This window comes from Mesocricetus auratus, unplaced genomic scaffold (assembly GCF_017639785.1).
Source record: "Mesocricetus auratus isolate SY011 unplaced genomic scaffold, BCM_Maur_2.0 Super-Scaffold_4256, whole genome shotgun sequence".
In the NCBI taxonomy this organism is placed as follows: Eukaryota; Metazoa; Chordata; class Mammalia; order Rodentia; family Cricetidae; genus Mesocricetus; species Mesocricetus auratus.
In genome coordinates, this window is record NW_024429182.1 from 108,857,076 (window position 1) to 109,145,433 (window position 288,358).

Sequence of the window (288,358 nt, forward strand, 5' to 3'; positions counted from 1 at the left end):
ACCAGGGTTTTTAACATGGGTGATGGAGTCTGAGCTCAGGTCAGCAAAGGCTCCTACCCACTGAGCAACCTCTCTAATCCAACATATGGTTTTCTTGAATGAATGAGGACATAATAGTGATTCTACAGATGGGAAAAGGCTGCAGAAGAGTGTTGGTTCGGGGGTGAATGGGCATATTTTGTGTTATATACTATACAATTGCAATGGAGATTCAAATAGAGAGGACAAAAATACAGGTATAGAGAATAAGGTAGAATTTAAATATAACCTTAGTAATAATTAGTTGTGAACACAGCACTTGGGAATCTGAGGCAGAAGGATCTAGAGTTTGAGGACATTACAAGACCGTGTGTAAAAAAAAAGAATAATTAGATAACAAATGACAATTGAGCCAAGTTGGTTGTATACAGTGAAGGAAAGCAGGTGAAGGATACAGGTCTGGAAGGAGTGAGATGTATGGACCAGCCAGTGGAGGAAGTAGATGGTGAGGAAGCTGAGAAGACAGCAGAGGCATTGAGACCTATCAGGAGAATCAGAAGGGGTTATCATTATCATGCAACAAAGGGTGAAGAGAAATCCAAAAGGAGCAGTGTTTGGTGATATCGAATACTCCTTAGAAAGCAAGGGAAACAATGGGAAGTATTCACTGGCCTTGGCAATCAGAAGGTTGCTGAAGACCTTTAAAAGGACATCAAAGTACACAGGCAACAAAAGCAGAAATGTAGAGGTGGGACTGCATCAAAGGGAAATGCTTCTGCACAGGCAAAGGGAACAGTCAACACAATGAAAAGGCAACCTGTGGAATTGTGAAAAATATTTGCAAACCATATATCTGATGAGGAGGATAGCATTCCAAAATAAATACAAGGCACTTGTGCAACTCAATAGCAAAATCAGACAATCCAATCTAAAAGTGGACAAAGGGCTTGAATAATGATGGGAGTTTTCCCAAAGAACACATATGAATACCCATGAAAACCAGAAAAGGTGTTTAATATCACTAATCTCTAGAGAAATGCAAATCAAAGCCACAGTGCGACATTATACCCTGTTTGAATGGTTATTAAAAAGATGAAAGAGCCAGAGAGATGGCTCAGTGGCAATGTGCTTGCTGTAAAAGCCTGAAGACCCAGGGCAATGTGGAATAAGAGACTCAATTCCATGTAGTTGTCCTGTGACTTCCCACACACAACCATAAAATAATGAATGAATAAATTATTTTTTAAAGAAACATGAGATCATAGTGTTGTTAAGGATGCAGAGAAAAGAGAATTTCCACACATTGCTAGTGAGAATGTAAACTGGTAAAGGCACTATGAAAAATAGTATGGGGAAATTAAAGATAGGGTACAAAATTAAAGATAAGGTCATCATATGACCCAAGGATCTCATTTCCCATTTTATTTTCTTCTCCAAAAATGAAATGAATACATCAAAGAAATGCCTGAACCCCTTTGTACATTGTGGCTACGTTCACAGTAGTGAAGACATGGGAATAACTTTCAGTGTCCATTGTTAGATGAATAGATAAAAAAAATTGTATCAGGTATACAATAAACCATAGTCTATCCATAAAAAGGAAATCTGTCATTTGTGATGATGTGGGTGTGACGCTAAATGAAGTAAGTCAGATAGAAAAAGACACATACTGGATGTTTTCCTTTATGTATAGAATATAAAAATGTTGAACACAGAGAACCAGAACGTAAGATGGTGGCTTCTGGGACCTGGAGAGGGTGATGAGGAAAACAAGCAGATGTTAGTCAAGGGATATAAACTTCAAATTTCAAAATTATTAAATTCTGGGGATTTCATGAGTACCATAGTGACCAGAAATAAACTTCATGGCGTCATTAAAATTTCTTGATTCTTCAGTGTTCTCACATTCATGCAAATCATAACTAGATGAAGTGACAGATACATGAATTGTATCTTGACTGTAGCAATCATTTCATAATATGTAAACATATCACATTATCACTCTTCTCATCTTAGATATATAGAATTTTATTTCAATCATACCTCAATAAAACTGGACAGTTCCCTGAAATTAAAGTTAACCATGTGAAGAGATAGATGTTAACTTGCTTCAGTTTAGTAATCATTTCTTTCTGCACAAGTACATCCAACATCATATTGCCCACCTTAAATAATAGGCTCAGGAAAAAGAACTCCTTGAATCTAAAGTAAGGAATAAACAGGCACAGATGAATCTGGTGTTGAAGGAAGTCAATAGTAATAGCTAATGTTTGTTGGGTGCTTGTGTTAGGCATTGTGTCCAGCATGTGACATCTCATCTGATTTTATGAGCTACAATCAGTTACTTTCTCTCTTTTTATAGTAGAAACATACTTTGGAAGCTAACAGAAGTAAAGATCATATAGTGAACAGCTGTAAAATGAGACTTAAACCTAATACTGACTGACACAAACCTAAAATACCGACCACTTACTTAGAGGAGGATGGAGGCAGAGAGTATCCTTGTTTATATGTTGTTAAGAGTTTTATGCCCGATCCCTCATGTTCTCCTTCCCCCTCCCCTTCTCCCCTTCTCTTTCTCCTACCTCCTCCTTCCTCTCCCCATGCTCCCAATTTTCTCAGTAGATCTTGACCTTTTCCACTTCTCTGGAGGACCATGTATGTCTCCCTTAGGGTCCTCCTTGTTTTCTAGCTTCTCTGTGGTTGTGGATTATAGGTTGGTAATCCTTTGCTCTATGTCTAATATCCACTTATGAGTGAGTACATACCATGTTTGTCTTTCTGTGTCTGGATTACCTCACTCGGAATGGTTTCTTCTAGATCCATCCATTTGCCTTTGAATTTCAAGATTCCATTGTTTTTTCACCCCTGTTGAGTAGTACTCCATTGTATAAATGTATCACGTTTTCTTTATCCATTCTTCAGTTGAGGGGCATCCAGGTTGCTTCCAGATTATGACTAATATAAATAATGGTGCTATGGACATAGTTGAACACATGTCCTTGTGACATGAATGTGTATCCTTTGGGTATATGCCTAAGAGTGGAATTGTTGGATCTTGAGGTAGACTGATTCCCATTTTCCTGAGAAACTACCATAAAGTGGCTGTACAAGCTTTAGTATATCTAATCCTTTTATTATTATTATTATTATTTTCGAGACAGAGTTTCTCTGTATTGCTTTGAAGGCTGTCCTGGAACTAGGTCTTGTAGACTGGGCCAGCCTCAAACTCACAGAGATCTGCCTGCCTCTGCCTCCCAAGTACTAGGATTAAAGGTGTGTTCCCATCAATGCCCGGCAAAGTATATCTAATCTTTTAAGGCAAGAAGTCACCTGTAAGAGGCTCAAAGGAGCAAGGAAGGGCCATAGAGAGCCTTGACAAAGTCATAAAACCTCATTTCTTTCTTAAATCATATCCTTTACCATCTACTCTGGCTAGTTTGATGTCCACTTGAAACAAGCTGGAGTCATCAGAGAGGAAGGAGCCTCAATTGAGAAAATTCCTCCCTTAGATACAGCTGTAAGACATTTTCTTAATTAGCAATTGATGGGGAGGGTCCAGTCCATTGTGAGTGGAGCCATCCTTGGGCTGCTGGTACTGGGTTCTATCAGAAAGCAAGCTGAGTAAGTCCTGAGGAACAAGGCAGTAATCAGCATCCCTCCATGACCTCTATATCATCTCCAGACTCCCGGTTCCTGCTCTTCTTGAATTCCTACCCTGACTTCTTTAATGATGAACAGTGATGTGGAAGTGTAAGCCAAATATAAACCCTTTCCTCCCCCCACCCCAAAAAAGATATATATATATATATATATATATATATATATATATATATATATATATATGGAAGGCATCTTAAGAAACCATTTGGGTTGTTTCTAGATGAAAATAACATCATGCACACACAGAATCACAAGAGATTGTTTTTTCTTGTATTGCTATCCTGATACCATTTCTGCAAGCAATGAGGGTGAACAACTCCAGTTCTGTGAATATGAGACCTTTGCACTCAATCAGTTATCCCGTCAGTGGTTGCTATGTACTGAGCACATATGTGGAAGTAGTGAACACCAACTAAACACTAGCCTTAGCTTTCTGGATCTTTCAGGAAGAGAGCAGGTGAAATGCTGGAGAGTTCCAGATCCAGGTCTTGTTTTAACCTGAGCTGAAAGGAACTCAGAAATGTCTAGTGGGCACAGTGTCTTTGCAGGGGTCTAAGCATTACTGGAGTGACTCTGTTAAGACTGTTTTATATTGGGATTTTTGTTTTTGTTTGTTTATTTTTTCAGATTCTACATGGAAAGCTCTGAACTCTCAATTTCATTATGAAAGCGTGCACCTGAATCGCTAGCTGTGTGCCAGATGTTCTGTGGGTAGAGTGACAGTCAAGAACCTAAAAGTGCCATGACCACATTTGTCACTCAGATTATATCTCTTTAGTTTCTCTAGTTAAGCATTCTATCTCATAAGTCTTATTAACAGAAAGTCAGCATCTTTCCCTCCTGAATGACTTAAGAAATAAAAACACATCCACAGCCCAAAGGGTTATGATCCACTTCTGAAAGCCAGATCCAGAGACCAGTAAGCTGATTGATCCAAGCATTTCTTCCTTCTGTTTAACCATGTTGAGTCACTGCTGTGAGCCTGGGTTTTGTTCATTAGTTGACTGATCTCACCTGGATTTTAGAAGTGGGTCAAAACTCTCTGGATGGAAGAAATGTTTTCATTACTTCAATAATGCTAGAAGATGCTATTCAGATCCTATTCTGGTTGCAGGGGCTGCCAAGCTTTACATGTAATGTTCAACTCCTCAGAGCCCTTTGCCTACACTCAGCATGCTCCATTATTTCCCAGGGGCATCCAGCCTTAGTCAGAAAGCTTTGCTTGCCCAGTGCTATGCCAATGATCGGGTGATGCAACCAAAAACCACAAACAGGCCAGAACCTGTTTTCTTTTTCTTTTCTCTGAGCTGCCACTTTGAACCAGTGAAGTGTCATCATCCATATTCTACCCTTCACAATATATCCATCATAGCAGATTACAATATGAATAGTACCCCTAGATAGAACAGCTCACCATCAACTTACACCTTCTATCTAAGGGGATTGGGAGAAATATCTAAGAATAAATCCATCTCATTATCCTCTTATTTCAAGTGGTGGGTTTCTTGTAGTTGCATGGTTCACACAAGTAACTTTCAAAGTAAAGATGTTCTGTTCCAGTGTGATTTCCTTAAGTTTACTTTTAAAATATAGTTGTTTCTGGTTGTCTAGGCACATCATCATAAAAATAATGATAACCATCATTTGTTCAGTAGACATGGTACCAATACTTTACATTGATTACCTCATCTCTCTTACTGAAGAATTATGAGTCTAATAGAGGAGGTGACATGTGCAGAAATTATAGTCCAAGATAGAATGTGAAAAAGATTACAGAATGAGGTACGTGCAATGCATCAAGGGAACTTGTAGAAGGGAGGGATCACTTCTAACCAGAGAGGCTCATTCAATCAGCATCCGACATTAAAAAGTGTGTGCATGTTACGTCTGTGCCTCAAGAATCTCACAGACCATGAAGAAACAAAGATACAAAGATCACTCCCCTGGTATGATCTCATCTGAAGATGACAATCGCGCCCATTTGTGTAGGCTCCTTGAAAGAGGTAAGCATGGAAGCTACACATGCTAAAGGATCAAGAGACTGCTGGCAAAACTGAAGTGTGGGCATCACTGGTTACACCTGGACCTCATTATGCCAGCCCCATCCCCCAGAAGAGAGAGAGAAGCAAGGGGTTGTTAACTTCTTCACTCATTTCTCCTTTGAGGCCCTAATTTTGAAGCCTTTAATGGCAACCAGTCCTTCCCTTCCATGCAACTGGCTTTTTTCCCACTGCAGATTGCACTTCACTTTTCTTTCCTTAACTCCATGCAGTTTGTGACCTCCTCTCCAATTTACCAATTCTGATTCACGTGTTCCTTCTTCCCCCTACAGAGAAGAAACAGCCAGTTTGTGGAGTTCCACACTTCTTGGCAAAACGCCAAGCTTCCATAAACCCCAGAATATTATTCTGTGAATTAAAATGTTCACATGCTATCAGCCATGCAGTTACTCCGACGTTTATTTTGGAAAATATTACATTTGGAAAATGGGAAGCCTTCCAGGGCATTCCTTTACCTTAGGATATCAGTAGACACAAGGGTATTTTGAGATCACTTCTTGCTCAAAAGTTAACAAATAATCTGTACAAATAGACACATAAAATTGCCTTGAATAACGTTAGTTAAGGACTCTGGGGCTTTACAAAGTTCCTATAGGGCATTTGTTGAGAAATATGGGACAGAGGCTGCAATTCTAACTCTCTAAAGCAAACTTTCAAAATGCCTGTGAGTTAACTCCCATTTGGCTCTTCTTGCACATTTCTCTTCCAATCACTGGCCTTCCTTGCTGAATTTTATCCAAGACCTTACTTGCTTCAAGCCCCACCTCACTGACTGCAAGAGGCAAAGCAGTCTGAGTCCTGGAGTGGACAGTATCTGAAGCCAATGGCTTAGGTACCCAAGGGCCAAAGAATGGTCTGTATTTCTCCTTCAAATCCTCTTCCACCTTTTTTCTTCTTGGCTTGATTTTATAATGCTGAAGCTTCCAGAAAAGAGAGCTGGAGGGCCTGATATGCTTACCAATAATACACCTCGTTCTTTTGGGTGGCTCAATCCCCAGTGATTATAACATGTTTTCAGTGGCTACAATACAAGCAATACAAGCAAGATAGGAGGGGATGACCTTGAGGGAAAAGGGCAGGAGTGATTGATGGAGTGCAGTCCTTCTTCAGTGTTCTTTAAGCTTTGAACTTTGATAAGGAATAAATTCAACATTGCTCACCTTTCCTTTATGAAAGTAGAAAACCCAAAGCTGTGGGTTGTAGGGAAGGAGAAAGGAGAGATAGACAATACATAGAGAAAACGTAGGAGGACATATTTTTACAGCCAGCAATGAATACCTTTAGGAAAGTAAGCATAATGAGATAGGAGGGAGAGGTAAAGGCTGACTCCTGAATTACATATAGTTCTCTAACTTTTTCTTTTACATTGAAGATGTATTTATATAATGTATGAGTAATGAAACATGAAGAAATATCATTAAAACAAAACAAAAAACCCCAAAAGAATATAGAATTCTAATTATAAACCCAATTCTAGCCAAGAAAAGTCAAATTAAAATTAACAAGTCTAAAGTGACATTGTAAATCCAATTTGGGGGAAATGTAAATACACTCAAAACCAACTGATAGTATGCATAAAAATGGGGATCTCTTTCTGGGTGGTAATAGAATTAAAAGAAATTTTAACTTCTACTTTGTGTAATTCTTTTACTATTTGAAGTTTTAGTTTTAATGTGCATTGGTTTTTTTCTGATTAAATAATTGGATGGCTGATAAAGCACTATGAATTCATTTACTTATATTGCCCTCAATGGACTTCCTGACATAGTTCTCATCTGTCTGTCTTGTTTGTCTGTCTGTCCATACCTCCATTCTTCCCTTTCCCTCATGCCTCTCTATTTCTGTCTCTCTGTCTCTGTCTGTCTGTCTGTCTGTCTGTCTGTCTGTCTGCCTGTCTGTCAGAATGTGTGTGTGTGTGTGTGTTTTGTTGGGAATTGAACACATGGCCTTGTGTGTGCTAGTCAGGTTCTCTACCACTGAGCTACCTCCCCAGTCCTTCATGGCTAGTTTTATTGGACTAATATGTAACACCAGGATAGATGGCCTGCAATACTAGTCATCCCTGAACTCAAATGATCATGGCAGAGTTTCATGTTTTCTGAGGACCCCAGCTTTTACACTTGTGTCTACTTATGCAAGAAGTTCCTTCTGCTACATATCCCCCGTTTCTTTCCCTAACAGAACTTGTGTTTATTCGTTAACTCAGCTTAGCCATTAGTTTTCCTCACCTCCCAAGGTGCAATTTCCACTTTGTTCCTGAAGAGTTTACCCACTGAAACATGGCCACGGTGAAATAAATCGAATTTATAAGGTCTCCAATTAAAATGTTTACTTCTCCAGCCTTTCCTAATAAAAGAGCTTTAAATCGAGTGCCCCCCCAAGATATGGCGATTATCATAATCACCAGGAGAGGACTGACCAGGAGAGACACAGACAAGGCTTTGTGCTCTCACCACTCCTTGTCTTCTATCTGCCTTCAAGAGAGCAGCAGTCACTTGCTTCGCTCCTTGTCCTTTTCCCAACAGCTAGAATAGGGTCACTCAGTTTGTGCATACCCAGTGCATAATACTTGCAGACTGAACAAGGAATGAATGAATGCCTGGACTGTCTTAATAATCCTCTGTTCGCCAGGTTGACTCCTAGTATGCTTTTAAGATTAAAATTCAAATTCTTTGAACCCATCCTGGTCCCTTTTCCCAGATCTCTGAGCCAGACACTTTGCCTTTACCTGTATGCCCCATGTATTTTATGGTATGCTTGTATTTTAACTTGCTCATCTTCTTTGATGCACAAAGAACTCACCACGCCACAGATCAACTGTCTTTTAATCTTTCATAAAAGATGTTTTGGGGAGAACTACATGCATTGTTCTGTTTGTGCTTGAGGAGCATCTTGGGGGAAGAATTATTGAGGCACAAAAGTGGGTATGCTGGGATTTGGAGTTTGGGGTCTTATCCCAGACTTTCTAATTTCCGCTTGCAAGGAAGAACCTTTGACATGTAAAAAGGCCCACAAAGAACTGCTGCCAACAGAATGATGGCCCTGGAGACCACCTAAGAAGTCTCTTTAACTGAGGGCATGAAAGGGCCTGCTGTCTGAGAGAGGAATGAAAATAGCACCTTTGTATTTTTATGGTTAGAGTGACAAGGAAGCTGGCGTCTGGTTTTGTAGTCAGTGAAGAGCATGCACCTGCGCCAGGTAGCGTGAGGTTTCACAAATCAACAGTGTCTGAAGGAGAGTGACCACAGGCAGTGAAAAGGACTGGGCACTGCATACTCCAGACAGTGAGAGAGCAAAGGCAGTCTCTACTAGGCATGGCAACCAGAGACAGGTCTCTCATGATGTTACTTCCATACAGTGAGCTGATCCGGCTGCACCATCAGAAGGAAGAGACAAAGTTTCAACAGCACTGAGGGGCATCGTTCAGTAGTAGTGGATGCATGGATACAGACAGGACTTAGTCTGAAGTGAAAGCCAATGGGACTGCCTAATTGGATACTATTTTCACAAGAGGGTCCTCAGAATACCTAGAGGCAAAGTGCCGCCATTTTCACCACTATTATGAAGAGACTAAACATATGAACATAGTTATACCTTTGAATCTGAAACGTCTACACTGGATCTGCTCTGGTTTTTGCAGCACTGCTCGGCACCTGACCGGATTTGGTATGCTATTAATAAAATGTACGTCAGAGAGTGATGTCCATGAAGCTACCAATGTACTCTCCATAAATTAAGATGGGGATCCTTTTAGGATGTGTTAAATTGCTCAAGCCGTACATTAAATACTTGCTCAGGTACAAAGACTGTATTTTATGGTACGTTCATATACGCATAGCCAGTTTTCCCGGACCCCACTACACTGTGATTAAAGATGAGGTCAGGTTTGCCTTGTCATGTCTGAATTACTGTGCTTTAAACTCTCATCCCATCTGATGACAGGAAAGCTTTTTATGAGGCTTTCTGCACAGGTATGCTATTACTCCTCACAGTTGCTCATATGTTCCATGCAGCCACACTTCCCTGTCCACTTGGGTCTCCAGATTCTCACCATAGCTCCACCATGCTTGTCCCTTCTTCCTGCAACCCCAGCTATACTTGTCTCAGTGAGTAAGGGAAGGCTTCTCTGTCCTTTGCTAGATATTCCTAATGGTGGATCTGTCTGTGTTATAAAACTGACCTGTTTAAAAATGACTAATTCTGAATGTTCCCAGTCTTCAAAAAGCACTATATATCTTAGGACCTTGGGAAAGGTGTCTCTCTGCCTAGTTCCTGATGTTGGGCTATCTGGCAAGGTCTGCTTACCTTCTCCGTTTGGGGCTGACCTCCAGTGTGCTTTATTCCTCTAAAAGTCCCGATTAGAAGGCATCATGTCTTACTTGAGTTTCTCTAGCTTCATTTACTGTCCACATTCTCTGGGAAGCTCTAGTTCTGCCCTGTTCGTAGCCTCGTAGTTTCTGTGAGAGCATCACATTTTATCCAGTGTGAGCTAGAAATGTAGTGTTCTATAGTCAGACTATTCACTCCTGAAATCTCTTGTGAGAAGTTGTTTAAACAGGAAGCATAAGCATTTCTACTAAAACAACATTAGCACGCAGTAGACTGCATGCACGCTTAAAACATTTCTCCAAAGGCATAGAAAGCAGCAGAGATGCATGTCTGATACCAATAAAGATGATTTTAAATATCCTTGTGCAGACAAGGTTAGCTCTCTGGAAATGCATCTGTCAAGCTTCCTTTCCTGAAGCATGTGGTTCAGTAAAAGCAGAATAACCTGGTCCATGTAGGTCACCATCTCTAAAGCAAGGACTAATCTGCTGCAAGATGAATGAATACTTCCACATCTTGCAAAAACCATTTAAGCCGGGCATTGGTGGCACACGCCTTTAATCCCAGCACTCGGGAGGCAGAGGCAGGTGGATCTCTGTGAGTTCGAGGCCAGGCTGGACCGACAGCCTCCAAAACAGAGAAACCCTGTCTCGTAAAACTAAAAAAAAAAAACCATTTAAGACATATAAGACACTATTTCTACTCAAGCCTTTAAAATAACCCTTGGCCCATTTTTAGACAGAGTTCAATTTCCAAGTAGTGGGGACCATCTATCCCTGCAGCCTGAGATTTCCCAAGGTTATCACTCGTGAAAGAGAGTCTAGTCCGAAGATCCAGGGAGAAAGAAACGGCTACCCTTTTCCACAGACCACAGCCCTTTCCCCTGCCACACAAGCATGGAACTAATTTTGATTTCTTTTTCTTAAACCATAGATATCTGGATTGCCAACAATAATTCAAAATGAAGTTTGTGAAGTTTAAAGAGTTAGAGTTAGCCAAATTGTGAAATTGAGATTCTTTAGGGATTCAGTTTCTGTAGTCATAGGTCATGCAGAATTAAATAAATTTGGAGGTGTAGACTTTAGTGGGTTTAGATTGTGGAAAGTGTCAACTTAGATAAATTGGAACAAATGGGTAGATTTTCAAAATACATTGCTGAACAGATTTGAGATTTTATAATTAAAAACAGCCAGCGGATGTTCATATGCTTGTTTCCATTTATATTGGTCACTAATTGGCCTCTAGCCCAAACAATAAAAATGGGTTTTTATCAATCATTTAAAATTACCAATAGGGCATGCCATTAAATTAAATTGTGTGCATATGTGTATGTGTGGAGGTCAAAGGGCAACTTTCAGAAGCTGGTTCTTTCCTTTCCACTTTGTTGAGGCAGGGTCTTCCTTCTTTCTGCAGCTTTACTCTGGGCTAGCCGGCCTATGAGATTCCAGCCATTTCTCCTGCCCCTGCATCCCATCTCACTGTAGGAGTACTGAGATTACAGATGCAATCCATCACATCTGGACTTTTTCATAGGTTCCAGGGCTATTAGGGTTACCGTTAGAGTTGTTAACCAATAAGACATTGCCCTGATCATCATTTAAAACAGAAATGGAAACATAGTAGAACAAGGAAACACAGAGGAGCTTCTGCTTCCTTTTTATTTTGCCTTCAGTTCTATTCATTCAAGTATTTATTGACAGATGCTGTGCATGACCCTAGAGGATACAGCAATATGAAGGAGCCAACGTTCATTCTTATTCCTGGTCACTGGGTAGATGTGCAGGGGGTGGCAGGAATCTGTTTACCAAAATACTGAAATAAAGACGTCTCACAAGGTATTGGAGATGTGATTCCTATGATATCACTCCCATAGCAAAAAGTGACTAATTAGATTCAGAAGGCTTCATAAAAGAGTTGTATTTGATTTGGGTCTGGAAAGGTGAATAGAAAGTCACCAAAAGAAGGGGGTAGGAGTTGACTACACTCACTCTTGTTAGAGAAGCTTGATGAAGTTTCACATGGGTGGAGACTGGGTCTTGTTCAGTGCTGTATTTCTGGAGTTTGGCCAGTCCTTGCAACACATCAAGAGTTTGAAGAGGCTTGTTGACCAGTAGATTGAATAGTTCTAGAAAGAAACATCAGTACAACAGCAAATCAAATAACACAATGTGGTTTTCCCCCTAGGTTGTAGATTATACCATCAGAATCATTAACTCCTGGAGAGGAAATAAATGTATTTCTGCCTTCTAGTCTCAGCCCTGTTGTTAACTATCTAAAATGTTTTGAATAGATGTTTAGCCTATAGAGCTTTTATTTTTCTCCTTTGTAGAATACTTTTTGGTATATTAATACAAGATGAGTGGGAGACATTTAATGGGAAGTGGAAAGAAAGTGGGACTAACCTTTTCCAAATTCGAATTTAATACACGCATTCCAGCCTTAAGATAGCACACTGGGTACATACTGGCTATTTCCTCACCAAAATTATAGTCCTTGAAAAAACAGATTAATAGATGTTCAAAAACAAGAACCAGTTTCCTTGGATCAAAAGTTGGGATGAAATAAGAAACCAAAGCAGGAAACTTTGGTTCTTCCCATCATAGAAATGTTTAGTGTGGACACTTGCATGTATCACTGGAGTCTGATAGTTCTCTCTCATCTTGTCAGAAATAGAAAGTGATGAGAATGGAAACTACCATGGAAAACAATGCCAAGAGGTATAGCAGGTGCAAAGATTTTACCAGAAAGGTAATGCAGTCATTTAAAACATAGTTTGGGGCCATGGATGTCTTTGGAAGTTTAGGGACTAATATATATCTCTTCTCAGAATACTACTTTGAAATGTATAAAGTAGAATACTTAGGATAATAAAAAGGAATAGCTTAGGTAGCTGTCAAAATAATAACAATTTTATAATATTGTGACTACTCTAAATGACAAAATACCTGACAGCTAGTTGATCATTGCTTTTCAGACGTTTGTTATAGTTGTAGCATGAACAGAGCTTTGTCATAATGTCACAGATACTGACAGTGCTCTGTGATTGTTGTCTATGACCAAATGGTGGAAAATATTATATCATTAGAAGCTAGTGAAAAAGAAATAGCTATTTTTATTTTCGTGAGAGTAAAGTTATGGCAAATTAACACCTAGAAGATTAGCAAAATTGTTCCTCTGGGAGTGTCCAGGTGTTTCCAGACATAGACCCTGAGGATTTAGACTTCATCTGTGGTTCAACCCTGTGATGAACTCATAATATGAAAGCTTTATTAGGTGGCAAGGCAGGAAGTAGGGGTACTTGGGGGCATTAGGCTATTAAAGAATTTGTTCTAAGGTTATGTTTTGCCTTGCCCTTTTCCAGTATGCATGTCTCCCCACTACCTCCTCCCTGCTTCCTGTCTGCTATGAGGTAAGAATCTTTGCTCCCACATGTTCTTTCCACCATGATGCCCCGCCCAAGAATGTGGAGACAAGACTGTGAAACTGCGGGCCAGAATAAACCCTTCCTCTTTTCAATACTTATAGCAGGCATTCTGTCCCAGGGACAATAAAAGAGTAATCAATAACACTGGGCAATATCTAATTGCACAATTCTATAAAAGAAAACAAATACTTTTAAAATGTGTTGGAAATTTCATTGTGAATTTTAATTTTGTGCATAAGCAGATATTGTTAGCTTGAAGTGAAAAGAAAGTAAAATAGTGACTTTTTTGTTGTTTTACCTTTGTCACGGTGGCTGTGTTTTGAACTACTACCAGTTGCTATGAAGTTTGCAGCCTTCAAGGAATTCTGTTCCCCCAGACGATGGCTCTGTTGCTGTTGCTCAAGGCAGATTTAACTAAATCTCTATCATTCTAATGAACTCTAGATTCAAAGGCTAGGATGAAAACCTGTGAATTCAGAGAGTTAGAATAGAAACTGGCTAACTTTCTCTCTTAGCTGGTATTCTGGAAGCCTTTTTTCCTTCCACACTATCCAACTAAAAATCCTATGCTAAGTTCCTCCCTGCTACTTCCTGTCAACTAGTTGCTAACCCTACCTCTCTGAGCCCAGGTTAATTTTATTTAATTACCTCAAATGCAACATATCTTTACATAGTTAAACAATGTGACATAAACAAATGTAACACATCTTTGCCTAGTTAAACAAATATTCCACAACATTTCCCACTTTTTGTCTAAATAAAAAGGAAGGTTTTAACTTTAACATAGTAAAACTATATACAATGAGAATAGTTATCAAGTAAGAATTGCATTTACAATATCTAGTCCCATTGTTTTTGGAAATTCAGAGAAATCACTCCATTATCTATGTTATCTTGAGTTCAAAGCTCTGTACCTAATTTACCTTCCATCATTACTAAAGAAAATGTAATTACAAGTATCCAGTCTTCAACCCCATCAAAGGCCCCAGAAGAATATACATTACCTGAGTAAAAAGAAAGGCAGAGCAAGCAATTTCTAAAAGTATAGAAATGATAGAGACATCTGGCTGCCTGGACAGTCACCCAAGCTTTCTCTGCAAATTCAGGGCTACCATCTTTGGCATGTAAACCTGGAATATCTGGCAGACTTTCTTTGAAGCAGGGATTTTTAAGGACTGTCCTACCTTGTCTTTTCAACAGTCACTTTCCTTTGTGTGCTGCATGTCCAGTTTGGACAGTACACTGTCAACAGTCAAGGCAAGGAGAGTTTCTTGCCCAGATGGCTAGCTTTGCCACATTGAAAGAAAACTCCATATGGAGGTTCTTTGATATTGGTACTTCCAGGAGCAGATGTGTCTCACTGTCAAGAAAAGCCCTATGTTAACAAAACATTTTAAAAGCCATATTCTGTAGGTCTTTGAAGTATTTGAAGATCATACATCTATCTAAAATATATCTCTATATGATCTTGATTGTTATAGATGACTAACTACTAACCTGCATTTCTTAATTATCCTAAATGGTTTATAATAATAATAACTTTCAAGGACTAGAACTTACATTTTAAAATTAGCCGCATAGGTACAACTCCTTAAACAAAAGTAGAAACATTTATATAGTATGTTGTAACAAAAATAATCTTAAATTTGTGAAAATATACAAAAATATCTTAAACAAGAGTACATATATTTGCATCAATAAAATATGTAAAATTAATGGTTGCTTTTTGGTTTAAAGTAGATTCAATAATCTAACATTTTATCCTATTATTTCTATATCTCCTTATTTATTTTCAGAAAAAGATCCTGGAATATAACTTCACTTGCTTAATTTCTTCTCTTACCATTACCAACAGTAATTTGCAAACAACCCCCCTCCCCCATGACGAAAAGAATCCATACCTCAGTGAATGACCAAAAACCACCCATCCCACCCCTTGAAATGTGAGAGTTATATTCTTTAAATTACTTCCTGTTGTCTGGGGGGTGACAGTATATTTAGCATACCCTGAGAAAATTGAGGTAATGGCCCAGCCCTGGGAAAATTAGCTGTAACATTTGTTGTTCAGTCTCGGTATAATAGGTAAATGCATCACTTATCTAAATCCTGTCTAGAGCAGTCTGTAATGCTGCACCCTATTAGCTAGCAGCTTTGAATGTGTCCTGATTAGTTTGTAGTTGGGAACTGATTTTTGGGTGGTGTTTGTCAACTTAATGCGATTATCACAATCCAGGTAGAATTGTCCCTATGGGACCCCATCATTTTTTTAGAGATGTTAGAGGTCACTGTTAGGAATGGTTATGGTTCATTGCAGAAAACTTAAACATTGTAAATGTCATATGCAGCAGATCTCTGAGAGGTTAGGGAACCATAATCTAGTAAATATATCCTAGATGCACAAGCTTAATCCCTAGTTACTTCAAACTCAAATTCAAAATCATGTGCAAGAAGCTAGACAAAGCCTTTTTCTAGAATTAGTTAGTATGGCCATTAATATCACAACAGAAGTTTAAATATATACATATATAATCTTATGATTTTAGAACTAATATTTATACCATAGAGATTAGTGACAATACAATTTTCCATAATTTTGGTTTTCTTCTCTCCTATACTAGATGGCTCTTATGATATAAGACAAAGATTTGAGAATTTCCTTTAACAAGTATGTTTGGGTTTAAGGGAGGGAGAGAGTCACATTCCAAATCCAATGCCAGTTTTTATCTTTAATTGAATTGGGATTATAAGAAGACCATTTGCCTTTTATGTTTGTAAAGAGCAACAGAAACAACTATTCAGGAAAATTTCTGAAATTTTATCTTGTTGGAAATATAGCAATTTTATTTTCATGGGACATTTTTCTTAGGAATATTCATGCTTCTTCAGATGTCATTTGTCCAGGGGTCTTCAGATTCCTTAACTGGATGCTTTCATTCTTCTCAAAAGACAAAAACAAAACCCTGCACCAACTCTAACTTTGGGGAGTTCCTTTTCTCTCAGAGTATATCTTTGTTAAGACAAAATGTTCTATAGCAACAGGAAAAGCATAGTTTTTAATAAGAAAAAATATTTATTTACTTTTTCTCATACCTGATCAAATGAAAGACATTTGTTAGTCTTATATGTTAGTTTAGATTGAATGACCAAGCTGTTTGATGAACTGTTGCCTCTTCTCATCAGGAAAGCTCTCCTGTTGGAATATAATTTTTAACAATCTTGATGGTATCCGTAGCTTTTCTTCTCCTTTGGAAACAAAAGCAAAACCTCTTTCCTAATGTAACACATATCCTGGTTTCCATTTAAAATATATAGGCTGATTTAATTCAGCAATATTTTCTATTATCCAATGTCTCTCCACAGTCATTGATCCCTTTCCATTAGCATTTAAAAAATTAAAGTCAGTAAAGCACTATGTAATCTATCTCTTGGGTCTTTCTGTTTATTAAGCATATCTTTTAAAGTATAATTAGATCTTATATAACTGCTTGTCTTGTAGGATTGTGTGGTATACCTGTAATATGCTTTATGTTGTCATGTGAGAAAGACTGTTTCATTTTACTAGAGACATATGCTGGAGAATTGTCTGTCTTAATTTGTAGAAGAATCCCCATAATGGCCATGACTTCTTATAAGTGTGTAATTACAGAATCAACTTTTTCAGAACTTAAAGCAGTGGCCCATTGGAATCCTATGGTATGGTACACATATTTTAATTTTCTAAACTCTGAAAAATGAAACATATCCATTTGCCAAATTTCATTTCTTTGAGTACATTTTGGCTTGCTTCCTGCAGGTACAAGAGTTTGATTATACAAAGAACAAGTAGGACCCTTCCTTATAATTTCCTTGGCTTGTTGTCAAGTGATAGAAAAATCTTTCTTTAAACCTTTGCTGCTAACATGGTGTTTCTTATGAAATTCTGGAGCTTCTAGCACACTTCCTATAGCTGATCAATCATCATTTGTCTTAGAGGGCCTAGTAGACCTATATGGGATATGATATTTGTTATATAGAAGATATGATTTATATTTCTGATTATTTGTTATATTTGAATAAATGACAAAGTTATTACAAGCAAATACTAATGAGGAACACCCTGGTTTGTTCTTGTTTCTAGCTACAATGGAATGCTGATTTGTACTGAGAAAGTAAGAATTAGAAGTATATCCTACCTTCCTGGAGCTTTTAGTCAGAGAAAGGTTGATTACAAATGTAAAGCTATTTGTGGGAGAGCATTTTTTTGACAAGTTTTCAAGGCTTTCTGTGAAGAAATTGTCAAAGGCTGGGGAAAAAGGAATCCTGGTCACATAATGAAGTTTGGCAATGCTGTTGTCTCTTAAAATGTGGGGTGTAGAAACTCTGATTGATGAACTTTGGCATTTCGCTAAAGACATTTCCATGTAGAATGTTGAAAGTATCAGCTAGTTTTAAAGTACCATGTATGTTTAGATAGGAGGCAAAGAGTTTCAAAGGAGTTTCTTAAACTTCTCAGGATTTGAAGCAAATATCAAGATTCTAGTTCATTCTATTTTACAAACCAAACAAGACAACACTTGTTTTTCATTCCATGTCTCTCTAGACTGTAAATGGTTCTGAAATTTAAGCTTTCTTTAAGGGAAAGTTCAAATCCAAGTACAGCTATATGGATCTTTGGACTGTTTGTTAAGATTATAGGTGTTTAGAGTTTTTTTCTCCCTGTGTCCTTTTAAGGCTGTACAGAAGGGTTTCCAAACTTATGAAAGGCATTTCCCACCCAACTCTCAGTCCAAGATAGGAAGTGTTTGTTACAGGGACTTCAGGGTGTGGCTGTTTTTTGCCATAGAAGGAGCTTCCAAATTTTAAAGAGACTTGTGTTGGCAGAATCACTTGCTGCTTGATCTGAAAGGGAATCTATCTCTCAGTACACTAGTTTTTAATGTTTCTATGGGAATATATATATATATATATGTCTTTTAATCTCATTAACAGTGTCTCTTGTAGGGCAGGCTGCTTTGGAATTTGTTATATAGCTAGGAGAGGATGATCAGCCCTTGAGCTTCTGGTCCTCAGACCCTCACCTCCTGAACACTGGGATTGCAGGTGTACACTACCACACCTAGTTTGTGTGATGCTGGGATCGAACCCAAGGCTTATTGCATGATAAGCTAGCACTCTACCAACTGAGCCACAGCTTCAGCCTATATTTACATCTTTAAGTAACACTTTTTGCTTTTAAGGTATAAATATAGGCTGAAGCTTTGGCTCAGTTGGTAGAGTGAAGCTATTTTGAAACAAATTCTGTGTTGTATGTAACTGTTTTGAAAACTCTGCTTATTGTCATCAAAGTATAAGTGGACATTGAATATTTTAGGTATAAAGAAGTACCAGGGTCTACTTAGTGTAAGCCATGATATGTATCATTCTTGTGTCTGAATACATGTCTATAATGGCTTCATACAAATCTGAACGGATCCACCATTGTTAAATATGTGCTCTGTATCACATCTTCAGAACATCCCCATTTTTTTCCACTGACACCTGCAAAGGTGGAATACTGCAAGAGCAACCATTTTCAAATCATGTCTCCATGTCTTGAATTCCACAAAAATTGTCAGATAACTCCCTTCCTCCCACTTATTGTGCATCTTTGAAGAAATTCTGGTTCACCTTGCTGATGAAGCTCAAAGCCTGAGTTGGCCATTTCCTTCCTTCCCTTTTCCTCCTTTCATCCCTTTCTTAAAAACAACAACAACAACAACAATGAAGGCCCAAGAGAATATCAGTCAAACTCTGACATAACTGAGCCAGAAAAAAACAAATGATCCGTACAGAGGGAGTTTTTACATTGACCTTAACAGCATTGCAATGAGTAGCATGTTTTGAAAACCAGTGTGATACTGTATATCAGAGTTTCTCAATCTGTGGGTCATGACCCCTGGGGGTGGGTCAAATGAACCTTTCACAGGGGTTGCCTAAGACCATTGGAAAACACAGAATTTTCCTTCTTTCCTCCCATTCTCTCCACTCCCCCTCCTCCCATCTGCTCCATGGAGAAGGTAAGGCCTCCCCCTTGGAAGTCTACTAAGTCTGTCCCATCATCTAATTGAGGTACACCCCTGTGTCTGGACTGGGCAAGGTATCTCTCCATATAGAATGGGCTCCACTAAGTCAGTTTGTGCATTAGTGTTAGATCTTGGACCCACTGCCAGTGGCCTAATATATTGTCCCAGTCATATCATTGTCATCTATATTAAGGGAGTCTAGTTCTGTCTTATGCATGTTTCCTTGGGGGTCATTCTGATTCAAATCACAGCAGAACCCTATTCTGAGGACTTTCTAGTGCCTTCCTATTCTGGATTCTCTATAGCAGCACTAGATGTGAGTACCCTTCCTTTTTTGTTATAATATGAGCTTCCCCAGCAGTAGGTGGTCAACACAAAATAAACTTAGTGGTCTTTTTGGAGATGTTTTGTTTCATAATGCTTTGTTTGGGCATTTGTTTTACCTTACTTTTCTTGACTATTACTATGTTTTCTAATTTTATGTTTAATGGTTTCGTACACATGTGTCTGCAGGTATGTGTATTTGTCATTGATTATTTTTTCTTGTCTGTTTTATTTTATTTTTTTAATTTGCCTTTTTGTTTTCTAAAGAGAGAGTGAAAGAAGGTGTGGTGTTGGTCAGGAGATAAGGAGGATCTTGGAGGACATGAAAGAGGGGAAACCATGTTCACAAATTCAGAATATACTGTATGACAATTTATTTTCAATAAGGAAGAAAAACAAAGAACTGTGCATTACAATATGATAGTTCATTATTTTTTAAACATAATTCCTTATTCTTTGGGAATTTCACATCATGTACCTCAATTCCACTCATTTTCTGGGTCTTCCATATCCTCCCTTCACTCTCAAAGCATTGCATTTCCCCAAAAGAAAATAAAAAAACTAAACCAAAACAAACAAACAAAACTCCACTTTGCTCCTCTGTCTTTCCCCCTCTCCAACACCTCTTCATTCATTGTGACATTGGGAGCCACAGTGTGTCACCTAGTACATTCTTTTGTACTTTGAGCTTTACTTGCAAATGTTAATTGAAGCAAGTCATTGGTTTAGTTCAAGGTCTCTTGTTTTTGGTATACCATCATCACTGAACCCTCTCCAAAATTCCTCTTGGGTATCCCCCATGGTTGCTCCAAGTCATGGAAATCCTTTGGATATTGTTCTGCAGGACCAGTCTCTTACAGATAGGATAGGTGTTAAGGTGGGTCAAAGAAGGTTCTGGATGTGGGCTTGGGCGGTAGCTGAGCTGGTTCTTCTGGGCCACTGGAGTTGCCCCTCAGGTGTGGACATGGAACCAGCTCTCCTAAGCCCATGCTATCAGGGCCAGCTATCCCATACCTATGGTGAGTGTGGGGTAATCTCTCTTGAGTGCAGGGTGCCCATGTCTATATCATTGTGGCTAGTTTTCCCATTAGGGTCAAGGCCAACCCTCTTGCTGCAGTGTTCAGCGAGGGGGCGGGACCAACTTTTCCAGGGCCAGTGAAGGGCTTGGTCAGCTCAGCTTGGCCCTCAAATTTCATTATGCATGGTTCTTATTGTCCCCTGTGACAACACATGCTGTGCCACAGAACTCAACACAGACCACAAATGCAATAGGACCACAGACCCAGTCACGGCCTTTGGCAGCAGCTTGGGCCTGGATGTCACCATGGCCCCTGTAGCAGCTCAGATCACCCACATCAGTATGGCCCCAGTAACAGCATTACCCTTGAACACCAACTTGGTCTCTGGTGGCTGATCAGAACCCAGGCATCCAAATGGCCTTTGGTGGTAACAGCAGTCATGTTTGTCATCTCAGACCCTGGCAGCTTGGGCCTGGATAACACCATTGCCCCTGTAGCATCACAGACTACTCAAATTAGCATGGCTCCAGTGGTGGCATATCCCTCAGACACTATCAAGGCCATAGGTTGTGACCCAGGTCCCAGGAATCTGTGTGAATAGTTTGTCCTTTATATTTAATATTTTACTTCAAGTTCTTGAAGAAGAGAGGTTTGTATATAAGGCACTTTATTGTTCTTATTTAAATTTTACAGCATTTTTCTTGCAGACCATCAGGTTTTCAGGAATAGATTATTGATGTTAGTAAGGTAGCTTGCATAATTAGTCCTGTAATTGTAGGGCAACCTTATTCTGTGTGTTCCCGACCCACTTCCTTTCTTAGCTGGAGATCTTTATAAACACTGAGATTATTTTGTTCCCATTCTAGTATTCTATATTGGGCATATTGAATGGGTATGATAACTTGAACAGCAGCTCTTGAAAGACCTTAGACTTCAAACAGGATGTGGTGACAACTGAGTACTCTCAGTTGTCTCTCTGGGGAAGTACATTCTTGTGTGGGAAGAATGATGAATCCAGATGTTTGGATACGAAGAGGCATAGCACTAGGCTGATGCTACCAGTTATCCTAGTATCTGTTTTGCCATTTTGTGCAGTGATACAGACATCAGATGTTTGCTGCTATTTGCCCACACTGGCATCATGTTATACAAATGTTAGCTGACCCATTTGCACTAACCTACTGCTGAGTTTCTTTCTCTTTTCCTTTTTGAAAAAGGCAAGGATGATGATGTCTTGGGCTGGCCTCAAATTCATTGTAACATGAATAATATAAACCCAGAAACAGATACTGGGGTTCAAGCTAAAGATCAGTAAAGCAAAGCAGCCAGCCAGTAATTCTTACCTCTACCAAAGCAGAAATGGAGATCCTATCTTCCCTGTGATTGAAAACTAAATCTCCCATGAGACCTCTTGGCTCTTCCTTATATACCTTTCTAGTGCTGGGATTAAAGGCATGACTTCTGTTACTCTTTTAGATTGATTAACTTTCATGTAGCCCAGAGTGGTTTTGAACTTACAGAAATCCATCTGCCTCTGTCTTCTGAGTCCTGGGATTAAAGATGTGTGCCACCACTGCCCAGCTTCTATAGCTGTCTAGTGTGGCTGGCTTTGCACTCTGATCCCCAGTGGCTATATTATATCCTAAACAATATATCGCCACAATTCTCGCTGTAGCTCAGGCTGGCATTGAACTCAGACTTGGCCTCCTAAGTGCTAGGATTACACGTGTGTGCTGCCAGGCACAATCTGGGAAGTTTGCCTCCTCTTCCCCCTTCTCTGGCCTTTTTGGCTGGTGTGCTGATGTCATGTTATCGAAGTGGTTATTTTAGAATCAGTGCAGCAATCAAAGGTGACAGCTGGCTGGGTACCCTGAGAAGAGTCTGTGATGTTATATAATATATAGCATATATAATTTATATGGCCTGGCAACCTTCAGACAGCTCACACTTATACCTTTTTATTGTCTAACGTCTGGAATACTAGTTTCACGACAGCAGGAGCACATCTTTTCCATATCTGTGTCTCCAGGGCTTCAAACAGGGCTTGGAAAATCGTATTAGTTTAGTAAATATTATGGAAGGAACTGGATGATGATGATGGACCTATCCAAAGGTAATTCATTTCTGCTTTAAATAGTACCGGATTTACGAGTCCCACGAAAGTAGGCTATATATTATACACAAAGAAAAGGACACTAAAGGGCTATATATATGGCAGGTGGTTTGTCATGGAAACAATCTAAGGTCAAGTTCTCAGACCAGGCAGGAGACCTATCATGGCACTATTGATGCCTCTGCTGTGTGCACTGCTTGGATGATGAGCACCTGTTAAGGACCCTGTTGGTAGGTCTGCTTAGTCATTAGGGTCTGGGCAGGCCTCACTACTGCCTTTCGGTGTATGGTTTGTGTTTGAACACAGCCAAATGAGCATTTTCAAGGCTTCCCTAGCACAACAGCATTAAGGAGGTTGAGCAAGTAGCAAGAATGCTGAGCTGTTGCAACCGCAGGCAGCCTTAGGTGAACACTAGGAGAACTGGTACAACAGAGGAGCAAGTTTCCCCAGGCTGGTCCAATGGCGAACCTTTCTGCTCCATCTGCTAGCAAAGATAACGAATTCTTTTGTTCCACTACTCTCTGCCTTACTTGGCCCGGCTTTGAAAGGGCGCAGGCTGAGTTCTATAGCCTGACCCAAGTTGGACACAGAGGCGTTGAGCCGCGAGGAAGAAGGTGTTCACTCCCTCCGCGCGCGCCGGGAGCCCGCGCCCGCCTACTCGCGAGAGCGCGCACGCACCGTCTCCCCGCCTCCGCCGTGCGCGCCCCGCCCCCTCGCGCTGCCATACGCGGACCGGCCAACATCCGAGGACTTCGGCCTCGAGTAACCCGCTCGCGTGACCTTTCCGCACCCTGCACGCCTAGGCCAGCTCGGCGCCTGTCCCGCCGTTGCGTGTCTGCCGCCCCCGCCGAGTCCCGCAGTCCCTTGACCACGCGCGGTCACCACCGCCGCTCGTCATGGCGGCCCTCAGCAAGTCCATCCCTCATAACTGCTACGAGATCGGCCACACTTGGCAACCCTCCTGCCGGGTCTCCTTCCTGCAGATCACTTGGGGCGCCCTGGAGGAGTCCCTCAAGATCTACGCGCCCCTGTACCTGGTGAGCAGGGCCGGCGCCTGTGCAGGACGTGTCTCCCGGGGCTCATTGCTCTTGGGGCATCTTTAGGGGGGTGGGAGGCCCGGGGGAGTCCTCGGCGGAAGGAGGGGGAGGGGACCCCGAGGGCGAGCTGTCAGCGGACGCCTGTTGCTAGGATGGGGATGTGCACCTGGCCTGTAGGATCCAGAGTGCAGGACACTTGAGAACCTGGGTCCAGGGACTTGTGATGGAGAGGTTTTAGAGCGCACTTAGTCAAAGCTGTCTCTCCTCAGGCCCCTTTACCTCCTCCTCGCCCTCTCTGATATGAAAAATGGTCTGCTTTACCCCAAGCCCCCATGACCTTGTCTCAGTTTGAGATGACAGAGATGTGACTTGAGGGTTTTTGCTCTTTCTCAAATTTCCAGAGTAGAACTCCTGGTTTGAGACTTTAGTGCCGTGATTTCGAGTCATTGAAGGTGTTTTAGTAGATCCGACTTAATGTCACCGAGATCATTTTCTTATACAGGTTTACATGTAGGGCAGTTTATAAAGAGTATCTGGAAACCTACCTGTAACACTGAGAACTGATAAAGATATGTTCTCCTAAAGAGCGCCACTGTTTTCTTCAGTAACCACATCTTCGGCATTAAAGATCGATTATTTGGTCACTGACGTTCACTGTCATTTTCTTAGCTGTTGAAGTCTGTGTACTAAGAAGGTACACGTCACATTTTGTATGTTTCCTAAAAGTTTATTCAATATTCAATTGATGATCCTTTTTTTTGTTGAAGTAATATTTTGGATCAATGACATCCTTGACAGTATGATTGTGTCTGTAACTTATAGAGAAGTCTAATTAGTAATTATTGAAAAAACACAAGAAGCCATAGTGACTCCCTATGAGGTTGTGGGAGCCAACTTCCATTTTTATGGTGTAGACTGGAGTTTCCCACCTTTAATATATTTCAAGAAAGTCCCAGGGATCATGTTAGAATAGAGTTTCCGGTCCAGTAGTTCTTGGTGGAGGCTGTTCAGTAAATTTCTGATAAACTGTAAGGGAGTGTTGATACTGGGGGTTCCCCCTCCCCTTTAGTAGTAAGGATCTAGATTAGAGACCAATAATAGACTTTTATTTAAATAAATATGTATCTACATATGCATTTCCCCTCAAAGACTGCTGTTATTGGCTCTTTTATATGAACTGTGGTCAGACTTGATTGGTATTTATTACTATGCTGTTATTATTTGGTTTTGCCAGGGTTCTTAACCTGTTGTACTGTCAAGACAAGAGTTCTGCTGTTGAACTCTGCCCCAGACTTATTTTATTTTTAATATCTACTACTACATTGGGCTCATTATCATCTGCACAAAAAGACAGTTCCTAGACTGGGGAGGTAGCTCAGTGGTAGAGCCCTTGCTTAGCATGTGCAAGGTCCTGTGTTCTGACTCCTTGCCCTGTTCCACCAATTCCCACCCTTGACAAAGTAAAACTAATCCAGGCAATTTGTTCAAAGGCTGTTCTTGATGTCAAGGACTAGGAACTAGGTGGGAAGAATGTTTACACTATGTAATTTCTCCTGAGAGCCACATAATCATTTATTCATTCATTAATTTGATGAATATTTGTGGAATGCCTGGTATTTGTTGTATCTACAGCACAGACAATTTATTGATTCTATTATGTGTTATTCTATTTAGGGAAACAATTGGGGCAGAGATTCACTATAGCAAGATAGGATCAGTGGGGATCAAGAAAAGACTTGTTATACTCTTACACTTTCAACTAGATTAAATACCTCTTCAGAACAAATTTCCTGTCTCATGTGACTTTATATTTTCTTTTTACAGTTGTATATTTCAAATTGCTGCTTATTGGTGGTTGTGAAATGAAATTAGTGAGAACTGACTATTAACTTACTATAAGTGAAACAAAAATTAGAAAATGTTAGCCCTTTTCAGGCACTAAGGCTAAGCAGTGGAATTTGACTTTGGCCTTGATAGAGTTGTGAGGTAGGTGTGTGTGTGTGTGTGTGTGTGTGTGTGTGTGTGTGTGTGTGAGATTGGGGTTAAGTAGAGCACATAGTCACACTGTAGTCTTTGTAGGAGTCCTGTAGTTGCCAATCTGGATTTGCATCTCGTTTCTATCAGTTATTATCTGACTTTATGCATGTATGCTTTTTTATGTCTATGTGTGTGAGAATTGAGGTAAGATGATGCACTGGCAATCTCCCACATATTTTATGTTATCATTACTATTATTATTTTAAGGCAAGGCCTTATGACTTTGAGCTGCTCCTGTCAAACTCAGAGCCTTATGCATACTAGGTGGGTATGAGCTCTATCCCTATCTCATGTGTCTTGAATGTGTGTATTTTTTCTTTCTCTCCTTCCCCAGTGGCACCTAGGAGTAATGTTTACAGCCAGTTAGAGTTAGAGGAATTTGACTTTGGCCTGGAGAATAAGATTGGATACTGATTCATGGTGTGAATGTATAGGGTGTGTATTAACAGAGGGAGCTAAATGTGACTTGGGGGAGAAATCCAAGAGTTTTGTAAAGGAAAGAATATGCACAATGTATAAAACAAAAGGTGTGTATGTGTAGTACTGTAATTCCTACTGAACGTGTTGTGCTTGCTTCTTCACTCATTTTGTCCTACACAGCTGTGACTCCATCTCAAGATTATCCCCACTTCATGAATAAGGAAGCAAAAATCAGAGAAATTAATCTTGCTTCATAAGATTTTAGGTAAAAGGACAGGGTTACGGCCTTGTTTTGTGTTACAATATCTGAGCAAAGGTTAGCTTGAATGAACAATTTGTTTTTGTTTATTTCTTTAGCCAAGGAGGTCACAGGAACAATGCTGTATAAGGATGAGGACTCCTGTGGCAGTCACTGGCTGGAGCTGGAAGGATGGTTAGGAGTTGCGGTCCCTTCACCTGTGGGTGGTCAAGAGCATTGGAATCCCACTTATGCTTCACCAGCCTCGTGATCTAAGGAAAATTATCTGTTTCTGTCCTGCTAAAAGATAATTTCCTGTGCTTTATGGCTTTTGTTTGGATGTAGAGTAGGATGGCAGTGTGCAGGGTGGCAGCTGGCATAGCAAATCCTCAATGTAGTGGATTTGCTGTTGAAATATGTCCTTGTGATGGCTTCACCGTCTATTAGAGTAGAATGCTTTTATTTGGAACAAGCACTGTTCGGAAGTTCTGAATGCGTTTGGTATGAATGAATGAATGAACTTCAGAACAGTCCAGGAGTATGTTGATATTTGGCATACTTGAAATGAAAGGGCAGTTTTAGAGGCATCTCACTGGAAGAGTAAACAGGACACGAAGACAGAGGATTTGGGGACAGTATTAGGATCTCCTAATATTTATAGGATTATAAATAATGTGGAAGCTATTGCCTTCATTGTAGAAATGGAGGCATCTGAAGGGCAGGTGACTTGACTGGAAGAGTTTGATAAGGAGAACATTCCGGAACCTGTAAAGTAGGCCTTAGTTATATCCCTTTCATTTGAAATACTAGTCAGTCCAGTGCATTCTGTGCTCTCCTCTTGTTCTGTGCTTTTGCTCTCAGGCTTCCTTTACCTTCTGCTTAAAGTGTTTTGAAATGCGGATGAACCCATTTTATTCTGATGAACAATTTATAATTCCATTACAAAGGAATATAAAATACCACCTGTGGTTTGGTGGTTTATACAGTGGACTAATTGATAAAGAGAGTGAATTATTTCAGAAAGTTATTAGCAAATCATTTCATAGAGTTCTGTGGAATCATATAAAGTTCCCTCTCAATGAGAACTATGCTACATCTCCTTACTTGACAATCCTGAAGTGATTAAACCCCTAGTATTACCCACACCTAACAAAGAATGGTTGTTAATAAGAACTATTAGTCTCTATGTGAATATATTGTCAGAGATGAGTTTATTTTAGAAAGTCTGGTATCCCTAAAGACAGACCCATACTTTAAAGATGAGATTCACCGAATCTGCATGAAATTTTGGTCTTCATCTGTGTGTATTCATAACTTCAAACACACACTCAGTCTTTGCCTACTTTCCGATAATGACTCCTTCAAATTCTTTTCCTGACACCCAACCAAGCCTGTGTTTTAATGAAGCAACCTGCCTCCAGAGAACTATATTTTATTGTTCTTATTCCTCATCTTCATTTTTTATTTACTCATCCTTTTCTTTTTTGTTAACATTCACAGACTGGGTTGTTGTTGTTATCTTGTCCCACCAGGTCCTGCCGCCCTTCAACCCCAAATAATCACACTGATGCTATATTAATTATAAAACTGTTGGCTGATGGCTAGGGCTTCTTATTAGCTAGCTCTGTCTTAATTATTAACCCATAACTACTAGTCTGTGTCTTTCCTTGTGGCCTTATCTTACCGGAGAACATCTGGTGCGTCCTTTTCCTCCAACTCTACATGGCATCCTCTTGCACTCTCTCTACTTACCTTTCCCAGAATTCTCCCTTATCTACTAGTCCTGCCTATCTTCCTGCCTATGTTGACCAAACAGTGTTTTATTCATCAACCAATAAGAGAAACACTTATACAGAAGGACATCTCCCATCACTGGGTTGAAGTTTTAGTGTCTTAGGAGTAGGATAGTGTTGCTGCAAGTAGGGTTACTTGATTCTTTCCTTTCTTATTTGTAACTGTGGGCTACAGATAAGACTATATGTTCTGTAGACATATGTTAAGTTCATTTGATCAGTGGTAGGGTTTAATTCTGCAATTAAAATTTTAAAACAATTTTTTATCTGCATTGGCCTTGCATGTATAACGTTGTGAGGGTGTTAGGTCCCAGGAACTAGCAGGCAGTTGTGAGCTGCCATGTGAATGCTGAGAATTGAACCCAGGTCTTCTGGAAGAGCAAGCAGTGCCCTTGCCCCAACTCTGCAATTTCTCTGTTCACATTTAACTTGGATACTATATCCAGAGAAGAATGGACTATTCAAGTTACCTAATATTCTTGTATCAGGATGCATCTGACCTTTCATGGCTGATTATTATTGTTATTGTTATTCATTATTATTTCAAAATGGGAACTCCAACATCCGACATTAATGCACATGTCTTTACAATTTTATGTCTTGGTGAATTGTACCCTTCATCAATATGTAGTGACTTTAGCCTCTTTTGATTAATGCTGGCTTGAAGACTAGTTCATCAGGTATCAGCGTAGCTATACCAGATTGGTTTTGGTTTCCATTCATGTTATCTATTGACCCATACTTTGACTCTCAGTATGAGACTGTCCTTTCCAGGTGGGGAATATTTCTCAGAGACAACAAGCTATCTGACCTTACTATTATTATTTTTAACCCTGTCAACTGGTCTATATCTCTTTATTGGGGAGTTGAAGCCATTTGCATTTAAAGTTATCATTGAGAGAGTTTTGCTGACCCATATACTTTTGTTGCTTCCATTTTTGATTGCTTTGATTATTTGTTCTTTTCTTTATCTTGCTGTTATTATGGGCATGCTGTTTTATTGTGTTGGACATTATGGGTTCTTTCCTTGCTTTAAAGAAATTTGTTCTCATTTCTTTGTTAATTTAAAAAAGTAGCTTTGTTGGTGGTTATTTGCTGTCAGAGCTTGAAATACACTGATCTATCTTTTCCGGGTTTTAGGGTTGTTAATGAGGAATTTGATGTTATTCTGATGTGAATGCCTTATGTACATTGATGTTTTGTCTGCATGTATGTCTGTGTGAGGGTGTGGGATGCCCTGGAGGTAGAATTACAGACAGTTGTGAGCTGCCATGTGGGTACTGGAAATTGAACCTGGGTCCTATGGAAAAAGAGCCAGTGCTCTTAACCACTGAGCCATCTCTTCAGGAGTGCCATTAGTTTTTATTTCTCTCTCTTACCTTTTAGGATTCTCAGGTTTGATGTGTTGATTTTATTTCAAGACTTCTTGGTCATTGTTATTGTATTATTGATGCTTATTGATGATGCTACCCATTATTTTAATGATTCATTTAGTTTTCATTCCCAAATTTTATATATACTTTTCATTTTGCTAACTTGTCTTCCCTATTGCTGATTTTCTCAACTACTTTTTCGACTACCTCTTCTATATTACTTGCTTTCTAAGTATTTGATTGACTTCTTCATTCTTTTCCATCTTGTTTTCTATTTGAGGTCACTTTTCATTTTTACTACCAAACATTTGAGAACATTTTCTGGCTTTTTACTTTCTTCAGTGTCATTTAGCAGTTGAGAAATTGTGACCTTGTGGAAGAATACTGTGTTCTTGTGTCTCTTGCTGTATTCCTGTTATTTGTGTGTTTGTTGGCTTGGGCATCTCTTTCTGTCTCATCTGGGGATCTTCTTAATATCCAGACTATTACTTGGGCTTAATCCTCAACACTCTCGGAGAGAGGAGAAGGCCAACTATTTGCAAAAGCAATAACTCCAAATCATACAAGATACAGACTTAAACTCAATTAGGATACACTAGCATATTGCTAGTTACCATAAAAAGAAAATGGTGTGCTATGCAGTTAAAAAGCATTTGGGGTAAATGTGGAAATAGAAAGTGGATCAAGTAAATCCCAGAGCAGGGAGAGGGGACGTGAAGGGGAATCGAGATTTAGTAAGCAAGAAGTAAGAGAAGAAAGTACTATAAAGAAAACAGAAAAGAGGAGAGATAAAAAAATATAAAGGCAAAAGATTTCCTAATAATGAGAACATTTATAACAAATTTTAAATCAATGTAAGAGGGGTAATAAACACGTAAGTATCAAAGCTAAAATCATAACAATAGAAAACACCTCAAATCCAAATCAGAATAAGCCAAATTTCAAAATATTACTAAATGCATACTAGAAAAGAGATAAAATACCACAGAAGAAAAGGAAGAAAAATTGTCCAATAATTGAAAAAACATGGCAATACAGTTATATAGTTTCATGAAGAAAAATAAAAAATAATAGCATAAAAGCTGACTAAAAGTATGCTAACATTATATTGGGAAAAAAAGAGGGGGTCATGGACCAGAAAAATGGTGACCTGCTTATTACAGAGGGTTCCTTCTGAGTCCTTTGGCACTGAGGACTGCTGAGTGTAGTCGGGCAGGGTTATGTCAGCTGAACTTGTAGGGTCTTAACTAATATGACTTACGTTGATGTTTGAGCCTGTTTGGAGACGTGTCTGCTAGCTACCAGTAATGCTCTTCTCTTTGTCTACCAGGAGCTTCTGCTGGCCACATGCAACCATGCAGTCGGTGGGCTGAGCAGGTTCTTCTGTTTGGAATTGTGTAGGGAATCAGGGAAGCAGCCATCACATTGAGATCTGTATAGGCAGTCAGTTCTGTCTGCATACCTTCAAAACTCTCTATGCATTGACCACTCTGCTGGACCTTCAGATTTCTTCAGTTCCATAGCCATAAGCCACATAGCAGTTAGCTTGAACCAAAGGTTGATAGATTACTAGGTCTCAGGTTCTGGGCTCTTATATTCCAGATGAGTGGTACTCAACCTGTGGGTCATGACCCCTTGGGGGCCCACATATTAGATATCCAGCATATCAGATATTTACATTACAATCTGTAACAGTATCAAAATTATAGTTAAGAAATAGCAACTAGATAATTTTCTGGCGGGGGGTCATGACACCATGAGGAACTATATTAAAGGGTCACAGCATCAGGAAGGTTGAGAACCACTGTTCTAGGGTAAGTTTAGAGTTAGCTGCGCAGATCTGGGCCAATCCAATAGCTTCCAACACTTTTTGGCTTGTCAGCATCCATCCCTCTTGTTGTATACACCTATCTTAGCAGGCTGTCTCTCATCCTGAGTGATGGGGGATGTCCTGTATGCTGTGAATTTATGTTTCTCTTATTGGTTGATGAATAAATGCAGATTGGCCAGTAGCCAGGCAGGAAGTATAGGCGGGGCTCCCAGATGAGAATTCTGGGAAGAGGAAGGCAGAGAGGAGTCATAGAGAGACACCATGTAGTTACTGGGAAGATAGAATGCTGGGCATTCTCTGGTAAGATAAGACCATGTAGAAATGCATAGATTAATAGTTATGGGTTAATAATTAAGAGAGAGCTAGCTAGTGAGAAGCCTAAGTCATCGGCCAAACAGTTTATAATTAATATAAACCTCTGTGGGTTTATTTGGGACTAAATGGCCAAGGGACCAGGCAGGATGAAACTCTGCCTACACCTGAGTGTGGTAGGTTAAATTCAACATTCCAGATTTGTGATGGGCTCCTGTTCTCAGGACCTCAGGATAACTCAGTTTCAGACAATTGATTCCCTCCAAAATGGTAGGTGCCTAGTCACACCCCGCTTAGCTAGGGGAATGCCTGTTCACTTCGGACTTGTTTCTTGGCAAAGGTCATCATCTCACCCCAGACTGGGTTTGAGATGGGTTTCCTGTGTGCTTGCTCTTTTCACAGGAGCTGCATGGATTTCCTTTTGGATGTTGTTTCAACTTCTTCCTATGGCTGGAGCTGAGTCCAGGAGGCTTCTTTTCAGTCAGCACCTTTCTTTTTCTCCATATTTTTCAACTGATTCTCATTCATTTTGGGAATTTCCGAAGCTCTTCCTTCTCTTTCCTGGAACATAGTTTATTCTTTTTCTTTTTTTCTTATCCTGACACTTCTTCACTGACTCGTATACCTATGTAACTACTATTACCCATTTTACTCAAAGTCTTGCACTATTCTTTGTATTAGTAATCTTTATATTTTTATAATTTGTGAAAAGATCGATGCTTACTCAAAATTTCACTTGTAATATTTAATATTCCTGTGTATTGTATCATTTATGCTAACAAAATATATAAAAATGACTTAGAAATTATATTTTAGGGCTAGAGAGATGGCTCAGCAGTTAAGAGTGCCTACTGCTGCAGAGGACTCAAGTTCAGATTCAAGTGTCCATATTTGGTGGTTCCCAACCACCTGTAACTCCAGCTCCAAGAGATCCAGTGCCTCCTTCCACCTGTCTCAGGCACCTGCACTCGTTTGTACATAACCATACACAGACACATGAATACACATGATTTAAAAAGGACATTTTAGTTTGTATTTTGGATGTTGGATATTTTATTTCTCATTTAAAGTAACTGGAATTCCTCATCACCTGCATACAGCGGAGACCTTGAAAACTGTAAGCCCCAGACAAGAGTGAAGCAAAGCCCAGTGCACATTTTGTTGTGGTGTTTAAAAATGCCTTCCCACACACCGGGAATATGAATTCTGTAGAGCTTAATACTTAGGTATGTTTTCTAAGAAGGAAAAATTGTTCATTAACCCTTTTAATTATTGTTTTTGTAGGCAGTGTCCCCTAGGATCTCCTGAACAGTGTGCTAGATCTCTCTTTTGCATTTTGGGGAAGGAATAATTTAAAAGATGTATTTTTTGCTCTCTTTTAGATGCATAGGTCTCTTCAGAGTATGAAGTGCTTTTCAGTAGTTTATTGAACTATAAAATATAGCAAATCTGTTATAATCTCATAAGACTGTTCATGATCAAGTCATTATCTTTAGGTCTTTAGTAAATATGTAACTAAGGATTGGGACTCTAGGAGCATCTGGCTATTTTGCAAAAGATCAGGAAACCACTAACTATGAAGAAATCAGTGATATGAATGGAGTTTTTACAGCTACTAGATTAGTCCAATTTCTATAGAGTTAAGAACTATGTGAAAATACTTTGGTAGTAGGCTTTAGGCTTTTTTATTTTATTTATTTATTCATTTTTTTGAGACAGGGACTTACTCTGCCTGGCCTGGCACTTATTGTGTAGCTCTCACTAGCTTTGAACTCACAGAAACCCACATGTTTGCCTCTGGAGTGCTGAGATTAAAGGTGTGTGTCATCACACCTGGCTATAGCCTTTGTTTTTTTTTAAAGAAAATTAAAACAAAACTAATCAAGGATCCCTGAAGCAATTAAATAATTCAAACTGCTAAAAAATACCCGTCTTGCGTATCTGACCTGAAGAGATCATGGAATCATAAATTGACTTTGCTTGAGGTCTCATTTTGGGGTATAAGTGAGGTTTATTTTATCTCTGGCTCTTCATTAAGTAATCGTTGCCTTTTCTTGCTTTGCTACTAGTCACTTGGAAATGGAGCAGTGTCTTTGGTGTTTTTTCTTTTAAATGGTGAGTGTATTTTTTTAATGTGTCTGCTTGAGTCCCTTGACCTTGTTTTCTTGTGTGACTTCTTGTTATTCTTTGTCTAGCTCATGGAGTGCAAAGTACGACTGCCAGTGTATCACTTCTAGTTGCAAGTTGAGGGCCTGCTATTGCAGTAACCACTTTCTCAATCCACCCTTTCCCTTATCACTGTGGAGTGTAGCTGGCCTGTGGTTTACCCTTAACTGCCCCATAGATCTGGGATGAAATGAACATGTGGAATTCATATTCTAAATGATGATGCAGTGTCACTGTGCATGTTTTGGATCCAGCAGATCCTCAATAAAACAGATATTCATTTGATTGAAAGAAGCTTAGAAGCTTTTCAAATCCCTGAGTGTTTTCAGTGGCAACATTGTGTCCTTTGTGTGGTCATTAGGAAATTCTCTTCAAATAAGTAAGAATGGTCTACCTGGAAAACTTTATATTTTTCAAAACTAATCCATTTTGAAAAGAAAAGTACATTTTGGTTGTGTGACTTACTTGGGATTCAGGAAGCTAAGTCCACACTGATAGCTGCACAGTGATTTTGTGCCCATCAGGCCCATACCCAGCATTCTCAGTGGTGTCATTAGGGTACAGATTGTTTTGAATAAATCAGACCTTTACTTTTATTTATTTTTTCAAAGGTGCACCCGAGAAATGCTCCTGCACAGAAGACACTGAGTTAATTAGGGCAGTGTGGATTTCTTCATGTATCCATGGTTTTATTTACATCCTGGGGAGCATAGTTTAATTATTTACCCAGAGTCCTCACTTCCTCTCACTCTGCCTTTCCCACTCACATTTCTTCTCTCAATTATTATTTCTATAGTAAGTCAGGATTGGAGGGAACATGGAGATTATAGTAAAAAGGGGTAGCTACAAAAATAACAAAATTGTTCCATCTGGAATGAATGTTGTCAGGTGATGTATGGAGTATTGCTGGTTTTTTTTTTTCAACATGTTGTAGTTTGCAGGGCTAGGAAGCCTTTCCCAGGGAAATGACCTAGTGGTTATGTTACTGCACTGGGAGAATATATGTGGGGCTTAATGTATAGCCACACGAATGAACTCCAGCACAAGGAAATGGAGAGAAATAAGAGATCGTAGCTTTTTAGAGTTTATTGGACAATTTCCTATGTCTAATACCCTGGCCACAATTTGATATGTTTTCCTTCCAATTGGTATCTTTTTACTTGAAGGCAAGACAGTAGGAAAATGTTACCTTATAGCAGTTAAAGGTTTTTCAAGCTGGAAGCTCCCTTCTCAGATCTACGTTTTAAATTCTTTTTTTTTTTGTTTTTTTGTTTTTTTTTTGTTTTTTTTCGAGACAGGGTTTCTCTGTGTAGTTTTGGAGGCTGTCCTGGCACTCATAGACAGTTTTAGTTACAAATAAATGTTAGTAAAACCATTTTGAATAACTTCTGTTTCTCTACAGTACCCCCAAAAGGTAAATTGGGGTTTTAGACAAAATAATTACTAAGAAGTAATCATTTTTTATTATGCGTGCATGCCTGTGTGTGTGTGTGTGTGTAAGTACATGTGTGTACTCTTGTGTGTGAGTGTAGGTACATGCTTTACAAGTCACATGAAGGTTATATCCATCCTTGCCTTCCACATTGTTTGAGACAGAGTCCCTTGTTCTTCCCTGAATAGACAATGCTTCTGAGGCATCTCCTTTGTCCTCCTCCCATTTTGCCATAGGAATTCTGGGATTACAGATGTTCACTGCTGCATCCAGTTTTACATGGGTTGGAGGATTCAAACTCATAGCATCATGCTTGTGTGGCAAACACTTTACTCATGGAATCATAGTGCTGGCCCTTAAGTAGCTTTTAAAACATTCTTTCCCTCTGCTCTTTCTTTTGTCTCACTCACTCATGATTGCCTTTCATGGTTAGTTTTTTTTTCCTTCCTGGTTTGGTTAAGTATTTTGTTGCTGTGTTTAAAAACAGTTAAAGATGTTGTATTTCTCAGCTACTGTGGATTGCAGACTAGACTCCATCTAAACATCTCCCTACCTCCCTACCTCCCATCTTTCTATTTATTTAGTATACTGGGATTGAATTCAGGGCCTCAGACATGCAAGAGAAGCACTCTACTACTGGGCTACATCCCCATGTTAACAAATGGAATTGGTTGGTACATCTTAGTCAATGTATCTGTTAGTATCTATAATTTCTTCCATTCCACTTGCTTATCTTCCTGCCTGTGAACTCTTAGTTTGCTTGCATCCACTTTGAGGGTTCAGTTCATTCATTCACATTGTTTTTCTTGGTGTTTTTACTGGACAAACAGGAGTAAAACACAGATACCTTCTGTTTCTCATCTGAGTTAAGATCCTTATTGAGAAGGGCATTATTAGACTATTACTAGAAGGCCATAATAGTCAAGATGTCAGCCCGTAGGGTTCTGGTTAAAGATGCAGTCATGCGTAGCATGCTGTCTGGCAAAAGCTGAAGTGACACTACTATGTTTTCAAGGTTGTCCCTATAGTGCCAGGAATATTACCTACTCAGTTTGTGAGGGTAATGGATATTGGGCTTGCCCTGAGTGTTACTCTTGATCATATTTGTCTCAATTCTGTAACTTAAACATGTTCCAGGCTATCTTTAAGGTTTCCCTTACCTTCTCTATAAATTTGAAAGTAGAGGAGAGAGAGAATAGTAGAGGTGAGCAGTGTGAGGTTAAATGGTCACCATTATAGCTTGATGTATGATTTTCTTGTGTAGCAAAAAGTGAAGGAAAACTTTGAAGATTTTCCCCCATACACTGGTAATGAGTTGCCCTAGTTTAATTTTTACTTATTTTTATTACATATATGTAGTGTGTACATGCATGTATACGTGTGTGTGTGTGTGTGTGTGTGTGTGTGTGTGTGTGTGTGTCTGGGTGCCATAGCATTTGTGTGATGGTCAGATGAGAACTTTTGGAAATTGGTTCTTTATTTCACCCTGTGTATTCATGGAATTGAACTTGGGTCATCAAGCTTGGTAGAAAGCCGGGCGGGGGTGGCGCACGCCTTTAATCCCAGCACTCGGGAGGCAGAGGCAGGCGGATCTCTGTGAGTTCGAGGCTGGGCTGGACCGATAGCCTCCAAAACAATACAGAGAAACCCTGTCTCGTAACCCCCCCCCAAAATAAAAGCTTGGTAGAAAGTACTGCTGAGTTATCTCTCTGGCTTTTCAAATAAGCTGGTTGTGCTTGTCTGATGAGGCTGGGCAGTGCAGTGCGTTGTCTGTAAGTCCTATGATCTGAGGGTTGTTGTTGTTTTTCTTTTTCCTCTGTGGTAGTGTAATTGTCACCTATATAAATAGAGAATAATCACACCTTTACTGTTTCATGGCCATATGTGGTACGTAGTTTGTTATTTTCTTTTGAGACATTCAAATTTGGCTTTTGTAGCTTGTAATTTTAACCTTACAAATAGAAATGTTGGAAACAATTCAGATATATTGTGTCTCCTACGGGCAGAATTTTGTGTGTGTGTGTGTGTGTGTGTGTGTGTGTGTGTGTGTGTGTGTGTGTGTACTAGGCCTTTTTTATTGATGGAGCTGTGTCTTGGATTCAGTCAAATGTGGATTGAAACTACAGTTACATGCTGCAGAGGACATTTTGGTCAACAAGACCATGTATACAACAGCATATACCTTGTATATATGTGAAGGGTTCTTCTACCTCCTAGTAGGGTATTCAGTTAGGAACAAAACATGTGGATCTTTGGAGGGACATTTAAGTTCCAAACTATTTTATTCCGATATGCACCCAAAGGCTTATGTCCTTCTCACAGAGAAAAATGTATTCAGGTTGTTCTCTAAGAGTTCTTTTGGTGTTAACTGCCCTGCGATTGCTGAAAAGTCTCAAGTCCAAAGTTTCCTCTGGGGCTCAAGGCATCAGCTCTGCAGAATGTAAAAAAACAAGATTGTCTGCTTCCAAGATACACAGTGTTAACATTCCTATTCCAAAAGGGAGGTATTCAGGAATAAAAAGCAAGGATTAGATTGAAGCAAGACTAGATCCTAGCATGGCGAACTTTACATCTTAACTCCATATCTGACATCTGATGTGTAGTATCCACCTCACTACACTAGTGTCTGTCCCAGTTAGCTAATTTGCAAAGAACAAAGATAACTGTTTTGGGGCTCTCACCTCATGGTTGCATGGCCCTATTGTTTTTGGGTCTCTGGACAGGCAGAATAGACCCTTTCTTGGGCTCAAATAGCTTCACCCTAAGGAACATTCTGGCTGCAGTCCATTGATTGCTCTCGTAGGCTGTCTTTGCACGCCCTGTGCAGTTTTTCTTGGAAGATATGCTATGTTCCAGGTACTCCATCTTCTTGAACCCTCCATTGCAGCCTTGGCTTCACACGTCGCTCCACACACAATTCTGTCAGAGTGATGACAGTTGTTCTGGCTTCCCAGGCTTTCCTCTGAAACTGTGAAGCCTTTGTGACTTTACAGTTCTTGCATTTTGCATGTCTGAGGAATAGGTATCACGTGGACAACACCATGGTCTGCTGAGAGCCAAAGCTGCACCTGTGCCCATTTGTTCTTGACCCACACCTGGCTCCGCATACATGCTATTGTACACAGGAGATTTCCCAAGACAGTCCTGGTGGATCGTAGTGCCCTGGGGCCCCTTGTCAACTAAGTCTTTGAAGCATACTTATATGTGTTCACCCTTGAGCCCGTGATGACGTGGGTGGTGTCCTGCTTACTTCTGAGATAGTCTCAAGGTATTTTCATCCTGTTTTCTCAGATGTAAAGTACTTTGCTTCTTTATAAAAAAGTAAAAATATATTTTTATTTTATGTGTGTAGTGTTTGGCCTTCATATGTGCCTGTGCTCCATGTGTGTACAGTGCCCCTGGAGGCCAGAGAATGCGTGGTGTCAGATACTCTGGAAATAGAATTATATTCCATCGTGAGCTGCCAAAAGGATGCTGGAAATCAAACCTGAGTCCTCTGGAAAAGCAGCCAGTGACCTTACCTACTAAGCCATCTCTCCAGCTCTGACTTGGCTTCTTTCAGTGTTTTTAGTCTCCTTATCTGTCTAGTAGCACCTTTAAACTCCTTTTTCACCCCTATGATGAAAGTATTAAAACGTTTCTTTTTTTTTTTGCCGTTTGTTCCCAGCTCTTGTTGAAAGTCTGGCTAGCTGTAGCCAGTATTGCCCGTGTTGCTGTGCAAATGCTGTGCTGCCTTGGACTTTCCTGATAATCTAGTTTATTAGCTCTAATCTCATTTCTCCACAAAGTTGCAGGCCTGAACAAAATATAATCTATTTCTTGCTTTTCTTTTTTGTTACTGTGTCATAAGGTTGGGACATAGTAACTCCTAGTGGAACCCTTATTCCAACCTGAAACTTCATCTGCACAGCCTTTGCTGTCTATATTTCTGTCCGGGTGTTGTTTCTCTGTGCCCCATAGAAGCATCCACTATTCCTTGCTTTCAGCATTCTATGCATCTTCTCAGCTATACTTCCTAATTCTTTTCTCAGATTTGTTCAACAAACCAATTCTGTGGCACTGTCCACATTGTCTATGCATGGACAGTGTTCCATCTCTCTCTACATTTGGTGACAGTTTTCTGTGTTAATTTTGTATCACTATAACAAAACACTTAGCTCAGTCAGTGTTAGAAGAGGAAACTTATTTCGTTTCATGGATTTGGGGTTTCATTGCATGGCCAGCTTGGCTCTGTTGATTTGGGGCCTCTCATTATGCAGCAAATACATCATGGTGTGTGTGTGTGTGTGTGTGTGTGTGTGTGTGTGTGTGTGTGTGTGTGTGTGTGAAGACGTGGTCTCATCTGATGGCAACAGGCAGCAGAGGAGATTGGAAGGGACTGTATCCTATGTTTCACTCAGAAGCACACCTCAGTGACCTAATGCCTTTGACATATTTCTCATCTCTTAATGTTTCCATGCACCCCAAATATGCCACAAGCTGGGGAAACCCAGATCTTTGGAGGACATTTAAGACACAAGTAATATGCAAGATGCGTTTGTTATTTTCTTTAAGGCAGTTGTTCTCAAAACCCTGTTGTTGGGGAGGGGGTGATCGAGACAGAGTTTCTCTGTAGCTTTGGAGCCTGTCCTGGAACTTACTCTGTAGACTAGGCTGTCCTGGAACTTACAGAGATCGGCCTGCCTCCACTTCCTGAGTTATGGGTTTAGAGGTATGTGCCACCACTACCTGTAAAGCAGTTGTTCTCCAAAAAGGGCAGTTTTACCTCCTAAAAGATCTTTGGCAATTTCTGCAGACTGTTTTGGTTGTCAAGACAAGGGGATGCTGTTGCCACCTTGTCCCATTAGGAAGGGTAATGTACAGGGTAACTCCTAAAACATCAACCAGATTGGCTGTAAATGTTAGTAGTGTTGTTGGGAGATCTTGCTTTAAAAAATCCTTATTCACTAGTAGATACAGCATAAAAGCTGTTATTGTAAACTATTTGATGTTTTTTCAAAGAAACTAGAGTTATTACATCTAGACATGGAGTTGTTTAGAAGAGATTAATGATCCACCTCTGGGATAAAAGCAAAGGCTAATTTACAGCTTGGTACTAATCAAGCTAAGGCTGTGGTTAGCCCCTTTGAGAGCCAATTAGATTTGTCATACTCCATGGTCAAGGGCTGCATTGTCAAAGCTGGTATAGTATTGCTATGGAAATATATGGCACCAATCACATGAGAGTCACAAATGAATGACAAGGGAATATGAAGTGCATATGATCTTGATGGATGTTAAGTGAAGTGATAGTGTAGGGAGGGAGTTTGTGCCCATGGAGGGGTATATATCTATTGTGCCTGTACCCTGAGAGGCCAAACACTAGGAGGGGATGTAATTGGAAGTTTTTGTGCATTCTGCATGGTCTCCCTGGACTGCTTTCTCTCTGCCCACTGGGTCCCCTCAGCCACTTATAAGATAACTACTCAGAGACTTAATATATATATATTTATAAGTGTTTGGTCAATGGCTTAGGCTTATTACTGCTTGGCTCTCTTATAAATTAACCTATTTCTGAAGGTCTTTGAAAGGTTTGAAGACTATCTATCTCAAATATATCTCTGTGTATCTAGAAAAATTAACTATAAGTTCTGACTATTACAAGTAACTATCTATAATCTGTATTTAATTATACATTACGTTTTAAAAGATCAGTATAAACACAATACTTAAACAAGAGAAATATACATATCACAAAATTGACCTTAAATTTGTATCAATAAATGAAAATCCATTCCAATACAAAGTATTCATTACTATATTATATTCCCTTTTTTCCCTTTAGAAAGAGATTGACTGTGATCATTACTATTTTATAACCAACCGTGTATAAATGAAAACAAACATTTAAACAATATTTGGGAACTTGGGTGTTGTTCATTCCAACTGCTTCCTGCTGAATGGGGGCGCTGTCCATACCATAGGAATCATGACAAAACCCAGAAACTTGTATAAGTCCTTGTTTTTGTGGTCTGTACGGCTATATCGTCCCAGCTGTTTCAGATGCTGGACTGCTGGATATTGCTTCAGGGAGCCTTGCTTCATCAAACCACAGAAACCTGGAAGGAATCCACAGCTTTCCATTTCTGTGGAAACATCAACAAAAACTCTTTTCCCAAGTAACCTGTCCTTATATTTAAATTTAGAAGTCAACACATTTTCAAAAGATATAAGTTGGATTAATTCAGTAGTATTTATAATCAAGTATATTTCAGCAGTTGTTTCTTTCTTAGCAATTGAACAACTGAAAAACACAATAGCATACAGTATCCAGACTCTGTGTATTTTTCATCTTTATGTGGCTTTTTTATTACTCCATATCTTTTAATTTTACTTTTTTGAGACAGGGTTTCTCTGTTTACTTTGGCTGCCCTTGAACTCCTTCTGTACACCAGGCTGGCCTTGAAATCACAGAGATCTGCTTGCCTTTGCCTCTGGAATTCTGGGGTTAAAGGCGTGTGCCACTACACTCAGCTAATCTCTTTATGTTTTTTTCCCAGTATCTTGTTTCTTTTACTCTCCCAAGTTTACCTATATTTTTAAACACAATATAAACCTTTTCGAGGTTTTACTTCATCTGAATCTGACTACTGTAAAACCTTATGTTTTTCTGGCCACATGTCTTATATAGGCTAAACATTGCTAAAGTGGAAACATCCCCTGGCTTCCCAACATGGTGGGCATTGGTTTGTCACCAACATTGGGAGCTGTGGTCACCACCTTAGCCTATGCCATCATCAAGTATCCTGCTACTTACTGGCTTGGAGATGTAGTCACTGCCACTGCCAGCTGCTCATACACACCATTCTTGTTTGGTCTGGGGCTTCTTAAAAGACCCCTGTGTGTTTTCCCTTTATGCTGAGTCAGGAACACTCCCTTGAGTAAGCCGCGTGAGTCTCTGCTTGTCTCTAGCAAAACAGAGCTCACTCCAGAAAATGATGCTACCAAGAAGGCTTGCTTGTCTCTGTTCTTTTTTTTTCTAATATCCCTTTTAAGCTTTTGTCATTCTACGTGGAAATTCATGTCCCACTTCTGCCACCACATGTAACGTGTTGTCTTCCCACCAGTCACCTGGGCCCTGCCGAGCTATCTGAGCCCCCAAATAACACACAGGATACTATATTAATTATAAGCTGTTGACTGTTTGCTTTGTTTCTTACTGGCTAGCTCTGACTTAAGTATTTAACCTATAATTGCTAATCTGAGTATTTTCATGTGGTCTTCGCTTACCGGAGAAAGGGTCTACATGTTGCTTCTCCCATGTCCTACATTGTGACTGATTTATATTTTTAAAAAATATATTTTTATTTTTTCTGTGTCTTTGGCCTGTATGTATGAATGTATTTCTCATGTGTGCAGTGCCACTGGAGGTCAGAAGAGGGAGTTAGATCCTCTGGAACTGGAGTCACAGATAGTTGTGAGTTGCTGTTGTGGGTCATGAGAACCACGCTGACTCAAGTCTTCTGCAGGAGCAGCAAATGGTTTTAACCTTTGAGCCATTGCTCTAGCCCCTTTATTTAAGAAGTGAGGAAACTGAACTCTAAACATGGAAACAAGGATCCTTCATATAAATTGTTTTAGAGTGGAGATTAAAAGTCAAATATGATTATTTTGTATTATATCTTTGTAGTTATTGCTATTTCCTATCATATTTTTAGTAATAAATAATCATTATTTTCTCATAATTATGTCTTGACCCTGTTATTATAAATTATGACACATTTTATGTAGGATGCCTAGAATATATGATGGCAAGAGAAGAAAATTAAATTAGCAATTTATATACCATTTAGTGATAGCAATGCATAATATTTTAGTATTTGTCATATATGCCCCTTATTGATTTGCAACCTGTCTTTTTCCTTTTACATGTCTTATTTTTAGTTATCATTAATCTCCTAACACAATATTATGTAAATATAAATGTTTACATATGGTTTTATGATATACCTTGTTTTCAGTTACATTTTTATATGAACACTGAAAAGTTCACAAGGAATTGGCATGGAGTTACTGGGTCAGAGTATGTGAACAGGGCAAGGTCTTTGAGATTAGAAGTGATGCTTCTGAAGGTATTTAACATCACATTTGTGTATGAGGGTTTTAAAAATGACTGCATGGCTAGCCTAGTTGCTTAGATAGGGTTTTAAGCTGTTCAAACTGTGCCATGCTGTTTGCACAGAGAATGACAAAGTCATGTTGCATACTGGAAAACTTATGTGATCTCTCTGCCTGAATTCCAGGCTTTTGACCACAGACTTCTCTGAGTATCAAGGTCTCAGCTACTTGTAAACCCTGGCTGTAAGTTCTGGATGACAGCACAGTGATGAGAAAGTCCCGATTTCTTGAGCTTTGCGTTAGGTTATCCCATTATTTCAACATACTCTACAGTTTGTTTTTACTAATATTATACAAATGTAAGATTTCTCCTCTTTACTGTTAGTGGTATTTGTGATTGATTGCAGATGCTGGAGATGGAAAGAAACATTGTATATTCTGGGCATATACTCAGGAGTAGATTACTGGATCATTAGAGTAGACGTATGATTAGATGGATTCCATGTTATCAAACAGCTTTCCACAGAAACTGTACAAGTTTTACAGTACCACCAGCCACGTGCTGAGGACTTTCTTTGCATGCCATTCCCACCAGCACTGGGTATAGTCTTTTCATTTTCATGATTGGGTCTTTCTTCATTGGGTACTTCTCAGATGGTAGTGTGTGTGTGGTTTGTGTGTGTGTGTGTGTGTGTGTGTGTGTGTGTGCTTCTTGAGTGCACTTTTGAAAACAAAATGAACTCCTTATTTGAGGGGAAAGTAGATTCAGACACAGCTGGAAGAAATATTAGTGATCCCATGAATCTTTAACCTAGTTTCCAGTGGTATCCTCTTGCCAGACAGTACTATAGGATTGCAGTAAAAGCACTGCCATTGATGCAGTCAAGACAATATAAACGGAGAGATGGCTAGTTGGTAAAGGGCTTAGCTTGTAAGATGGAGGACTTGATCTGGATATAGTGGTGAACACCTTTAATCCCAGCACTAGGGAGGCAGAGACAGGTGAATGTATCTCTGAGAGTTTGAGACTGGCCTGTCTATATATCGAGTTCCAGGACAGCCAGAGCTCAAAAAAAAAAAAAAAAAAAAAGAGAGAGAGAGAGAGCAGGAGGACTTCAGTTTGGATTGTTACCCTTCATGTAAACTACTATGCACAGAGCTTTGTGCTGGTAATTTCAGTGACTGGTAGGCAGGAACAGGAGGACTCTGGGCCACTGGCCAGCCAGTGTAGTAGAATCTGTGATTTCAGATTCAATGAGAGACTCTCACAAAACAAGGTAGACAGAGATCAAGGGAAACATCAGACATCAATCTCTAACTTCCAGAGGCATATGGTTATGTATACATGCATATACCACACACAAGTAGAGATATAGATACAATTCATGTAGTTTTAAAAAAACCCCTTCTAACCCCAATTAGTGCTGTTTATATTGCAGAGTCTATGGGGTCATAGGCAACGTCTTCCTCCTCCATGTTGGACTTTTGAAAACTCTTGATCTTGTGGAGGTCTTGTGCAGGCTGAGCGCCTGTGTGTGACAACCAAGCTGTGTCTAGAGGCCAACCTTTCACAGCACACTTCTCCGTCATCTGCCTTTTATATTCCTTGTGCTCCTTCTTGCATGATGTTCATTGAACTTAGTGGGGAAGAGGAGATTGATATGTAGAGATGTTCAGTACGGCCGACTGCTCACCGTTGCTTACTCTCAGCAGTTTGAGCAGTTAATGAGCTGTGCATTAACCACTACCCTCTGCAATAAGAAGCTTCCCTGCCCAGTCTGACAGCAGTGATTTGGGCCCTTTTTAAATTGTTAGGTAGTACTTATCTCAAGGACACATCTCAGTTTGTTAAACCACTCACCTGTTGAAGAACATCTGGTTTCATGATTTGACAGTTGAGAGCAAAGCTGTTATAAACATTTGTACACAAGTGTCTTGTTAACATGAACTTTTATATCTTAGAGATAGATAGATAAATACCCAGGACAGCAATTACTGCTCGAATGGCAGTTGCTTGATTAGTTTTTTAACAAACTGCCAAAGTGTCCTGTAGCCTGTCTTTGTCATATTGCAGTTCTACCAGCAACAAATGACAAATGCATGCACAGGTTGTGTGAATCACTGCTGGCATTTGTTTTTGTCTTTATGTGTTGTGTGCATTTGTAAGATATGTACACATGTGAGAGAGAGAGGGGGGCGAGGGAGGGAGGGAGGGAGGGAGAGAGGGAGGGAGGGAGGGAGGGAGGGAGAGAGGGAGGGAGGGTGCTCTTATCTGTGGTTATGCATGTGGAGGTTGGAGACAATGTCAGGTATTCCTCTGTCGCCTCTCCCCCTTACTGTTTTGAGGCAGTGTCTTTGATTGAAGTCCATTTCAGCTTGACTGGCTGGTTGGGGAGCATGTGAGATATGTTTGTCTCTGCTTTTCTGAGTTGGGTTTATGTTTACACAGTGTTGCCCCTGGTTTATGTGTGGGTGCTGGGGTCTGATCTCAGGCCTTCATGCTTGCACAGAAAGCACGTTAACCTCAGAGCCATTGCTTTTCATTTTAGCCATGCTGATGGTTATATAATGATAGCTTATTGAAATTTTAATTAACATTTCCATAATCATTTATTTGCTATTTATATATTATCTTCTGGAAATGTCTCTTCCTATCTTTATTCTAATTGAATTGTGTTTTTATTGTTGATGTTAAGATTTCTGTGTATACATATTAGATGTTAGTCTTTAGTTAGATGTGGGCTATTTTTTTCCTATTCTGCAGCATGTCTGTTGTTCTCCGGACAGGTCTTTCACCAAGAAATGAAGTCCAGTATATCAAATGTCTCTTTTAATTTTAGTGTCAAGTCTAAATACTCTTTGCTTTGCCTCATTGTCTTAAAGTTTTCCCTATTTCCCCCCAAGGTTTATAATTTTCTACATTATATAATATCTATGATCCATTTTGTTTTTTATTTCTTTTTTATATATTTTTTATTTCACTTTTTATGCATGTCACTTTCAGTTCCCTCTCCTTCTCCTCCACCGCCCAATCCTCCCAACCCCTCACTCCCACTCCATCCCCCCTCCACTCCCCAGGGAGGGCAAGGACATCCATGAGGGATTTCCAGAGTCTGTCACATGATCCTGGGAAGGGCCCAGGTTCTTTCTCATGTGCCCAGGCTGAGAGAGCATCCCTCCACGTGGTATGGGTTCCCGGGGTCCTTCTGTATGCCAGGAATAAATACTGCTCCACTCTCCAAGGACCCACAGATTGCCAAGGCCTCCTCTCTGTCACCCAGGTTAGGTGGGAAGATGTCTGGATCAGTCCCATGCTGGCCCCTCAGTCATCAGTCTCGGGTCCATGTGTCCCCCTTGTTTAGGTCAGCTGCCCCTGTGGGTTTTGCCAGCTCGATCTTGATTCCTTTGGTCATCACTCTTCTTTGCAACTGTATTCTACATTATAAAATGTCCATGATCCATTTTTTTGGGGGGGCTGGAGAGATGGCTCAGCGTTAAAGGCTAGGCTCACAACCAAAAATATATGGTCCATTTTGAACTAAACTTGAAACCTAGATTAATGTTCCTTCTCCCACTCTCTTCTAACTTGTGGATGGCTCTGATTTCTACCACTTTATATTGAAAAGAATTTCTTCCCTCCGTGGAATTGTTTTGTGCCTTTATAAAAAAATTAGATGTATGTGGATGAACTCCTTGGTTCTGTATTGTGTTCCATTCATCTTTTTTCCTGTTGCATTATCAATATTGCAGTCAGACTCAGTAGCTAACTTTTTGCAGTTTATTTATTCTTATTTATAGTAATTCTTTTCCTTTAGTTTCTGTGTAGATTACAGAACAGTCTATTTATGTTCCCAGATATCTCTTTAGGAGTGTGTGATAGGAATTGTGTTGGATCTGCATTTCATACCAGGGAGAACTGACATTTAATTGATGAACATGACATGTATAGTAGTTTAGATTTTGAATCTCCCCAAATGCCCATGTGTTGAAGGCTTTGTTCCCTGACTGCAGTGCTATTGAGAGATGGAGGAAGCCTTAGTGGCATGGTGGATGGAAGGAAGTTAGGTCACTGGGGACCATTCAAGGGGGTATTAGAACCTTGGCCCCTGCTTGTTTCTCTGCCCTAATTTCTGGCTGCTATGTGTCTCCATTCTGATATATCGCCTTACCACACACAAAAACCAGAGTCTGCTCGTGGGCAGAGACCCTGGAAACTGGTTGCCTGGCAAGCTTTTCACTGTGCCTTGTCACAGTAAGGAGAAGCAAGTCTTGTCTGTTTCCTGGAGTTACATAATTTGATTCATTTCAATCATTCTGATAGTTCATCAGCAGCGCCTTCTTTCTCTGGGTTAGGGTTAGCACACCGCCATATTATGGTTTGTTATTTCCCCCAACCCCCCAGACTTATATTCCTTGAAGATAGGACTGGGTCTTCTTTTTCATTTTTCTTTATATGTCTGGCTGTTGAGTTGCAATAGGAGACTGTCAGTTTCAGAGAAGTTAAGGATGAACTAAGTCCTTAGAAGAGGCCATTAGATTTGCTGGTCTCCGACGTCAGGCAGTGGTATCTCTAGAAAGATAACGGATGAATGGAGAAGCTTTCCACCTTCCGGCTCTGTCCTCCATGCTTTCCTTTCTCACACCTCTGATTCCCTAATCTTACTGTTCCAGCCTGTGTTCGTTTGGTGCAGTTTCACAGCTATGGATACCTGTGAGAATCTGTTATTACCAGGCAGCCCATCTCCGCTTCCTTGAACCTTTGGCCTACCTGTGTCACACTCACTCCAGTGACCCTCCCTGGCCCTGTGCATTAGAGTGCACACATGAAATCACTTTTCATGGTTAGATCCTTGTCGGGAGCATTTTATGATTATTTTTACATTTATTCCCTGTAACATTAATATTGTGCTCACTCAATAGACTCTTAACTTGATTTTTATATTATCTCACTATTCCAGGGTTTTGGTGGTTTTAATCTAGAAATCATCTTTTTAAATTCAGATTTTTACCAGCACTAAAACAAACAAATATATTTTCAATTTACAATTAAGAGCTGAATCATAAAGGATCATAGTTTTCAATTTAAAATTAACAGGTGAGTCACTTACAGGTTTTTAATTTTTAAATGTCTGCAGCAGTTAGGACTTTCCCATGTCATCATCAGAGGACAACTTGTAGGAGTAGATTAGGAGTAGATTCTCTCTTTCTATGAAGTGGGTTCTGGGGATGGAGCTCCAGTCTCAAGGTTGGAGGCAAACGCCTTTATCTTCTGCTCCAGCTTGTTGGCCCGTCATTAATGTCTTGGCTTTTTTTTAGGGCCCTAGAATGTCAGAAGCCAGAAGTCATTCGTTTGTTGTTCTTTCTGTTGCCTCTCCTTTACCCTTCCCAGCTGCTGTTTGAATATCCGAGTCATTGCTTTGCTTTTGGTGTCCCTTACTGAGGTGCTCTGAATATGCCAGGCTGGGAATGGTTAATGGAGCTTTGCTGTGACATGCGATTTTATTTAGATTGCAATTTACCTTTTCTTTTCTAAAGTATGTTTTTCATTTGAAAACTGCCTTTATGGCTTTACATGTACCTACCTTGGAGCTAGTTGACTCATCATGTGACCACGTTGTAATTATTTTTATTATGATTTTTCTTTTGCTATTACTTTTGTTTTTATTACATGTACCTACCTTGAAGCTTACTCATCATATGCCTGTCTTGGAGCTGACTCATGACATGACAAAAGCTGTCAATATTTTCTTTGCCCTTTTTTCTTTTTTTCTACAACAATGTTTTCCTGTGTAAATAGTGCTAGCTGTCGTGGAACTCACTTTGTAGATCAGGCTGCCCTTGAACCCCTGAGATCCGCCTGCCTCTGCCTCCCAAGTTCTGGGATTAAAGGTGTGTGCCACCGCCACTTGACTCAATATTTTCAGTTTAAGTCAATGAAAACATCTTCTGTTCTAAAACTTTGTTCATACGAGGAGCCTGGCAATGGCATCGTTTTACTTTAGTCTTTAGCATATGCCTTTATTCAGTGACTTTCAAATAAGAGTGAATCTGAGTGGTTGGCTTAAATAACAAAGCCTCTCTCTTTCCAGATTGCAGCCGTTCTCCGGAAGCGGAAACTGGAGTATTACTTGTACAAGCTGCTCCCTGAGATCCTCCAGTCTGCCTCCTTCCTGACCGCTAATGGGGCCTTGTACATTACTTTTTTCTGCATTTTAAGGTTGGTACTCATAATCACCTGTGTGTGTTAATGAATTTGCTTTGTTGAAAGGGAAACTGTCTCAGCTACTGTTGCTTGAAGAAGCACCATGACCAAGGCCACTCATAAAGGCATTTAATTGGGGCCTTCCATACAGTTTCAGAGGGTGAGAGTCCATGATCAGTATGGCAGGGAGCATGGCTGCCTGCAGACATGGTGTTGGAGCAATAGCTTAGAGCTTACATCCTGATCCTGATTCACAGGTGGTTGGGGAAGAGGAAGGGAGAGTGGGAGGAAGAGAAAGAAGAGGAAGCTAGGCCTGGTATGGGCTTTTTAAACCTCAAAGCCACTTCCCAAACTCCTCCTCCAAGACCACACCTCCTAACCCTAAACACCCCACCAACTGGGAACCAAACATTCCAATATATGAGCCTCTGGGGCTATCATTATTCAAACCCTATGGCAACAAAGATCTGTTTGCATAGTTGTTATTCAGATTGCTCTCTTTCTAGTTAAATCTGTGAAATAACATTTACCTCCAAGAAAATTTGTCAGAACATGAGCCATAGGTCTTGGCCTCATGACGTAGTTTCAAATTACTGGTATGATTTACGCAGCAAAAGCACTTCAATATAGCATTCATTTTCCGAAGCCTACTGTAGTTCTGAGATTGTTGGTCAGGATTTCTGACCAGAAGCAGAATTCAGGAATGACCAGAAATTCAAAGCAACTGGCATATGAGGTTGGGACCACAAAAGACATGGTTGTGCATCAAAGGGTAGATAAGTTCCTGGTGTCTGCTCCTGCTGGTGTCCTGATTCAGGCCTGTATTCTGTACCTGTGCTTCCTGCTGTCTGCATTGACACAGTTCGGCTTTCAGTTATTGGCAACTTCTCACTGCTGTTGGAAGCTACTTCCTGTTACCCTCATCAGTGTCATCTATGTAGTTTTGTATATTTTAGTTACAATTCAGCATATAATTTCCAAGTGTCTCATAGATATCATCCCCCCCATCACCAGTATTTATAAACTTTACACAATGGAGGCAGTCACCGTAAGGACTCATGCCATGGAGCAGATTGCATTTTGAAACTGATTTGGACATCTGTGTAATAAGCTTGAGCCTGTGGTCTGTGCAGTACTAAGACTTGTTGGAAGCTGCTATGGCAGCATACTGCTCCACTTGTGGATTGCCTGGCTAAACAGGGGAAGTGTAATGTGTTTAATAGTAAGATAATGTCAGTATTTTCCCTGGAGCTGTCTTCCTAAGTCCCCTTTCCTCTAGAGCTTATGTTCAGTAGTTTGGTAGATTCTGTAAGGAAAACCTCCCTGCTGGCTTTAAGGCAAAAGGTTTTAATGTCTCATAAGTACTCTTTAAGTGTTTATGGCAGTTTTTAAAACTCAGGCTTCAGTTAAAAAGATCATTTCTCAGAGTCTTGATCCTTGTCTTTCTCTGACTGTTTCCTATGCCCCCTCATATATATATATGAGTTTTGTTCAGATCACGTCTTACATTTAGAGGTTGGTTCTCTTTTCTTAGGAGCAGGGCTGTTTTGAAAGAAACATCTGAGGCAGGGTATAGTGGTGCACTCTGGTGGTTGAGAAGTTTGAGGCAAGCCTGGATTATATAAGTGAGTTCCAGGCCAGCCAGAGCTACAAAGTGAGACTTCCTCCATCAAAAACATATATTACTCATGTCTCTAAATTTGTGTGGAAACATAATCAGTTAAGCCATTTGTAATATTTTGGGTACTATGCAGATCCCTACTTTCTTTTTGGCTTTTCTGAGACAGGGTTTATCTGTGGAGCTTTGCAGACCAGGTTGGCCTTGAATTCACAGAGATCCACTTGCCTTTGCTTCCCAAGTGCTGGGATTAAAGGTATGCACCACGACTACCCAGGTGCAGATCCCTCCATTCAAGTAACCAATGCCAGTAGATAAGAAATGGTATCCGCATAAAACTAAAAAATATAAAATACTTCAGCAAGTGCTGTAAGAAATCATGAAGGGTTGTGCCGCATGGATACAATCCCTATTTAAACCACTGTGAGTCGGGTGCATGGCTCACAGCAGCACTCAGGAGAGGAGGCAGGAGGACTGCTTGGATGCAGAGGCTAGCCTGGGCTCCATGAGAAGCTAAGGGACATCATGGAATATGCAATGAAACTTTGTCCCCCAACAAAACCAAACCAAATCCCAGCCAAACAGCATCCAAGAACACTGGTGATGCTTATAAAAGCAGCTGGCATTTTCTGCAAATACTGGCAGAGGGAGACAGTGAGTCTAGCCTGGGACATGGTGAATTTGGGGGACTGTGGGATGCTTGGGTAGAAGATGGGTAGAGAAGAGAAGCTTCTGTTTGTAAGGGCTGAAGTGACCAACTAGGAATTTCATACAAAAATTCCGAATTTGAATTTCAGGAAGATACTCGGTAAATTCTACTCCTGGACTCCTGGCTTTGGTGCTGCTCTACCAGCCTCGTATGTGGCCATTCTAATCGAAAGGAAAAGCAGGTAAGTTTTCCATATCTTCATGTTTAATAGAATTAGTTACCTGAGGGAATTTGATTTTATTTTTGCTTATTACTTATTATTGCCCAGGGATGAGAAATATTTTCCTACATATGTTTTTATTATGCAGCTATTTGATTGAAGTTAATTCTATGTTAGCATTATGTTCATTGTCTATAAAATAAATATAAGGATACTATAAATATGCAATACAAAAATAAAGAAATGCAAATATAAAATAGTGAACAGAAATAGCAGTTTCCACTTAATTAATAGAAGGTTCTGTGATGTAGCATAATTAAAGCAAGCATATGCAAATTCCAGTGGGAGCCTGTTTCATTCACTGTGTAGCAACCTTGTCATACCTAAGAAAGTTATTAAATTTTCTGTTGCTGTCTAGGTCTGCTCCCTGCTGAAGGCTTAGTAACTAGCCCTTCATAGGAATTACCCTCTGAAAGGAATCTTGCAAACAATTTTTATTGTTATTCACATAGAATTTTCCATGTGAACTCATTCACACCATCTGTGCAATGTTATGTAAGTAGTTGAGTCAGAGGATAGTGATAGGTCATGGTAAAGTTTTTGCATAAGAGAGTATTTGTCACTGCATGTATTGCTAAACTCAGAGACCTTGTGGATGCTGTAATGCCTGAAAATGCGAAACATGTTTTATTCTGCCTCACAGGCCAGCACAGCCCAGATCTCAGCTGGGGACTCCAGAGCCGGCCTCTGGCTTCATAGTTTGGCTCGGCCACTAACTGTGTCATCTCTTTGCCTTATTTTTTATCTGAAAAGTGGAAGTAATGAAGTAATGATCACCTGTCATGATCTCAGATAATTTAGTTGATATATAAAATTTTATTAGAACAGTACAGTTATGTGGTAAGCAGAGCTTTTTTTTTTTTCCTGTTGAGTAATGAGAGAGTTATTCTGCTAATGGCAACTTGAATCTCTTTAAAAATGTGAGTATTGGCTTTGAAAGCATATTAAAAAGATGCATTACTTACACATGAGACTTTCAACCTGTTTTTTTCCTTTTGGGTGGGGGTGATTTTTTACTTGAGTATGGGCAGCTCATCGGTGGCCACCTGACTGAAGAAAATGACATGGCCTTTTTCTTTTGATCACGGTGCCACCTGTGACTTTTAGCTTTAAGTAGGACTTTATTTTTGTAGTTATCTGACCATTTCAGTGGGAACCGGTGACACTAATCTCCAGAGTCAGCAGTTAGCAGCTCACAATTTTACCTCATTTGCATGTGAGCACATGTGTGTATGTATGTGCCTGTGTGTAGTTATTATGTAGAAGCATGTGGTAGACATTAAGACCCTTTATCTGACATCCCCTGCATAATCATAAATGTTCCCACACACAAGGAAACAGCAGTCATTCCTTGTTTTTGTGTGTTTATTTTGGTCAGGTCAGCTAGGGCAATGTTGTTTTAAGTCCATGCCAAATAATCAAACAAACACACATACAAACACAAGTTTTCATTCTTTTTGCCCTGAGTTCTATGTGGCTTTTATATATTACAATCAGGATTCTTTTTGTTTGTGGTTAGTGTATTTTAACATTTTTGAAACAGTTCATGTGTCTCTCATTTCATTTTGTTTGGTGAACCAATTTAAAAATCTTTGTATTTTCAGCAATATGTATATTTACTGCTACCACTGATGCCATTTATTGGTATCACTGGCGTGTTTGCTGTTTTAATTGTGTGTACTATCCTCAGTGAAGTTCTGTGTGGCCCATTTGTGTTTATCCTTTAGTGCTCCTGCCCTCACTTCCTCTCGCTGCACCTAATGTGAAACTGGGAAGTGGGTATTGCGGCCACTGCCTGTAGAACTGTGTGCTCCCATTTTTACTGCACTCATGTGGATGTGCACAGTTCTGAGCACCTTCTTCTCATGAGTTGACTTGTTTAACCCCTATTGCTGTCGGTACACAGCATGGTTTTTTTTTTTTTTTCTTTTAGAGACAGGGTTTCTCTGTATTGTTTTGGAGGCTGTCAGTCTAGCCTGGCCTCGAACTCACAGAGATCCCCCTGCCTCTGCCTCCCGAGTGCTGGGATTAAAGGCATGCACCACCACTGCCTGGCCACAGCATGGTTTTATCACCAGAAAGATCACCTGCCCCCAGGACTAGATAATCTGTTTTGCACTTGTATATGTCATGTTGAGAACTTGAAGAGTTGCAGAAATGGAAGCATTTTAACACAGGCCTCTTCTTTCCTTTCTTAACTAAGCATCATGTTGTAGATGCACCCAAGATGTTACCTGAATCACCAGTTCATTCCTTTTCTATTGCTTGGTTTTACATTATAGAAATATGCTGTCTTGTACTTATGATTTATTCACACTAGTGATATTCTATCCATGACATGGAATTACTTTCTATCTATTTTGATTTTTTAAAAATTTCTTTCATTAACTTTTGTTGTAGTAAGATGCAGCTTACATACCCTGTTTCAGAACAGTTGAAATATTCTTAGTATGAGTTTTATTCATCCTTTTTTATTTATTTTCTTTTTTCTAACTTTTTAAAATTACTTTAATTTTAAATAGCTTGCTTCACATGTCAATCCCAGTTCCCTCTCCCTCCCCTCTTCCCGCAACCCCCCACCATCCCCCCCCCCAGCCTCCAACCCTATCCCCACTTCCTTCCACATAGGGGATATCCAGAGTCTGTCATTTCGACAGGCACTCCCCTAAGAGTCCAGGCCGAGAGAGCATCCCTATGTAGCTATGGCTGTCCGCGAACCTCCTCTGTAGACTAGGATGGTCTCAAACAGAGACCTGCCTACTTCTGCTTCTGAGTGCTGGGATTAAAGTCATGCACCACCAACCATTTATTGTCTCACCTGCATTATGCCCATCTTGGTTATTCTGAGTCTGGCTGGCAACTTCCTCTTTCTTCTCCCAGAGCTCACTCTGTCCAGAAGTTCCTGCTATTCCTCTTGCCTGGCTTTTGGCAGTTTAGGTTTTTATTAAACCAACCACAGTGACACATCTTGACACAGTGTGAAGGAACGTTCCACACTGTGTGGACATTGGTGAGTGACCATTTTTTGAGCTGATCATTTGAAATTCAGGCTATTGTATGCTTTGCTGCCTCACTGCTTGTTGCCCCCCAAAACCCATCTGCTGGGGCCTCAGACAGACTCATTAGGCTCCCAGTTGTGAATGATGCTGCCTTATTCTTGGGTACATTTCTGTATGGACTTAATCGTTTCATTTCTCTGGTGAGTGAACCTCGTTGTAGAATTGCTGGCTTACCTGATAACCATGTTTAACATTTTGAAGAACTGTGAGTTGTTTGCTAGACTGGTTGCTGGTTTCGATTCCCTCCAGCAGTCAGGATGTAATTTATGAGAGGATAAAAACAAAAAAAATATCATTTGTCATTGAATCATTTACTTCTTAGCTATTGAGTTGTAAATGTCTCTGGGTGTTCTATATATAAGTCTCTTGCATCAATAATTTGCAAATATTCTACCATGTTCTGTGTATTTGTCTCATCACTTTCTTTGTCATGTCTTTCAGAACACAAAAATTTGTTAAAGGCCAGTTCATCCTTTTTTTTTTCTTTTGACAGCATGTTCCTGTACAGTTCAGATTGACTCTAAATTCACTGTGAATACAAGGATGGTCTTGAAATTGTGATTCTTTTCCTCAGTTTCCTGAGTTCTTAAAGTACAGATATGCCCACCATGCCTGTCTCTTGTTTCATAAACTTTTGTTGATTGTGTTTTTGGTATCATGTTTGAGAAACAATTACCAACTCAGTTTGCATGTAAATGCCATTGACCTGGTGTCCTAATATTGACTCCTGACCTTGCTGTACTCATTTGTTCTGAGAGTTGCTGATATATTCCCTGGAAATTTCTATAGGAGATGTTAACTGCCAGTGGAAAGCTTTGTTTTTCTTCCAGTCGACATTTATTGTCATCATTCTTGTTTTACTGTGTATAGTCTCCTAGCGCTGATCCAAGCCCTGATCCAAGCCCTGATCCTGATGCTAGCAGATGCCACTTAGTCTTTTACCATCAACTGTGATGCTGTAAGTTGTAGTGTTTTTATCTGTGCATCATCAGCTTTATAAAGTTAACATTTCGTCCAATATGTTGTGGACCTTTAATCATGCTGCATGGCTTTTCTGTATCAGTTATTGTGTTCATGTGGCTTTTCTTTGGATTGTTTATAGTTTTTTTCCTACCTATGAATGAGATCAGGGTTGTTGATAACTTTATGTATGGGGCTGGATTTCTTAACCTTGGCAATATTGACAGGTTTTCATGCAGAGGAGATTTTTATGGGGAAAACTGTCTTGTGCATGAGCCTGCACATGCCACTGGCCCTTTTTTCTTCCTTACCTTTGGGAGAGTCTACCTGGGACAACTAGTCTTTGTTGAAAACTAATGATCTGTATCTGGTCAGATTCATTGGTCTGAATTTATCATTTGACGAGAAAAGTTTAAGACCTCCAACTGTGTTTGGAAATTGTCTATTCTGTCTTTAGATGAATTTCTACAATGATTTTATCCATATATCCTCTTGGTATGCTTTACTCAGTATTGGTATTGTCAGGGTCAAGTCTTTCTGTAGCTCATGTAGTTTCCTTGTTTCAATGTGTCGTTTTCTTAGCTACATGGAGTCTGTATAGCATTATCAGTTATGTTAGCATGGGCACTGTATACCTTTTGTAAATGATTCAATTTTCTTTCCTACTGCTCCTATCCTGAGCATTCAGAGCTGCTGCATGGCATAAAGCCAAGAGATTATCATCATATAGACATTGCCTTTCTAAAGTAGCATAATCTTCTCCAAGAAGTTGATCTTGGAATATTTCTATACCTCTAGCTTTAGCTTTAGTTCAATAGTCTTAGCTTCTTCTCTGAACCAGGAAGTCCATTGTAATTGTGGATGAGGCTCTAGAACAACTTTAACCAAGTCTATCTAGTTCATAAGGATAATTCTATTACAAACTAATCATGTCTTTATCATCTGCTTCACAAATGGTGAATGGATGCCATATGAGACTACCGCTTCCTTGAATTTCCCTAAATCTAACATTGTTACAAGCTTCCAAGTAGCCCTTATAAAATCTTTTGCATTTGGCATGTCCTGTAAGGTTACTGGATATATTAAGGTTGGCTTTCTTAAGTTCCTCTTTAACCTTGTAATGCAATGCTGAACTCTGGTTCTCCACTCAATTCCTCAGTGTAGATTTGAATAATTATGGCCTGCTTTAATAAGTTTTTCTAAGGTCTGCATCTTAGCACTCATATCAACCAACTATTTTAGAGATAGACCAAGAATTATCAAACCAACAGCAAAGCTTATCAAAATGATAATTAACAGTATGCCAATCGAGGTTAAGTTGATTATCCTGTTATTTAAGTGTTCCACTTTTAAATCATGCATTGCATAATCATACAGAGACCCGATTTTCTCCATTGTAATAGTGTTTCCCATTTTTAATGCGGGAAAACCCCTCTCTTTTAATTAATTCCTCCTTTTAAGAATTTTCAGTTGTGTTACCAAATCTGCTGACAGTGCTATTTCTGAAGTGTAGCACATCTGAACCAGAGAACTAGTTTTTGGTCATGAGCTGAGAGTTTCAGCCTGAGGAGGAGAGGGGCTTTAAGGAAAAACTGCAACCCATGGCATGGTGGGGAGAGGGAGAGGGAGGGAAGGAGGGAGGGAGGGAGGGGCAGAGACAGAGACACATGGCTGTCTCAAAAACCTCACACTGGATTGTGTGGACAAAACACACGTGGGTTTAGGCTGAAGACAAAGCCAACTGATCTAGGGGAGTTTGGGTGGCAGCTGAAGATTGTTTAGAGAGGCTACAACAGGAAAATTCCAAACGCTTTCGGGAAAAATCCAAAGAAAACCTAGCTGGATAAACTGGGACTCCAGAGGGCCTGCAGCTTAGGCCTGAGCCTGGACCAGTGGCTTCAAAGTGGCTGGAGACTAATTACCTAAAAGTGAATACTGAATACCCTGCTCCTATCTTATATACCTGTCTAGCGCTGGGATTAAAGGTGTGTACCACTACTGCCCAGCTTCTGTGGTTGTGGCTAACTTTGTGTTCTGATCTTCAGTGGGCTTATTAGATCATAAACAATGTATCACCACACACTGAAGCCACATGAAAGGAGGCTTAACTTTAGAGGAAGAGTGAAAAAGCCCAAAGTATCAGAGAAAGCTTACTTAGACTCTCTGGCCAGCATCCAAAAAAAAAAAAAAAAAGACTAAAAAGAAAAAGGGACAATTATATCTGTAAGATGGGCTAATGCCGCAGAACTTCTTTGTAGGGACTGCATTCTGGGTAGGGAATTCTGGGGAGGAAATTAAAAATGCTCATTAAAAATGAAATTCTTCCTTCTGTTTCGTTAGCTCAAGTAAAACCACTTTCCTGGGGATGCTTCTGACCCACCCAACCTCAAGGCTAGGAGGTTTTATTACTTTGGGCTGAAGAAAGTAGTTTTTCCTTAATGGGTTCTTACCACTACTATGATATTACCATATGGCTGAAGAAGAAAAAGCAATCTTATATGTGATGTGATTCTTTTTTATGTAATTGAACTGTGTGCAACCTGTTGATTTATTTCCACCATTTATTAGGTGGTGAGATTTATGATACTAGGAAATAGCTTTATAGGGTTTTGTGTTGAGAGTTGCATGTGCACACACAGCAACTCTACCTGTTTGGTTCTGTTCAAATTTCCAAGGTCATTTGTTTTTGCCATTTAGGAACTGAACTGGGATCTTATCTGCCTTTATCCCTGAGCTGTGATCCCTGACCAAGTTTTAGTTCTTTAGTATTTTAAGCCTAGGCATATTTTAACAGCAGTTGTTTTTGCTTTGTGTGTGTACAACTTTAAAAGTGAGAAAAGTAAATATATCTTTATCTCCCTATAAGTTGCCTTTTTTTGAGTTTTATTTTAAAGAAATTGCTTTGGTGCTTACCTAGAATTTTGTAAGAGCCAATGTAGTCATCAGTTTTGATCTGAAGAAGTCTATTTTACTTGTGATAAGTTAATATTAAGGCTATGTTAAATAGCACGACCATCAATAATGTATAAAAATCTATAAAAGTGAAATTATACATGCTTCAGAATCATTGTTTTCAGTACTAGAATGAAACTTATTGTTGTTATTCTAGTAGGAAGATAGACTTGTAACTCTGGTTTTAACTCACAGAGAAATTAACTGTGTGCAGGTAGAAACAGTCAGTAGGCAGCCAGAAATGTGATTAGATTCAAGGGAAAGGTTATGGTGAAACAAAGTTGGAAGTTTCTGTGTACACTAATATAGACAAGCCTAGGAAAGGGATTTTCTGGGGTTGAATGTTAGGAAACAGAGTGCAACTCTGTTATCTTTGAAATAGTAAAAGAAATGAAAAAGTAGATTTTGCAGGAATTGCACATGGTGCTTTTTTAAAATAGTATATTTGTAGTCTCACTTCTTAAATTTTAACACTTGGACAGTGAAAACTTTATGGTATACACATGTGGAGCTGGGCTGTGTAATTAGTTTTGCAGTTGTGAGATGCAAACATAGAATTTTCTGTATACACAGTAGATATCTGCACATGTGTCCTTATATTCTTATCTGTCCTCTTTTCTTTCGTTTCCCTGCTCTTTATCCATCTTCCTCTTACATCCATGTCTGTCAGTCCATCCATTCTTTTAGAGTTAAGCTTGCTTTGCCAATTAGTTTCTTACACGAAGAAGAGAGGGATGCTGAGTTGAGTCCTAATCACACCACTGTGAGCTTCTGAGAGAGCTTTGAAGTTGTTTCCAGAGTTGCTTTAAAAATTTGTCCCACAAAGAACTGGGCTCCTCTTAGCTCAGTTGGAAGCCTGGTACATCTAGCTTACCCCAGGAGGGCTGTTAAGAAGGGGCTTTTCCTCTGTGACTCTAGGAAGTGCCTTGTAGTCCAGAAAGAAGTCATTCTGATGGATTTTTCTTTCTTTCGTCCCCCACCCCCCCTTTTTTTCCAGAATTGCTGTGGAATTTGCTTTGATATTTAGTTTTACTTTGGATAAGTTAAAAACCACAGTATGTTTAAAGATGGATTAAAATGAAAACCACTTTCCTTTTAAGCACACTTTTGGGTTGAGTTATCAGGCACTTTAGTAGTTAAGAAACATCTAAGCAGACAGGACCAAGATGAAAAGGAGGATGTAATATGCAAATCAAAGTGTTTGGTCCCTAAGTTCTTTACATACCAGCTTCCATAACTGATGTGCTTATGCTGTTCAGTGAATTCGGTGATAGAAAGGGATCCTGCACTCCTCATTGAGAATGAGCTTTTGTCTTGCTCATTCCTATACCTTACAGGGGAAGTAAGGGGGAAAACATTCACTGTTTGGGAAGTGTCTCTTTGTTTCTGCTTTATTTCCTTTTCTCTTTGCTTGTGGGATGTAGATGTGCTTTATGTGTGTATTATGTATGTATTTCGAATTGAGAAGTTAGATTGTTTATGCTAGGCTCCCTAGTAACCTCGGTTAGGGAATTCATTCTCCAATATTCAGAACCTTGGGATAGGCTAAGAAATATATGCAGTAAAGTTTCAAAGTGAAGTACTGCTCATCCTTCATTGAGAAATGATGATAGCACTGTTGCTGTTAGAAGCCATCACTGTTTAGGATACTGTTGAATCTGCTAAAGTGTTACAAAGATTTAATTTTATTTTTTGCTGAAGGTTGTTGTGATTGCAGGGTTAGTTGATGTGGCAGTGGTTTAGTATAACTGCTAAAGTTCTGTGTGCTAGTTTAAGAGAGTTCTCTCTTCCAGAGGGGGAAAGGGAGGAAGGGGAAGAGAGGAGAGAGAGAAGGAGAGACAAAGGCAGAGAGAGACCCTATCTTAGAAAACAAAATTAGGAGGGTGACTGGGAGGTATGTGACTATTGGCTTACTCTGGCTTTTGAGTGGATGTTTGAGAGGGAGGAATTATGGCTTTTGACTCTTATAGTGCTCTTCGTGATGACCTTGACCTAGAATCCCTAGGAAGCTCCAGGGCCAGAAGCATCAGGAGAATGAGGTTTGTGTGGAATCCACTGGGGTGGTGCCTCTCTCAGGACATCAGGACACTCAGTGAACCCTGAGACAGTTTAATTCTGAGGACTCAGGGATGCGGCAGGGACCTCTTCTAAAGATACCTGCTGCTTCACTGATCACTCTGGTCCTAAGTACACTCAGCTCCCAAACCTAGCCAGCTCTTTGGATCTGAGTCCCCAAGTGGTAGAGGACCACCTAGAGACAGAAATGATCCTGATCAGAGACAGGCACCTTCAGAAAAGTGAGGAGTAGACCAGGACCTCTTGAGAGGATGGGGTTGAGTATGACTAGCATGGATCCTTGTTTTCTTTCCATTCCAGTTGCTTATAACTGCCAGGGAAGCCCTGAAATCCCAGAACGACCTCAGTCGGAGGAAAGGGCTGGTTCCTCTAGTGACTCCTGCCACTGTTGCATCCAGCCAGCCTTGGGAAATGAGGAGTTGGAAGAGGAATATATAGTGTTTTTTTTTTTTAACTCTCTGGGGGCCTGCAACCCAGCTCCCAAATAAATGCGTGGAGTATGAATAAATACATTCATTACTTATGAATGCCAGACTCAGCTTGGCTTGTTTCTTGCCAGCTTTTCTAAGTAAAATTATCCTGTTTCTCTTTAACTACATTTTGCCTCTGTGCTTTTTACCTTTATTTATCCCATATATCTGTCTTTCCTTACAGTCTGGGTGACTGACCCTTGGTGCCCTCCTTTCCTCCTTTTCTGACTCTTCCTTCTTCTCTTCCTCCTACTTATTCTCCCTGCCTGCTAGCCCCACCTATTTCTCTCTTCTGCCTAGCTATTAGCCACTTAGCTCTTTATTAGACCATTCAGGTGTTTTAGACAGCGAAAAGGACATAGTTTTACAGAGTTAAACAAATGCAACATCAAAGAATGCAAACATCTTTGCATCATTAAACAAATTATCCACAGCATAAACAAATGTAACACATCTTAAACAAATATTCCACAACCGGATTATGACCATCTCTTAAATTTCTCAGTGATTTTTTTCATGTGTGTCAGGTAGGAAGAAAGCATTACTCCAGAGGCAGGGATACCACTTTCGGAACAAGGAGGATACTCAGGATGGTGGGTGCAGAGGGCCCTGGCACCCCAGTTGATATCTACCAGGCTGAAAACGAAGTCAGTCAGATAAGTGCACAGGTCTGGGACTGTAAGAAGTGGAGGGACTATGCCAGCTAGGCCAGGCAAGCTTCTGGCTTGATTGAACTGCTTGTTTGGGCTGGAGAGTGCAGAAATTTGTGGCTGCCTCATTTATGCATGTAAGCAGCTGAACTGCTGTGATCTGGACCTTCCTTGGTTTTGGTGGGAGTCTGGACAGAGAGATTAGTGGGAGGCTAGGCCTAGGTGATATAGTACAGTTTTTACTTTCCTGCTCCTGGCTCTCCCTGGACTGGAGGGTTCTGGTGGGACCTGTTAGGTTGCAGGAATAAGGCCACTTGGCTCTTCTCTTGACTGGATTCTCCAGCCTTCCATTGTTGTTTGACTCTGCTGAAGGATAGCAGGCCATGGCAGTAAAGATTAGTTCAGCAGGCTTGGCTAGAGTTATCTTCAGTCAGAAGAGGACTGATAGGCTTGTGGGTGCTGCTGCCAGTGAAAGAGGAAGTGACTTTTGACCATGTCTGGGTTTCCTGAGGATGACATAAATCCTTTTCATGTGATAGGGTTGGAACTATTGAGCTGAAGGTCTTATAGGCAGCTGGTGGTGGTTTATCCTGACAAAAATCATGATCCTAGGTTGAGGAACCTCAAGGTTTTTGGGGCATTGTGAGCAACCCTAACAAGGCAGAGGAATATGGGTTGAAATGAACCCCAGAGAATGAACTGAGGTGTTGAGTGAATGAGTTTCTCTCCAGGCTACAAGATGACCTCAGGGAAGTAATGGATACTGTGATGTGTAGCCGATGCAGAGGAAAGTGTAGGAGACTTGAGATGACCATGAACCTAAGAGAACCAGATATTGTGCTGAGTGTAGTAGGTTGCATACATGCTACTGAGGAAGGAGACTTGGGCAGATTCAAACATGTTGTGCCTCATGATCAGTTACATTACTCTGATGAGTGGAAAGATCTATGACATCACAGTGGGCAGGCTTCCAGCATGTGGGAATCACCTGGATACCTACAGAGTTCCATATCACATCTCAGTTGACTCTTGGTAGCAGGTACCAGTGGTTGGCAGAGGGCCATCCCTGAGATTCCCCTCCTGCTGATTGCAGGGTTGCTTGAGTTGGATCTTTTGGGTACCCCCAGCCAGATGTCCAGTGAGAATTTCTTTGCAGCTGTTCATTGTGGCCTCAGGGCCACTGCAACTCCCAAGCCCAAAAGCACAGCACAGCACTCCAGAGAGATGCCAGATGGAAGCAGCTGAAGAAAGTGAGGCAGCCGTTCTAGTGTTGACACCCATTCTCCTCAGGTCAATGTCAGAGGTCAAAGAGGTTGTGTTTGGCACAGGAGGGAGTTGGACTTCTTAATATTTAAGTATTTCCCTAATTTAAAGTTGTACCTTCAGTACTCATAGGAAGTCCTTCTTTCTTGGCTCCCAGGAACTGATCTTGTCTTCTGACAATGTCAAAGGAACAGGAGGTGGCCAGACCAAAGCCTCTGGGAGGGCCTGGACCTCTGCCCTACCGGTGATTCATACACACACACATTCACACAACGTGGATGTGTGTATATATGTGTGTATTTTATATATATATATATATATATATATATAAACATGTACTACATGTAAATATGACATGCTGAGTTTGTTGAGCATTGCTTGTATGTATATAATTTTAAGGTTGAGGACTTGTTATTGACTAATAATTAGGGGCCCATTCTCAGGGAAGACTAACTCTCCCCTCTGTCCGCAGCTCTTAGCTGCCTGTAGTTCTTTGTCTAGGGGTGAGACCCTATGAGAGTTTGTGCTCCCACATCACCATGTCTGTTGGTGTTAGTCTTGCTTGGGTCTTATGCAGGCTGCTATATTGTTGGATTATTGTGGGGGAAGTATGTCCTTTTTCTATGGCTTTTGCAATCTTTCTGCCCATTCTCCCCTGATATTCCCAGAGCTGTAGAGCAGGAATTGTGTTGTAAATATAGCCACTGGGGCTTCCTATAGCACAGTCAGTTTGACTAGTTTTCTGTAAGGGTCTTCTGTGGTGAGGAGTAAGAGCTACATCATTCTTGGGTGTGAGTAGCTATAGGACAGTTAGGAATTATGTTGGTTTAGTTAAGTGGCAGTAATAGGTTCTCCTCTAAGACCTATGGCCTCACTAGCCTGGGTAGTTGGCTAGGCTTCTAGTACCAGGCAAGATTTTCCTCCTGTCATCAAGCCTTAAGATCAATTAGATAGTTGTTGATTACTGCCAAGATATGTATGAGTGGATAATTTATTTTCTTTAGGCAATTTTGCATTTAAAAAATGTTGGCAAGTAAGTAATTCTGTTTCTTCATTTTAGTGATAAAATACAAAGCAATAAAAGTTAACTAGAATTCTGTTTCCCTGAATTCATTTCAGCAGTGTTAAGTTATACTGTCTCAGTATAGTTTTGGAAATATTAAAAGTCTTAGCTATTTAAAATAATGAATTGTCAAGAATGTGTATGATTATCATTTCAGGACAGTTACATGCATAATATTGATATGTAGATCTGGCATGATATTTACATGAGAGTGATTGCACATTAGCAACTTGTTTCATATCTGAAATACCTTTCCTGTGGGTCCTAAAAGTGCTTGTTATTCAAATCTGAGTGAGGCTTTGAATTTTTGGCTCATTGTTTGTACTCTGCCTCCGAACTCTTTCTGATTAAACATAAGACCTTTTCCTTGGAGAACAGAATGTGTTTCTTATTTTTCAAATGCACTAAACATTAAATAAGTGATGTAATAATAACTCTTTCCCACAAGCGCCTGGGCCCACTGCCACATCAACCCCAAATGAACTCTCAGAGACTTATATTAATTATAAGTGTGTTGGCTGGTGACTAGGACTTCTTATTGGCCTGCTCTGTTTTAATTATGAACCCATTTCTATTAATCTCAGTATTTCTACATGATCTTCTCTTACTGGAGACCATCTCACCCTCTTTCTCTCATCCTGGGATCACATGGCGACTGTCCCTCCATTTCCCATAATCCTCTTCATCTCCTAGACCCACCTATCTTGCTGCCCTATTGGTCACAGTGTTTTATTCATCAACGAATAAGAGAAACGTATTTACAGAATGACATCTCCCATCAAAGTGATTTACAAGCTGTCATTATCTTTGAGATTCTACCTGAGGTCTTGTTAAGTATGTTTGGTAAAAATATTTCTTTTTCTGTAGCTGTATTTAGAGAACATTTATCTTTTGGCAATATAAAGTTCCTTTGCTCATGACTGCTTACTCAGTATGATGAAGATCTAGGTGATTTAGGACAATTTGTAATCAATTACAAATGGGTTATGATTGCTTATGTACAAATTGAACAATTGCCTGTATGCAAAACAAAAAGGTAATCTGATGTTTTGATAAAATTACATTTACAGAATTATTCTGGTCTTGGTTTTTTGGCAAGGTAAATTCTTAAGAATTTCTTCTCACTGAATTTTGGATCCTCTAGCAGTGTTTCTCAGCCTTCCTAAAACTGTGACCCTTTAATACAGTTCCTCATGTTGTGACTCCCAGCCATACAATTACTTCATTGGTACTTCACAACTGTAATTTTGCTTCTGTTGTGAATCATAATGTAAATATCTGATATGCAGGGTATGTGATATGTGACTCCTGTGACTGGGTCATTTGACACCCCCAGGGGTCGTGGTCCATAGGTTGAGAGCCACTGCTCTAGCAACATCAGGATATAGTAACTCCTGTCTGAAATACTAGCTATTCCACAGGGTTGCTTTAATACAGACATATGAGACCAGCCTGGACAATATAGTGAGACTCCATTTCAAAAAGAAAAAAAAGTCTCTAACAGAATAGAGATAGATTTTAGAGGGGCTTCTAATAACAACAAAGCAATAATATTTTAAAATATTTAATGACAAATACATAGAATATTATTATTTATTATATGATTAGAATGACCTAGAGAGTCAATATAGGTTCAACTCAGCATGTTAAAAGGATATCTCAATACAGTCTGCTTATTTTCTAACATTAGTATCTTTGTAGACTCTGAACAGTTCTTCCTTATAGATTTTTTGATAATGATAAAGTGATTGTAAAATTAGATCAAAGCTTAATCTTTCTTTTTTTAAAAAATTATTTACAGGAGAGGACTGCTCACAATTTATATGGCCAATTTGGTAAGTAAAAATTTTTTTTGAAGAAGGAAAACATTGAATTGAGACTGTTTCCTCTGTGTTTCAGAGGCTAGTGCTGAATGGCGGGGAAGACTTGATATCATCTGATTCATTTCTGTCATAGTGGCTTTCACTTATTTGAGATAGGAAGCAATTCACTGCTATATGCCCTTTGGCTTTATCTTTTCTAACTTTAGGACTTCTTTGATGGGTTATATGTTGGTATCTGTATATCTAGCTCTCTCACCCCCTACCTAATTGTGTGTTTTGCTTGTGCTGTTGTTTTATGGGAGAAGTGATTTAAAGATTAGTTGTCATGAGTAGCCTTTAATATTAAAACAGTAGCACTACTAATCCTTAGACATAGTGTATTAACATAGCCATCTAAATCCCCAAGTCTACAGGGATTAAATCAATGGCACCCGTTGGTCGGGTAGTATAGTACACGTATAATCCAGGTACTGCTGCCATTTTCCCAGTTCACCTGTTAAAAGCATTTTTAATATTTAATAGTTGATATTAGGTAGTTTCACTGAGATTAGATAATTTACCTGGAGATAAGCTTCTGAGTTGTGTAACAAGGACTTACATTTCAGGATGTATTTTGTGCTACCACTTCAGGAGAGAATGGTTTCTTTTGGCTCTTGGTTTGAGGGCATACAGTCCATCACACTGGGGAGGACATGGTGGTAGAAATTCTGGGCAGCTGCTCTATCACATTTCATCTACTGCCAGGAATCAGAGTGAGATAAGTTTTGGTATTCAGCTTGCTTTTTCCTTTCTTCATTTTTGATTCAATCCGTGGCCCCAACATATAAAGTGGATCGGCCCTCCTCAGTTAAATTTCTCTGGAAACATCTTTACGTACCTACTCAGAGATAGATTTCCAAAATGACTCCACATCCAGTCGTGTTAACAGTTAGTGGTGTCCATCAGATGTAGATGTTCATTTCAATGATGAAACAGTTCAATACCATGATACTGTATTTTAGCTGATTGTGCTGGATGCCGCTAGCTTTTATGTCCACGGAGTCTACTGTCTAGTGGAGTCCCAGTCCAAAAAAATGAAATGTAAACTGTATGTGCCATGGGAGCTACAGTAAGAGTAGCAGCAAACTGTTGTGTGGTAGGGGGCTTCCCAAATCCTTTTTGTATCATTTTACCCATATCTGCCCAGGTACAGGAAGACCTGCAAGGTCCAAGCGATGTGAGAGATGTCATATATCAACAAAGCATAGGGCCTGCAGTTTGCTAAGTTATTTAAAAATCTCTACTGTTCTAATCTCCTTTAATTGCAGTGGAAAAGAAATTTCAGGACACTAGGAGAGCAGAGACCAATTAAAGGATTAGTTTTTGACTTTATTCTTTTTGAACAAAGAATTCTTCTTCTCTGTAAGCTCTGTCCAATGGGCTTTTCCCGTTTTATGTCTCATTGTACCATAACCACCTAGGCAGAGTCTGACTTGAATAGAATATGATCAGTGTATGCTGAATCAACAATAACCTTGCTAGATAGAGAACTCTAAGCTGGCAATGACCTAAAAGTAATTGTTTCGTTTTTGTTCTGTGCAGACACCTTTTGGAGTCTGTTGTCAGTCTGGCTTTACTTATTAAGATAATCTCTTTACCCCCTCACTTTCTAAGATTTTCTTTTGAAGAATTTTCCTGGTAAGGATGTTGGTGTTTTGTTTTGAAATCAGGACTTTGTTTGCCTCTTGTTTTTTTTTTTTCTTTTTGTTATAAACTGCTTTTCCTTGGTCTCTGTATTCAAACCCTATTTTCTTCTCCATGTTTTATTTCAGTGTTTTTTCCACTTTTTAATCTTAGCTGAGTCCTGTTTCATACCTTTGCTTCAGTTTAATTGATCTATTTACCTGTGTGTGCATATTGGGAACTGGAATCCAGTTTTTAATATTCTGCTTAATCCATTTTAGCACTCACTTTGAATGATGGTTTTTTAATTTTAAAAACCTGATGCATATCAGGCATAATAAAATCTAGAAAAAATGTTTTAGTAAAATACAACATAGCACACCAGTCAGTATATTTCTTCTTTCTCTCCCCATCTCCAATAGGGGCTTGCTGTACAGTCCAGGCTGGCTGAAGGTTCCTGTGTATTCCAAGCTGTCCCTGAACCCTTAATCCTTCTGCCTTAGGCATCCAAGTGCTATGCTTCTTGACATGTGCCACACCTGGACATATTAATTTTTTCCATAGTTCCTTGTTTATACATTTTTCAGTTCTTCAAATGATAATTTTATAATGTGAATTTTTTCATTACTAGAAAAAATAACATTTGGTGTTTTACATTATTGGTCAAATATGTCTTTAAAATTATAGGTAGTTGGAAGAGTTAAAATTTTAACTGAATGTGCAGGTTTATACTCTTTTCAAATTATAGACAGTTTTAAAAGACAGAAGTTCAAAAACATACCCAGTTCTACAACTTCCATCAGGAATAAACACTTCATAACTTTTTGATGTTGATACATTTACAGTCATTGTTGTACTTACCTCATTTTCTTGACAAGAGAGAGAACTTAAGCCAGGTCCAGATCAACACCTGGTCCTCTCCTTACCACTTTAAATGTCTGCTGTTGGGAAGAACTTGCCTGCACCTTTTCAGGATTTGGCATCCTAGGACGTTCCTGTATGGCTTCTGAGACTTTTCTCATGCTTTATGACAGGGTAAGTTGGAATGGTGAATAGTAGAGTGTTGATGGAAAACACACCTTCATGGGTCACTAGCAGTCAATTGTTTGTAACTGGAAGCAACTGGAAAATGAATGAATGAATGCATTTTGATAAACTCAACCAGCAGTAAGCTGGGTCTCAAAATGTCTGTGGAATGTGACCTATAAATCAGAATGTAATGTTATAGTGATTTAATATCTTCTGATTAAAATCCATAGTTTTGCAGATTTTATGCAAAATGTGACTTTGAACAGGTTACATTTTCCTTATAACTTTGCTTCTCCTCTTTACCTTCTTCCATACTGCCCCCTCTGGTGAAGTATGACATGCACATCCTCTGTGGGACCTTGGCATCAGCTCTTCTTGGTCTCCAGTATCTATCTGAATGTTTATCAACATTTAATTGTTTTTCCCTTCTTGTTTTATTGCTTCCTTTTTGGGTGTGTAAGCTTCATGTAAGGTTTGGGCATTGCTGTACTGTGATTGGAAAAGTGCCTGGTGAGCACTTTTTGATGTAAGTTGCTGAGTGGATTTGTTAGACAAAATATTCCTCAAAAGGAGGGATTTATTTCAAGCCTTGATATGTTTTACCTATGTTGTTTTGATATTTTGGTGATTGTGAGACTCAGTTGAAACTGAGTGTGAACACTTTTGCTTTGAGCTTTGGAGAAGGAGGACGCATTTAAGATTGCTGTGCCACAGAACCATGTTATTGTTGGCCTTGGGATTGTATTTTTGCCTTCCCAAGTGTTACGAAGTTGTGGCTAAAGGTTAGGATAAGCAGGGAAGGATAAGAAATATAGTGAAAGCTTACCATATGTTATATGCTCTAAGTTGGGGTTACCAAACTAAATCAGTTATTTTAGCTAGTCCACAAAACATGATGTACTAGTGGGATGGCTTGACCATGTCATGAGTGTACTGGGTCTAAATGTTGATAGCTGTGTTTAAGGTGGAATTGCAGGCAATAGGTAAAGAAATGTGAACTCTCTCTGGGGATCTCTCGCCTGTTGTATTCTTGTAGTACAGGGTTGTCTCTCCTGATGTTTGCGTTGTGGAAATGTTCTCCTCGCAACTCTCTTGTAGCTAATCTTAGGGCTGATGATATTTGCCTCAGTAAGTATTAGTTATTAAAATAACTTTAAATTAATAAGCTTTAAAAATAGACTTACAGCAGTAAAACTTTTATTTAAATCTAATCTAGTTAACATTTTAGAATGGAAATGTATACTTTGAAAAAGTACTGTTTTCTAGATTTCCAAATTGACAGCAAATTATTTGTCAAAGGTCAGATTAATAAAAGGCATATTAAACATTATAAAATAAATAATCAAATATTATCTCTGGCTTATTCCCAAAATAATAGCAATAAAATGATGGAAAATTTTCTGATGCCAAAAGCAGTTATCCACATGAGTGCCAGCTGCTAAGATTTTGCTTTGCCACACTGTGATTTAGATCACCTAAGCTATGCTTACATTCATATGAGTTTTATTATGTTGGTTGTGCCGATGCCTAAGATTTCTAATCTTTCAAGATCACCGTATGCATCAGGTGTTGTAAGAGATGTCAAGTCTTATTCTTTTATTTTTAGCTTACTTCTAAGAAAAAGGATTTCATACATGAAAGTATAAGGTTTCCAAAAGGAGCCATAGAGAAGGATATTTAAAGTCTGATATTCTTTTTGTTAGAATTAATCTGAAACTTAAAGAGTAAGACTTGAGGTCTCTTACAACACCTGGTTAGCATATGATGGTTATGAGTGACTTCCAAAAGGAAGCTTTGCTTTATAATTTTATTTATGACACCAATCATTTAATAGAGTGTGCTTTTTAAAATTATATATACTCACACACAAACTCATAGCCTTTTTCAGTGTTAAGCAAACAGTATCTTTCACTAGAGTATCTGTATTTCATATTTTCAACATAAGGTTTGTAAATGTTGTTTCAAGTTTTGTTATAAGACCACTTCAGTAATTAAATTTAACAAGTGTTCATTATCAGCTGTGCTGGGCACATGAGAATAAAAATGTAGTACAAGAAAGATTGTGAAGTAGGTGGAGACACTTGATAGATGAACCCAAAAGAAATAACATTAATTGAAAAAAAAGCTGATAAATTATCTCAAATTGCTCCCCCAAGCCTTCCCTTTTGTGCAATATGCATCAAACATCCATCCAGTATTTTAAACCAGAAACTCAAGAATTCTTACGCTTTGCTTCCCTTCATACTCCTAGCCTGATCCGCCGGGAAATCATAATCTACTTTATCATTTCCCTTCCAGCATAACTGTAACCATAGTGTAAGAACTCCCATCTCTCCTGAGCATCCAATAGCATGGAGTCCCTGAATTCTGTTGTCTACACAACAGCTTCTTCTTTTTTTTATTTCTTTTTTTATTTTTTTATTTTTTATTTTATTTTCCAGTTTAAATTTAGATAAGAAACAAGGTTGCTTCACAAGTCAGTTCCAGGTCCCTCTCCCTTTCCCTCCCCTCCTCCCGTGCCCTTCCCCCAACCCCCCCCGTTATCCCCTCATTCCCCCAGGGAGGGTGAGGCCCTCCATGGGGGTGTCCATAGTCTGTCATTTCATATAGGGCAGGGCCTAGACCCTTCCCCAAGAGTTCAGGGTGAGAGTGCACCTCACATTGTTCTATGGGAGTCCAAAGTCCGTGTGTATACTTGGGATGGGTACTGATCTGCTGCCCAAGGCTCAATAGATTACCTAGGCCTCCTCACTGACACCCAGATTCAGGGGGTCTTGATCAGCAACAGCTTCTTGTTTAGAAATGGGTCGGAACATGTTGATGCTATACTTGAAATTTAGGTTGCCACTCTCACCCCTCGCCAAACTCAGATGCCTTCCTGTGGCTCCCATGGTTCTTACCCTTACCACTACTTTTCCCAACCTCTCATTTGTTCCACTCCCCTTTCCATGAATACTCAAGGTCTTAGTTCCTTACACCCATGTATCTTTTGATTTGGAAATCTGTTACTCCAGATTTCTTGTGACTGGTGTCATCTGATTTACACCTCATTCCAGTATTAGTTGCTACTATAATTAAAGACATTTCCTTTTACTTCTGTAACTCATATTCGTTTCATAGTACTCTTAAACAATTAAGAAAATAATTGTGAGCATGTGTTCATGTGCATACATGTGCTTATGTGTACATTTGCCCATCCAATAGTGTACATGTATAAGTAAAAGGACAACTTCCTGATGCCAGTTTTCACATTCCACCATGTGGGAGCTCAGTACCAAGCACAGCTCATCAAGCTTTGTGGTAATTCAATAAATAATTATGACTATAGCATGGGAGCAAGTATTCCTGTAAAGTTTTCTGGCTGTGAATGAAGAAAGGCTAGGACAGTAGACCTTTTTAGATCATGTTTTCTAGTGAAAGGATAAAATGTTTTGGAATGTGAACAAACACGATTTGGTATTTAGGGAGGTTATGACTTTGGGAGATAATTTTGTTCTCTGCTTCTCATCCTGTATGGCTGCTTGGATAATTTGTTCATTCTAGGAATGTTATGTGTAGAGACTGAAAGCTGGAGCCAGTAGAGAACCTATTCTGATTGGTTTGGCAGTTTACTACAGGACCAGCCGGACCCGCCTTGAAAAGAAAGTGCAAACTTCTCTTGGGCATACATATCACACCTAGTCTTTGTATATCTTGCTTTCTGCTTGGCATGGGAAGATAGTAAAGATATATGTGAAATGAGAACGTTCACATAGAAGGAAACTCATTAAAATGAAATAAATGAATATAAAGGAGCTGGTGTAATGAAGCATTGTATATGGGATATAAGTAAGAACAAAAGAAAATAGTGCACGGGGTCATAAAGGAAAGACAAAAATCCCAAAGCAAGCAAACTGATTCCTGCATCCCTCCCCCCCAAAAAAGCCCAGTGGAGAAACAGTCTCTATTGACAGATTAAAGAGCATGCTAGGTTGGCATGTTTGTCCTTCCAAAGCTCACATTGAAACCGAATTGCTTTTACAACACTGTTAAGGGCCTCTCCCTAGGCAGTAGGTGAGGGCTTCCCTCCCTCCCCTCCCTCCTTCCCCTCCCTCCCTCCCTCTACTCCCTCCCTCTACTCCCTCTACTCCCCTCCACTCCCTCCACTCCCTCCACTCCCTCCACTCCCTCCACTCCCTCCCTCCCTCCTTCCCTCCCTCCCTCCCTCCCTCCACTCTCTTCACTCTCTTCACTCCATCCAGCTGTGTGTACTGTGCTATGTCTTCTGCTATATTATGTTGGGTCAAGAAGGGCCTTTCCTGTGGCAGTTTTTTTTAATTGTTGAGATTATAATTTATATACATTTCTCCCTTCTTTTCCTCCCTTCAAACCCTCCAATTTACCGCCCCCATTCTCTTTCAAATGCGTGCTCTATTTTTTCCCCACTAATTGTTATTGTCTATATCTATCCGTCCTGATCAGTGCATCAGTGCATGTAATATTCCTTGCATGTATGTTTTCAGAGCTGACCATTTGGCACTGGACAACCAATTGTTGTGCTCTTCCCCTGGGGAAGACCACCTCTTCTGCTCTCAGTGTTCCCAGGGCAGCAAAAGTCTTCAGCTGCCAGACCCAGAAGATCTGACAGACTCTCCTGTTGAGTTGAACCTGTGGGTTGACCAGCCTTCCTTGCTAGTCAATGCGTGCCAATTGGTTTCCCAGGTGTCCACAGTTTGGAAAGGGTCTTGGCAGCAGTTGAGGCAGGTTCTTTTTTTTTTTTTTTTTCTTGCTTAGTGGCCAACTTTGCCACATTTGAAGCAAGCTCCAGGTGAGGGTTTTACTGTGCGCATCCATCTTCTTTGGAGGAGATAGAGGTGCTGCCTTATTCTTGGATCTCTGAACCATCTGAGATATGTCTATTAGGCATATCTGAGTAGACAAACTTTGCTTGTTTCTAGTTACTGGATTTAAGCTTAACTTTGGAAACATATACAGGGGACTAAGTAAGGCTTATCTCAGTAATTATATTAGTAGTTATGACTGCAATTAAACAAGTTGGTCATTTATAAGATGACTGACTATTAACATGTGTTCCTTAACTCTGTAAACATGTTAGGAGCTTTCATAAACTAGGACTTTATAGCTGGGTGGTGGTGGCGCACGCCTTTAATCCCAGCACCCGGGAGGCAGAGGCACGCAGATCTCTGTGAGTTTGAGGCCAGCTTGGTCTACAGAGGATAGGCTCCAAAGTCACACAGAGAAAACCTGTCTCGAAAAAAAAAACAAAAACAAACAAACAAACAAAAAAAACCCCAAAAGTCTAGAACTTTGTAACATCCCTCTTAGGTTTATCCTTAAAAATAATGATTTTAAATTGAAGCTCTTCTAGGTGTCAAAATAAAACCTACTAATCATAGAGGGTGCAGTAAAGGAACCAAAATAGCTGTGCTGTGGGTAAAAACAGAACAAGTTTTTACTAAACAGGTAGGGCTGTCTCCTGAGAAGGCAACGAAAAGTGGCAGGGGAAAGATCCTAGGGCGAAATGGGATCAGGAGAAAAATCGGTCTGTGAGCTGGGATTGGGCCCATGAGGAGGGGACTGAGGGAGCTCAGACGCCAGCACTGCCATTGACAAGCCATGGGGGCCTCTGCCCAAATGTCCAACTCTGGGAAAAGGACCCTCTCAGGGCACCGGAACTCTATTATAGAATATATATCTTATTTATCAGTTACCTTATATATCAAACATGTTGCCGCTTATCTAAATCCTCTAGAAGCTTGGTATTGAACCCTTGGAAAAGACATAAGTACTTACGTGTACATCTCTAAATCGGCTTTTGTTAATCTGAATAGACCTTTATAACCTTAAATTTTTACCACCATATAGAGTATATTCTAAAGCAGAGTTGAATCACAAATAACTTTACATTTCTATCATCATACAAAAGTTCATACCAATCCAAAATATTTGAGACTTATTGCTTCCTTAGTCTAAAAGGTGATAGAATGAACAGAAAGCTCATTAGGTCTAAGAAGTGTCATATGATATGTACTCTTTAACCATAGTAAAAGATGCCAGCCATGTGGCTGCCTGCATCATGATGAGGTCACCAGCCAAGATGGAGGAGAGCTACATGATTGCTGTTTAAAACATGTTTTCCTAAAACAATAGTTGATTGAATCTAAGCTACATGCACATATATGCAGAGTTGAATCCAAGTTACATACACAATCATGCAGTTAAATCCAGCCTACATTCATACGTGTAGAGTTAAATCCAAGTCACATACGTACACACACACACACACACACACACACACACACACACACACACACAACACACTCATTCACTCACTCACTCACTAAACAGGAGTTAAATACATAAAAAGAAAGGGAGAACCATTGTGTGCTGAGCAAGATGAAGCTGGTGTCTCCATCTCTGACTCCCACATTGCAGCAAACATAGTCTATCTCAATATTCTTTAACACTTGAGACTTTGAAAAAATGGGTGAAAGCAAGCAATTACTCTTAAGTGGAACAGTTGTAGTATAGAACATGATTGTTTCATTTTTGGCTTTTAATTAAGGAGTTCTGGGATTTCGTAGCAGTCTTCTAAAAAGTTTAGCACCAGTACACCAGGTGTAGGGAGTCCTATGGGACAGAAGTATAGTTTACCCCTCTGTAATAAATCATTTTATGCCACTTCAGTCTAAGAGGTAGACACTGCTGATACAATTAAGGATTAAATTATTTGTGTCATGAAATTAAAACCAAAGGAAAAAGCATCTTAATTAGTATTCATTTATTCAACTAGTAAATTCCTGAAAATATCTTACTTTGTAGCTCTTGATCATATGCCTTAAGTGATTTTGTAATTTTTATTTATCTGTTTTGACATAGCTACTATTTAATTTAATATTTTATGAGCAGAAGTAAAGAATTGTATTTATGTGTATTATTTATTGTGCTTTTTCCTTTGGTGAGATACAAACTCTGTAATTTAATACATCATCTTTATAATCTTGAACAAAAAATTGTAATACTAAAATATCTCCTCAAAAGAATTTGCAGGTAATGGTAAAACACATTTAATTTTTAAAATACCTAGGATGTACATCTTAAGGATGTACATCTGAAAACACTATATTATCTGTTTAATGTTTTGTAGGACTTATATACAGATGAGTTCTCATGTCACAAAGCTTAACTCCATTTACTAAATAACATGTGAGAATGAGATCTATTAGTTTTTTTTCTACCCATATTATCCTGTGGTAGTTATAGGGATTTCTTAGCAGACTTCTGTGGAAATAGTAAGAACTTAAGATAATGCTTAGTGGCATTGCTTAATGGAAATGGGTTATTGTTTGTGGCATTGCTTAGATGTATTCTTTAATACTTAGATTCTGGAGTTTCTGGTACTTTGTCAGAAGATACATTGTAATTAATTCAATAAAGTTAGTTATGCAATGAAAAAATTTAAGGATATTGGGTTTAAAGTCTAGGTAGTAGTTCACTTAAAATGTATCTCAAAGGCAGACCATGTTTTTTAATCTCCAAAAGTTATTAACAAAGCAGAAGATGAAAAAACCCTAGTTCAATTTAAAGTGTCATTTGATGAAAGCCACTTTACTCTGTAATGTCCATTATTTGCTAGAAAGTTACAGGAGGCAGACAAGCATTCCTTTTCATGAAATTTGATCATGTATTTATGTGGGACTGCTTAAAGAAAAACAAGAAAAAAGTAAAATGGAAAGAAATACTTGTTTGCTAAAAAAAAAATCTGCAATGGCAACATAAGCCAAGTCTTGTCTTACAATTGTAGTTTTTTTTCTTGGTAGATGACTAATAGCAACAATAATCAAATAAAGATGTTTCTGTGTTTGAAAATGTAGCAACAACCTGGTACAGGCCAAGAGATAGACCACAAGGACAAGTGGAAGGCAAGTTTCTTTGGACCCAGAAACCAAAATTCTGTTACTGTTTTCATACCTATTAGTTTCTGTATAACCTACTTGCTTGCATCTGATTTGCTGCCCTGAGAACTCCGAGGCTGTGGCAGTACTGTTCTTTACAACTTGTTTCTGCGAAAAAATTCTATCTCTCACCTCTTATTTTTTTGAACAAGTCTTGCTCATACCATTTTACTTATTTTCTCAGTTGTGCATAGTGTTTTACGATAGTGCCGAATGCACAGAAAATTAAACGACACAGACATCTTATCAGCAAACAGGGACGTTTCAGTCACTCTTCCCTTTTATTGTTGCATGGTAGTCAGGATCATGTGTGTGAAGTCTTCACAGCACAGATGATACTGTCTGTATTTTTGGAGAACTTTGTATTAGGAAAGTACATATCACCAAGTCAGAAAATAGCATTAGGTTGAGATCCACATCTTTATATTTTATTATGATTTTGTAGTACCTAAGGAATTGAACAAAATTTACATATTCTCAAATATGTAAAACATGTCTGTTTTAACTCTTTAACTGCCTTTTTCTTTGCATATGCACATAATATGATTAAAAACAGTTGGTGTTCTGTTTTTAAATGATTGTAGTGCTTTTGAATAGGAATGAATATATTGAAAGGTATTTTGTGAATTATAATTGTCTTTCAAGTTTAAAATATCATATAATTGTAACTACACAACTCTTCAAGATTTAACAGTTGGATGCTTAATAATTGTATTTATGATTTATGTTACTGTGAAGACAGAATAGAGGATTATTTTTCATGAAAAAAGGATTGGAAATTGGAAATATTTTTAATCCCTTGTAAATTCCTTCTCTTATTCTATTGATAAAATTTAAAAAAAATCTTAGTTTTTCAGAAATTATCTTGTCAATATAACTAAGGTTTCCTTCCTTCCTTCCTTCCTTCCTTCCTTCCTTCCTTCCTTCCTTCCTTCCTTCCTTCCTTCCTTCCTTCTTTTTTGAGACAGGTTTTCTCTGTGTAGTCCTGACTGCCTGGCTGTCCTAGAACTCACTTTGTAGACCAGGATGGGTTGGAACTCACAAAGATCTGCCTGCTTCTCCCCCACCCCCACCCCTTCTGCTGGGATTAAAGGTGTGTGCTACCACCATTTGGCCTGATTAGGTTTCCTTTTTTTTATTTTTTCATTTATTTTTATAATGCATTTATTCTTTAAATTTCATTTACATTCCAACAACAGTTCTCCCTCCCACCTCTCCTGCAGTCCCTCCTTACCCCTCTCCCATCCCACCCCAGAGTCCACTCCTTCTCACAGATAAGGGCTCCCATCAGCAGTCAACAAAGTTTGGCACATTAAGTTGAGGCAGGGCCAAGACCCTCTCCCAGGCATTAAGGCTGAGTGTGGCATTATCCCACCATAGAAAATGGGCTCCAAGAAGCTAGCTCATATACCATGTTTGTGTTGTGGTTCTACTGCCAGGGGCCCCTTTGATAGCCCAAGCTTCACAACTGTCTCCCATATATGGAGGGCCTAGTTAGGTCCCCTGGAGTCTCTACAGCTGTTGAGTTCATGAGTTTCCACGAGCTGATCAACTGTCTCTGTAGATTTTTTCATCATGATCTTGACCTCCCTTGCTCATATATTCCCTCCTAGGTTTCCTTTCTATATGCAAAGAAAAAAAAACCAAACATGACCAGCAAAGAATGATAAAGACCAAAGAGAGTGATGTGAAGTGTGAATAGATGCCTCTGAATGTAAAATGCAGATTGTAATACTGAGAAAATGCCATATGACAACTAGCTTGTCTACTAAAAAGATAAAGCTTGGTCCATTATTTACTACCTTTGCCTTTTAACCCACTCCTTCAAATCTCAATGGGATGGATGATAGTGAACATGTGAAAAGGAGTATGTCTACAAATGCTGGAAGAGACCAGACACTTTGATGAAGCTAGAATCCTAATAAATCACTGTAAATAGAAATACAGGGAAGGATAAAGTACACAGGAGCGACTGCTATAAGAGGGGTTGGGACCTTTCTTCTTGTTGGAACTATGAAGAGACTGTCTAGGGGATTAGTAAAGATCAGGACTCTTTAATTAACGGGATGCATTTGGAAGAGTGGAGTCATTCCCCTTAGGAATGGGAGGGAACAGTTGGATGGTGCAGGATAACTTCGTCCAAGATTAAAAATATTGATGGATGTTAAATATTTGGAAAGTTTTCAATCTCTGGCTTGCTTATCTGTCCTCTCTTCATTCCATTAGAGTGAAGTTTGCCAGTCACAATTCCCAGCTCATATTTTACTCCTGTTTTCCTTTCTTCAGAGAAAAGTTAACTCCATAACTGCAGTGGACGTTTGCATATTCATTTATGCTCATGTGACTGTGTGTATCTCTCTAGTTTTTAACCATAAACAAGAATATTAAGTCAATTTTAAGAGACAGTTGAAGAAAGTTAAACACTGCAATGCAGAAGGATCATGTTGAATACACATTTGATCTTAGGAAAGACACAGAATTCAGAAATAGGCTAAAGCCTCCCACCTATCAAGTTTTTTTTAGTAATTTCGAAAAGTACTAGAAATTATTAAACTCAATAAAATATTTACAGAAGTAAAAGATGCTGTAAGAAATAAACACAAATGTTTGACAACAAAAGCCAGTGCAAAGTGGTAGAAAGTTAAAGCTAAGCTTGTTGTCACAAAACTAAACAAAAGGTGGAGATGTGAAACCCTGAAAGGTAAAGATAGGATGGAATATACTAAAGGACTGAAGTTAGGAAAGAGAAAATAAGATGGGAGGGAAATAGTGAATAGATAATTGGGTATAATTTCCTTGAATGAAGAAAGACTTTTTTTTTGCACATTGTAAAATAAATTGTGACAAAGACTCTTTTTTAATATTCAGATTGGGTTTTAGAATTGTGAGGTACAAGAAACTTTTTGGAAGCATCTAGAGAAAATGCAGATGTAATCAAATTAGCCAGAGCAGATCCTGTTAAACAATGGTGGGATGTCTGTAGTTCTGAAGGATAAACTGGAAATTCTATGAGCAGGGGAACTGTGATGCTTAATCTAGGTGAAAGTGAGGCACTTTCAGACATTGGAATTCATTCTTCATCTGGTCTCTCTTGGAAAAAAAAAATCAAAACCAAAGAACTCACTTGAGAGTCCAACAAAATGGAAAGGGCTCCTAACCATCCAGGAGAGAGAAGACTGGGTCTTAGAAACAGTGGAACTCAATCCCCCTCTTCCCAGTGCAACAGTGCAGGGACCAGTCCTCCTGTACCAGTGCGATGCTACAGTCAGCTAATAGCCGTGTGCCACATTTAGATGGGCTGCTCCAAGTTCAGTAGGAATCCAGAGGCTCCATGATGCAGCATTTGTGTCGTGATTGAAAATCCATGATTACGGATGGAGAAATCCAATGGTGTAATAAAAAACATGTTTATTGAAACAATGAAAAAACAGGCAATTAAAAAGTCCAGAGGAACGGGAACAGGCTGCATAGGAAGGTAATGATCCAAATATGAAAGTGTGTGATTAATTTTGAATGTATAGTGTATTTTTTGGTGTCTCACAGTTGCTATTTGCTAATGTATGAGTTTATTGATTCTGAACTTTATATAGTTAGTACTTTAAATATTAAATTTTGAATAGTTTTTAATTTTTGCATCATTCAGTGGACAAAGTTTAGGATGCTTAATTATAACTTCAGAACAAACTACACACACACAAACAGAGCTATATTCTTATTAATGCGTTTATAATATATATGGGATATATCAGCTATCTATCAGACAAAAGCTGGGAAATACGGTTTATAAAGTGGCTCAGTTGGTAAATGCACTTGCAAGTATCCCTGATGGCATGAGTTTGTTTCCCAGAACCCATATGTTGGAAAGAGAGAATTGATTCCCTACCTTTGTCCTCTGATCTCTGCATATATGTGGAAGTACACATACATACGTACATAATACACACACAAATGAAATAACAAATTTAAAAATAGAGCTGTGAAATAAGAGAGTAAGTGAGATAGAAGTATTTTTAAAGTTCTCTCTATATCCTGACCGCAGTTTCCCCTCTCTCCCCCCTCCCAGTTCCTCCCCTTCCCTTCCCCCTCTCCCAGATTCACTCCTTTGTTTCCCTTCAGAAAAAGAGCAGGATATTATTCTAGGGATATTAATAGAAGATTTTAAGTTGTATTAATATCCTTTTTTTTTTTTTTTTTTTTTTGGTTTTTCGAGACAGGGTTTCTTTGTGGCTTTGGAGGCTGTCCTGGAACTCGCTTGGTAGTCTAGGCTGGTCTCGAACTCACAGAGATCCGCCTGCCTCTGCCTCCCGAGTGCTGGGATTAAAGGCATGCGCCACCAGCGCCCGGTGTATTAATATCCTTTTATATTTAAGGAAGTCAGTATATGACTGAAGTTAGTAGATCACAAAATATGAATTGGGAGTGCTGGAGAGATTGCTGAGCAGCTAAGAGGTATTGCTGCTCTTGAAGAGGCTCAGTTAAATTTCCAGTATGTATCTCACAACAGCTGCTGGGGTTCTGTGGGCACCTGCACTCATGTGTACCACCACCCACAACTGAAAATATAAAAGATCTAAAAAAGGAAAGAGGATGGTGTTGCAAGCCTATAATCACAGTACTAGGGAGGTTGAGGTAGGGGAATCACAAGTTTTAAGGTAGCCTGAGATGTATGGTTTATTGCTTTTCTACTTTCTGCATATGGCCTGTCTGTTTAAATGATATTTGAAGTCACTTTTGCTTTTACACGTCTGCCTTTACACCTATGCACCTGCTATAAGGTCTGCAAATTGTGCAATGATTTAAATGTAATGGTTTTACTGGAATGATTTTTCTATTAATATCTTATACTTAGCTGACTTCAGATAACTAAATTTAGAAATACTTTTCACTAGAGTATTTGTGATTCATTTTCTGGGAATATGAATTTTATTTTCAAATGCTTTCTTTATAGTATAAAGTAAGTTTTATATGCATAGCATTTTCAGTTGGTCACAAAAAAAGGGAAAAGTAGAGCTTGCCATATTTAAAATCACAATGAAAATGCTTGAGTTTCAATCAAGAAGGTTTCAGGGAAAGTTATGGCATTATCTTAAAAGTTTGTCAACTTTAAATTGTTGTTCCAGGGTTTGGCATTTGAAAGTTTTATCTCATTTATTTATATTTGTGTGTAAGTATGTGTGCTTATGCACATATGCTGCCATTGTGTGCCTGGAGGACAGACACAATTTGCAGGAGTGAGTTTTGTATCCTTCTATGTGGCTCTAGGAATTGAGCTGAGGTCATCAATCAGATGTGGCAGAGTATGCCCCTTGATCCACCTCATCAGCTCAAGGTTTATATTGTTAAACATACTAACCAGCAAAACCAAAATATCAATAAGTATCCTTTTTTTTTCAAGACAGGGTTTCTCTGTGTAGCTTTGTAGACTTGTAGACCAGTAATCCCAGTACTTTGTCTGCCTCTGCCTCTCTAGTACTGGGATTAAAGGAATGTACCACCACTGCCTGGCATAAATATCAATATATATCATAATAATATAGAGTAAAGCTAATTTTAGTTCTCTTAGCATTTTAATTTGTGAATGAAAAAAGGGACTTAAAAAAGGGACTTAAAATGTACTTTCTAGTTGTTACTCTTAAAGAAAAAAAAAATATTCTTTCTGTTAGAAAGTTTTCACTGCCCTGCAGTTAATGATACATATATATATACTATATACAAATGTTTAAATATATGGCATAAATGCATACTTTGCCATAGTTTGGAATATAAAATTCTATTTTTCTATACTTAAAATTGACTAAATTCATTTGGGTGATTGTTGACCCTTATGTTTTTTATGCCTAAAATAAGAAAACAGTGGCATTGAAAACCTTCCTTCTTTAACATGTGGCTTTAATTTGCATTTTAATCAGAGTATGGAAGTCATTACTCTGACATCTGAAACTGAGGTAACCATAAAAGTTATCACTCACAGGACAGCAGACCCAGCTTATTTTGTGTTTATTACTGGGTGGCCCTCTTGAAACTTTCCTGAACCTAATTGAATGCAGATATTAGAACATTAAATTAATTATTTAAAGACCATTAAATTATGACATTTATTTTGGATGCATTTAGTTGAATTGTGTTAACAGGATTAATACAAATGAATATTTGAGATTACAAAATCCTATGGCATGCATATTGATAGTATTTCCAGTAGATTTCTAGTGGTTATTTTCTGCCTAATTTGTACACAATAAAAGAAGTCATTAGTTTTATTCTTTCTGTTATTCCTAGTTTTCTCATAGCTGAAGACTGATGTAACATAATTTATTTCACAGAACCACCAGATTATTACTGATAATTTCTTTGCCTTTTGCTATGCTTTTTTGCCAAATCTTGATTTATTTCAAAATGTTAAGCTATTTCACATGATAAAAGTCTCTAGCTCCTTGTTGTTTATTTTTTCAGTCAACAACTACTTGACCATCACTTCCTTGATATCTAGCAAATCTCCTAGGAGGCTGATCATTCTTGCCCTTGGCATTTCAGCTCAAGTCCAGGAATTGTTAAGCCTTTGTTTTTGGATTCAGATGGCTGGTTTTGCCCTCTGTGTAAGTCATGTGATCTTCATGGCTATATTCTAGTAAAACTTTGATTATGGACAGCAATACTTGAAATTTTATAATTTTCACATGTCAAGAGAAATAGCTTCCTTTTGTTTTTGGTTATTAGAAGCATTTGTGTTTCATCTATACAAATAACCACACAAACTAAGTGTCTTGAAACAACAGAGATTTACTTCTTGGTTCTGGAGGTTAAAAGCAGCATGGTTCAGGACCTTCTACCTCTGAAGTTTTGGGGCTGAGGGTCCTCCCTGAATTCTGCCAGTTTCTTGGAATAGTTGATATTCTTTGGGTTGCCACTGCATTGTTCTAGATCTCTTTCTTAGTCTTAATTGGTGTCTTTTGTTCTATGTCTGTATGATTTTGAAAATGAACTCCTTTTCCCTCTTTCACATAAAGATACTGGTAGGTCATTTTTTTAGTGATCATTTCAATATGGTGTGACTTTAATACCTGCAGAGATCTAGTTTCTAATAAGTTCACATTCACATGTCCTGGGATCATGCTTGTTTCATCAAGACAGTATGCAATCTAATAGCCAACTTTAAAAATAATATAAAAGCGATTTCTAGTTTATGTGCCTTGCAGAATATATAATTGAACAGATTTGGACATCTATTTTCTTATTCTGCCAGAGTTGACTTTTATTAAACTCGTATTCTTACTTGGAAACAGGGTGGGAGTTAACATTTATTGAGCCCTTATTGATGTTTTCTGTCTTTAACATCTTCCATATTGTTGAATATTCAAGCAACAGCTCATAAAAGAGAACATTACTGAATTTAGTCACTCGGACTCACATTACATAGCTACCTAATAGTGAATTTAAGATTTGAATCCATATCTGAAACCTGTTCTGCTCTCTGTGTAGTTTCTTTCTGTAGCACTTGGAGTAGCTCCATGTCTTAGCCACATACTACAGCTCTAATTTCATTTCAGTTTCAGTGATCAAACGTTGTGACCAAAGGAACTTTTATGAGGAAAGGGATTATTTGGTTTACAGTAACAGGTCAAGGCAGGAACTCCTCACATCATGATCTAAAGCAGAGAGAAGCAAATGCCCATGCTGCTGACTAGCTTTCTCATGTTCTTTTGCCTAGGGAATGGTGTCCCCCAGAATGGGCTGTATATTTCTATACTAGTTAACAATCAAGACAAACCCCCACAGTATGCCCATGGACTAAAATGATGAAGATAATTCTTTCATTTAGACTTCTCCTGAGGTGATTATAGGTTGTGTCAAGTTGATCATTAATGCCAACCACCACAGTCCATATACTTAAATGTTGTGTTCTAAACCTTCACTGGGATGATTTCAAATCCCCAGTGTTAATTGTCTCCTATAGTTGCTTTGACTTTATAAATAGGAACACATTTAGACCGTGTGAACAAAAGTTGTAATTAAGGGAAGGGTATTTAGATGGCACTCAGATTGATGGCCAGATCTAGAGAAAAACTGGAATTTAGGACAGCCACATAGAGTCAGGCAGTAGGGCCTTTTATATGACATCACTGTCACCTCTAATCTCAAATTTCTACCCTTGGAAGGGATGTAGATGTTTATATACAAGTAACACACACACACACACACACACACACACACACACACACACACACACACACACAGTGTTATTATTTCTTGGCCATATGACTGTTACAAAGACAAAATAACATTTAAAGATATTTTCTAGGTTCAGCAGCAGGATTGCTCAGTGGGTAAAGGTTCCTGCCACCAAATCTGATATTTACTCCCCTGGATTCATATAGTGGAAGGAGAGAACTGTCTTTCCCATGTTGTCCTCTGACCTCTATATGCATGCTGTGGCAAGTGCCTCCCCCAGTAAACAAATAAACATAGAAATATATTCTCCAGTTTATATTGTTTTCTGTTCTCACATGGCATCTGTTTATTGATCTTTCATGGCATCTCCTTTCTTCAGTCCTTCTGTCCCATTTCCTTCTTTTCTCCTATCACAGTGATGATACCCTTGTTCCAAGATGAGTTTTTATTTAGTCACTATGGTCTTCCAGTGGTTGGAACAGAAAACACTCCAAGGAGAATCTGTAGTTTGCTGCTGTCATGTGGCTGTTTGTTTTACTTCACGAGTATCTATTCAGTATTTGGTATGTTCCCATCACTGTTGTGGATTTGTGCTGTGGTGCAAATGAAGTCAATGTACCTGTCTTTCCTGAGCTTATATTATAATAGAAAAACAGGACTATAACCACATAAGTTAGAGAAAAAGTCAAAAGTGGCATTGACTGGCAAGCAGATATGTGCCAAGTCTCACTGGTAAGAGGCAGGGATTTTGTTGTTCTGAGGTAGTAACACTGTGTAGTCCTCTGATAGGAGGAGATAGGTATTCGTGATATGTGTGTGTGTGTGTGTGTGTGTGTGTGTGTGTGTGTGTGTGTGTCTATGAATGTATGAATGTATGTGTGTGGGTATACACCCAGGCCACAGAGTGCATGTGGAGCTCAGAGGATAACTTGTGGGAGTTGGTTCTGTCTTCTGTGTGGGTCCTGGGGATAGATATCATGTCCTCGGACTTGGTGTTATGTGACTTTAACCCAATGGACCATAGCTGGCTTAGGACCCAAATCATTATAACAAAAAGAAAAAACAAACAAACAAAAATCCAAAGCTCTTTGGTAAACTTAAGGTAAAAGCCCAATATTGGAAGAAGTTGGATCATTTTGTTTATGCTCAAAGTCACTGGTAGACCTTGGAAGAGTCGTAAGTGCTCTTAACCACTGCACCATCTCTTTAACTCCTGTATTTTATTCCTAACAAAACAAATTTTGCAATCATTTCCTGAAATTTATGCCTTTCTTTCTTTGTTGCTTCACTCTGCCCTTTCTCAGGTTTCAAGAAACAATATTGTATTGGTATCTTCAATACAGCACACTCCAGCACACTTTGCATGTAGTAATGAAAATATTAGAATTATTTATCCTGAATTGTATTCTAGTACCGTATTGGTTGAAAAACAAGGATGGATTATAGCTGGTGTAGCATTAGCTGTTCCTAATTGTGGTAACACCCGTTAGGTCATGTTAGGGGTCATGAGGTGAGAAGGGTTGTAACCTGTATTCCAGATGCTTTTTAGCCATTTTATTTCATTATAGTTAGAATCTTTAAATTAGAACATTTTATGAATATGATTTGGACTTTTATAATGCAAGACAAATATAGTGTATTAATTCATAGAATCAATAAACTGTTTCACATTGAAACATAGTTTATAACTTCTTTATTAGTAGTCTCTTAAAACTTGATTTTCATGACCGTGTTTTAGAAGTCTATTAAATGTCTCTTTTTATATATGAAGTAGCATTAGAATGTTTTTTTTATTTTGACCTTTTATCTTAAAACCTTTTATTAAGTTGGCGACATTATTCATCTTTTGTTTTAAATTGACTAATTTAAATAATTTTATTACTTTATAATAAAAAGTTCATATCCTATGTTTTGCTTTTTTAAGAAAAGTTTAATTGTTGCTAAAATGTATAGATTTAGAAGTGCTAGTGATTTCATTTCTACTAGCACTCTATATGTATATATGCATACTATATGCATACTTGCGGTAGAAAGGAATTCATTGACTATATTGTTAGGCTATTACATTAAAATTTTTTATTGTTAAAAATTGTTAAAAAAGTGAAGTTCCTATGAACTCCAGAGTGTGTATATTCAATAGGATTAGAAGAAAATTGCATTTAGAGAATATTGCTTTTAATTACTAAATAGACATATGTACTTAATGTATTTACAAAATTTAGTTTTGTATTATAAATTCCTGTTAGTGTAATTTTATGATGGAAATAAAAATCAACAGGAAGGAAGATGAATGCAGAGAATGCTGGAAGGTTTTGGCATTAAGGGTAGACTGGAAGCTACCATTGTCTCAAGAAGATGGGTACAAACAGTTGTACGAGGAAAAGGCTGAGCGTTCTTAGGAACAACAAGGGACAGTTGCCATCTTTTCCAACTCCTGTTTCCTTTGTTAAGTCTCTAACAAGGTAATTTTGTTCCTTATGGCTTAAGATAAAGAATTCTCTATTATACCACTGTTTATAGGTTGTGAATCAGTGTGGAATAGTGCCGAAGGATAACAGTTAGCATTATGTTCAGTTAGTGTGAACTAACCAGTTAAGCACCACATTTGCAAATCAGCTTCAATTGGTACAAAACACTAAAGACTCCATTCATTCTCTTAGCACCATGGGGGCAGCAACATGACCTCCATTAGCCAGACCTGGTGGGCAAATGAAGATTCATGGTCTTCAGGTTGTGCCACCTGTTTTCCAGTATTGGGAACTTTATTTTTTTCTCTTCATGGGCTTCTCTGTTTGCTCTTTTCCTCATTTTCTGTACAAAAGTGAACTCGTATAATTCTTTAACTCAGTTAGCAGTGAGTAGTTCAGTAGAGTATACCAGAAAGTTCTTAATTAGCTAACAAATTCATAGGCATTTATATACACAGGTTACTTTAACACAGTGGTGAGTGATACTTTAGTAGGATATATGGACACATTATCAAGTATCTAAGTAACAAATAATATGTATTTATCTATACAAGATAATTTAGGATGTTGCTCTTCAGCAATTAAATTTTCTTGAGTTTAGGTAAGGGTTCTAGAAACTTGTTTCTCACTAACTGTATTGAAGCCGATATGGTAAAAGGATAAGGTGAGATTTTCTTCACCTCTCTCCCTTGCAGCATCTATCTTACTTCTTTGCCCCTAGGAACTTTTCCTTCTAATTTTTTTTGTGTTAGATACACATGCAATTTAATATAAATATTTAATGAAAAAATAATGTCCAACAGAAAGCAATATGACCGTCCCATAAATTTACAATTCTTTTATATTATAATCCACAGATAGTAAACTAGCTGAAAATCCAGAAAATATTTCACAGTCCTATTTTCAAAAAGGACAGTAGCTAGAAAGATGACTCAGTGGTTAAGAGCACTTGATGCTTTTGTAGAGGACCCAGGTTCCGTTCACAACCACCTGGAACTTCAGTTTCGGGGATCCAGTGCTCTCTGAACTCTGTAGTCACTGATTATGCCTGTGGTAAAAGGATAGCTATGTAAGCAAACACTCATACAAAATAAAAATAAACACAACACTTAAAAGGATAAATGAACATTCAAGCAGATGAGTGAAATCATGATCAGTTCAGGATCTGAACAAGAACGCTAGCAAAATGAATGTACATAAGCCATGTTGGAGGATAAATTAAGATCCATGGAGGAAAATTTAGCATGGAAGCTAGATGCTGTAAAAAGAACCAAACTTATGCTGGAAATGAGTCAATCAAGCAAGTAAAAGCAGAGTGGAATGCATACCTGGATATGACCAAGCAAAAGAATTAATTTTAGGGATAGAGGATAAGGGTAAGGTAATAATCTGATATATGTAAAGAAAGAAAATCACTGAGCATAAACAAAAATTTTAAGAACTCTGTGATTTGTTTAAGAGGTTAAAATAAAGGTTATTGGGTAGTAGGAGAAGCTGAGGGAGCTTCTAAAGGTATAGACAACATTTTCATGAAATTGTTGTAGAAAACTTAACAGAGAAATGGACATTGCAATGTAAGAAGGATATAGGGCTCCAAATAGCCATGGACAGAGAAGAACCTCTTCAAGACATACCACATTCGAGATGTCAAAAATACAGAACCACAGAATATTATTAAAAGGTGGAAGGGAAACAATATCAACTCATGAATGATAAACTTCTCAAGAATGACGTCAGTTCTCCCACCAAGAACACTAAGCAACAAGAAAGCTTGGAATGATGTACTTTAAGCCCTGAAAGTAAATAGATGTCAATTAAGATTGTTACATCCAACAGTCATCTCAAAATTAATGAAGAAATAAGAGCATTTTAAGACAAGCACAAGCTAAGGAAATTCATGCTATCCAAGCCAGTACTGCAGAGAATAATGAAGGAATTCCATGTGCAGAGAGGAAAATGAAGGACAGTACACCAGACATTACATTTCAGGATAGTGATTGATGAATAAGGGAGACAGACCTTTTGACAAATAATGTCTGCAGAATAAACCAACAAGCCCTCACTGCCATCAGTGGAGGAAGACATCTTGTAGCAGAAGCTAAGCCTGTAATATCTTTTATTTATTTTTTATTATTTTAATTTTAAATAGTTTGCTTCACATGTCAATCCCAGTTCCCTCTCCCTCCCCTCCTCCCGCACCCCCACTTCCCCCAGCCTCCCATCCTATTGCCACTCCCTTCCACATAGGGGATGTCTAGAGTCTGTCATTTCACTCAGCACAGGGTCCAGGCATTCCCCTAAGAGTCCAGGCTGAGAGAGCATCCCTCTTTGTGTTATGGACACACAAAGTCCGTTTGTATGCCAGGGATAAACACTGATCCACTGCCCTGGCTCCATAGGTTGCCCAGGCCTCCTCACTGACTCTCACACTCAAGGGGTCTAGATCAGTTCCATGCTGGCCTCCCAGCTGTCAGTCTGGGGTCCAAGAGCTCTCCCCTGTTCAGATCGGCTGTCTCTGCTGGTTTTGCCAGCCCATTCTTTGCCAATTTGCTCATTGCTCCTCTCTCTCTGTCACTGGGTTCCATGGGTTCAGTTCATTGTTTAACTGTGGTTGTTTGCCTCTGCTTCCATCAGTCACTGGATGAAGGCTCCAGGATGGTTATAGATATCAAGTTCATTATCAGGAATGGGCATTCAAGGTGGTCTCTCCACTATTGCTTAGCTTGCCAGTTGGCGTCATTCCTTTAGATCACTAGAGGTCTCACTGGTGCCAGATCTGTCTTCTAACCTATGATTCCCTCTTCCCCCTATATTACCCCCCACTCAACCTTCCTGTTCCCTCATGACCTACTCTCTCTTCCTCTTCTCCCCTTCTCTTCTTCCCAGCTCCTACTCCCCCTCACCCATCACCGTGTTCCCAATCTGTTCAGAAGATCTTGCCTCATTCCTCTTCTCTGGGGTATCTCTCTTAGGTTCTTAGCCTGTAATATCTTGACAACTAGTACATCATAAAAAACAGCAAACTGCAAATATCCCCAAATATGTGAAGCAAGCCTAAGCAGAAATATTAGTGCAGAAGGAGTCAGACTATCTGATCTTAAAGTATAATGCAGAGGCATAGTGCTGGAATAGAGCCTAGAATTTAACTCACATAGCCCCAGACACCTAATTTTTAATGAAGATTTAAACAACATGCATTGGTAAAGAACCACCAAAATATCAATAAAATCAGGTTTACTGATAGTGTTCTCCCAGGCTTCAATTATTTTGTCTCTGTTTTATCTATGTCACCTATTATAATGGAGTGGAGACTATATAGTATTTGTATATGTTGTTGTATTTTGAAGTTTGTTTACTTTCTTTATCTTAGACCAGAAATCCCAAGAAAGCAACTTTCTCCTTTAAAAGAAAGTATATATTTTGATCAAGCGTTTTTAAGTGTTTTGGCTTCATGCTTTGGGTCTTGTAGTGAGGTGTGGCACCATGACAGGGGTGTTTGCAAGAGGCTGTATAGAAGTAGAGAGAGAAAGATATAACCTTTAAAGTTGTACCCACAATGGCCTCCTTTGAAAAGTAGATATCACCTCCTAAAGGTTTTACCACCTCCCAAAACAGCATCATCAATTAAGGACTGAGAGTATAAAACCTGAGCTTACTGGCAACATTTTATGTTTAAAATCCAATGAAAACTCCATTCTTAGATGTAGTATGTGTGTTATATATCATTTGTAAATTGAATTATTCATTACTGTGAAGTGACTTTTGTTTCTTGAATTATACTCATATATCAAAACATATTAATGGCAAAAGAAATTATTGTTTGTTTTAACCAGTGGTTCTCAATCTGTGGGTTGCGACCCCTTTGGCAAACCTCTGACCCTGAAATTATTTCCGTTACACTCATAATAGTAGTAAAGTTACAGCAATAAAGTAACAATGTAAATAATTTTATGGTTGGAGGTCACCACAGCAAGAAGAAGGCGTCCAGAAGGTTGAGAACCACTGAGTTAAACTAACATTTATGCTTTTGTAGCACTGTGACCCAAAATGCTTGACTGAAACAGCTGAAGTGGGGGAAAATGTTTATGCGGCTCATGCTTCAGATAGAGCTCAGGTCAGCATGGCAGGCAGGGGATACTCTGTCTCCAGCAGAAATTAAAGGACACTTCTTGTTCACATGACAGTAGACAGGAAATAGAGCCTAGGTTAGACCCAGGGCTGATATAGCTTTCAAAGGCCATCATTAGTACTTCTGACAGTCAGGCCCAACCTACTAAAAGTTCCATAGCCTTCAAAATCGAACCAAAAACTGGATGCCAACTACTGAAAATATGAGCTCATGGGAGACATTTCTAATTGAAACTGTAACAACTACTGTCCTTTTAAAAAGCAAGATGAAGTATCTAAATACAGCCACCACTTCTTAGACCATTTCTTAGAACAGAGGAAGAGGAAGGAGGATGGATAGCCATCTAACACTTAATATATGGACTGAATTTGTATGCTTTCAAAGGTATTTTAAGTGAAAAATTAGAGATCACATTTAGGTAGTTCTTTATTTGCGTTCTCAAACTGGAAACTGATCTGGATCAAATTACTGTACCATTTGATATTATTTCACCTTATTGATTGAAAAATTCAGTTCTATAATTGACCAGCTCTTGTTTTGAAAGATAATTGAAGTAGAACCCTACATGTCAATGATTGTAGCTTTGCTTGTAATATTTTTCACTTGTGACAATTTATGTAAAAAGATAACTTTATAAGGGAAATATGCTTTTCTTTTGATATATTTTATTATGCTAAAAGAAGACAGGAACATAACAAGGTGCATGATTAGGTCACATCATGCTGAATAAAACATGACAGAACATGTACTTACAAAAGTACACTCTTCCTTAGAGCCAGATTGCTTTCAGTTTGGAAATGAACCATCTGCTTATCATTTACATTCCTAGAGAACTCACCAGCCCACATCTCTAAACAGAAGTAACATTCCTCATAACCTTGAGCTGCTGGTGAGCCCACTGTCTCCATATGTAGCACATATTCCCAGTGTTCTGAATAAAAACAGATTATGACATTTATGATGTCTGAAAAGAACAAGTTGATTTCATTAACATGAAAGACCAACAGATTATATTTTAACATTTGAAATTGCTGTAATACAGTTGGGACATATTTATTCACACTCTGGTTAACCACACATCCCCCAAACAACCAGTATTATGAGTACTTACTCATACAAAACTTCAACAAGTAGCTGCTCTACAGTGTGGTAAGTGTTGACGGGTGAAGATTCGGGTATGACATTTCTGGCTAGACAAATGGTTTCTTGAGAAACGAGAACACGGATAGTCGTTGGCAAGTGCAGGTTAGACAAGTTTGCTTGTTTGCCATTGCACAGTTATTGTCCTGCTTCTTTCCCCCATTATCCAGTATACATCAGAGCTCAGCTTCTTAAGCTGTGGTTGCAATCCCTTACATAAGACTGGACTTGGGAGTTGTGAAGAATTGGAAGCAGTAAAAACTTCTAATTATTCAGTGACTGGAAATTCATTCACAATGACTTTAATTTAAATACATTTACTTTTAATTAAACAAGATAACTTTGCTTTAAATTTTAATTTTAAAAAATCAGTTCAATGATGCCAGGGTATCAGAATGGTCATCTATGTTGCCTGTCATGAGTTTCTGAATGTAAGCATGTAGACTATGCATTGTCCATGGCATGGTACACAGCCTAATGAATGATGCCTGAAATGTCTGCTCATATTCAAGTGTATCGAAGTTTTCCATCACAAAGTTTTGTGCTTTGGCAGAGTCATGATGATTTAATTATGGAAAGTAAAGACTTGTAGTATTTGCCTGTCATCATTCCTCAGAACGTAAGTATCTAATTAGTGTATCTTTGTGTGGTATTGTGGTAGACTGTGTGACTTTGAATGTCACTGTTTGAGTTGTTGACTTGAGTTTTAGATTATCTGCAGACACATAAATGAAGATGCATTGGGCATGTGACCAAAATCTAAACAGGAAATTCATATGCTTCAAATTAGCTCCTAAAGGTTTATTGTTATCATCCCCATCATCATCATGATGTGTGTGAGGGTGGGTGCACACATGTCAGGGGTGCTTCTGTGCCATGGCATGCAAATGGAAGTTAGTAGACAATTCTCAGAAGGCAGTTCTCGCCTCCTGTGGATTCCTGGAATCATACTCATTATGTCAGGCTTCAGTGGCAAGAACTTTACCCTCTGAGCCATCTTGTCACTGTTATTACTCCAAAATGATCACAGAGCCACAGCAAGCCCAGTAAAAATCCAGCAGGCGTGTCTATTGAAACTAACAACTTATATTTTTGGTTGTGCTTAGCCTTTAATGGCTGAGCCATCTCTACAGCCTAGAAACTAACAATTTGATAATGTTTAATCAATTTTCTACAGTAGCACCAAGGAAAGTCATTGGGTAATGAATGGTCTTTACTCCAGGCATGGTGTTGCATGCCTGTCATCCAGTACTTGGGAGGTGAAGGAAAGATTAGAGCTCAAAAGCAGCCTGTTACTCCCTTCTTTCTCATTAAACAAACAAACAAAAACTCCTAATGCTTCTGCTTCTCAGTATTTTAGATAAGGGATGTTTAATCTTAGTTCATTTTCTTATCATTCTCTTTCTCTTCCTTCTCCTCCTCCTCCCTCCTTTTCCTCCGGCTCCTCCCTCCTTCTCCTCCCCTTCCCCCTCCTCCTCTATCACCATCATCACCATCATCATCACAATCATCGTCATCATCATCACCATCATCATCACCATCATCGTCATCATCATCATCACCATTATCATCATTGTCCTTTGTACTTACCATGTACACATGCGGGAGCAGCAACTGCTGCTGTCCTCTGATGTTACAACTTGTGTTGGATGGAAGACATTGGGATTCGCAGTCCTTGTTAAAGGTTGTTGTTGCATTTTTTAGCAGGCTTCAGATTCCTTAGTCCTTGATAGGAGCTAGTGTTAAAGCTCCATGGTGTGAAGCATTTATGACCATTGGCCCTAATGGCATGTTAGTTCTCTGGAACTATTCCAGTGACCAAGTCTTGTAATTTTTTTTTTCTGGCTCTATATAGATTTCTAACCAACTGCTAAGCTTTGTGTCCTGTCTATTTCCACCATTTCCCTGGTCCCTGCCACCCTTTTTCCTTGATTTACCTGCCCTTTCTTCAGCTGTCTTCGGAGTCATCAAGAATTCACCAAGGCTTAGGTTCACGAAGGCTTAGGACAACAAAAAGTATACAAATTGTTTTAAACTGCCTGTGTCTTTACCCTGAGGATCTCCAGCAATCAGCTGCTCACCTTGCATTGTTTTCTCAGGTCGTCCATGGAATGCTAAAGCACCCTGTGTGGGTCTAGCCTTTGGTGGTTCAGCTAGCTATTTGACTGAGAGGTCTTTTGCTCAGAGGCAGCTAGGGTAGCAACAGAGAGTCCACCAGGTGCCAGTTAGGAAATCAAATTGTCCCATCTCACTTCTTTGAATATTTGCAAGAAAATTAATGTCAAAAAGAATGATTATAATAAATTTAAAACACTTATTTTGACTTTTACAGTACTTTAACAGTGTTTAATATCTGCCTAGGGCCCTTGGCATAGGGACATGTAGGTCCTTTTTTTTTTGTCCCACATATATTACTTTTGTAATTTTGAGAGACCCATTAACATCTAATAATAATAGGGTTGAGTTCTTCAAGTCGTTCATCCTACAGAGTATAGAAGCTCAAGTGTTAGAAACAATTGGAAAAGCAGTTAAAGGCCCACGAGAATTCATCCCTTCCAAAATGGCGCCTGCTCTCCTTAGTGGTCAGTTACTCATCATCAGTTACTAAATGGAATTATTTGTAGTAATGTACATAATAAGATAAGATTGTTTAAATTTAACTGTTAAAACTATAAGGCATTAAATAGGAAATTCTGAAAATATATAACTCAAGATTTAAGTAATACATGGACAGTATTGTTAAACTTTTCTATTATTTTTGTTCATTTCTTACTGTGCCTAATTTAGAAATTGTACATTTCCATAAAATTGTATGAAGGCATTTTATGTGTTTAGGTATATGTGCCTTGACACTGTTTATAATTTCAGTTGCCCTTTGGGGGCTTAGGACATATCCCACCCCTGGATAGGCCCGGAGAAACATTAGTATATCAAGGATAAAGAAAATTCCCAACTTTTCTTCACTTCGCTTCTCTAGAGATGTGCTTGATGCACTCACTCACAGGCCCACACAGGCCCACACACTCAGTCTTGAACTTCGAATTTATTACATCCAGGTTTTATGAGACTTGGGTCGCTTATCTATCATTCTTCTTAAGAAATTGTTTTTTCTTGATACTGTTTTTAAAAAGGAATTTGTAGATACCCACTCCTACACACTCACATAGGAAATGTCAAGTGAATGTTTAGTATTATTCATCTTAGGCAGAATGAAAACTCTAGGAGTGAGATATATTTTAAAAGTTTGTTGTGAGATAGTTACAAGTACTCTTTTATCTGTGGTTTGAGACATAAAAGTAATTTGATCTGGTCTTGAGAAAACGTTGTTTATTTTATCTTGAGTGATTGCTTACTATATCCGCCTTCCCCTGCTTCCTCTATGAAAATCTCCTTACTGAATTGTGTCTGCTTTTAACAGAAACTGGAAGATGAATGGCACCCTGTGACATGCCCATCATGAGCATAGAATAAAAGCAAGTGCGTCATTGGTGACAGTTTTACTAGTAGATCTTTCAGCTAGTTTTATGTGCTTCAGTAAGGTCCATCAGTGAACTCATTGATATATAATGAGGAGTATGTGAATAACTCAGCTTCTTCCCCAATAATGGGTCTGTTTTGAATTTCTTATTAAATTATGTTGAGATTGTGCTGCATTTTCAAAGCTTAGCAGACTGTCCTGAAATATTTTAGTCTTTAAATTTTTCTGTGACTGGGCTTGAACATCATCAGCTCCTCTGCCTCCCAGCTCTGTGTGTGTTGGCTTGTACATAGGAACTCTAAGGATTGTGGCTTCTCATTGAAAGAACTTCAGAAAAAAATGTTCTTATTTACAAATTACATCCTGTACTTTACCAGTTAGGTCCAATTGAGGGTCTTACCCATTTTCACATGTGCCTCATATGTAGACTTGCATTGCCTTGACAACTTCTAAACTGTCTACTTTTTTATTGTTGTAACTCTAGATGTATTTCATCAAAATGCATGTTTCCCAGCTGCCTTTGCTGAACTTTATTCCTTTGGCCACCTCGCTTTCATCTCCTTGTTTATTTTTTGCATACATTACACATACTGTTGCCCAGGTCTTAAAGTCTGTATCTTTTGTCATTCTCACAAGATTATTCTATTTCTTATTTCAGAGAGGAAAGTGGAATTAAAGTGGATTGGATAAAGTAGTTCTGGGGAGCAAGAAAGGGAGAACTAAGTTTTATCTGTGCCGTTTCCTTTTAGCCTCTTGTAGATTGCTGTGCATGCTTGTAACCCCATCCACTGTAGGTTCATTCTCCTTTCCCTCCCTCTATTCTTCCTTCCTTGCTGGTTACGAATTCCTACCTGACCAGAAAATCTCAAGTTGTAGATGTTTAAAATATGGTGGCTCCTTCTCTCTCTCTCTCTCTCTCTCCCTCTCTCTCTCTCTCTCTCCCTCCCTCCCTCCCTCCCTCCCTCCCTCCCTCCCTCCCTCCCTCCCTCCCTCCCTCTCTCTCTCTCTCTCTCTCTCTCTCTCTCTCTCTCTCTCTCTCTCTGTCATCTATGACTTTCTAGCTCTAATTTAGTCTCGTTCCTTACATTTTTGGCCAAATATTTTATCATGGATAACATTTCACAGTCTTGTTCCCATACATACCAAGGAAGTTAAATTGTTAAACAATTGATGTTGTTTTGAAAATTGCTCACTGATGATAAGATCACTTCTTTGAAAGTTTAAAAAAACTTAAATTTATGTGCATATAAATCATTGCAAGGGATTTAAATAAATAGTTAAGCTGCATCTTTTCTTGCAAGGACACCTGCAGGCAGCTTTTCATGAACTCATATACATTGTTGTCATTATTATTGTTTTGGCTTTTTGAGCTTTTTGCCTCAACCTTCCAAGCATTGGCATTGTAGATATTCACCATCAGGCACACATTTGCTCTTCTTGACTCAGTTGTGAATACTACTGACTTTGCATTAGTAGAAGGTGGGAGTTTGGTTAAGATGTTCACATCATAGAAAACACAAATTGTGGTTAAAATATTATTTAATGTTTACAGGATCCTATTCAAACTTACTCTGTAACTATTATTTATAGCTAAGCCAGTCTACAGTTTTTCTCCCCTCACCGCTAATTAGAAACTTTTATATGAGTTTTAGGCTTTTGCTATGAAATAAAGTTATTATAATTTTATTCGGATTGAATCTCTCAATCACTTTGGATAGTATTAATATCTTAATAAGAAGTCTTCCAAACATGGGAACAGTATTTCTGTCTTAAATTTTCTTCCAACAGTTGTTTATAGTGGACACTTTTTCTTAACCTCCATGATTAAATTCTTTGACTAAAACGTTTTTCTTTTTAATGCCTTTGTAAATGAAATTGTTTTCTTAATGTCCTTTTATGATTTTTGTTAGCTTGTAGAGATCAATGCCTGCAGTGTTATCTCTAACATTTCTAAAGTACTATACTTCCCCCTTGTATTTTAGAGCAGATAATTGGTTTGACTGAATTTATTGGAAAATAACATTCATAATAACCAACAGTCTCTAAATTGAATACAAATGTTCATTTTGCTAAGGTGAAGCTTATCTGAATGAACATGTTTGAAATGCTGGCACGGAAGGTCCCAGCATGTCAGTAGCTTTTGGGAAAACTTCACATGAGCTTTTTAAAATTAGAAGCCTGAAAACTGCATTCTGGGGACAGTTTAAAACTTGTTACTCATTTTGTGTCTTAAACTTTTTCTTGAAGGTAGTAAGTGTGTTATAATGTTGACATTTTACAGTTTTGGGTGAGATACACAGTTTGTTTACACATCATGCATTTGGTTATTTATACTTTTTTCTTTATTCACAGGCCACAGAAACACTATTTAGAATGGGTGTTGCAAGAGGAACCATCAGAACATTAAGAAACGGAGAAGTAAGATGAGAATCTTGATATAGTTATTACTTGTTAATACTATGGGGAATATTGTGATGCTTGATGGGCATGGCATTGATGGATGTAATGTTGACTGGACTAGATGTGCACCTACAGGGAAATGCTTGTTGGACATAACATGGACTGGACTTGACATGCACCTCCATTGATATACTTATTGGAACCAGAGCTTAGGTTGAAGATGAATTGCTGAGTCATTTAATCTCTGCTTCCTAAATTCTCTTACTTTAAGAGAAAATGATAGTTCTTTTATAATAACTTGCACGTAGATATTCCAGTGAGAAAAATCCTTTGCCATTTATCCTTCCCTTTTATGTTGTACACAACTGGCACTTACTTCCTAGGATAAAATTGAATGTATTTAGTCTTTTTTTTCACAGGCAAAAGGAAAGCGGGAGAGTGAGACATCTGTTGGTTTTGTCTTAGTGAGTTAACTCAGTTAAGTTGTAGGCTGTAAGTTTGATGTTTCTAAATGTCCCCATCAATTAAAAATATTTTATGACCTGGAATAAATTTCCACTCAGAAATCATTATCAGCCTGATGGCTACCCTCTCTTTATCTTCATTTCCTTCCTCACTAAGATATAGGTTGCCGGTGAATGTTTTGTTGCTATGATTCTTTCTCTTCTACTGGCACATGCTTTATAATAATGAAGTACAGTGCTTCGTAGCATGGAATTAAGTCCTTTGTTATTTAATTTAATTAACATTTGTAATTGAGTAACTTCAGTTTTTAAACAGCAGAATTGAGTGACTGGGTAATTGGAATTCATACACCTGCAGGATTATAATTTGGATTGGTTTGTGTATTTGCTGATTAAGCACAACCATGATACCATTTAAACAGCAATGTAGTCCTAAGTATTTAATTGTGTATTGGCAAATCACTGTATCATTTGACATAACTTATTCACGAAGAAATAATTAATCCCCCTTATCTACAGTTAATTGGTGTAGTGCTGTTTTGATAAAGGAAAAGTTTAAAGCCTGATCTTACTTTACTGAATGGGCAGGAACCAATGTGCTGGTTTTCCAGCCATTCTTCCCTTCTTACTGGGAGCTACTACACATGATGGGTCTGGATTAGCGCTGGACCAAGTGCTCAAGCACTCCGGCCTTCTGTTCTTAAAGCCAACAAGATACACTTTGTTTCTTACATTTTAGGAGCTCTGAAAATGAAATGTGCCATTTAATCAAGGAAATTTTGAAGGGGTCTGAAAAGTATCTTACAAATTAAATCTATAAAAGACATTTTGAGGAGAAGAGTGCTACAGTATGTTTTCAGAACTCTCTGGTAATCCTATATGGGAGAAATTATATTGGTCATGTTACAGATACATGGAGGCTTAGTAAAGTTAGGTATTTTGCCTCAGGTCAAATAGTTAGGAAACAGGAGAGCTTGTATTAGCACCACAGTCTCTAAAGCCCATTCTTTGCATCATATAATTTGCTTCAATATGATTCCTATAGACAAGAGCTTATAATCACTAGTGTTCCTGGTTGAATATCAAAAATTGCATTATTGCTAAAATTTCTAAGATTGATCAGCAAAGGTTTTTATATATTCTAAATCATTACTTTTCATATGTATGGAAAATGATGTGGCTTAACATGAATAGAAAAACAATGTATTTACTCCTTGCAAATGTGCTAGCTCATTGAATACCAAACTGTGGTGAATTCTTTGTAAAATCTGTAGTAGCTTCTTGATTTAATCATATAACTTATAGTGTAGACTTTTAAAAATGTGCTTGTCTATTTGAATGTTGGAGCTTATTCACATCAGTAAATAGTTATGGTCCCAAAAATGAAACTTTTGAAAATTCTTTGAGAATGATGTAATCCTGTATTCTGCCATTCATTTGTGTTTGTAAGATGAAAAGCATACTGTGTAAAAGATGGTTGCATTTTTATATTTATATATTTAAAGAATTACCTATTTTTTATAACTTGAGATGAAAATAAAGCAGGGATTGGTATCTTAGTATACATTTAAAGTTTTTAAAGCTTTATGGTATTTATTGTGTGTGTATGCTGCAGCAAACATGTATTCCTGGAGCATGGAAATGACAGAGACCAACTTTGTTCTTTCCTTTCACATTTATATGTGGGCTGAACTCAGGTCATCAGGCTTGCACAGGAAGTGCCTTTACCTGCAAAACCATCTGATCAGCCTTCATATGATTAGTCTCAAAGTTCTGAAAGGAAATAGTTAAATGTTTGGCTACCACAGAGAGTTTGAATTTCAAATTATCATTTTTAGCCAAGTGCTTCTTTTCTGTTGGTCAGCTGGTACCATATATCCAGTCCTTAATTAAATGATAGGGTATCACTGAGCATGGTATGAACACAAGCAAAGTGACTGTCTATAGCCATGCTGAATTGGTTAATTTTTTACATTGTTTAAACTTTCAAAAAAATCAGCCATTTACTTTCAATTAATTACAGCTTACACTTTTAAAGGTTTTTTGGCATTGCATTTGGAATATTGGAGGGATTTCATGGAGAAAAAGAAGAATTATTTCTGCTCTTTAATTTAGGAGGCTTTTATTGAGCACTCTTTGTGTCTGATACTGTTTCAGGTACCTGCCATCTGTCAGTGACCAAAGTTGGACAATAGTCCTGCACTTTACTAGGGAGGAACATTCAAGCGTACAAAGTGACCAGGAAGTAGCCAGTTTTCAAACTTCAAAATCATATGTAAGCAAGTGTGTGATTTGCAAGTACAAGTAATTTATGTCACAGTGGGGTCCCATTAGTGATTTGCCAAGGAGATGCATCTCACAATGTGCCTTTGTGAAATGCATGAGCAGGACTGCAGGTGAAGATGTCAGAGTTAAGAGAGACAAGATGAAGAGAAGCAAGGTGGAGAGCTACAGAGAGCCACTGGGACCACATAGCTTTAGCTGGAGATGCAGAGGGAAGATGAGAGGAGGATGAATGTTTGGTCACATCACATTTGTTGAGGGCTAATATTATTCTAGGCACATTATACTTAATCTCATTTATACACTAAAACAGTTTTTCCTACAAAGCATTATTGGGAGAAATGGGAGAGGACATACATACTGTAATATGGATGGATTTGGGAGCCAATATTGCTAATTCCGTGCTACCAAAAGCATTCACAGATTTAATGAAACACCTATGTACCAATAACATTCTTCAGAAAACTAGAACAAACAAGACAATAACACAAAAAAGCCAAAATACATTTTGAGCCATAGAAAACTCTGAGCACCAAAGCTTTCTTGGGTGGAATGAACAAAGCAGGAGACATTGTACAACTTGGCTTCAAGTACACTGCAAAGCTGTAGTTATCAAAACTGCACATATTGGCATAAAAGAGATGTGTAGGCCAATGGAGGGGGAGCCTGGGAGGAAATCCAAAAATCTACAGCCAGTTGATTTTGAAAAGGATGTGATTGATACACACTGTGAAGAGCCTTTTAAGAAATGGAGGCCTGGGTAATCTATGGGACCTTCGAGAGTAGAGCAGTATTTATTCCTGGCATACAAATAGATTCTGGGAACCCATTCCACATGGAGGGATGCTCTCTCAGCCTGGACACATGGGGGAGGACCTAGGCCCTGCCTGGGATGATATGACAGACTCTGAAAATCCCTCATGGAAGCCCTTACCCTTCCTGGGGAGAGAAGGGGGCTAGAGCAGGGTGAGGAGTTAGGAGGATTGGGGGTCTGGGGAAGGAAGGGAGGGAGAAGGAACTGAGAGTAACATGTGTAAAAATTAAATTAAAAAAGAAAGTTTAATGCTCAAACAAACAAAATAGAAATGGATGCTGAAATAATTAGGTATTCAGTGGCAGAAAAATGAAGCTAGGTTGCCATTTCTCACCAGGTATAAGAGTCAAATGAACCTACGTAGACTAAAGACTTTATTTAAGTTCCCAAACTACCAAAGTCTTGGGATCCATAAGGAACTCTAGAATCAGAAGAGCACGTCAGGTTGAACATCACAGTAAAGCCCTGTCCAGGGGAAAAATCAACAAAAGCTTAGAAAGAAAATGTGCGATGAATACTAGTGAAAATGTGATAGAAATGAGCCGTGCACAATACTGGTGGGAAAGTAGATTACTATAAACACCATGGAAAACACTATGGAGGCTCCTCCTACACATGACATGAGCCTGCAGTCATATTCCTTGATACATAGCCAAGGCAAATGAAATTGGTATGTTGAAGGGGCATGTGCATCTCATTTGCATGTTCACTACAGCTCTCAAAGTGGAATCCACCCAAGAGGCAACAAAATGGAATCCACCTAAGTTACCACCTGCTAAAGAATGAATGAAGGAACCAGAGAATACTATTTGATCATGTAAATCAATGAAGTCTCTTAACATGAATAGAACTGGAGATGATTATGCTAAGTGAAGTAGTGGACACAGAAAGATGAGTGCCACATGTGTCTTGTTCATGTTTAATCTCTTAAAATGTTGATCATAAAGAAATAGAGATAGAATGGTGGTTACTCGTGGGAGGAGAATAGTGAGGAGGGAGGAATGTCTGAACAATAGATAATAAACTACATTTAAATAAGAATTTCTGGATTTGAGAGGACAGGGATATTTAACCTGATTAAAAAATTAGATAATGCAGCTGGGCATTGTTGGCACTTGCCTTTGATCTCAGCACTTGGGAGGCAGATGCAGGCGGAGCTCTGTAGGTTTGAGGCCTGCCTGGTCTACAGAGCAAGTTTCAGGACAGGCTCCAAAGCAATACAGAGAAACCCTGTCTTGAAAAACCTGAAAAAAAAGAAGACCCCTCCTTTTAATATGTACAATTTTAATATCTTAGATATAAATTAAGAATTACCAGAAAAAACTTTTATCCACTTAGCACTATTATTTTTGAAAAGGAGAACTTTGAGATTAAAAAAATAAATCCTCATGTTTTCTTAAGAATTTTCTCCATATAGACTTTAAATATAGATACTATATAGACTATATGCATACCTCATTGAGCTCATAGTACAGGAATTAGTACCCTGTTCCCCTTCCTGGCTAGGCAGCCTCTTGTCACGAATAACCTCCATTTGAATATATGAACCTAGTTTCTGATTTGGAGTAATGTACTTAATTTCTTACAAATTGGTATTCAGGTTTGGAGAATGTGGATTAGCATTAAGGTCTGGGATAGCTTTTTGGTCTTCTGCTCCTAGGAACAGGCACGTGTCCTGTCTGCTTGGTACTTTAAAGTTGTGATCCATGAGGATCACTGGCAAGTGCTGTGAAATTATTAGATTGGGTTAATCTAGTATCTGCATTTTATTTTTAAATGTCAACTCATTTCAGTACTTAGCTGCTTCTCTGAAACACCTTGAGATGCCTTTCATTTTTTATTTTTTTAACTGAAGAATGATAATAGTTTGAGTTAGATAATATAAAGAAATAGCAACATACAGTGCGGTTTAAAGTTTTACCACTTAATTTAGAATGCAGAGGTATGATTTGTTGTTGGTTTTACAAGGTGCTCATGGAATCTGACCTCAGATCTACTTGTGGTATTTGTCTTAGTGTCATTTCCTGTTGCTGTGATAAAATACCCTGACAAAAACAACTTAAGAGAGAAAGGATTTATTTGACTTCTGATTCCAGATTATGGTCCATTGTTGCTTAGAAGTTAAAGCCAGTAGGAACTTGAATGACTAGCTGCATCATATTCATAGTCAGGGAGAGAGAACAGCTAATTAAAACATTCATACCAGTGTTCAGTTCCCTCTCCCCCGTTCATTTAGTTCATTGTGCAGACCATGAAATGGTGTTGCTCACTTAATGAATCCATTTCTGGAAATTCACAGAAGATGTGCTCACAGGCCATGGTAATCTAGACAGACCTTCATGAGTTCCCTTCTCAGGTGATTTCAGATTCTGTCATGTTAACAATTAAAAACAAACATCACAACACTGTAAGGTTTACTAGGGTTGGAACCTTTCTTTTGTAACTTTCTAGAAGCCGGATTTCAATAAGGCAAGTAGAATGTTTAGCTTTAGAGTAGGTACAACAGTGAGAGTCAGAATTCCTTGGCTCTTGAGTTGTGTTTTCTTGAGGCAGGTGCCTGATAGTTCATAGGGGTCTCAGTGTGTCTGTTGGACTTATAGATGGATTTACCCAGGGCTTCTGTGGCAAATGCTATTTTATTTTAGTTTAAGAGAAATAGTAATGCAAATATCCTTACTATTGCTTTTTTATTTTTTGTTTTTTGGTTTTTCAAGACAGGGTTTCTCTGTGGTTTTGGGGGCTGTCCTAGCTCTTGTAGACCAGGCTGGTCTAGAACTCACAGAGATCTTCCTGCCTCTGCCTCCCGAGTGCTGGGATTAAAGGCATACACCACCACCAATGGCCTGCATACTATCGCTATTTTATCTTTAAATATTAGTACTGTGTTACTTCAAGGATTCCGTGCTAGGATTCACAAGAGAGGGATCTTGCTGTATTTGTATTTCTGGATCAGGGTTACCTCACTGGGTGTATTTCCCAGTTCCATCCATTTACCTGCATATTTCATGATTCATTTTTCATTACAGCTGAATAGAATTCCATTGTGTGTATGTCCTACATTTTCATTATCATTTTCTAGCTATTGTGAAGAGAACAACAGTGAACATGGCTGAGCAAGTATCTCTGTAGTAGGATATTGATGGCTCTGGGTATGTGCCAAGGAGTGGTATAGCTGGGTGAGACAGTAGATCCAGTTTTAGCTGTTGGAGCATTCTCCTGATTGATTGCCGTAGGGACTGCGCCGGTTCGCGTTCTCACTAGCAGTGGATGAGGTCTCCCCTCTCCAGAATTTGTTGTCAGCTGTTTTCTTAATCTCAGCCATCAACCCTCAAAAGTCTAAAGAAGTAGCAAAGTGTTAGTATTACAAACAGGGCCAGCTTTGAGGTTTGATGGCAGAAGAATGCCAATAGCTGGAAGCAGATATTTACCGAAGAACATCTTAGGCAAATGTAGCCTGTGGCATCTCAGTAATATCTACCATCTCCTCTTTGTTCTCCTGAATCATTGTTGTGTACTTGTACTGTTCTGGGTGCTTTTAAGTTACAAACAAATCCAACAACTTGATACTTTTAGGATACTTTACAATCTACTAGCTGAGCTTATAATTTGTCACATAGAACCTTTCCACTCAGTATCTTCTTTCAATAAAGATAAAAAGCATTGTGTCTTCAACTATGAGAAATCAGATCATGTGTATATAAGGGATCTACTCATTGCAATGCATAGCTGCTTCTCTAGAATGTCTAGTTTGAATGTCAAGTATGACATTTATCTTCTAGTAAATGTATTAGATTTGTCAGATACTAAATCATAATTATTTTCCTTTAATTATGTGGAGGTCTTGAGGTACTTTTTCAGAGTGTGGAAGTTGAGAGTTGATAGTATCAGAGTTCAAGTGATTTGATCTATAGCTCTGCTAACAATGCCGCTCTGCTCCCTTCTGAGTGGTCAGTTACTTCTCTGAAAGTCATGCTATTTAGATTGGCATATACCGTGATACATGCAATATGTGTTTAGTTACAAACTTCCTATAATTACTCAACCAAATCCTGCTGATGATATCTTTGTTTTTATGCAAGTAATAAACATGTCAGGACGTGCTTGTCAGGAAGTGCTTGACAGAAGAAAAACTGACATGTAAAGAGCCCTGTACACAAAGGAGAGTAAAGTCGCTACATATTGAGGACCCGGTTCTTCTGATAAATGCAAATGATTGGTCAAAGGTCCCATTGAGGTGAGAGGCTGACCTTCCATGCAGGCTTTCGATTGATCCAACAAAGAAAACTGGATAGCCAGCTTTGCAACAAAACTTTTGATTTGTGTGTTTGTATAAATATTTATATAAAACAGGAATAAAGATACATATGTCCACTAATGTGGAAATATCCTCTTCCTTAATTTTATTAGTTTCCCCTCTTGTGCTTATATCTCCAAGAAAAGAAAATTAAATACAAGAATTCTGACCTTTTTATAATGTTCTGAAATAACTTATTCATGATGGTTCTTCTTTTCTTCTGGACTATTTTCCAAATGATTTTTTTGATAAGCTGTACAGTAATTTATTAGATTTTATTAAGAAGAAGGACACATGGACTAACTATAGATTGTGGCCATGGGATTATTCATAACAAGTAACAGATTCAATGTAGAAAATTCCCAAACCTATTCCTGTAATTTATTGGGAATAAATGAGTCTTGATTACAAAACAGAAAGACTGAAGTCAGTGACTTCTCAGAAAGTTTGAGGTAAATGAATTTCTTGAATCATCAATCTGGGTGATGAAGCGTCAGTGGAGGGCTCGTGAAGGCGTGGGTTTCTAGCTGTTTACATAGAAAACAAATCTTATTGTCACCAATCTGCACAGGATAGGCACTGAATGAGTTCACTTGGTGGCTTGTCTAAGGTAATGTGCTGATTCTTTCTTTATGCCTCCAACAATATTCAACAATACTATATTTGGTAAGTGGTTAGAATTTCCAAGTTTTATCACCTCTGCCAGACAGTGTATGGTGCCTGTCAGAATTATGTCAAACATTTACTTCAGATCTTGAATTTTCTTGTTGTCAGACATTTTATTTTTTCATTTAATTGTTATAAAGGCTCATAACTCATCGAGTTCTGTTCAGTGACTTCTTATTTTACATGTATAGAATTTATTTAGGAAACTTTGGTTCAGAAAAGTCCAAAGACGGAACACAGTTGGTAAAGAGAAGGTATTTAAAATCTATGTGAGTGTGCCTTTGTACACTGCAGTAATACTCCCTGCCCCCAATCTCTCTACATTTGGCCAGGTTCTCTTGCACTCCTGGGTTCCAGTGACCTCGCTGCTGTAACCATCTGAGTAAACTGAGACTACAAGTGTGCTGGATACTGTGGCCATCTTTATCGTAGAAAATACCATCATTTGCGTAATTAAACCAAATTGTGTTTTTGATTTCAACATAAATGTAAATTTCTTATACTTTCTCCCTTAACCAAATCAATATCAACCAGCTATCAAATAGTTAGGTTTTACTTCTCACAAACGGGAAGGATTCTTAAGATAGCATCGGCTCATTTCGATCCCAATACCAGCTGTAGGCGCGGATACTAATTATTTCCACATGGGTAAAGCTAGTCCTACTTACTTCCCCTGAGCCAGCCAACCTTTAAGCTTAAACTTGAATAAATGTATAAGTAAACATGGCTGTAGACATTAAAACATGCAGGCTGTGTTTTAAAATTCAGTTCTTTGAGTATAACAGAGAAAAGTTTCCTTTGTACAAAGGAAATAATTTTGCATTAGTAATTAAGCTTTTTGACTAAGAGAAATACGTGTTTATCTAGAATTGATTTTTACAATTTTGTGTGTATATAATTTTTTCTATGTGTTCTTACCTCTGTTCTCAGTACATGAAGTCAAATGTACTAGCAAGTACTGTGTGATATGGTTCAGGAGAGATAGGCCAGAAAAGAGATGTGGATTTAATGATAAAGAGGTACCCTTAATTTCAGACAATAAATTGTACAGACTTCCCATGACTTCGATGCATATGAGATCAAAGCTTTTGGGAAAGAGTGTTTAAGTAGATTGAATTGATGATGCAATGTTAAAAATGCTTGGATCAGTGATTTTGACTGTGCTGGCTTTAGCACAGAAGCTGGAAGTTAGATTATAGTCGTCTGGGGAGATCATGAGAGTAGGGAAGATTAGTAGACATTGGTCAATTTCTTTTCTGGGAGGCAACTTCAGGAAGAGAATGAAAGGTGGGTATCAAAAGAGGAATCTCGGGTTAAAAAAATCAAACATAAAGTCCCAAATATAATGGTTCCCTTTTTCCTTGCTTATCACTTTACATGATATACTAACAATTTCTGAATATAAATTTGTCAGATAAATGTGTGATTGTGGTTTAATTTGTATATGTATGTTTTAGTTACAGTTTCTCTTATTGTGAAGAGACACCATGAGCACAGCAACTCTTTTTTTTTTTTTTTTTTTTTTTTTTTGGTTTTTACGAGACAGGGTTTCTCTGTATTGTTTTGGAGGCTGTCTGTCCAGCCCAGCCTCGAACTCACAGCGATCCACCTGCCTCTGCCTCCCGAGTGCTGGGATTAAAGGCGCGCGCCACCACTACCCGGCGAGCACAGCAACTCTTACAAAGGAAAACGTTTAGTTGGTACTCACATTTCAGAGGTTTAGTCCCTTAATCAACAGGGCGGGAAGCATGGTAGCATGCAGATAGACATGGTGCTGGAGAAGGAGCTGCATCTTGATCTGCAGGCAACAGAAGTGAATGCCACACTAGGCCTGGCTTGAGTGTCTGAGACCTCAGAGCCTCATCCCACAGAGACACACTTGCTCCAATAGGGCCATACCCACTCCAGCAAGGCTCACCTCCTGATAGTGCCTCTCTCTATGGACCAAACATTCAAACACATGAGTCTTCTATGGGGGCTATGCTAATCCTGTTCAAACCACCACAGTATGCTATGTGTAAATGTGCTTCTGATGTAGCTGATGGGGACTGTAGGAGCATCAAATGTCTGAACATGGAAAGAACAATCCCAGTCATTCTCAAAGTCCTTGAGATCTACAAGGATGTGTAGGACTTTGTCTAAGTCCAGAGTTTCTATGTCACACCACTTTACCATTGTTTCCCCACTCCTTATTCCTAAAATCTAAGTGGGTATCATCCATTCTGCATGTGTAAAGTTGGTGACCTGATTTAATAGTGCTAGTTTCTTCACATGTAATGGAGTGGTCTCATAGTAAAACGTAATTCATTGTTATTTTTCAATGATTATAGTATATATTAACTACCTGCTGCTCATTGTGAGACCATAGAAAAATAAAATTCGATAAGCACAACTTTTTAAATGCCTCGTGTAATCTTGGAAATTTGATTAGATTTTAAAAATGGATTTACTAATTATGACACAATATAAATTACCTTTTTTGAAAGTGTGCAATTTAATGATTCTTTAATTTTAATGTAATATTTTTATTTTTTGAGAATTTCATAATACATACAATATATTTCAATCCTATTTGCCCCAAATTTTCCCTAATTCCTAACAGATTCCCTTCCCACCTCCCCACCCCTTCTCAACCTTGTGTCTTCTTTATTTTATAACCTGCTGAGTTAGTGGACAGTTCTCTTAAAGGAAGGTGACTCTCCCTATCCCAGAAACTGTCAGCTCTCATTAGCTCCTCATTTGGAGTAGAGGTCTGTGAACTCTTCCCATCCCATGCCAGAATGTTGACTAGCTTCATCCTGTACATCCCTGCTGCTGTGAGTTCAGCAACGCTGCCATCATGTCCATAAGGCACTGTCTTACATTGGTTCTCCTGGCTTCTGGCTCTTACAGTCTTTCAGTCTCTTCCTCTCTGGTTCCTGAGCCTTGGGAGTGGGTAGAGTGATACAGATGTCCTATGATGGCTGAGTACCTCAAGGATACTTATTTTCTAGTTAGTCCTGGGTTTCTGCATTAATCACTATCCACTACACAAAGAAAATTCTGTGATGAGGTCTGAAATTTGTGTCCTCTCGATATACATTCAGAGGATAGTTTTCTATGCCCATTAAGTAAAATAACAGTAGCAGATTCACTCCTAGGGCCTATGATCTTCCCAACCATGGGTTCTTGGCCAGATTGTTGGTGCCAGGTATGTGTTTTCTCCCATGGACCTTGTTTATATCCAACCAGGAAGAGGATTCTCCCTTCACAATATTCATGATACTTTTGCACATAATGTGGAGACTTGCTTTTTCTGCAGCTATGATTACAGTTTTATAGTATGTGTTATTTTGTGTTTGGCATCCTTCCTTGCAATGTGTTTGCGATCATTTGCATATGCCTTATGTGTGTGTGTGTGTGTGTGTGTGATAGGATGGCATTCCATTTAATGGATATTTTTACTTCTCTATTATGTATTTTCATTGTCAACTTGAGTGCATTCAGATTCATGTCAGAAGTACACATCTGCAACTATCTGTGGAAACGTGTTTCCAGAGAGGATTTAGGATGAGAGTCACAATCTACCCTGAGGTGGGTGGCAACATCTCCTGGGCTGAGGCCCTAGAAGGAATAAAAGAAGAAGAAATGGAAATGCAGATGAGTGTCCCAGATGCCTGTCTGCTCTCTGATTTCCTGGAATGTGAGTGAATACTCTCACACATTAGCCACCACTCCTGAGAGCTGCTCCATTCTCTTTCCGCCCAGATGCCCTCTTGTCTGGAATCTTGAGCCAAAACAAACCCTTTCTCCTTTATTTGCCTCTTGTTGGGTGTTTGGTTACAGAGGTGAGAAAAGAAGCAAATACAGTAGGCATTTGGATTTTGCCCGGTTTCCAGCTATTGTGAATAACGATACTGCAGTAATTTATGTAGACGGCTGTCTTTGTGTTGATGTTTCGTGCTTCTTATCATCTTAGGTTAATGTTGAAGAATAGTTTTGCTGGGTATTCTGAGTGACTTTTACCAAGAAGGCGAATGTGCTATTTTGCACTCCCACTGGCAGTATGCATGTACACACAGCATTCAGTGAGGCTGAGCTTTCTGTGGGATGTGTAGCACTGTGTCATTGTGATTAGAGCTTCTTCTCCCAGTGGCTAAACATGCTTGGCCTTTCTTAGTGCTTGGTCATGCGTATGCTCTGTGAAGTGCTCACCACCTATCTTCTTTTTTTTTTTTAACTGATACAACACATGAACATTTATTTGAAATATTTCATAGACATCAGTATAAAAAGAAAAGAATGTGGTTTCTGAAAGAAAGAGCAACAGAAACTCTTTCCATTGAAGGAAGCACAGCTGATCTTGTTCAGGACAAACACACACAGATATCACCACCTATCTTTTATTTACTTCCCCACCTTAGTTTCATTCACTTCAAAATCAAGAAGTGATTTTGAAGTTTTAGTTCAACATAAAGCATTAAAACATCAGAGGATTTGAAATTTTCCCCTTATTTTCTAAATTATGTTTTTTGAATAAGGTCTAAAATTTGGCAAAGATTTCGTTTCTTATGTGTGATATTTAGATGTCATAGTCAAGAAATTTTTACGTATTCCATGGTTATAGCATTCTTTTTTCCTCCTAAAGGCTTCTATTTCATTTTTCATTTTAAGCCTGTGACCCATTTGGAGTTTAATTTTGGATGTTGTGTGAAGCAAAAGTGCAAATTCATTGTTCTCATCATCACTGTTTATTTTTACTACTACCTCCCCTACTCCAGTGCATGTGATTATCCCGTTTTCCTGAGAACACTTGTTAAGGACACTGCTCACTCCCCATTCATTGCCTCACCACCATCATGAAGACGTTGTTGACTACAATTGTCAGGGCTTATTTCTGGAACTTTTGTGGTTCTCATCTGTAAGGTAGAGTAAGCACTGTGCTTCTCTATCCTTTGGATTACAACTAAAATCCCTGGACAGAGTAAGGAAAGCGACTGTTTGAAGTCCCTGAAGACTCAATAGTAGTGGAAGGATTAGGAGGGGCATCAAAGCTGGAGGGCAACTAAAGCTGCTGAATTTCTGCCTCCTCCCCATTTAACTCTCAGCTTTGACTCCTGAGTGGCCCCTATTCTTGTTTCACACAATGGATAGAGGAGTAAAGTGTGCAAGAGAAAACCTCTCTGTGTTCACAGCCAGAGGACTGGAAAGGATGGTGGGGAATTACTGATCCTTCTTTGTTTTGTATTTTGGGTTTTGCTTTTCTCTTTTCATGGAACCCTGGGGAACCCTAATCTTCAGCCTATTCTTCTGTAATGGTGGCCTAGTGGCAATAGAAGAATCAAAATCCCTGCAATGTAAGATTATTTTGCTGACAAGGGAGATTAGGAAAAAGGACTTCTGAAATTCAAAGGGCACTGGGAGATTTGTTTGTCCATCCGTCCATCGTTTCCTTCCTTTTCTTGGAACCTTGACAAGGGATATGCAGCTTCAGGAAGCATATGACAGTGTGAGGAGTCAAAGACTCAAGACAGAACTGGTGACAAAATATGAGAGAAATTCTAGAGAGAAACGAGGTAGAATAAAAAGATGTCCTAAGCCTATCTGTAAAGTACCAGACTCCTCACTGAGCTGAGTGAGTGTGGAATTTATCTCAGCAAGCAAAATGAAGAGTTTAGAAGCTGAGCTGAGGTGCCTTTGCTCAGTTTTAGACCTTTGCAGACACGTATGAGGCTATATTGAACAGCACTGAGTAGAATTTAATGAACTGACATTAAATCATAGCATCATGTATAGCTTGTGGCATTTTCTTTGAGTCTGTTAGAGTTGATTGAATACAGCAGCAGTAACTAAAACATTAAGAACAAAAGCAGTAGCAAATCAGTTCTTAATATCCTTCAGCAGGACTAGTAGTGTAAAAGAGCAGTATCTGAAGTCTCTAGGATGCAGAATAATGTTCTTTGACATAATATCGACTAGGAAGATCATAAATTGTTGCAAAGAATAGAACAATTGACACATTCTATCCACTAGATGACCTTCATGTTAGAATCATAAGACAGGGCCCTTAGATGTTTGTAATTCTGCCATGAAGCCAGGGCAGCACTTTTTGAGATGAATGTGTGACTAAAGTTCTCAGAAAGTGTAAGAGCCACATAGACCATTTATAAAATAGATTATAAAAAAACTCATTGATGTAACTAAAAACAGAGTGTGTGAGTTCAGTATCGGAATGGAGAAGACAAGACAGAGTAAGTGGGTCCAAAGATAGTTGAGTAGAAATCATGCAATCTGAACAATTAAAGGAAGAGGCTGAATGAAACAAGCAGCGTAAAGAGGGAATGTTGTAACATCTGTGACATGGGAAACTCAGAAAGCATACATAAAGACTGCTGCACACAAATATTTGGAGAAACCATGGCTGAAAACCCCCAACTTGGCTGAAAGCCATGCAGTTACAGATTCATAAAACCCATTGACCCACACAAGGATAAATATCCTGTGAGTTAATTCTTATGACATTCTGTATAACAAAAACTATTGATGTGGAGAGCAGACCAGTGCTTGTGAGAGATGGAGATAGGGAAGGGTTGATCACAAAAGATAGTGCAGTAGTTGGGGCCGAGGGAACTGTTAATGATACTGATGTGTTGGACACGACTGCTTGCCCTTGTTAAAACCAATACATATAGCATACAGTGAATTCTCCTAAGATGAAATTGTCAAAAGTAGTGGCAAAGAGTATTGAAACACTTGGCTCTTAACATCTGGGGTATTGATGATGTATGAACACAGTTGAGGCTATTTTTATATTGTTCCTTTAAGGAAAACAATCATGGCTTCTCTCTCATTTCTTTCTTTTCCCATTCCTCTCCTTTATCTCTCTACTTTTCCTTGAGACAACCAACTCCTTATATTGTCTAGGTTGGTAACTCTTGGTCTCAAAGAAGTCTTCTGCCTGTTTTCTGAGTATCTTGAACTACTGATGCCTCGCTACACTATCTTTATTTCTAGGTGATGTTACAGTGTTGCTTCCTATCATATGATGATATATTTTTAAATAGTTGTACAGAATCATTGGAAGGAGCCATAACAAGCCTTAGCTTTCTTGGTTGAGCATTAGAAAGGGCCTAGGAAGCATTTTCCAAAAACAGACATTTAGAATGGAAATTGTATATGTAGTGCTGTTTAGTCACATTGATGTGAAGTCTTTGTGTCTTTCCATACAGCTTGCTTACTGAGTTTCTGCACTTAATTTTAATTTTTTATTTTATTTTTTGCTTTTTTATTAATTAATTTAAAAAATTTATTTCACATGCTGACCTCAGTTCCACCCTCTCCAATCTACTCCCCTACCCATCTACTCCTCAGTTTCCATTCAGAAAGGGGCAGGCTTCCTATGGGCTTGAACAAAGCAGGGCACATTAGGGTGAGGCAGGACCAACTCATCCCCCTGCATCAAGGCTGGGCAAGGTATCCAACATTGGGAACAGGTTCCCAGAAGCCATCTAAGCACACCAGGGACAGGTCATGATCTCTCTGCTAGGAGCTTCACAGTCAGACCAAGCTATACAAAGTGTCGTACACATGCAGAGGCCTAGATTGGTCCCATGCAGGCTCCCTAAATCCAGAGTCCATGAGCCCAGGTTAGCTGTCTCTGCTGGCTCTTCAGTCAGGATCGTGAAGCAATTGGCTCCTACAATCTTTCCTCCTTCCCTTCAACTGGACTCCTGTAACTATCTAGGCCCAGATGCTTGACTGTGGGTCTCAGCATCTGCTTCTATCAGTTTATAGGTTCTTTGATGACTATTAGGATAGTCATGAATTTGATTACAGGAGATGGCCATTTCAGGCACTCTCTCCACTATTGCTAGGAGTCGAGTCGTAGCTGGGTCATGCCTGTGGATTCCTGGGAGCTTCCTTGGCACCAGATTTCTCCCTAACCCCTAAATGCCACACCCCCTCAAGATGTCTTTCAATTTCTTAAATATTTTGTGTATGTTTACAGACCTGAATGCATCTGTGTGCATGTGTGCTTGAGCTAGAGGCATGCACATGCATGCTTATCCATACACACACATGCATGTGTGCATTAGAGGTTGAAGTTGGATGTCTTCCTTAATCTCTCTCCACCTTGTTGTTTGAGGCAGAATTTTGCATTTGAAACCAAAGCTCATTCCTTTTTTCTAGTCTAGCTATCCCATTGCTTCAAGGATCCCCTGATTTGTCTTCTGAGATCTGGGATTTTTAGGTAGGGTACTGAGGCCACCTTGTATTTACGATGATGTTGGGGATCTAGACTGGTGTCGCCAGGCTTGAGCATGAACAAGTGTTTGACACCCTGAGCCGTCTATGCTGCCTTCCATTTATTAATAGTAGGGAGAAACAGTGTTGCCTTCATGTTGTTTTAACTGTTTAACAGGAACAAAGGAACCTGCAGTGATCTCTTGCTAGTGTGTCTATTGTTTAATGCTCTGGTGTTGTTGGCCCCTTCTATATAGTGTAAGTTTTGGAACCTAAACTGTCTTTGCCTGCTAATATAAAATGATTTAAGTCACAGAATCTTGGGTTCACTATGAATTGTAGAAGGTGAGAACAGTGTTTGTGAACAGAAATTTGAGACTATGAAGGTATTTAACATCCTAGACATGGCAGTTATTTCTATTGCTTTTCTTCTTTCATAATGTTTGATTATGAAAAGTTTCTTTTTATGTTAATATAGTGGGGATGTGTTCTGTTCACTTCTTGTTGATTATTTCACTTAATGAGAGATCATATGTTTTATAGGAAGTAGTTTCTTTATTTAGAACATTATTGTAATTTTAAACTGGCTTCCAGATGCAAGTGAATGTTAATGATGAATGATACACAGCTTCCTTTCATAAATTTCGCTTAAAATAACACTGTTTCATTTGGTTTTGTTTCTCTTTTAAACACTGTCAGATATTTTAAACATTACTTTTCTTTGTCAAATTGAATACTGGCATATAGATTATAAACAAAATAGACATTTGTCCTTGCTATAGCATTTGACAGAAAATTTCTTCCTTCAAATTTTTATATTGCTTTTACTAGGCTTTAATTACTTTCAATTCTATAAGTTGTATCTGAATGTTAGGTACCTGATTTTCTTCAGCTGATGTAAATCACTGATATCTGAGGCTTGTGCTTGTTTAGTAAGTCTGCACTGAAGCGAACGGCAAGTGGAATGTAACTTTTAATGATTTTTAATTGCTCAACCAATTTAAATCATCTTTGCCTTTATATATTAATTGTACAAGTGTGTGGCCTTATTGAATTATGCTATGTATATGTGCTTTACCATATTCATGTCTATTACTCTTTCTGGTTTCCCTCCCCCAATTCTTTTTCTTTCCTCAAATAGTTTCTTTTACATTAATTTCTTTAAAAAAATCCCAATTCCACATGGGAGAGAAAATATGATATTTGGTTGAGTAAAACTTTTTAAAGAAAAACCCTAACAGTCAAATCATGATAAAATGAAATGTTTTTTTTTTTTTTTTTTTTTTTTTTTTTTGGTTTTTACGAGACAGGGTTTCTCTGTATTGTTTCGGAGGCTATCGGTCCAGCCCGGCCTTGAACTCACAGAGATCCGCCTGCCTCTGCCTCCCGAGTGCTGGGATTAAAGGCGTGCGCCACCACCGCCCAGCGTAAATGAAATGTTTTTGACAGATTGAATTCTTAGGTGATTGGAATGTAGTTTATTACGACTGAAATTTGTGAACTGATACATGCTGTATAATAGTAACACTGTTCAAAATTATGAGTATAATCTTAACTGTTTTTGCTTTAAGAGCATTTCTAATTAGAAAAAAATTAATATATCTTTCAAATATTATGGAATCTTCTGAATTCAAATAACAATGCATGTTGCAGTATTTTTGCTCTTGGAATTGCGATCTTTTCTGTTACACTTACTTTCCAGTCATTTGTGATCCAGTGAATTTATCAAAATCCTTTGAGTTTTATATGACGTCACATAAACAAAAAGGACCCTTAGATCTCCTTTCCATGTGTTACCTAATTATCAGGTTATTTAATAGTTTTCCTTGTTCAGTGGAGTACGGCTTTAAATGTTGCTTTGTGTAAAATGCTCAATAAGGAATTAATGTGCATTTTTATTTGAGGACTTGGTTTTCTAATAAGAATTCCATAAAAGACTAACTACTTTATATTGTTGAAAGCAAAATAAGTTAGTGAGTTTTAGAATACTATTTCATCTATATGTCACATGGTGGTTCTAGTGCTGGGCATATTGTTAAAAGGATAGAAATGATAAATTGTGTGGTCTTCAAGTGTATGTCAGTTAGTTGTTCCTCTTTTTGTGCTGTGTCCTACATATGTGTGTACTATTGATGCAAACCAGCAGGAATGAGGGTCTTGAATGGTGAGGAGTTGTGTAGGAGGATCAGGGATGAGAAATAAAGAAGGGAAAAGCAATAGTTGGGACCAGGAGATCTTGCATAAGCTGATGACTTATTCCAAGAAAGTTTATTAAGAAGTACCAAAATCGCCAAGATCAGTGTAGAGCTAAGTCAGAGTATATTGGCAAAGAGAACATGGGATACCTTAGACAAAGCTGCCATTGGATTGATAACCACAGCCCAGGGGAAGAATTGGGGCCCAGGAATCCTCAACCTTACATCCTATGAGGAACCGTTGTTAGCTCCAGACCAGCCTTGTCAGTTTGGTTCCTGAACAAGGAGACAGAGCTGAAGTTCCCTTTGTCCTGTCACCAGAGCCTATGAGAAAGTCTTGGGTCAATCTCACTCTCCACCTATGGTATATGGAAAGTTATTGTTACTTTCGTTTTTATTATTTTATGTGTTAAAACTTGTAGCTTTAAAGTTCTATGCCTGGTCTGCTGGAGCAATTATGCATACCTTGTAAGCAAGTTTTGACTTGTGCTCAAGATCAGTAAAATACATTGAAAGTCAATATGTCAGTATTTTTTCTGCTAAATTCACATTTTAGATGCTATTCCCTATGCTTTGAAAGGATATGTCAGTTAATTTTTATTATGGGATATTATCTATTTATAACTATATAGTGGATAATTATCCCAAATTCATAAATCTAGCTTTAATCATTACCATCTTATTGTCAGTTTTTTGTCCATATTCCAAGCCATGTTCGTAGGATGAGTTTGAATTAATGTGCATCACTGAAAACAGTCTGTGCCATTAAATGATGACGACACTCCTGTTCAAAAGTATAAACACTTGTCATTTTCTCACATCAAACTCTTTCCTTGGCTAGGGTGGTGGTTAGCGGTAGAGCTGTGTGCTTGGCATGCCTTAGGCATGCGTTCAGTCCTTAACACCAAAGAACAAACCAACAGAAACCCTAAATAAACAAACAGAAACCACCCATAAAACCAAAAGAACACCCCATAAAGCCACAAAAACCCCTTTCAGTAGTATCACCACCAGTGATCAGTGTTCATGCCTCTGTTTCTCTCTTTCTTTTTACAGTTTGTTAAAACTGGAATCCAAACAAGGCCCTGCATTCCAGGTGGTGAAACACATCTTAAACTCTCACTTTCCTTGCTTAGCTTCCTCTTGCTTCATCTCTGTAGCTTAGTAGAAACATATTTATTGAAGAAATGAGGCTGTAAAGTTTCCCACAGTCTTATTTTGCTGATCCCAATGGTATTTGTTGCCTTTTTTGTTGTTGTTGATATTGTGGGTGTGTTTCCTCAAAGTCAATAATAGATGGAGTGGCTTGATTAAATACAGGTGTATGGTGCTTTTTTCCCTCTCTATTCAGAGACATGTCATAGTTGGTTTTGTTTGCTTCTCTGTTGAGTTACATAATATGTAGTTGACTTTGTATGTCTTGTTAGCCATGACTAATGACCGTTCCTCTCAAGACATTTATTAGAAATGAAAAAACAGAGATTTTTTATTATTGTTTCTTTTTTCAGTTAGAACACTCATGGAAAGGAAATCATTTCTTTTGGTTTGCCTTTCATATGGAAATACAGGAGGACAAATTCCAAATTTTTCTCCCTTACTTAATCAGTCCTGGAAATGATGAGCAACTTCCTAAAACCCTTCAAATCTATTCAGCATTGTCCTACATCATTCAGAGTTTGATAATGAGATTTTAAAACACTGTTATAAAGTTTTCGATTGGAACATTCTCTAATCAGTTTTTTTGTGGTTCTGCTTGATCATTAGTTGGGCTTTCCTGGCCAGGGGGTGCCTCTGTAAGTTAGGTTCTAAATCCTTATGATATGATCCTAGCAATGTTTCTGTAACAAGGTGTTCTGAATTCATCGTAAGTGTCCTTACACAAGTATACATACTCAGCCACATGCCACTTTTTAGGTGTGAGAAATAAGAGTTAATAGAAAGTTGTTGCATATAACAAGATGATAATTAGGTCAAGAAGCAGTGTTTACACATGATGTGTTGAAAAATACAGTTAATTCTGTACAATAGAATGAATACTGTAATCTTATTATTTATAGTTAAATGGGTCTGTTCAGATGCTTATGTATTTAGCTAAGCCAGACCTAGTGGTGCAGGTCTGAAGTAGCAGCTTCTTGGGAGGATGTGGCAGGCAGTTTGATTGCAAGTTCATTGCCAGCCTAAGCTGCATACAGAGTCAGTTCAGAGTCAGCCTGGGCTTTCACATAGAAACACACACACACACACACACACACACACACACACACACACACACACACACACACACACATGAGATAGAGCTCAGTGGTAGAATGCTTCCTTAGTGTGCACAAAGCCCTAGGCTTAATTCCTAGTGCTGGGGGAAAGAAAAGAATGATTCATCCTCCTGGGTTCTTGAACCTTTTCAGACTTTCAGATTTGAAATAGTGCTGTCTGTGCATGGTTTGTTTCTCCTAGGGAGATAAGTCAAATCAAGTAAGAGTTGGTTCATAAAACTTCTATGCTTTATCTCATGAAGACAGTTCTTAGCTAAAACATATGCCAAAGAATATATAGGGGAGCTTCACAGAATTGCTCTGAAGTAAACAGTAATAGATCACCAGGGTTAGCAGTGCAGAATATGTATACTAAGTCCACTAACCTGTGGCCAGGCTCTGGTTAATGTGCTCCCATGAGAAGGAATCAGGGAATGGGGGAGTAGCAATTGGAATTCTTGCTGCCAGTTCTAACCCATCCTGTTGAGCTCATTTTAGCACACTTGTTGCATTCCCCACTCCCAATGCTTGGGGAGTCGTGGGGTCCTTAACCTTTACTACCCCAGCTTCTTAAACCACTTTAGGTTTGCGCTGTATTAGATTGTGGTTTGTTGTTACAAGTGTAGTAAGACTGACCAAACATTGAGTATGTGCGTGCTTGTGCATGCCTTCATTGCATGTTTAATTTGCTTTGTGCCGATTCTTTTGATGGTATTTATAAGTTTAGATTTCAAAGATTGTAACATTTTTTTCTCAATCAGAGGATCTATCTGTTATTTCAGGGTTTATTTCTGTTCTCATAGACTTTGAATCTGAGAACATTAGTGCAAAGTGTGAAAATTATGCCACATTTGCTAAACCTGAGTACTCTATGATTTATGTTGAGTTTGCAATTTTGGAAGTTTAATTTTATACTGGTGATGAAATAAGAAATACATAACATATCTTCAGAATTAGGTAAAGTGTAATGGACTAGCTGTCCTTTCTTGTAGAAACACTTGTGGCCCTGTTTGAGGGCTGTTTAAGATAGAGAGATGATCTGCTCTCTAGGGTGGGATACACGTCTTCCACTGTTTCTACTCCACTCATTCTGCAGTCTGTTTTACAATGAGTGTGCTCTAGTCTGCTTATCATAAAATATGAGGTATCAGGCATACAAAGTTACTTTGTATAAATTCAGTAATCATGTGTTTAAAGTTTCAAATTTTTCAATTAATTGTACTTCATGTAAATATTCTTAACTTTCTTGGAAATTAATTTGAGGTCAGTTTCAAGGCTTGATCAGTTAATAGCCCTGGCTGCGTTTTAGCTTTGAAATATTCACATATTCTAAATACTGTTATTTCCCATTACTGCTTATGAAATCCACAGCAATACTGTGAACTTTCTTGGTGATCTGAATTCAGGTCCTTATCCTAGTCTAGCAGGCATTTATGCAGGAGGCATATCCCTAGCTCCAGGTTAGCATATTTAGGTTTGCAGTGGGAGGGAGCATATTCTGAATCACAGACTAGATTATTAGCATGGTGTACTATAAACTGCTTTAAGCAGTCATTTCCAAAGGCTAAGGAGAGAACAGTAAATATAGTCAGAATTTCCTCTTAAAATCAATTGCACAGCACAGGGAACTACTAGTATAATAACCTTGAATGTAGTGAGAATTGTATTCCAAAAACTTCGTATGTTTTTGTTTCATAACCTTGTCAGATAGGACCAAAGTTGATTTATTCCTCAATTTTTTATGCATGTTTGAAAATATCTCTGCTGTTCAAAGCTCTTACTACTTAACTCCCTGATAAACAGGATCTCCATCTCTGTTAATTCTGTCACTGCTGAATTCCAGTGTATCTTTAGCTCTGTCTGTGAAGATGGTATAGATTATGCCATACAAAATAGAAAGTTATGGTACAGATTAATGGGGAAGAGAGACATGAAAGAGCAGTTTTTGATAAAAATCAAGTTTCTCATTTATTTTTTTTTTGGTGGTGATTTAGTATTTTGAAAACTTCCCATTTAAAAAAATTCATAGAAATCCCTTTGAGTAAGGAGGATATGAGTAAGGAGGACAGCATTAACATTAAGAAGAGTCAGGGTGTCAATGAGGTTGCAGACGAAATTATTGGCCTTGGCTGCAGTCAAGGCTTGATTGGAGTTGAACTTGGCTTCCAAAATACCTTCTTCTCATAGCTAACCAAAAGCTCTTAATTCTTTGCCAGCTGTTATAGGAGGCCTATTCTGCCTATAGTGTTAAACTGGCCAAAGAATGTGTCTTTATGTGTGAACTCACTGGTCAGTGTGCTCAGGGGATCCCTTGTCTCTGTCTTCTGAGACTGGAATCACAGCAGGGCTGCCATGTATTTCCTTCCTGGGATCTGAACTCTACTGAAGTTTGCCCTGGAAGCATTCTAGTGCTGAGTACTCTCAGCCCCACGCAGACTCTTAAATAAATATTTTGGTTTTAGGTTTCTATTGTTTGTCATTTCTTAGTGAAATACTATAGGCGGTTATTAAGACTGGGTGATAAACCACAGTGCCTACAACATGCCTCATGCTTAAATCTCATATAGACTCAAAACTGGGATGTGGTAGAAAGAGTCCTGTTAAAAAACATTTAGGAGCTATTAGGATTGTTTAAGAGAGTCTTTCTTTATACTTTTCCTGGATTCAGGTACAGATGGTTAAATAGTCTGGCCTCTGCTAAATTTTGTTAATTTTCTTTTTAACTGACACAGTTTTTTTAGACACCCCACTCCTGTGCGTAAATCTGCACGCAGGCGTGTGCAAATGTGTCTTTGTTTTCTTGAGAGAAGGTGTCATTTGGTCAGGCTGACCTTGATTTTGTTACGTAGCTGGGGCTCTCCTTACACTCTTGACCCTCCCAGCTCCACCTCTGCAGTGCTGGGGTTTTTCTTGCCTGGCTCCAGGGCTTCTTATTATTCCATCTTACCGCCTCACTTGCTCATAGGATAGGAAGGCCAAGGCAAACTCTCACTCCTATTCTTTTAAGATTTTTATAAAATACTCGGGGTTGGTATTGTGTTATATTTCTACTTTCTTGGTATTTTTGTAATTATTTTGATTGTTTCAAACATGGGTGTGCTGGCTAGTTTATTTAATCTTAACACAGCTAGAGTCACTGGAGGGGAGGGTGTCTCAGTTGAGAAAATGCCTTCAATAAGAGCTGGTTGTAGGCAGGCCTGTAGAGCATTTTCTTAATTAGTGATTGATGCAGGCGGGTCTAACCTGTTGTGGGTGGTATCACCTCAGGACTGGTGGTCCTAGGTTCTGCAAGAAAGCAAACTGAGCTAGCCAGTAAGCAGCACCCCTCATCTGCTCTTGCCTTCAGGCTCCTGCCCTGCTTGAGGTCCTGTCCTGAGACTCCCTTTGATGGATGGACTGTGATGTGGAAGTGTAATTGAATAAACCCTTTCCTCTCATAGTTGCTTTGGCCTTAGGGTTTCATAACAGCAAAGTAACCCTAACTACCACAATGGGATTTTTACGATATTGTCTAGTATAGTCTCAGAATCCTGGGTTCAAATGATACTCTTGTCCTAGTTTTCTGATTAACCCACTTTCTTAGTAACAAATCCACACGCATGCATGCACATATTTCAGTACATACATATGCATTTATGTCTGCACAATAGACAACTCAGGTAAAGTTAGTTTCTATTGGTCTTTGTGTTGCTGCAGCCACAGACATGAAGCACATGGGGAAGTCAGCTTAATGTGTTTAGAGGCAAAGCAGACAGATCTAAATAGGTGCTTCCATCTTTCCAGCATTTGATAATCTGTGTTACATAGCCAGTTATATATGGTCAGCATACTTTAGGATTGTCTTGCCGGTATTATTCATTTTGGACTTTAAAAACGTGCAGTGTTATTTGACTGGAATTTGATACAATTTGAAAGAGTATTTAAAACATTTTGGACAGAATGTTTGTTCTTTCATTTGTCCTTCTCCCCATCTTCTTTTTAAACATGATCTGTCAGAATGATTATAATATTTATGATACATATGTAATATGTATATTATTTGAAGGAAATTTTCTAAAGCCCAAATTTAATTAAAAAATTAATTAAGATGGAAACATGGGGACTAGAGTGTTAGTAAAGAACTTGCATACAAACACGAAGACCTGAGTTCTCCCAGTGCTGGGTAAGTGGACAGGAAGGACCCTGGACTTCTCTGGCCAGTGGCTGTAGTTGACTCTGAGCACCAGGTTCAATAGAGATGCTGATAAAGTGGAGAGGCAGTTGAGGAAGGCACCCTATGATGTCCTCTGATCTCCACACACAAGGGGGAACACACACTTACACTTGCATAGCCACATATGAGCATGTGCACTGGTACAAACTCTCGCATGCAAATAATAAAACAGAAACACACATATCTCTGCAGGATACTAAGTGCAAATACAACCCTGAAATCTGCGGGGGAGTTATTTTTCACACTGAATGTCTGTTCTTTCCTTTCTCCCTCTCCTTCCTCTTTTCTCTTTCTGAGTGTAGTCAGTCAGAATGTTAAGTTTAGAAGTCATTTCCTATTTGTACAGAAATGCTTATTTTTGCCCATCTGTATAGCCTGTAGCTGTACCCTTAAAGTTAATAGTCTTTAATGTTGAAGTTGAGTAAGATTGGAAGACATTTTTAAAATGCTGATCATTTGCTTGATATTATTATTCAAATATTTCACACAGCTTCCATTATCTGCACAACCTATCTTAATGGCTTTCATAGACCTTGTAGAATGATACTATTCTATTGGTTAGTTATTATTAAAGAAAAGTAAGTTTCAAAATTTTCCCTTTGTGGTTTTAGTTGGAGGATAAAAGCATGTTAGATGAATACTTGTGAAATTTTTGAAAAATGTTTAGAAAATTTTCAGTAAGAAGTTGTAACTTTAAGCAGATTTTGCAGTGATGAAAATTTTACAAATTATTACCTTAAATACTGGGTTAATGTTACAGATTTTGAACAAACTGAATGCTACCAAACTTACATTGTCACTTAGCAAACATACTTAAAATACACACAGTAGTTGTTTTATTTCTGGAGCATTCTGAGGAAGTAAACTGAAGAACTATAAAGTCAGCAGAGTCATGTTGGATTATTTCAGACTGCCAGCCTCTTGTATTGGAAATTGTCGTTAGTTTATACCTGTCTGAGTGCTGTTAGGACGTTGTTTCCTTCTTTTCTTTGCTGTGGAATAATTATTTTTAGGGAATTTGATAGACACCCTGAAATCCAGGCTTCTAAAAGATCTCAGTCAGAGACTTAAGATGCCCCCTTACCCTTCCTGGGGAGCAGAAAGGGGTTGGGATAGGGATTGATGGGGGGCAGGGTGGAAGGGAGGGAGAGGGAACTGAGATTGACATATAAAATCCTGGAATAAAGGAAAATAAAGGTTAGTAACAGGAAAAAAAAAGATCTCAGTCAGGAAGAGTTTCCCAAGTACAGTGTGTATAGTTAGCCACTGATTTAATTTCTTGAATTTTTACATTAGATCCCCAATCAAGTGAAACTTCCAGTAAAACCTGATCTTTTAGACTGAAATGCATAATCCTTTATTTGGAAATGTAGTTTTCTCTGAACCTTTAAAATATGAAGACAAAATTCAAAATTTTTATTTTGGATTGATTTAGATTGCCTTAATGAGCTTATTAGCTTTGGTTAAATATTGGTGACTGTTATAAATGAGAGATTTGTGGTTTTAAAGAGGTATTGATGAATGGCAGTTCTCCAAACTGAAAATTTAGTAAAATTCTCTTGCAATATCTAAAGAACAAAAAATTCTTTTTGACCTAGGTTATTTTTACCTTTAGATAAAGGTAAAAATGCATTTGTTAATATAAACATGAAGTGCAACAGTTACATTAGTATGTAGTCCATTATTTTTAATGTAAAACTTATAATTCATTTTAAGTGGGAAAGGATTTGATTTCTCTAGAGACTATTATTAAACATTGTAACAGGGAAAATTCCTTTGTTGTGTTTTACCCTAAAATTCAAGTCACTGTTTCCTCAAGCTGCATAATAGTTAAATGTTTGCATATTGGAGTCATGATAGGAGATGTCCTGTAATTTGACATTTTAATCAAGAGCTGTTCCTGAGTTACTCAATATAACTTCTTAACTTCTTAAAGTTTGCCTTTGATGGCATGTAGGTTACTTTATGGTATATTCGTCAATTCTACTAAAATTCTTGTTTTTTTTATAACTCATTTGTGATATGTTTTAATGTGCAGCTTGATCAAACTGGTAGTTGAAGCTGTAGAGTTGGCATGACTCTAAGCATAAACTCTGGATTTCATATTTAATTATTTAAAATATTTGTAACAAATTGATTTATCTGGGTTTTAATAACTCTAATGCTAATTCAAAAGAAAACCATTGTATATTATCATTGAAGATCATGAGCATTTGACCTTATGGGAAATCAGTAAAGCATACATTAACTGTTTCTCAATATATTTGAAAATTTGTGTTTAATAAAAAATATCAGATTTTATTAGGATACCTCTTTTAATATATTGGAAGAGTGTTATGCAGTATAACAGAAACTGGGAAGTCCTTGAAAGTATACTATTTTTAGGGAAAAGCCAAATGGCAACAAAGCCTAGTGAATATGGGTACTTTCTGATCTGCAAACACTGGCTGTCTCGGTTTATTTGGTTGCTCTCCATTGCTTCCTCTGCTTCCCCCATTCTTTTCTTTGTCTCTCATTAGCCTTTGTTTTTCTTCTTTTCCATTTTTGCTTTGTTCTTTAAATATAACAAATTGTTGAAGCCTCAACATAAAGGCATCTAGTATGGACAAAACGTTTTTTCTTTTTAATTATTTTATTTTTATGGCTTTTTTTTTGACAAAAGTTATTCTATGTAGACTGAACTGGCCATAGACTTACAGAGATCTTCCTGCCTCTGCCTCCTGAGTTCTGTAAGTAAAGGTGTATGCTACTATGCTCAGCAAATAACACAGTTTTAAAAGTTTTCTAGAGATGAGTATTTTGTTGACTTCCTTAATTTTTAAAGACCATCTTTGACAAGTATTGGCATCTTTATCTGTTTATTGTGATAGGCCCAGAGATTTCCTTGCTCTCAGGAAGTACATACATTACATCTATGTAATACTGTAATGACATATAAAAAATGAATATAGAGAACAAATCATCTTAGAATTGGAAGGGCATTTCTAATGGGTCAACAGGCAGACATTACTTCCATGCCTTTTCCTTGTATCTCAGATGGTGGGAAGAGAGAACCTACTTCAGAAATCTGTTTTCTGCTCTCCATATGCATATGATGTTCATGTACTCACCAAAAATATACTCTGATTTGGAAGCATAGTCTAGGCACATCTGCATGGTAAACATTTATCATTTACACTAGACCTTACAAATGTCTCAATACATTTTGACATTCCTCACTTCTAACCTTACAGCTTCTCTACTTTTCAGAGCAACACTAAAGACCAGGGGGGAACTGAGAAGCAGAACTTAGTTAAATGCTTAAAAGACAGAAACATTTTGACTTATATCTGGTTCTTCCATTTCTTTATTATTATTATTATTTTTTTTTTTTTGGTTTTAGGAGACAGGGTTTCTCTGTATTGTTTTGGAGGCTGTCTGTCCAGCCTGGCCTTGAACTCACAGAGATCCGCCTGCATCTGCCTCCCGAGTGCTGGGATTAAAGGCGTGCGCCACCAACGCCCAGCTGGTTCTTCCATTTCTTAAAGTCATTCAAATAAAGGGATTTAATCTGGTCAGCTATTTCTTGGTACTTATAATTTTTAAATGCAGCTATATAGAACCAATCCTAAAAATACTTAAAATCTTGTTGTAAATGACTAACAATGGCCAACAATAATAAAATAGGTAAGTTCTCTAGCTAAGGACAATTAATTAGGAAGGGAATTAGAATTCTAAGACAGGAGGTGTAGCCAAGTAGTAGTAGTGTGTTTATTTATTTTTTAAATGATAGTGCTATTCTTTTTACCCACAATGCAATGTCTAAAAGTCAGATTCTGAAATAGGAATGCTAGAAGTCTTTATAACTATGATCATATTAACGAGAGAATGGGAAGAAACAGTAAGTCTACATAGTGATCCTCCTTAATTTTACATTACAACCCTGCACCAGCAGAGCAGAGAGCGGGTTGCAGGTTTTACAGATGTTGACCTGAGAATGCTGAACAAGAATATTGTAGGTTATTTAGGAGCACTGAAAGTCATGCCTTATTTGAAAACAAATATGGAAACTTAGGTAATGACAATGCCATTATTTACTTCATTAAGAATCTGTATCTAAATTGTGGAAATGGACCTAAAGTTTTGTTTTAAATCATAGCAAGATGAAAGTCTTTGCACTAAGATGAATTACCATCAGCATATATGACTAATTTTATGAAAAGAATACAACTTGCATGTGTATGTTTTCTTTGTGTGGCAATTGTCTTTACTGTTTAATATTTCTCCTCATTGCAGTCATTTACCATACAATGTGATCCTTCTGTGTCAATGTTTTGTTTTGTTTTTTCTTAGTAAAATCATCAGTTGGCATAAGCCTTGGAGTGAAAAAGGAACTGCTAGCACTAAGTTCTGTTTTCTATATTTGGGGAAAATATTGTACGAGTCAATGCAAACCCCCTTTAGGAGAAATGAATTTGTAATTCAGTTCTCTAAGGGCTTGAGTCCTGTGTTAACTTTCCCTGTAGACACGGTGTCCTTATTTTGATGGTGTAATACACTATTCATGTAAATGACTCCTTATTTTCCTTTTTACTCTGGTGAAGGAGGGAGAATATGACCTCAAACTCTGTGTTTCCAAGCATGATCTTTGTTCTGTTAGTTCTGCTTTTGCTGAAATGCTGTAACGTTATCACTGGGAGTATGGCTCTCACTAGATAATGTAGTTTAAATTGTTTTTTTTTTTCATAGAACTATGCATAGAAAGGGACATGTTCAATCTCAGTTGCACTCAGTGCTCTGGCTAGAATGTACTTCTTTTTCTCTGTCTAATTATTTGCCTTTAGTTGAAAAACTTTGCTGTTTTTTTTCAGCACTGAAGACAGAAATCTCTTAAGTCTAGACACTGGGACCTCCTCGTGCGTGCTGTTACAAGTGGTTTAACATTTCTGAATAGAGCAGGTTAGAGGGAGTGTCAAATGATGGGAACCTCCTTACACTGGCCTCTTTGAGACAGTGTATTCATGTCAAAACTAATCTAGTGCAGCTGCAGGATTAATTGTGTGGAGAAGCTATAAACATAGAGAACTGTGACCCCTACTTGGAGCTCTGTTTCCTGTTCGAGCCTCCACTTTGGAACTGCTATGAACTTGACTGAACAATCATTTGCTCAATAGAGTATACAGTGGTAGTATGAAGAAATTACCTAGCTCATAGGGCATGACTTCTGAGGCTGTCTAAGTAATTGAGAATAGAAAATAAAATAACATGGATTTTTAAGCCATGAGAGAAATTTGCCATTATTAACATTGGAATCCTGTTTTGGCCCTTTAGCTTATAATGGAATTTTGCTTTAATCTTCAGTGTAATTTGTTTCTTCCACTAAGTATAATGTATCTATAAAAACATTCATAAAATTTGAAATTATTAGTAGCCTTCTTAATAATTTGTATTGCAGAAATTCATTAATGTTTACAATTATACAATCATATTTTGTTTAATTTTTAAAGGAACTATTTTACTCAAATTATATATAATTAGCATGGAAATTCCAAGGGCTTTGAACTTTTTCTAAAGTACATTAAAATTTAACAGAAAAATAGTCTAAATGATTAATTGAATTATCATAGTAGGTTTTTGAGAGTCATGGAATTCAAGATGGGTAAAGTTATATGATTTCTTTGAAGTCTTTAGGTTATTTTAAAATTTATTTTCTTGTCCATTAGCTGGTATTATGCTTTAAAGTTTGATTGGAACTCAACAGAAATTCCTTTTGTATGCTTTGCTTCCATCCATGCACAGATTCATGTGTCTTCATATATAGTGCTGGAATGGTACATTTACTATAGTCAAGGAACCTGCATTGCTAGGTCATTGTTCACAAAGGTCCATGTTTTGACAGTACGCTTCTTTTTGGTATTGAGTTTCCTAAGGGTTTTGACTAGTATTAAAGAAGCACATCTCTCATTGCATTGCCATACAAAATATTGTACTACCTCAAACTTCTCTTGTGATCCACTTGTTCGTTTTTTCTGTCTGTCAGAAATTACAGGGATTATTTATAGGCTACCTTCCCTACAGATGTATAACCTCTTCACCCCATCAACATCCCCCATCAGAGCTGTACTTGTTATAGCCTTGTAACCTACATCAGCATATCGTCATCTCCCGAAGTCCACAGGTTATACTAGACTTAATTTCCATCTAGTGCATTTTGTGGGATGTGTATACCATTACGGCATCATGGCAGGTATTTGCTAAAATCCCTCCGTTTTCATCCTGCTGTTCTTTGGTTCCCCTAACAACTTTATTCCTCTCATAATTTTTTCTTTCTCCACAGCTTTTCCTTTTTCTAGAATGGCCTTCTGTTTGCTTCATACAGCATGTACCATTTCCAGATTGATTTTGTTATTTAATTGTGTGCACTTCAATTTCTTCTACTTCTTTTCATGTCTCCCCCCCCCGTGTGTGTGTGTGTGTGTGTGTGTGTGTGTGTGTGTGTTTCTTTGCATGCATGCATGTATGTGTGTTGTACAAGTAGCATAAGTTGTATGTGGAGATCAGAAAACAGTGTTTAAAGGTTGGTTCTTTTATTTCCACTGTGGCTTCTGGGAATCAAACTCAGATATTCAGGCTTGCATGGCAAACAGTTTTATACACCAAGACTTCTCGTTTGCCTGGCTTTAGTCTTTTTATGACTTCTTTTCAAAACGATTAATATTCCATTGTCTGAACATGTCAATATGTTTATCCATTCATCTATGGAAGGACATTTTGGTTGATTCCAGTGATGCTGTGACTAGAGCTTTGAGAACATTTGCATGCAGATTTTCAGATTATGATCATTGCATCTTTAGGAAAAGTATGTTCAGTGTAGGTGAATGCAGACACATGTGGTTGATTGCTCATAGGCTGAGAATAAGTGACATTTGAGTACTTAACCATAAATATTGAGGATATTTATATCATAAGGTTTAGGGATCAGAACAAGAAGTAGAAAGGATATAAGGCCAGAAGACAGGGACAAGGACTTTGAGATGCCATATTCTGGGCATAGCCCAGTCAATACAGTCATGGCTCAATGGTAGCTGTGACTGCCTTCATTGGGCCTTCACAAGATTGGCCCTGTTGACAGTCAGGCATGGATTGTGTTTGTCGAGGGGTGGGAGAGTGGGATAGGGAGGTGGTTATGGGACCCTACTACTGAATTATTGTCTAGTATATAACAAAGCTTAGATATTGATAGATAGGCATCAATATTCTATTGTTAAATCTGGTATCTGAGAAGAATCTGAATATGAAGGGGGATTGGAGTCATCACTCTTTCTGTAGAGAGACATAATTAATAAACATGTAATCAGTTACAAAATACACAATTACTAAGCCATGAAACTGACAATACAATACCCACAATAACGACTCCTCCTGTAAGAGTTGTATGCAAAACTGATTTCTTTTTAAGTTTGCTACTCTAAGCTATGTTTATAGCCAGCTTGTAAAAAATATGAATTATTTGGCATTTGTGATATTAATGTTGTGGGTCCCAAGAGATACTCAGAAGAGTACATAAATCTCCTAATATTTGTGTACCTTAAAATAGAACTTAGCTGAACATAGTATGATTTTCTTCTTGTTTGGCATCTCATCTGCAGTCTCGACCACATTCTTCACTGCTCAGTTTGCTATTCTGCTTCTGGCTAAAGATAGAGATGGAGGAATTGGGAGTAACAGCGAGTGCACTGGTGACAAGCATCCCTGTTACAGATAGTGTGGGTGCTGGGTCTCACTTCCATGTGGTGTTGTTTCTCCTGTATCATGAGGTTTATCTGGTCTGTCTGTAGCAGTGACTGTGAACAACTGTTTATTTGAAATGAGGCATTCCATAATGTTTTTATTGAAACTCAGCCTTGGAGTAGTCCTTTTTAAAGTGAAGGATTTACAGGAACCTGGCACGACAGGATTATGCTTTGTTCTGGAAGCTTGGCAAGAGGCCAGAGCTGTGTACTCTGGACAATGCTTTGTTTCCCTATTGAGCAACACCAGAATGACATATCTGCACAGAATTGTTGAAATTTGATATTGCAAAGATTTGTCCTAATCACAGAGCACTCCCAGGCCATAGAGAAGCAAACAGCGGCACATGTAACTCAGGAACTTTACTGTTTGTTCTCAGCTCTAGTATAAATTACTCCAATTATTGTTCAGAGACCACAGCTTCATAATGAGATGGCATATGAAGGAATGTAACAGGAAAGGCTGATGTGCTAAAGCATCCATACTCTAGCCTTAGGCAATATTGCTAAGAAGGTAACCAGAAGCATCTGTTTAGAATATTAAAGTTTAATGTTGTTTAAGGATTTTTGTTACATCCACGCAGTGCATTTAGCCCAAATAAAATGTCTAGTCTACCTAGGTTAATATTTAAGGTATTTTGACAAATGCTAATAGTTTCAAAACTTATAGAAGAGACTATTATTGTGGGCATTTCAGGTTATCACTACTTTGTCCAAATGCTTTACATACACTTATTTCATGAAGTCATCAACACTACTCAGTAAGTTGCATTTTAATTTTATAAATTTGAAATGCAGGTTTCAGAGACTATTGTGGTTATATACAGACAGTCTCAGCATTTTCCAGAGAGATGTGTTGTTCCTTTTAGCATACCAGGTGTTTTTTTTTTGTTGTTGTTGTTGTTGTTGTTTTTTACGAGACAGTGTTTCTCTGTATTGTTTTGGAGGCTGTCGGTCCAGCCCGGCCTCGAACTCACAGAGACCTGCCTGCCTCTGCCTCCCGAGTGCTGGGATTAAAAGGCGTGCGCCACCACCGCCCAGCAGCATACGAGGTTTTTAATGAAATTGAGTTTATTTCATATAAAGAAACAGTCCTCACAGCGCTCTGCAGTCAGTATACTGGGCCTCTACTAATCTTGCTTGTACCCATTGATTTCCTTGCTGTGAGGCCTTGAATGAGTTTATTAACTATTCTGGGAATATCCTCCTGTATGCAAAGCAGATATAATATCAGTGATTCATATGATTATTGCCAGGGGCTTTATGTAGATCCACATTTATATGGAATAAAGCTTGACATACAATAACGATTAAGTATTTAGAAGTGAATTTTGTTAGTTTGTGAAACTGGCCTATATCAAAGCCAAAGGCTTTGCACTTTTCTGCCTGAATTAGTGATTGTACATTTTACTTTCTTACAAAAGGCAATAACTGTGTATCTCTTGACTCATTTGTAGAAGACATTCAATGAATTAAAACACATTTATTGTTAATCTGAAGGGTCAGAATAGTTCTCACATTACAAATATTGTTTGACTAAAATGACTATCTAAAATACGAATAATTCCTAGGGATCCTTGTATAATAAGAAGAGATAGGTCATCCTAAAAAGGAAAAACATAGCATTACAGGTCAAAGTTCATCAGTAGTGGGGACAGAGAAGTTGTTTGAGACCGTGGGTTTGATCTGTAGTGCCAAAAAAGAACAATACAAATATTTTGTTTTAATGCCAATGGTGACTTTTCCTTTAGTTTCCTAATTAGATGATACTGTATTATACTCTCAGCGGTTCTCAACCTATGGGTTGTGAATTCCTTTAGGGTCGTTGAATGACCCTTTCACAGGGGTCCCCTAAGGTCATTGGGAAAATAAATATTTACATTACAATTCATAATAGTAACAAATATTTATGATTCATAACAGTAGCAAAATATGAAGCAGCAATGAAAATAATTTTATGGATGGGGTTACCACACGCCTGGGAACCGTACTAAGGATCTCAGCATCAGGAAGGTTGAGAATCATTGTTCTAACTCCTTGTACTTTGATGGCATGTTTACCAATAAATCTTATTGCAGTCTGAGATCTTCCAGGGAGAGTATTCATTGATAAAGGCTTGTGGGTGAGTAGCACTTGGCAATTACTTTTATACTGCAAATTTATGAACTACATTTCACCTAGATCTGTCCCTGATAGTTTGGCAGAACATTGAATTGAGTGGGGTGTGAAAAAATTACTTAACCTGGGCACGTGGGCTGTGAGGAGAAGGTGACACCAGGTTCTGACCTTTGTGACAGTGTGAGCTGTAGCGCTCAAACTCAGTGTGATCTATAGTTGACTGACCTACTCAATGGTAAAGGACTGTAATAACACACACACACACATATAATAAAGTATAAATACCAGGTAATTTTATGTTATTTCTTTTAATAACTTCTACTATATTATGTATCAAAGTCCAATAGTGCAAAATTCCAAGTTTTCTCTTAGCTTTTAATTCATTTCAACATTTTAATTAGTTTCAGTGCTCTCATGAGTCATTGCTTCTAAAAGCCATCACATATTTCTGTTAAGAGTATGTTAATTAGTTCAAATCTTTATTATAAGCTGCTATTAATGTGAGACATTCTATAATTCTGTATTGCTGCAATTAAGGAGGCCTCTTTGTTCTACACTGAGGATCTCAGATGATTATTGATCCGTAGTTTCACCTTCTTATTAGCTATGGCTCTAGTCCCTCCTAGATCTTTTGGCTTTAAATTATCAGCAGCTCTGCTTGCTTATGGCTTTCAGATGAGTGATTTGTTCAGGGTTTCACTGAGTGGTTCTTTTGTTTGTGTCTCCTGGGCTCATTCATACAGTCAGACTCATCTGAGATTTTGCTGCAGGCAGCATGTTACATTTTCTCACCTGCTAAGGTGATTGCTTCTCATTCTCAAGTTGAGGCTTCTTTGTTTAATGATTTCAAGGTGGCAAGTGGGGAGCCTCAGACTTGGAAGGTACACATTGTCACATCTTTTTGGCCAAAGCAGAACACAGAGGTAACCCAGAAAGGGACAAGAACTCAAAGTGTAGAGGTGGCATAGAGAAGGTACAGGGACTCGTTCTACCCTGGATTTTGTAGTGTATGCCTTAAAATGTTTTCTGAGATATTCTGTGTATACGAAGGAGGGTGTGTGTGTGTGTGTGTGTGTGTGTGTGTGTGTGTGTGTGTTGAGTGTGTGCACGCATGCAAATGCGTACACACAGAGACTATCAGGTCTTCCTCCAGAGGCACCATCCAGCTTCCTTTGAGGCAGAGTCTCTCATTGGCCTCGAGTTTACCACCTAGGTTAGTTTGGCTGGCCAGCAAGCCCTAGGGATCTGCTTATCTCGGCCTTAACAGTGCTGGGATTGCAAGCAAACACCACCACTACTGGCTATTTAAAATTTGTATTCTGGCATTGAACCTAGGCCCTTGTGCTTGCAAGGTGAGTACTTTACAGACCGAACCATCTTTTCAGCCTTTTTAAATATGCTTTCAGAGTTTTCTAGAAACCCCAGGGACTATCTTGCAGAATGTACAGGAGGCAGAGCAGAACTTCAGGACGCTTTACCTTCCTTTGGTAGAATATTCCTTTGTTTTACTTACAGTTTCTACAAGTGTGATTTTTGTTTGATCAGAGTCTTTTTGTTTTAAAAGAAATCTTTAAAACCAGTGCTTTAGGTAATTAGATATTTGGATGTGTGAGCTCAATTACACAGGTAAAATATGAATTATTTATAGTCTTATGAAGTAATTTTTGCTTTAAGCAATTTTAATACATATTTTCCAAATGGTGAATCGACATGCTTTGATTTTAAACTTTAAAATATATTCTAGAACACAAAAGTCAAATTTTTAGAAATCAGTTACATGTAACATTAAAGGCATACTTAAGTGAACATAAGCAACATGAAAAACAGCTGTCAGTGTTCTGAATGAGGTATGCCACCAACAAGAGAATATATCCTTTAAATAAACATTAACATACCATAATTGACTGTCTGTTTAAATTCAAAGGAAAGAACTTGAAAAATGGAAGTATAATCATAGGGGATGCTTTTGCAGATAGAAATGTACAGTAACTGAGGCTGGAAAGATGGCTTAGTGGTTAGAAGGATGTACTGCTCTTGTAGAGGACTAGAATTCAGGTTGTAGTACCCACACGTGGTCACTCACAATCACTTGTAACTCCAGATCCAGGGAATCCTGTGCCTTCATCTGCTCTCTGTGGACTCCCTTGGCAAGCGTGCAAACACACACACACAAACACACAAATACACACATTCATGAAGATAAATCTTTAAAAGTGAAAATAAATATTTAAAGGTTTTTTGTTATGTTTTGCTGGACTTATGTGGAGATGGGAGGTAATCCAATTCCTGAATACTCCTAGGGATTGCTTGGTGACTTCTTGACCAAAAGGCCTATTAAATGCTTATTGAGATTATTTGTCTGCCCCATACAGCTCTGCTCTATAAAAGGATAAAGGTATATAGGATCTTGTATTTGAAGGACTGGGGTCTTAGTCACTATTCTAATGCTGTGAAGAGACACCATGACCATGACAACTCTTAGCAAAAAAGCATTTGTTTGGGGTTTTCTTACAGTTTCAGAGGTTTAGTCCATTATCAGCATGGTGGGAAGCATGGTTACACAGAGTGACATGGTGCTGGAGAGGTAACTGAGGACATCTAAATCTGCAGACAGGAGACAGAGAGTGAGGGAAGGGGAGAGTGAGGAGAGAAGGAAGAGGGAAGAGGGGAGAGAGGAGAGAGGAGAGAGGAAGAGTCACTAGGTATGGCTTGAGCTTTTGTCTTTAAAAGTCCATTCCCAGTGACATACTTCCTCCAACCAGGGCACACCTACTCCAAGACCACACTTCCTAGTCCTTCTAAGTAGTGCCATCCCCTGGTGACTAAGCATTCTAATATATGAGCCCTGGGGTCCATTCTTATGAACCACCACAGCTGGTTTTCTACAAAATCAGAAATTAAGCTTAGACTTATGGATATAGTACAAAACAAGGCAAATGCCAATGTAATAATGATATAAAAATGGATATCAAACAGCAGTGTCTAAAGTAGAATTGGTGAATATTCTATGATGTATTTAAACAAAAGCTAATCCTGGACAAAAGTAGTCATGTAGCAAGTCATCCGGCCTCATGGTGCTCCACATTTTAGACTGTGTATGTTCTAGGCTGCTACCATAATTCTAGGGCAATGGTTTCAAATGGGCAAGGTTTTGTTTGTGCTTCTGGAGCCATCTGCCCAAGTTTGTACTCTTTTGGGTTATCATCATTGATGAGGTGAGGCACATTAGACAGCAGAATGTTCTAAACATCCTCTGGTGCTGGGCACCTCCGGTCCCAAACCACACAGGATTACCCACCTCCACTCCCTAGTCACTAGTGCCAAGGTTGAGAAACATAGATTAAGAGGTTTGGCTGAGTGACTTATATCACAGAACATTGATCTTTGGAACTAGTCTAGGCCTGAAATTGTTAGGGCAGCTAATACTGACCTTAGGCATATATGAAGTAAGAAATGCTTGAATATAAGTTGTGATGCCCATCAAATTCTTTTCTCTCTGCAATGTGTGGATACTACATGGTATTTGTCCACTATGGCAAATGTGTGGAGGTCAGAGTAAAACTCTCAGGAGTCAGTTGTCCCCCTCCACCTTGAATTCCAGAGGGGTTGAACTCAGGCCACCAGGCTTGAGAGGTGAGCAAGCACTTTGATCTGTTAAGACAAGTTTCTGACTTGGTAGCAACTTTCTTGATATTTCCTCACATGTATTGTCCTAGTCTATAGAGAGAAATAGGGAGGGAGGGAGGGAGGGGGGGAAGGGAGGGCGGGAGGGAGGCAGGGAGGGGATGGGAAGAAAGAGGAGAGGACTGACAGTACCAGACTAAAACTTTTGGTGTGTCTTCCTCTTGTAAAGACACAAGCTTATGGGTTAGTGTTCAACCCTAAGAGCCTGTTTGTCTTATTTAACCCTAAGATCCTGCCTTAAGGCCCTGCAAGTCAGTCACATTCAAGGGTGAATTCAGAAATTTTTGGAGAGGACAAAATCGTTCTAAAGAGAAAAGCTTTATTTACATCTTGATCATTAGCTATGTTTACATATTGATCATTAGTTTTATTGGCATATGTCTACAGAAATGAAATAATCATGTGATAGTTTCATGTTTAAACTTTTTTTGTATAAACAAACAGATTTACATTATGGTTTAGTGACATAACAGTTCAAAACAAGAGTGTGTGTCACTATATTGTGACTGTAGAATGCCTTTCTATACAGTCTTGTGTTCTGCTTACTTCTAGGCACTGAGTATGTCATTGGAGAATTTGATTTTTCTTAGGTAGTTTTCAAAGCACATACAGATCTAGGTTCTAATGAAATTTTTATAGCAGCATAATTAACAGCTTCTTAGTTTTTGTTAAAAACTGATTTTGTGCTTTTTTTCAAAGAATGAAATCACTCTTCTACAAAATACCTATTTATGTTTTGGCTCCTAACTTGATTAATGTGAGGCAAATGTATGCTTAGGATAGCTCAGACACTGAGGCAGTGTGTACCAGGAACCACCTGCCTCCCTTAAAGGCATTTTCCATTCAAATATTAATCAGACTGTTTGTTGTTAGAGACAGAATTTCCATGTGAAAATTTGGCTAAATCTATGTGTGCCTCACTTTTGCCATAATGCACTAAAAAGAACACATTTAGAAATGCTCTTCAGAAGTTTCCAGTTTCCCAATTAGTCTGGTTTACTGTTACCAATTAAAATTTGAAGCCCGAGAAGTCCAGGGCATATCAGTTTCCAATTGCGTTTGATGTTGTACAGATTTATTCGTGAGAATTGTACTCTGACTAGGAGTCATCTTCCCAGGGGATTATGTGAAATTGTTCTGCTCTATCAGTACACCACTTGTTCATCTCATTCACACTTTGTGTATGGAGACAACAATGCTGTTGAGACATGGTGTCATATGTTCTAGAAATATCCTACAGCATTAGGCTGGGTTAACCTTGAACTCCTGAATTCTGGGATTATAGGCATGTGTCATCACATCCTGGCTCCACAGATAATTTTCTGTATTTTGAGAAGATTTGGTTTTCTGAATTGTATGATGCCTTTAAATGTAAGCAACTACAAATATCTGGGTGAGAGAAATAACCATGTCTGTATTTTATATTGGAGAATGAAATTAATGTACTTGGTCTTAACTACAAAGTGTACATCCAGTATGTCTGTGTGTCCAATCACCTACATTTTATGGTGTTACTTTAGACTATATCTGAGACCAAGTGCACATCAATGGTATTGGCATTTTAAAATGAAATCTAATATGGATGCTTTCATTGAATGATACAGGAAAAGCAACCTAAAAGTTGTCAACATGCTAGTTGTTATCTGAAAAGGAAGAACAGATTAGAAGTACTAAGAGAAAGTAGACTGGCACCTTTGCCAGTTCTCATCTTACAGCCCACCCAAGGGTCTTGTGCCTTCTAAGCTTGCTGTATGACCTTACATTTATGATTCTTCTGTCTCCAAGTGTTAGTAACTCAAACCTATGCCAACAGGCTTGGTTTATGAGGTACTGGGTCTTGTGCTACACCCCCAGCTTGAATTGTACTTTATCTTTTAGTGATATATTCTGGAGAAGTAAACTCAGTGTAGAAAACATTTTTCCTGATAATTTTTGCTAGAGCTGATGCTTTTTGGGCTATGAACATAACTAAGGAGCTAAAAGATAAGATAAAAATTAATTTTTCAACTTAAAACTTCCTTGTCCTTTTATTTTCAATCCTCATAAAAAGACAAGAAAGGCAGGGTTGTACTTAGATTTGTTTTGAATTTACTCAGAAAGTCAGGGAATGCTTTCCTTTGGTAAAGATTTATGAAGGGCAGTTATGTATGGGCACCTGCTTATTTCCTTAACATATATATATATATATAATATATTGAATTATCAATATCTTTAATGTGCTTTTTGTACAGACATCAGTGCTGGAGTTATGCTTTTGAGTATAGGCAGAGGCCCAGCACCTTGCTAGCTACATTTTAGGTCGGATAGGCCAGATTGTCATTGGGAAGGTGCACACCAAGATTACAGAAGCTCTTGACCACAGGCCACTGGCATATACAGTGGAAGACGAAGGTCATCTATCTCCTGCCTTTCAATCTCCTTCTTTAATCATTTAGGAATTAGGAGGAGCTGGTGGCAGATAAGCTTGGTTTTGCACTTTCACTACATTGTTTTCCATTTATTCTTAATTAGTCTTCACTACTGAAATGAGAGTTTGTAAATATTTGAGATTCTTATTGCCTGAAAGCTATTAGAAATCCAACAGTATTGCCTTTGAATTTTCAGAAACATTAATGGTGATTTGTTTTTATACTCTGTCTTTTACTAAACTTCTGTTGTAGGGTATTGGGAAACCATTCAGATTATGTGTGGTGTTACTTGGAGAAGGGGAGTGGGAATGGGTAGAGAGAGTGATGATTTCTTTGAGTTAGCTAGCACAGCTCACAACTCTGGCCTCTTTTTTCCTTGCCGTGACACGTGTGAGCATTTAGAAGAGCACTCATGTGTAGGGGGGCTTGATTTCAGGAGATAACTTTAAACATCTGAGTTCCAGTGTAAGTTGGGTTGAAACATTCTATTAGCTCATCTGAGTCCGAATTCAAAGTTGCACTCACTGTGCTTTGAGACTCATTGTAACGTTCTTTAGAAGGCAACTAGTTTCTTGCCTGCAGAAATTGTAACTAGAGGGAACAAAGTTGCAGAAATGACTGCAGCTGGGACAGAAACAGAACCAAACCAGATATGAGCAGTGCCATGCCTAATTACAGAAGGACGTAGGTGGGTTCTTGAATGTGCATATATGCCCAAGGAATTGGCAGATGGTGTTAACATGGCATGGGAAACAGTCTGGACCAGATGGTATTACATTGTAACTCATGAGTCACATACCTATACTATGAGCTTAAAACAATGTTGAAGGGATTATATTAATATATACTGGACTATGTATTGGACTTAGGTTGAGGGACATCGAAATGTGGAACTCAGCTGTAGGGTGTCTAGTGTCTTGTCCGAAGAACAGTGTGGTTGGTGAAATAGGGAATGATTGCCAGTGTATCCACTAACTTAATGAACAGAAAAATCTCTCTAATGACCTTTCTTCCCATTATCAAATGGGTAAACATAATTGTCTCACTAGTGCAAGTTGTCTATGTTTGGCCCTGCTGTGGTATTTATAAAGTAACCTAGAAACTCATACTTACTTTTGTAATTTATCTAAAGGAAAGCCACCCTAATCCTGGATCTTACTCTTATTTGAAGTTAGGGGGAATCCTAGCTGGTGGAGGAAAATAATGAAATTAACCTGAATTGCTGTCTATATCAAGGAGGGTGACCTGTTCACTTTGCCTCCACTGAAAGACACAATACCGTTTCAGCTGTAATTTGACTCTGAGGCGACACAGAAACCTGCTCCTCTGCCTTCTTCCCATCCTCTCCTGTGCTTAATGATGTATGATGTTTTATTGATTTATATTTTCTGGATGGATAAACTCCATGTTTCGTCATAGTAGGTTAAAGAATGGTCCTTTACATTCTTACCCAGGCACATGGAACACTGCTGACTCTTAGAACTTTTCCGTTCTTCTCACTACATGTGTAAATAAATGAGGCTTTTAGCTTTACTTGTGAAGTATTTAGATTGCTTATTTTAGAAACTAAAGAAGTCATATTTCTTAGACCTGATTTTCTTCATTGAAACAAGAATCTTACGCTTTGAGGGTTATGGAAAATTTTTTGTCATCTTCATTTTTATTAAATCTTGTTCATTCTCTAAGTAGCAAGCTATTTGATGCAGGCTGTTTTAACATGCTGCTTTATTTTCTATGCATAAAAATAATAGGTGTTTCATAATTGATTAAAATGAAATTCTAAAAGCTGTAAATCTTTAATGAGATTTTCAAAAACTTGAGAGAAATTCATGGCAGCTTATGAGCTTCAGGATCTCCCTTGGTCTCAAATTCTGACTGAAACCCCAATGTACCTCTGTATCTCTGAGGTGGGAGTCTGATTTGGTAGTAAGAGTACCTGTATTACAGAGCTCTTTTAAATGTTGCATAAAACTACATATGCCACGTACTTAACATAACCTGTGACATATTGTGACCTTTCAGTAACTGGCAATGAATGATGTTAGTGTTATGAACTCTGAACAATTCTCCTTTGTGCCCTACCAATAAAATGCTGGCAACATTATATGATTATTTCTACTTTTGAAATGTAGTGGATATTAGACCTGCATTAGTAATAGTATTTTCTACAGAAAAAATACTATTCTTGAAAGTCCCATGCTTGATGTTATAGTCTTGGTGTTGAGTTTTAGTTCAGCCATATAACTATTGAGTGATTTTAGGTGAGGAGCTTGTCTTTTAAACCTACCTTAAAAGGTTGTAGTGACAATTAGAGAAAATATTTTCACACTATCTCATGAATGGTAATGTCAATGATTCCTTATTATTTTACCGTTTATCCACTTCCCCTCTTCTCAGTGTTCTGTGGTCCTATTTATTTGCTTTCAACCTTCATGACCTATTTTTAAGCCCACTTACTTTACAGTTAATTTTGACTTTTTACTCTTTTTTGTATTTGTTTCCTTGTTTGCATCAAATTGCATTTTTTGTTTTTTACTATTTTATTAATTATTTTTTACGCTCCAATCCCAGGTCCCCCTCCCTTCTCTCCTTCTGTCTCCCCCACTCCCTCCCCCCAACTCCACCTCCCATCTGCTCCTTGAAGGAGGGTAAGGCTTCCCCTAGGAAGTCTACTAAGTCTGTCCCATCATCTCCTTGAGACAGCACCAAGGCACCTCCCCACCCCCCACACTCCTATGTCTTGACTGAACAGGTATCTCTCCATATAGAATGGGCTTCACTAAATCAGTTTGTGCTCAAATTGCATTTTAATAACTCATAATGACCAATTAATAGTTGTAAAAGAGAACCTCGTATGAGGAAGGAAAAGAAGCAGCTGAGTATCCTGTTATTTTAAATGTAAATCATTAGCTAAACTTGTCATCACCATGCTGTTTCCTGCTGCTGATGGTAACAGAGATGTGGACAAGGTATTGTTGGTGTTCAATGATGATGGCTGCTTCTCAGCCCTGGTCCTAGGAGTAGATGTTGATGATAAGTTTGTTTACTGAGCCAGTTTGACTTGCTATTTACCTCAACATTAGGCTTTCTTTTTGTTTTTAAGAAAGTTGAAATTTCTCCATACATACTTTTTCTTTATTTTTGAGATTATAGCATCATCTCATCATTTCTCCCTTCCACTTTCCTCATTTCAAGCCCTCCTATGTCCTCTTTCTGGCTCTCTACTAATGCTAGAAGCTAGCTCATAAAGTCTCAACATATGTAATTTTCATCTATAGTCTTAGTGATTTGTTTTTAATTGTTTATTCTTTTAAAAGTTGCCAGCCTAATTAGAATTTTGTTATAAGATTACTGTGACCCCTAGGTGTGATTAATTACTGAGTGTTGAAAATTTCTGGTTATATAATTTAAGAGGTTTAGTTTTTACAGATGAGACAAAGCTTATTTCCTTACTTCAAGCAGACAGAGTATCCAATAGACTATACTTCTAGACACTATCTCATGTAACTGTTTCTACACTAGGGAATTTGAAGATAGATGTGTTGTTAGACTCCAATGACTTTGAAGTTGTCTGTAGAAACTGACATCAGTGTTGGAAGTGCTACCGTAATGTACCAAGAATCTGGTCTATTCATATACTCAGTTAACTAAGGATTCTGTCCCCTGTGATTTTGTGTCCTTTTGTTTGTTTTTTGTCACACCACATTCATGCTAGGCATTGAACCCAGGGTCTTGTGTGTGTTAATCAAGCACTCTAACCCTGAGCCATGATTCTCACCCTGTCTTAGTATTTAAATATTACCAGAAGAGATATAATTTACGTAGACAGCCTCACAACCATTGCTAAAATACATCGAATAAATGTCTTGGTGCATGGTGTCTGCAAGATAAAGGATAAACATATCTGCCTTTAATATCCTTTTAGAGTGCTTTGTGAATATGTGAATGTCTGCCAGATGGAGTCCTTTAGTGCAGGAAGAAGTGTTGGGGGAATTTCATTCGTTATTATATGCTGGTATTTAAAGAGTATTAACTCGAGATCCACATATGTTCCTTTATTTGTGATCATAAGTACTGAGAAGTTGGAGGTTGCCTTGGTGTCTCTTCTTTCTATTTGCTGATTTAAGTCCAGGAAACATGAAACCAGAGAAATTTTTGTTGAATGAATGGGTAGGTATTTTTATTAAAATATGAATGAAATACAGATGGTGTACGAGGGAATTTGTTGTTTCTTTTTCAGAAAAAAGAGATGAGCTTCAGTGTTTGACTAACAGGAAAAAGACAGTGTCAATATGTGAGGAGTATAGATAGACTTGAGAAGGTTATTCTCAAGAAGAGGGAGCAGAGGCATTGGGATCAGGGGTAAAGCACTTTTCACTGACTGTCTTAAAGAAAAGCAATGTGTGGTAGGAATTAATTGTATGGTAGGATGTAGGCCCCATCTGATAGGGCCTCTAGTAGGCTTTACAATGACTCCAGGATAGGCATTTTAGCTATCTGAGGCTCTGTTGATTAAAACAGCTTTTCTACTGGCCATGTTCACATTGGACACTTACCTTGTTTTTTCTTTCCTGGCTATTTTAAAGATTCATATAATTTTATTTCTATGTTACTGCTTTGAGAAGCATACTTTTCTGATTTCTTTACCTAGCAAAAGTGGCAGTAATAGTTTTCCTTGAAAGTTTTCTCAGCAGGAAGCAATGACTTTAAACGAGTCCTTCCTTTCAACGTCTTCCAGGCAGAAGTGTGTTATTTGGTTGTATTTGCTAGACTCTGTACTCATTGCTTTTTGACACAGTGTTATGAGATTGTTTAACCACTTATAGTTTTGGTAGTAGTCCTCATATTAATTCCACATTTACATCTAAACATATATTGAGTTTTAAAATAAAAAAATCCTAGAATACCAACAACTCAGCCCAAAGTTGGCAATGTGTATGTGAAGGCAATCAAAGTAATAAATATGAGATTGGATTGGAAATGTAGCTTGATGATAGAATGCTTGCCTAATGTGTAGAACCCTTAAATTTTACATATGTATGTATATGTGCACATAAATATTGCATGTATATATGCACACAACCATCCTTGCTTTGCATTTTTTATTCCTGTATTTGAGTTTTGTTCTCACTCTGTTTGCTGTTTTTCTTATATAAATCTTAGCAGCTGTTTTATAGTGTAGATTTTATAAAATTTACCAGTTTAAATATCAGTTTCATGATTTTTATATACTTACAGAGCTGTGTATCTCTAATCTAATTTTAGAAGTTTTTCATTGCTTCCAGAACTTTTTCTATCACCATTTAATCCCCCAACTTCAGTCAACTACTATTCTATTTCCTGTAAATAGGTTTGCCTATTTTGGAATTACATATAGAAAATGGATAATATAACATGTGGTCTTCAGTTTCTGGCTTCTTTTACTTGTAATATTGTTTTTGAGGTCCATCTGTATTGGAAGTATAATATTTTAAAACTCTACTAAAATAGCAATTTCAAAATCTTGCTTAAATTGCACAATATTTTTGAGATGGTTGGGAATTACAGAGAATTTATTCCTCAGTTGTTAAGATTTATTTATTTTAAAAAACACTTTTACTTTGTATTACTGCTTTGCCTGCCTGTATGTGTGTACTTCACATGCATGCTTGGTGTTTGTAATAGCAGAAGAGGTTGTTGGACCCCTAAAACTACAGTTACAAACAGTCCTGAGTTGCTATATGCATATTAGAAACTGAACCCAGGTCCTCTGCAAGAGGAGTGAACACTCTTAACTACTGGACCACCTTCCAGCCCAGTTAGCATTTACTGACTATTATAACACACTAGTGAATCTTGTTAGGCTTAACATTTCATACCTATAGTCTATGTAGCTGGCATTGTAATTTCGACAAATGAACAAATTGATGGTTATTTTTAATTTGCAGGAAGTTATAAGGTGTAAAATTAAAAGCATACAGATTCATACTTTATATTCGAATTTACAATATGTGAACAGCTATAACTTTATCACACTAGGTAATGAAACTGCCATTTGCTGGCCAGAGGTGTTCAGTCAGGCTTTTGAAGTGATGAAGGCGGCTTATGCCTATCTATCTGTGATGGTTACTCTTCTCCCACGCAGCTAAAAGTTTCTTCATATATGGCACTAATATGAATGAGAAACCAAACTTAGTATTTATAGTAATTCATTTTACTTCAGTAACCACACTCTGCTATTTCTGATGAAAATATATTAAGAGTGACTGGATTTACTCAATTAAACACAAAACGGAAAGAATACACAATATACAGGTGTTAAGCGTCGGAGAGCAGGGATTCCTAAGATATGGCAAACAAATGGAAGGAGTTGTATGAGAAAATACACTGATGCAGGTGAATCATTCTAGACAGTGTTCACAGGACAGAAAGCTGGACTAGAAAGTCCTTAGCTCATTTTGGTTTGGGGATTACAGGAGGAAATACCCAGGCCAATGAAGGTGAAACCTAAAAGATTAGTGGTCCTTAATTGTGTGCTTGGCATTCAGACAGGTGTAAGAATAGTTTCGTGTCCTATTTGTAGACATTCCAGAAAAAAATCTCAGTGAATGATGCAGCATTGGATAAAGTACGTGCACTCAGCAATGGAATAATTAGCCCCAGAGCAAATGTCTTAAAAGCAAGTCCTTAAAAGATTAAGTTGTTCCCAAGTAACTTCTTTGTGTCCCGGAACAAAGCTTAAGATTTGTGGGAATTCAGAAATACCCAGGACCCATCAGCGTAAAGCTCAGAATGGCAGACATCAAGTAAATAATTACCACTGAGCAGTGAGAAGCAGAACTTTTTGATTCACAATAGATAATCCAGTCAATACCAGGCCAGAACTGAGAAAGATTTAACAGATAAGGACATTGAAAAGTATAATTATAACTAAATCCTATAGTTTTCAAAAAAGTTAGAGACTTGGAAGATGGGATAAAAACCAAATCACACTTCCAAAGATGAAAAGTTTGTAGTTATAATTGTAAATTATACATTATAGAGGAAAATCCCAATAACTGTCAAGGTAAAACAATTTTAGAAACAGTCCAAGATGAAACACCTAGAGAAAAGGGAATTACTGTTTTTGTTTATTTGTTTTCAAAATAATGAGAGCATCTGTGAGTTGTGGGAGAATTCCAGATAGCCTAGTATTATGTAATTGGATTCCCTGAAGGGGAAGACAGAGGAACAGAAAATACATTTGCTCAAATAATGAATGAAAAGTTCCAAGTCTGATAAAGCTGCAAAGTTAAATATTCAAGTTTCTTAACATAGCCTCAGTTCAGAGAAGTTGATGAGGGTAGAAGTCCACTGCAAAGCAAATCACAATCCACAGTGGAAAGATTAGTGAAAGAACATAATCCACCAAGCTAGAATTCTATACCTAGCAAGAATATCTTTCCACATAGTGGAAAATTTCAGAATTGATTGAATTTGTGTTGGTTTAAAAAGTGTTGAATTAGATATGTGCATGAGGGTGGGGGACAGCAGTAGCATGAAGACAGGGTAAAGGGAAATGGAAATGTACACCATGAAGTTCCCGTAGATTGAATGATACAGCATCAATGGAATGTAGACTAGAAATTCAAAGTAAGTGCTATGTGCTATAAGAAAAGTGGCAAAGTAGGCAACCAAGGAGAGAAAGTAGCACCATAAATTTAGTTAATTGGAAAAAGGTGAACAAGATAATAGAAGAGACACATAGCAAAATAATATTGAAGTGACAGATTTTTTAAAAAACCAAATATACCAGTAGGCACATTGAGTATATAAACAGTCCAGATTTTCCAATTAAGAGACATATATTTTTTTAAAGTGCTGTACATGATGTTCCATGCCTTTAAACCTAGCACTTTGTACTTTAGATGTAAAGTCAGACAGATGTGGTCCAAAATATAAAAAGGCAAGAAACAATCCCATGTTGCCTATAAGCAATAAACTTCAGATGTAGTGACCACAATGAGTGAAAAATGAAACACTAAGAAAATAAAAGGGAGACCTGTCAATAAGTAATTAGAGAATGCCCCAAACATCTTACTGGCCGTGATGACTGTGTTCCTGTCCTTTGTTGTGCTGCGATAGAATAGCACCCTGTAGATTCTCTGAGAATGGCATTTTATTTAAATACTCTGTACCTAGCAGATAAAACAGGTTTTCTAGTACTTACTTAATGCGAAACGCACCTACCATTACTTGAATTTAAAAACCTTAGTTTCTCTCTCTCTCTCTCTCTCTCTCTCTCTCTCTCTCTCTCTCTCTCTCTCTGTGTGTGTGTGTGTGTGTATTTTGAAGTTCTTTTTACTCTAAAATTCTATAATTTGTAAAACAAAATATTTTTCATCATTCACACAAAGATGTACATTTATTTGGAAAAGTACATTGTTGAACTTACTATAATTTAAAATTGACCACAGTATATTGAAAACACTTTTTTAAAAATGCCGACTTTACAAGTTGGAGCTTAAATGTTCCCCAGAGATCCATGAATTGAAGTCACTAGCCTCTTGCACTTCTCAGAGGTGGTGGACCTCTAAGAGCAGGCCTCCTGAGAGGAAGTAAAGCTGCAGGCATGCCTTGAAGGCAACACTGAGATCCCAGTGTGTTCCTCCCTCCTCCCTCCTCCCCCTTTCCCTACTTTCCTCTCTCCTTTCTCTCCCATCTCTCTCTTCTCCCCCTTACTCCTCCTAGGCTCCCAAGAGGTGAGCAGCTGTCTTTACCAAGTGTTCTTGTAGCATAAAGACCCAAAGTAAGTACCAGAGACAAATGACCATCCACTAAGATCTTCAAGAATAAAGGGCAAAACAAACATTTTCTTTTTAAACATTTTAAGTTGATTGTTTCAGGTATTTTATCAAGGTGATGGAAATCCGACTAACACACCAGCTAAAAATAAAATCCTTTAACATGTTTGATTAACAGGAAGTTAGATATATTTATGTAAGGATCATATTTTTTCTTGATAACAATCAGGGTCTTTCCAGGGTTCTGTTTATTCCTGCGGCTTGTTCCTGTCTCTTCTTCACTGCCTTTGCTGGTAATACTCTGCTCCCCTGACCACTTTGTACGAACATTCTGACATTTCCCCATACTCTTTCTCATATGACTTAAGGTGTGCCTCATGATCATAGATACTTTCTAGGTAGCATGCCATTGTTCATTCTAAGTGTTATTAACTAGCAGGTATTCAATAAATATTTATAGAGTCAATTAGCTGTATTTAAAAATACTTTAGATTTATTTTTGTGTCTAGATTCTTCCCTATATAAAAAGTAACCTTCAGTTGTTGGAGATTTGAATGTTTCCAATTGTTTAAAAATAGTTGTGGTTTTTTTTTTAAATACACTTCTGTTTCTGGTCTTAGATTTTATGCAGAGATCACTTTTGTGAGGACCAATATTAAATAGTTTGCTGAATGCCTGGCACTTTTCCAAGCATCATCTTATTGGTTTTCCCTGTTAACCTAAGTGAGATACTACTCATAGATTGGCTTTGGAAAATCCTAGGAACTATCTTAAGTTTCACAAAAACATTCAAGCCTAAGTCGGCCTATCTCAAAGCTTGAGGTTCAGAGTTGACCTGTATTATTTGTAAAGATTTTTAAAAAGCTGGTTTTCATGAGTAGTTTTAATGTATTAGTGTAAAACCTAGGAGAGGAGAGAGTGTGGGGTGGGGCCAGGCAGGCAGACTGACTGGATAATTTCTTTTGTGGAGTTGGAGAAGGTAGGGACACTTTATGGACCACTCTGCTTGAATCGAATCTACCAGGAGGACATTGACTCATGCAGGGAAATGTAGCAAATGCTGACCATCTAGGAAACCTGCCATTGTGTGATAGAATGACAGGGAAATAAAATTTGAGTTTCCTGATCTGTGTATTTACTAGCAAATAATAGCCAACAAAAAACTTACTTGAACTTACATGCCTGGTGCTAATGAAGGCCAGGAGGAAGCATCAGGACCCCAAGAACTGGAGCTACAGAGGGTTGTGACCTGCCATGTGCTGGGAGCAGAACCCTGGTCCTTTGCAAGAGCAGTGAATGCTCTTAACTGCTAAGCCACCTCCAGCCTCTGAACATTGATATATAATTGTATAGTCAATGACTAAAGTTATTCAGTATGCTTCATGTTTCTAAAGTCTGTGTATAATAAGCTTTAAAATTTTAGATAGACTAACTGGAAAGACTTGTAGAAGGAAGAAGGATTTGGGAGGATAGGAGCAGAGGGAGAGAGTGTGTGTGTTTACAAGAGAAACATTTTATGTCTGCATTTGAACTGTTATATAGATATAGATGCTTATGTTTGTTTAATTTCATTTGATACCTATCTTTGGAATGAATTGTTTTATATATTTATAAGACCTTCAGGATATTCTTATAATCCTTATTTATCTGAAACCAGTATAGCAAACTTGGCTTGTTCTCTTTGTAATAGCTGAACTTTTACATTTTTCTCAATTTAACTAGAGATTATTACTTTTGGAAATAGCAAAATACTGTTTTATACCATACTCATTTTTGTTCTTTTCTTAGTTAGCTTTTCACATTTGGAGAATCATTTACTTGGTATTTGCCTGAGAATGAAGCCATTGACAATTCTTGTGTTTAATTTGCAACATTGTAGTAACATAAGAGTGCATTTTACCATTTCCCTGTGATTTCATGGTAGTGGTAGACAGATCCTTTTTCTTACCATAACTATAACTAGGCTTCTGATTATCTACATAAGCTATCTCATGTTTTAGTATAATTGCTAATGAGGGAACTTTCTTCAATCTAGGTTTATTGCATGTTCTTATGCTTGCTATTAGGAAAACCTTTTTTTGGATCATTATTCTGTATGCCACAAAAGGTGATTATACTTTGTAAGCTTTTTTATTGATTAATATTGCTTGCTGACATTACATTTAAATAAATCAAAGTTGCCTTGATACATAGTTAACAGAAATATGTTGACTCAGTGTGTGTACACATAGTGTATGTATATGTTTGTTCTTGTATATATCTGTGTGTGTAGGTGTGTGCGCATCTGTGTGCATACATGTGTGTATACTTGTATGCTTATGTATATGTACTTGTGTGTGTGTGTGCTTGTGCACATGTGTGCCGTGCGTGTGTGTGTGTGTGTGTGTGTCTGTCTGTCTGCCTGTCTGTCTACCTGCCTGCCTGCCTGTGAAAGCTCCTGTCCTCATTCTGGTTAATTTTTTTTCAGAGCTTCTTAAGACTTTTTCCACTTGTTAGTATCTTTCTTCTGAGCTATATTTACAGAAACCCTTAATATGGGTATGTAAGTCAAATATTTACTGATTTTATATCATAAAGAAATATATTTCTTGGGTATACATAGAACTCTTATCTTTACTAAAAACAAAAAAGTTTGCATACCAATGAATGGACTTACTTATTTTTACAGAAAGAATTAAATTTTGGATGAATTTTTTTATGTTTTATGGCATAGAGCCTAACCAGATTATTACAGTTAATCAATATTTTGATTTATAGTCATCATTTATGACAGTTTGTTTTGTAAAATGCATAGTATAAAATGGCATAAAATGCATTTGGGGTCATTTTAGAAACTATTGAAAATTCTATTGTAATTCCAAGGCAAAAATTCATCGAGTCTTAGGAAACCCAAATTAGGAACTCAAGCAGGATTTTTCAAAGTTAACCACTTTAACACAATATAAATCAGATGTAATGATTTGATAGTTTCATGTATGATGGCAGGAAAATATTAGAAGTTTTTTTATTTCATATTTAACCTGGCCAAGTCTTGCCAGAAACATTTTGGATTTAAAATGTTTGATTTTGAATTAAATATTGGTGGTTTTACATTCAGAAAACTTGTACTGTTGCCAAATTTTGTCAGTTACTTCACATAATACATAGTCCTGAACCACAGTTTGAAACTCTGGGTTCTAACAGGCAAGTTAGTAAAGGTGAGTGTTAAACCTATTGTCACCCATCCAGTCTGTATGAGTTCTGTGAGTATATTTGTTAGCTAATAGTTTTGTGTATTCAGTTGGCTGTATGTATCACTGAGTCCCATATCCATGCAACCAACTGCTGGTTGAACATTCATAAAATTTGGTAAAAAATCTATTGAACATAATAATCCCTTTCTTATTAATCCCTAAACATATAGTCTACCAACTGTGGAAATTGAATATACATTTCATTTATAGATTTGGGTATCTATTGGCTGGTAGATTGAATTATTTTAAAACAAGCCTTTCATAGATACTAAGCGATGATTATATATATATCACTTGAATATAGTATAATTACATATAATTATGAGTTTGTTACTGCCTTAATGCAGTGTGTTTAAGAAGTGTATTACAGAATGTGGTATATTGATGTACATGGTGATGGTTGCCTCTATGCCTTTTCATTGTACCAGGCCTGAGATTTAATAGTGGATATTTTGCTTTTGTCAGTCACAGCAGTGATGACCTCAACACGTTTTACAAATAATTCATTTCCTCCTCGTTTCAGGTCCTTTTGTTCTGCATCACAGCGGCCATGTACATGTTCTTTTTCAGGTATGCTCTCTTCACCAATTTATTTCAGTATCAAAATAGTATCTAATTCCTTTTAACTATGAATCAAAAGCATCCCCCAGTCATTGTCTCAAGTAAATGGCATGGAATCCTGCCTACTCAATCCCAAAAGTTTAGAGGTAAATCCTGCTTCTTTGTTAGTAAAGAAAATAGAAGAGAAACAAGGTTTCAGCAAGAGTATGTTAGTTTGACTCAAGTATGAATGGCAAAGGGTGTCTGCTACCTCTCTATGAAAAGAACAGAACTGAGAATGATTCTCAAGCCAGATGGTAATGGTGCACACTTTTAATCCCCATACTCAGGAGACAGAGGCAGGAGGATCTCTGTGATTTCCAAGCCAGCCTGGTCTACATTAAGTTCCAGGACAGCTAACACTAAGTAGAGTGATCCCAACTTTAGGGAGAGGGGGAGAAAATGATTTTTGATTAGGGAAAATCTATTCCTTCCTAATCCTTACCTTCAGTCTTATGAATTAATTACTATTTATAGCCCTCTTATGACACTCCATTAGATAATTCTCTATTGACTTTTCAGAGTTCAGTCATAGCGAGAATGTCTAGTCTTTTAATGTTTGTACTTAGTTGACAAAGGCTATGGCAGACTTTTATTAAGAGGTATTTGATAGATAGATTTATCATTTTCAAAGAAATTAAATCAGTAATTTAAAGCAGGTATTTCTTGCCAGAACATCCTAGTAAATATTTGATAAGGCACAATGTGGTTATCATCATTATTATTATTATTATTATTATTGTTATCTTTTCAGAAATGTTCTAAGAAAATACAAAATGATGTTATTATCGGGGTATCAGATAGAGACAAAGTGATGAAGGTGCACAATAGCACATCATCTTCAAAGAGCTGATAATGAGTTGCATAGGACAATATCAGATATTGGGGATTGAAAAATATTGGAGCTTAGTGATGACATTTGGGAAATGTGTCCTCTGTGCTTCCCTTTTTTCTTTCCTTTCTTCCTTTGGTTTCTTTGATTTGATCGAATCCAGAGACTTGTGAGTGCTGCTTCACTACTCTAAACACTGATTCAAACACTAGCCTGATTTTCCAAATTTATGTTTCACACTGTATTTGGCCTGTTGTTGTACGTTGTAGCACACTATTTCTTGTGTTTTAATAACTCCAATTGGGTGAACTGAGTTAGAAATTAAACACAGTTCATTTCTCCTGTTTATTCAGACAATAACTGTGTCATAGATATTATTAGGGTACCAGTGTAAGAAAAAAATCAAAGTTTACCTCTATAACTCTGTCCTGACTTGTCGGATGATGTAGCATATCTGTCAGGAAAATAAATTCCAAAATGTTGAAATGTTAGGAAATCAACCTTTGTTGACATGCACGGGAGTAAAGTGCAGTGTGAAGTAAATTTTTTTGTGTGAAATCTTTTTTTTTTCACTTTTTTAAAATTTAGAAACACACATATTTACATTTAAATTCCCCTTTCCCTCTCCCTCCCAATCCCCCCCTCACTGAACCCCCTGCCCATACCTCACCCAAGGATACTGAGGCCTTCCATGAGGGATCATCAAAATCTTTCACATCATTTGGGGCGAGAGCCTAGGACCTCCTCCATATATCTAGGCTGAAATAGTATCCCTCCATAGGGAATTGGCTGCCAACGTATTTTTGTGCACTATAGATAAATACTGGTTCCACTGTTAGATGTCCCATAGACTGCCCAGGCCTCCCAAATGACACCCACATTCAGGGCACTTGGTTTGGTCCAATGTTGGTTCTCCAACTTTATGACTGGGGTCCCTGTGTTCTCATTTAGTCAGATCAGCTGGTTCTGTAAGTTTCTCCAGCATGGTCTTGACTCCTTTGCTCTTTCTTCCTCCCTCTCTACAACTGGATTCCAGGAGTTCAGCTCAGTGCTTAGCAGTGGGTGCCTGCTTCTGCTTCCATCCGCTACTGGATGAAGGCTCTGGGATGGCAATTAAAGTAGTCGTCAGTCTCATTATAGGGAAAGGGCATCAAAGTCGGCTTCTCAACTACTGCCTAGATTCTTAGTTGCAGTCATCTTTGTAGATCTCTGAACATTTCACTAGTGCCAGATTTCTTTTTAAACCTACACTGGCTCCCTCTATTAGGGCATCTTTTTCTTGCTCTCCTATATTCCTCCCCTGACTCAGTCTTCCTGATCCCTCTTGTACTCCTCCCCCTCCACTTCTCCTCTTTTTCTTACCTCCCTTCCCTCTCCCCACTTGCTCCCAATTTGCTCAGGAGTTCTTGTCCAGTTCCTTTTCTGTGAGGGACCATGTATTTCACCCTTAGGGTCCTCCTTGTTTCCTAATTTCTCTGGTGGTGTGAATTGTAATCTGGTAATCCTTTGCTCTATATCTAATATCCATATATGAGTGAGTACATACCATGCTTGTCTTTCTGTGACTGGGTTACCTCACTCAGGATGGTTTCTTCCAGTTCCATCCATTTGCCTGCGAATTTGAAGATTTCATTGTTTTCTCACTGAGTCATACTTCATTGTGTAAATGTATCACATTTTGCTTCCTTGTTCTGGCTGTTACAAATATGAACATAGTGGAACAGATGTCCTTATTGTATGAGTGTGCATCCTTTGGGTATATGCTCAAGAGTGGAATTGCTGGACCTTGTGGTAGACTTATTCCCATTTTCTTGAGAAACTGCCATACCTATTTCCAGAGTGGTCGTACAAGTTTGCACTCTCACCAGCAATGGAGGAGTGTTCCCCTTTCTCCACATCCTCTCCAGCTTAGATTGTTATTGATGTTTTTGATTTCACGCATTCTGCCTGGTGTGAGATATTATCTCAGAGTAGTTTTCAGTAGTTTTGATTTGCATTTCCCTGATGGCTAAGAATGTTGAGCACTTTCTTAGGTGTCCTTCAGCCATTTTAGATTTCTCTATTTAGAATTCTCCCTCATCAGCTTCAAAAAAATTGGAATAACTCCATGCATCTTATCAGACCACCATGCTTTAAAATTAGAATTCAACAACAACACAAATTGCAGAAACCCTACAAACTCATGGAAATTGAATAATGCACAACTGCACCATTCCTGGGTCAAAGAAGAAATAAAAAAAGAAATTAAAGACTTCCTAGAATTCAATGAAATTGAAGACACAACATACCCAAACCTATGGGACACTTTGAAAGCAGTGCTACGGGGGAAGTTCATAGCACTAAGTGCCCACATGAAGAAACTGGAGAATAGTTATACTAGAGAATTAACAGCACCACTGAAAGCTCTAGAACACAAAGAAGCAAACTCCCCCAGGAGGAGTAGACGCCAGGAAATAATCAAATTGAGGGATAAAATCAATAAAGTAGAAACTAGGAAAACAATACAAAGAATCAATGCAACGAAGAGTTGGTTCTTTGAGAAAATCAACAAGATAGACAAACCTTTGTCCAAACTTACCAAACAGCAGAGAGTGAACATGCAAATTAACAAAATCAGAAATGAAAAGGGGGACATAACAACGGACTCTGAGGAAATTCAGAGAATCATCAGATCATACTTTGAAAACCTAAAATTCTCTATTTAGTTCTCTACACCACTTTTTAATTGGGTTCTTTGGTGTTTTGGTGACAAGCTTCTTGAGTTCTTTGTATATTTTGGAAGTCAGACCTTTGTCAGATGTGGGGTTGCTGAAGATCTTTTCCCATTCTGTGGCTGCTGTTTTGTCTTGTTGACTATTTCCTTGCCTAACAGAAGCTTCTCAGTTTCAGCAGTAAAAGTTTGATTTCTTCTTTTCCAATTTGTATCACCTTGATCTCTTTTTCTTGTCTTATTCCTCTAGCTAGAAATTCAAGTACGCTATTGAAATGGTATGGAGAGAGTGGCCAGCCTTCTCTTGTTCCTGATTTTAGAAACTGAGTTTCTCTCCATTTAGTTTGATGTTGACTGTTGGTTTGCTGTATGTTGCTTTTATTATGTTTACGTATGTTCCTGTTTTCCCCACTCTCTAAGACCTTTATCAAAAAGGGGTGCTGGATTTTGTCAAATGCTTTTACAGCATCTAGTGAGATGATCATGTGTTTTCTTTTAGAGTTTATTCATGTGGTAGATTACAAGGATGGATTTTCATATATGGAACCATCCCTGTATACCAGGGATGAAACCTACTTGATCATGGTGAATTTTTCTGATGTATTCTTGGAATCGATTTGCCAATATTTTCTTGAGTATTTTTGCATCAATGTTCATGAGGGAGACTGGTCTGTATTTCTCTTTCGTAGTTGTATCTTTGTGTGGCGTGGGCACCAAGGTAATTGTAGCCTGGTAAAAAGAGTTTTGCAATGATCCTTCTGCTTCTATTGTGTGGAACACTTTGGGAAGTATTGGTATTAACTCTTCTTTGAATTTATGGTGGAATTATGCACTGAAACTATCCGGTCCTGGGCTTTTTTTTTTTTTTTTTTTGATTGGGAGACTTTTGATAACTTCTTCTATTTCATTAGGGGTTGTAGAGTTATTTAAGTTACTTATCTGTCTTAATTTAATTTTGAGAAGTGATATCTATCCAGAAAATTATCCATTTCCTTTAAATTTTTGAATTTTGTGTAATACAGATTTTCAAAGTAGGACCTGATGAATGATTCTCTGGATTTCCTCAGTGTTCGTTGTTATTTCCCCCTTTTCATTTCTGAGCTTGTTAATGAGCATGTTCTCTCCCTGACTTTTGGTTAGTTTGGATAAAGGTTTATCTATCTTGTTGATTTTCTCAAAGAACCAACTGTTTGTTTCATTGATTCCATGTATTATTTTCTTTGTTTCCACTTTATTGATTTCAGTCCTCAATTTCCTGGTGTCTACTCCTCCTGGGTGAGTTTACTTCTTTTTGTTCTATAGCTTTCAGTTGTGCTGTTAATTCTCTAGTGTGGCTATTCTCCAGTTTCTTCATTTGGACACTTAGTGCTATGAACTTTGCTCTTAGTACTGCTTTCAAAGTGTCCCATTAAGTTTGGGTATGTTTTTTCTTCATTTTCATTGAAGTCTAGGAAGTCCTTAATTTCTTTCTTTCTTTTTCCTTCTTTCTTTCTTCCTTGACCCAGGAATGATGATAATTGCATGTTGTTCAATTTCCATGAGTTTGTAGGGTTTCTGTAATTTGTGTTGTTGTTGAATTCTAAATTTAAAGCATGGTGATCCGATAAGATACAGGGGATCCTTCCAATTTATTTGTAATTGTTGAAGTTTTCTATGTTGTTGAGTATGTGGTTGATTTTTAGAGAAGGTTCCATCTGGCCCTGAGAAGAAGGTATATTCTTAGTGTTGGTAGATTATCTATGCAGGACCTTCTTGCTATCAGAGTTTCCATGGAGAATTCAGGTGTAATTCTGATAGGTTTGCCTTTATATGTTACTTGGCCTTTTTTCTTTGCTGCTCTTACTATTTTTTTTGTTATTCTGTAAGTTTGGGTTTTTTTGATTATTATGTGGCAAGGCGAGGGAATTTTTTTTTGGTCCAGTCTATTTGGTGTTCTTAAGCTACTTTTGCTTTCATAGGCATGTCCTGTTTTGGTTGGGAACTTTTTCTTCTATCATTTTGTGTAATATGTTTTCTGTACCCTTGAGCTGTATTTCTTTGCCTTCTTCTATACCTGTTATTCTTAGGTTTGACCTTTTCACAGTGTCCCATATTTCCTGGATATTTTATGAGGGATTTGCTAGATTTGAGATTTTCTTTGGTTGATGACTATTTCCTCTAGTGAGTCTTCAACACCTGAGAGTCTCTCTTCTATCTCTTGATTATTTTGGTTTTACTTACATCTGTAGTTCCTGATGGTTTACTCAGCTTTTCTATTTCCAGCATTCCCTCATTCTGTATTTTCTTTATTGTTTCTGTTTCAGCTTTCGAGCTTTGTACTGTTTGAATTGTTTCCTTCACTTGTTTGGTTGGTTTTTTCTTGGCTTTCTTTAAGAATTTATTTCTTGAATGTTTTATTTTGTATTTTTCTCCACTTCCTATATTTCTTTAATTTTTCTTCCATTTCTTTAATGAATTTTCTCATTTCCTCTTTGAGGGTCTCTACCATCTTCATAATTTTTTTTTTTTTAGTTTTTATGAGGCAGGGTTTCTCTGTATTGTTTTCGAGGCTGTCGATCCAGCCCAGCCTCGAACTCACAGAGAATGCCTGCCTCTGCCTCCCGAGTGCTGGGATTAAAGGCGTGCGCCACCACCGCCCGGCTCATAAAGTTGTTTCTAAAGTCGTTCTCTTCTGCTTCATCTGTGGTGGGATGTTCAGGTCTTGTTGTTGGTGTCATATTTTTTGAGTATTCTTATACTGTCATCTTCCCATCCCTTCTTCCAGTGGGTGCAGGTAGGGTCTCTCTGTCTCTGTCTCTGTCTCTGTCTCTGTCTCTGTCTCTCTCTCTCCTTGTCTTCTGGTGGGTGTAGGTGGGTCGAGACTTCAATATCAGGAGTTCTGGATGGTTTGAGCTCTCTTGGAGTTCTCAAGTAGAGGACATAGGGGGACCAAGACTGTTGGTGTGGGTTTATTACATGCAGAGGCAACCTAGTAATTTTCAAGGGGGGGAGTTGGCCCTGAGCAGGCCCCACACTCATCTCACGAGGAGGACATGGGTGTGGCATGCTTGTGAAAATCTTAACAGGTATGAAAAGAAACAGTCCTTCCCCAGAGTGACCTTTCAGGGTAACAGGTATGCTTAATGTTGAGCATTTCTTAGCCATAAGAAGTCTTTGAGGTTTGAAAGCCAATTTCATATTTAATATATAGATATCTAGTTTGTTGACGACTGTAGGAAATTATATGTTGAAAGCTGCTGCCATTAGCTTAGGATTTTGGGTGTATAGGGAAAAGAAACCCTAGTAATGCGTGTTTTGGTGTAGAGCTACAGAACTGTTCTTGCTTCAGTTACAAATGTCTGAGTTAAAAACAGCAGTTTAAAATATTTTCCAGAAGGCTCAATACAGGGTTTAAGAGCCAAGATAAACACTTTCAATTTTCTGAGGAAAAGCGGCTATTTTTCTCCCCAAAGAAGTACTGTCACTGAATTCGTAGTGTTCTTGGCAGAAGTTCGTTTGGATAACCCTACAAGGGGTTTGCTGAATAGTAAAAAATATAGCCCTTTAGAAAGTACTGCAACCAAACAAAACAATGTCTATGCTTTTCTGTACCCTGGCTTGTGTTTGGAATGAATAGTTATTTTACATGGCATCTGGCAAATCCAATGGCATTTTAGTATAAACACAGGTATTTGTGGACATATTTATTTAATTTATTGTTAGTATTTTAAATCTAGTTGCATAAAATTGGGTAATTAAATATAAAATGATATTGTCCTCAGGTCTCCTCTTAATCATTAATGTCTTTTGGCAAGAGCATAAAGGGACATTTTTATGTGCCAGTGAATCATCTTGAGTTTTTATCCTGGTATCTAAATTGGAAAGGGGAAACTGAGATCCATTTCAGTAAAGATGTCCTGCTGTTTTTTTTTTTTTTTTTAGAGAAAGAACTTGAGTAATTTCCTAATATGTTTTCTGATGGAACTCATGTCTCTGATGTATGAATTTACTTAAAAGCCAGCACACTGATTTTGGTATTAAAAACTATGCTTACCTAAATGCCAAATGAAATGCTTCACCTGCACATGGCTCTTAGTACATTTTTAAACGGTTCTTCACATTCATTATCTTGCACATGGTGATTGCGATTTTCCATAGGTTTATGTTGAAATGAAATCCTGGGTGCTTTAGATATCTGGGGTGAGGAAAAGTAATAATTGGTAGTTGTAGTTTTGCCACCTGCCTGACTTATGTAGGCCGCTGGATTCTAGTGCTCCTGTCTGCTGTGGATTCCAGTGAAAATTCAAATACAAAGGATGTAGACGCATACTTTGAAGATGCTTTGAAAGAATGCTCTTCAAATGGGCATTCCTGATGTCTTGGCTCCTGCAGTCTGATACTATCAGTGCTGGCTAAGCAGCAGTGACGAGGAAGAGTCCATAGGAAACACTTTCTCACGGATTCCGCACATTGTTTATGTTGAAGTGTATATTAATGTGTAAAGCAGCATACGCATTTGAAGACAGAGTCACCACATACACCACTTCATTCTGGCTGTGTCTCAATCTGTAGCCTGCAATGGCCAGTGGTACCCTGAGTAGCTAAAGTAGGCCTCAAACTCAGAACCACCCTGCTGCACCAGCCTCTTGATAGAGGGGGTTGCAGGTATGAATCATTATACCAGATTTAGGATCAGGATGTTTTTATAGTTGTGTGGGAAAACTTTTTCTTTTAGTTGCAACATGAAGGAAAGAACCAACAAAAAGCAACGTCTAGCGCTTTTTCCCGTTTACAGAAGTAAAATTAAGAACAATACTTAAACATAAATTTCCCGCCTTCCTTTTCATCTTCTGGCATCTGTGAATAAAGAATGCTGCTCCTCTTTAAAAACAAGCAAATGTGTCGTTTCTTTAGTTAAACAAAGTCACAGAGTATCATAACTTGGTCACAAGTTGATGAACACTAGTGGATTTTACAGGGAGTTCTCGTTACACGTTGTCAGTTACACTTCCTCACTTAGCTTCAGTTCCTGCTGACACTGACTTCATTTTGAACAGCAGTGTGTTGCTGTCTTCTTTTTATCTGGGGAAGATTTCACTGAAGGACAGTCAAGCTACTTGCCACTCATAAAACTTGAAATGAATGGAAAAGCATAGAAAAAATTATACTAACATTATGTCTCACACTTTGTAGAAATTGCACAGCAAAACACAAATTTTTGGATTTTTTTCTCATATGCCCGTAAAACTTCATGTGAAATAAATATGTTTAGAGATACATTTTTAATCCTCTATAGGTTCAATGATTGGGCTTATACACCTGTATCCAAATTCAGCTGAAAGTCACAGCAATATGAATATTTTCTACCATAATCATATTTGACTTTTACTTGTTTATTGAGGGGGAAAGAGAGAAAGAATGAGTAATGGAGGGGATGAGGAAGGGAGAGAGAGAGACAGAGTGTTTACCCATATCCCAGTCCCATGTAGAGAACTGTAGAAGTGCCCATGTAGAGAAACATAGATCCGAGGACAACTTGCAGCAGTTGGTTTTCCCCTCACTGTTGTGGGCTCTGGTATCAAATTCCGGTTGTCAAGTGTGGAGACAGGCACCCTTACCCACCATCATAATCAATTTCTGATACAGACTTTGTTTCCGGAGTGTGGCTGTGTCACTGAATCAGAGAGGGGTTTTCTTGAGAGATGAGTTAGAAGTGAACATGTCTTTAAGTTCTGGACTTTCAACCTTCTGCCCTACCTCCCCAGAAGAAGGAAGATGTGAGTCTCCTCCCAGTTTTACATTTCTCCATCCCAGTACCTCTTGGTACTGATCTCGCCTTGATGAGGAAGTGGTGGCTGTTACCGTATTTCTGTCTTCTGAAAATGCAGAATAAAAGGAGAAGAATATGGCTTTGGATTCTCTCATCAGGGGAAGCTTGGGAGATCTGGGTCCCAGTTGCCCCATGTGCTAGTGCTATGACATGCATGTATGCAATCCTCAATGGTCTGGGATTCAGTCACATACTAGAATAAGACTGATGTTCATACTCAGGTGACGGAAAACAAATGAGCTCGTGCTTGATTTCTGTCATGAGTCACAGAAGCTTGGATTCTCATATCAGAGCACAGTGCCATCCTGAATTCTGTTTGACCCCAGGTGTTGAAAATGCCCCTTGATTTGCATGTTTTCACAGTCAATTATTGTTGGTAGATTTCTGGCAAAGTGTTTAGATAAGACATCTGCCTTTGTTTATTAATCACAGGGAAATAGCCAGTGATATATGATAACACCTAACATGATGCACCATGTCATTTTAAGTGTGACATGAGAGCATTTTAGAACTGAATTAAATTAATTAGATGTTAAAAGCGTAGCTTTTCTAAAAGAATTTAAGAATCTGGCTGTTTCATCTGTACATTGTGGATCTAGTTTTAAGCTCACTAATATAGTCAGTTGTCATTCACTCTCCCAATTCTATGGTTGTTTAATTTTGTTAAGTATTCTGTTTATTAGCTTTGCAGACACATTGCTGTTTGTTTGTTGTGTATGAAAATTCATGTTGTTGAAGAGTGATCGGCAGGATCTTCAGACAGATTTATAAAACGTGATGTTATGTTGCTTTTTGAAGCTATGTACTAGTACTTTCAAAAGAACGGTTGCTGTGGAGAATACAATTTTACATTGTTATTTCCCATATCAAAGTGGTCACAGTACTAATAAATAGTAGTTGAAACATGAAACTTTCCCATAAGGACTTGGAATGTTTCTAACAGCTGTTGCCGTGAAAGAGACTGACTAGAAATTTAACTGTGTCTCTAGACATCGGCTGCTGTTCTCCTCCCACGAGTCCTTTTCCTGTTGGGATTCTGCTTCCTCTCTGCTTGCCCTCACTCTGTCTTTCAGGTTCAGTCATGGATCAAGTAGCTACCATTCTGTTCATGTCCACCTAAACAGAGTTCTGTTCTGGGTAAAAGAACTCTCTTCAAGCTTAAGTCCTTCGGGGAACCGTCTGTCACTGCGGATAGTCACGTCTGAGTCTGCACCTCTCATTTTGAGCTCTTGACTCTGATTCTAAGCCACCCATCTCACTCTGCTCTCTGATCCTGGCTGTTGAGCCTTTGTTTATACTCAGCATGTCTCTTCTCAGCATCTTCTGTCCGCTTTCCCTTCCCCTGTCAATCTTCTTTGTGAGAGGACCCTGATATCCCTAACTTGTAAAGTGAGTCACTATACTTTCACCATCCATAATTTGAATCTGTGCCCATTTATTCAGAGCGCACATTAATTTTAAAGTCTAATTAGGACCCACCTGTACTCCTTTTGTGTTTGTAATACTTTTACTGCAAAATGGTACCCAAAGTGTGATTTCTGGGTATGTAACTGAAATGAAGGTTGTTTTAAATTCTTCTGGAAACAAGTGACTAAGAGACTCTAAGAAAAGTTATCTGTTTGAGTTTTATCATCTTTAAAGGAATCATATACTAATGTACACCCACTGTGATTTATATCCTGCATAGTGTCAGTCTGCACCTAATGGAACATTATTGTAACTGAGTGTTTATTGTGTGCATGAGCCTGTAGTAGATGCTTTATAAGTATCCCAGGATTAAATCTTACCACAACTTTAAAAGAGTGGGTACTGAATTTTACTGTTTTGTGGGTAAGGAAATTGAAATTTGAGAATTTACATAATTTGCCAAAGATCGCGCTACTGGAAACAAAGCATGGATTGGAATTTTGTGTTCTTCTACCTGAATGTTTTCATTGTTCAGTCTATCTGGCTAAACCAGTACTTTCCATTGTTTTAAACCATCACACAACATATAGGGAATATGTCAGCATATTCTTCTTGTATGTATATTCTTCTTCAAGCAAGAGATACTGACCTAGAGATTCTGTTTAGGCATGCTGGAAACTTGCCTATTGTAAGTAAGGAGGGGACCTGAATATAGTTAGTGTCAATATTAGTATCTCTCTGGAAAAGGGATAGCGAGAGACAAATGTCCCTTCTCAGTGAAATGGTTGTTCCCAGTCTCCTTATTTCTATGGGACAGCTAATAGGAATGGGTTAATTGGATGGGTTGATATCTTCTCAGTTGGGTTATGTTCCTTCCTATGACTTTTTCCTTTTTATTCTGCATTTTTTATGGTACTAAATCACACAAAGTTGATTTTACTCAGGAAATGTTTTTAGCGTGTGCTTTTGTAGTTGAAGGAGAAATATTATTTGTACATAGTTTATATGGCATGTGATATGTAATGTCGTGAAGCAGTGGTGTGATCATTTGATAAAGCTGATGCTCACTGCAAATGGCTCAACTGGGTGCTACTACAGCTGCTTCATTCATAGTGGTATTTAGAAGCCCTTAAAGATCACGTGATGTAAAATAGGATTGTTTTTACTTCAAATAAAAGTTAATTACATAGATGTACTCGTAAGAGATCAGGAGACTGGTGTTGAAGATGGTCTGTAGATGAGTCGGTAGCATCAGGAAGCGGTGGTCAGAGATGAGAGTGTGGCAAAGACAGTGAGGGAGGCAAGTGGAACCATTTCTTGCCCCTTTCCTTCCAAACACTGCCTTTTTGTCTTTCCGTCTCTCAACATCCAGATTTTTCAAATTAGTTGCCTTTTGCCGTTCTTATGTGTCACTGTAATCTGATTTCCACCCCATGAGCCTGAGGAATTTCTCTCTCCTTAGCATCATCAGAAACAGCCTGCCTCTCAATCTCAAGACTATTTACTATTCCTTTCTTATAAGGATTCCCAGCTACTTAGGGTATTTTACCTTCTTTTATAAACCTTTCACTTAGGTTTTCTGAAATAATTGTCTTGATTTTTTTTCTCCTTCTGTTCATTCCTTCAGCGCCTTTTCACTGTCTTGTTTCTTGCATCGTCCTTTATGTATGTGTGTATTTGATATCGTTTTTAGACCTTGCTGTTTCTCAGTGTTGGTGCGACTTTTGGTAACCTTACACACTTGTGCGTGTTCAATTGCCATTTGCATATTAACGATCCTTAGTCTGTGTTTAGGCCATGTTGGTCTGCTAACTTTCAGAGCCACATATAATCTAGTGACATGGTTGTGTCACTGCTCCTCAGACTAAGTTTCACCAGTTGGACTTCGATCTCTAGTCAGTGATTCTAGCCTTCCTGCAACTCTCTGGTTTTCTCCAGATCTCTGTCAGTTAGTGGTGATGCCACTCACCCAGCTGGAAATCAGGTGACATTCTAAATTACTTTTGAATTGTTCCCATATTCCAGCTCCTCTCCGCTGTCTGTGCTCAGCTATATTGCCCAAGGTAGATCTGCCCTCCTCACTGCCATCTGCATGTGTCTGCTCTCCTTTTGCTCATTTGTAACAACAGCAAAAAGCAAACAGTTGTGGCCCTGGGCCTCAGTTTAAACCTATTTTTTAATAAAACCCTTTATTTGAATATATGTGTCTCTGCATCATACTATGTGTGGCTCTGGGCCTCAGTTTAAACCTATTTTTTAAATTAAAAAAACCCTTTATTTGAATATATGTGTCTCTGCATCATAATATGCATACGTGTGTGGGTACCTGCAAAGGTCCAAAGAGGGTGTCAGGACCCAGGAAGCTGTAGTTACAGGCAGATTTGAGTCTCTTGATGTGAGTGCAGGGAACCGAATTCAGGTCCTCTGCAAGAATAGCCAGCATTCTTTCTCAACTGCTGAGCCTTCTCTCCAGCCCTAAATTCCTTTAGGCAGACTGCAAGGCTTCTGGTAGCATGGTCTCCTGTAAGTGACTAGCAAGACCCTGTTGCCTGAATTTGAACAATACTCTAGGATCTTGGGCAAATAATTTAACTATCATTGTTTCATCTCTTTGGTGTTTTTAAAGGAAGTTATTCTTAGAGCCTGTTGTTATAGCTAGGACTGAATTAACATTGCCTAATAAGTAGCAGTGAAGAAATGTAAACTCTAGTTGTTGTAATTATTATCTAATCCAAATTGTTTTTAGAAATGCAGTCTCCTCTGTGTATAGCCGTGAGTGATTTAATCTATTTTAGCCTGTCTTAGTTTATAAAATGTGACCACAGTTTTCCTTGTGCTGAATCCATGTTGGTTGCCACGCACACAAGTCAGCAGAGGATCAGATTGAGTTTCCTGTTTTTATTGAGCAATATGATCTTCCCATTTGTATCTGTACACACAGACTCTGCACATTTAATATCACAGAGACTGCTTTCCACTGAGTGATTCCTCGAAATAAATGGTAGCCTGTAACAAATCAGTCAATATTGTCTGCTCCATGATAATCTTATAATTCAGCATCATTGACAAAATGTATTCTTAGATACAGCTCCCCATTGTATTACATGTGAAGACATAGTGCTTCCTTATTTAGAGTTCTCTATTGTTACCACCTGAGGTTATTGTCACCTGAGGTAACAATTGGACAAAATTGCACAGAATTAAAGAAATACCATACTTTTATCCTAGTCTAGGTAAAGAGAATTTAGATGCACTATTGAATTCTATGAAATTCATACAGTTGAAATATGGTGGTAACAAAACACTTGTCCATACAAAAGCCAGTGGGGCCTGAGTGCTGAATGCTAGGCTGATGAGAGACCCTGTTTCTGATACACAAGGTTAACAGCACCTGAGGGAATACACGAGATAGAAGTTGATTTCTAACCTCTTGGTGTAACCACACACACACACACACACACACACACACACACACACACACACACACAGAGAGAGAGAGAGAGAGAGAGAGAGAGAGAGAGAGAGAGAGAGAGAGAGACAGAGAGAGAGAGAGACAGAGAGAGAGAGAGAGACAGAGAGAGGTGATTGGATATAATACCATGTATGAGACCATCTGATGTTAGAACTTAGGGTTCTAAAATAATAAAACATGCTTTGATTAGCATACAGTATAATAGTTCATTAAGCCCTGTGTAACATGAATTAATAAAAGACTCAGAGACTTTTATTGGGTTCAAGCTTCAAGCTGAAGTTTAGAAGGGCAAGGCAGCTAGCCACTAGTTCTTCGCATTACCTCAGGTTGACAGGGCTACCCCAGGAGCATTCCACCAAGCCTCAGATTGCTGCCTCTCCTCAGTGTGGCTGGAGAACAAATTCCTCTCTGAGACCTTGCTTCTGTCTTATATACTTCCCTAATGTTGGGATAAAAGTGTGAGCTGTAATTCTCTTTTAGACTGATTTACTCTTGTGTAGATCTGGATGGCCTTGAACTTAGAGAAATCTGTCTATCTTTTAGTCCTGAGTCCTAAGATTTTTAGGTATGTATCACCACCTCCTAGTTTCTGGCTGCTGGGATTAAACGTGTGTGCCTGACTTCTAAGGCTTGTGGCTGACTTTGCCTTTCTGAATCCTCAGCCAACCTTTTATAAATCATAAATAATATATCACTACAGCCTTTTTTCTATCTGGAAAAAATAATTTAAGATTCTTGCTGAGTTAGAGCACACTCCTATAATTCTTTTTTTTTTAACATTTGAAATTTTTCTTTTTTTTTTCCAGTTTAAATTTAGATATGAAACAAGGTTGCTTCACAAGTCAGTTCCAGGTCCCTCTCCCTTTCCCTCCCCTCCTCCCGTGCCCTCCCCCACCCCCCCTGTTATCCCCTCATTCCCCCAGGGAGGGTGAGGCCCTCCATGGGGGTGTCCATAGTCTGTCATTTCATATAGGGCAGGGCCTAGACCCTTCCCCAAGAGTTCAGGGTGAGAGTGCACCTCTCATGGTTCTATGGGAGTCCAAAGTCCATGTGTATACTTGGGATGGGTACTGATCTGCTGCCCAAGGCGCAATAGATTACCTAGGCCTCCTCACTGACACCCAGATTCAGGGGGTCTTGATCAGTCCCATGCTGGATTCCCAGGCTGATGCTTGGGATTCAAGAGTTAACCTTTGTCTGGTCAGCTGTTTCTGGAGGTTAAACCAGCCCTGTCTTAATCCCTTTGATCATCAGTCCTCCCTCTCTGTTACTGGCTTTCTTGAGTTCAGCTCAGTACTTAACCGAGGGAGTCTGCCTCTTCTTCGATCAGCCACTAAATGAAGTTTCTGTTTCCCAGACTCTCTGGCCATAGGATTGCAGTCTGGCACTCCCCAGATCTATGTCTAAAAACAATATATGAGAGAGTACATGCCATGTTTCTCTTTTTGTGACTGGGTTACCTCACTCAGGATGGTTTCTTCTAGTGTCATCCATTTGCCTGCGAATCTCATGATTCCATTGTTTTTTTCTGCTGAATAGTACTCCATTGTGTAGATGTACCACATTTTCTCTATCCACTCTTCGGGTGAGGGACATCTAGGTTGCTTCCAAGTTCTGGCTATTACAAATAAAGCTGCTATGAACATAGTGGAACAGACATCTTTGTTGTATGAATGGGTATAATTCTAGCACCCAAGAGGTGTCGCTGGAAGGAACACCATTAGTTCAGGGATAATTTGGGTTAGCACAGCGACTTGAAGGCTGGTCTGCACTACTTTGTCTGCAAAGAATGAGACCTTGTCTCAAAAAGAAATTCTTACTGTCACTGTGTTATTTAAATGGCCATTAGACATCACGGGTTTGCATAATAATCAGAAGTATGGGTGACATAACTACTTAAAAGCAACAGCTTTTAAGACATGTGTAAAGGGAGCATGTTTATTCACAGTAGGAAATGAGTTGCCTGTTACATAAAGCAATCAGTTGTGTTTAAATTAGAATTTTTAAGCTATAAATTTTACCGTACATGAAAAGTTCTCTGTATTATGTGCTCCTGATTTCTGCTAATAAGTAATGTCTTACAATTGAGAAGAAAGGGAAACACTCATATTTCCCTATTTTTCATATTGTAACTAGAATAATTTTAAACAGAATAAATTCTTCACTTTCTCTTTAAAAATACAGTATTTTCTTAAAATGTTTGTTTTACTTCTAACATGGGATTTTATTTATTTGGATTTAACTAATATTCAGTTCTAGTAGCACAATGAATAGATGTCAAGACAAACTAAATGTCATCTTCTACAATGCTAATAATTATTCTCTATCCATTCTATTCTAGTAAAATTCCAGTTGTAAGATGGTAAAATCTGTTAGAATTCCTGCATTAGGAATACTACAGAATTACTTAATATGTATGATTAAAATTCTTGACACCTAGATATGGTGAAATAAAAAGTACCATTTACTTGTACAGAAAAATATTTCCCATCAGCAGTTGTTTTTTTAGAATGGATATGAGTGAGCATCTGTGTCCATATGTACTTCCTGGGAAACAGCCAGACAGCTGAAATATTTCCTAATAGTTCATTTACTTTTCATAGAGAAAATATTTCACACTGAGGTCAGTTCTTCTGGAAGGAAGAAATTAGAGCAGAGCAAATAATATTTAATGCTTTTTAACAATCCAGTAGTGAGAAATCGAGCAGGGAGCCAAGACTTTCCATCCTGCACATCGCCCAGGATGTTCTTTGTGTCTCCATATTCTGGGGATGTATCTGTTGTGGCTTTAAAAATATTTTTCTGCCAATTTCATTTAGTAGGTATGGAGAGAATCCCGAATCAGAGCAAGTTCCTGTCATCCATGAAGAATTTTGGATTTCTTTTTAATTCAGTGAGGATAATATGGAGACTTTGAGAGCCACCTTATCATATACCACATGAATAGAGTGTTCATTCTTCTTCTCTTCCCCTGAAGACCTCCAGAAAATAACATCTTTGATGAAATATTTGAACATTTTTCTAACACATTTAGCCATCAGCTTCCATTGTGATATATAATTTGAAGAAAATGGGAGACATAACCAATTTAGAAGTAGCATTAGGTGACTCCTATAGTATATTAAATCATCTGAAATAAGAAGTGGCTCCCATAGCATATCTCCTCATCTCATCTCATCTCATCTCATCTCATCTCATCTCATTCCTTATGCTTCTTATTAACCAGTGTGTAGAAAATAACAGCGATCTTCACACACTTGGTTTCTTTCCCATCGGGCACTCTCCCTCCTCACTTAGATATTCTGTAAGATGCCAGTAAAGTCACTTATCTTTTCATGCATTTAATGAGAAGAGCCCTCAGATGTCAGTTGAAAATATAGACCTTTTACTAAAAGATTGGATTGAAAATGTTTCTGTTTTTTAACAGACTGAATATTTTTCATGACTCATAATAATAAAATGGAAATATTTACTTTGAGGATAAGCCAGTTTGTATATTATTGGACATAACACAGACCACCCAGGCCTGGACCCTACTGTTTATAGTTAAGGATCTTAAACCCCCATATGCTCTTGATGAGTCAGACCTATCTCTGTTCCAAGTAGAAAGTTTTCTGTCTACAAAGGGCAATAATTTCACCTTCCCCACCCTCCTTTCCTATCCTTGGCTAGTAAAATTCTGTCAAGCAGAGAGCAGATTATTTTATTTCTGCAGGAAAAGGACTTCTTTGCAGCTCAGTGATGATCACATTGCTGCAGGCTTTATGTGTTGAAGGACAGATGTTTAATATTGTTGGAAAACGCTGGAATTATGGGTGCCTTCAAGACAGTTTCTGAGTGTGTGTGTGTGTGTGTGTGTATGTGTGTGTGTGGTTTATTTTTATGAGAATTTGGGGTCTAATATGAAACTTCATTTTCCTGTATTACAAAATTTTAGATTTTTTTATTTTTAAAACTTTGATTTGTTGTATGTGTTCAACATTTTTATTGAGTTCCCCCCTCCCATCCTAAACTGACTTCCTTATTCATTTGGCTATTTATTTGTATTTCCCTTGTATTATTTCAGGGGTTTAATTGTGTCCCTTTTGTTCTTACTGAATATTCTCATAATTATTCTTTTTGGTTCTCTCTGTGGGCTTTCATCCAAGTTACTCATATTGGGATCTATTCCTGTGGGATCAGTATTTTCCATAGAGGTGATGCTGTTTCTACTTTCTCATATTTGTTACATTTCTGCCACTGGAACTTATACATCTGAGATTAACTCATTGAGTGCAGGCTTTTTGTTTTTAACGATAGTTCCATTCTTTCAGTTATGGTATTTGTAGTGTCATGTGGAATTAGATTGTAGAGGGATCGGTTTTTCTTTCCCAAAGCTTTTAGGGCATTTCATATAATTCACAGTATTACAGTCAGTGTAGAATATTACTTGAAGAAGCAACAACTAATGCTAGACAGGTCCAGTATGCAACATTCATAATTCTAAATTACAGAAGTGCTCGTACAGTGTGGATTCAGAGAATTGTTAGCAAGATTAGTAATGAAAGTAAAATATAGCCAAGGATTACTATCAAGTGAGAAAGAATGAGGAGGAAAGTAGATGGGTGGGTATGAAATTGGGGTGTTGTTAGAATTAACAGTTTTTACATTGTTAAAACTATGGAAAGTTAAAGAAGAGGAAAGAAATGAGGTGGAAATTAGAAGGTCTATGAATTTTGTGTGGAATAATGGATTATTCCATTAGATGGAGCCCCAAAACTACAGAATAGTCATAAAACCTAATAAACTAATATATAAGGGAAGCAAAATTAAGTGAATTTATGCTAGTGAATTTTTAATCTAAAATAAGGTGAAATAAATGCAGAGTAGATCTTTAGGAATTCCAGCATCAGTCAGTATCCTTTCTCTCTGATTCATTCAGCAAACTGAAATGATGAGGGAGAGGGCAAGCTGTTTGTGGCTTCAGTTCACACCTGTTAAACCAGATTTGCTAGTGTATTTTATCCCCTGGAGGTGGAACCCACTCAGCTGCAAGCAGGTGTCAGCTCTTCCTTGGGTTTTCCCAGCCTTCCCCATGCTTTGGGGAAATGTCCATCTGTTATTGTTCCAGCAGTTGGGCTTTAGTGCCTGAGGTTCTTCTGATGCCTTGTCTGTGCTATTGTGTGCCATTTCAGTGGGAAATGTTCATTTTGCCAGGGCTCTAATTCTGTTTGTGTCCACTTTAGTATTCTCTGCATAGTTACAAATCAGGCTCTTTCACCCATGGAGAGTTGAGCTGCTGCCCCTTATTTACTCAATGCCTGCTCCTTGTCCTAGTAATAGGGCTTTTCCTTTTTGGAGCTTTCCTTCCAAGGTACTCACAGAGAATCACACTTTAGCTTCACTCCTAACACCCCAAGTAATCACTTGTCTTTCTGTCCACATGTGCTCAGCCCTAGGCTGTGTTTCCCCAGCCTGGCCCATTCTTTGAAACTGGTGTTGGGGTAGGAGGAATTTCTCCTGTGGTTCCTGCTGTTCACAGCACCTTCCTGCCAGGCAGCTGGGAGTCAGTTGGGACTGGGGGCATTGTTGTCTTGGTTGATTCTTTGTTTTTAGCTGTCATCTCTTAAAGTAGATCATTGCTTATTGAGCTGAGAGCTCCTTTACTTCTTGGCGCAAGGGAGCTTCCGTTTTCCCTTTTCCCCACAGTTCTTTCACCAGGTTATTTTCAAAGATCTTTTTATAATTCTTGGTAACAGTTGACTTCAGGAATACCACACTTGATGCTGTTTGTTTCTGTTACAATATCAGGTCATCCCCCAACCCCTTTATGCTCCATTGACTGTTATGTTTTAGCCACTCATTACCCCTTTCAATTAATGAGTGTGGTTATTTAGATGCTCTGACTTACCATGGAACTGTGCTTTGAAAAGCCCATTGTGAAAATGTGTAAGTAGAAACCACACTCAATCCATCTAACCTAGCCAGTGTTGTAGATTCAGCACAATGTACTCAAGAGTATGGGTTCTTTGCCCTTGTGATACCAAGGCTCACTGGGAACTAGGGCTCACTGAGCATCAGAGGAGGATGGCATACTTATCCAGTAGTCAAGGGAAAAGTGAAAAGTCAAAATTTGAGTTTCAGTTCATTATAAATGCTACAACAAACCACTGTTAAGTAGTATTTTACTGTGTGTAAGTTAATCACTTGGACCTGAAACTGATTTTTAAAAACTGAAATTGTTGATTTAGGAAAAGGAACTTCTAAATACCAAGAAAGAAGAAGAAAATGTTATAAATTTCAGGAAACAACTTCAATGGGAAAAGAAAAAAGTAGCTTAACATATATTGAATCAATACCTGCCATATTCCAGGCTGTGATCTTGATAGGGGGCTTATATACAACCTCATTATATTTTATGCTTGAAACCATCCTCCAGGGGAATCTGCCCACTCTGCTTTGTGGGGACTGAGTGACAGGCTTCAACCCAAGTATTAATGACCAGGCTGCACAGTACAGCAAGACACCTTCTCCAATAAGTTTCAAGAGCTGGATGCTCTTTCAGAGTTCAATTCCCAGCATCCATGTGGTGGTTCACTGCTGTCTATAACTATAGTCCTATAGGATCCATGCCCTATTCTACATGCAGATGCAACATCCATATACATAAAGTAAAGAATTCGTAAACAACAGCAAAACTAGGGGGGTGGAGAGATGGGTCAGTGGTGAAGAGCACTTCCTGGAGATGGAGAGATGGCTCAGTGGTGAAGAGCACTCGGATTGCTGTTGGGTTCCTCACAGCCACCTGCAGTTCCATCTCACAGGGATCCCATCTCTTCATTTGGCATCTGAGAGCTCATGTGCATGTGTGTAGAGACATTCAGAAACATATTTGCACACATAAAGTTAAAGATCTGAGAGGTAACAAGCATAGTAGTAATTTTCTCTTTGTCTGTTTGGTTCTGTCTTACTGTTTATCTGACGTGTCTTCCATTGTTTGATAAACTGTACTTTGTACATTTGAGTTTTGTACTAATTGTGTAGAGAGAGATGGTTTGAATAAAGTAAATGAAATAAGCACGTTATATATGGATATAAGGTACAAGGTCTCCAGAATGGAAAAAGCGGTTTTCAGACCAGTCTTTAAATGGGTTGAGGAGGAGATTGAGAAAGGCTTTCTTTCCCAAGCTAGAAATGTCAGCAGGACGTCCAACTCCTAAAGCTGCTGAACACCAAAAATGAAACCCTTCCCAACCCCTGGTTTCTTTCCCACAGTCCCTTAGGGCCAACACAGGCTACTCTGCCAGATGCTTCGTTATAAATCTGTGAGTTGTGCCACAGCTTTCAGGAATAAATCCAGACTTATTTGTCATATCCTCCCAAATGTGGCAAGGAACAGTTTTTGCCTGCTTTTCCCTCAAGGCTGTCTTCCCTGGTGACTTGTTTCAGCTTCTTTTAGTCCCAGTGAGCTGCTGTTATACTCTCCCTTCTCAGATTGAACCAAGTCCTTCCCACTTTCCCACATTGGCTGGCCTTCCTTCCTTCTTTCCTCCCTTCCTCCCTTCCTCCCTTCCTTCCTTCCTTCCTTCCTTCCTTCCTTCCTCCCTCCCTCCCTCCCTCCTTCCCTCCCTTCCTCCCTGACTTCCTTCCTTTTTCTATCTTTCCCCTCTCCTCCCCTTCCCCTCCCTTTCTTTTGTTTTTGGTTCCTTAAGACAGGATTTCTTTGTGTTGCCCTGTTTGTCCTATAGCTAGCTCTGTAGCTAGGAGGCTGGCCTGGAATTCACAGAGACAGCCCTGGCTCTGCCTCCCTATCCCTGGGATTAAAAGTGTGTGCCGCCACCACCATCATCCTCAGTTTTTGCTTTGAATGGAGGGCCAAAATATACCAAGTATATCCTTGTGCTTTAGAGGCTTTGTAGCAAAAACCCTGTACTGATCCAAGTGTAGAGTGCTTGAACTCAGCTGCTGTGTTTTTCAGTTCCATGTCCCTTCATTACAGAAGGCTAATGATGTTTATATTATGATATGTAAGGGAGCTAGATTCTAAACAATATGCCTCCAGTTAAAAACTCCCAAGAGTAGCTGGATGGTGGTGCCCACCTTTAATCCCGCACTTGGGAGGCAGAGGCAGAGACAGGTGGATTTCTGTGAGTTCCAGGATAGCCAGCGCTGTTACAGAGAAAACCTGTTTTGGAGGGCGGGGAGATAGGGAGATGACACAACTCTAAGAGGCATCTGTTATATTTCTAGGGTAAATAAATGGTTTCTCCTTCTTTGAGTAAAATAATATTTAAGAAGTCTTTGTATCTGTGTTCAGACCTCTACAGTTTTTCTATTAGAAAAATACACATGGAGTATTATTACATAGGATAGTTGTGTTTCAGAGAAGTAAACAGCAGAATCATTTTGTCTCTTCTGATCTGTGGTGTCTTTTCTCTTTTTGCTTAATTCCCCTTTGATCCTCCTGGTCTCTCGCCTCTGAAGCATGGTTCCCCTTTCTACCAATGTACCAGCAGAATAAGGCATGGCTTAAAGTCAAATGTAAATGCCTGTATTTAAGACTAACAAGCATGGCAGGCTTCTTGAGGCCAAACCCACTTGGCTGGTGGGGTGAACTCAATTTGCTAGCCAAGGCCTTTGACTGTTAGGACTCTGAGGCACTGTTGCCTTGACTGTAAAACCTCAAAAATCAGTCCTCACATAAAAACCTGTTGGAAAGCAGTTTATTCTCTCCAAGTTAGAATCTCAAAGTACTAAAATCCAAGCTTGTCTGGATTTTAAAGTTTTCAATCCATGTTGCCTTGCTTCCAAGCTCTACAGAAATCTCTAGTCATGAACCAAGGACATTTTGAAATAAATGTAATATTGCTTTGCTTCTCTGCCCCATTGCGATTCCATAAGCAGTGGAAAATGCTGAATTGAAATGGTGGGCATGAGGTAGGATGGTTTTGAAGAAACAATTAAGATGTAATTAGAACTCTTTAGAATATGCTCATATCTCTGCTCTGTCTGTCTTAAAGAAAGAAAATGCATAAACCCAAATGGTATGGCTATGTGCACGTAGAAACACGTGTGCAGACACACTACGGAGTTAGCTACTCCTTGAAGTAGGGGACAGAAGCCACTGTGTGCCACATGCTAGGCACATGCTGTCTCTATGAGCTGCACGCTAACTTTTCTTAATGATAAAAAATTTTAAGTCATTCTTGGAGGATAGGTTTATTAATGATCAATGTCATTTTGTTAATTATTGGATAGTATTCATATTTAAGGCGTTTTCTTAAAACAGTATTGTGTGTATATTTTTACCTTTTGAAATTAGGACAGAGAGAATATTTTGCAGACACTCAGATTTTTAAAACAAATACTGGACGTAGCACTCCCTTCACACCCACTATTCTTAACTCACATAATTCCCAAATGCAGAAGCGTGACAGGTGAATTCAGAACTGGGTAAGCCACGTTGAATTTAAAATATAATTGTGAATATTTGAGTATTTACTTCCCTCACTAGTAATAAATATGATTTTAAGTTGGAGAATGACAGTTATCTAACATTCTGCTTAGAAGATATAAGATACCTTTAGTGCTCCTTGACATCGAATATTCCAATCTATCATATACAAATTTAGTATATATTCAATAATAGTGATTTAATTTGGAGCTTAAAATCATATTGGGACCTTATCAAGTTTGATTGAACCATGAATTTGTGGATACCATTTTCTGTCAGGGATTTTAATTCATGAAGTTTTTTATTTTACATCTATTAAATCTGTATGGGGGGGCATGTTTGTGTGCCATGTGCTTAGAGAGGTCATAGCTCTCATTTATATCATGGGTCCTGGAGCTGGAAGTCAGGACATCAGGCTTGGCAGAGGATACCCTTGCTGACCAGTCTCACTGGCTCCAAATTGTGAATAATCTTAAAGACCATTCATTCCATCCTCTTTATATTTTCATTTGGAAAACCCGGGGCTCAGAAACAAATTTCTTTTTAAGTTCTTACCCTAAGATAATGAAAGGGCTGGAATGAAGAATCAGCTAGTTGGATTCTAACCCTACTTTATTATGAAGTCTAAAATGGTAGATGAATATTTACTGGAGGGATCAGTGAAGTAAGCCTCTCAACACCGCAGTTAGGCTGCATATGTGTGTCTGCACATCTGCATCGTTTCTACAGAAAGTCATGGTAACCTAAGCCTGCCCTGGGTGTTAAAGTCAGTGACTCCAGTGTTGAAAACCAAATAACAGCAGCTGACTCTCCTTCTCGCCCATTTTGGAATGATGGGTGCTGAACTATTGCCACCTAGGAAACACCTTCTGGATGGCTTTGCTGTGTTGAGTGGGCTCTGTGTTTGGACACTTGGCCCCTGCAGTTTTAGTTGGCTTTTCATTGCTCCACTCCTTGCTGAAGCAAGTCAAAAGGGGTAGTGGTACAGTAAGAATGCATTTTTGTCTTGTTACACATAGCTTTATGAATTAAAATGGTTGTACTCGGCCAGTCTTGGTGGTATGGGCATTGTGATCTCACAGTAAGTAACAGTGGGCTGAGGTAGTAGGGGCATAGTATAAGTCTTGCCTAGGCAACTTAGTAAGAACAGACTGAAACAATACTTTAAAAGCAGACTGGGGATGTAGCTCATTGGTAGAGCACCCTCCAGGCATGTCTAAGGTGTGTGAAACTGTGTGTTCAAATCCCCCTGCTGTAAACAGAGTAAATGAACTAATCAAACATATTTTTAATCTAGTGTTTGGCCCTAGTAAAGTATAGCAGACTCTGGTCATTGGTCATTTTATAGAAATGTAATGTACTTATGACTTGATGTAATTTGAAGTTGGAAAACTCTCTGTGCTGTCACCTTTGGAAACGTCTCCCATTCACAGTACTGAGTTGACATTGCACAGAAATCAACAGCTTTTCTCACTTTTATAAGGTAATGCACAGGGTTAAATATGGGGCATCTTGCCTTCTTGGGTTTGATTATAGAAACTATTAAAACATTGTCTAAATCTTAAAAGGAGAAGGAGGAGAAGGAGGAGGAGGACACTCCGTGCAAGAAGAGAGCTGCTCCACAAAGCTTCCTCCAGACACACTCTGAACCAATCAACTGTCATATCACAACCTGCCCCCCCCCCCGCGCCACACACACACACACACACACACACACACACACACACACACACACACACACACACACAGTGCGCTATGCATGTAGCTGCTGTAGGTCTGGCCTTCAGTCTACATCTTTCCCAGGAAATCTTCATAGAAAGAGCCAGTGCTTAAGGACGCTGACCCACTTCTCTCTTGATGAATCCTTTACAGTGTCATTTTCTAATTATCTTCCTGGCTTATTTTCTCACTGGGGGCTCATTTGTCAATCATGAATCATCATTACAGGGTTATTAATCCTGTACGCAGTGAACACTCTTGGAGTTTTCAACTATTTACTTATTTAGCTTGACTTTTTTAGTTGTAAGCACCCCTCTACTTAAGCTTAGAGCCTTCCCACCATCCCTGGAAGTTTTCTTGTGCTCTTTTGCTGTCATTTTCTACCTCTGCTTCCCTCCATCTAGAAAAATGTGGATCTGCTTCCTTTAACTAGAGATTTGGTTTCTTTCTCCTAGAATTCGATATGAATCCCATCATATATGGTGACTCTAACTGACCTGCCTTTTTAAAATGTTGTGTTGCTTTAAAGATGCTAACTTTTACAAACTTACTTCCTCTGTTTCCATTGCTGGATACTAACCTCTCACACGGCCCCACGGTACTTTATTTTTTCATGTGCTCACAAACTTGAACTTGTTTCCAGTCCAAGTTACACTTCATCTGACAACTAACTTTATAATTAGTAAAAACACTGTGTGCCAATCAGATTATCTATGTATTTCTGAAAGAGGCCTGAAATTATGAAGCAATGTAAAAGCAAAATGGTATTGATTTCAGGAAGATATTGTCTATTTCACCACAAGATTTAAGCTAGGGAGCTTGCTATAAGTCGGAACTATTCACTGTTCCTGCATCTATGTGTAAGGTGTCAGTTGCAATGCCATATATATATATGCTAGCCCCCCACCCAATCCCTACGCCATTCCCCAGGGAGGGTGAGGCCCCTCCAGAGTCTGTCATTTCATCCAGAGCAGGGCCAAGGCCCTCCCCCATGTGTCCAGGCTGAGACAGCATCCCTACATGTAGAATGGACTCCCAAAGTTCATTTGTATGCCATGGCAAATACTACCAAAGCCCCAGAGATTGCCAAGATCTCCTTACTGACAACACATTCAGGGAGTCTGGATCAATCCCATACTGGCCTCTCAGCTAATAGTCTGGAGAACAAGAGCTCCCCTTTGTCAGGTCAGCTGTCTCTGTGGGTTTCACCAGCACAGTCTTGACCCCTTTACTCATCACTCCTCCCTCTCTGTCACTGGGTTCCAGGAGTTAAGTTCAGTGGTGAGCTGTGGGTATCTGTCTTTGCTTCCATCAGTCGCTGGATAAAAGTTTGGCAGTGGGATTGTAGTCTGCCACTCCCCTGATCCATGTCTAAAATCCACATATGAGTCTTTTTGTGACTGGGATACCTCACTCAGGATAGTTTCTTCTAGTGCCATCCATTTGCCTACAAGATTCCATTGTTTTTTTTTACCCTGAGTAATACTCCATTGTGTAAATGTACATTTTCTCTATCCACTCTTCAGTTGTGGGGTATCTAGGTTGCTTCCAGAATCTGGCTACTACAAAAAATTCTGCTATGAACATAGTGGAACAGATGTCCTTGTTGTATGAATGTGCATCTTTAGGGTATATGCCTAAGAGTAGAATTGCTGGGTCTTCTGGTAGACTGAGTCCCACTTTCCTGAGGAATCTTCATACTGATTTCCAAAGTGGCTGTACAAGTTGGCACTCCCACTAGCAGTGAAGGAGTGTTCCCCTTTCTCCACATCCTCTCCAGCATAAACTGTTATTGGTGTTTTTTATTTTAGCCATTCTGACAGGAGTGAGATGGTATCTCAGAGTTGTTTTGATTTGAATTTCCCTGATGGCTAAGGATGTTGAACACTTTCTTAAGTATCTCTCAGCCATTTTAGATTCCTCTATTGAGAATTCTCTATTTAGCTCTGTACCTCACCTTTTAATTGGGTCCTTTGGTGTTTTGGAGATTTGTTTCTTGAGTTCTTCGTAAATTTTGGAGATCAGCCCTCTGTCAGATGTGGGGTTAGTGAATATCTTTTCCGATTCTGTGGACTGCCTTTTTATCTTGCTGATTGTGTCCTTAGCCTTACAGAAACTTCTCAGTTTCAGGAGGTCCCATTTATTAATTGTCGATCTCATTATGTTCAGGAAGCGGTCTCCTGTACCAGTTCATTCAAGGGTACCTCCTACTTTCTCTTCTAAAAGGTTCAGAGTGGCTGGATTGATGTTGAGGTCTTTGATCCATTTGGACTTAAGTTTTGTGTATGATGATAGACATGGATCTATCTGCAGTCTTCTGCATGCCAGCATCCAGGTATGCCAGCACCATTTGTTGAAGATGCTATCTTTTTTTCCATTGTATAATTTTAAGTTCTTTGTGAAAGAGTAGGTGTTTGTATCCAGTACCCCTTCATGATAAATGTCTTGGAGAGATCTGGAATAACAGGAACATACCTAAACATAATAAAAAGCTATATACAGCAAACCAACAGCCAACATTGAACTAAATGGAGAGAAATTCAAGGCAACTCCTCTAAAATCAGGAACAAGACAAGGTTGTCCCCTCTCTCCATACCTCTTCAATATTGTACTTGAAGTCCTAGCTAAAGCCATATAAAAACAAAAGGAGATCAAGGGGAAACAAATTGGAAAGGAAGAGGTCAAACTTTCACTATCTGCTGATGATATGATAGTTCACATAAGTTACCCAAAAACCTCTATCAGGGAACTCCTACAGCTGATAAATGCCTTCAGCAAAATGGCAGGATAAAAGGTCAACTCAAAAAAGTCAGTAGCCCTACTCTATAGAGACAATAAAAGGGTTGAGAAAGAAATCAGAGATATATCACCCTTTACAATTGCCACAAACATCATAAAATACCTTGGGGTAATGCTAATCAAACAAGTGAAAGACCTGTATTACAAGAACTTAGAGTGTTTAAAGAAAGAAATTAAAGAAGACACCAGAAAATGGATGGATCTCCATTAATGCAGTGCCATCTTAATCCATAGCTGCGATGGCTGTAATAAAGGTGCACTGATAGTAAGCAGCTCTGAAACTTGTAAAATTGGTTCTATTGTTCACATTTTTCAGATGGAGAATCAGTTACTGAGGTCAAGCAAACTACTTATGAATCTATTGTGTTCTCTTCTGACTCTAACTCAATATTTACTTGGTGAACAAATGAGTAGTTGTTTGACCAAATAATATTTGCTTCATTATTCCTTAGGTGTATTGTTTGATACAAAAGATGAATGTGAAAGTCGCTTCTGCCACTATGACACTTTTCATTGCCTGTACTTCTTCCTACAGTAAAGAATTGATGTCACTGCCTATCACATACACACAGCAAAATTGTAGTTGGTTGAAATGAGGGTCTCTCTCCCTCTGTCTTTGTCTCTTTCTGTCTCTGTCTCTGTCTCTCTCTCCCTCCCTCTCTCTCTCTCTCTCTGTGTGTGTGTGAACGGAGAAGGTTGCAGCCTTCCTGAATGCCTAATTAGATCGTGTTTACTATGCTAAAAAACACTGGTGCTTTTTGACTTATTACAAATATTAGTTACTTACATTTATACTCCATTAGGCTTGACTTTTTATATTTATATGTTCCTTTAGCTATAGTTTTGAATTATGTTTAGCCTTATTTGAGGTTTTTATTTAACATTATATTCTATGGAGATTAGTGTGTGTCTTCATCTTTTATCTTAAAAGAAAGTGACCATATATATTTAGGTGCTTTTAATATCTGTTGATCTCAACAGAATTAAGTTGGTAGGATGCTATTTTGGCAGATAATACTAAATGAGATTATATTTGAAAATAATTGGGCAGTGTGAGTAGGGAGATCATGCGCATCACCCTGCACCTGTTAGGAATGCGACCTTTCTCTGACAGGTGAGATTCACTCCTGTCTTCACACAGCCTGTGCTAGCTTCTCTTGCACTCTTCTCTCATCCTCATGCTGTAGCTGGCTTCACCCTCCACTGATCCTGATACCTGATCCCGTCTCTTCCCACGTTACATGTATCTCTTCCTCCTCTTCTGGTTCTACTTTTGTCTGTGTTTGCCTTGACCTTCTTGATTCCAAAGCCAAAGCTGGGTATTCTTCCATTGCGCCTTGCTCGCACCATGTCTGTGTATTAGGGTACTTTCTATAATATCGATCTTTATTTGTTTGTGTGACAACTTCTCTGGATAGTGACACTGTTACAGGACATCAACAGTAGTTGTTCCCAGAATGTGAGGAATTGCATGGTAGATAGTAATTGCAGCTAAGTATTGAAGGGTATGATCAATTGGAGAAATGAAGCGATACCAGCAATACCCTCTCCTGCAAATGCTGTGTTCTCACCTCCTTTGCTCTACTGTAGTCCCTGGTAAAGTGGTGAGTGTTCCTGCCTCCAGAGACTTTGCCTTTTACACTTGATAGATTCATATTAGGATAGCAGTTTATTTCATTTGTGATTTTAAAAGCACTTCTGTCTAAGAGGAGGCCAGGACTCCCTGTTTTGGATGCACATGTTCATGTCCAAGTGTAAACATGTACCAGATCATCAGTGTACAGATGTGAAAGGAGCTTTGTATGATGGTTGAATCCTGGGAGCTATTAATAGGCATGAAAGTAGTTGATTCAAAACTATATTGTTTCAAAAACTTGAAAATCAAAATAGACAAACCTCAATGTTTCTGCTATAAAAATGAATCCAGGAAACTTGGAGCCATTTAGGAATGTAATTGCTCTACAATGCATAGATGTCTTAATTTCTTCATAGATTAAAATTTTCTTTCAGCATATTTTTACTAAGTGTTTTATCTGCTGAACAAAATTGTTGCCAGTTGAGTATAATTAGAATGTTCTAAAATGTCTGAACAATTAAGAAATCAAAAAGAAGGGAGCTTAGACAATGCGTAGTGCATACACTGTAAAGTAATACCTAATGTACTATAGAAAAGCCAGGAAGACTTGAAATTACCCCCACTTAAAGTTAGTGTGAGAAACACTGACTAAGGGTATCATGTTATATAGAAAAGGGAATTTTGTTTTGAATTTTCCTAACTATTTCAAATAAACATAATTGATTCTCAGCAGTTATGTGTTTGGCCTTAATGGCAGACAGGTGCTATTGTTCGCAACCCTTTGCAGTGCCTCCATGGGAAAGCACGCATTTCCTTTCCTGCTGACACTGTACCTGGAGTTGTGATGTGCTTTGGCTGGAGAATCTAAGTGGAAGTGACTTGTGTTTAATTAGAAGCAGGAGTCCAGTTTTCTTCGTTCTCTTTCTTCCTGGTTTGACAGCTCACACTCGTTCCAGATGGACATCTCTCCAACACACTAAGATACAAAATAAAGATGGCTTCTAGTCTACCGAAGCCAGCCCATGCTTCACATGTGGCATGAGCGAAGAATAAGCTTTAGTTGTTACAAGCCATTGAGATTTTGTTTTTGTCACTTAACCCAGCCCTCTGGTTCCCATGCATCTGCATGAGAACCATGTGGAGAATTTCTTATAACACAAGTTGCCATGCATCATTTGGCTCCACCGTTAGAGTTTCCAAATTCTGAGCATCTAGAGTAAGTGTCTGTGCCTTCAGTAGGTCAGTGGTAGTGACCAAGGCTTTAAATATCTGATGTGGAAAATGGTTGTTGCATGTGTATTGGCGGTGGGGCAGGTACAAAAAGGCGGCGTGGACTCTTTTCCAGAGTAATCCTTCAGACAAATGATGGTGTGAAGGTGAGGAGCTGGGCATCTGTTGCTTTAAAATCCCTCTGTTGCTTTTAAAGTTTGCCTAATGCCAGTTGAATGACTGCCATTGTCTTGCTTGGGTCTGTGATTTCCTTTGGGTACTTTGAGATCCTGTACTAGTCACTGGTCTTCTTCACAATTGGAGCTCAAGCCAGAGAGCTGGCCAGTTGGGATGGTCTTCCTGTTGTCTGATGTGTGATTGAACCAGACTGTGTGGGGACACTTCACTGCTCTGGCCTTGCTGTCTCCATCTGTCAAGTGTAATGATGTCGGGTTACTTTAGTTCCAGCTTTCGTTTTAAATATTGATACCCTTCTCTTGTCCAGCAAGATTGCACAGTGTGTGCTGACTTTCCCAGTTTCTATTGTGCGAGCAGAAAATTATTCAGAGGAAGTAAACTAGAGTGTTTTAAGTGAATATTTTGCCATTTAGGGTGATTATATTCTGTAGGTTCCTCAGGAAATAGTAATTTCCAAAAGCTTCTAAAATGCTCAAATGTGCATATTTTATTTATTTTTATGTCTCTTAGATTTGAACTTTGGGGTTATATAAGCATACATTTCTGAAAAAAATGATAGACTAATGTTGATATTTTAGAAAGCAGTTCATTTTAGGCAGTGTGAAAACCCAATTAATGACACAGATATCAATATACCTTTTAAATAAGTTAACATGATTCAAAACTTATATTTAATTGAAAAACATTTGGTTTCTACTTTTTTACAATATTTATGGAAGGAGGAAAAATTAGAGTGTTTGCTATTCTTGAGGTCCTTCAATTACTGGTTTTGGTTTAATAACACAATTATTTCATTTACTGTAAATAGTTTTATTTGTAGCCAATGCTGTGAATTGTTAAATTTTTCCTGGATTCACATGAAAAGTCATCCTCATACTCAGTGCTGCCTTTGGTGGGTCAAGGGTAGCAGGTGCTACTGATGAGCAGCAGGCAGGCCTCTCAAGCCAGCGCCCCGGAAACTGCAGATCACTCCTTTTTATCTTGAGACTTGACCACTGCTGCTGTTCATTTCAAGATGGAAATGTATCCTATTGACATTTTTCTTCGGGTGGTTCTTGGCTCCTAAGCCCCTGGCTGAAGCTTGGAGCACTGCTTTCCGTGTGTGGATTTTAAGCAAAAGCCACTCAAGCTTATCCAAATTTAAGGAGAAATGTGATTCCGCTGGAGTTGTTTCTGTGCGTGTAAGCCCAACTGTTTCTAATTTGTCTGTGGGACACACCAGAAGGCAGCGTGCTGTAATCATCCCGGGGCTCAGTCCCTTGGTTCCCTGTATGCTGCCTGCCGCCGGGGCCGCATTCCTTGGGTTCTCCGGGACCAACCCAATCCCCAGGGCTCCAGAGCATAAAATGAGTGCACAATAAAATATTTGTCAGAGTCAATGCAGTATAAAGGGGATTTATTGAGAGTATGTGGAGTTAGGATTGCTCATGAAGAAACAAAACAACCTTTCCCAATTTAATTGTTGCTCTTCCAATAAGAACACCTTATTCTGATTTTTCATGTTAAGTGGTGTATGTAGGTTGAAACAAAGCTCCATTGGTCATTCTTTTTTTTTCCATAGCACCAGTACAAATCTTAACATTTGAATTCTGAGCAATTTCTATTAAAAACAAGTATGTGGGCCAGAGAGGTTACTCATTGGGCCAAGGCTCCAGACACCAGACCCAAGACCCACCTGATGAAAAAAGAGAGAATCCACTTCTGAGGGTTGTCCTTTGATTTCTACACTTGCACTGTGGCATTTCCACACACACACACACACACACACACACACACACACGCACACACACACGCGTACGTATGTAATTTTTAAATGCTTCCATAAAATAATTTATTTTGATACCAGTAGCCATTAATACTATCAAAGTAAAATATTTTAAGAATTAGCATTGTGCACACCATTTTAAATCTAATTTGTCTTTCCTTTTTCATGTTGTGCTACCATTTGGTTTCTGTGAGGCAGATAATTTAAAGACATAAATTACTAGAGAAATCTAAGATCTGAAGTGCTGATTCGAGTACTTGTTACACTAGGTAAAGCTGTCTGCATTCTCTAGGCTATCAGCAAGCGCACCTTGTGTAGTAGATGCTCAATTAGTGATCAATGAATGGACTAAAGTAGAGTGTCTGCTGCTAGCCAACAGTTTGATATTCAGTGATTCTGAACCAGAAGAGAACACTGAAGTGTTGCAGGTTGATGCATCATAAATGTCACTGAAGAAATATTGTAAGTGAAACTTAGGAACTATTACAATAGTTGGGAGCTGAGCAGACCGACTTTTTGCTGCTGTTCTCATTGTTTTTAGCTTCCCAGAGAGCATAGAGTGAAGGGAAGCAGCAGTTCGCAGCAGCCAGTTTCATGCTGGCTGCTGCATAGGAGTAGAGCACTAAATATCTTACAGTTTTGTGAAGTTACAGAACTACAGAAACAGAAACATCAAAACTCAACTATCATGATATTTACTTAACAAAGCGTAGTGTAACTTTTTTTGTTAGTGACATTTTGTATTCCCTGAAAAATGTATATTTAGAGGAAAGCTTTCCAAAAAGGTGCTTCCTAGGGATGAGGTCTTCCAAGGGTGGCTCTGTAGTGCCATCTGCTGGACGCTTGTTGTAATGACAATCACAAAATCTCATGGAAGTGATCGCACAGGTATTAAGCATGGTAGAGAAAAAGCATTCTATGCAGAACTGTTTTTATTTTTTTAACTATAACATAAGTATTAGGCCTCGCTGTGCTTCCTGGGATGTGCCGTGCAATTCTGTTACATGCCTTTGATAGCAGTTTATTGACTGAGGCTTTTGTGCAGAGATGGAAACCCCTTTCTCCTTTGTATTTACTAGCTTTTTCTTATTACACCTTGAACGAGCACAGTCTTGCACAAGTAGAGTGTGGGTTGATTATAGTTAGTTTCTACCATTTGCATAGACTAAGTAGTCCAGGATATATGAGTTATTTTAGTGGACACCTGAAAATAAAATGAGACTCTATTCTAGAGAGTGATGCTATTTGAAGAAATTGGTGTGATTTTTTCTATAAAATAGTTCATTATAAGAATGTATGGGTAAATAATGTACACACACAGGATATTTCTTATGTGTGCTTGTTTCCTTATTTATGGTTGTATCTAGTCTCCTGGATTTATACACTACTTAAAAATGAACCAGTTGTCTTCCATGATTCCCAGACTCACATAGCCAGCTGCCTGCATCCTTCATGCTCTGTTCATTCAGCCCAGGCACATCTCACACTTAATACATCCAAAAAATTTCATTTTCTCCCTAAGTCCTGTACAGTACATCATGTGAGTAATGGTTGTGTTCTCTTTGGCTTAACTGAAGATCTGTTTGTAACTGGTGTTCTATCTCCCATTTACTCCACATTCAAACTATCTAGAAGTTTTTGCAGCTCACTTTTAACATACATTCAGATTCTTCTCTTCCCTTCCAGCCCTGGTCCCCTTCCCATGCTTCTAACTCTGTCCTCCTGTAGTCTGTTTTCCACCCAACAGCCGAATCAGACTTAAGACAGATCTTCTTCTCCTGAGAGCCTTCCAAAGTCCTCCCATGCCCAAAGGTGCCTGGTTGTATGGTAGAAAACTCCCTCCATGACCGTATTTCCTACCGTATTGCACTGTGCTAGTCTGCACCACAGAGGTCTGGCCTCACTGCTGTGTGGACGCAGCCTTCCTCTGTACTTGCTACTTCCAACTGAAATGCCTTCCCTTGGTTCCTTAAAAGCTTCTGTCCTGATTATTATCCCTTGCCTTCTTAAAGAGCCTCTATTTGACCCCTTCTGGAAAAAGAAAGCCTGGCTCTTCACCAGATCCTCCCTCCCCAGCCTTGCTGGGTTTTTACCACAGGCCTATATTTTTGTTAAATTTCTCCTCTAGTGTGAATGTCACATGGGAATGTGATGTTCTTGTGTCCATGGCTACATAATGGCACGTAAGCCAGTTCCTACGCCTAGTAGGTGCCCGATATGTGATGAATAAATACTTAAATGGAGACTTGATTTGCTCTGCATTGTAATCACCCAGCGAAGTGGAGACCTTCTAATGGGGTCTGCTTTGTTGAAATCTTTATGCCACACCTTCCACATTTAACATAGATTCAGTAATGCTTCATAGTTAGGTTAATACCTGCACAATACACTCGATGTCAAAATGTGGGGCCACATTTTAAAGATTCTTCTTACAGGAATAATTACTCCATTGTTCTTTTGACCCTCAATTACCTTAACAAACCTTATACACATGAATGGAAGAAAGAATAGCCCCCTTTGAATACATGTTAAGACTATATCAGTATGAAGTGCTTCCCACAGGGTTCTACTGAAGAACCAGACTTCCATCATAATGAAATTGCAAATTCATTTGTATACTCCCCTTTTATGCTTGAAAGCTACTTTGTGGTGTTTGGTCTGCAATTAAATGTATTGTGCAGGGTCACAAATATGCCTTGCTGACTAGACTGCGTTGTCAGAATCTTTTAACTATTCAACACTGCACAAAGACAAATGGCTATCTTTTAACAATAACATCTCAAAGCCAAAATTTGTTCCCAGATGTACAAAATCTTTCAGTGGTTTGCTGCTTTTTTTTCGGCAGCCCCTTCCCACTCCTTCACCACTCGACCCCTCTAGATTATGGGTTTTAAATTACTGTGAAGCACTTTGTCCTGATGCGAAAAGATACGTTTAAGAAGTTTGATAATGTAACTCACCCAAACACACATTTTCAGTTTATTATGGATTATTTTGCCTGCATACCTGTTCCCTGTATATATTTATGTAGTGTACTGTCTACATTTTATGGTTACATTTTCCACTGTTAACATGACCACTAAGTCAGTCACACTGTTTAGCTGAAATAAATACTTAAATGTTTTCAAACATCTTCACGAATGTTAAATATTTTCTAAGATTCTAGGTCACATCCAGTGAAATACATTTTAAATTTTAAGGTTGTGTGTTATTTTGCATATTTCCTTTATGACTTATCATACAAGTGATGAGCAGAATGAATTGCTCACTTATATCTGAGGATGTACTTTTTAAATTTAGGGTCTAATGAGACCATCATTGTGTCAGTAATCTTTATTGATTTTTTTCAATAGATTTTCATAATAAATATCCAAAATCCCTTTACAGCTGAATATGCCAAGCGTTCTTTGTGGCTATAATCATTTTTTCATAAACGTCTTTTGAGTACTACTAATGTTTTTAACTCTGTTTTAAGTACTTACTGTTAGTCTGAGAATCTTATTTACAATATAACCTGTATCCTCCCCATCTAAAGACAATATAATAGCGGAGAAAGGGAAGGGGAAATGCTTGATTTTTAAGTCAGGTTACTATTGCCACTATAGTCCTGTGACCTCCATATACAAAATGTGTGAAAGCCTACCCACGCAACTGTGTTGTTATCAAAGGGAACTGAATGAAGGACTCAGACTGCCCAGCGATGATAAATATTCAAGGAATACTGCTTGGATCCTCCTCCCAGTCTCACCCTGTTCGTGTCACACATCACCTGTTCTGCTTGGACTTTATGTTCCCAAACATGTCATTTATGATTGCAAATTTTTGTTTTAGGTGCAAAGATGGTTTGAAAGGCTTTACATTTTCTGCACTTAGGTAAGTAATATTCTATTTTTCTGTCAGAAAAGGGACAAGTTAACTTAATCTCTTAAAATATGAGTGTATATAATTACAATGAAGATTTATTAACTTAATTTTTAATCTGACAACAGTTTTCAAAGTCACAATAATATGTCTTTACCTTTGTGGATAGTTTACCGAGTGATTTGTTAGACTGAGTTATGGGTGGAACTTATGGACTGTCAAGCACAGAAGGCCTAAGTGTTCCTAGAGTGTTTGGTTTTTACCTCCTCTCTTAGCATATTAATTGGCCTATTGTATATACTGTGTATATACTAGTTATTATTATTATTATATTTTATAGGCTCAATGCATTTTCATGATGTATGCAATTGTTTGCTTGTCATGTGTTGAATGGAATGTTTTACTAGCATCTTACTGTACACACTACATCCAAACCCCACATTTTCCCAGTTTGCATCATAAGCGCTACCTGTTTTATTTTCCGGTGTCCATAGAATACCTGCCTAGTGAAGTTTGGTAGCATGGCATTCACTGCAAGTATTAAACAGAAAAGTTCGGGTGTGCCTGGGTGATGGGATGTTTAATGGTTTTCTTATATGCTATTCCGAGGATCAGAGGAGCTTGCACATGGGGTGTTGTAGTGCAGGGCTCACACCCAGTGAACATTCAGATTGCTGCCTCCCCGTCTTTCAGGGGATGTGCATTTGAGGCATAGCTTGAGATAAGGAAGAATGAAGAAAAGCACTGTTTGTAGAGGTGAATGACATGGATATTAGGGAATATAAAAGTGGTTTTCGCTGGTGGAGTCAGATTGTCAAAGGCCTAAGATTCAGCGGAGGGGAGAGACTGATTTAGACTTGAAAGTGGGTAGTAGAGAGCTACTTAAAGGTTTCTGAGGGAGATGGCTAACCATGACTTTGAAAGGTAAATCCAGCAGAAGTGTTTGGGACATTGGATGACAGAGAACTAGAGGTAGGAAGACAAGATGTGTCTCCTACAATCTGAAAGCTAACTGTACAAAGGAGGTTGGCGCTAACACACAGGTGGCATGGCAGGAAACTGATTTGGGATTAAAAAAACAAAACTTGAGTACGCTTGTGTAAGTGTTTCGGGGTTTAGTGGTGGAGTGCCTGCCTGGAATATGTGAGGCTCTGGGCGCAGTCACCAGGGGATGTGGGGAGAGGAGAGTTAAGTGAAATTTGTGGTGATAAAACTATGATAACTAGGCTTCTGAAGCCATGGTGCACATAGCATTTTTTACTATGTTTTTCGTCAAGAGGTAAATGAGAAAATAACTTTTTCACCTTTGTTCTTAAAAGATAATAAAGCATGCTTTTTAAACTGAAAGTTGATGACAAAACAATAAGATATTTTTTAGAGAAAATTATGTTTCATTTTCCTAAGATTCCACAAATCCTTGGAAAATCTTGAGATATTTCAGATATTCTTGTATCTCTTCTTCACACGCACTTTGAATCAAAGCCTAGTTTGGAATATTTGCACTTAACCTTTTCTGTGTTATAGGACAATATCCTAGAAAACTGTTTGTTGTTACAAGTACTCTTGTTAAAGGAAATTGTTATACATACAAATTGTTGCATTGATATGATACACGTCTTTCTACTAAACAGGTTGGATTTCATTTTAGATTGCCTGTATTGCCCAAAAGTTATATTCTGCTTTTATTGTCAAGTTTCATTGTTACAAAAATAACAGGTTAATGTATGCTGTCCTCAGAGGTTTCCTAAATTATTAACTGGCATGATTTTTAATCTACATATTCACATTGTTGCCTGTCTGAGTTATTTTATTACAGACACATGCAATGGGTTTATAGCCTATCAAAAAATAAATTTACCATTAATTACAGCAGGGAGGGGACAGAAATATACTTGTGGTGTCCAAACTTAGTAAGTATGACTTCCTGGCAGTATTAAGATCTCATGAGAAAAGGATATTCCATGCGTGATAGATTTGAGGATGCTGGCCACTCTGGAATTTAGATGAATGCAGATGGATGCAGTAGTCATCAGGCTCGGAGGAGGTGCTCATCTTCTGTAGATTATAATTGCTCTATCATAACAACACATTGTTTTGTAGAGAAAGGTTCCCCTTGACCTATTGCAGCCATTCATAAAGCTGCCCAGCTTAATGTCTCCTAGCTAGAGTGCATAGTCTATAAAGATAACATTTAGTATTTATTTGGTTATGGTTTTACTGTGTCCCAAGATGCATACTATGTTGAGAATGCACCGATGAGTGAATCAGATACATTTCTGCCTTCATAGTCTATGGAGAGAACAATATTAATTATAATTGTGCTAATATTACAAATGTGGGACCAGATTTTTCAGTTGTACATTTCAGCCAGAACTAACAGTGTTGCTTTCCAAGTTGTAGATAGGACTAAAGACAGAGAATAAGACAGGGAAACTGCAAAGAATACTTAGACTTTACAAAAGGTCCAATGCTGTAAGAGAAAGAAATTAAGTGCTGTACATTTCACTGATGACTTTTTTTCCCCCTATGAAAATGATAATGTTTGACCGTACAGAAGGAAGAAGGGTGACTTTTTGGTTTTGAACCTAGCCTTTAATGGCTGAGCCATCACTTCAGCCCAGGATGGCTTTTTAAAAGGCAGAAAAAAATATTTGGTAGACATGTAGGGAAGAATGGTCCATACTGAAGTTAACAGCAGTCCGGTCACATGTTAAACTAAGAGTTTGCATTTAACTCAGTAGGTCATAAGCTGGTGAAGTTCTCTTAGGGTGAGAATATCAAGTTCAGATCTGCACTTTAGGAAACTTCCTCCAGAAATGCTTTTGGACAAACTGTCTCTCTCAGTGCAGATAGGAATAAAATGCACTGGAATAGCTAGAGTCAAGGGAGAAGGTCCATGGGAGAAGAGCCAGTGCAGGTATTTAAAGGGGCATGGCTCAGTGTTTGAGACATCAGACTCTAGACAGATAGCTCTTGTTAGTGGTTACTGACAATGTGACTTCTGTGTACAGAGAGGCCACTCATGCTAACTCATGGGAAGTATAGTGCCTATGGTGTTACTGTGGGATCAAATGATGTACCATTTATAAATGCTTGTTGGCACTATGTCTGTCATGTTGTCTTAGTTAGGGTTTCCTATTGCTGCGAAGAGACACCATGACCACAGCAACGCTTATAAAGAAAAACATGTCATTGGGTGGCTTGCTTACAATTCAGAGGCCCAGTCCACTATTATCATGGTGGGACATGGTGGTGTGCAGGCAGACATAGTGCTGGAGAAGTAGCTGAGAGCTCTACATCTTGCATGCAACAAGAAGTGTCACAGTGAGTGAAGCTTCAGCAAAAGTGACCTCAAAGCCCACCCTCACAGTGACACACTTCCTCCAGCAAGGACACAACTCCTAATGGGGCCACTTCTTTTGGGGACTATTTTCTTTCAAACCATCACACATGTAATAGGTATGTAGAACACATGTGTTATTACCATAATCATTCAGTATTTCAAATAAAATTTTACAGCGTTAGGGATCTGTGCTGCTAGACACTGTCATTTAACAGCAAAGATGGACTCACTCTTTAGCCAGGGATGCAGACTTCTGGAAGGGTGCTCTGTAGTGTTGGGGGCAGGTAGGGCTGCAAGGTCACTGAATAGAGGTAGGGACAGCTTCTCCAAGGAATAACCTGTACTAAGATCTTATCAACAACAGGTTCTGAAAGGCATTATAGTTTTATCTGGTTACTTATATAGAATTGAGTACGGATTTAAATTCTCCAGACTCAACTGCAAATAACTAGCAGATTCTTTTGCAGTAACAGCACCCAGGGTTCTCAGTGGCCTTGTGGTGGCAGACAAGCCCTTTGCACACCCCATTTCATCAGCACCCAGGGCTCTCAGCAGCCCTTTGGTGGTAATCAAGTTCTTTGCATACCTGTTTGATTGGGAAAGCTACATGTTTACTGAGCTCATCGGAACAGGATGGGTCCATGGTTGATGGAATAGCATTTTGATTTTTTTTTCCTTGAACTTAAAATTTCATATTCTGTTGGTCACAGATCTCAGTCCTAGAATGTTATTGGGGTAGTGTTGATCCTCTGTTGAATTGATATTTTAGATATCTCTGAAAGTTCTGAAGGTGGGATTTCCCTAGAAATGTTCAGCTGTTCTTTGTAACATCAATGACTTTTACAGTGGGGCTCAAAGCAGTGTATGAAACTTGTGAGAAAACTCTCTTCTCCAGTGTTAGCTAATGATGAGAACGTTTTCCATTGCATGGTCTTAACAAATGGTCATCTCCAATATGTGTGTGATTTTTCCAAAGAAAAACAAGTGAATCGGAATAATAATATCAATAATAGGGATATGAGGATAGGAGATATTTCTGGTTGATTTTATTCCTTAGTTGTACCACTATATCTTGTTGCTTGTTTAGTTTATTTGTTTTTCTGAGATAGGGTTTCTCTGTGTAGCCCTGGCTGTCCTGGACCTCACTCTATAGACCGGACTGGCCTCAGATCTACCTGCCTCTGCCTCCTGGGATTAAAGGTGGGTGCTGCAGCTGCCACCACCCAGCTTAGTTGTTTTTCTGGGGACCTACAGTCCTTTCCTGTGCAAAGGACTTTTCCTAATGCCACTGCTTATCAGTAGAGATACAGATATAAGTGAGGGTACAGTGAAACCACCAGATAGATCACTCATGGGTGGAAAGAATTATTTGTTTAGGGAAATTCAAAGCTGCTGTTACTGTCTCCTGGGGAATAGAGAGAATAGCAAAAGGCAGAGAGGGTGGGGTGCGAAGGATGACTGGGAGAGAGTTTGTATGCTAAAATCGCCTGCAAGTTTAGAATAGAATGTGCATGGGGGTCAGACTGGAGGCTAGAAGAGCCAGGACCTCTGATAAGTGCTAACAGGGAACTGGATGCCCCACTGGAGTGTAGGGGGGGGATAAGGGAAGTAGTGGCTCTTCCTGACAGAAGCAAGTATCTGAGGAATGCCCAGTGTAAGCTTTTGTTTATCCACTAGCAATCCCTGTGTTTGTCTGGTCAGAGTTCAGCCTGAGCTGGGCCCTAGCTGTCATTCTGGGGCTTGGGGGCCCACTTTGGGCCTAATAGCCATCAGGTATAAACTTAGTTTCACTTTGAATGAGTCACTAATTCAATTGTAATTGTGATTGCCTCATAGAAGTCCTGTAGTGTATTGTAGTTGATCAGTTTGATTTGAAAATGTCAGCATGTCAATTCATACTTTTAAAATATTTTTTAGAGCATAATAGTATTATGTAAGTTGCGAAAATAGGATTTTAAGTAAAGAATTCTCTAAACTCTATTTGTATTGAAACACTTTTTTCCTACTGAAAAAGACAAGAGGTGAAAACGACTGATACCATGCTCTCTCCTTCAGGTTTATTGTAGGGAAGGAAGAAATCCCCACCCATTCTTACTCGCCAGAGACAGCGTATGCGAAAGTGGAACAGAAAAGGGAGAAGCGCAAGGGAAAGCCAAGGGGAAGGAATCTCATCTCTCTGCTTAGGACGCTTATGGATTCCATGTGAGTGCTCTGCCCAGTGGTCCACACTCGGTCCCTGTCTCATACGGTCTCTGCAAATGCTAAGACATGTTTTTCTTCTTCAGGTAAAGACGTTGCTCTTTTGTTCCCAGCAAAAACTATACCTAGAGCTTATAAAAGGCACATGATGGCAAGGGATTGCTCCTCATTCTTTCTCACTGGATGGCGTCATCACATGCCTTTAATACAGAGTTTCATGGAACTGAAACCATTTTCTATTCCTTCTGGGCCCGTGAAGGGAGGAGTCAGGACACATAGCTTGTGCTCCAAGGCTGTCACACTGTGGAGAAGAGAGAATCTTTGCTGACAGAATCAAGATGGCACAGGAGTAAGGAGCACACCTTAAGTAAAAGATATTTCCTAGCAGTGTTAATATGTAGGGCTCTGGGCTGAAATATTTACTTGTATGTTGTGCAGAAAAAGAAACCTGTACATTTTGAACATTTGCTTTTATTTTAGCACAGACATTTAATAAAATAAGTTGAATGGTTTAAAATTATGGCATTAGCCAGTGAAATGATCATGGCAGTGATATTTTAAAGAGAACAGAATGCGTAGACAGCATTGAGAGAAATGGGATCATTTGTAGGAAGAAATTAGAAAGTTACCTTCGACTCTTAATTTGCCTCTCTGACTTTGGACAGGTGGTTAAAATACATTTCCCCACAAAATTCTTGTCTATTACCTGGGGTTGACAATAAATGAAGTGGCATGTGCAGAATTGCCTGTTGGACTGTGTAGGCATAGTTAATAGTCAAATTTTTTGCTGAATTCATTGTTTTTGTCTTCATATCAGTCTCCACTGCACAGAGAAAATAAGACCAAAGAAAGGAAGTGTAGAGGGCAGGAACAGGTGTGCCAGGGAGCTCGTTAAGCTAATGTGAGAGTAGGTCTGGGCTACCTGAGTGAAGAAAAGAGAAGCTTCCCCGTAATGGAAGAGAGTAATCAGAGGGGAACATGAACAGTTGAAGGTGCATGGCTCCTAGGGTCAGCGCTGATCCAGTCATGGAAGTAACTGCAACAGTAATCAGAAGGGAGCATGGTGACCAGATGAAGGCACATGGTTCCTGGCGTCAGTGCTGATCCGGGTGAAACTGCTTGCAGAATTATATAAAAGCAACGCTGAAAGGATGAGAGAAGCTTTCTGTGCCACTGGGAGCCATTCTGGGTGACCAAGGAAAGATCGCATGACAGTACTGCTGATTTTGGTACTTAACTTTGTTGGTAAAGTAGCTCTGGTAGCAGAGCCTGGCCTGATTTTGAAGAGTGGTGGTTTGCACAAGGCAGACTTCGCCAGTCGACCCCTGTTCAGACTTCCAGCTTTAATCACTCAGTTCTTCCACATGGGCAGATATGGCATGCATTCCCGCGACGTAAGGACTTAGTCAGAATGAGCTGGTGCCACCACCTTTGGCCAGCAGACACTGCCTGTGTGATCCAGCTGCAGCGCAGAAGTGGGGTCCTGAAAGGTTGGAGAGGTGCAGAGCCAAAGCATTGCTCTGCAAGCTACAGTTAAGCCCAGGGAAGAGTTTATGTGCTCCTACTGCAGCAACAGTTAACTAGCCTGGAAGAAGTTATAGTGACTGCTGACTTTGGAATTTGAGCCCTTCAAAGAAAATGAGAGCGATCAAGACGCATATTAGTTGACTTACATTTTTATGCTGAGGGTGAATGAGGGGTCGTAGAGTCAGTGTCCCACAAGAACAGTAGTCCTGGCAGAAATGTTTATATGAAACACCAGACTATAAGTGGTTTACAGTTAAATCACAAATAACCTCTTAGTTCCCACATGATTCCTATTTTCATATTTATTTTAATAACTGAATTTTGAATTCTGACACTTTATCGGGTTTCTTTTCCAGATGTTCCCTCTCAAATATAATTAAGTACAAATTCCTACACTGGAACACAGTCTCATTATGATTTTGTTCAAATACTGACTTCACGGATGATTTATAATCCTCATGCTCTGCAACAAGAAACTGAAAGCTCCCAAAAGTTGGTGGTGTATATAGACAGTGTACGCATATTTTTCTTATTCAGTCACAAATAATCACCAGTATCATCTTTCTGTTCCACAGTTGGGCATTTTAACTGTGATCGCCTGCTTAGTATGAGGTGTTAGTGACAACATAAAAAATGACAGTCTCTTAAACTTTGCTTCTGTATGTCATAAAAAAAAAGCTGTAACCAGTTAGGGAAAAGGTGATATTCTTCTCCTTTATTGGTGAGAAAAATGTAAATAGATTTGCAACACATTCATGCACAATGTAATGTACACACCTACATGCACAGGCTCTCCAAGTGATGCGTATGTATTCACACATACTTTAATTATATTAGTGTTATTTTTCTGGTCTGATTTCAGATGCAAGCATGGACCAAGGCACAGATGTTGCAAGCATTATGAAGACAACTGCATCTCCTATTGCATTAAAGTAAGTCTCCAAAGGTGTCCGCCTGCCGTCTGTCAACAATGAGGGCTTTATACCCAAGTAACTAATCTGTAGTAATATCTAAGTAAATAGAAAGTTCACATTAATTCTGCTGCCATTTAATTTGTATTTGACTCAAAGTATATTCCTGATAATATCTTGTTGAATAGAGTGTGCCTATATAGCTCAGCATTAAGGGAGTTAAGTGTGCCCACTCGCACAAATTCCCTATTCTCTAGGGTACTTGGTTAATAGCGCCAAACTACACTTCCTGCCTTTCTGTCTCCTCTCTCATCACCAGCCCTGGAAAGACTATCTGGGGCAGGTGGCACCATCTGCTGCAAGTCCTGCAGTTTTGAATGGTGTTCACAATTCCAATGCTTTTGAAAAGTCATTTATTTCTTACAAAGTCTGGATTTGGGGCTCAGTTGATAAGAGCCAAGTTATACAGACCTCAGATGGAGGACTGTCTACATGGTTATATGTTGTTTTTCACCTAATATGGTGGCTGCCCATTACACAACTGCTGTCCTAGTCAGCAACTGTAATTCTGCAATTGCCAGCCTCGAGGGTCTTAGCTGGTGGGAATTCTGTTTCCTCACACATTGACTCTCTCAAAGCCACTAAGGGAAACTATCTACATCTCTGTCCCTCTGTAGAAACCGGGATTCAGAGGTGGTGGTGAATTTTGCTCACTCAGAGAGTTGGAATAGCAAGTAGCTAACCTTCTCTCCTTGCTTTTGTCTCATGAAAAACCCAAAGTAACTTCTACCTCCCCTCCCCAAGAACACTCCACACATGGTTCCTCCCTACTGCTTCCTGTCAGCTAATTGCCAACTCAGCCTCCTGACCACAGGATAATTTTATTTAATCAAACAAATGTAACATGGTTTCACATTGTAAACAATAGGAGTAGGAAGAAATGTAACACACCTAAAAATACTACTCCACAACAGTTATGTAGAACTTAGGTACTGTTCACATCAGTGCACTTAAGCAGAATGCTAAGGCTCAGTGTTGACACTTACCCAATTCCACACACATCTCAGAATCCTCAGAGCCAGGTCTGGGGCTAACACAGTAGAATCCTTGTGCATTGTCCAGATTAGATTTCCTGCCTTGCTTTCAAAGTGGCAACAACAAATAAACCACAATCTATTGACTTGTAAGGATGGAGAATTCTTCCCAACAACTCAAGGGGGGAATTGAGGCCGGGTGTGGGAGGTGATACTGAACATTTTCTGAAGAAAAAAAAAAGTGAGAATTGCCAAGCAGTCAAAAACCTAGTAGTTCTCTGAGACACATTCCATTGCTAAGGATTTAGCAGCTTATGAAATGAATGTTACATCCATGAATGTAAAACTATTTGGAGACATGTGAGAGAGGAGTTTACACTACGAAAATACTTGAAAGTCTCTTTGCTTGTTTTTGAGAGTGTCTTTCTATGTAGCCCTGACTGTCCTACTATGTACACTAGGCTGGCTTTGAGCTCACAGAGATCAGCCTACCTCGCTCTGCTTCCTGAGTTCTGGGATTAAAGGCTAAAACACTGAAGTTTCTTACAAGGTTTACCTCATGATGGCTTGATCATAGCATGTGTTAGCCTGCCACCCTTAGTAAATACTCACATTACTTAGCTAATACTCACATTCTCCTCAGCTCACTCTGCTCTCCTCTGTCTTCATGGAGCTTGCTTCTACAACCTCCTTGCTGGCTTTCTGTCCAAACTGTGTGATGTTTTCATGGCGGCATCTTCTCTTTTGTGTCTGCTTAAATGTCATATCCTCGGTAGCCTTTCTTTACCAGCCAGTCTAATAGAAACTACTCTGGTGGCTGATTATTTCCTTCATAACACACTGTAACTTGTAATTATATTAGTTTACTCATTTGTTTTCTCTTTCCATATGAGATTGTAAAGCTCCGTAAGGCAAGAACGTGGTTTTGGCTGCCATGGCCCCCACATCTATGTAATTTCTGATATAATAGACAACCAGAAAATATTGTCTGACTGGTGTAAATGATTGGTTTTCAAAAATGTTTTTATTTTATCTTTTGAAAACTGAGTGAAAAAAATTAGTCCATTTGTCATCTCCAAGTCACTGGCATAATGTTATGGAGATAAAAGGATTGTCTCATTGTTAAACAAACACTGGGCAGTTCAAGTGAGGCAAACTCATGGAATTCACAAATGACTGGCCTGTCTCATTTCTATGTTTTCACCAGGCTTTAGGAAAGTCAATCAATACTTTCTCATAACAATTCCAAGAAAATTGTAATCTGGAAAACACAGGCCAGACCTTTTGGAACTTGCAGGCAGGCCAAGGTCCCAGCTATTTTCCTGTTGCTATGGAGTTGAGACACAGAGGATAGGAGTATCTTCAAGCTCAGTTTGGTTCATTGCAGAGCACCATTCCTTGTTTTAGCTTCTGTAGTAGATTATAGAAATAGAGACCTAGATAGAGTTCCTATTTTCTAGGAAGCTCCTTTAGCTGGGTTATTTAAAATATATTATCTCAGAACCACAAACAAATAGTGAAATATCTTCCATTTAAAAAGTCCATGTTTATATTGATGATCAGACAGCTTGCTATTAAAATTTCCTAAGGAAGTTGGTTTTGTTCACTATTTAGTAGGGGGTAGGGGTGGGGGGATTTACATTCTTATGTTTCTAAAACTGATTGTGGTTATTGTCAACAAAATGTCAAGAGATGGAATTTTGTCTAGGGCTTCATCAGAATGTTCAGCGTGGGTTACTTGATCCAGTGCTGTCTCCGGATTCCCTCTGCATTTAGGCATCTATTCACAGAACCATCCAGGCTACTCTCGCTCTTCTACAACAAAGAAAACTTCCAGCTGGGGGCTTTTCTTGGATCCTTTGTTAGTATATATAAGGTAAGCTTATCAAAAAAGAAAGAAAATGGGAAAAAAATAACTGGACTGGAGAGATGACTCAGCAGTTAAGAGCACTGGTTGCTCTCCCAGAGGACCAAGGTTGGGATTCTTACAGCCAAATAGTGGCTCACAGCCATCTGTCTCTATTTCCAGATATTGTGCCTGCTCCTGGCCTTCATTGGCACCAGGCACACATGTAAAACACAGAGAGAGAGAGGGGGGAGTGGGTTGGGTAGGGTGGGAGGGAAGTCATATACATAAGAGTAATGAATACATCATTTTTAAAAGGATAAATAAATAGCATGACTATTGTTAGAATAAGATGTGTCTTAACTCAGCTATTGTTTTATTTGGTGGTATTTTCTGGAATATTCATAAATATTTTAGTATCACCAAGTATAAGTAACATATTATGAGGTAAGGTTAAATTTGTTTAGAATGTTACTAAATATGCTTGAATTAATACCCATGTTGTGTTTATATATTTTTTCAGAGATTTGTATTCTTTAGTTTTCAATACATAGGCATTCTAAGAAAATGTATATTTCCTAAGTAAAATATAATAATAGTTTGTGTAATTTTTAAAGTAATTTTAAACATTTAATTTAAAACATGTAAGTCATTTTAAACATTTGCTGCCTGGTTATTCATTTTAGAATACGTCTGACAGGACTTGGCCAAAGCTATAGCAGTCTTCTCTTATAATGCATTAGCAGTGCTGTAACATTGTAAAAGGAGCAGTGGGTTACTCTTTTATTCTCTGACAGTTTCTGTCATACCATCTAAAGCAGTGAGTCCTCATTCCTTCATTCTTCTGCCCTTTTTTGTGTATGCCTATAAATGTTGACAAGCCCACCGCAACATGTGACAGCATCCTTGACGGAATGTTGCAGCATTGACTAATGGTCTTCTGTGTAGTGGAGACTACTACTGTGTTACTCAAAATGCTGAAATGTCTATCTAAATTTTAGTTTGTGAATTTCAATTCCGATTCTAAGGGACGAATTATTGATTTATGTTGACTTAGGAATATGTTTCTAATTTTTGAATTTCATCTTTACATCTTCATTTTAAAACTTATGTTTCTTCTCAAGACTATATTGGTTCCTTCACCCATTGAAATAAGATCTTACTCTGTAGCCCAGGCTGTCCTTGAACTCCCAGCAATACCCCTCTGCATTGGTCTCCCAGGATCTGGTATTATGCATGTGAACTACCATACCTTCATTTAAAACCTAATTTGATAACCTCTGTGATTTAATTGGGGTGTTTAGACTATAGCTGTATATAGTATGGTCCAGCTAAGGGCTCTGTAATCTTACTAGTTGTTTTGTGTTCTATTTTTCCTTGTTATTCCCTTCTTATTTTGGACCATGTATCTTTATTGGCTTCACATTATTTTTTCCTGCTGACTTATCATTAATAGTTATTTTCGTGACAGTGTTCTCCTTAGCATTTAGAATATGTGTTTTTTGCTTCTCAGCGCAACATTAAATAGTACTATCACTTCATCTATAATGTGAAAATACTACACTGTACATTGAATCCCTTTCAAGCCCTTGTGCTGTGTGTTGATCTTCACAAGGCTAAAACTCCACAGTACATTGTTAATATTTTTTGTTTTGCAGTTAACTTGTTCTTTAAAAAGTCAGACAGTAAATATTTTAGGGTCTGGACCATGTGATCTCTGTCACAACCACTCAGCTCTGTATTTATGATGAGAAAGCAGTCACAGGCAAGGTGTCCACTAATCAGCATGCTGTGTTACAGTAAACTTAACACATCATATTTAGAATTCCTTAGAATTTTTACATCATAAAATATTATTGTACTTTTATTTTATCTATGTAAAATTATTAACCCCCCAAAAAATCCTTAAGAACTGGCATAATAGCATCTGCCTCTAGTTGCAGCATCTCTGGAGGCTGAGGCAGGAAGACTGATTGAACCTAGACGTTCTACAAAACACTGGCAACAGAGCCAGACCTGCTGCAAAATGGAACCCAAACAAAGGAACAAACAAAAGCCATGGTTACCTTCCAGTGGTAGGAAGCCACATGGCAGGTCATTTTTAGCTAGAAGGACCATAATTTTGTTGAATATTGTTTTGGCTGACTGCAGATAAGGGAAACATGTCTTCTAAATTTACCCCTTTTCTTGTTTTCAGCACTCTTCATTCCTTTTTATAGATCTGAGCTTTTGTCTAGTGTCACCTTTCTGGCTGAGGAATGACTTTTCTCATAGTCTGTGACTGCTGCAGGTTAATTTTCTGTTTCATCACTACTGCTGAGAGCCAGTATCTGTGGTCCAGCAAACCAGCTTAACATGTGTAATTTATCCAGGTCCTCTGCTTTAAGATGGAAATGACTCTTTCCTCTGGGTCCTGTATTTCGGGAGCTGTATTCATGGGCAGGCTTTTGAAAAGCTTTGCAACAGTGACATATGATCTTAGTAAGTGTATGCCCGGCTGTAAGTGCACTTCCCAGTCATGGGTCCAGCCTGTTTCACACAGGATCCGGTTGTTGAATCACTCAGTGCAATTTTTGTTCTCATGCAATTTTCCCCTCAGAAATAATGTAACCAAGATGATAATGCTTTCTCCTTAATACAGGGGATGAGTTGTTTCCTCCGCTGGATCAGGAACCTGGATGACGAGCTACATGCTATTGTGGCTGGTAAGTCAGTAGTCAAAGGGGGATCCATTGTTGTAGCGGGCGGTGGTTGGATGGAGTGAAAGCCTCGAAAGTTGTTCAGTTTCTGTTTCTTCCTGCCTTGTAATCACATTCTTGTGAAGACACCCACTAGTGCGTGAAGTTAAATAGGTCAAGGTGCACGTGGTGTCTGGTATTTGAGTTGGCATTGTAATAACTTGAGTTGTCATCATTGCCAGAAATCTTAGAGGATATGTCGTAGAAGAAAACAAAGATGATTATGAAGTTATTAACATGCAGTCCAGTTAGCGTTCTTTTAAAATATGTTTTTTATCACTGGAAAATGACATAGTTAATCTGTTAAAAGGCACTCGATTATTTTATAATAATAAAAATGGAAGATCGTTTTCTAGGATGCAATATATGTACTACTTAAGTTGGCTAAGTGTCTAGGATCCCAGCCCCAGCCGCTTGCTGTTTCACTTGCACAATGAAAGTGACGCTGTGGACAGTAGTAATATGGCCACACTGAAAATAGCCTGAACTGTTAGGAAAATAGATTGGAGAGTATTTTCCTTGATGGAAAAAATGATACCAATAGTCTTAAAACTTATTTTTTAAACTAGTGTTTGGCAAGATCACTATAGCTCTTTAAGTTAGGGCTTCTTATACACTGTTCTCAACTCTGGAGGTTCTTTTTTAACTTAATATGGATTAATAATGTTTCATGCCATTTTAGTGTCATTGGACTTGTATGTCCTTGTGTTTTGTCTAGCTAGAGGCAGTGCTAAAAGCTTATTTTTTTCCTGTTTAAGTGAGTTAGCATTTAACCACAAAGAAATAATTTGCAATCTGATCAGTTTTTCTTGTCATTTCAGGGTTTTTGGCAGGTGTATCAATGATGTTTTACAAGAGCACAACCATTTCCATGTACTTAGCTTCCAAACTGGTAGAGGTAAGCACAGGCGCTCTGCATGAGATGTTCCCAAGGATACGAAGCTTTTGTCACTGCCTGGAACTGCTTCAGTTGCAAAAATAAACTGCTACCAAAGCAAGCATTGATTCTAGCCAAGCACTGATAATCAGTTCCCCATTGTGTTCATTTTGCTTCCTGTGTCTGTGATATTTTCACACAGCACATGTGATGAGAGCGTAGTGTGAACAGTCCTCGGGACCCACCATGCACTTCAGCGCTTACCACCATCTCAACAGTGTCTTCTCATCTGTACTCCACCGAGTCTTCTCACCTACACAAACTCAGGATAAACATTTTCAAAAAGAAAATCAGTAGGACTGCCAAAGTACAGCCACAATACCATCTTATGCATTTAAAAAGCCTATTGGTTCCATGAGCATCATATGACTGATTAGTTTTCATCTTCCCTGAGCGTCTTGTGTGCTTGTGTAGTCCTCTGTTTGGGCCATGCAAACCCTTTTTTAATTTATGTAGTTATCCCCTTTTTCTCCTCCTCCTCCTCGTCCTTCTCCTCCTCCTCCTCCTCCTCTTCCTCTTCCCCCTCCCCCTCCTCCATTAGGCGTTCTCTCCCTCTCCTTCCTCCTTTTTGCTTTCCTTCTTTGATGTTTGACTCCTGTCTTTCATGTAAACTGTTAACTAGATCCAAAGTCTTATGTTTAAGCTTTATATTTTCTGGAGTGGGTAGGGAAGCAGAAATGTTTCCTATTGCCTTATGTGTGAATATCCTGTTGTATCATGTTCAGAGACACAGAAGTGTCTGGTTGTCTTTTCGTTAGACTCTAGTGTTGATAGAGCCAACTTTAGGCTTCTCGGTAGACCTCTGGCTCATATTTGAGGAACTGTCAATGCTCATCACTCAGATTCACTAGTTCATTGAGTTGCAGAATGGTGTGGAGGCTCAAGCCTGTATCCAGCCCTCAGAAGTGAAAGTAGGAGGTCAGAAGTTCAAAGCTATCTTTGACTATGAAATTAGTTTGAAACCAGCCTAAGCTACCTGAGACTCAATGTTTAAAAAATATTACAGAATGGAAGCCCCTAAAAGAGCTTGGGTTTCTATTTTAAGAAAAAACAAAGCCTGGCTGTTCTTTGTAGAGTGTTTTAGAAGGCATGAAGTTGGGAGATCATCATGCTTTGCAGGGCCTTGGAGGATTGTGCCGGCTTGTAACAGTAAGAGGGGAGAGAAGTGTGTGTATTCCATGTGTTTAGGAGCAGAGTTGACCAGTGTTGCTAGTGGAAAAGAAGAGTAAGAAATAAAATACAGCCTCTAAGTAGCAAATACATCCTTTGACATAGGATGAAGCTGGTACTGAGATGGCAGCCAACAAACGGTGTGAAGTCTCTCTGTTCTCATCTCCTCAGTTTATAGATGATCCTGGCAAAACCAACTGGCCTGTGAAAAGTGCTGATGAGGACACTTTAATGAAAATTAAAAGCATTAAGCCCCTGACGTGCTTTGTGACATGAATTAAAGTGGTGTACTGGTAACCGTTTTCCATGGTTGAAGTTTCTCTTTGTTAACATGCTGCACTGCCCTGTAGTGAATTGACAGAAAACTCCACGGTATTGTCATCTTTCCTTTGCTGCAGAAATATGTGAGGTAGATGGCCTTTAAAGAGGGAAAGGCTGTTCTGACTCATGGTTTGTAGGTTTCAGTCCATTCTAACCAGCCATTGCTTTGGTTGTAGTAGATATTACATCATGTGGGGAGCAGGCAGAGTGCAGCTCTTTGCATCACAGCTGAGAATGAACTGTAGGTGGAAAAATAAGAAGTATCCTAGTGTCCTCTTCCGGGGAACACTTCTAGTGACCAGAGGTCTCCACACAGAGCCCCACCATTTATGACTCTGCCTCCTCCAGCAACATCATTATAGGGACAATCTTTTAACATCTGGATCTTTGAGGGACATTTTAGATCCAAACTTTAGCATGTATAAATTTTTTCCCGGACCCTATGAATAAAATGTGTTTTGCGTTCCCATTACTGAAGGAAGAGCTAGCAAGCATAGGATGCAATAGAGTTCATGCCCTTCACTGACTTAGAATGTGGTTCAGTAGTTATGTTTAGTGTAGTATTTAGGGGCGCAAGTATTCAATGGATTGAGATAGCTTCCACTTCACATCTCTGTGATGCTATTCACATATGTATTATACTTTCTTCAATATGCAATGTATATATCTTCCTTATAATAAATACCCTTTCATGTTATTTTGGAAATAATGACTAATATGTGATTGTTCATCGTGTTTTCTCAGTAAGTTGTAACTTCATAGTACCCTACAGTTTTTCTATATTCTAATTGTTGATATGTATTCCTTCCTATATATTTCTGTCTCAATATATATTTCTAATTGGTTCACATTTATCCTGTCATTTCTTCTGTTGCTTTTTCTCTTTGAGTATGGTAGTAGTTATGTATTTTATTTTTTTAATGCCAAAGCAGTTGGGATTAAATTTTAACAAGGTAAATTATGTAGCAAATCTTATAGCTGCTGAAGACCACAGGAAGATGAGGGGGTTGTGGGTGTCATCTGCTAATAACTTCCTTGTGTTCCATCACGAACTGCCCAAACCTTCCTTAACCCTCCATCCACTGTGAACTCCAGTCTCTAATAGCTTCCTTTCCACTTCCTTTATAGTTTTCCCTTAGCTTTATGTGTACCAGAAAACCCATTGCCACGGATTCCCCTGTTCTGAATGTGCAGCCAATTTGTGTGTTCTCTGTCTGCCTGTCTGCCTGCCTGCCTGCCTGCCTGTCTGTCTGTCTGTCTGTCTGTCTGTCTGTCTGTCTCTCTCTCTCTCTCTCTCTCTCTCTCTCTCTCTCTGTGTGTGTGTGTGTGTGTTCATTTTCATGCCTACTTGTTACTCCTGCATTTTCCCTCTAATTTGGCTGTTGGTCTTGCACACGGTAGAAGGAGCGCTATATAAAAGTGCCCTCAGCATACTGATTTATGCCGTCCTGTGAAAAGCTCTTGTAGTCACTAAGAACAGAGAATTAGGAATTTTTTTTTTTGGTTTTTACGAGACAAGGTTTCTCTGTATTGTTTTTGAGGCTGTCGGTCCAGCCTGGCCTCGAACTCACAGAGATCCGCCTGCCTCTGCCTCCCGAGTGCTGGGATTAAAGGCGTGCGCCACCACTGCCCGCCTGCATTAGGGAACTTTGATGACAACTTGTGACTCTGATGTTTTGCTTTTTGAATCCCATAATGAAAATTTTGTTCCATTCTGTTTTTTAAAATTTATCTTCCTAGTAATTAATTTTATTGTAGCATAAGAGGACTTATCTATGACAATTTTAAGTTAAAGAAAATATGATAGCTTAAGAAACATTACAAATGAACCTTTTTTAAAAATTCTTCTTGGTCATATTTCCTTTGGTCCCTGTGAGAGCCAAATAATACATGATTTACATATATGTATATACCACATGTAGTTATATCTCTCATAGTTCTCACTAGAGTGCAGAAATTATATTGTCTAGGCTTACATTTTACTCATTTACACAGTTCAAGTCTAATAAATGAAGGGGGCATGTAAGCATTTGCAAAAGCATCCAAGAATAAATGATATTAATGCTACAGATATAAAGTACTATTGAGTTCCACACACAAGGTCATTGCTGCTGGAAGCTGGAGGAATGAAGGGCAGAGAAGGCTCACAGAACACTGTCTGGGAGATGTGCATGATCTGAGCTCCTAGAGGGAAGAGAAGGACTCAGACAGGCAGGCAGAAAATGCATTTGGGGAACTCACCACTCACTTCTGTCTTAACGCTGTTTCATTTTTAAACAAGATATAAACTCTTGCATTCTGCTTGATTTGCAGACAATGTATTTTAAGGGCATCGAAGCCGGAAAGGTTCCCTATTTCCCCCAAGCAGATACTATCATCTATTCCATCTCAACAGCAATTTGCTTCCATGCAGTAAGTACAGCTTTTGAGAGGACAACAGAAGTTGCTATGTCTGATTTTCATTGAGCTGGTGGGGAAATGCAGCCTAGTAACTGCATTGTTAGTCTTGTTTCCTTCTTGTTAGTTTGTTTTCTAGTAGAAGAACTTGCATGTCTCAAAGCACCAGACATGTTAGTGGGCCAGGTTTTCCTTGCTTGAAGAATAGACCAATGTTAATGTCTAAGTAGAATACATGGATGGGTGAATTCACAGCCCTATGTTGTAGATAGAACAGCCTGATGTAATTATCCTTCCTGGAGAAAAAGCTGCCTTAAGTATGAATATACTCACGTGCCTTGCTAGACACTCCCTGATATTCCTGGGGAATGAGAAGGATAAGCCAGCTTGTGTCACCATTCTTGTTGTCGCTGTGTTAATGGCCATCACAGAGTTATGTGTGTCTAAGGGGGAGGGACTTGCTCTTGTGCTTGCTCTTCCCCACAGGGATGCTGTCATATTGAAGCCCAGTAACATCAAATTGTCTGCTATCTAATGGGCACTCCTGCTTCCTGATAATGACGGCTATTCACTATCATCTCAAAAGCAATATCTACTTGAAAGCATATTACAAATTCCTATAGTGACTTAAACATAAAAGCATGTTTTTGTCATTGTAATCATTGAAACTTTTAAAATGCAACCAATATAGAGATAAGAACTTCTTTATTGCATGAGACTGCAGTATTTGTATTTACTGAACTAAATCTCAAATTGAATAATCTTAGGCCGTTATGGAAGTTCAGAACTTGCGACCATCTTACTGGAAGTTTCTCTTAAGGCTCACAAAGGGCAAGTAAGTAACCAAGATATTTTCCATGCTTATAAATAATGCATAACTTTTATAAAGAAATTATAAATGTCTTTGTCCCCTGAGGGAATATTCTTTCAGTGGTAAATTGGTTATTTACATGGAAACCAAATTTGACCAACTTAATAAGAAATACATCAGATTTCCTTTGAGTGAAAATTAAATATTTGATGTTTTTTCTTATAATACTCTGGATATTTTAAGTGTTCTAGGTTAGTATGCTCACTTGCTAACTGCTAGTTTGTTACTCATTAGATAATCAGCACTTAATCTTATCTATCTGTGAATCTTTAAACTCTTTTCTATTTAAACTATAAAACAAGTTCAAACTGAGAATGTAGCTCAGTGGTAGAGTTGCCTAGTAAGTAGTATGTGCAGAGCGTGGAAACAGACTCCCACACATACACACACACACACACACACACACACACACACACACACACACACACAAAGTAGATACATTTAAATGACTCATCTCTACAGAATCAGCTGATTTTAATTTTTGGGAAAATTCCCGTTTTCTGGTGCCTCATAATGTATTAATTTTCCTTTCATCTGCTATTCCTGTCTCTTTCCAGTCCCCACCATTTTAATCTTGAGTTCTTTTGGAGAGAGTTTTACCTAACAGAAAAAAATAGGCTGATAGAGTTGGACTCCAGCTATGGTACCTTCTCCTCTTTTACTCTGGGACATGTATTTACTCTCACAATCTTGATTTTATTTTGTTCTTTAATAAAGTTATTATCTATATGCTGCAGTCTGTTCTGTGTTGCTATGAGAGATTATCCGACACTGGGTAGTGTATATATAAAAATGGTTCATTCAACTCATGATTCTTGTAGCTGGAAGGTCCAAGCAGCACATCACTGGTGTTATGGTAAAGATCCACAGTCTGTATCACAGTGTGGCAGAGGACCAGAATGGGAAGGGGCCAGGCATACAACATGGATATGCTTTGTAGCTGTCTGTTCACATGGGAACTGATCCTGCCCGCAGGACCCAGACCTCTGTAATTAATCCTTTTGTGAGCATCAAGTCCTCTGTGACTTACTTTGCATTATGCTTCATTTCGTAAAGCTTCCACTACCTCAGAGGGACCATGTCTTTGGTATGTCCACCTTTCAGGAACAAACTACGTCATACACAGTTAGTTGTTCACAAGGTTTATAGTGGTGCTCAGTGCACACTAAGTCACAGCAATTAACAGTGCCATCATTACTACGAGGTCACATAGCAAATGCTTATATATTACCTGTCCTGTCCCAGGTGAGGTTTAAGGTACACATGTAAGTATGTACACATTTAATCCTTGAAATGGATAAATTGCTGTTCTTACATGGAAATATGAAGAAATTGAGAATCACACACAGGCTAGCTGCTTGCCTCATCACACGGAAAGTGAAAAAACTGGGCTATAAACCAAAAGTGTGACTTTAGAATTCTTGCTCTTAGCTCTGACAGAATGTAGCTTACATATTATTGTAATTTCATCTTTTTGTCATTGATATTTTTGTACATGCAGGAGTTTTGCCAGTGAATAATTTGGGAGGGACCTTAATGTGGTAAAGAACTAAAAGTCATATTTATTGGATATTGGTATATCAATTCTGCCCAGTGATTCAAAATTAATTTCATTCAACTATCTTCTCCAGAAATTCATGAATAAGAAGGAAGACCTAAATGGTTCAGCCCATGCACCAACTAAAATTGGTCTTAATATTGCTTCATCTCTGTTTTTGGATAATGGTTAATATAAGGCTATGTCTTTTTTAAAGATTGCCTCTTATGTAGTGTGTGTGTGTGTGTGTGTGTGCGCGCGCACGCGCGCGCGCGCATGCGTGCACACTGTGGAGGTTATAGAACAACTTGTGATAGTCAGTCCTCTTTTGTCACCGTATGGTTCTAGGGATGGAAGTCACGCTGACAGACTTGGCAGAAAGTCCTTTACCTCTTACGTCATCTTGCGTGCCCAAGAGAGTATATGTTTGCTCTATTTTATTAGAAACTGGATAACCTATCTGCTGTTTGCTTTTTAATCATTAAATATTTGAATATTTGGTTTGATGTATTTTCGTTGGGAGACATTAAGGTCTCAGCTATGAGAGCATTTACATTTAAGACCCTTGTCTCATTGATAAATATTAAATAGCTAGTTGTTTTCTTAGAATCCTATGATTTTTTTCATCATAAAAATACTGGCTAGTCACACTTTGTATTCAGAACCATCTAATATAAAGCATTCTAGATGTGTTTGAAATAATAATTGAGGACTGTGGTTTATGACCTTGGGGTCATCTTTGTAATCCTGGGCAGTGACTCTTAGGCATTGAGGTGCCTGTGCAATGTTTGAAACTGCCACTGATTTTCAGGGGAATTTGCCTTGCCAACCTGTCTTTCCACTCTTTGAAAATTAAGTCAGAGGAAGTGCTTGGTTTACTTCATGGATGTCCTTAATGGCTTCTCATTGGTGTTCTCTTTCACAGGTTTGCACTCATGAACCGCAAAGCCCTCGATGTGTTTGGTACTGAAGCATCTAGAGAATTTCACAATTTCATCCCCAGACTAGACCCACGATACACAGTTGTTACACCGGAGCTGCCCATAGACTTTTCCTGATTGTAACTTATGGACTGTGTTTCACCATTTTCTCCAGAAGAGTTAATTATGTTCAACACAGAAGGGGCCCAAACTGAACCTCAGTGTTACTTCAACGAAGAGATGCTTTCTCTTTCTTTCCATACCAATCAGAAATTCAGAAGCTTTTTAGAAAGGCATTGCTTAATAATTAAGCTTCCTCTGTAGCCAGAATCTGATTCTGGACCATGTAGTATTGACACGATGATATATTATTGATTAAATTATGTCCACAAAGAATGTTGAATAATCTATGTAGAAATATAATAATAAGAGTATACTTAAAATTACTTTAAAAGATGTCTTTAGTTCATTCCAATAGAATTCTTGGTCAAAGCTAAGAATATTTCTCCACTTCAGGATTTACAGAGGATGACGGGTAAATGGGGATTCAATCTGTGATTTCTAAGCTTTGAATGGATTTCTATAGCTATGGAGTATTGGAGATATGGAGACCCCTCCATGGGAATTGTGGAGAAAGTGGCCACCCTTATTTCAGGGATGTAAACATGGATCTCATATTATTTGGGCCAATGTCATGGTAGTATCCATGCTCTTTTGTTCAGCTGACAGTCCCATCTCTCTTTCTCTCTTTGTGACCAGGTGGGCTGTTTGGCAGTTTAGTGACCTTACCTGCTTCTATCAGGTTAGGAACAAATGGAAACCATGTACTGAAATACATGGGAAAAGTATGTCTCAGTGTTCACAGGAGTGTTACACCCAAATATTGTCAAGCAGATACTTAAAGGCCAATCTTTACACCTCCTACAGGCATAGTAGGTTTGTTTTCACTTATAATGAGTGAACTCTTCGTAGCTCAGTTTGAATGCCATTGGTGTTTTAGAAGGGGTTATGATCCTATGGAACAGAAGAGCTTTGGGCCAGTTTGACAGTTGGTAACCTCTCAAATGTCTCACCTAAAAGGTGTGTTTTACAACTACAAATGTGAAAATGCAGTGATTGCTGTGAGTTCTACTCTCCCTAATTGCATTTCTGCTCCTCTGCTTCCTGTTTATTAACCAGTTCACTCTGGAGTTAAGGGACAACAGACAGTTGGTGCTGATTATGGAAGCAGTCCCAGACAGCTGACTGAAATATGATCACTGCATTTTTCTGGGGAAAGCTGTACTTTTCTAGGTTAATAAAAGTCTAAAATTGATGGTGTGTCTACAGTTAATGTAACATATAGGAATTATCTTTAAATATATAATTTTGTTGCTAGAAAAAGGTTTCAGGCCATTGTAAGTTATGCAGTAGAACTTGTGTTATGACAGGAATTTTAACCCAAACATGAAAAATGCTTAATCGCCCATATTTAATTCCATAAAGCCTTGTATAATTCTATTTATGTAATCCTATACCTTGGTGTTAGGGGAAACTGAACCCTTACAAAAAGACACAGACTCTAGTGCCACCATGTAAGAGAACCATTTCAGTTTGGTCAGAATTTTGCATTGTGATTAGCTTTCTAGAGTGAACTTCTGATTTAATAATACCATTGGTTGGAGGGTCATTTTGGTTTTGGACTTCAGCTCTGATCAATTAATGGAGTTTTAGGTTTTCCTTCACTAGAATTGAACTGACAATTAGTCCTGTGTTTACTTTTAAGAATGAAGTATTAAAGCACTGAGAATGCCTGGCTACTGCACCTCATTTTCTCCTCTCAGATTTTATGTCTGTTGCATTTTTCCTGTCAGATTGAAAATCTGTTTTAAGCCATAAGTTATTATTTGCATTGGCATTAAAAGTCTGTGATACTGAATGGTTAATCATATTGAGATGTGATAAAAAAAATGTTTAGTAAAATCTTGCTGGTCAAAAAGGTGCATTTGTACAAAAGATATATTTTTAACAGAGTACACTCATGTTTTTATTGCATTTAAATGTAACAGGAAATAACCACCAGGAAGCAGAATACAGCAGTGAATGTGCAGCTTGGAAGGGTAGCTCACTGACTTGCAGTGATAGATTAATGAGGATAATGTACTTCTTCAAGCAAACATGAAGAAAACATGGTGTTCCTAAAGACAATCAAAGTGTGCATCTTTCTACCTCTAATTAATCAGGTATCAATTGATAACTCCCTGTCATCACAAATAAAGGCAAATAGATGTCTCCATTCCAAAACATGTTTTTTTTTTATTTTCATTTTGCTTTTTCAATTTATTTAAGTTCTGAAGAAATTATGTCCTCGGCCAGCATCTACCAGAATTGATTATCCTAAATGATATTTCCTTGGTCTTCCCAGCCTCTTTGTGCAGAGTGAAAGCAGTACTTTTGGAGCAGCCATGTAACTGTCATGTCATATGTTAGTAAAACCCTAGAACTGGCACCAAGCAAAGGTTGAGATTGCACACAGAGAAACTATCTGGGATCTCTTTGATTCTTACCACCTTCACCAGTTAGTCCATTGTGATACTCATTCCTGAACCATCCCTGAGACTATTGTCTTTTTTCCTAAATGCTATGTTTGCTTCAGTGCTTTTAAACGTGCTTTCTATGCATAATTGTCATTCAGTTGCTCTCTCCTTTGTTTTTATTTCTTCAGGTGATTTTTACTGAACTTACAGTGTCGTCTTTTACTTTACCCTCAGAAGCTATAGCCCACCTTTAATGAGGATGTGCACATCTTTTGTGCTAGAACCCACACTGGGTATTTTCATGTTGTTCTTGCCCTTAAATGCATTACTGTGGAATGCGTCCAGGCTCACATTTTGTCTGGTTGATAATGCACCAAAAGCAAGTTTCTGCCTGTGATTTATCATATCCTCAAGTGTCAAGATCCTGTGATGACGTATTAGTCATGACATTCTTACCCTTAACTCACAAGGAATTGTCCACTTGTCTGTGGCATAGCTCCCCTCAGTGGTAGTAGTTTAGTGGCCCCTTGTTGGACCCTAGGGGAATTGCTCCTGGGATCTGAAAACCCAGGTGTTCTTGCTGCCTTTGTAGCAGTAAAGTCACTAGCTCCAGGATTCAGTGAATCCTTCCTGTGGCTTGTTCTTTTTAAAGGCACATAGTTTGTGCAGCTATGAAGTTGTTCTTTGCCCTGAAAAGGTTCGAGTATTCATTTCTGAATTGTAACCTTAAGCTGTCTTGTAAGTTTCATCTCACCTAACACTTTGAGCTGTTGCTTACCTCCACAGCATTCATTTTCATTTCATGGAGAATTCCAGTAACTAAAAACAAGCAACCAAGAGAACAAGCAAGAAAGGGGAATGAGACATGAGTAATCTTGGTGTGAGGCTTTGAAAGGGATGAGTGGCGAGGTAGAGAATAGGAGGCTGTTATTGCATGTGTTGCATGTGTGCCTTCCATGTGGTAAGCCTTCCCTGGTGCCACCTCTGCATCGTCTTGGGGAATCACAATGGCAGAAGGGTCAGGACTGAAGTGACCCTTCGGGAAGTGTTGTCTTCAATTGTAGGGCTTTGTTTCTTTCAAATTAGGGCCTAAAGCGACTTTGTGTTTGCCCCATAAACAGAAAGAGATACGTTTACCAGGAGTAGATGCTGTTGATAATTCTTAATTTTTTTTCTGTCCTTGTTACTTACAACTATTTATTTATTTATTTTAACATTTTTTATTTAGAAACAATCATTTTACATATCAATCCCCTGTTCCCTCTCCCTCCCATCCTCCCATGCCCCCTACTAACCCCCCAACCCACCCCCACCCGCTCCCCAAGGATAGTGAGGCCTTCTGTGGGGGATCATCAAGGTCTGTCACATCATTTGGGGGAGGACCTAGGCCCTCCTCCATGTATCTGGGTGAAATAGAAGCAGGCTGTTGATAATTATGTGTGACTTCTGAGAGCAGGGGTGGGACAGGATCTTGGCCTCAAATGGCACATGTACTAGAACTTCAACAAGGCAGAGAGAGCCTTCCCTGTGTAACTGCAGGAGATATGAATGTGATTCTCGACACCGAGAGAAAACAGGTGACTTTCATCTGACAGACAGAATCCTTAACAAATGCCTTTGAGTATCTTCTTTCTCTTTTTGCTTTTCTTCACATCTCTGTCTCTTTCCTTGTCCCTCTTTATCTTTTGTCCCTAAAAACAGAAAATCCCCAGTAAGCCATACAGACACACACCAGCAGGGGCATCAGGCCAAGTGCAGGAAGCAGCAACGCCTTCTGCTCTGGTAGACTGTGGGAGGTTGGGTGTCCATTTCTGGGTGTGCATGCTCAACATTTCATGAACTGTGCTTTCTAGCGTGACTATTCTGCTGTGGCTTGAAGAGTCTTGATCTCTCCAAAGTGTGCCTGTGAACCTGTATTGTCTGAAGTGTCACCCTGCAGTAATGATTCTGTCATTCAGATGAGCTAGTTAATTTCTGAGGCCTGTTTCCTTAATGTCTGCTAAACCTTTCTCAGTCATTCATCAACCTTTAAGTGAATTTTCTTTCCAGATTATTTGGCAACTGCAGTAAGCGCTCAGTACAGACAAAGAGGACTAAAGCATGGCATGTGCCTTATGGCTGCTCACTACAGGGGTGTGAGGAAAGTTTGTTATTGTTAACAAAGCCTCAAGGTGTCCGCTTACCCTTGGATGTCTTCTTTCTGCTTTTGCTCCTCTTTGCATCTCTGTCTCTTTTCATGTCCCTCTTTACTCCTTTCTCTCCCTCTCCCTGTCTCTTCTCTGTGTCCCATTCCCACACCTCAGCCTGGTTCCTTTTCTCCTTCCCCTTCTCTTCCCAAGAATGTGTTTTCTTCCTTCTCCTTGACATTTATTTCTCCAGATTAGCTTCTTGAAGGAAAAACAAGAGACACATTTTTTGCCTGCTAATTTCAGATCCAAAGTGAATCGAGCTAAGGATTAGTCTAACTCTTAGTCTTGTTGGGACCTGAAGCTGTGCTGTTGGGTTTATAGGGAAATGGGATGGGCATGGTTGTGCCTTTACAGTGAGCACAACCTGTATTGTCTGAAGTGTCACCCTGCAGTAATGATTCTGTCATTCAGATGAGCTAGGGCAAGCCTGGACTACGAAGTGAGACCTAGTCTTCATTAAAGAAATAAAAAAAAAAGGAGGAGAAAAGCAGGTATTTTCTCTTCCTGTCATTCATTAAAGGTAAGTTGAATCCAGTCAAAGTGCAGCTGTTTCATTAAGTTCCTGTAACATGTGAGGCAGATGATATCCACTCTTGGACTAAGCCTGATGAGTACAGCCTGTGATGGGAGAACAGGGAGTTTTTATGAGTCATTAAAGTAGGAACCATGTCTGTAAGCAGTAATAACCCTGAGTGGAGGCCAGTGATCAAACTGGGTTGACAGGTACCTTGCTCCTTCGGTGTCTTCAGTGTGTACATGTCATAAATGATCAGCCCCAAGATCATAAGGAGAGCTGCTATTTCCTCATTAAGGTAAAAGCACGTAAATGTATTTAGGGGATTTTAGATGAGTAGTTTTTTGATTTTCTTCACTTAAAATATAATTTGTGAAATGAATAAAACTATGTAAGGCTACGGACAGAAATGCAGTTGCATGAAAACCTGAGTGGGCAGATTTGCAGTCATTGTTCCACACTGGCGCCGAGACTCGTAGGGCCCCAAGAGAGCCAGATAAATGAACCTAGCAAGTGGAAGATTAAGGAAGTCACTAGCCATCTCTCAGCTTCAGATTCATATAAAAAACTGGATTGCAGTCATTGTCAGTTCTCACCTACTGACTCCTTCCTTCCTGATGGAACACTGGTTGATGATTGGGCCAGCACTGTTCCCAGCCCCTGCAAGTAGACACAGTCATCTAAAACACTGTATTTTGTCTATTATTTTCTTTTTACTTTTGTTGTTGTTTTATTTTTCACTCCAACCGGTGTTTTCCCTCCCTCCTCCTCTTCCAGTCACACCCCTCTCTACTACTCCTCTGTTTCTCTTAAGATATGGATGAGCCTCCCATGGATATCAGCCAGCTGTGGTATATAAAGTTGCAGTGAGACTAGGTACCTCCTTTTCCATTAAGGTGGATGAAGTAATCCAGTAGGAGGAAAGGGTCCCAAAAGCAGGCAAAAGAGTCATAGTTAGGAGTCTCACAAGAAGATGACATTACACAACTATAATATATATTCAGGGTGCCTAGGTTGGTACCACAAAAGCTCCCCAGTTATCAGTTCAGTCTCTGTGAGATCCTGTGAGCCCAGGTTAGTTGGTGTGGGTTTTCAAATAGTGCCATTGACCTCACTGGCTCCTAAAGTCCTTTATCCCTCTCTCCTGTGGGATTCCCCAAGCTCTACCTAATGTTTGGCTGTGGGTCTCTGCATCTGTTTCCATCAGTTACTGGTGAAGACTCTAATGACAGTTGGGCTAGGCACCAGTCTATGAGTAAAGCAGAGTATCATTAGGCATTATTTCACTGACTTTAGTCATGTTTGGACTAGAAGGTATCCTGCTTCTGGGTCCTGGTCCTCGGTGGCAAATTCCCTCTCAGGATATGGATCTCCAGCTGGGCCAATCATTAGTTGGTCACTCTCACAGTTTCTGTGCCATCTTTATCCCAGCACATCTTGTAGGCAGGACAAATTGCAGGTTGAAGTGTTTGTGGCTGGGTTGATGTTGTAGTTCCTCCACTGGAAGTCTTGCCTGGTTACATAAGATTGCTGTTTGAGGCTTCATATATCCTATTGCTAGGAGTCTTAGCTAGGGCCACCCTCCTAGATTCCTGGGAGTTTCCATTGCTCTAGGTTTCTAACTCATCCCAGAGATGACAGAAGATTTCAGTTGTCTTTCCCAGTACTCTCTCCCTCCGTCCTCATCCAACTGGCCATTATTTTTCTAATCAACTTTTCTTCAGAGTGTCCCTGCAGCTGTTTAGGCTAATAAGATGTAATGGGACATCTGGGATACTTAGAGGAATTTTTTTCTTCAAGAAAAGCCATTTAGCAACGTTCTTACATTCCACACCAGTGGTGGTTAATGGTGTCTACATGGTGGTAGCAATTTTCTCAATATCTGGTGAGAAGTTACAAGATGAAAAACACCAGATTGAACATATCAGGGAAGAAAAATGGAAAAAGCTCACTTCCTGGATGATATTCTTAAGCCAGCCAGTGGCCATGTATTTCTAAGCATTTTGAGGGTACTCATGTTGATCATTTCTGGTTCCATTAGTCAAGAACTCAATTACTTTTGATCTAAAATGTTTCTGATGCATGCCACCTCCATTTAATCATACCTGTTTCGTTTCCCATCATGCCCTTCCTTTCACTGACTTTTCTCCAAGCCTCTGCTTCTGCCCATATGATGCTAATTATGGTTTATTAATGCTACTTTAAACACATCAACCCTAAAAGACATATAAATAATTCTGCAAAAGTCTACAAAATAAAGAATTAAGAATGTTGAGACAATACATGAAATTCTGGGTTTTTCAATCACTTTATTATTATTATCTGACAGCCAAATAATATTTGACCTCCATTGAAGTGAATCTTTTAGTTCCAACTGTGTTCCTAAGCATAACTTCTATGTTGTCTTCTGTCATTTCTTCTTTTATTTTTAAGAATTATTGATTTTTTTCACCTATTGTGAAAAAGTGTGACTGAATACACATGTGTATTTAGGTTCATGTATGGAGGCCAGAAGAAAGCATCAGATGGCTTCTATTCGTCACCCATTCCTTTGAGTCTGGGCTTCTCTCTGAACTTGGAGCTTGAATTTTATTGAGCCTCAGTGATCGTTCTGTCTCTGCCCATCTCTGAGCTCAGATTAAAGATGAATCCTGAACATCCAGCATGTTCTTTGGGTACCGTCTGGTCCTCATGATTGTGTAGCAAGTGCTTTTAACCACTGAGTTGTCTTTTCAGTCATTTGCTCTTCACAGTTTTCTGGTTAAGATGGCCATATGAATGGCATCTTAAAGTCCATATCCTTGGGATATTTTTTCCTCGGGGACTGTGTTTCCATTCATGTAGCTCTTTTTATTGTAGTAGTTTTCCAGGAAAAATATTTCTAGACTGATCTGACTGGAATGAATATGTCTGTATATTCCAATTACACTGGAAAAGCAAAGAAACTCCAACGGGAACAGCACCACCTGACTAGATCTCTTCTTGTATCCTGCAAGCTGCTTCCTGTTCCAACTGGGCTGTGGGATTGGGTTCTTTGCAAACAAAACAATATCACTGAGAGGTTTCAGGTTCTGCACAAGCCTTTTGAAGAAGGTCCACACCACTATATACCAAACCTGTGTGTAATTGTTCTACCTATAATAAAGAATGGGTTTCTGTTTGGGGGGATGCAGGGACACACCATTTGCAGCCCAATTTCCACTGAAGGGGCTTCTCCGGCTACAGCAGCCAAAGCATATTCAGTTTGGACCAGTTTACCCTGGCTAACTGTGCCATCTTTACATGAGAGGCCCTTGGGAAACCTTTGACCTCGGCAGCAGTGTGCTTGGGCCTTCCAAAAAGCACAGCCAGTTTGTTTCTGATAAGCTGTGCTCTCACCTTTGCTCTTTAAGTCATGCCGTACATATTTTAGTTTATTCTCCTTGGCAGTGCCTTACACAGAGGTGGTGTTCTCAGAGGCTGTCTGCGGGATGCCCTCGAACTTCAGGGTCTGCAGACCATAACTTTATCCCTTGCTATCTCTAGAAATGTCTGGAAAATGTTATCCTTACAAATGATTTTGTTAATACTCTAGAAATTGGCCTTCACTACTATCCCAGCAGCAGTAGAGGTCAGTTTGGCTTTGAGTTTGAACAAATGATTTGTCATCTGTTCCTGTTGTTTGTTTGTTTTTCCTAACAGAGTTGAAATTCTGGAATGACCCCCATTTAAAATCTGCCAAATCTAAACCAGAAGTAGACAGGGCAGGATACAAGGCTTTCCCCTTCAATTTTATGGAATAAAAGCCATGGGCAGTTTTCCCAGAATTCCTCTTTGTGTCTGGCTTCTTCTTTGCATATTATGTTTTAGGTTTTATTTTTTTCTAACAGAAGCTCTGAAGAATTCTGATCACTTGTCCAGATAGGCTGTGTTCTAATAAGGACTTTCTCCTAATAATCCTTCTCTAAGGTGAAGGAAAGAAACAGGTATAAGAGTCAATTCTCTGATCAGTGGTGGATTGTTTATATCACACTCAGTTCTCACATTACATGGGGTAGCTATTATTAATTCTGCATTATCACTTAGGGAGTTGCAGTCAAAGAAACTGTTAATTTGTCCAAGGTAACAATACTAGAATTTGAACTCTGATATCTAGGACTTCAAATTTTAAGTGAAAATATCACCATTTACTCTTTTTCCTTAATATAATCATTACAGCAGTGAAATAAAAACCCTGCCTCCAGAAATTACTGTGATACTCATTTCTAGCCTAGATAAAAGAACAGGCTTGCGCCATTAAACAAAGTCCCTAAAAGAAGAAACACAGAATTAAACTGTAGGTGACATCTGCAAAGAGGTTTTCTGTGGCAGCTCAGGGAAAGAGAACTAGAGTCCTGGCCTTTCCCTGTGAGGACAACACAGTGCTGAATCCAGACAGACCAGAGTGGGTAAAGTTCAAAGAGCAGAATGCAGGAGGAGAGGGCTGAACTGATGATACTTGGCAATAAAAGGAGCATGCTTAAGCTGAGTTCACAGTGTCTACACTGAGATCACAGAGTCCCTGGAGGGGTGCGGTTGGGTCATGTGAAAAGATTGGGAGGGATCACTGAATTCACATAGGGCAGTGAAACGTGTGTCCTAGCCAGAGAAGGAAGTCATAAGTCAAAGAATTCCAGAGTAGGCAGAAAGCCCTATTCTTAAGACTGTCTTGATCTTACATACCGTGATTTTAAAAACAGCCTCAAAATTGCAGTAAAAACTGTGAGGAGGCCTAGGTAATCTGTTGAGCCTTGGGCAGTAGATCAGTATTTATCCCTAGTATACAAATGGACTTTGGACTCCCATCCAACAATGTGAGATGCACTCTCACCCTGAACTCTTGGGGGGAGGGTCTAGGCCCTGCCCTGGATGAAATGACAGACTATGAACAACCCCAAGGAGGGCCTCACCCTCCCTGGGGAAATGAGGGGATATTGGGGGGGGGGGTTGGGGGAAGGGCACGGGAGGAGGGGAAGGAAACGGAGAGGGACCTGTAACTGACTTGTGAAGCAACCTTGTTTCTAATTTAAATTTAAATTTAAAAATAAATAATAAAAAGAAAAAAATGTTGGAATTGTAAATTAGTCCAGACATTATGGAAATTAGTATAGAGGTTTCTCAAAAACTAAAAATTGACAAATATGTTCAATCTCTCTCTCTCTCTCTCTCTCTCTCTCTCTCTCTCTCTCTCTCTGTGTGTGTGTGTGTGTGTGTGTGTGTGTGTGTGTGTGTATGTCCTTGTTTATTGCAACACTGTTCACAAGAGCTAGGTTATAGAATTAGCATAGGTGTCTATCCACAGATGAATGGCTAAAGAAAATGTAGTATGCATACACAATGGAACTTTTATTAGCCATAAAGAATGAAATCCACTTTCAGGAAACAACTAAATATCACTACATTAATTAAGCAAAGTAAGCCAGACGAAAATATACCATGCTTTCTCCCATGTGGAAGAGGAAGAAGAGTAGCAGAGATGGGGAGATGGGATGGGAAAAGGGAGAGCAATGGGGATGGAATAGGCCAAAGTACATGATATTCATACATGAAGATGCCATTATGGAATGCATCACATGATAAAATGTCTGTTTATATTTTATTTCTAAATTTTTGTCTGCTAAATCACTCTTAGAGCAAATTATAAGAATATTTATGGCAATACTAGATCAATCTCAAAATGTTTGGTGCCCAATCATAAATGGCCAGACATTCAAAATATCAGAAAATATAACCCACAAGCAAGGAAACAAATGGAAATAAAACCAGCATGGACAATGATAAAGGAATTACTGTAGAAGGACATTGTAACTCTGTGCTATACATCCAAAAAGGTAGAGGATGGAAACAAGGGCGAGAGGATGAGCAAAGGCATAAGATAGAGAGTGGATCAGAGAGTAACATAAGGAATGTAAACTGTGAAGTCTATTAGAATATGTAGATTAACAGCGGATTAGACAGTAAAAGAGAATTGCATAACTTGAAGACACAGCAATAGAAACTATTTCAAACTTTATAGTAAAACACGATGTGATAGTAAGACCCTGGCTACAGTAAGATCTGCTATTGTTTCAAAGTAGCCTGGCAGTTTGGTCCCCAGCTTGGAGGCACTGAGAAGTGACCATAGTAATGCCAGAGTCTAGGAAACAGATTGGTTACTGGGGAGAGTAGTTTCCTTATAAGAACTGATTTTGGCCTCCCTTGTTCTCCATCACTATTTTAACCCTGTAAAAATGTGTCTTCCGCTCTGGATTGCACAGCACGAAGGTCCTCACCAGGTGCTGGAGTATCAGTCTTGAACTTTGCAGCCTCTAGAACCATCACCCAATACATTTTTGTTTATTGTAAATTTCTGTCCCTTACCCAGTCTTTATTATCTTGATATATTAATCCAAAATGAACTAAATTACAAACTAAAAAAGATCAGAAAAGAAGAACACTATTAGAGACACTGAATTTAAAACTCCAGGCTCAGCTGTGTACACAGGTGAGGTTCACCAACAGTAATAAATAGACCAAACTGTATGTACACGCCTCCAGCAAATGGGAGAATCTGCCTGTTTCATTCTACAAAGCTAGCATTCTCCCAGTTTCAAACCTAAGAATAAAAATGACAATACCTTGTAACCAAGTGGGACTTATCCTTAAAATTCAAGATTGAGTATCAGTCAGTTGGAAAATCAATCAAGGCAATTTACCTTACTGATTACACACACACCATGTAAAAGAAACATTTAGCCCAAATTCCTCTGAAAAATTAACAAAGCTAAAAGAGGCTCCTGAATTTCAAAGCTCATTATAAAACTGGAGAAGAAACATGCCATTCCGGGGTGATGTAAAGGCATACAAAAAACCAAGGAAACATGAGTTCAGTATCCAGTTGCTGAATCTTTGGAAGGCATTGGGGTTCTTCACTGAAGGAAAAAATCTCATACATGCTAGTCATATAACAAGAATATGATCTTGATTCTCTTTACAGACTACTAAAAAATTAATTTAAATATATATGTATATATATATTCAATTCAAAAGGTAGTCTAAACCAAAATGTAAAACTAAACTAATAAACTGACAAAACAAAAATAAAGAAAATCTTTGTAAATGTAGGTTACTTAGGCAACCATTTCTTGAATAAGACTAAATATAAAATGACATTTTGTTGAATTAGAGCAGTGGTTGTCCACTGTAGATGAAGTTTCTGTCCCACCTGGTTCTGCAGCCTTTTAGTCCCAAATAAATACACAGAGGCTTATATTAATTACGACTGTTTGGCCAATGGCTCAGGCTTCTTATTGGTTATCTCTCTCTTAATTATTAACCCATTTCTATTAAACTATGTATTGCCACAAAGCTGTGACTTACCCATAATGCTCTGGCATTTTACTCCTTTAGTGGCTACATGACATCTCTCTGGCAACTCTCTGTTTCTCTTGCCTACCTTCTCCCAGTCTGGTAACCCCACCTATACTTCCTACCCGGCTACATGCTGCCTGTCCATTGACAGAAACAGATTTACTCATCAACCAAAAAGAGAAACATATATTAACAGGATACAGAAGGGCATCCCCCAAAACTCAACCTTCCTAATGCTTTGACCCTTTAATGCAGTTTCTTGTGTTGTGGCGACCCCAACCATAAAATTATTTTCATTGCTACTTCATATGTGTAATCTCGCTACTGTTGTGAATCATAATGTAAGGATCTGTTCTCTCATGGTCTTATATGACCCCTGTGAAAAGGACAGGTTGAGAACTGCTGAGTTAGAGTATAGCTTTGTATTCGGTAAATCTAGTATTTGGATTGCATTGCTAGTTGTGTAGATTCTGGGAGGATTGGAAAATTATAATTAATCACTGCTGTAACCACATTCAGCAGGTCATTTGGGAGTGAAATTTCAAGCCCTCTCCATACATCCATCTTAATTGTATAAATGAGAAGTATTGGGCCCATAATTGAGGTTCTCATGAAGGCTTTACCTTCAAGGTGTTCCTAAAATAGCTTATTTCCAGTAGTTTGTTCCATTTTAGCATCTTTAACCTGTTGTATATTCTCTATAATCTTTAGCACTCAGTGTCCTTCACTACGGTAAATGACTGACATGTCATCAGCTCCTTTATCACAGAGATCTCTGCTTTATTCGCTGACATGTCATCTGTGAACATAGAAAATGTTTGTTAAGTAGTTATTAGAATTTCCTCTTGGGAAGCTGAGGCAGAAGGATTTTCATGAGTTCAAGCTCATCCTGGATTTCATCTTTAATTCCAAGCCAGACTGTATTATTTCTTCTCTTCCTCCAAACCCTCCCATACGCTGTTCCTCTTCCCTTTCAAATTCATGGCCAGAGCCTCTTTTTTCATTAACTGTTGATTTGTGTGTATGTATTTATATGTGTATTCCCAAATATGTAAGTACAATTTTAGATATAATAATATAGAGATCTGTAGTGTATTCCTAAATAAATAAGTCCAACTTACTTAGTCTATATGTTGCTTGTATATATGTTTTCATGGTTGACCATTTGATCTTTGCAGAAGAGGGGATGGAAAGATTGTAAGAGTCAGTGGAACCGGGTGTTTCCTGTGAAGTTGTGTTTCCAGGGAATGTTAGAAGCTACACCCATAAAGTCTCACCAACATGACTGCTTAAACAAGGACAACAGTAAAAGACATGCTAATGTGGATGAGAAAAAGGAGGCCCCAACCCTACATGAAGAACTACAGACAACCGAAGAATGCTGACATCTAGAGCTGAAGAAATGAGTGACTTTTTAAAAGAATATTTTACTTGCTCTATGTTTGGATTTGTGTGTGCATACACTCATGCATACACATGCATGCACGACACACATGGACCACATCACGATTGTAGAGGTCAGAGAAGAACTTTTCAGAGTCAGTTACCTCCCTCTACTATGGGTTCCAGGAATCAACCACAGGTCCTCAGGCTTGTTAGGACATACACTTTCATTTGATGAACCTCCCTCTGGCTCTTGAATGCTTTTAGCATATTTGAATAATCCTTTCAATGTGACAAAAAGAATTAGAATAGTGGGAAGTTAGAATTACCAAAGATAAGGAACTAAATTTATCTCCTGTCAGAGATAAGATGCCAGTGTCATTTTTCCTGGATCATAGGCAGAAGGCCCAGGCATAGACTTACAGGACCACCTACCTTCTGTTTGGAGAAATGCTGTTGCCAGCACTTTACTCAAGGGAACGGTTGTGTGCGCAATACATTTATTTTTTTCATGATCACTTATTTTGGACCAGAAATTCCAACATGGACCTTCTGAGGCCTCCTCTGGAAAGAAATTGGAACAAAATGACAAAAGATGGATAATTCTCCTCTCAAATGGCTTCTTCACTCACACATCTGTAGTTTGTGCTGGGACACTTTGAAGGCCTCCAGTTCTAATGAGCAGTCAAAAGGATTCCTACATTTAGCCTTTCACTGCAATGTTTCTACTATGACAGTGGAATTAAGGAAAAGACTATTTTGTAGTTGAACATTTCTCTCCCACCCAACAGTTCCCAAATAATCGCTCAGAGGCTTAATATTACTTGTAAATGCTTGACTGATATCTCAAGCTTCTTACTATCTAATTCTTACACTTAAATTAACCCATATTTCTTATCTATACTTTGTCACGTGACTCCTGGCATGCCACCTCATTTTCCACATGCCTTGTTTCCTCTGCTGATGGCTGGCATCTCCCCTGAATCTGCCCTTCTTCTTCCCAGCTCCTCTGTTTGATCACCCCATCTATACTTTTTGTCTGGCTGCCTGTCTATTAGATTTTTATTGACCAACAAGAGTAATACAAATTCACAATGTACAGAAGGATTATTCCACAGCATATTTCTAGGAGTTATCTAGCCACAGAACTCACCAGATAGCTGATGATCACTTCTGTCATATTTGGTTTCTCAAAGCAGTCACAAACTTACTCCAGTAAGTTCTACCTCTTGACGGTAGTGATGTCAAATAATTTTGGACTGCATTTTAAGGCCCAGGCATAAATTTTTAACTGCATTAGCCTATATTACACTTCACAGTATTATAGTGAGAGATGAGAGCTGGGGTATAAGTGGTATCAGAATCATAGCACAGCCAATGCATGGGCAAGAGTGGCTGGTGGCAGGGCATGCTCAGAGGAGACTTTCTGCAACTGCCACAACTGGATAGGTATTTTGTCTTCATTATTAAGCATGAATTTCAGGGCCTTACTCATGCTAGGCACGTTCTTTACTGTTGAGATACAAATCCAGCTCCATTTTTACTTATTTTGACTCAGAACCTCATTACAATGCTCGGGCTGGCTCTGAATTCACTTTGTAGCTTAGGCAGTCTGCAAACTTGTGTTCCACCTGCAAGCCTCCAGCACAGCTGAGATCACAGACCTATGCCACTATATGAGGTTGGGTTGGGTGTTAGGTTCCAGGAATTAGCTAAAGAAAGAGATATAAAGTTGTTTTTGGTGAATAAACTTCTAGGCCGAAGACAGTGAAAACTTACAGGGTTATTTTCTAGGGCTGTCCTGCTTCAGTGTTGTATGAGCAGTTTATTAATACTTTTACAAGAATTATTCTGAATTTTCATGTGATTCGAGAAGCAATTGTTATAATATTAATTTGTGAATAATGAATTTGTGCTCCAAACTTTCTTGTGATGTTTTCTGACTGTACCCCAAAGCATATGTGTTTCCTATTCTCTCAAGTGTTTCCTTTGCCCTCCATTCCAGTCTTGTGTGCCTTAACTTCCTTCCCTATCAGTTAGGCAGGAATGTTGACACATCTCTCTTACTCATGGATCACCAACATCCTATCCATTCTTCTTCTAGGACATCTTGGGCTTCTACCATCATTACTCTTCAGAATGAATATTACTCTGAGGAAGGTGCTGGGTATGAATACCACTTGGCACATAACAGGCTCATAACAGTGTCCCTTCAATTATCTTGTCACTGGAACGTATTTTACCTAACCAACCTCCTTTTATGCTTGCCTTAAATAGATCTAAATAGACTTAAATGGGGAAGCTAGGAGGAATGACTGGAATAGAAACTGGTATGGATGTATGAGATAAGAATCTGTTTTCAAAAAGAAAAAAATAAAGCAGAATAAAACAACTTGTTTATTTATGACTTTAAACCTTGCAGTGGCTCATCTGGGATGTTCAGACTGAGAAACTGGCTTGCAGCCCAAGATAACTCAGTCATGTTTCCTCCACCAGATACACAAATGTCTACAGCCATCCTCACAGTTTCCTGGACCCATTGTGGTCTCCTTGTTCTGTCCATGCCTGGAATGTCCTTGTCTTTGTCGTTCTCTCAAGTCCTACCCTTTACATCATCGATGCACTTTGGAAGAATTCCTGAGGTTCGTAGATTATCATCCCTTTGGTTCACAGCTTATGAATGTTTTGCCACCTGTGTCTTTTTTATTTTTTGCTCACTAATATCTTAGCACAAGTCTGTTGAAGGAACTATTTTTTGGTGATTTTAATCCCTGTGCTTCATTCAGGGCTTAAAACAAAGTCAATATCCCACACATTGTAGAGGGTTGGATTGCTTCTGATAGTGAGGCTAAACATATTGCAATTGATATGACTGTGAAGACAGAGCCCAGCATGACCTAAGCCTAAAGAATGGACAGTGCAGGACAGCTGGGAAGAGATGTGGTGTGGACATTGTGTGAGCATCATTAGAATTTGTAGCCACTATGATCCCCACTTCACAAGGATTTCTGGGAATCCTCTGGCTGTGGTAATATTGGTTACTCCAGCTCTGGCCACCAGGTGACACCCGTGCTCCACAAGTGCTGGTCTGAGGATTGCAAATTGTCAAGCTACTGCTTAGCAGGCTGCATGCTTACCATCTCTGCCAGCTAAAGGGTAAAGGAAACATCACTGTAGTGTCCTGAGTTGGATGGGCTCCAGGGGCCCCAGACCCAGTCTTCACAGTGCTTCCATGGAGACAACCTGCCAGGCCCCACAGTTTTGCATCACACTGACTTCTGTTTGCTGTCTCCTGGGGAACAGAATAGTAGGAAGGAAGGAAGTGCTGAGGCATTCAGTTCAGAATGTCAGCCCTCAGGAGGCAAAGCTGGGTCATCAGCTCTCTCAGGCCTGCAGTTAACCCTTCCACTCTTTATACTGAGAGTTACAGATATGGAAAATGTATTCCCAAGCACCCAAGCCCATCCACAGAAATAGCATACATTTGACTGTCACTGGTGACCCACCCACTATCCAGGCAGCAGGAAGCTTGCCAGAAATGGGTGTCATAGTAATGAGGGCGATAATCAGGATAGAGTCCTGTGAAGACAATGGCAGATGTTTTCTGGTAAGTGAGCTGGGAACTGCTGGGGCCAGGCCACCCACTGGAACCATCAAACTTTATTGAGTTGGTTGCTCAACCAGAGGTGTCTCCCCTCAGGGGGTACTAAGCACTATGAACACCCAGACCCCAATCTTAATTAAGTCTTGGCATATTGTTTGCATGGCCTACTTCCCAGGCAAAGACTCTTAGGGGATTCACTTCACAGGTAGATTTACTACTTTAGCTGGTTATGAGCTCATGGAAATAGAAGGTTTAGTTTGTCTGTTTCAGTTACTAGCTCAAAGCAGAAATGGTTAGATCCCTTGTGGTACTGTGTATTGATGTATTGTACCAATTACCTCTGTTTATGTTTCTGGAAGACATGATGCTTTTGATGTGGTCTGTACGATATAACCCTGTCCTGTCCAACAACCACACACCTTGTTACAGGGGAGGAGCCAGTCTAGGCAGGTTCTGCCTGGTGTTGTGGAGGCAAAAGTTAGGGGAGATGGGTAATAAAGAGGTAAGAAGCCATTAGTGTCCAGGTCATGGCCAGGAGTTGACTCCTCCCCTGGCCCCACCTTCTCTTCTAAAGGACACAGAACACAAACACATCAATAGAGGAACCTAGGGCCCAAAGCAAAAAACAGACATAGAGGGTGTCTGCTCCAAGGATTCTGACTCATGAACCCTGCAGGGAGCCAGCCTCTTTGGAGGTCTAAAAAGGAGTTTTGGCTTTGGGGTGAATGCCAAAACAATGCACCAGCAAGAGGCCAAGCCAAATGCAAAGGGAGTGGAGCAGCTAGGATGGGAAGGGGATGGGCAGAACCCAGGACTGATGGTAGAAGTGTGACCTCAGGATGGCCTTAAAGGCAGGGCGATTTGAGGATCTTGAAGTCCTTGGTGGGGAGTTGAAAGCTGATCTCAGAACCTACTGTTTACTTGTGAGCCAAATGGCTCCTACCCTAAAATGTATTCTGGAAACACAGCCATTTTACAGGGTTTCCTTCCAAACCATAGTCAGAACCAAGAGCCATTGAATCTTAAAACAAATCGTTTGTCCCACGTACCTGTCCCTTAAATACTGCTGACTTTGGAGTTTCATGATTTCCACAGCCCAGCAAGCTGCCTAGAGGGTGTTTTAGGCAACATGCCACCTCTTTGGAAGACTGGGGCCTGAGGAGCAAGCAAAGGACACACCTTTTGTATTCAAAACACAGGCAGCTTCTTCCACCTAGGCAACCCCTGGAGGTGATGTGTGACCACAGGAAACCATATGTGAGAAAATACCTTGTAAAGACTCAGTCACTCGTGCCATTCCATAGCAGAAGTAAACTGACACCATCAGTCACATGTCCTCTTGCTCTCCCCTCCACACACACACACTGTAGTCCTCTTCTGCAAAAGACCAAAGCTGTCCCAATTCCACACTCCCAGAGGAGTTCATCCTCTCATGAGCACTTCTGCTTTGGGACAAAGGGTTCTCCTCCCAGATGTTGATTCAGAGACTGAAAGTCAGCCTTTTCTTTAAGGACTTAAAGCAGAATCACACTATCATAAGACGAGCACAAGCATGAAGCAGTTTGTGGGAGCTTGGGGACATGAGGTTTTGCCACAGCAGTGACATCGACTCGAAGCACTTTTGAGTTGAATGTCAGGTAAGTGTTCTCACAATTTGCTGCTGAAGAACTCTCTCTGGGGTCAGGGATTGGACTCTCCTCTACTCTGGGGAATGTTAGTTACCTGAACTTGAAATTAGTGCTCAGACCTTTGTTGATTTCAAGTCTCTCCTCCTTCCTCGCTTTTCAGTCTCTATCCATGTGTTTTAATTTCCTTTTTCTCCATAGCAAACCAAATTCCTCTTTTCAAAGGTCCATATCAGCCAGTGGATTCTTGTCAATCACTCTGGCCCTTACCCTAAGGTGTTTGGCACTTCCCAGAACAAAGTTAGTTTCTTTCTGAAGGGCTCCGAGTCCAACAATGGAGATAACGTTTTTACCTCCTAACATTTATCATTATAACATACTCCAAAAATGCTTTCAACAGCTTTGATGTGGGGAATAGTTTTGAATTGGGGGGGAACAACATAAAACTCAGAATGACCTAGAAAGAAGGGATAACATTCTCTAAGAAACTAACTAGCTCTTTCTAATAGCTCAGTCTAGATGAGAAACATGTACGTACTCTATTTAACACCCATGCTTCCTTTAAACCCAGGGCCTGGTTGTAGGAAGGTCTTCTGTGGCTGAACTTCAATAAGCAAAGGTTCCTCTGTAAAGTGAAGATGGGGCTCACCATGGATGTTCCCTGGGGACTCTGAGGACTGTCTTCTGACCATTGCCATCTCAAAATGACAGTAGATATGACTACCTACATTCACAGAGCTCTCACTGGAGTGAGCATGCTGATGTTCTTTCATAGATGAGGGAACAGGGAAGGTCACTTGGCCCTCACTTGAGATTAGAGCCACTTATTCCTGCCTGCCTGTCCTCCTGTCCTCTAGACCAGCTGCATGCAATCCTGCCAGCTGCTTATAGGCTTGGAGAGCAATGAAGCATGTAGAAGTGGAAGGTGCCAAAGGGGGTACTCCATAATGAAGCATTCACGGGGTTTCATGCTGAGGTGGGGCTTTTGGTGAGGCACCTTTGTTTTAGTCACCTTCTTCATCCATGCTTCTGTGAGTAGCCCTAACGAATTCATTGGTTCACCAAGCTGGACTTAGATGGAGGCATCTCTTTGGTTCCTCATCTGGGGTGGATATATATTTCTTCATCTCTTGCCAGGTAAAGCTACAGCAAGCAAGCAACAGTGGGGAACTAGAATCTGGAAGCACAGAATTTATGCAATCACTGCAGACAGAAGGAAGAAACAAAGCAATGATCAAGTCTCCATTAAGTAGATGCGAGGCTCTGGGAGCCTGAACCCTCTCCAAAACTTCATTGTCTGAGTGGAATGGGAATAGATGCCCATCTTAAAAGGAAATATAGTAACCTGATGAAGAGACCACAAGGCAGGTGGAAAATCAACAGAACATCGAGCCAGGATCAGGTCAGAGGTTCATAGGCCTGGTAACAAACGGTGTACGGTGCTAGACATCCTGCCCTACCTGGTCTTTGTGCTTTCCGCAAGTGACAGAGTGACGTCATGTTCTGCTAAGTTTATTTGGGATAAACGAGGAAGCCCAGAATGAATCTCCTCCAAAGCTACTCAGCTTTCTACCCACAGAGTTGAGGTAATCTCTACTCTACTTCCCCATCCTGCTCCTACTGATCTGAAAGAGAGTTCTGGCATTAGAGTAGTGGCAATTCCTGGACAGTACAGATGTGGCTAATGATGAAAAACTACAGAGCTGTGCTTGGGTAATTTTAAAATTTTAAGTTTAAAGTCTAGGATTCTGACTTCAGTCGAATAGAATCCAGATATAAAGAAAAGAAAGCTTGGGATAGTCACAATGTAATGTCTTACCACCTTTCATACTTAATTTCCCTTTCTTGTTTCACTTCCCATCAGTGACATGCTTGTCCTATTAGAGTCACCCCATTTCTCCCCCACACGGCAGAAATTAGTCAACCTGACATGCAGAAGAAACTGAGTTCAAGTTTGAAATTGAACAAATGAAGACCGAACACATGGATAGATAGGTGTGTGACTGGGAAGTTAGAGATCTAATAGTCAAATGAGTACTACTGGTCTACCTGACCAGTTTTCTCCCCTCCCTTCAGCGGTGATGATAGTCACACAGCTCGATCTGGAAAGGCAGAAGGTAGATTTTTTTGTAGTAGAACTCTCTATGTTCTGTAGGATATTTACTTAGAAAAATAAGAGCAAGGTCTATCTCCATGGTAGTGTCCTTACCTAGCACATATAAGACACCCATATTTCTTATAAAATTTCTTGAGGCCTCAAAGGACACATAGACTAGGTGCTTTTTGAGAGCTGAGGCCTTACCACATGGGAACTTCACTGTGGGAAGAGGGAAGAGCACCAGCCTCCTTTACTTCCTCTCACTCTCCTACATTCCCTTCTCCCCATTACTCTTCCATATAGCCCCTTTCTATCCTCCCCTTCCATTGTTTTCTCCCCCACACTCACCTTCTTCCACATATACTTCCCCCAACACTCTCCTTCCTTATCACTCATCCATCCTCCACACTCAGTCCCCCACTCTCTCCCTCCCCTATGCTCTTCTTCCCCAGACACCCTTCCCACATTCATCCTCTTCCACTTACCCTCCTTTCAGACTTACCCTGCTCTAGTCTCTCTCCCCTGCCTACATCTTCTCTTCTCCCACAATCAAACTCTACACACACTCACCTTTGTTACACACACACACACACACACACACACACCTTTCATGCAAATCTTCCATTTCCACATGTACCTCCATGCACATCACTACACACAGCATCTTGAGTTTCTCATGCACTCACCTACAAGATGAAGAACAGATGCAGGGGGAATGTGAGACTGATTTTGGACATGCTTATGGCAGATAGTGTGTCCAGCAAGGGGGTACCTTTGGAGGTAATGGGAGAAATCAATTACAACTTTTGAAAGTCTCTGCATGTTTACTGTTTATTGTTAGGACTTGACATTTAATTACTAGATGGATAGTTCATGGAATCTGTGTACTTTTTTTAGGGACTAAGGAACATGTGTATCTCTCTGGTCCAGCATTTTGGTATGTAATTTCCTGCCTAGGATTGTCTTACATTCAAATATAGCTGTCAAAGCACTGGTAATCTAACCACTGCCACTGGTCACCACCATTTGTGGGAACTTCTGATGAGTTCTTCAGCAGATACCCTGAGTTAAGTTCAATGCCTGTACTCTGTGTAGAGTTGGAGTGAGGTTTAAGTGTGTTGGCTTGATGGAGGGGTGTCTTTCTATGTATTTTTCTCTTATTGTTTGATTATAAAACACTGTGGCCAATAGAGGCAGGGAAATAGGCAGGACTAAGAGATGAGAATTCTGGGAAATGTAGGCAGACAGAGTCGCCATGTGGAGACCGGGAGCATAGGATGCACAGGACCCTTCTCTGGTAAGATATGACTACATGGAAATACTTAGATTAATACAAATTGATTACTAATTAAGACAGAGCTAGCCAATAAGAAGCCCTAGTCACTAACTAAGAGTTTCATAACATAGCGTCAATGTGTTTATTTGGGGTTCAAGGGCCGGGGGACCAGCCAGGCAAGAACCTCTTGTAAAATTGGCTGGCCTCAGTTGTTTTCTTGATTGGATTATGATATATCTAGAACTGGTAAAGTGTTGGCATGGCTGCTGATCATGTCAACTATGATCAGTCTTCATGGACAGAATACCTGAATACTTCCTACCATAGTAGAGGAGTGAATTACTTGTTATTTCACCCAATGTCCTTGTCCTGCTCTCTGGAAGGACATCCTTATTTGTTGTTCCTCAGGTTACCAGGGTTATATTGTTCTACAGTTCACTTTCATATAAATTAGTTGAATGTGTTTGCAGTCTTGTTGGTGTGTGGCTTTGGCAAGCATCCAGTGCTGTACCATTAACTAGGAAATGATATATCAATGCAACCCAGTACAAGCTTAATTTCAGCTCTGACTTGCCCCTTAGTTAGCTATCTGAATTTATACAGTGTACATCTATAGGTGGACCTGTGATTAGTTATTCCCTCTCTGAGGAGTTCTCTTTTCATAATCTTCTGTGGCCATGTGTACGCTTGGTAGCATACACAGACCATCCTTGGATTGAATAGTTTCAGTGACTCTTATTCTGTAGGTGCAATTTCAGGAGATCCAAGAATATAGGAGGGATCATACCATCAGAGAGCCAGTAAATGAATAGCTTGGCCTCAGAATAGTATACAGTAAAAAGTGAGCCTAGGATACAAAAGAAACCTAGATTGAAAGAGTTAACCAGTGTTTTAGTCTTGACATTGCTATAACAAAATAGTTGATGAACAGTTTAAAAGAAGAAAAATGTATATTTTTCACTTTTGGTTTGAGATGTTCCAGTCAATGGTCACTTGGTTCTGTGTTTCTGAGTCTCTACTAGGGCAATAGGACTAAGTGGCAGAGGCTGTTCAACTCATGGGAAGCCTCACTAGAGGAAGAGAGAGACAATAATAAGGGGAGGATGGGAGAAAATCCACTCCAGCAATCTCTTTCCTCCATTCGGGTTCCACCATGCACAGCTCCATAACCCCACAAGAGGATACTCAAATTTTAAACCCAACAGTGGATTGACCTATTCAGAATGATAGAGACTTCATGATTTAATCACCTTCTTGAAGTCCTTTAGCTGTTGACTGAATCGAAAGACTTGGACCTATGGGGGTGCATATCACATCCAAACCACAGGAACTAGAAATTAGAAGTAGTACAGAACACAGACTGTAGAAATGAGATGTTAGGGGATATCCCAGGCAAGAGATGGCCCGAAAGGGAATTTATCAATATGAGGAGAGAAAGTTAAAGTCAAGAAGGGTGGAAACACAAATGGCTAAAGGCTGATTGAGCTTTAATTCCTAGATGGCAACTCTCTAACTTTACTTCATGGCCTTGGGATGAGAAGATGAGGAAGTGTGATGTTGTTGCCTTTTATGTAGATGAGGATTACTAACCCTTCCCTCAAGCTGGACAGGTTCCTTGAAGCACCTTTTATATTGCTATATGTGCTAAGTGCACATAGTCTTTTATAGGCTCTATTCCTGATTCTTTTCCTAGTCCATTATTAGCATTTTAGTTCATTTGCTGCTGAATGAGGGCTTCCCTGTGGTGATTGCATATAATCTGGAGGTCCCTCTGTCCTGGAACTTATCATGCATTTCTGTAATCATTGATTTTTTTATGATCTTTCACAGCCTGAACCATCTCTCCAATTGTGTATCCATAGCACCTAGTTTAGCCTAACTGGATGCTGAATTGACTTGATTCTGTGGTTGGAACTCAACCAAGTAAGGAAACACACAGTAAACAGTCAGATCACACCTGTGAATGAAAACCTGTATGTCTAGTCTCAGCCAGGGTCACCTGGACTACTTCAGAGTCCATGCAATGGCCATCGTGAGAATGGATGTTAGAGTTACAATGTTCTGAGTTCAGATAATAGACACCTATCATTTTTTTTCAGCCTTGGGCAATTTCCTTAATTATCTGAGACTGGTGTTCTTGTTTGCAAAATGGGAATAAATAGTGTTTACTTCATAAAGTTGCTGTGAGGATTAGCATTAGAGAAGGCCCAAGACAACAGCTGGCAGGATATTATACAGGAGTTCAACAAATGCCGTGTCCCCTTTATTTCCACTTTAGGTAGACTATGGTTCTCCTTAGGGCAGTCCTGGTTACAGTTGCTGTGGCCTCCTATTGAAATTATTCTCATTTCACTCTTTTATATAACTTGGCATCGTGGTTGGGATGATAAATTACACTGTTACTCCATTAATGAGTCCTGATGTGCTATCTAGCCTGCTGCCAGTGGTAAAGACTTGACATCTGGTAAAATGACAGCTGGGGAACTTAATTTGAAATTAGACAACACAAGGAGGGGAGATGGGGAGAAAAGTCTTCTTGGGACTGTGAAAGCCATCATCCAAGGTACATTATAGCCATACTTATACTTATGTACATGTAGGGGCAATTTTAAATGTCACTGGCCATCAGTGGCAGGTAGAGGTTTAGAGGGATAGAGATTTGTAGTTCTTGGTGTTTGTGTTGTTCATTGATTGATAACTGTGGTTCTTTATGTTTGTTTGTTTATTGATGGACTGATACAGGATCTATGTAACCCAAACTGGTCTCAAACTCTCTGTGTAACTGAGAAACAACTTGAAACCCTGACCCTCCACTTTCCAAACGTTTGCATCACCGTTCCCATTAGAAGTTCTTGGCTTTAAAAGACTGATTCCATTTCCTCTCATCTGAGCCTTCCCTTCTTCTAGAATATCAGCAGTCTGTTTAAATATTTCTTGCCTGGAAGTAAAATTACTTCCACTCAGCAGTTGATCAACCTTTCAGACTAGGTTTTTATTTGTGTAACACTTAGGTTAAAGCATTGCCTATTGGAATATAAAAGAAGAATATTTCTAGAATTACAGTTTTAACATTTGATGCTACCTATGCCTGTCTTCAGTTTCTTAGGAAGGGGGCCACACCTACCTTTTGCCCAGCACCAGTGCCTGGTGCCTATCAGATGTATGATACTTGCGTTGATTTGATAAGTGATGGCTATGAATGAATTGGCTCAAACTGCTATTTCACAGAGTGACCTTTGAATCACTCAGTCCTCCATGACACGTATGAAAATGGGGCTATATTCATCTGGAAATCATTTCTGGAAGTGGGTGGCCTTGGCAGAAGATGTCTCAATGATTTTGTTAAAATGTCTTTAAGTTTATATCAGGAGAGTCGGCCTTGGCTGTTTCTGTCAGGAAACTGAAACGGAAACATTAATTTCCTAAATGAGATCCTCAATGATGAATATCAATATTGATTTACAGTTGTTTAAAGAGAAAAAAATCACATCTGTTCTGATGATGAAGAAGAAAGAGAAACTTGAATGAATGAGGGAAACAGTGAAGAGCTATTTGAGGTAATCAGGAAGAAGAGGTATTTGTTCACATACAAATAGATTATACACATGCTTGGCTCATCTGGCTTGAGCAGAATATCATGAGTCTAACTTGGCCAGCATTATGAGTGCTTGTGGAATGCCAGAGACACCTCTTTCTTACATGTTATTGCATGCAGCCAGTCTGAGATAAGGTTTGCTTAGGACAGAAGCCATTATAGGCATTTCAAATAGGAAGAGGTCTGACACAGGAAATAGGAGATTGCAAGTCACTGGAAAGTGATTCCTTATTTTTCATGGGATATTAACAAAGTTCTAAGGTTTTAAGAGCTTCCTCTTGCCTCCATAGCTGTAGCTCCAACAGGAGAGGTTCCCATGATGTTTCCTGGACTGTGGTTACAATTCAAAAATTTATAGCACCCGTAGGGGACTTCTTAATGTGATATTCTCAATGTCTTACTTCTGTCAATGCTCATGTGCCTATAAATGATGGTAAAATACAAACTTCAAAACCCATTCAAGAGTTTTCCTTCAACAGAACTAATGCAGACCCATTCTAGAAAGGAACGAGATACTGAAAAAAAGAGGTTCCAGGATATTCCTCTTATTGGACAAGGTCCTGTTGAATTGATCACAGGTAATCTTGTACATAGGCCTATTCCATCCATCCATCCATCCATCCATCCATCCATCCATCCATCCATCCATCCATCTACAGTTGCTGAGATTCATCTATGGACCTGAATCTGCAGTTGCCGCAGTCTTCTAAAATCTTTGAGCATAGGCCTTTTTTAAAAAAACTATTGCCTATCTTCTACCACTTGTAGTGCAATTCTGGATACATAGGTTGATGTCCCCTAATTTCCTGTTTGCTGTTTTCAGTGAGAAAAGAGTGAAGAGAGAAATACAACATACTTCTGTCTATATTGATGAAAGTTTATTCATATGGAATATATTCTTTAGTATTAAAAGACTTATTTCATCATTATTTTGATAAAAAACTTACTAACTTTTTGGTTTATCTTTACTGTTATTTTTATTTTATCTTTTCTTGGGTATTATTTCACAGATACATGAATACTATTTTATTTATATATTTCTAATACATGGAGAATACTCACATGAATGGATTTATTATTTATTTATTGTTAGTATTTGTTAAATAACTGTCTTAGTGCTGGATGTTTAGATTGCTTCTGGCATTTGTTATCATTTTATTGTTCTTTTTCCTTTGGAAGTTGGCTGCTAGCCTGATTTCTGAGGATGTTTGGGGTTTTTCCCTCTTCCTGCTGTTGATATGGGCAAGATGTCTGGAGGGTACTGTTAGTTCACAGAACCACTCTCAGGTTTTGTGTCAGGTTGGAAATGTTTAATCAAACCCACTCTGTCCTTCTTTTAGTACAAGAAAGGGTCTTGGCAAGAGGGAGCTGGATTTTTAGGCCTTGCTCTGCCATTTAGCTTCTGTGAGACAAGGAAAGTGTGGTCTCACCTCGTTGAGCTCTGGTGTCTCTCATGCTTTGGATGTTTGCAGCTCTGCTTCTTCCCATTCCTCTCCCTCCTATCAGGCTCTCTTCTGAGGACCTCCCACAGTATTCTCCCTCTACCCCCATTTTGCTTTCTCAGGTTGACTGCCCCTGTACATGGTCTGTGACTCAGTACCTCCCTGGCATGACCTGGTCATTTCTTTTTACTCCTCTTGCAATGCCTTTCTTCCCAACTCTCAGATGACATTTATGTTGTCAGATGTTTGTACTGCTGCTGTCCCTCTCTCACTGCCCATTTTGCTTTCTTCCTACCATAACCCAGAACTATGGCTCACACATTGTTGCTCTAAAGTGTCTCCTCTATGGAAGTGCTCCTGCGGCTCTGTTGACTGAGCCCAGAGCTCTTTACTGAGCTGTTTGGTGCTGTCTGCTTTTCTGAATTCCCTTCCATACATATTGTGTGCCAACCATCTATAGCACAAGGTAGGTGTTCCATGTTGTTGAAAAAGGCAAATAAAAGTGCATTGCTAAGGGCAAGCTTGCCTTTCACTGATAAGTCTGGATCTGGCAGAATAAGCACAAGTCCACCTTCCTTAATTGAAAAACAGGAAAAGTGACTTGCAGACATTTCCTTTTTCTCCATGGCAGCACAGGATGCACATGTTGTGTGAGGGTTCTGGGGTTTTACCTTATCAGTGATACCCATTGCTAGCATCTCTTGAAATGTTAATAAGAGCTTTTCCTCTGGGATATCTGGTAGAAGGAGCCAGTTTCACTCAAAACTGTCTCCGTCTTCATCATGCAGTGAGCGTTGCCTAAATGCCTCTGAAGTCCCCTGAAGGTGATATTCATTCATAATCCTCATACACCAACTCCATCCACCCTCGTGTCCTGCTTTAAACAAAGACATTTCCCAGTACACCTCCCTGTGAAGAAGTGGATGTAGGAACAAAAAGATTCTCCACAATAACTTTATCCACATTTGAACAGAGGGAAAGATAACACCTAGAGAAATATATTAGGGTTTCTAAAAAATGAATAAATCTCAAAAGGAATAAAAAGAAGTGAGCTTTAAACACGAGTCTATGTCCAAATTCCTTGTTAGTTCACAACCCTAGTTTCTCAGTGTAGGTTCTTTGCTAAATAATGTTTTACATATTATTCTGGTTTCTGTTGCTAGGACAAATAGTCTGACATAAGGCACTTTGGGGAGAAAGGGACTTATTTTGGCTTACAATTCCAGGTTGCAGTTTATCATTGAATGGAGGTCAGTTTGAGAGTGTAAGCAGCTAATGATATTGCATCCTCTATCAAACTACAGAGTGAAAAAAAGAAGATCCATGCTGCTGCCTGCCTGCCTCCTACTTATGCTTAGATATCGATCTTCACTCTTATTCAGGTCAGGGTCCTGGCCTAGGTAATACTGCATCCCACATTTAATTAACAGTCAAGATAATCCCCCACAGACATACCCACATGTCAACCTGACTTAAACAATTCCTCAATTTAGGATTCTGGGCTGTGTCAAGATGACAGTTAAAACTAACCAGCACACATATTTAAATGGACCCTCATAAAACCCTGTGAGGCAGAATATTAGTCCTACCTTGCACTAAAATGAAGAAACTGGGACACAAATGGGGTAGCTATCATAAGATCAAAAGGCTACCTTATGACTTAATTATGTTGATGCCTCTTCCTCCACAGCTTGGTGTTTCTTCACTCACCCAAAGGCAGAGTTGTATTCAAGTCATCATGATGTAATGATGTCCAAAAAGGAATAATTTGAGACAGCTTTCACTTGTTCTCCAAGTTCTAGAAGGAAGACCCTGTGAACACTGCTTCATACTCTGTCAGGAAGTCCCAGGCTTTGTTATGATGGACACTTCACAGTAGCTTTTGAAGTTGCAGTTGCCAAAAACCTTCCCTAAGTATACAGATAGAATACTTTATCATTAGGTTTTCAATGAATGCTGATATTTAAATAGGCCGCAGGGGAAAGGAACCACTATAAACTGTTGAAGAAAATGTAAATTAGTGCAGCCACTATGGAAAACAAAATGAAGGTTCCTCAAAAAACTAAAATTCTAACTACTAGTGATACAGTTGATTCATCCCTATATACAAACTTATGGGAATCGAAGTCAGCACACAAGAGATATACCTATACATGCATATTTATTCCAGTGTTATTCACAATACCTAAGTTAATTCATGTGCCCATTAATGGATATATAGAGAAAACATAGGAGATACGTACAATGGAATATTATTTACCTGAAACAAGAACAGAATAGTGTTGTTTGTAGAAAATGGATGGAACCGGAGACTCTCAGATCAATACTGTATGATTTCTCTCCTATGTGGTATCTACATAAAAATAAGATGTGCTAGCAGAAGAGGAACTGTTAGAGAAATTATATAAGGAGGACAGTGGTGGGGTCATAAGAGAAGCTAATGGAGGAACTGTTAGAGAGATTATATAAGGAGGGCGGTGGTGGGGTCATAAAAGAAGCTAATGGAGGTGCAAATATGATTAACATATACTTCATGTGCATGAAATGTCACAATGACACTTGTTATTTTATGCAAATAAAAACTAAAAACATAGCCAAGTGTGGTAATGTATATTCATAACTGGAAGAGGATCATGAACTGAAGTCTTGGGTACATACCAAGTTTCAGATTAGCTGGGCTACCTGAAACTCTGCCTCAAAACAATTAAAATATTTAAAAACATTCAATAGCTTTTATGAAGTAAATATGAATGAGTGATGAACTAAATATGAAGTAATAATATGTTTCTCTTGAATTGAAGATGATCCAAAATCAAGCTAGTATACACTTCAATAGTTTCCATTTAAAATGTGGGACACAAATATAAGTATACTTTAATAAAATCACTGAAGAAATGAACAAGCAAGAACAGGACTGACAATTCATGCTTTAGAAACCAATCCCTGCAGGCACCCTTTGGCTATCCTTCATTTTCTAGCTATTTTTGAAAACTTTTGCTTATCTTCATGAAGTTGTCTATGCTCTCTGAGTATCAAGGAGAGACTGTAAATGTGTTTTGTTTGCAATTGAATTATAGTTGAATGCAGCCAGTGACATGTGGATCTGTCTCACTGCTCATATATCCATAGTTATATATTGCACACTGACTTCTATTCTAAATCATTTAACTGCCTGTGGGAGAAATTCTTGATTCCTTGAGAGCAGATGTGAGAGAAATGCTTGGAGAATTATGGCTCTTGCAGAGAGGTGGGAGAAAGCCTGCAAAGCTCTGTAGCTCTGTCTTCTCCAGTCATCTCTGGTGAATCCAGAGATAAGGCAGATGGAGGCTTTGGAACCATGCAGCTCTGTAGGAAAGACAAGAGACAAGAAAGCACTTGGCCTTTGGGGATTGAGTCTAAGCAATCAGCATCGCACAGCTGTCATGTGGCTGATGTAGTTCCTGGGCAGTTTTCTTCTCTTTCCAGGTATATTAGTAGGTCAAGTGATCTGATGCTGACAAGGAATGGCTTGATTGTGTGGAGCATGCTGTACTCATGCTGGAAAGTAAATCTATAATCAATACAGTTTTATATGATTCTTTCCCCAATTTCCACATCACTTGCTATATGTAAGTGATTCTTGCAAGCATGGGAACCAGACAGCCATCTGTCCTGTCCCAAAGCTGGAGAAGGGGTAGAAAGCTCTTAGAACCAGGCATAGTTGTGAATTTGGAGATGCTGCAATACAATATAGATTGCCTGTTGCTACATACATATTTCCTTCATGCTAACTAGAATTTTTGGGGTCATTTTTGAATAAAAGAGGAGTAATTTCCTCATAGAGAAAATACCTATATGTATAGCCAGGATTCTGAAAATGTAGGGCATGAAACTGGATCATGGAAGACTTAAGGTAAGAGGGATACTTATGCCTCTCTCAGGATTTCTCTCGATTTACTTCTAGGAAGTTAAGAGGCTTAACTGACTGGTGAATACTTAACCTGTGCTAGTTAAACTTAAGGCGCTCCTTTTAGTAATTCCCAGCTATCAAAAAGCAAGGGGCTATAGAGTTCATATCAAGGCTTCCTTTAAAACACAGTCCACTCATATTCATGTATTCTGAGCCCTAGATGTGAAACTGTGATGTGCTGGAAACTGTTTCATGATAAATAATCAGATGAATACTGTTTCCTACTACTTACTGTAGTGTAAGTGTGTAAGTACTTTCACCATGACCAACTTCAAGTTCCTGACATCAAGACCTTTAATGAAATAAGGAGGTGGGAACGCATGAAACTGAACTGAAGCTGATATGAGATGACTGCCACACCCCTCTAGAGTAAAGTCACCCACATCATAGAAACAGCTTCCTTGGGGTGGAAGCTGGAAACACTGAAGAACATCTATTATTGAGCTGTATAAACCTCAGCTGCTACTCGGACACTGGTTTTCTTTCTTTTTCCTCTCCAAGTCTTTACTGCAGCCCTGAGGAATACCTTTTATAACCAGGAGGAATCCAGGTGAAGTGAAAATCTTCCCCACAACCAGCATCACCAGTCTATGTTGACAGCATCAATAGCAATGAGACATGCCTAGGAGCAAAGCACAGAATCCATGAAAGACTGAGGGCTGCCCTTCCTGTCTCCAAAGGCCTTTTCCATTGTTACCTCTGATAACATAATGGGGAATGGAAGGTTTCTCCCTAAAGAAGCTGTGAAAGCATCTCTGAGATAATGAGCCCTACCTCCATTTTTCTGCCACAGTCCCATCCCTAATCCCACATTACCATCACTCTTGGTTTTCATTATTATCAGACTTCCCTTCTGTGTGTGATGGTGTCTGTGTGCAAATTATCTGGGGTCTTTGAGGAAAGTGAGATGTCAGGTCCAGAAATATATGGAAGCCCACAAAGGCATTTAGGCAGCCTATAAGCTGATGACTAAGATCAGTGTGTCCAGGTCATTCTTTAAAGTACAGTCTCTCTCTTTAGCAGAACTATGGGTAATGTATATATGTACATACAGAGGTACATACATATATACGTACATACATGCCACATGCACACACATGAGGCAAGAAAGAAAGAAAGGTCTATGGTAGGCAGGAGGCACAGTGCTAAAATTTTGCAGTGTCTTTTTTTTCTGCAGAGCTCACACCTAAGACTTTATCTTATATTTTTAAAGCTATCTAAAAAATAAGATTAGCAAAGGAGTTTAAACATAGCTAACAAAGCATAAAATAATTTGTTTCTTTTATGGAGTAACTTTGGCATGCTTTGCTCTAGAGTTGGGTGAACCTCAGAAAGTGTTGAAAAGGCCAAGCACATCTGGACTGCTATTTTGTGGTCCAGATGCTGGTGTATGCTGTTGTGACAGGCAATTAAGCAGCACTGTTATGTGCATTATACTCAATTAGAGCCTGAAAAATACTTGAATATTTTTTGTCTACATGAAGATTTGGCACGGTTAACATGCCAGTGGCCTCTGATAATCTCTGAGAGGGCATAGAGTGTTTCTCAATCTTGCTTGAACAGAATTCATATTTCTTTCTTTTTATACAACATATTTGGGAATCAGTATGCTATGAAATAAGACAATCTGGTTCTCTTGGGACATTCGCTGTTTTTTTTAAAATAGGTTTCTTTATCCTGGCCAGGGATCCTTTTCTAACACCGTGACATGCATTCAATTGACTCCTTCAGTCTTTCTGTCCTTAGCACTTAGAATCAACTCACAATCACTCACTGGTCACAGTCTTTCCCTCCATAGCTCTTAGAGCATTAAGTGTTTATTCAATAAAATCTCCACTTTCTGAAAATCTTAAGAAAGGAAGTATCCCAGAAAACAATATTTTCTGGTGATCTTTGGGGGGGTTATAATTATTAAGATGGAAATGTTATTTAGCTTAATTTTTAGGGGGAAATTCCCTTAGAAATATACTGAATAATTCTCTGAGTAATTAAAAAGAGAATATTGAATGCAATTTAACCTCATTTTTGAAAGATGCCAGGGGTAAAACAATTTTGTAGAAAGATGAGAAAATATTTTTTTTGCCTCAGTTCTACCACTAACATAGTGGGAACATTGAGAAGTTCATTGCTCTACTCTACTGCCCAAGAAAACGGTAGTTTGTCAAATGCTCCTCGAGGTCCCTCACAGCTCTAACAGTCTGTCTGTAATGTTCTAAGATTGCAGAAGTCTAGGAAAAGATTCAGTGAAATGAGACAAGGTGCTCAATTCCATTAGATCTGTATCTGATGATTTCTTGTTTGAGAGCATATAGCAGTTATTGCTTAATAATGATTATAATACAATTTTTAAAAAAATGAAACAGTTGATGCTGAATTCTATTTGGTAGAAAAAATTCCTGTTTATACACAGCAACAGATTAAGAATCAAAGGTTTCTATAATCCTGTTAAGTGCATTTTCTTCTTCATGAGTGAGTCTGGCAGGCCTTTGATCATGGACTTGGGCAGAATATTAGTATTTTCATGCCCTTCGGAAAGGCCCAGCTGTGTGAGGCATTCTGCCCCAGAGGTCTCTCAAATCTGATTTGATCACTCTGAATTTACTTCCCAGACAAAGCTATTGACTGTGAGAGTGGAAAGGGTTGCTTTTAACTTCATAGGGAGGTCATGAGCTTCAGTTTTGTAAATTTCTGTTTACTAACTGATGCCAGTGGCATGCAAGCTGCAGTCAGCTCCTGCCCAGCCTCTTAATTCTCCCATCATTCCTGCCTTCCCAGCATGTTTCTCTGGAAAGTTCCAGGTTCTCCTCAGACTTCAGCCCTTTCATCCTTTGCAATAGCCGAACAAAGGGCTTATGTTTTTCTGCTTCCCCACGTCTAAGCTCCAAAAGAACCAAAAATATTCTCTGCTTCATTAATTCTTTAAACATTGCTAGGATGCTTGCTTATCTGTGAGATACTATGATCCAGGGACAGTCTATACACTTTGGGACTCTCCTTTTTTGGTGGGGAGTTAGAAGGATGGGAAGACCCATGAGTTCATACTTGGCATGTCTGTGAGCACAAGAGAAGCACTTCCATCGCTTTAAGAGGATAATCAGGTAACCTTCCGAGTGAAGGAGATCTGTGAATTCTATCTGAAAAGTGTAGTCAGAGTTTGTTAAGAAAATGGATCAACTCTTCATTTACAAAGAGCCATATATGGAAACCCATGAAGTCTTAAGAAAGGGTGGCATGATCAGAAAGAGTGGGAGACTGGAAGGAAGATGTGGAACACAGATGCTGGCAAAAGACGTGCAAAGCTGGGAACTGTCTTCCCTCCCCTGGACTCCTGGACCCTCAGTCTATGGCTCACTCTTTCTTGATGAATTCCCCTTATTGAGTCATCCTTCTCTTTGCATCTTCTGTTTCAACCTAAAGAGGTGTTCAGATTGTATCTTCAACACAATACACACACGTGCGTGCACGCACATGCTCACACACATAAACACACCACTGTCACTTGGCTTTATCTTGTACCTCCTTGTGGTCTGCACCCATTTTCAAGGTTCATAGAAAAACAGGTTTTTTTCTCACTTCCTATTTTCTCTATCCTGGTGTAATATGTGTAAAAAGGCAAAAAAATGAGAATAAGTGTATTTGGGTGCACGCTTTTCTAAGCATCTCGAATCCATAGGCAGAAACTTATTTGCCTGTGCAAGAGTATTTGGAGCCAACGCCTCTAGAGGCAGTTTGGTTGGCCCTGATGACAAAGTTGTTAAGAATGGCATTTATGTACTTAAAAAACAGCTTCTGGGAACCTCCTTACCCCTTCTACTGTGTGAGACTGCAGTGTGAAGATAACCATTTCTGAATGAGGAAACAGATCCTTGCCAGACACTGTGTCCATCAGACACTGTGTCCATCAGACACTGTGTGCATCAGACACCGTGTCTATCAGCACTGTGTCCATCACACTCTGTGTCCATCAGCACTTTGATCTTGGATTTCAGAGCCTCTAAAACAAAGAAATAAATTTTTGTTCTTTATAAAGCATTCCACTGTGTTGTGCTGAAGCAGCCTGTGTGGAATGAAACACCATCTGACTCAAAATTTTAATATAATTCTCTGAGTCCATTTTCTTTGACTTGCCCAACATTGAATTTTTAAGAATGATAGTATCTTTTCTCCATTTCTTTGCAGTTCATGAAGGTTCACACTTTCCTTAAATATGGATGGCCATGACCAGCCCATTTTTAAGTTGAATGAAAAGTTCCTGGGAAAAGAGGTGTACCGAGGGAAGAGGAGATGAAAGATTATATACTTCCAGAGAGAAAGGGACCCGGCAATGGCCTTATTTAGAGAGTGTTTATTCATCTCTTTAAACATCAGGTCTTCCTGGCTCTGTCTGCACTGTTTATATCCTATTGATATGTCTTAAAACCAACCAGAAAAAAATGTGTTGCTTGCAGTTGTTCAAATAAGTACTGTTCTTTACTCCCAAAGATTCTTAAATGGGAGAGTGTTGAAATGTATAGTTCATGTCCAAATGCATAGCACAAATTCAATTAGTAGTTAACTTGAAGCAGTCTCTGGCATATTCTCCATCATCTCTCCAGAATAATGGCTGAGAACTGGGAATGCCTTCCAGTAAGACCATGACTCTTGTTACCCATGAGTCATTGCCATATTGAGCTGATAATGGTGTGAACGATTTTGCATATTTCTGTAGAAGTCACCATTTCACTGATCATCAGGTTCTCTGATGAATTAGAAGCATTCAGACTTTTAGAGTATAAAGCAAACAAACAACTCCATAAATCTCATACTATTGGTGATGAGACTGAGGCCTAGAAAGGGGAGTATGCATTAATCAAAGATTTAATGGTAATTTCTCTTTTATTTTCATATTGTATAGCTGTCCTGTTGTGGCAATAAATCATTTCAGATTCTTTGACCCAATTGGAACAGGCATTGGTGGAAAATTAGAGCTTTGCTTCTTAACTTCTAAGGGAATGTGGAGTCCTGACTTCTTGGAAATTACAGAACTGTTAAGATTGCTAACCCTTTGGCCTACTTTGGTGAATAGCCAATTGAGTTGTACAAATGCATCCTATTTATAGAAGAACCTTATTTTAAAAATAAGCAAAATACTTTCCAAATTATGTAATCAGTTGATAACAGTTAAATGCAGTAACCGGATCAACAATAGCACAATATCATTCTTCCAGAAGTTGCATGAGACTGTTATACTTGTCCTGAACCCCTTACAAATTATAAAATAGGGGGCAAGTATATTGTAAAATGGAAGCAAAGTATCAGCAAAGAGAGTTTGAGAGATGCTGAATGGGAAGTTAGAAGTCCTGACCCTACCTACCAACACTGGATAGTAAGATGACAATGGTGGGGAGACCAGAAAGCTAGGAGTATTAGAGATGGATAAAACTGTGCTGTGGGAAGTCAGGATGAAGGCAGTGTTGGGGCTGCCCATGGCTTAAGAGATGGAAGCACTGTTCTGAGGAGACGTACATAGTTAGGGAAATTGGCCCTTAAAGGAGACAAGGTTATGGTTAGAGAGCAACTGAGAGGATCATGATTGAGAAAGTCAACGTGTAGGTGTTTGATGTTTAGGAAACAAATCAATAAAGTCCATAACAGCAAAAACTTAGAGTTCTCCAGGACAGGAATATGGGGTATATACTAGCTAAGACAGAATTTAAAGAAGCAATTTTGGAATAGATACCAGGCATAAAAATAAATTTTACATGGAACCAAAGATGAGATTCTGTTTATAAAATATTACAAGATGTGTAAAGATTCCATTGTGTATATTATTTACAAAGAATAAGCCTAGGACTTCACCAAATTGTACAGAGTAACTTGAAGTTGTCTAAATCCCTAAGCTTCATATCCTAATCCCCATTTTTTGCAGCCCCTTTTTGTTTGTTAGTGACTGGACACATTATTCTTCAAAGTTTACTTAATATAACTTTGAAAATAGTTCTATGTTGACTAGATTCCTTTAAAATATGAGAAAGAGGAATGTATTCAGTGTTGTAGAATGCTTGTTTAACTATGTAAAGATGTGTTGTATTTGTTTAACTTGAGGAATATTTGTTTAACAATGTAAAGATGTGTTTCTATTTTACCTTGCCTGCCTAAGGCACGTGGTTGGTCTAATAAAAAGCTGAATGACCAGTAGTGGGGGAGTAGGTATGAGGTATAAGTAGGACTTCTGGGCTGGGATAGTAAGTAGTAGGAGGAATTCAGACTTGGGAAAAAAAAAGAAAAGGAATACTAGGGAGATGCCAGGGCCTAGCCAGTCAAATGTGAAGCAAGCAGGAAAGTAGGACATACAGAATAAAAGAAATGTAAAAGGTCCTGAGGCATAGTGCAGATGAATAGAAACAGGTTAAATCAAGTTTAAGAACTAGTGTGACAAGCCTAAGGTAAGGATGAGCATTCATAATTAATTATAAGTCTCTCTATCTTTATTTGGGAGCTGGTTGGCAGCCGAAAGAAAAAACCAACTACAATTCAGTTTCCTATTAAATTGGATTTAAATTAAAAATTTAGTCTGAAAGGTGACAAGCTTAGGTAAACTTAGAAATATGAGAATAATGGATCCCTAGTACTTATCATCATCTGAGAATCCTAGATTAATTCACAGTTGACCTTGTCATTCTTCTTACTATACATGCGTAGTGGATCTTGGGAAACTTAAACATCCAATTGTGTTTCTATTTCTCTGTCATTCTCTTTGTTAACACACATGTTCACTGTGTGTGTGAGCACACACACACATATTTGATTGAATGAGCATAGAAAGAAGGTTCAGATATTGCCTTAAGTATCAGTAGTCATAATAAATAAAAAACAATGAAAAGAGAAATGTTTATTGAAGAGGTTGAACTGTTTGTCCTGAGAATGAGTTTTACTGGCTATATTCTCACAGGGTCAAGAAGCAAGTTCTTTTGTCCCTTCCATTGCATTGTTCCGCAATTGGAACTAAACCATGATGTGAGTCAGATTTGTCTTTTTAAAAATAAGGTTACTTCATAGGCAGTGTGTATTTTCATCAGGAAGCAAAAGTACCTGGTCTTCCTCTGGGTGATGCTTATGTGGATTTACAGAAGCTGTCTGGATAGAATACCACACCGAGTTCTTAAACAACAGAAAAATGGATCCCTATTTTCTCGAAGGGTATTTGCTAACTTGGTGTGCACAGAGTTTTTCTTTTCTTTTTTTAGATCATTTTCCTCAATTTAACCATTTTACTGATTCTTAATGGATTTCACATCATGCATCTTGATCCCATTCATCTCCCCATCCATGCCCATCCTGCCTTTACCATTGCAACCTCCCTTTTCCTTAGGATAAAACAAAATAAAGTTCAAAAGAAAGGAAAAGAGAAAACAAACAGGAAAAATCTCACTTTAGAAGGTGTAGTGTGACACAGTAAGTCACACAATATACTCTTATTCCATATACCATTACTTGCAAGTGTTCATTGCAGTGAGTAATTGGTCTGGTTCGAGGTTCTGGCCTTTGTAAACCATAGATACTAGACTCTCACTAGGGCTCCTCTTAGACAGCCTGCTGTTGTCCTGTGTCATGGAGACCCTGAAGCTTTCGGGCTGCAGAGATGGCCCCTTTACATGCTCTAGCAGGTCACTGATGGAGTGGATGATGGGATGGGCCAAGTCATAGCCCTGGTTCTGGATTGCTGGATTGTTCAGCATGCCAGCTCTCCTTCATCCTCAACACCAGGGTGAACTCTCCAGCACTGCCCTTACTAGCTCACCCTATGTAGTAAGCAGCAAGGTGTGGGACCCATTCTCCTGCTTAATGCCCTCAGTGTTGGCTCTTTCACACCTACACCACCATGGCCAGTTCTACTGTGTTGCCTATAGAGTGTTTCAGTTGTTGAGAGGCAGGGTCAGCTCTCTAGCTCTCTTGAACTTTCCCACTTGCCACAGTAAGCAATCATGTGCTGTGCATATTCTTCTATGCCTCAGCCTTTGTTTGCACTTAACATTAAATCTTAGAAAATTTTTCACAGCCAGCATATAGAATATTTCTTGTCCCTTAGTCACCTGTAGACAGGTTGATGTGCCAGTTGTTTAGATGATCCCTCTACTAGCCCACATTTAATTTTCAGGTATAATTTATTTTACTTCAAATCACACAATACACATTTATATCCTTATGCATACAGACAAGTTTTTACCTTTTGCCAGTGTGTACTTAAGTTTTTCTATAAGTCATATCACTAAGTCAATTATAAGTATTATTTTGGTGGATGTTGTCAAATTCCCCTACACAGGGCTTGTTCAATTTTGTTCTTCCATTTCCCATAAATAAAAGATTTCATATTGAACTTTTGAATGTTTGACAGAAAGAAAGGTGAGAAATAAAAATCTCAGTTTTAAACTTCTTTAATGAGAGAAGAGAAATGCATTTTTATGTATTTAAAAAGGTCACTTAGCACAAGTCTATCCATATTTCTTGTTCCAGGAATAATTTGAAGTCTTCTGAGCTCATGATTGTGACAATTAATTTTATGCCTCAATTGGAATTTTTCAAGAATTATTCAGAGAGCTGGATGACCCTTATTTCTATCCAGATGCTATGATGGCATCTCTCAGTGGGGTAGGCGCTGAGTTTGTCAGGCTGGGTGAGGAAGCTCCAGCTTTACCAATGTATGTAGGCAGTATATAGAGGCAGTAAATAGACTCCTGAAGTTCTGCCCACATAGAACAAGAAGACCGAGAGTGAATTCCCTCTCTCTTTTTGGGCTGAGTAGTCCATGTCTTCTTTGCAGCTCTTGGTTCTTAAGATTTCTGACATGAACTGGGATGTATCACCGATGGTTTTCTTCATTCTGCAATGAAGATGATATATCCTGGGACTTCTCAGTCTCCTCAATCACATGAGCAATTCCTGAAACATGTCAGCTCTTACAATCTATATATCCTCTATTGGTTCAGTCCTGACTATTCTAGTGTTTGATATGAGATAATACTTTTGTACACTGAAAAGGTTTGTCACTTATATTGGTTTAGTAAAGCACTGATTGACCAGTAGCCAGGCAGAAATTATAGGTGAATTCTGGGAAGAGGAAAGGAGAGACATATTTGCCAGTGAGACACAGAGGAAGCAAGATTTGGATGCCTCACTGAGGAAAGGTACCAAGCCATGTGGCTAAACACAGATAATAATTATGGGTTAATTTAAGTTGTAAGAGTTTGTTAGTTATAATCACGAAAAATAGGTCAAACCGTTTATAATAATATGAGCCTCTGTGTGTTTATTTGTGACTGAATGGCCTCAAGGATGAGGTGGGACAGAAACTTCCATCTACAAAACATTCTTCTTCTACCCTCTTCTGTTATATTCTAGATGCATTGTCTTCTTGAGCCTCTGGTTTACACTTATCATGGCTATTCTCTAACATGCCTGTGGGGTTTTCCCTGTTCTTCGAACACTGTTGGTCCCTGCTTATACCAGTTACATTCTCTCGCCACTGATTTAGACATCAGATTTGAAAGTTTCGGATGAAGTGACTGAGAAAGAAATCAGAGAAACATCACCTTTTACAATAGCCAAAAACAGTATCAAATATCTGGGGATAATGTTAACCAAGGAAGTGAAAGACCTGTATATCAAGAACTTTGTGTCTTTGATGAAAGAAATCAAAGAAGATACCAGAAAATGGAAAGATCTCCCATGCTCTTGGATTGGTAGGATCAACATAATAAAAATGGCAATCTTGCCAAAAGCAGTCTATAGATTCAATGCAATCCCTATCAAAATTCCATCACAATTCTTCAAGGACCTGGAAAGAACATTAATCAACTTTATATGGAAAAACAAAAGGCCCAGGATAGCCAAAACATCCCTATACAATAAAGGAACTTCAGGAGGCATCACCATACCTGACTTCAAGCTCTATTATAGAGCTATAGTCCTGAAAACAGCTTGGTATTGGCACAAAAAGAGGCATGTAGACCAATGGAACCGAATCGAAAGTCCTAATTTTAACCCACACACCTATGAACACCTGATTTTTGACAAAGAAGCTAAAACTGTACAGTGGAAAAAAGAAAGCATCTTCAACAAATGGTGCTGGCATAACTGGGTACTGGTATGCAGAAGACTGCAGATAGATCCATGTTTATCGCCTTGTACAAAACTTAAGTCCAAATGTATCAAAGATCTCAACATACATCCAGCCACACTGAAACTTTTAGAAGAGAAAGTGGGAGATACTCTTCAACGAGTTGGTACAGGACACCACTTCCTAAACATAACACCAGTGGCACAGGCACTGAGATCAACAATTAACAAATGGGACCTTCTGAAACTAAAAAGCTTCTGTAAGGCAAAGGACACAGTCAAAAAGACAAAAAGGCAGGCCACAGAATGGGAAAAGATATTCACTAACCCTACATCTGACAGACGGCTAATCTCCAAAATTTATAAAGAACTCAGGAAACAAGTCTCCAAAACACCAAAGGATCCACTAGAAAGGTGGGGTACAGAGCTAAATAGAGAATTCTCAGTAGAGGAGGCTAAAATGGCCAAGAGACACTTAAGAAAGTGCTCAACATCCTTAGCCATCAGGGAAATGCAAATCAAAACAACTCTGAGATACCATCTTACTCCTTTCAGAATGGCTAGAATCAATAACACCGAAGACAATTTATGCTGGAGAGGATGTGGAGAGAGAGGAACACTCCTCCACTGCTGGTGGGAATGCCGACTCATACAGCCTCTTTGGAAATCAGTATGGAGATTCCTCAGGAAAATGGGAATTAATCTACCACTAGACCCAGCAATTCCACTCTTAGGCATTTATCCAAATGAGGCAGGTTCATACAACAAGGGCATCTGCTCCACTATGTTCATAGCAGCATTGTTTGTAATAGCCAGAACCTGGAAGCAACCTAGATGCCCCTCAACTGAAGAGTGGATAGAGAAAATGTGGTACATTTACACAATGGAGTATTACTCAGCAGAAAAAAACAATAGAATCTTGAAATTCGCAGGGAAATGGATAGCACTGGAAGAAACCATCTTGAGTGAGGTAACCCAGTCGCAAAAAGACAAACATGGTATGTACTCACTCATATATGGATTTTAGATATGGATCAGGATAGTGCCAGTCTGCACTTCCACAGATAGAGAGTCTGGGAAACAGGAAAGAACCTAAAAGATATGCATATATGCATAGTACCCAAGAGAAGAGGATGGAGACAAGATCCTCTGAATGGATGGGGAACACAGCGAGGGGTGGGGGGGAGTGGGACCTGGGAAGAATAGAGGGGGTAAAGAGGAAGGGAGTTGGTCATGGGGGAACAGAAAGTTGAGGGGGTGGGGGTAGAATAGGGGGAAGAGGGAATCATAGGATCAAAGACAGACCAGGCACCAGAGTGACCTCCAGTGATCTAAAGGTATAACACCAATTGGCCAGCTAAGCAATAGTGGAGGGACCACCTCGAATGCCCATTCCTGATAATGAACTTGATGTCTATAACCATCCGGAAGCCTTCATCCTGTGACTGATGGAAGCAGAGGCAAACACACAATTAATCACTGAACTGAACCCAAGGAACCCAGTGACAGAGAGAGAGGAGCGATGAGCAAATTGGCAAAGAATGGGCTGGCAAAACCAGCAGAGACAGCTGATCTGAACAGGGGGAGTGCTCTTGGACCCCAGACCGACAGTAGGGAGGCCAGCATGGGACTGATCTGGACCCCCCAAATGTGAGTGTCAGTGAGAAGGCCTGGGCAACCTATGGGGCCCTGAGCTGTGGATCAGTGTCTATCCCTGGTATACAAACTGTCTTCATGTGCCTATAGCACAAAGAGAGATGCTCTCTCAGCCTGGACTCTTAGGGGAGTGCCTGGACCCTACCAAGAGTAAAATGACAGACTCTAGATATCCCCTATGTGGAAGGATTTGGCAATAGGGTGGGAGGGAGGGGGGGAAGGGGAGTGCGGGAGGATGGGAGGGAGAGGGAACTGGGATTGACATGTAAAACAAGCTATTTAAAATTAAAATAAAAAATGATAAAAAAAAGAAAGTTTCATGAGTAGGTTTAGCCAGTAACCTCAAAATACCATTTTTTTGGGGGGAAATGGTTTTTGACAGGCTGATTGCCAATCAAAATATAACTTTATTTGGACCAGGTACTCACACATAGTTCCAGAGGTCCTGGTGAGAGTCCAAGGTTATATGATAGAAAGTATGGAATTAAATTCTCAGGAGAGAGGTATGTAGAAGACTTTTAGGGGTTTTCTTGCACAATATAAACATAAAAGGAAAAATTATAGAATTAACATGGTCATTTCACACATGAGGAGACTGCTAAGTTTACTGATGTCAAAGCTACATGTCTCTGCCAAATCTCAGTCCTTGGAGTTGAGGTCAATATATTCTAATTCTGTGATATTTCCTCTTGCTGATAGTCTGTGAATGTTTTGATCTAACCATTTAGTTTTGAGGATATTTACTGTTCCTATTTTGTAGAATAAGTGTAGAAAGACATAACTACACTATTGAGTAAATGTCCATCAAAAAAGCACTTTTTTTCTTTTACAGGATTCTATATGAATCTGCTTTACTTTATTTACCAATTTTTCATCCAGTACAGTTCTAGGTAAAAACTAGCCCTAATTTACTTCTATTTTACTGATATTAACCTGAGCTCATTATTTTTGTGTATCATGTACTCACTGTCCTTTCATTTTTGTGGTTTTAGTGATCAGTTATTCCATTTCCCCGTTTTAGTTCTTATGTTTCTCAGATACTGTGTTTTAAAGGTAAATTTTTAAATATTTTATTAGTTTGTTAGTTTTCATGAGGGTAGTTTTTAACCATGAACAGTATTTTTGTTGTTGCTGGTTATTTCTTCTTTTAGATACTTATTTTTTTTTGGTGCTGGGGATCAAGCCTGACCTTGTATATGCTAGACAAACCTGGTACCACAGGGTGGATAGCTAGCACTGGGTCCTTCAGGGCAGGCTTTTCCTCACATCTGGTCTCCTAGGCAGGTTTATGCTATTAGCATCACATGATTCTTCAGTGGGTTCTTACCTACACCACTCTTTGGCCTTTAGAGTTTTCTCTATTGTCAGTTTCAGTGTTGTATTTCTTGGTCACTATTTTTATTAGAAATTTGGAAAACAGCAACCATTTGTATTGCTCTACTTTCCCAGGATAACAAAGAAGAACACACAAAGAACAAAGTCATAGGATTTCAGTGAGTGTGGGAGAAAACATTTCACATATCTGGAGGAGTCTGTTAGGGCTTTCAAACTGTGAATGTATCCCATGATTCTTGGTATTTATTTTCTTTCATCTTCAAGTGATTTGGATCCATCAAAACAGACCCTTTGCCTCACAAAAGTGCAAATAAAGAGAAGGGAATGTTATCCTGGATTCATGGGTAAAGATCAGAAAAAAAATCTACCCAATGAAAACTGCCACTCTTGCTTGACTTTGTCAGAGGGACAAGCCCTTGCTTTGCTGACCTTGGCTCCTAAAGTCCATGCTGTCTTGGTGGTTGTGCAGAAGATGGAAATGAATGACCTTTCATCATCTTCTGGATTTGTCCAAGATCCTCTAGGCTTGGAGTAACTCCCAGGCATTTCTCCATTTCCCCTACAGATCAAAAATCTCCCTGTAGGCTTTTCTTGTCTGGAATCCAATGGCTGTGTATCAATTAAGGCTCTTGGAAGTCATGATTTCTTGTCTCTCAGATGTCTCTAACTTGAACTTTGCAAATAGTTGCATTAGTTTCAAACCAGTCCAGGAGTGTCACTAAGGCCATGGTGTCCACTGGGATTTGCATCATCACCAACACCCTAGGAACATGGCTAAGTATTGGAACAAAACAAGTAAAAATGACTGTAGAGTTGCTGTCAAATCTTATAGTTAATTGAACATCAAATGTTGATTGTAGCTGTGGGACTCTCTGGAAAGATGGTCCAGGCTGTTGTCCTGACATGACCTTCCTCCTGTCATCTTGAATGAGTTGCAGTGAGTACTGGGCTGAGGTACAACCCTCTTGATGATGCTTCACATGATTGAGCCTGAGAAAAAGTATCTTCCCTTTTCTCATTTTCCATGGAAACATGGCCTTTAAAATTTTAATCTTCCCCTAGACCAGTGGACATTCATTGTCTGCTGACTCTCTGAAAGTGAAGTTGTCAACAACTACACACTTCACTTCCCAATTTGTTCCTGATCCTATCTCAGGGTGTCTTGCTTTGAATTTTAACTTGAACCTTCATATGGTTTCTCAAGCACTGATGACTGAGCTAGTTTTAGTTACAGCTCAGGTGATCCTGCTGGCCTGGGATGGCTCCTGGTAAATATTCTCACACTTTTATCTGGCTCCTGCTCCACTGTGAACACCACATCTGCAATTAGGCTTACTTCAACCTTTGACTGGAATTTTTGTTAATAAATGGTTTGCCAACCCATTTGTATCTTATAGATATTACATGTTCTTTTTCATATCCCCTGGAGTAAGAAAACAATATATTGGAAAGTACATGAGCCAGAAAGATGTACATATGAGCCCATTTACTACAGACTATCTTGGTGAATATATTTCTCTGTGCTTAAATAAAATAAAAGTTAAAATAAAAACAACCCTATGTTGCAGCAGTTATGAAGACTGGTTACCACAATATGGGATATTTTTCATGTCTGATTGGAATCAATTATTCATGACTATTTTTTCATAGCTCTTAATCCATTTATTCCTTATCCTGTTTTACATGAAGGAAGTAAAAGCATTTGGGACAAATGTATAAATGACTTGCAGCATTCAGTGAGCTTCTGAGAGGATTGACAATAGAACCCAGAACTAGTAACTTCTAATCTTGTTGTAGATATTTGCATGTGAGTCATGTGTTTCATTTGATGACTTCTGAAGTAGAGGCCTGGTTTTAGGCATGAAGTCACCATAGAACATCAGCTGTACATCACCCAAATGAACTTATGTAGGATTCTCAGAGGCAGGGCTTAGTGTATGGAAGGGAGCAGAACTCTAATCTGTGAATCTTGCTGCTTCCCATTAGAGTCATTGATATCTAGCATTGACAAAGGCTTGATTCTCCAGGCCTGGCTTCCATGACACTCTTGTGAGGGAGCAGCAAACACAGTGGTTACCAGCTCAGGTATTGAAGCTTGTCTGAGTTTGAGTTCTAGATCTATTCTTTTCTGAATGATAACTTCCATAACCTTGAAGAATTTTTCAAATCTCTCTAATGCTCACATTTTTGATTCATGAAATATAGGTAGCACAATAGCACCTACCACATAAATTAGAGGGTAGAGGTAAAAAAAAACAGTGAAATTTAGTTCTAATCTCTGGGTCACTGTCTATAGACTTTCATAGGTTGTTCCTTGTCACAATTTTCATTTTGTTTGAAATTTAATTGAGGGAAATCTATTGTTGGCTATATGAAGACAACAAGTGTGAATTATTGAAAACCAAATGATTTGAGGGTGACAGTAAACTGTTGTAGCAATGAGGATATTCCATGTGCCTCTCTAAGTAAACATGGTTAATGTAGGCCTTTTGGGATTATATACTTTCCTTGCATAATGGGAGAGATTCCCCACAAAATTTCATTGGAAAATCAAAACTGTTGACATGGTATACACTAGCAAAGCTACTCTCCTTGAGCCAAGATCTTGCTATGTAGCACTGATTGGTTTCAAACTCAGGATTCTCCTGTCTTAGCCTCTTAGATAATTGCTTTCTTGTTTTGAGATAGAGGTAGTGAGTTTAAGCCACTCGGATAAGGAGCAGGGCTTACAATGTCTGAGGGTAAGGGATGGGGGAATACTTCAAGTTTCCCACTTGGCACCAAAGGAGAAAGTGAAGTCATTGGGCTTTTTTTCAGCCTGTGGCATGTTGCTAAATGGAAGGGGCAGGAGATGCTTGAAGACAAATCCATGATAAAAAAAGATGAAATTGTACTGGTGGCCCACACCTATAATTCCAGCATTCAGAAGTCTAAGGCAGGGGACTGCCATGAATTCAAGGCCAATTTAAGTTGCATAGTGCATCCATAATAGCTTAGGAGACAGAGTGAGAACTTATTCATAGAGCAAACAATGATAACAACAGCAACAATAACTCAAAGATTGGAGTCTGCTGGAATTGCTTATGAGGGACATAAAGTACCATTCAGAGCCATGTTACATAACTGAGTCACTGCCACAGTGCTGTAACTAATATGTCAGTGTATTGACAAAGACACAAATGAACCACACCTTAGCAATTGGTGTAGAGAGGGGACAACAGAAAATGCTCTCATCTCTTTGGCTTTATTAACTCATAAACAACTATTGAAAATGTAAATGACTGTCCAGTTTCTTTTGAAATACCCAAGGTGAAACCCAAGGCAAGCTAAGAAGCCTGTAACACATGCTGAATAAGGACCTGTTCCTATAGGTCATTAAGCAAATGACTGTGACAGTATTGTGTATTAGGAAATATGCTTGGAGAAGTATAGTTCTGTGGAAGCCCATAGGCAGGGTGACAGTAGAGGACGTACAGATCAAGCAGGAATTGAGACAATAAGAGAGATGCAAAAGTTAAAATAAAGAAACTTGGGGTGGAGATAATGGATGTGTTTGGATTAGAAAGATAAATAGGAAATAGAAGTGGTAGAATTTAATAGCAGCGTAGACATGAGAGAGAAGAATGACAAGAGAAGAGATGACACCCAATTCTGTCTACAATCATCTGGGTAGAGACACTATTTATTGTAGTAGACATTTCCCAAATAGAAGCAGTCTGGTATGGAATATATGGTTTTGTTTTGGGTATGTTGAGCTTGAGATACCTGTAAGGCATCCAGGTGTTTTTGTTTGCTTGTTTCAGTTTTGGTTTTTCGAGACAAGGTTTCTCTGTATAGCCTTGGCTGTCCTATAACTCACTCTGTAGACCAGGCTGGCCTTGAACTCACAAACATCTACCTGTCTTTACCTCCAGAGTGCTGGAATTAAAGGCATGTGCCACCACTGTCCATGCTTCCGGTAGTCACCATCACATGAGCTGGAATGGGAGCACTACTGGCTATCTGCTCATGTGGAGAAAGTGTACAGAGAGTGTGAATGGCCTGGATGGCATCTCGACGAGCCTGTAGAACTATTACTGCAAGAAGTCCCTAGTTAGAAGATAGCTACCAGCCTAGGTTTAAACATAGGAGTTCTGCTAACTTACTCTCACAACCACAGAAGAGGGCAGAGTCAGTTGGGTTAGAGAGATTTGCTTAGTCTTTAAGAAGTTTGCCATAGAAAGACCTAGTTCAGATCACCAAAAGCCATGTAAAAAGGCAAACACAGTGGTGTATGTCTGTAATTCCAGTACTGGGAATATAGGACAGGTGGATCCCTGAAGCTTGCTCCAAGCTCACCGAGAGCACTGTCTCAAAACAATAAGGTGGAGAGTGGCTATGGAAAACACCTGATATTGATGATGCACACACAATCCTCCTCCATTATCCTTACTATCACAAGAGAAATCCTGAGCTAGGAAGAGGCAAGCTAAGAAAGCACACCACTGAGAAGTCTCTAGACAATTCAGTTCTCAACTTGTGGGTCCTGACGCCTTTGTGGGTCAAAATATCCTTTCACAGGGGTTGACTAAGACCATCCTTCATATCAAATACTTATATTACAATCCATTACAGTAACAAAATAACATTTATGAAGTAGCAACAGAAATAATTTTGTAGTTGGGGCTTACCACACTATGAAGAACTGTATTAAGTGGTCACAGCATCAGGAAAGTTGAGAACTACTGAGCTAGAGACTCTCAGAATAATGGGAGACAAGTTGCTACCAAACTTTTGAAGGAGGGCTGCACTCTTAGCTAGCAGAGAGCAAGAGCAAAGAACTACCATTTGGAGGTATTGGAACCCCACCTGCTCACTATCACCAGGCTCATCGGCACTAGGACTATCCTTGTCATTTGATGCCTCCTGTGTTATTTGGTACTCCTGTGCTTTGGTCTAAAATGAGGTTAGTAGCAATCATCTTACACGTGAGAGTCAGTTACAGAAAGCATTTGTTCTCCTCTATTAGCACTGGCTGGTAGTAGAGCCAGCCTGACTTCTTGAACATTCATGGGACAAAGAAAAGAGAATTCCTAGCATGATAAGCATTCGCTTGACTGGAAGTGGTGTGTCTAAGAATTTCACACTTGTTCCATTGGAGGCACTCTCCCTGGAGACCTGGAGACAGGTTTGAGGCAGAGCAGATGTGGGAGACCAGACAAATTGCTTCTGAGTTTGTTTCCTTGTTCTTATAAAAAGGATAACTGTTCATGTGGATAAAGGCAGCTGCAGATGCTAGTGTCTGGTACATCATAGGAGCTCAGGACAGCTTTACCCTGAGCTCAGACAGTGCTTGATGTGATTCATCTTTACTTACTATGATTGCATTCAAGTCTGAGGTTGTAACCTAGAATATGGCTGTTTATTGTATCTTCATCTTTATATGAAGGTCCTGGAGGGAAGGCACAGGTGGCATTCTATCAGGCTTCTTGAATCCCTCTTTAGAAACTTGAGTGGTTACTTTTAGTTTACTTTTGTATCCTTAAAGGAAATATGTGAGTTTTATTTCATGTGTTAAGACTCCGGGAGCAGAGAGGATTATGGAGGAAGAAAAATACTGGCTTTGGGTCCTGGCTCCGTTACTTTCTCACAATGTAACTGTAGGCAAGATTTTCCTAAGTCTGTTTATTTTCTATTCTCAAATGAATCAAATAATACAGTGTATTATTATTGTGTATTTTAGTGTAAGTTTGTTTGTGTGTGACAATAATGAATAGCTCTAGAAAACAGGAAATTTAGTTCTGTAAAAAGTTATCTCTCTGTACATCTCTGATCATAAAAAATAAATAAATATATACCAGTCGATATTTTTACCAACTGATGAAGCAGTCAAAGACTGCCTGCACATATCAATTGCTAATTAAGAAAATGCCCCCACAAGGTTGTCTAAATTCTGAACTTCTGGAGGCATTTTCTAAATTTAGTCCTCTCTGATGACTCTAGCTTGTGTCAAGCTGACACAAAACCATCCAGGACACAAAGATTATCTTTGAACTGGGAAAGTTCTTCAGAGATTTAGGCAACCTTAAATCCATGTTGAGCCCTGCAAAAGGCCTTTCCTTCCAGAAAGATCCTGTTGACCTTACTTTCAGGGCTGAGAGCATCTCATGGAATGTGTCTTAAATCCAATCAAATATCTGTTACACTCATGAACTTTGTTCCACTGTTGTACCAGCACATGTCACAGACAGGTCTGTGATTGAAGATGAAAGTTTACAGCTGTGTTGGTGTTTTCATTTCACCTTTGGTAGTATGCAGAGTGACTTCCTGTACTATAGGAGTGAGAACTCTAGGCAAGCACCAGCTTGACTTCTTCTCTTTCAAAGAGTTGAGTAGGGGTTGTCTTCAATAAAAGGGCCTCACCATTAGAGGACATGGTAAGACTCTAGAGTTTGAACAAGTCAACTCATATCCCATCATTATCATGAGTGTCAACTGTTATCTCTTCAGATGGCACCGTCATCCAAGCAAGAAGTCATGTGGTTAGATTTGCAAAATGAGAAAGATTATACCTCAAGCAAGGATGATCTACTTGAGAATAGCTGAGCTCCTGGAACAGAAACCCACCCCCACCATCAATGCTAAACAGTGTTCAAGAAACTTTAGGACTCACTACAAAGGAACATTCAACTGTATGGATCTGGTGAAACTAAATAGGGTGAATGATGAGAACTATAGTACCTGCCCTCACATATTTAATACTGGAAGCAGAAAAGGCTGGCAATAACAATATGCTGTGTGTGCGGTAGTTTGAAAGAAAACGACTCCCAAAAGGAGTGACACTATTCAGAGGCATGACCTTGTTGAAGTGGCTGTGACCTTGTTAAGGGAAATGTATCACTATGAAGATGGGCTTTGAGGTCTCCTATGTTCAAGCTACTGAAAGTATCACAGTTCACTTCCTGTTGCCTTTGGATCAAGATGTATAATTCTTCAGTATCATGTCTGCCGGCATGGTGTCATATCCTAGCCTCCATGCTCTCCATCATGATGATAATGGACTAACTCTCTGAAACTGTAAAACATCATCTCAATTAAATGTTTTCCTTTATAAGAATTGCTGTAATCATGGTGTCTCTTCATAGCAATAGAAACCCTAAATAAGACACTGTGCATATGAACACATTGTGCAATGGTGGATTGTGCAGGGCAAAAAGGAGGAAAATTTTTTTTCATGGAAACTGAAGACACATTAAGGAGCCATGATAACTCTTCATGTTGTAAAACCTTCCATGGAATCATCAGAGTTGATTAACTGCCCTTATGAAAACAAAAAGAAATGCTAACAATGCATTTCAAAGACAGTATATGCTTCATCACTTATTTAAAAGAATAATCAAGTTACATAAATTTTCCTTGTGGAATTTGTTTTTTATTATAAAGTTATCCCCAAGGAGTGAGTTTTTGAATAGGAAAGTACTTCTTTAAAGTTATATATTTAGTTTTGCCATTTATAGCCAAGTTCCAGAAGTGTCTGTTGGTGAATGCTGGAAGCCTGCCCTTAGAATGTTCTTGAGGAGAATTCAGGCATCAAGGCACCTTGATGGGTGAAACAACAAATAAAATGCGGTGTGAGCTTCACCTCTGAAGCCTGGAAACTCCTTTTAAGGATTATAAGTACCGACTGAGGTTGGGAAGCAGTAGAAGACTTATGTTCATGATCAAGGTCCCAACTTTAAGAACACAGTTTATCCCTCTAAAGAACTGGCCAAAAACATCCCTTTACACATTATGAAATTCTGCAAATATGGTTTCCTGTAGAGGGCAGCTTTTCCTTGCTAGCTGCTTTGGTTTATCACCCGCCAGTTGCCTGGGCTCTGCCGCATTGCAGTCCCCAAATAAACACACAAGACGCTGTATTAATTATGAAGCTGTTGGCCTTGCTTGTTTCTTACTGGCTAGCTCTGACTTAAGTAATTACCCCATAATTGTTAATCTAAGTATGTCTCTTACCGGAGAATAGTTCCGGGCTTCCTACCCCATGGCGTCACATGTCGACTCTCTTGTGTTTCTCCTTCCCAGAGTCCTCCTGGACTCCTAGTCCCTCCTATCTAGATTCCCTATAGGCCAGACAGTGCTTTATTGACAAATAACAGGCAAATAACAGGACTTCCCCAACAGTTTCCAATAGTTAATTTTTATTGTGTTATGCTTCATTCTGTTCATCTGAGAGTGAAAGAGAAAACATACAACCTGACCCTGGTTAAGAAGGAATCATTATTCCAGCCCCCTCTCTCTTACCCGGTAAGTCAACTCATAGATCTCTCCTGTACACTTGATGGTGGATGGGAGATGCCATGTTCAGGGTCCTTGAGTGATGGGAGGGAGGGCCAAAAGAAAAGTGTATCAATGGATGATGGGTGACATTTGCCACTAGCAAAGTCTCCTTATTAATATTGCTCTAGGAGCCCTCAACGGTTCTTTCAGTTGGTGAGATCAAGGTATATCAAGAGTTTTTCACAGAACTTAGAAAGTATTGAAGTAAGTACAAGCAATTATAGTATATAAAATCAGGAGGAATTATTCTGACCGGTGTTACAGCTAGAATAGATATAAAGCTCAGCTCACAAATATTTGCATGCCTTAAAAGAATGACATAAATCCAAATAGGTGTAATAAATGGACTTAAGGATTGATGTCTAATTGGGGAAGAGGGAGGCGTCATGTGGATGAAGTGGAGCATTTTTGGTGGTAGACATTCTGACAACAGCAATTTAGCTCACCAACAACAAACCAGAAGAATATTGTCACTTCAAAGACTATTTGTTTAATACAAACACTGGTTAAGATTAGAAAGGGTTTTCAAATTTGATTATTTCAATATCTAATAAACCTAAAACTGCAAAGGAAAAATACAATGTTCTCAGTAATGAAATCAGGATTTTGATCAACATACAAGAAAAAAATTCAGTATATTTGAATTTGCAGTCAGAAATATTATAAAGTACTGTAAAAAAGTAATCAGAGAGCTATTATTCCAGAAAAAGATATGTAATCAAGTGTGTATATAATGCCAGGATTTCTGAGACTCAGTCAGGAGAATCTCAAGATTAATGTCACTTTGGGCTACACAGTGAGTTGGAGGCCAGGCTGGGCTAGATAGAAATATCCTGTCTCAAAACAAAACAAAATGAAGGTATGAAAAATATTATAGAACTCTTTCAGGTAATTAAATAATGTATATGTATAGATCACAATATTTTCTAAATTATACTTTGGTTTTAGCATAGGTTATAGTCATATCTTTATTATTCTCATGTAAGTTTTTAAATGCAATTTTTATATTCCTAAATTCGTATTTGTTTTATTGAAGAAGACTCCACTTATTTAAGTTTTGGCCTAACAAAACTTGGGAATTGGAGCAATGAGATGGTTCAACATGTAAAAGTCCTTGCCACGAAAACATGGAAATCTGAGTTCAATCCCCCAAATCCCTTAGTGAAAAGAGAGGACCAGAATGTCATATTCTATTGTTCACAAGTACACCCTGGTATACCAATACCTCATTCTCACATCCATGTGCACATGCAACCACAAAAACCTCTCACATCCACACACAAACAAACACACACTAAAATATGCAATAATAATACTCTGTATTATTTGATTCATTTGAGAATAGAAAAAAAACAGACTTAGGAAAATCTTGCCTACAGTTACATTGTGAGAAAGTAACAGAGCCAGGACCCAAAGCCAGTATTTTTCTTCCTCCACAATCCTCTCTGCTCCCGGAGTCTTAACACATGAAATAAAACTCACATATTTCCTTTAAGGATACAAAAGTAAACTAAAAGTAACCACTCAAGTTTCTAAAGAGGGATTCAAGAAGCCTGATAGAATGCCACCTGTGCCTTCCCTCCAGGACCTTCATATAAAGATGAAGATACAATAAACAGCCATATTCTAGGTTACAACCTCAGACTTGAATGCAATCATAGTAAGTAAAGATGAATCACATCAAGCACTGTCTGTGCTCTAGGTAAAGCTGTCCTGAGCTCCTATGATGTACCAGACACTAGCATCTGCAGCTGCCTTTATCCACATGAACAATTATCCTTTTTATAAGAACAAGGAAACGAACTGTTACCCTAACTGGGACTCCTCTTGGGTATTTTGCTGTTCTGTATAATGGAGATGGTGTAACTTTCTTTCTTTAGTTCTGGCCCCTTCACATACTCTAGCAGTTCATAGATGAGGTTTCTGAATTGGTTAGCCCACCAATTTTCCCTCATTGTCACCACAAGGGGAGCTCCCCAGCACTGCCCCAGCTAGCTCACCCAGTGCAGCAGGCAGCAGGCAGCAAAGAGCAGGGCCGGTTCTCCTGCTCTCCGGCCCTCAGGTCTTCCTCTTCTGCACTCACATCACTAGGGCCAGCTCTACTGCTTTGCCCAGGCAAGGTATATGGATCACGTCCTGGGTAATTTTGTGTGTCAACTTGACACAGGTTGGAGTCATCAGAGGAAGGAACATGAGTTGAGGAAATAGCAGCTGTAAGGTATTTTCTCATTTAATGAATAAGGGAGGGCCTAGCCCATGGTGGGTGGTGCCATCAATGGGCGGGTGGTCCTCGGTTCTATAAGGTGGGCTCAGTGAACCATGGAAAGCAAGCTCCCCCCAAAGGCCTCTGCATCAGCTCTTGCTTCCGGTAGTCTGCCCTGATTGGGTTCCTGTCCTGACTTCCTTCAGTGATGAAGAGCAATGCTGAAGTGTAAGGCAATAAACCCTTTCCTTTTCAACTTACTTTTTGGCCATGTTGTTTTTTTGTAGCAATAGAAATCCCCAACTAAAACACTCCACTGTCCCAATTGCTGCAGTTGGTGAGGTGCAGGGCCAGGTCTTCCGTTCTTATGCCCCTGGGACCGGATCTCCTGCTTCTTGCAGATAGCAAGGGATTGGAGGAAGGGTATATTTCCTGCACCCATGCCACTCTTGGCATATGAGGGAGAGGGTACTTGCTGTTCTCTGCTCCCATGTCCACAGGGTTGGCTCACTTGTGCCCTTGCAAATAGGGTCAGCCCAGGTGTACTACTCAGGTGAGGGGCAGGGCCAGCTCTCAGACCTGCTACAGTTGGCAAGGGGCAAGGGGCAAGGGGCAAGGGGCAAGGGGCGAGGGTGATGGGAGAGGGCATCTTTTCCTCACCCATGCCTCCACATGGCCCACAAGAGTGGGTGGCGTTCTCCTGCTCTCATGCCCTCCTGGCTGGCTCCCTTGTGTCCCCACCAAGAGGGTCCGCTCTACTCTGCTGCCTGAGTGAGGTGCAATGCCAATTCTCCCACTCTCACAACCACGGGGTCAGCTCTCCCACCTGCTACAGAGGGGGAGGGCTGGGGAGGGGGAGGTCTTCTTTCCCTTGCCCACTGCAGGTGACAGGTGGAGACAGATCTCCCATGCATTTTCTCAGGGGTCACATACGTGGTTTTATACAAAATCTTTCCTTTTTTTTCTTTCTTCCCTGTACTAATGTCTAGGTCTTTGGCATACTTCAGCTTGGATATTGCTTCTTCAGAGGCTTATCCTCAGGTTTTTTTTTTTTTTTGCTTCTGGATGCCCCCCGCTTCTACTATTCTCTCCCAGGGTATCCTATATTTTTCCTTCAGGACATGTATTAACACCTGTAATTATAGGTTTGTTGGCCTCTCTTTTGCAAAAGAATCATGCTGCATTGGAAAACTTGTTTAAGGTCTGTAATTATATGCATATGAGATGTCCTTTCAGTGTTTGTCATTAACTAGGTACTCAAAAGAATAAATGCAGAACACGGGTAGTCCAGCTGGAAAACTTAACCATTGTGCATTTCATTAACAATGCACTTAGCTGTTTGTTGGAAAGGTGAGGAGACTTCTTGTTAACCTACTGTCCATGTTCCCAAAAGGCAAAGGATGGAATTGTTTAGTTCACTGTTATACTGCAGATGGTAATGTAATGACTCATATGCAGTAGATACTTAATGCCTTCTGAATTATTTTCTCTTAATGACCTCTCTTTTGCAAAAGAATCATGTTGCATTGGAAAACTTGTTAAGGGTCTGTAATTATACGCATATGAGATGTCTTTTTAGTGTTTATCAGTAACTAAGTACTCAAAAGAATAAATGAAGAACACGGGTAGTCCTTTCAACTACTAGCTAATCAGAATGAAAAATACATATAATTATACATCAATCCAACCAATAAATTTTTATTTTGTACTATGCTATTACCTTTCTATGTATTTATTCAATAAGCATGTGTTGAAGTGTTTTTCCATGTCATGTGATAGCCAAGGGATTAGTCACATAAAGATGACTAACATTTGGGCTCTTGGCTTGAGAACTCTGTTAAGTATCTAGTATGAGTTCAACATATTCTGGAGCTAGTGCTTCAACAGATGAGAAACATTATACCTGCCCTTTAGAGACAGTCCCAGGGTTCAGAGACACACAAACTACTAATCACTAAGCAAATAATAAGAGCTTTAAAAAGAGCTTTGATGACTGTGCTATGAAGTGTGTAAGATAATGGTTTTCTAGCCAGATATGGACTTGGTCATGGACAGCTTCCAATGATTTCTGAAGGTTAACCAGGGGCCCAGAAATGAAGCAGACAGCACAGTCAGTGAGACCACGTTATGATGTTCCATCTACCATTAGAGATGAGTATGAGGATATCTGAATACAGTGGGCACTTCTGGAGAGTGCGTGGCCCATTCTTCTAGGGTGAGGGACAAGCAAGGACAGGAATGAAACCTGGAAGGTAGGTAAGGATTCCACTATACTGGTCATGAGTGCAGTACTGTGCTATACCATCATTCAGGGATACCTTGTACCAAGAGTTTTCACATCATGTTCATACAAAGTTCAAATTATGTGTTCATTTTAAAATCTTCCCTGTCTACTCAAGGCAGGCCAGAGGCCTGCTTCTGTACATTTACCAGATAGGTTCCCTTCACCTAAACTCTCACTGGATTGTAATGATATGGCTTCTGTGAGTGCCTGAGGACTTGGAACACACTTTCTACCAGACACCAGAACAGACCTGGGTACACGGATTATGTTTATAATGTTTATTATTATTATTTTTATTAACATGAATGGAAGTAGTTGTAGGCATTACTTGAGGCAGAGGTACACTTCAATTTTGATGTCACTTGTCATTTTCAGAGACATATAAAGAAGAGATGTAAGCAATATATATCTTTTTAAATGTAGTGTTTCTTTGGACAGTGGAAAGGTTGTTGCAAACTAGATGAAGTGTGAAGAATTATTCCTTTTAATCCAGTGACAAACATGAGAGGTATTTTAGGGTAGGACAGTGACACCTAGTGGTGACAAAAAGATTTTCCATTTCCACCCCAGCCACTCCAAGAGGGATGTCTAGATCATTCTAAGGGTGTTATGACCATGATGACAGCAGTGGACTACCACAGGAGAATGTGAGCATTGTTGGCTCCCATGGGACTTCTGTGTTCTGCTGATCTTCAGGATGGATGGTGAGTGATTGGAAAACATGTATATTGTATCTTTTGCCAAGAATACACTTAGCTGTTTATTAAAAGGGTGGAGAGATTTATTGTTAAATTAAATGCTCTTACTACAATTTCACATACATTGAAGAAGAAGTAGGTCGATTATGATGATGGTTATGATGGTGAGGAGCAGGAAAGACCAAAACAAATTGTAACTTGATGCTTTGACATGGCCACAGGGCCAGACTAGGTGATAGTGGGAGAATAATCATCACCTGTCTGATTCCAGAGAGGGACAGAATGTATCCAAAGGTAACATTGCAAGCTCATCACCAAGCAAGGACCAGAAGTTAGGTTACTGCTTCTTAGAAAGTAGCTCTTCCCTTTGACTGGTCTTTGAGTTCTGGTAGACAATGATGGATCTGACAGTGTTTGGTAGTGAAAGTGAAAATAACTAGAGAGCATCCTTGACTGATGTGTAATCTTAGGATTTATGGAAGGGGGTCATATGTATTCTCTTCCTGGAGAGCAGAAGCAGGGATGGACAGAGTCCACTGGGGATGTCTCCCTCATTTCCATGTTGATCCATACTGACATGCTTCATCTGGATTCAGAGCCAAATCTGATTCAAAAGTCTGTTTCTCCACCGGAAGGACTGACTGCACGGAAGGACTTACTGCACAGTTCATACTACAGTGAGCTTCTACTGACTCTCAGTAGGAAAAGTGGAAAGATCATCCAAGGGTCTCAGACACTTTTAGAAATGGACTCCCACGGCAGAAGTAAAAGCCTGTGGCAAATTGCCTGCAGAAGTGACTCCAGGGAATGAATGTCTACTTTGACTTCAATAGTTTTGTGTCTTGTGAGGAAGAACATCATGTTGGCATGACAAAGGCAGAAGCTATTCACTTTTTAGTCATTACAAAATACCCACTCACACTCATGTGCATTCACATATATACACAGTGGGTGATAGAGTTAGGGAGCGGAAGAGAGATGAAAGCAAGAGAGCGAGGTAGAGAGAGAAAGAGAGACAGAGACAGAGACAGAGAGAGTCTGTGCTTCTGAGAGCATCCCACTCCCTTTAAAAAATTCCATCTATAGCTTCCACCTATGGGTGGAGCTTTCCCCATCCTCCCCACTGTATCAGTCCTCTTCAGGAAAAGTCCTCACAGACACACAGTACTGTGATTCTCCAGTCTCCCAACTGCTTCTTAATTCACCCAGGTTGACACTGAATGTTAACTACAAAAGAACAGCATTGGGACATTGTATAAAGAGAGGGGCCCTGGAGAGGTGCTGGTGGGGGATTCCCAGAGCATCTGTCAGGGGACTCTGTCTGTGTTAGCCTGCTATCTGGTGGAGTGCTGCCCACAGATGCCCCCAGGAGAGTAGCCTTCTTGTACGTCCAGCATAGGATGGAGATCAGAGACCTCCTGAAATGTCCAGGAGTTTTTCTTCTCTGATACATCTTTGACTATATTCCAAATGTAGTCTTTGTCTCAGCATAGATGCTTTGCTTAGTGACTTTTCTATTGACTTCTTCTGAAGCAAATCCCAAGCTTCTACTTCCCAGCAGACTGTCCCAAGCACTATTACTGGACCATGCAGGGAGAAGCTGTCTCCTGCCTCCACAGTATGGAGACAGCTTCCTGTCATCCAAAGTGCTGCTGGGAAAAAGACATGCCAGCAAGATGCTTCAGAGTTATGTTCCTGTTGTCCATCTAGAGTCCTCTTCTGTATTTTGTTTTGAGTATTTATTTTATAGTTGAAAAATTCTTAATTTTATTTAGTACTTTTTAAAGGTGTCCCTGAGAAGGTAGTCATTTCGAAGGCATAAAGAAAGTGATAAAACAAAAAATGGATTGTTTGTCATTATAATTAACACACACACACACACACACACTTATATAACAATGATTGCAAGTACATAGGGTATATTTTCTAGATCTTCTGAGCCTTGTACTTTGCTAAGTACTTTCTTATTTAATGCAACAACAATCCAAGGTAAGTGTGTGTGTGTGTGTGTGTGTGTGTGTGTGTGTGTGTGTATGTGAGTGATTGTGAAAATAGGCTCAGTATCTTGCTTAAGCCACACAGCAGTCTGCAAAGTGTTTGAGCTCATGACTCTGGTTCTGGAAATTATTGCTTATGTTTTCTTTGTACAGAACCTTAGGCATAACAGGGCCACATGAATGCTGGTTGATAGTGATAGGGAGGTCATGATGACAATGCCTTCAGAAAGGGGGGTTCTTTGACTCTACCATTTACTCCTTTATGCTGTCTTCAGATATAATACAGAAAAAGTCATTCCCATTAAGGACTCAACAAAGTATGCCACACCCTCTCTAAGTGTATGGAATATGGTAGTTCTTTGATGTATACTATCATCTCAGTTTTCTTATTTGTAAATTGGGAATAAAAACACATCTTTAGGTAAAATGATAAATAAATGTTCATTAGAGATGTGAAACATATTACAAGTTGTTAATAGATATGGGTGATGCTCTTTATATGATTCATTAATAGTATATGTTAATAATAATCTTCACATCCTGGTGAAAGGTAGACCAGTACTCTAGGCATCAAGCAATGTTGTGATCTACTCTTCCATGCTTGTCCTGATATTTCAAAGGTGGAAAGGAGCCACTTTGACTTCTCTGCTGTTCTCTTGACAAAGTTTGATTTTGACAGGCCACAGGCTTACCTTAAATACTCTTGCAATGGGTACCACTTTCTAATTGCAAACCCAGGCCGTACGGTGACTATTTTCCACAATAGCACAATTAGTTCCTTCGTAACTTATGGCTTTTACTTACAAATATGGAAATAACTAGCAACATTTAAAATATATAGCTTATGGAACTTGGGTCAGACAGTCAAGATACACAGAACAGCTTAGAATGGATTTAAAACCAGATTTACTTCCTCCAAGATCTCATGATCTTTACATGACCACAGTTAATTTGGTATGATTAGGTGCATTACCAAGGTTCTGCAAAATATACCATAACCTTGTTAGAGAGGATTGAAGGATTTGGAGGAAAGGAGTAGGAAAAACAAACATACACCCTTGTGTTTGTGTGTGTGGGGGTGAGTATGAACTGACAATGTTAGGCATTGTTGTTAGACATCCTCAAAGGTTGAAGTGTATGTCATTATCCTGACTCATTTGTTGAAATCCCTTGGTGCTAGCACTACAAACTGGGACCAAACTAGCAAGGAACTAGTGTAAAGTGTAAAGGGGAAATTGGCATGTGGACAGAAAGGCAGAGGTATATCAGTGAAGGTGTGCAGACAATGAGCTTGTATATCAAGAGATACAATCTTGATTGGATGAGAGTTGTAGAAGACTTTGTGAATGAAGGGACAGTGCCTTTGAGGTTTCAAATGCTCAAACTAGGCCCTGAGGTGGCTGCAGAACCGGGTAGGAATCTCATTAAAAAATGGTGCTCTCAGTGTGGGATATGAATTTCCATTTAACCTGACAAAACTTAAAAAAGGATATTAGGAACAAAAGAGTAGAAACAAGCATGGCTTCTTGACAGCAGCATTTTCTCAGGTGGGCTTTGTTTTGCTAGAGTCATGCAACTCCTTTAAGGAAGTTTTCCTAACTTGACATAAGTGGCAAAAAACTACAAGGCTCTTTGAAGAGGACCCGCTACCAAACAAAAATGGTGTGTATGAGCAGCTGCCAGTGGCAATGACCACCAGCATATACCTTGCTTTCAGGGAACCCAAGTGTGATTGTCAACACTGTAATTAGGCGGTTCACAGCTGCCTGTAATTCTAGCTCCTGGGGTATCCAGTACCTCTGGCTTCCAAGCCATGCTGCTTGATGGAGGCATAAGGTTGTGAGCACAGCTCTCAGTTTTGGTACTAAACTTACACCTGCCATATTGGAAAGGCAGTGGCTAAAACAGTCTTAGCTTTAATTTTGTTTAGCAGATAAAAGATGTGTGGCCAAAAAATATAAATATTTACAATAAAGACAGATTCAGATGAAGAAATGTAATGTGTTTAAAAATATACATAGGCTTGGGAGAGAATAGAAAAAGGAAATAAGAAATAGAGTAGCTGGATGGTGTTGGCACATGCCTTTAATCCCAGCACTTGGGAGGCAGAGGCAAACAGATCTCAATGATTTCAATGTCAGCCTGGTTTACAGACTTAATTCCAGGGAAGGTAAAAGTAAACAGTGAAATCCTGTCTCATAAAAGAAAAAAATAAAAGTAAAAGAAATAGAATAATAAAAAAGCCACATAGAGATGAAAAATACACAGAGAGTCTGGATACTGTGTGCTATTGTGCTGTCTTTGAATTGTTTAATTGCTGGGGGAAGGAGCAACAACTGCTAAAAGACATTTGATTATCAATGCTGCTAAATTAATCCAATTTATATATTTTAAAAATGCTTTGACTTCAAAATTTAAGTCTAAGTACAGGTTACTTTGGAAAAGAGGCTTTCTTTCTGTTTCCACAGAAAATGAAAAGCTGTGGATTCCTTCTAGACTAGTATGGTTTGATGAAGCAAGACACCCTGCAGCAGTGATCCAGGTGATCCAACATTCAAAACAGCTAGGACAAGGCAGCCTGGCAGACTACTACAGTCAGAATTTCTGGGCTTTCTTAGGATCCCCATGACAGCACCCTTGAACAGCAGGAAGTAGTTTGGAGAGAATGATGCCCACATCCCCACATATTGTTTATAAATGTTTGTTTTAATTTAAATGGGGTTGGTTAGAAATGGTAATCATCATAGTCAATCTCCTTTTAAAGGAAAAAATGGGAATAGGATATAGAAACGTGTGGGAACACCAGACCTTGAGCAGAGACCCACTTCCCCTTCGGCCTGGGAGTAGGCAGCTGTAAGACAATGTTTACTAAAAACATGTTTACTAAAAACAATACAATGCCCGGGGCATTAAGTTCCTGGAAAAGGCCTGCCCACAGAAACCACCCTGACCTCGACCTTGTCCAAAGACTAACCACCTCTTCTGCCACGCCCAGATCAGTTTCTGGGGTCAGGGCGGAACCAGCCAGGGTAGAGGAGAGAGCAGAAGCTTCTCTGGTGGGAGCCTTTCTTAGGAAGTTTTCTTGAACCTTTTTGGAGCCTGCTTAAAGTTTTCTTTACACCGTTGAACAAGTCTCTGTGTTGTCAATCCCTGACACCCTCCGCACGTTCTCGGACACAGGCCGCGCAGCAGACGCGACAGAAACGAATACTTTGTATTGAAATGAATTTTCATTTGTTGATACAAATTTAAGGTCAATTTTGTTATATGTATATTTCTCCTCTTGTTTAGATATTGTGTTTATACAGCTCTTTTAAAAATATAATGTATAATTAAAAGAGATGATAGTCATCTGAAATAGTCAAACTTATGTTAGATTTTCTAGATATAAAGAGATAGTTCAAATGGATAGACATTCTTCCAATCTTTCAAAGACCTACAGAATATGGCATTTAAAATGGTTTAGGGTTCTTCATGACAGACACAACTGCTCCTGGCACACCAATTACATCATAAAGAAGGATGGGCACCGAAGAAACTCATTATGGAGTTTGCCTTTGACATGGCAAGGCTAGTCATTTGGGCAAGAAACTGCTCTTGCCTGGACTCTTTGACTGTTGCTGTATAAACTGGTGGATATGCAGGACCCAGAGGAAAGTGACTGCTGAACTCGCAAAACAAGATGGACAGTCCTGAAGGGTTCCTGTTTCATGGAAGAGTCTGTGAGACATTCTGCAGGACACAGAGAAAAATGACTGACAAACTTCCAATGTAGGTGGACAGTTTAAAATTTCCTGCTATGCTGAGAAGTCTTCCAGATACAATGTGGCCTATGGGCCAAAGATGGTTGCCCAAAATTTCAGAAGAACTTCAGGTGACTGTCCAGGCAGCAAGATGTCTCTGTCAATTCTAGAGTTTATATACTATCCTTCTGTGGTCTTTGATGGAGTTGGAGACACATAATTATGGTTATATCTTACCTTAGGATTAAAGACAAGTTATATAGAAGACTTTAGACTCACAAAGATAGGATAGATGATAGAATATTTTTTAAAATTTTGCTAAATGTTAATTGACTACATATTGTAACCATAGTCCTTACTTGATAACTGTTTTGTTATATATAATTTGACCATGTTAAAGTTAACTCTTCTTTTTATTTAGACAGATAAGAGGAAATTATGGCAGATGTCTTTCTGTAAATATGTCTCTCTTATTGGTTGATGAACAAAACACTGTTGGCTAAGAGAAAAGCAAGATAGGCAGGACTAGGAGAGGAGGAGGATTCTGGGAAATGTAGTAGGGAGTTGCCATGTGATCCCAGGAGGAAAGGAAACATGAGTCTGATGTTCTTGGTAAGATAAAACCTTATAGAAATATATTAGTAGTTATGGGTTAACACTTAAGAAAGAGCTAGCAGATAAGAAGCCCTAGACATTGGCTGACAACATTGTAACTAATAGAGTCTCTGTGTGTTATTTGGGGGCTCTGAGGTAGCTGCAGAACTGGGGTAGGAATCTTGTTACAAGGCCCAGTGTCTCTCTTTCTACTGTTTGTGGATCTGAATGTAGACCTCTTGGCTCCTTCTGCAGCACCATGTCTGCCTATGAACCCACCATGTTTCTCCCCATGATGAAATGGACTAAATTTCTGACTGCAAGCCAGATCTAGTTAAATGTTTTCCTTTATAAGAGTTGCCATGCCATGATGCCTCTTCCCACCAATGTTATATTAACCAAGATGCTGGCCTTAAACCCCATCCTGCCAGGCTGGATCCTGGGGAGGACATAGACAGTAGTTTTACTGCTCTCGGTGATCTTAACATGACCTTTCTGACTGTCAGAGTACCAGGTTTCTATTGATGTAAATCTCATGGATGAACCATGAGACTTCTATGTTCTCATGATTGAAAGGTGTCCCTTTCAAATGTGGGGTCTTGAAGACCCCGTTTCATTAAATCCTTCAGGGTGAAGTAAGCTCCCAGATGCTTTAATATTAGGAAACCAGAATTGTCAGTATAGATTGTATTGTCCTAATCTTCGTTGAACAGGGTTTCCTCAAGGCAGAATGCTACAGGACTGGGCCATCTTTGACAGAGTTGTCAGGTTCCCTTGCTGTCTGGCAGGTGGTGAATCTTGGATGCTGTGGGAGAGATGGAAAGTGAAGAGAAGACACTTTGATCCCAGTTGTAGGGTAAGTTTTGACAACACAAGAAACAAAGAACATAATTGGAGACTGGCGTGTAGAAGAATGCGGATCGATTCATGTTTATCGCCATGCACAAAACTTAAGTCCAAATGGATCAAAGACCTCAACATAAATCCAGCCACACTGAACCTTTTAGAAGAGAAAGTGGGTGGTACCCTTGAACGAATTGGTACAGGAGACAGCTTCCTGAACATAACACCAGTAGCACAGACAGTGAGATCAACAATTAATAAATGGGACCTACTGAAACTGAGAAGCTTCTGTAAGGCAAAGGACACAGTCAGCAAGACAAAAAGGCAGCCCACAGAATGGGAAAAAGTATTCACTAATCCCACATCTGACAGAGGGTTGATCTCCAAAATTTACAAAGAACTCAAGAAGCAAGTCTCCAAAACAGCAAAGGACCCAATTAAAAAGTGGGCTGCAGAACTAAATAGAGAGTTTTCAATAGAGGAGTCTAAAATGGCTGAGAGGCACTTGAGAAAGTACTCAACATCCTTAGCCATCCGGGAAATGCAAATCAAAACAACTCTGAGATACCATCTCACTCCTGTCAGAATGGCTAAAATCAAAAACACCAATGACAATTTATGCTGGAGAGGATGTGGTGAAAGGGGACACTCCTCCATTGCTGGTGGGAGTGCCAACTGGTTCAGCCACTTTGGAAATCAGTATGGAGATTCCTCAGAAAAATGGGAATAAACCTACCACAAGACCCAGCAACTCCACTCTTAGGCATATATCCAAAAGATGCCCATTCGTACAACAAAGATGTCTGTTCCACTATGTTCATAGCAGCTTTATTTGTAATAGCCAGAACTTGGAAGCAACCTAGATGTCCCTCACCCGAAGAGTGGATAGAGAAAATGTGGTACATCTACACAATGGAGTACTATTCAGCAGAAAAAAAATAATGGAATCATGATATTCGCAGGCAAAGGGATGACACTAGAAGAAACCATCCTGAGTGAGGTAACCCAGTCACAAAAAGAGAAACATGGCATGTACTCTCTCATATATGGATTTTAGACATAGATCTGGGGAGTGCCAGCCTACAATCCTATGGCCAGAGAGTCTGGGAAACAGGAACTTTATTTAGTGGCTGATCGAAGAAGAGGCAGACTCCCTTGTTTAAGTACTGAGCTGAACTCAAGAAAGCCAGTAACAGAGAGGGAGGACTGATGATCAAAGGGATTAAGACTGGGCTGGTTTAACCTCCAGAAACAGCTGACCAGACAAAGGTTAACTCTTGAATCCCAGGCATAAGCCTGGGAATCCAGCATGGGACTGATCAAGACCCCCTGAATCTGGGTGTCAGTGAAGAGGCCTAGGGAATCTATTGAGCCTTGGGCAGCAGATCAGTACCCATCCCAAGTATACACACGGACTTTGGACTCCCATAGAACAATGTGAGGTGCACTCTCACCCTGAACTCTTGGGGAAGGGTCTAGGCCCTGTCCTATATGAAATGACAGACTATGCACACCCCCATGGAGGGCCTCACCCTCCCTGGGGAAATGAGGGGATAATGGGGGGGTTGGGGGGGAGGGCACGGGAGGAGGGGGAGGGAATGGGAGAGGGACCTAGAACTGACTTGTGAAGCAACCACGTTTCTTATCTAAATTTAAACTGGAAAATAAAATTAAAATTAAAATAAATAAATAAAGAAAGAAAGAAAGAAAGAAAGAAAGAAACAAAGAACAGAGATTCATCATATGGCTCAATGAAGGCATCCACAGGTGAGCATTGTGACAGCAGGACAAAAGAACAGTGTGACTTGAAGCTTGTAAACTTGAGTTTGGAGCCCAGCCAATCTATGTTATTAATATCTGCAAGCCTGCTGATCTATAAAATTGGGCACATGATCTAGTGTTCTTCAGGGGAGTATCATAAGGTTGTGATATTTAAAATTGTTAACTTGACAGTTGACATCTTATCAGCTAAGACAGAAGCCTGTGGGCATGCCTGTGTGGAACTATCTAGATAAGGTTAGCTTCTAAACTTGCCTGTGAGGGATTATCTACTGTAGGTTGAGATGAGAAAGACCCACCATGAATGTGGATATTACTATTCTATGACTAAAATCCTGGGATGAATAAATACTAGATATCTAATTTAGCATGGGTTTTCATTGTTCTGTATTTCCTGACTAAGACACAAAGTGATCAGCTGCCTCAACTTTTGTGGATCTAATAGATTGTCCTGTTGAAATGTAAACTAAAATCACTTCCCTGTCCTTAGGTTTATTTTGTCAGGCATCTTGTCACAGCAACAAGACAAATAATTATGTGTATAGAGAGATGACTTGGTAGTTCAGAGTGCACCCATGTCCTGCAGCTTACAACCACCTACAACTCTGGCTTTGTACAACAGATACAGGTGACCTAATTGCATTTATGTTAACTTAACCTTTGTAGTTTATCTTGTCTCTGACTGCATAGAGACCACACTCACTCTTTCCCTACATCCCTATTCTTTAAAGATTCTTTGTCACTTCTACACAAACTGAAATTAAGTTCATGTTGTACTCTTGTGCCTACTACAATAGCTATTGCTAGTTATGATCTGTCATCACTTTAACTAGCATATAGCTTTGTTTGTCACTGGAGAGTAGTCTAACAGTATGGTATGCTGAACCATCTTAGTGCCAAGGCTATTTATCAGTGAGGTTTAACAAAGCATGAGCATTACCAGTTGAAGGACATGAGGAGCAACTGTTAATTAAGCAAAGGTCTACATGAACTTTCTGATTCTATAATATGTTCCCCATCTAGGTCATTATACACTTGTTTGTCTTGTACTCTTACTACCTTGCCTTTTCCTCTCAAGCTGGTATTTTTCTGCATGACTCATTTAAGGTGGTTTTCCCATTTATCATCTTTACAATTGCACCACAGTCTCTCAAACCTTTTGCCTTATTCTTTTTCACTTCTCTTTCTTCTCACTACCCCCCAATGAAGATGGCTACAAGATGAATGATACTGGGTTCTCTGCTTTTTACCTTCTTGTTACAATTAATCTTGGTTGTCAACTTGATTGGATCACAAGGTGCCCACAACATGCACTCATATGTATGCCTTTTGGGCATTTCCAGAGACAACTGCCTATGAGGCTGCAGCTGAGTATGTTGGAGTGACTTGATGTGAGCAGCAATGTGTAATAGTCTGGAACCTGAAGAAAGCAGAAAGGGAAAAGGAAGCTAGCCAGAATATACAAGCACCTTTCTTCCTGAGAAAGTATTTCCTTTGCTGCTGTTCACTGTGGACATATGACTCCTGATTCATGGACTTATACTGGTGATTCTACAGGGAAATTCTAGGTCTTCACCCTCAGACTAGGTCTGCAATATTGCTTGTCCTTGCCCCGTGGCTTTCAGTTCTCAGACTGAGCAGCTATTAGATTCTCTGCCTCTACAGCATGCAGCCAGCTGTGATTGAACTATCTAACCTCCAATTGTTAAGCCAATCTAATACACCCTTGTGTGTGTGTGTGTGTATCCTAGTTAGTTTTGTGTTAAATTGACATAAATTGGAGGTATCTTGGAAGAGAAACCTCATCAGATTACCTATATGCATATATGGAGGGCATTTTCTTGATTAATGACTGACGTGGGAAGTGTCATCCCTGGATAAGTGGTCCTGTGATCCTGAGTTGTATAAGAAAGCTGACTAAGCAAACCGTAAGAAAGAAGCCCATGTGAAGCATTCCTCCAAGGCCCTGTGCCTCAGTTCTTATCTCTAGCTTTGGTCTCAGTTCCCACCTTCAGTTTTAGCCTTCAGGTTCCTGTGTAGAGTTCCTACCTTGGCTTTCTTCAATGGATTGTCACTTCAGATATTTAAGACAAGTAATTATTTTCCTTCCCAAGTAAGTTTTGGCCAGTTTTTCTTTTTGTCATATGACTAGAAAGCAAACTAGAACTATGTTTTCCTTCTACTGGGTTTTTGTATCTGTAGAACTCCAGCTACCCCACTTCATGCAGGCACACATTCTCTGTCATGCTGAGAAGGTTGCATCTCCCACTGGCACTTGGCCTCCCATCCGAATGGCAGGATCAGGATCATAATCAAGTTGTCTTTCTAACTCCAAGGTCAGTGCCTGACACAGAACAGACTTTGCTAAAGATTTTAAAAGGTTTTATATAATCCCTTTGAAAAAGTGTTGTATGTGCTCCAGTCTCATAGTGATGGAGCAGACAATAATCACTGTTCAGTAAGGTAATCGGCCTGAGCTGTTTATTTGAAAACTTCAAGTGCACAGAAATACTTGTTTAAGATATTTTTCTTTCTTTCCTTTTTATTAAATGTTTTTAAATGATTCTTTGGGAATGTCACATGATGTACCCCAATCCCACTCATTTCCCAGTCCCTCAATATCCACTCTTTACCCTTGTAGAATCTACCCAAAAGGAAAATTTTAAAAGAAATAATAAAAATAAAATATTAATTAAAAATAAACAACCCCAAATTAAAAAAACAAATAAGAAACAAACAAAAAACTGTAACAGACTTTCTTTTGAGCCACTATCCAGCTCCCAAATCGTGATGCAGATACTTCTTATTAGTTTTGAATGCTTGACCTTATTTTAGCTCCTATTTCTTGCTAGCTCTTATGACTTAAAGTATCCTGTTTTTCTTCATCTATGTTTTGCCTTGAGACTCTTTATATTTCTTCTGTTTCTGTCTCTCTGTCTCTGTCTCTGTTTCTTTATCTCTGCTTCTCTGTCTCTCTTTTTCTTATCCTTCCTTCCTTCCATTCATGATTCTTGTGTCTGACTGGCTGGCATCTGCTTGGCTTCTGTTCCCAGACATGTCTTTCTCTTTCACCCTCATTCTCCTTCTTCTTCAGAGCCTAGATTTCTCCTCCTACTTATTTTCTCTGTCCACCAGTCCCACCTATCCCTTTACTAGCTGTTGGCCATTTGGCTTTTTATTAGACCAATCAGGTGCCTTAGGCAGGTAAGGTGAAACAAATGTAACACATCTTTACAAAATCTTATAAAAGGCAGCATAAAAAATGTAACACATCTTTTCCACAAAACAACAACAACAAAATCCACTTCACTCCTCCATCTTTCCTGCCTCTCCACAGCCTCTTCATTCATTTTAGTTGTACTGGGAACTGCTGTGTATGATGTAATATATCCTTTTGTCCAAACAGCTTCATTTGCAAATGTTTATTGTGTAATGTGTTGCTGGTCAAGTTCAAGGCCTCTGGCTTCTGGTACATCATTAATACTGGACCCCCATTGAAACTACTCTTGGATATCCTGCTGTTGCCCAATGTCATGGAGATCCTGAGGTGGTGAGTCTCTTCATGAGCTTCAGCAGGTCACAGATAGGGTAGATGTTGGGGTATGCCAACTCAAAGCCCTGGATGTGTTTCCCGGGTGGCAGCTGAGTTGGTCAGTCCAGGCTACTGAGATTACCCCCTCAGATGAGGGGCAGAGCCAGCTTTCTCACACCTGTAGTGAGGAATGGGGCCAGTTTTCTCAAGTGCATGGGGTAGAGTACAGCTCTCAAATGACTGGCAGAACCAGGGACACTATCCCCAGACCTGTGAGAGGCAGAGCAAGCTCAGCATTGCCCCCATACTTCAGCACATGATTCACATGGCCAATGTGGTAACACATGCAACAGACATTATCACAGACCCCAGCTGCAGTAGCACCATGGACCCAGACATGGCCACCATCAGCAGCTTGGGCCTGGTTGTCACTATAACCCCAGGTAACAGTGTAGGCTTATCAGATCAGCATAGGCCCAGCAGCAGCATGGTTCCCAGACTCCAACATGGTCCCTGGTGGTAGCCCAGATTTCAGATAATTGCACAGTCCTAAATGGTAATAGGAGTTACAGATCTTGGCTGTGGTAGTGCCATGGACCCAGATATGGCTCCCAGCTACAGCTGGGGCCCTGATGTCACTATGGCCTGGGTAACAGTTCATGCCACCTCTAGTTATATGGCCTCTGAGGCAACATGATTCCTGGTACCAACATGGCCTTAGATGTTAACCCATACCATAGGCATCTGCAAAGACTTTGGTGGTAACAGGAGCTGTGGCCATCTACATGTACATGGCCCTTGAGATCAACCCTGGCCCAGACATCACCGTGCCCCCTTGGGGGGGGGTGGGCAAGCAGGCCACTCACATTAGTTCTTTCCTCACTGCCTTCCCCTCCTCAGATCTGCCTCTATCTCCCCCATACCCTACCATATGTTTGCTTATCATAATGGTGCTCACATGTGGGCCCATGATTCCTAATTGCACCTGGCAGGTTTGTGGATTCTTTAACCTGTTCAGGCCAAGCAGTCCCAGTCAGGCATAAAGATATCTATCTTTCTTATTATAAACTTTTGCATACTTAACTTTATAAATACTTGTTTTTCTCGGTCACTGGCTTAAATGGAAATTTTACATCTGGTTGCTCTGTACAGACCAGTCCTGAAAATAGCACACACTCCTCCTCTTCACTCATATTCCTAAAGCTAGAGCTGAGTATATACCTTCCCTCTTCCAGATGAGAAAGATCCTGGGATATAGGGCCCTGTTGTACTTACTCCATGCAGAGTAAATCACTGAACCTTGGGGCTAGGTACTGCAAACAATGCTCTGGAATGTGGAGTAGAATGATAGAAACAGGACGGGTGCTGAATAGGGCAAAGAGCTAACAGGACCCAGGAAACACTGAGTAAGAAGTTGCAAAACACATGTGGCAGGTAAGATGTGGCAGACAAATCGGGCTCAGTTTAAAGGACTTGAGAGGCTTGGAAGCAACTTGAGATTCTCTTTTACATTTTCAAAGTAACAGAAAACTCCTGATGGGGCTCTAGCAGGGAACCATTTGGACCATGTACTCTTTGCGAGATGTATAGAAAGAAACAGAGATAAAACTGGAAGGAAGTAACCCTTGTGAGGTGTTCATTTTCATCTCATTCCCACTCCAGTTAAAAGGTATCTTGAAGTGAAAACTAGGGCTACAGCATAGGAAAGAAGAAAAGGGAATGGCTGACAAAGTTAGTTGATGCCGAGTAGGAGGAGGGTGAAATTGAGGAGGCCCAGTGCTGTGACTTAGATGCTACATAACTTGACTGAAGGGTTGAGTATCCTAGTTCTGACAGGCTCACCCTTATCAAATTGTGTCATATGAAAGTGATGGAGAACCCCAGGTGCTTCTGAAAGACCATCCTCCTTACTAGGAAGCATTCCCCCATGACTTGTAGACCCTATCTAATCCCTGACAACATCAGCTTTCAGAGAAGATTGCTATTGACTATTTGACTCATTCTTTTTAAAAGTCCAATCAAAATTAGCACTTGGGGGATGGCTGTCCACATTTTTCTGTCACCTTATTGTGTTATTCAAATATTTTCCATCTACACATCCTCTGTGGATTAGAGTCACTGACTCAAGATCTTGTCTTTGATGAGAAATTTCATCTATTGCTCTTATGTTTAAATTTAACTTTCCAAACTCAGAGATTAAATATCACTGTGTAAAGAGTCCTCATTATTCACCACAGAGATCAAGTCACTGAAGGCAATGACAACATCTTTTGGAGACTCCAGGGTCTTCAGCTGCTACTAGTATCTTTTCTTCCCCTGCCAGATGCAAACATTTATCTTGTGTGACCAGACTGGAATGATTCTTCAGTCTCTAGAGATTTATCACTGACCAGCTCAGTGACAGTGTATTATTTACACAAAATTTATTTCAACCCCTACTATTTTTGCCTTCCTTCTAAACTAAAAGAAGGTTTTTCTGTACTCAAAAAATTATTTTGGAAAAATGGTGGGAAAGAAAAGAGACTTCTTTTCTTCATTTTTAAGACTTAACTTTGAGCTTATGAATTTGGACAAGGCAAAAATTTAGTTTTGTTAATTAGTCTAATTAATTAGACTTGACAATTTAAATTACAGTAATAATAATGATGATGATGATAATAATAATAATAATAATAATAATAATGTTTGTATCAACTTCAGTAGCAACTGAGAAATCAGTTCGTAAATTGGAAGACACTATATAAATGTCACATATCCATGAAGTTGAAGAAGGGTACATGGGAGGGCTTGGAGGGAGGAAAGGACAGCAAGTAAAGCTGTAATTACAATCTCAAAATAAAACTAAAGTAAATGTCACATATCAGAATTATTCAATGACATGGTACACACTTTGGTCTGTAAGGGAAAATGCCTGTCCTTTTCTTTCTGATCTGTATGCATATTTATTGTTCCTTGACTTAAAAATATTTGTTGAATGCCTGTTTCAGAACAGCATTGTACCATAATTATGCTTGACAGTGAATGTCACGGAAAATTGCTGACAGTTTCAAGATTAAAATGATTCTGAGGTAAGAAAAAATATTAACATCGCCTCAGAAAGTGAGCATAACTTTATGTGGGTTATAATAAGGACTGGTGCTGTCTAATCATTCCCTATCTTGGAGCATTACAGTCTCCTGGTATCCTGAGTAAATACAGCTCCTATTGAATCATCACCTAGTTAAGTCTTTTTTTTCTTTAGAAGAAAAGCCCTTGGAGAAATCCCAGCTAGCTGACTGTGTCAGTTCCTTGCTGGGAGCATGACCACAGATACTGCAGACACAGAAGGACAGTGAAGACAGCACTCTGTGAAATGTGACTGGTGTTACAGGGATGGGTTTCCAAGAGAAGGAGGGCCTTGAGATGTGGAGAAGGAGAGGGTTTGTACACAAGATTCATTTCATTGCCTTTAGCAAAGCGGCCTCCACTGTGCTTCCAGGGTTGGGTAACAACTCCACTTCCGGGATGGCTTTCTAATGTCACCAGGTAGGGATGCCTCTGCAATGCCATTCCTTATCTGAGCAAAGAGTGGCCCACATCTGCTTCCCCAGTACCTAGCAAATCCTACATTTCACCATTGGATAGTCTTCCCCTTCTGAAAATTTCCTTTTGTCTTATGAGGATGGTATTCATGGTTTCTCTCTTATTATAAAAATGTATTGTTACTATAGCAAAATTGAAAACTTTTTTATAAATTACAAGAATAGCATGAAAAGTATGCAGATGTTACACAACTATGAGAACTATTTTTCCTATACACATACAAGCACATAAATGTGTATACATTTTCCAAATCATCACTTCATTGGTATATTATTTGTGACATGCTGCTTTCTTTCTGAGTGCTATTGCATTAAAATTTTCTTTAGAAATTATGTTTATTTTTAATTTATGCATTTCTTGTTGATGTGATTTCCACCTGCTTGAAGGTGCTCACAGAGGCCAGAAGAGGACACTGGATACTGAGGAACTGGAGTCACAGGCAGCACTTACCCAACCAATGTGAATGCTGGGGTCTGAACTCGGGTCCTCTGGAAGAGCAGGAGGTGCTCTTAACCACTGAACCATTTCCCCAGTCCTCTGCATTAAATGTTTCCTTATCATGAAATGTATTTTTAACCTCACTAATAAATATGGATTTGCCCTATTTAGGGCTGAGTATTTGACACTGAGGTCGACAAATATGTGTTTTTAAATATCCGACCCCAGTTAAACTCAGTGGGTCACAAAAGAAAACAAAAAGACATGGATGTGGGAAAGGATTTGCAGTGGGGAGGAGGAGGAATAGGAATGGAAGGAAGATGAGAGAAAGTGTGGGTGCCAGTAATCAGAATGACATATATACGTGTGTATGTGTACGGATGGAATTGTCAAAGTGCCTCTACTAAAAGATAAAATTGCTTATTTGTTTAGTGTAGACAAGCTGGAAAGCTCAAAACTCCTAGGTGCTCAGTAGCCTGAGGACCCCCAAACCTTAACAGGTACTTAACTTCAGGATCACCTTTGTTTTCTTTCTGTGAAGATTTGGAGGAAATTACCTTGAGTTACAAGGAGAAAAGAAAAGTTATGAAATACTATGGCCATAGGCCTGCATTCCAAAGGAGTCTACAAATTTGCCATGATTTGGGGAAGAAATATATTTGTTGTGCCTAGAAACACTTCTACAAGTCCAATAAACACTCCAAGAGGTTACAGGTCAGTGACAAGGCCCACTAAAACTCTGACACATGATTGTGCTTTTATAGGAGACTTTCCATTTCTAATATTTTAGCACCATGTTAATAGACTACAGTAAATAACTGAAGTAGACCGGGTTTCAAGAGTCGGAATTCAGCTTAGAAAGGAAGTTGCACGGAAACGCAAAGACAACCTGTCCCCAGACCACAGGGAGCTTACATTAGAAATCAGTAGCAAAAAGGTACCCGCAGAGTCTCCAAACACTTGCAGATTAACCAGTATATTTAAAAAGCATGCAAGTCAAAGATGTCTCCATAAAAGGTATTTTAAAAATCTTCAAAATACAATTTACCAAAGCTTTGAGGTGCAGTGAAAACAATGATTAGAGAGAAATGTGTGGCAGTGTGTCTGATCATGGAAGAGGAACTCACAGCAGTACTGTTACAATTCTCCAGGCCAAACCACTGACAGGAACAATACTGGTGAGGATGGGAGGAACGGGATTTTTTTATTCATTGCTGGTGGGAATGTAAAAGAGAATAGCTGCATTGAAAGACAATATGATGGTTTAGTAGACAATGAAGGATAATCTTGCTACATCATCCTTGATAGTTATCAAAATGATTTCAATTCTATTCAATGATTTCAATTGCCAAAAATTACATCCACAGAAAAGCAACAGGTGCTTATTGCAACTTTGTTAAAAATTGCATATAGTTGAACCAATCCTCTTTAAGAGGTTAGTGGATATGGTACATGGCATCCAAGTGGCACAGTCCTACTTGGTGTTGAAAATATAAATGACCTATCAAGACTCTAAAACACACAGAAAACTTTAGTAATATAGTTAAGTGAAAGAAGTAAATTGGAAAACATTATATATTTCATAGGTTCCTATGGTATGGCACCCTGGAAGGCAAACTATAGAGACAGCAGAAAGGTCCATGTTTTTTGGGGGTTTTGAGGGAAAGAAAAAATGAACTGATGAAGCACAGAGGACTGGAGAAGCAATGAAACTATCCCAACTGATACTGGAAGGCTGGATGCATGTCATTATTCAATAGCACACAACACAAACTGTAGTCTATGTCGTTTGAGTTACACTAACATGTTAACGTAGATTTATGCATTGTACCAAATGTTATATCTGATGTAGGGTGTTTATAGAGGGGGAGGATGTGTGTGTATGGATAAAAGAGGTGCATGGGAATCTTTATTTTTAAATTTTTCTGTGGATCTAAATGTGCTCGAAAAGAAAGCTTATTGATAAAACATTTTTATGTGTCATTTCTATACACGAAAGCATCAG

The 288,358-nt window shown here is 39.1% G+C and overlaps 1 protein-coding gene across 5 annotated transcripts; it reads left to right on the forward strand.

The window, feature by feature from the left end:
- The first annotated feature begins 23,647 nt into the window (after positions 1 to 23,647).
- On the forward strand, positions 23,648 to 213,982 carry Tmem135 (transmembrane protein 135). Of its 5 annotated transcripts, XM_005085366.4 has the most exons (15): positions 23,649 to 23,989; positions 49,778 to 49,905; positions 52,306 to 52,398; positions 66,732 to 66,765; positions 99,133 to 99,198; positions 153,082 to 153,128; positions 189,919 to 189,960; positions 195,347 to 195,493; positions 197,880 to 197,949; positions 200,671 to 200,838; positions 203,450 to 203,513; positions 204,368 to 204,444; positions 208,288 to 208,386; positions 209,139 to 209,206; positions 211,705 to 213,982. In XM_005085366.4, the coding sequence occupies exons 1-15, from the start codon at positions 23,849 to 23,851 to the stop codon at positions 211,835 to 211,837; spliced, it is 1,377 nt and encodes a 458-aa protein (XP_005085423.1). In that variant the 5' UTR covers positions 23,649 to 23,848; the 3' UTR covers positions 211,838 to 213,982. The 5 variants fall into 5 exon arrangements, with proteins under 5 accessions (XP_040584754.1, XP_005085423.1, XP_040584755.1 ...); XM_040728820.1 differs by lacking the exon at positions 99,133 to 99,198 and having other exon boundaries at positions 23,648 to 23,989; XM_040728821.1 differs by lacking the exons at positions 23,649 to 23,989; positions 49,778 to 49,905; positions 52,306 to 52,398 and adding an exon at positions 63,622 to 63,894.
- Positions 213,983 to 288,358: the final 74,376 nt, after the last annotated feature.

Coding starts and splice junctions, on each gene's coding strand:
- Tmem135 (XM_005085366.4), top strand. CDS start 23,849: ATGGCGGCCCTCAGCAAGTCCATCCCTCATAACTGCTACGAGATCGGC. Junction 203,514..204,367: donor GCTACATGCTATTGTGGCTG/GTAAGTCAGTAG, acceptor TTGTCATTTCAG/GGTTTTTGGCAGGTGTATCA. Junction 209,207..211,704: donor TTAAGGCTCACAAAGGGCAA/GTAAGTAACCAA, acceptor TCTCTTTCACAG/GTTTGCACTCATGAACCGCA.